This window comes from Conger conger, chromosome 4 (assembly GCF_963514075.1).
Source record: "Conger conger chromosome 4, fConCon1.1, whole genome shotgun sequence".
NCBI lineage: Eukaryota > Metazoa > Chordata > Actinopteri > Anguilliformes > Congridae > Conger > Conger conger.
This window is the reverse complement of record NC_083763.1, coordinates 43107301-43395658: the sequence shown is the minus strand read 5'-3', so window position 1 is coordinate 43395658 and position 288358 is coordinate 43107301. Positions and strand designations below refer to the sequence as shown.

The 288358-nt window shown below is 41.5% G+C and overlaps 3 protein-coding genes across 19 annotated transcripts; 2 read left to right on the top strand and 1 right to left on the bottom strand.

Moving 5' to 3' along the window:
* Positions 1–166596: 166596 nt before the first annotated feature.
* Positions 166597–174309, top strand: hyi (hydroxypyruvate isomerase). Its single transcript, XM_061237201.1, has 8 exons — positions 166597–167059; positions 167783–167894; positions 168349–168463; positions 168545–168623; positions 168941–168990; positions 169480–169549; positions 170421–170555; positions 173607–174309. The coding sequence occupies exons 1-8, from the start codon at positions 166861–166863 to the stop codon at positions 173660–173662; spliced, it is 816 nt and encodes a 271-aa protein (XP_061093185.1). The 5' UTR covers positions 166597–166860; the 3' UTR covers positions 173663–174309.
* A 552-nt stretch (positions 174310–174861) lies between these two features.
* szt2 (SZT2 subunit of KICSTOR complex) lies at positions 174862–270383 on the bottom strand. 17 transcript variants are annotated; one of them, XM_061237377.1, is made up of 76 exons: positions 269636–270383; positions 267375–267500; positions 267126–267299; positions 265643–265813; positions 264826–264960; positions 264032–264197; positions 263631–263737; positions 261743–261953; positions 259580–259750; positions 258193–258424; positions 257069–257198; positions 256592–256737; positions 256098–256250; positions 255887–256001; positions 254783–254988; positions 253906–254142; positions 252814–252892; positions 252354–252442; positions 250694–250862; positions 249396–249510; positions 248696–248809; positions 248163–248366; positions 247945–248030; positions 247398–247536; positions 246109–246435; positions 245494–245701; positions 244566–244613; positions 242746–242873; positions 240899–241166; positions 240276–240450; positions 240047–240139; positions 239883–239961; positions 238838–239119; positions 238505–238643; positions 238295–238411; positions 238066–238135; positions 237776–237961; positions 237012–237287; positions 236555–236828; positions 233410–233484; positions 232655–232793; positions 232075–232201; positions 231627–231747; positions 230199–230351; positions 229483–229585; positions 229270–229387; positions 227756–227843; positions 224892–225010; positions 220143–220307; positions 219298–219382; positions 216230–216280; positions 213932–214105; positions 213104–213322; positions 212531–212733; positions 209999–210168; positions 209102–209199; positions 208858–208990; positions 207954–208081; positions 206959–207006; positions 203135–203256; positions 201733–201915; positions 196672–196936; positions 195174–195253; positions 193771–193896; positions 192497–192699; positions 191166–191262; positions 190978–191058; positions 189793–189867; positions 186149–186214; positions 182983–183196; positions 182404–182587; positions 181988–182110; positions 181174–181657; positions 178216–178329; positions 177079–177147; positions 174862–176865 (listed from the first exon to the last, which is right to left on the bottom strand). In XM_061237377.1, exons 1-76 carry the CDS (start codon positions 269657–269659, stop codon positions 176722–176724), a joined length of 11316 nt encoding a protein of 3771 aa, XP_061093361.1. In that variant the 5' UTR covers positions 269660–270383; the 3' UTR covers positions 174862–176721. The 17 variants fall into 17 exon arrangements, with proteins under 17 accessions (XP_061093361.1, XP_061093364.1, XP_061093368.1 ...); XM_061237380.1 differs by having other exon boundaries at positions 207954–208078; XM_061237384.1 differs by having other exon boundaries at positions 213104–213304.
* Positions 269849–274535, top strand: med8 (mediator complex subunit 8). The gene is made up of 7 exons (XM_061237397.1): positions 269849–270558; positions 270901–271022; positions 271147–271291; positions 271738–271878; positions 272330–272417; positions 272738–272977; positions 273932–274535. The coding sequence occupies exons 1-7, from the start codon at positions 270553–270555 to the stop codon at positions 273994–273996; spliced, it is 807 nt and encodes a 268-aa protein (XP_061093381.1). The 5' UTR covers positions 269849–270552; the 3' UTR covers positions 273997–274535.
* Positions 274536–288358: the final 13823 nt, after the last annotated feature.

The following is a 288358-nucleotide window of genomic DNA, read 5'->3' as shown; positions in this document are numbered from 1 at the left end:
AAGTCGCTGTAATAAAGTAAAAATGTTGCCAATAAAGTGTGAGTACAGATAACATAATCAAAGGAAATACTGCAAACATAATGAACTAAAGTTTCCTCCGCTTCTTACATCCCAAGCTAGAATTGAAGTATTCAAAATGCTTGTGGCACCAAAAATGAATTATATGTTAAGTATAATACCTTAAAATATTCCAGTGATTTTTTTAAAGCAAATAAACAGCCTTTTTGCAAACTTTATATGGAATTATAAACAGCCGAGCATCTTCAATATAGAAGATTGATGTTGATTGATGATTGGCACTTCCAAACATAAAATTATACTACATTTCACATATAATGAGACAAACATTGTTTTGGTTCAATCCCCCAGGAGATATACCTTCTTGAGCACACACAGCTGTTATATGCGATAAGATGTTCCCTAAAAATGTCCCGGTGTATAATTAATTTACTTTTCCTGCATTTATATTCTGCCCTTCTGCGGACTCTTTTTAGTTCATGAATATAATTTGTTTTCCAAGGCACATGTCTTTTGTTATTTTCTTTTCTGTAATAGGAGTGAGTCTTTAAGCATTCTGTTAAACTGCTCAACAAGATCGTGTACTGTAGGGCATGCACTAAATGGCATAGTGCACACTAGTTCTGAGAATTTGGCACCTGTGGATACAGTACAGGTAGGAAGCGCTTCTTAATGGTGCATGCTGTTTTGTTCTCCGCCTGAAAGAGCGCCGCATCAAAATAAATACAGAAATGGTTTGAAAAAACAGTATCAGTAACAGCGCATAGGTTGCTGATGACCCCTTTGGAAATCACCAGATCTAATGTGTGTCTGTGTTTGTGCATTGGTTTGTTTACATGCTGGACAAGGTCAAATATATGAAGTAGGCTTAAAAATGATATTGCCTTTGAGTCACTGCTCTTATATACATGCAGGTAAAAATTATTATATTTTAAAAGTATTTTGTCATATATAGTCACTACAGTTCATAAAAGATCAGAGTTTGGGTAAAAACATGTTTTGGTGATCGATAGAATGTTTTGGTAAGCACTAATTTCTGGTCAATTTTATGGCAATCAATCATTTATTTGGGTAAATACATGTACATACAATATGTAAGAAGTTTAAATCTGGTGGGGAAACTTTAGTAAGGCTTGGAGATGACAACCATGTTTCTGTGAGAAACGTGAAGTCAAATTTGCTATCCAAGATCATGTCATTGATAATAACACTTTTGTTGGACAAAGACCTAACATTTAGCAGACTTAACTTAAGCTTATTTGAAATCTGAGCTGGTGGATGTGTTGCAGTTGCGATTTGGGCAATAATGAGATTGCAGACATATATATGACTATGTTATCCACTGCATCACCATGGTGCCGCATAGCTAATGCTACAAATCGCTACATACAAATCTCATGAAACTATGGGAGGAGATATGCAATGACACTAAAACATGAATTGGCCATGGAGTTTTCTTATCTGGTTAAATAAAGAAAACGTTTAAAAAGAAAATGTATGATGATATTCATAAATATCAAGATTACTATGTCTGACTGACATGGGCATTTCTGTTAGGCAGTTCTGTCAGGAATTAAGATACCAGACATTGGGACTTCCTGGTGAAAAGATAAGTATTATTATACTAATAATACTACTAATACTATATTACACACACTCTTGGTCGGTCATACCTCTGTTGTCACTGTATTATTATCCCTTTTGTAAGGATCATGCATTTGTGGGATGAGCAGCACAGCTGATTATGGGTGGGGTCCCAAGGTGGGGTCCCAAGTGAAATGAGCCAAATTTCCCTGCCAATGTCAAACAGTGTATTCTTCTGTTTGTATTGACTCTATTGTTTTGAGTTGTTTTGGAGATTGGATGTGCTTTGGATGGCACTGTTTGTGAGACTGGATGTTAATCCATGTCACAGGTGCCAGGCTGCTGTGGCTGCATATGGTTCATCCACCAGCTACTGAGACTGTGTTCAGTGAATAAAGCATACAATTACCAATATGTCTTGTTTGCTCCTTGTTACTGATAGAGAGTTCAATCATCCAATCCCCCAATCAACTCATCTATTATTCCAATTCCTCCATCATCTTGCTCTCAGCTCCACCATGACATATTAATGTAGTAATGATGTGTACCAGTATAAGCAATTTTTCTTGCTTAATGTACATTGGCATTGCATCTGCTGTCCTTTCAAAGCACCAGACATAATTTGTGTATAAATACAGATAATTTATTTTTAAAACTGTACAAACAAACAACACTAACCTTGATGTTCTAAATGATGAGCCATTATATACAACAACATTTTATAATAATCTCTGTTAACACTAGTTCTGACAGTAGCTGCACCAGATGCAGGTGCTGTGGGAGCAGGCAGCTCTATCAAATCCCTACCAAACGTGATTATTCTATCTTATAGTCCCTTGCTAGAAGTCAGAAAATAAGTTTGGAATTGTTGCTAGGTCACTGTTGGCTAGCTAGCCAAGCAAGAAGGCTAAGAAAGCTAGCTACAGTGTATGTTATCCTGAACCTATCTGAACATAGATTTGGGTTGAGCAGGTGGTGAAGAAGAGCGGATTCTATGGATGTTGTGCTGGAAGAATTTGTATGCTCAACATACGCCCACAAGGTTCTCCGAGAGGGACAGTTCGAAATACCTGATGAAGAGAGTGAATATATCAAATGTGAACTGGCAGTTAAAGTTTGGGATTGTCTGGATTGATGAGCACTACCCAGCCAGCAAATATAGTGTGCCCACTATCAGGCCACCATCAGGAGCCTGATGGTGGATCTGGAAATATTTTGCAGTCTGCTTGAAGGCAATTGAGGAGAGGCAGTAGGTAACAGGATCAGCTATTAACAGAATGCAAAGTTGTTCAATGGTCCTGTCACGACCAGATATTTGTGATGGATATTTTCACAACACTGGCAGATAAACATGTGGTCCAATAGCTTGCTGAGTAATCAGTGTCGGCTGATTGGCACTACATCGCATGTAAAGAAAAGTACTAGTGCCTTCCAACTGGGACAGATGAGGGTCTGTTTAAATGTAGCCAGCTGGAACTGAAAGGATTTGTTTACTTGTAATTCCCTCCACCCCAGGTTCCACCTGCTTTAGGAGAGAGAAAGATCCTCTGCCCCCTATATTTAGCCGGTTGCCAGACATGCAAGCTCTGGTGCAGTTCAACCTGTACTGGAGGTGCTGCAAAAACTAGTGTCAAATGTTATATTGTATTTTTCATTCTTGATTTCTGCCAGGTATGAGATTGAAATTTCAGTTAGTGTGTGTGTGTGTATGCGTGTGTGTGTGTGTATATAATTTGTTTACATATCCCAATCTTTCATAATGGCAGCTGCAATAAATGTGGCAGCCATCTACAATCAGACACCCAGATGTAATTAAATTAAAACAAATTTAGGATTAAAGAATGAAAATATTGCACCTCACACTGATCTCATTATTGCTCGTTGCTCATTACATCTTCTATCTTCATTTCCTAGCATAATGCCCATTGCCCAAGTTGGACTTAGTGTATGTACTGATCAATCTTGTGGGAGCGGTGGAATACGGTGGTTCAGATGAGTTTTTTCTCTGCATTCTCCCACTCCCTGCACTCTTTGCTTCCATTGACTCCGAGGTCAGCAAATAGTACTTGGGAAATAATCACAGTTTTGTGCTCTCTGAAAACCTACAGTATGAGTGTGGGTTGTCACCCAGCGACAGGAATAATGGAGATAGAGGTTAATAGCATATAGCAAAGAGGCTTGTAGAGGATTGTAGTCAGAAAGTTGGGAAACATTTAACTAAAAGAACAACAAAGTATTTTTAGTAGGCACAGCAGGTTTTGAAAGTTATTACTTCCCATTTTCCAGCTACATGCATTGTAGAATATACAGTATGTGACTCGAAGTGGCAAAGGGGTATCATCATACAGCTCTCAACTTTACCCACTTTACTTTATGCTGCTCTACGTGAGCCGGCCAAACTCAGCCTGTGGCTGGACCTGGAATCGAACCCCGGTCCTTAGTCTACAACTGCAAAGAACCGAACTGCAACAGCACAGGTCTAGAATCTAGAAATATTCACCTAGCAATTCAGTTTTAAATCCATTACACATCACAATGTGCAAATATTTAAAAAATGGTTGCTTTTCCTGTCGGTCCTCCATGTTCTTCTTTGTGAGTGGATCAGCTGTACTATCCAGTCACAAAGCATACTAAAGCATACTGCATTTCTTTCTTGACTCTGACGAAGGAAATCAACCATGGACTCACTAGAGGAGGAAAATTATGAGGATTATTCTTCAGATCAGAACATTTATTTATCCTGAGCTGAACTGCAACAAGATTATGTCATTGTTACGGATACTGAAAACATGTCCCCAGTGTTAATGAGTTTCAGGGTAATGTGAGGCAGGCAAAGCTTGACAAGTGCTACAAGTTATTTTTAGCGATTTATTTTTATTCTTGAATTTATGAAGGTAGGCAAACAGAGGGAATATCTAATATGGCTAACTAGCAAGCTAACAAAACAATCTTGGCATTTCACAGTGCCTCTAATTTAGTTTGAACAGCAAAGCGAGGTACACACTATGTTTAGCACCTCCTAGAGGTATACAGCAGTAAGGCCAGTGTCATTCCTGCTGAAAGTTCTAGTTCTGGAATCAATTACATTGTTAGTTTGTGAATCTAAGAGTTTAGATTCAGCCATTTTGTACAGAGCTGCCTTATTGAAGTATCTCTGTCACGAGAGCAAGATACAAGCACGAAGGTAAGGAGCAAGGCAATATAGCAAAGAATAGAGAAACACAGACAGGCTATAGACACAGCTAATGAGACACAATAAGGATCAAGTGAGTGCCAAAAATCATGAGGAAACACAAAGCAGGTGGGGGGGTGGGGGGGTGGGGGTGGCCCAACAGGAGAAACTCAAAACATGAAACGAACATGGAAATAGAAAACCAGGAAATAACTAGGAAACAGACACCGGACGTGACACATCTCTTAGCTTGCCTCATGCAATATTCTTGCATTTGCTCATGTTGATCCTTGGAGAAACTTTGCTTGTGAGTAGTATTACATATTTAATACTTTAAAGACATGAGTTTTAAGAGTTTCTGTTGACTGTTTCATGTGTATTTGTGATGCTGTGTAGATACAGCTCTGCTAATATTTGAAGACAGTGTTACTAGCTATTTGTCAGTGTGACTAGAAATGTATATGTAATTTCAGTTTCAGACATGGAATTCAGTGCTGTAGAAATAAACATGTTGCTGAGGGCATACAAGTAAATAGCCAAACAAAAGTTGAGGTCCCTCCTTTTTTCTACCACCCACATGTTACAAAATAAGGAATTGTTGTTGCTAAAGCAATGGCATCTTAATATAGGTTATACAGATATGCCGTGAGTTTTAAAATGGTATATCCTGTTACCATAGTGATTGAAAATTGCACCCTGAAAAAGGAAAAAAGAGACTTAAGATTCTTAATGGGTTAATGCATTTTGATATGGCAGGCTGTTTAGCCACCATCTTCTTCACCCACCCAGTGTTTCAAGTCATTTATGTGCCACCTGCATCCATGCAAGAAACTGTACTTCTGAAAACAAAATTAGCATTTATACCTGTTTTATAAGTATAAGATAAATAGAAACTATGTGAATGACTGTAAATGTTTTGCAACACCTATTAAATATGCTGCCTGTGTGAGCAGAGCATTGTTTAAAAAAGTTTTTGTTTTTTAGGAGTTTTTCCTTTCTGGATTATACCAATTTTTCAGTAAAATTACATCATTACTTTTTGTGTGAATTTACAGATTATATTTTTTGCTTGCTCTATTAATGAACAAAATCACTTAGAAAATAACTTTCTGTAAATATAACATGACATTTCTATTATCCTACTTTTAATTCTACATTATCAAATACTAACTATTAATGCGGCGGCATGGATGGTGCAGTGGGTAGCACTGCCGCCTCACAGCAAGGAGGTCCTGGGTTCGAATCCCCGTCGGCCAGGGCCTCTCTGTGTGGAGTTTGCATCTTCTCCCTGTGTTTGCGTGGGTTTCCTCTGGGTACTCCGGTTTCCTCTCACAGTCCAAAGACATGCAGGTTAGGCTGATTGGAGAGTCTAAATTGCCCATAGGCATGAGTGTGTGAGTGAACGGTGTGTGTGCCCTGCGATGGACTGGCGACCTGTCCAGGGTGTATTCCTGCCCCCTGCAACCCTGTTCACGATAAGCGGGTTAGGATAATGAATGAATGAATGAATGAACTATTAATACTTGGCTCAAGCATACATCACTGATTTGATGTTATATCCGTTCACAAAATCTGCAGCACTCTGTTCTCACTTAGGCACTGTTTCAGTGCTCACTTATTCAGTATAATGCAAGGGGGCTTTCCCACTGGCAGTGAACGCTCACATGATGTGAGTTCACCCTCAGTTCAATAACTATCTCCACAGAAGCTAATGAGCACACTTTACTACCATAACACTTTTTTAGGAAAGTGGGTGGTGTTAATTAGAACCAATTTTACAAGTGTGAAGGCACCATAAATTTTCAATTTTTCTCACATCAAAATGAGATAGATCTGCCCAAGATTGCCCAAAAATGTATGCTGCTTTAACGATGCTCAGAGTATGTCATCACTGTTACAATTAACAAAATGTATGCAACAATGCATGTATTAGCATGCAGCTTTCAGTTTCCAAAATAATTGGGTCATTTTTTGCAGTGGTAAAATAGGAACACTATATTTTTTAGTCAGAAGAGAACACACCCTCATTATACTGGCAACCCGATTATTTTTTTAGATGTAAAGCAGTAGAGTGGCCTTTAGGAAGATACAAAATTTAAATTAGCACAAGTATGGGAATGCCACTGTTAATCATTGCTGCTTGATAAATATATATACTCATGAGGTAGACCTATACACCAGTTTGTTAATGCAAATATTTAATCATCCAATCATATCGCAGGAACTAAATGTATAAAACCATGCAGATGTGAAGATGTCAAGAAGTTGGTGATTGTTGGTGCCAGACAGGGTGGTTTGAGTATCTTAGAAACTGCAGATCTCCTTGGATTTTCTCACACATTTGTCTCTAAAGTTTGCAGAGAATGGTGCAAAAAACTAAAAAGACATCCAGTGAGCAGAAGTTCTGTGGGCACTAACGTGTTCTTAAACTCTAGAGACTGTTGTGCATCGAAAATCCCAGGAGATCAGCAGTTTCTAAGATACTCAAACCACCCTATCTGGCACCAACAATCATTCAAAATGACTGCAAAATACAAACAGGAACACAAATGAAAAACTTGAAAATGAGAAAAATTAACCGTTATGCCAAGCTGCATATTGGTGCAGAGAGTTGTATGAAGGGTTTTGAAAATGTGATCTCAATGTTGAAGAATGCTTGTTAGCAATTGTGAAAAAACGAATTAATTTGGGGTGAAACAAAATGTGTACTTGGGCAAAATTGAGTAACAAGATAGTACCAATAATATTTTCACACACTGTATTTGCCAAGAAAGGAAACAGGTATTCGGACCAAGGGATGCAATCTTTTTACAAAACGTTATCCAGTAATTGTTACACACAAGTCCAATCATCGAACTCAAACGAGAAGCTGAAGAAACTAAGGTTGGAGTACACAGAACAGACTAGCAGAAGGCCGCTGAAAAGAATGGCTAACACACATTACAATCTGGCAAAGACAAGGAGAAACAGGATGGGTTAAATACACAGTGTGATTCAACAGAAATGAAGTTGTGGGTGAGGAAACAGGTCACGATACACAGGTGAACTGAATGACAGAAATGAATGGAGACTACGGAAAGCAAGACGGGACAACAAGCACGAAAACACCGGGAAAACAGAAAATGCTATACTGAGGAGTGCAGAGCATGACATAATTGACAATGAGTCTTTTTAATGTTGAATACGTATTATTGTGTCAACCAGCTGCTTTAGCTGTTACAGAAGCACTATATGCAGGTGTTGTTGCAAGTGGTTGAAACTTTTAAATCGCTGGTACTGGTAATTCTGATGTACTATTTTGGCCTGACAAGTGCACTAGAGACACTAATTTCATTGTACAGAATTACTTGAAGTGTCACATTGTAAATATAATCCATGTTTTCTGAGTGTCCTTCCCAAAGTGCATGTACAAAAAATGTAGGATTGACTTTTGATCTTAAAGTAAAGAGCAAGAATGAGAATATTTTAGAATTATACTTATTCTCCGTCTGTTTTTTCCTTTCCCTAATTGTGAAGGTGTTCTAATATTAATACTGGAAAGGTAATTACTTATTTATATAAACAATCACAGATTATTCTGCGAGAATGTATAATGTGTCTGCATAGTTCAAAAATGTAAATATATAAATCACTATACATTTTATTTGTACTCATCCTCCATCCAGAAATCAGGCCATGTAACATGCCATTTCTCATATTAGCTATGCCTGATACTTCAACTTCATTCAATCTGGCCCAAAGAATAAGTAATAAAAAAAGGTGGTATCAAAGCATGGTAGGTAAGGGTGTGGGCAAATTAGTGTCTTTTATTTTACTATATCATAACTTCATGGTCTCACTCACAGACTCACAGAGACTCACAGATGTCATAAATGGACAAAATAACAGCCTAATTACAGGCACTGAGCTGCTGATTCATGCAGCAAAACACAAGGTGGTGTTCCCTCCAGTCACACTCCCACAGCCTACTGATCAAGGCGCAGAGGGGAAAAGAAAGTCTGACACAACACAAGATAATGAAGCTGCTTGAGTTCTTATCAGTGCATTCTTCCATATGCTGTGGGCATTTATAGTTGAACTCATGAAGCAATCCTGTGGCATTTCTTGTCTTTTCCTGTCAATTGGATTGTGTTAATCAGTTAGTCAGTCGGTTAGCCAGCGTTCTCTGATGGCAGGCACAGCTATAGATAGTATTCGACTGATGTAATTGACATGCCACGGCCATTTTGTTGACATAGAAACAACAATCTATAAGTGTAGGCTTGATAAAAATGAACTGACAGTTCCGTTAAGGGGGTATTTCATGAAGTGGGATTACGGAATTAGCTAGATAACTGCGCTGAATAAAACCCTGAAACTTCTGAAACCTGGAACAAGTAAATTTTTTAATGGGTTTATTTAGTGCAGTAATACTGCTTTGTGAAATACCACCAGTTCAGACTGCAAGCTGCTACACCAGATAGCTGAGCTGAAATGGTATGCTGTGCTATACATGGTTGTAGCAACAATAAAAATAAACCAACAGGGTCCACCAAGATATGCTTTTATAGTACACCAACTGTTAAATTAATTTACATGAAGGAAAAAAATGGAGGTGCTGAGTAGTTAAACATATGTAAGGTAAAGTATATCTAGCCAGAATTAACCAAGGGAGAATTTTCAGCCATTCTCGCACATTAGGGTTTTCAGGCCACCTTACATCACAGTAGTTTAATCGGTAGGACATAACCAGCAAGCTCACTGGCTTGCCAGATTTAGCTACGTTAAAGATACAATAAGTAATTTCGGACTAATGGTCAAGAGAGGAATTGCAACAACCGACAACCTCAAACCACAATACTGTTTATGCTTCCCACAGTCTATGAATATAACGCGTAATATAAATCGTTATTATACAGTTCAGTGTTCTCGTGCACTGTTTCGGAAAGCTGACAGTGACAAACGCAACAGAGCCTGCCGTCTTTGCCGTCGTAGTGTTCTAGTAAGAAAATATTCACCGAACAGGTGACTTTATGAGATCTTGATTTTGGTGTGCTACACAACACTATTTAAAGTTTTCACTTTAGCTAACCAACTATATTGTGAGCAAGCAAGTTATTTGGGCAGTGACACAAACAATCAGAATAAGCCCCCAGAATGCCATTGGCTGTGGCAGTTGGAACCATTTATCAACCAATGACCTTTAATTGCTATACAGCTGTACAATGTATTGATACATTTGACAGCCCTCCAAATGTATGCATTTAAACCCGAATTTAAGGACTATAAACACAGGCAGAGGGTGAGTCAACATGTCAGTGAGCCTTTTTTCAATGATAGGAAGGGATTTACAATGGTCTAGTAACAATACTTTAACACAAAAATTTTACATTACATTTTACATTAGACCAATCAAGAAAATCCGCCACAAACAACTTCACAAACAACAAAAAAACAACAACCAGAAAGGGAAATTGATAAAATTAGTTACCTCTTTAGCTAAAATAATGTTAATGTCCACAAAATCATGACTGCATCATCCATCCTTATGCATTTTTAAAAATATCTTATGCGTTTTTAAAAATCCTGGATCTTTTATGTATGACATGGCTGTCTGTTTACAACATGTAATGGGAAGAGGTGGGGTTTGGAGTTTGACTTATTTTTGTGTCCACACACATTAATGTAATGAATAAGTTCACTTTGTGAATACTATCTATATGAGTCTACTTCCCCCAGCTCTGCTCTCAGTCATTCAAGTCTCAGACCAGGTAGACTTAATGTACTGCAGGTCTTCATTCTCCATGCAGTTATTGTATATAATTATATTCTGTTTTTTAATGTGTTTCTTTACAGTTTGAAGTAAACACACAGCAACTCATGTTGATGAAGTACTGAAATACTAATACGAAGTAAGAAATCAGAGAGGTGGGCTCAGTGGACCTTTTTAAACAGTGTTTGAAAACATATCTTTTTAACCTGGCTTTGAACTGTAATTAGTAATGCCTTTTGTTTTAACCATTTTTATTTGTATTATGTTACTGTTTTTATGCTTTATCATTTATTTTATTATTTGTGCTCTGTAATCCGTCTACTATGTCCTGCATTTTTTATGATTTTTTTTATTGTCAAAGCACTCTGAGCTGCTTCCATTGCATTAAAGTGCTTTATAAATAAAGTTTATTATTATTATTATTATTATTATTATTATTATTATTATTATATTATTATTATTATTATTATTATTATTATTATTATTGACACCTCTGACTTACTTTTTATATTGCTTAATTAAGCAGCTCAGCAGTGGCAATTATTCATCAAAATTGTTGCCACTAGTAATGCATTCACTTTGTGGCAAATGTTAAAGCATTATTTGGGCCATCAAACTGTTCATGTTTGCACACCCTGCACGACATGCCAGTCTTTCCTTGGTTATACACACATCTGTCCCACCCAAGCCCTCATTACCAAAAGATGAGTAGGTGTTATAAAGATAAGTCATCAGTCTCATAAAATGATCATAACTTCAGAATTGCAAGTAATAATTGTAATTACTTGCAGTATATTACTTTAGACAGTAACTTTAAAATGCTTGTTTTATGTTACCTTGACTTTTACTAAAGTCTTATTTTTGACCAGGTATAAAAGTAGCTCTCTTAGTAGTAATATTTTTTTCTACTACATATTTTGTTATGACTTTTTATAACAATAAATTGCTCCAGGGGAAGATTGTCTCCTGCTTAGTCTAATCAGCTGTGGATAAAAGCGTCAGCCAAATGACATGTAATGTAAAGTAATGAAAACTATAGCAGCATAGCAGCAACACCACTAAGAATAATATACTTAATTATTAGACACACGTTTCTGTCATGGTGGGAGGTAATACCACTTGTTACCGCCTGAGGGCTGAGGATCATTGCTTCCACCTGATCCTCGTTAACTCCAGGGTAATTACCTCCCGGGAAGAGTATTTAAGCTCAGTATCAACTACACTTCGGTGCTTCTGTGTCAACTGTTCGCTCTTGAGCCAAGCCGGTAACTCAGTCGCTGTTTTGGCTTTTATTTCTCTTATTCTTTAGATTCACCTTCGGGTTGGTTTTCGTTGCTCCCTCTGTTCCGGGAGAAGGGATTTGGTTAGAATCTCTGTTACGTTTGGGGTTTAGTGGCGAACACGCTTGCGTGCTCGCTTATAAAGGGTTTTCCCTTTAGTCGCTATTGGCTCTCCGTCACCCCAACCACACAGAACACACAAGCCATCTTGGAGAGACCAGCGACTAGTTTAGGAATGGAGGGGGGAGATTCCTCACTAGAAGCCGTGGTAGCTGCCCAGTAGGCTACACTAAGTAGGCAGGAGCAGGCGCTGCGGGGTCAGCAGGCTGCCACCTTGGAGCAGCAGACCCTAGTGTTTCAGCGTCAGGATGAAATCCTGGCCCGGTTAGGTGGGCAGCAGGACATGCTACTGGGTCTGGCAGACAGTTTTCGCCAACTAGCGAGTGAATTTCATTTAGCGCAGGTGCGCGAGGCATCCCCAGACAATCCGTCACCACCCACTCCTCCCCAACTTGCGGCTCCCCCTTACTTGCTTACTACACCTATTGTCAGGGAGCCCAAGCTATAGTTACCGTTGCGGTACAGGGGAGAGGCGGGCAAGTGTAGGGGGTTCCTCTCGCAGTGTCTGATTTTCTTTAAAGCACAGCCTTCCCGGTTCTCTACTGAGGACGCCCGGGTAGCGTTTATTCTTTCTTTACTGACTGGTACCGCCTTGGCCTGGGCAGAACCACTGATCCGTGCCCAGTCACCCATAATGAGTGCCTCTCAGTCCCTCATCCAAGAAATGACCTGAGTATTCGACCATAACATCATTGGCAAAGAGGCCGCTGCCCACCTAACGCGAATGAGGCAGGGGACTCAGAGTGTAGCCGAATTCTCTGTGGCATTTCAGACTCTGGCCGGGGAGACGGGGTGGGCGGATGACCCTCTGATGACACTGTTTACGGGGGCGTTATCAGACCCTGTTAGGGATGCCCTCGCTACCCTGGAATCCCCGGAGACTTTAGGGGCGCTGATTTCCACCGCCATTAGAATTGATAACCGGGTGTGGGAACGAGAGAAAAGGTTGGCCGCACGGGCAGAGAGAATTGGCCTGGCCCGCCGCCCCTAGGTAGGACTATACGGGCTGAGGGGAACCAGGAGACACACAAAGGGGAGGAACCGATGCAACTGGGGGTTACCACTCTGGCACGTTCACGAAAGCGACCTGGGAGAGAAGGGCTATGTTTTCTTTGCCATCGACCAGGGCACTTTTGCAGAAACTGTCCTGATCTAAAAGTAAAAGAGCAGTCCCACTAGTGGAGCGAAAGTCACTAGTGAGACCGCTCAAGGGTATTAGCTTTCGCACCATCATACCAGTTGAGTTCACTTGGAAAGGGGTCACCGTGGGGGCAGAAGCCTTTATAGACTCCGGGGCGGTGGATAATTTTATTGCTCGCCAGTGGGCGAAAGGGAAGGGGCTGCCGTTTCGCTCTATGCCGCAGCCTCAGTCGATTATAGCACTAGATGGGCGTCCATTGGGGACCGGAGTGGTCCGCCTGTGGACAGAGCAGGTAATTATGCGTATCCCACTTTGGGGGCACTGGGAGCCCATATACTTTTATGTGGTGGAGTCCCTGGCGTATACAATAGTTTTAGGACACGTCTGGCTAGTTAAACATCACCACACTGACCGTGGGAACGCTTCCCCGACCCCTCCCACTGAGACTGACATAGGTTCCGAACTGGACGAGGAGGAGTCTAGGGAGCTCCTAAGCTCTGAGGTTAGGATACCGGAGGACGAGGAGCCAGAAGGGAGCCTGGTGTGGGACCCAGTCTGCGACTGGAGCCTCCCTATAGATGAGGGAGAATATAGTGACGCTACAAACAGGGAAACCGAGAGCCTAGAACAAACCCCTATGAGTGGGAGTGAGGACCGGATGGTGGGGGCTATCGCATTCCCACTGCCATCAAATGTCCCGCGGGTGTATCGTGATTTAGCTGAGGTTTTTAGTAAACAACGGGCAACCACGTTACCCTCCCACCGTTCGTACGACTGTGCCATAGATTTGCATCCAGGTACAGTTCCGCCCCAGGGTGCACTCTATTTATTGTCAGTGCCAGAGAGCCGGGCTATGAAAGAATACATTCAGGACGCCCTAGCCCACGGGTTCATCCGACCGTCCTCATCACCGGCTGGGGCGGGGTTCTTTTTTGTTAAAAAAAGGACGGGAGCCTGAGGCCCTGTATCGATTACAGAGGACTGAATGCCATCACCGTAAAGAATAGGTACCCCCTGCCATTGATTAACTCGAGCGCCTGCAAACAGCGGAATTCGAGCGCCTGCAAACAGCCTCAGTATTCACAAAATTGGACCTCCGTAATGCGTACAACCTGGTACACATACGGGAAGGCGATGAATGGAAAACAGCCTTCAACACATACTCTGGTCATTATGAATATCAGGTTATGCCATTTGGCCTCACCAACGCCCCCGCAGTGTTTCAGGCGCTCATCAATGATGTGCTTCGAGACATGCTGGAGAGATTCGTCTTCGTCTATCTAGACGATATTCTAATCTTCTCCGCCACCCTCTCAGAGCACATTCAACATGTAAAAACAGTACTGGCACGCTTATTAGAAGCTCGCCTTTTTGTGAAGGCAGAGAAGTGCGTGTTTCACGCGAGTTCGGTGTCGTTCCTCGGTTTCAACATTTCCGCCGGCAAAACCGAGATGGACCCGAAAAAGATTGCGGCCGTGAGGGATTGGCCAACCCCAGAATCTGTGAAACAGGTGCAGAGATTCCTAGGGTTCGCAAATTTTTATCGCTGGTTCATCCGGAACTTTAGCACGGTAGTCGCGCCCATCACTGCGCTTACTAAGAAGAATGCCCTGGTGCATTTCGTTTGGACCCCTCAGGCGGAGGCAGCGTTCGTGGAGTTAAGGAAGAGGTTCTGTTCGGAACCCATTTTGATAACCCCAAACCCGTCCTTGCCGTTTATTGTGGAGGTTGATGCCTCCGAGTGGGGGGTGGGGGCAATTCTTTCACAACGGTCTCCCCAAGATCAAAAAGTGCACCCCTGCGCGTTCTTCTCTCGGTCACTGTCTCAGGCTGAGAGAAACTACGACGTGGGGGATCGAGAGCTGCTAGCGGTCAAATTGGCCTTGGAGGAGTGGCGGCACTGGCTTGAAGGGGCGGAACATCCGTTCACAGTTTGGACGGACCATAAGAACCTGGAGTACATCCAGACCGCTAAAACGCGCAACTCTCGTCAGGCCCGCTGGGCACTATTTTTTGCACGTTTTTCTTTCACCGTAACGTACTGCCCCGGCTCTAAGAACATTAAGCCAGACGCTCTCTCATGGGTTGGCGACAAAACCGACCGGGAACACAATCCAGAACCTATCCTTTCTGGGGTTAGGATCATGGCACCAGTTATTTGGGGGGTTGAGTCAGCCGTGCGTAGTGCATTACGTCGAGACCCGGATCCAGGGGGGGGTCCGCCGCACTGCCTTTTTGTGCCTGCGGGGGTCCGGTCCAAAGTGCTGCAGTGGGGACATGCCTCACGGTTAGCGGGGCATCCCGGGGTGTGGCGCACCACGGATTTGTTGTCCCGAAGATTCTGGTGGCCCGGAATGGAGAGGAATGTCCGCGAATTTGTGGTCGCATGCCCAGTTTGCGCGCGCAGCAAGGGCTCCCACAGTCCTCCTGCGGGGCAGCTACATCCGTTACCGGTTCCGAGGCGGCCCTGGAGTCACAACGCGCTGGATTTTATCACGGGGTTGCCACCATCCGAGGGGAGAACGGTCATTTTAGTGGTGGTGGACCGGTTTTCCAAGGCGGCCCACTTTGTGGCACTGCCCAAATTACCTTCAGCAGTGGAGACCGCACGGTTGGTGGTCGACCACGTGTTCCAGTTGCACTGGTTGCCTCAGGATGTGGTATCGGATCGCGGTCCCCAGTTCGCATCCCGGTTCTGGCGGGCGTTCTGTTCCCTGCTGGGGGCTTTGGCTAGCCTATCCTCTGGTTTTCACCCTGAGACCAACGGGCAGACAGAACGCACCAACCAGACCCTAAAAAATACGCTACGGTGCCTGGCGGTTGACAACCCCACTTCGTGGAGTCGTCAGCTTACGTGGGCGGAATACGCCCATAATTCGCTACAGAATTCGTCCACAGGGCTCTCGCCGTTTGAGGCGCAATTCGGGTACCCGCCGCCACTGTTCCCGGAGTTGGAGAGAGGGAACAAGGTGCCCTCGGCGGAGGCCTTTGTTCGGCGGTGCCGGGCCACATGCACTCGTAAGGGCGGCTGCCAACCAGAAAAGGTGGGCCTACAGACACCGCCAGCCGGCGCCCTGCTACAGGGTGGGACAACGAGTGTGGCTATCCACGCGGGATCTCCCTTTGCGGGTGGAGTCACGTAAGCTCGCACCGCGTATCGTAGGGCCGTTCAAGATCATTCCCGTTACGGTACGCTTGCAACTGCCCCGGTCTATACTGTGCGACGCATCCTGACGGAGCGTCGCGTGGGTAGGGGCAAACAATATCTCATAGACTGGGAGGGGTTTGGCCCTGAGGAACGGTGTTGGGTCCCCTCGAGGGACATTCTGGACCCTGAGTTTATCCATGAGTTTCACAGGCGAGGGGCAGAAGGAGTGTCTGGGGCCGCTCCTTAGCAGGGGGGTCCTGTCATGGTGGGAGGTAATACCACTTGTTACCGCCTGAGGGCTGAGGATCATTGCTTCCACCTGATCCTCGTTAACTCCAGGGTAATTACCTCCCGGGAAGAGTATTTAAGCTCAGTATCAACTACACTTCGGTGCTTCTGTGTCAGCTGTTCGCTCTTGAGCCAAGCCGGTAAAAGCACATGGTAAACTTGGTCAGTAGTGAGTCAGCTATTGTGCTGGTGTGTGTTTCATTGACAACATTACGGGTAAGGAAGGCGTGCAGTATTCTTGTATTGTACACTGGCGCCTTTTGTTTTTTTTTTTACTCGTGTGAGTCGAGGGTAGAGGGACGTTGTCCCCGGTATTTGTACTTTGGTTTGCTTTTCTTCCCGAGCTGCGTCTTGAGGGTTTTATTTTATTGTGCCTAGCATTTTACGCTAGGTTGTATTTTCTTTTCGGTTTCCTCAGTTTCCTACCTTTGAGTTTCGCCCTGTTTTGTAAGGGTTGTTTTATTTTTGCTCAGCCGCTGTTTTGGCTTTTATTTCTCTTATTCTTTAGATTCGCCTTCGGGTTGGTTTTCGTTGCTCCCTCTGTTCCGGGAGAAGGGATTTGGTTAGAATCTCTGTTACGTTTGGGGTTTAGTGGCTCGCTTATAAAGGGTTTTCCCTTTAGTCGCTACTGGCTCTCCGTCACCCCAACCTCACAGTTTCCTGAAACAATCCCTCATGTTCTCTAAACTCTAAATACGTACCATTAACCGTGCTGGAAAAAACTCAAAATCTCTGGCTAAATTAGTCATTTCTGTCAAAACCATATTACCTCTTCTCAAAATTTTGTCAAAATTACACATACTAGATCATCATATGAATAAACCTTACTGAGAACCAATTGGACATTGATTTGCTCAATGAAAAACACTATTATGAATATCTTTACTTATAAGTAGGCTTATGCCTTCTGCATTTTCAGTGTTGCACATACTGGACATGTGGACGGTAGCTGATTGTAGAACATGTTACTATATACTATAAAATATAAAAATGTAAACATTTCAACACATGCTGTTGGTATACATCATATGTACAATTTATAGTATTCATGTGACGACTATTTTATCTATTAAAAAAACCAATATTACTATATAGGATATATATATACTATATAGGATATCAGGATTTAAAATAGAAAATTGACAATATATCAATATTCTCTCACCAAGCACTTTATTAAGAACATTTTCACTTTATTACACCTTTATTCATGTGGTGATCTAATCAGCCAATTATGTGGCAGCAGTGCAATGCATACAATTATGTAGATACGGGTCAGGGGCTTCAGTTAATGTTCACATCAACCATCAGAATGTGATCTTTAACCGTAGAACGATTGTTGTTGGCAGACAGGGTGGTTTGAGTATCTGATCTCCTGGGATTTTCATGCACATTAGTCTCTAGAGTTTGCAAAGAATGGTGCAAAAAATTATAATAATAATAATCCAGTGAGCAGCAGTTCTGCAGACAGAAACGCCTTGTTAATGAGCGACGTCAGAGGAGAATGGCCAGACTGGTCAAAGCTGACAGGAAGGTGACAGAAATACAAATAACCACACATCACAACAATGGTACGCAGAAGAGCATTTCTGAACACACAACGCATCATAAGTCGATAGGCTACAGCAGTAGAAGTAAAAAAAGAAAAGAAAAGAAATACCTAATAAAGTGCTCACTGAGTGAATACTGCGTACAATGTATTCCAGTATCTGTATGAAAATTGACAGATCACATCAGTCAGATTATTCACAATTAAAATATGTTTCTTTAATAAATCATTCAAGAGATGTAGTACAATTCAGTGCTTTCTCTACAAGCTTTTATTAGCTGGACATTTAGGTTATCTACTCAAGAGAGGGCCCATAAAGTGCATAAGCCAAGACACTTAGATGTAGCCATTTGGCAGATGCTCTCATCTAGAGCAAATTTGAAAGCAAAGGTACGTACATGCATATGAGACAACATGAACAGTCAGACACAAAAAACATTGAAAATATTACACAACATCTGAAGTCATGAGAACATATTGCAAGAGTGCAAAACACAGTGTTCCAATAAATAATCCAATAAAAATGTATTTGCATATCACATTTCCCAAACATATTGTCATACATACTTCACAGAAAACACATAAGGGACCAAGAAAAACTCCCTGATGGCAGATAGGAAGAAGACCCAAGGGGAGAGCCCATTCTCCTCTGGCTGGCTCAAGGTATGGGTTTTAATGACCAATCAGTAATTCTTCACATTAATGAAGTTTAATTCAATTAAGTGACGGTCCTGAGGTGGCGGCTCAGATGGTGGGTGGGGCCAGAAGGCAATGGTGGGGAGCAACAGGTGGCAACAGCAGTACTAAAAGGGAGGACATCTTAACCAGAGTTAAGATTACAGCATCTGGGATTTGTGGCACTACGAGGAGGGAAAATGACAGCTGTTAGGGAAGAGAACAACAGGTATTAACAGGGACATTGGGGATTAGGGATTATAAAAGTGGCCCTGCCAGGAGGTATCTATACCTGCATAGCAACAAGGATAGTGATTGAAAACCCAAGCAGTTATGAGAGTGCGACAACTGAACCCAATTATCAAGTGCTAGTAAATAGTATACAAATACTGGAAAAAAGCAGTATAATGTGAGTAATACAATAGCCAAAATGCTAGTAACATGGCTAGTCTCAATGTATAAGTCACTGTTATAGTGTGTATATATATATATATACCCCTAAAATGTTATATGAAATAGAAATAATTATGCAATAGAAAGAATTTTAACAGCATTATTTAAAATGTACTCTTTGTCCACCTGACCCACACTCAAAGAATATTCATGACACATATTTGAATCAATTACAGGTATTGTAGCCTTTATTGTGCTGAAAGCAAAGGCAGTAGTTAGCAGAGTGGGAATATTTCTTTTTGTTATGCATACTAAGCAATTAAAACTGATTTTCCTAAATTTAATTAATCATTTCATCGCCCTCACATGATGTGAATAAAGAAGCTCTCTGTTTATCTGCCAATGCATTATTCTGATTGTAGGTCTCAACCTGCTTTCATTATTCTTATTTGATTAAGAAGCATGCCAATGATCTGAATAATACATTGTCAGGTTTCCATTTTCATCCAGCCTACTTTCAGCTCAGCCACCACCTCTGTCAGGAATTAAGGGGGGGCGGGTAGAGAAACAGTTGAGTGTCATCAATTGGGTCCATTGTCATTAATAGAGGCTTCCATGTTTGACTATATGGCTTTTTTGGCATCAGAGTATGCACACTGAGTACCTAAATATGAAGGAATGGATAGGAATATGTCTCATTATTTGTGTATATAAGCCTGTCTGTGTTTTATGTTCCTTGCCAGATAATGTGCCCTGCTTTGTGTTTGCCATATGCTCAGGTGGTTTTGCATTACTCTGTTTGCTCGGCTTCTGACCATCGGACCATTGCCTGTCCTATCACAACAAACTGTTGTGTCTTGTCTTTATTGCTACTGTTTACTGGAATTTGAACCTGGACTGTACGACACTGTTAATAAATCTACCTATTCAGGCATTTACGAGTCTGTGCTTAGTTTCCGATTGTCTGATAAGTAAAGCCATTCATAATAGTGTTTTTCATTGAGCAAATCAGTGTCCAATTGGTTCTCAGTAAGGTTTATTCATATGATGCATGTGTGTGTAAATTTGACCCAAACAATTTTCTATTCCAAAGGAGAATGGCACATCTTTACTGTATAGAATATACCACAGTATATGCAACAGGGACAATTCATAGAAGTGCTGCAAAGGATTTATTAGCGAACAGCTATTGCAAATGACACACCACCATTCTAATATTCTAATACAATAAAATTGATGTAGTTTATTGATGATACAATACAGTGTAAAAAAATCGGAAGTCACAGATACAGTAATACTGGTTTCTGTCTACTTCATTTGGCCACATGTTCTCATCAACATCACACCATATGGCTTGTTAGAGAGTGCTCTTGCCATATTTCTGGAAATTTGGGAATCAGCTTCACATTGGCTGAATGACGACTGATTCAATTTCAATCCGCGGTCTGATTACTGATTAAGGTCAGCTGTGTGTCTTTCTATTTAAGCCCCGTGTTTCTTTGACTCGGGGCTTGTGTTTATTTCTTGATTTTCCATAGCACAATTCAGTCTTTTATTTACATTTGTGCTCGAACGCAAGGTGTGGATGGACGAGACTCATTTACCGGTTCTAACTCCATATCTGTTATTATTTTATGCATTTCACTAAATACTACATACACGATTGTTGGAGATGTCGTCTCTCTTTGTGGAGAGCCTTGCAAACTTTCGACAGCCTGGGGTTCTATGTCTGATACCCTCGTGGCATTGTGTGTATTTATCTAGCTCCCTCATAAGTCTCTTGTATTGTCTGTGGAGCCCAGAGTGAGCGTCCTTTGTCAGTCTGTTCTTTTTTGGCTTTCATAAAGTCAAATAGCGTACATGGTTGTTGGAGATATTGCCCCTCTCAGCGAAGTTTTGCAAACTCCTGAAAGCTGGGGTTCTGTGTTGAGACCCCTGTAGCTGTAAGTGTACTTTTCCCACCTTTGGAAAAGTAATCCTTCTTTGTCAGCTGAATTAGAGGCGTGATGTCTCGTTATCACTTTGTCTTTCTCGGTCCTAGGTAGGCTATAACACATTTCGGAGCCTGCCTAGTTTTCTCCCTGGCGCTGTTGGTGTACAAACTTCCTGCTTGCCTCGTTTTACGATCACCATAATCAGTAGGGCGTGAGGTTGAGTTCCTTGCTTGAGTCAGATTAGACTCCTCCCAATTGCTTTGATAGGTTGTTCTGTTGTTTGTTGGCTAAGTGCCGGGGAGTTATCGATTGCCTATCTTGTTTCCCCTGTCCTCCTCTAGGGTGTATCCCTCATCTCTAGGGATACCCCTAAAATATATTAGTGGTTATCCCACGTCTGGTGGGTAACTTTTAGAACCCTGTCTAGGTCACGTCTGGTCCTCCGCCCCGCTCCCTTACAAAGATGGCACCACAAATTCATACTCCTCTCTCCTCTCCCTCTCCTCCCCTCTTTCACCCAATTTCAGTTTTTAAATACTGCGTGCAAAAATTTGCTAATTGGGCTGTAGAAATGTACAATTATTTTGGAGGTTGAGCCTGACTGAGAAATTAATTCAAGATATATATATATTTTTTTAATGTGTCCATTTTTGTCAAAGTAATGAAAAAATTATTCACATTTTTGTCCGCATAGAGTATTGTTGTACTAACTCTGTGGACATTTCTGAAAACATAAACTTAAAAAAAATCCTTGTTAGCGATTGTGAACTGTAATTATTCTGTTTGCACCAACCGGAATTCATTCACAATGGTTATGGAAAACTTTTGATAAATTACATTAGTTATTTAGCTGAGCTGATTTTTTTCTGTCATGTGAATGCCTTTCACAGTGACAGATACAGTGGCTTCAGAAAGTATTCAAACTTTTTGATCATCAATCAACACTTTATAACCTATAATGTCAAAGTGAAAACATTTTTAGAAAGTTTTGCAAATGTATTACAAAACAAAAACTGATCTGCCATTTATATAAGTATTCAGACCCTTGATTCAGTACTTTGAATAAGCCCCTTTGACAGCAATTACAGCTCCGACTCTTCTTGGGTAAGTCTCTACAAGCTTTGCACACCTGGATTTGGGAAGTTTACCCCTTTCTTCCTGGCAGATCCTCTCAAGCTCCGTCAGATTGGATGGGAAGTGTCTGTGATCTGTCTGTGATTCTTCAGGTCTCTCCACAGATGTTCTTTAAGTCTGGGCTTTGGTTGGGCCACTCAAAGACAGTCAGAGACTGTATGCTTCGGATCATTGTCATGCTGAAATGTATCATATGTAATGTACCTATTTTGGCTGAAAAAGCTGAAATGAGTCTTATTTTTTATCTTCAAGTTGTTCTTCTGCATAGAAGCCTTGCGAAAAATAGACAGTGCTTATGTCATGCCCCAAAAGCTTCAGGCAACATGATTCTCCCTACAAAGCAAAGAAATTGACTTTCTTCTATTGCTTAAAGGACAGATCAGGTGTATAGCAATGACACATTTTAATGTTTAAAATGTTTGGTATTCCCCTTTAACTTTTTTGATATTGTCATTAAATTTGAAAGGGTCTGTCCAGCATTGTGGTTGTGACTCCATTGTGTTTCTAAGCCCACTTGGCATAGCTACATGCATCTGTATCCACTAGAGTACAAAAACAAAACTTCCACTTCCACTGCGTTTGAGCTTCTGTAACTTGTTTCAGTATAATTACCGTAATTCTGACCCCCTAGGGTTACCTTTCAGAAAAGACCAGGATTATGCCTGTTGTCAAAGGGTTCAAGAATAGTAACCATTTTATTTTGGCCATATCATTTTCAAGCTTGTGTTAAGAGAAGGTGATACTTTATGGAAATACTTTATGCAAATCAGATGCACACACCTGCTCTAAGGCAGAGCCGGGCTGAAACAGTGACTCTTTAAAGTACCGTTCCATCTTTAACTGATAAAATAGAATTAAGCAGTGCATATTTATTGTTATTTTGCAACAGAAATGTGTTAAATTGAACTGGGGCCATCACCAGTCACCTGATGCGTTCTCATCAAAATACTGTCCTCTAGTGAGACAAAATGGTCAACATTCAGAGCTGATAGGTTGTTGCATAGCCTTTCATCAGCCTGGTAAAATTGTGTATGTTGCACCACTGGACTTATGTTCTGAAAGTATTTTCAAATAATCCCATTAAAAAAATTAAATAATTCCATTAAATCAAATACTTTGTATTTGAAAATTCAACACCTCTTGAATGGGGAAAACAATGAAAGTATATTTATTCCATAATTATTTCCACATATCTAAAAACTTCTGCCAGTGAATTGAGCAAAATACCTTCCCATACCAGTTACATCACAAAGAAAACATATTACACTTTTCAACAAGGCAATGACTATTTAATAATGTATTTCTAATTAGCCGGAACCTTTTAGCCTGGGTATGATAACCTTATAAAAGACATTTCTTTGGATGCAAGCATGCTATTTGCATTCCTGTAATAGGTCCCCAAAAGGTCAATTAGACATAATGATGTAATAATGTTATTTACCAGAACCATAATTGGATTCTGTTAGGCCGATGGTTTCTCACATGTTTTATTAAAGATGTATAGACTTATCTTATTATTGACTCTGGTTCTTCTCATTACTCTTGACTTGAACTCCAGCAGAAATATTACCTAAGATGTGTCTCCAAACAGATGTCTCATTTGCGACAGGAGATGGGGTTCTTAATCATTACTCTCTCCGGTCCATTCGTGTCCTATTACAATGTGTATTCAACATAATTAATACCCATCAGTCCTCTACCAATAGTCCTGCTCTACTGAGACAAAGGATCCAGTTAAATACAATCTCCATTTTTCTATTTATAAAAGGTATTTCTGGGAAGAAAAGAAACAAATAAACTCTATTTTGATGGAGATGGGTATATAGCTGGACTGCGGGTCTGCCCGAAGCCAAATAAATGATTGGGAACCGATTGAATAATGAGCCCTAAAGAGATGATTCTTTCTGGTGAATATATAATATATTCATTTTGACACTGTTTTGACTTCATAAGGTTTGCACTTTTTGAGAGTATTTTATACTTAAAATGGAAATACATTCTCATACTGTAGGAAATAGTGTCCATTTGTGTATATTGCGATGAAGGAATCATATCCAACAAAACCTATCAGCACTCTGTGGAGAGTGCACGCATACTGTGTGAGTGGACACAAACACAGACTAAGAGTCTGCCAGTGCTTGTGAAGATGATTAGAGAGCTGTTCTGAGTAAAGAGGGTCTACGACTAACTACTGCCTCTTGACCCCCCTCATTAAGTGGGTGTTAATTCCAAACATTTAGCACTATACTGAGAATATTTTCCCCCATAATTCAGAGATGGGGGACTTGCATCAGTTTACATAAAGTTTCTACCCTCTTAAAACTGCTTCTTCAGCAACAATTGTGGTCCTGTCACAGTGAAACTTCTATGGCATCATTTTAAATGACAGCATCGCATTAGGTAAACATCATGAACACAACAGCATTGTGATGTAACGTGCAAACAGCAATTGGTGGTATCTCTAGTTACAGTACACCGCCGACGTCGCGGCTCGCAATGAGCATGCGGTCAGTGCTCTACAGGCTGCGCCACCGAGACACCCCACAACGATGGTATTTTAAGGATTTATACACAGCACATCAATCTCAAGTTCCTTATTCAATGACTGTCAGGGCTCAGAACACAGGAACCAAGAGTGACCAGGAAGTGATGTGATTGAGAGTATTTATTAGACAAACAGCAGGTCAGACAGGTGGTGGTCAAGTACAGGCAGACAGGAATATCACAGGTGAGCAAGTTCGTAGTCGAGAATTCAGGCAAGGGTTCGTTAACAGGGTTACCGGACACAACATAGTCGGGGTCACAAGCAAGAATTTGTAAACGAAAAGGCAAACTGATCCAGCAGAACTAAATCCAAAAGTAAAAAAACCAAAGCCCAATCCGAGTCTGATAACTGCAGTTCAAATACAGGCAAAAGGGCAAGTCCAAAAGTCAGAAGTAGGGTTACATGAAACTGGCCAAACCAGAGATCATGCAGGGTAAATGCTGGCAAGAATGCCTGAAGCACATTACGATTTGGCAAAAAACAGAACAAATGGGCAGGCTTAAATACACAAACAATGAGGCTAAATAATTAACAGGTGAATCTAAACTAAGAATCAGGAAACAATGAACAGGTGCAATGAATAATGAACAGAAAACTACAGAAAGTCAAGAGGGATATAAAAGGCGAAGTGAGGCGCTAAGAAAACAGACAAAAACTGAAAACAGAAAAACACAGATCATGACAGACTCATTCACTCTAAATGTCACACATAGCCAAGTATCCATGAAATAGAAAGTGTACACCGCATGGGAGATAATACTGTTTACCGTTTTATCCAAATTATCCAATGCAGGACACTCAACTCAACAGCCATTTGCGGAGTTCTCAAGTAGTACCAAATGGCGCTGGATAGCACCAGTCTCACTTATCATCACTCATCACTACAACTGCTGCCTGATGTCATATAAAGTAAGCTTGTAAAGGCATTGGTCCCAAACACTTTAGGAGTTATTTGGTTTTATGCTGGATTGGCTGGCTCTGTCTTCCAAACGTGTGATTTCTTTTTTTTTCTATTTTATGTTTCAGTGGTATCCATTGTACCTATGCTGTTTCATACTTTTTTGTCTTTATAGCATTTACTGAAATCATTTTTGCTTGTTCTGTAACAGCCCATTTGGATGATAAAAGTAAAGTTCTAGCTGCTACTGGGAAATGCATGCCTTCCTGATCTTTTTTCCTCCTCTCTTCAGCCATAACAGGCACCTTGTCAGGTTTGGGGACAGATGAACCAATCGCAGACTCAGGGATGCAGTGAAATGGCAAGTTTTAATGAAGGGGTGGACAGAGCATAATCCAAACAGGTCCCCCGAGTGGTCAGTCCAAGCAGGGCAGAGGTACAAAAATCATAATCATAAGAGACAGTCCAAAGAGCAGGCAGGGGTCATGAACAAAAAATCCAAAGCAGAGCATAGCAGAGCGGGTACGGGTACGGGTACGGGGGAGCTAGAACTGGGGTCAGGATCAGAAACACAGAGAGACAAACTAGCAACAAGAAACTGAAAAGGACGGGTTTATATAGACTAACTGATTGACAGACAATGAGAAACAAATGAATGAGGGAATGAAAATGAAAACAGATTATGGTGGTCACAGAGGGAAACAAGAGGCGAAAATGCTAGGGAAAATCAGGAAACAGAAAGCACAGAAGCTGACACACCTGGCACAAACATATTAATTAAGTTAAATTGCATTTGCACTGTGCTTCTTGCAGAGGCAATGTCACTGTTTAAATTCACAGAACAAGAAATACTAAAAATTAGGCAAGGCCAAGTATGAGCCTCCAAAAATCTAGGGTTTTCTTTAAATCTGAAAGGTTTGAGCATGTGATTGTTCACAATCCTTTGTCCTTTCAGGACAATCACATTGAATTATAAGGAATAACACATTGATACAGAACAGTATGTTCCAGTCTTCCTTACAATTCAGATGACACTGACACTATGAAAGATCGCCCAGGGGATGGAAGTGGGAAAAAGTAGCGGAAATAATTTCTGTATAGAGCTGTTGGCTGCTCTCTAGAGCTGTTGGATGCTCAGCTTCTCTGATAGCAAGGAAAATAAATGAAAAAAATTACAAGCAATGAAAATAGCAGTTGGACCCAAAAAAATGCATACTTCTCCCAAAATTTCAATTGTTTTACTTGGATCAATATGGAACACAAATCAAAGCTCCAGGATGATATGAAAAGCTCAAAAAACATGAAAAATATGTGTGTGGGCCTTGAACATAACAGACCGATTGACGCTCATACCAAGCTGGTCAGTGAACAGTGTGTCAAAAATTCTCCTCACGCCATCCTTGAGGTTCATTCCTCTCCTTGAGGCAAGGTAAGTTATCTGTAATAGCTATAATAAATAATTTAAAATCAGTCAGCTCCATAATTTACACTGGACATATCATTCGATAGAAGAGGGCCCTTTTTGTGAGCAAAATTCCCTGATAAATAGGATACTGCCATATGCTCACTGGGTGTTTTTTTGTTTTTCTCACCATTCTCTGCAAACTCTAGAGACCGTTGTCCCAGAAGATCAGCAGTTTCTGAGACACTACAGGGGTGGCCTGTAGCGTTGTGGTTAAGGTACTTGACTGGGACATGCAAGGTTGATGGTTCTAATCCCGGTGTAGCCACAATAAGATGAGGGGGATTGTCTATTCTTAGTCTAATATACACATATACTCAGTATATATATATATATATATATATATATATATATATATATATATATATATATAAACTATCATGCTGAAACCTTTGAGACTTTTGACCAGGAAATAGCACTGAACTTTCCCTGAGGTGGAGCTTCTTGGAAGAACCTTTGGCTGCTGCTGGGGGGAGCTGGTGTCAGGCGCTGGAGGGAAACTGCTACAACGAAACAAAATAAACGTTTACGATGTGTTGAAGGAGGAAACCATTGAGACTTTGACTGGAAAATGGCACTGTACTTGCCCTAAGGTGAAGCTTCTTTTTCAAACCACTGCACTCCTAGTCTTTTTTATAACACAGATATGACAATTAGAAGAAATAGGCATAGATAGTTGATGCTGGACACTGATTATACAAGACACAATCTAATTATCTCCACATTGCTGACTTGCCCTGAGGAGCAGAGTCAGATTCTGAAAGGTTCTGCATGGAGGAATGGTCAAAAATCCTTCAAAAATTGTTCTATATATCACAAAAAGACTCATGGTTGTCATCTTTGCCAGGGTTGTTTGCACAAAGTATTAAACCAGGGGTGCCAATAATTGTGGAACCTGTTTTTTTGGGAAATACATTTTTTATTAAAAAAATTATTGAATCATTAATAAAGCACACTACTTTACGCATCTTGGAAAAGAAATAACTTTTTGTGCATATTTATTAAGGGTGCTGATAATTCTGGATCCCACTGTATTCATTAAAACTTGAGTGTTTGTTTTCTTATTTTAGATGCAACAGGATTGTACACAAACTATTCAGTTCTTTCTGTAACTTTCAGTGGAATCTGCTACAGATGGCAGGAGATACAGAGTGGGAGCTATATTTGGTTCTTTTGAGTCTTCAGATTGTAATGGATCATACACTGATGCAATTCTTTGACGCAAAGTGCTAAGTCTTTTATAAGCATGGAAAGGCAAACAGGGTTTTTATGTGCACATCTAGAATTTTATTATCCAGATTCCTGAAATAAACTGTCAGAGTAATGCAATGATAATATTAAATATGTTGCCAATTACCCCAAAGCAGAGGAATATTGTTATAGTCTATTCAACATTATATTGCTTGCAAGAGACCAACACTGTAGATGTTTTCATTAGTAGGAAAGAAAATAACTGTTATTACACTTACAGTATGAGTCAGTTGAATACATTAGGCATATTAATGTCATTACATGACACTATGATTGAACTAACCTATTTAATTGAATTTGTTATTCATGTTTTGTCACCCTTCCATTGTCTCATATGCCCAAGGCATGAATATAGGCTATTTACTATTGTCCTAAATGTGCTTACATCATTCACTTATCTGATCTTGTTAGATTTCATTCTGTCTACATTACAGTTGAGGGTCTTTGGTAAATGTCAACAGCAAATAAGTATAAATATCTGGTGTGTATAATCCTGATCCTATGGGAACACTGTTCAGCTCATATTCAATAGGGTTGATACAACTCTTAATAAAGTAGTATAAATGGGGGGAAAAACATTTCTTCTTAATTACCTTACTGCTCTGAGAACTTCAGAACAGATCAAAGATAATTTGCCTTGAAAAATCAGAGGTGCCAACCACAAAGCACTTGATGTGCATGATTGAAAAAGGAATCCAAGTCTTTACTGGTTGCACTTTAAATAGCACAGCACATCAGATGCAGTCTGGAGTTACTTGTCAGGAATAAAAATATAACATATAAAAAAGTTTAGTTGAATAACAAACATCGCCATTGGGTATTCCAGTTCCTTCAGTTTACTGATAGAACACTATTTTTCACTTGTCATTATTTACAATGGGGTCTTAAATTCCAGTGCTGCAGGGCTAAAATGTCTCTCAGGTTTTGGTTTGAGATCCCTGATTTATACCCATGATATAATACCCAGCCCCTTCAGTAGTTGACCTTAGCTGAAAATGCTAAATTACATCCACACAAAGGACCAGGGTTCTATAATTCAAAAATAAAATTCAGGTAGCATATTCCATACAGACACACACATAAGAAATCTGTGCATGGAGAGAGTTGACAGGCTTTTAATATATTCATCAGTGGAATTAAGTGCTGACCGTTTCATTTTTTATTCCACTTTTCAAGTCCATATGAAGATGAAAAATAAAATAGTATGAACCTTCCATTCTGAAGTTCATTTATTGTGACTCCATGAAATTCATGAGTTTTGTCATCACAGAAACTGGTGCTTTTTTACTTGGACAAACATTAAAGAAAGCTCCAATTCCACTTGAGGTTTGGAACTCAAGGCCCAATTATTCTGCAAAGTTCAAAGAATATCGCCTAGTTTCACATCACATTCATATCCAATTTAAGGAATATGCAATTCAGCCGAACCAGACTGATTTTTTTCAAGATTTAATCAAGCAACCATAAAAGCTGTATAACCCCTATTATGTTAAGAGTTTATGACCGCTTTTATGTTTGGGGTCCAATTGACCCCAACAGTTTAAATAAACACAAAATTATTGCAAAAATATTTTTTTTCTTATAGTCCCTCAAATGACTAGCCTTGTATCCATAAATATGAAAGATTTGTGAGAAAAATCTCATTTTAGAGCCTGAGGTACAGGAAGTGAAAATTTTGCACCCGTAAGTGCCACCAGAATTATCCACACAGAAATCTGAGATATAAATAAAAATGGTTGTATTTATTTTATACAGTTACATTCGGTCAAAATAAGCCCATACAACACATGCAAAGTTGGTACAGGACTTTATGAAACATAGCATTATATTTATTGCATGTTATTTAATCCTGTAAATATAGAACATTTAAAAAATCATACAGATGAAAAAAAGGTTAAATAATATTTCCTGTGTTTCTACACAGGCCCAATGTTAGTGAAAAAGGTAAAGCGACTACTGTCATGTTGTAGTTTTATAACACATAGTAACAACTGAGGTAATTGCAAGCATGTAGGGCCTGATTTACAAAGACCTTCAGCACTTGCAAAACCTTTTAGCACAGGCGCTAATAACACCATACTAACCAAATCAGACCAATCATAAACAATCATTGTTCAGGGATGAACACCATACAAACAGGAACATTTGCTCTGATCGGCATCACACAACAGCACTGTATGCATAAGTCAACAAGCTGCAAAACATGAAAATGTGAAAGTAGTAGGTTGTCTGCGGTTATAAAAGGCTAAATCACTACTAATCCTACTAACCACTACACCCAATATGCATTTAAATACCCTCAAAATAAAGTTAACAGTCTGAATTTTCATTTCATGTGCTGGAGTACAGAGTCAAAAGAACAGAAATGATACCACTGTCCAAATACTGACTGACTGCATTGTACCTTGAGGCTTTGATGCTTTCCAGGGAGAAAGAACTTAAAAAAGAACAGGAGTTATCATTGTGCAAGGGTTAGCACAAGAGCTCCGGCATAATCTCCCACTTATCTGTTGAGTACCACCACTTAATCCACTACTATATAGACGTGTCAAGTAACAAATCTCCACCTTGCATGTGTGAAGGCCTTTAGCCTGTTTACGATTCAGAAATGTGAGACAGTTCCAGCCTTGTGGTCATCAAAATGCTTTTCATTCAGTCCATTTCTTGTGGTGTTTCCAAACTTTTCAGTAAACTGTAGTTGGCTGCCAACCGTAACAGAAAAACCGTACCTACTGATTGTATCAAGGAAAATATTTCCTAGCTTCTGCAAAGCTGCATATCAATATTGGATTTGTGTTGGGAAAGGTTTCAAATGTTTTCACTTTACCTTTAGATAATTCACTGTATGCCCATGATTTGTCTGATTTCACTACAATGGTCTGATATGCTGAGCAGGACTGTTGATTGGAAAAATGTAAATAAAATAATTACACTGCAGATATGAGGGTGATTTAATCACAGAAAAAGTAAGGGAATATCATAATTACTGGGAAAATGTAAAAATTAAATAGCAGGCTGATAAAGGACATATCCATGTCATAACACTACCACCCGATTATAGCAGTGTCACATTAAGATGGTTGTGGCCTGTTGATTATTGAGCTAATTATTTTCTGTCTCTTAAGATCAATTAGGATGAAGTAATTAGAAGTCTTTGTTGCAAAACTGTGCTGTGACTTGCAAGAAGATTAAGAAAAATGCAGACTTATTTACAGTTTCAAAGCTCTCCTCTCTCTTCCCAAAGGGGTTATTGCCAAGACAAAATGTCGGGAAGCTGCCAGTCTTTTCTCAGTTCAGATTAACATTTTACTCCAGGGGTACATGGCTATGTTTATCCATCATGAGCTAACCATTTAATTGTCAAATAGATGAAAATACCTGCTCTGTGGCTTTAATCTAATTAAACATAATCTAACGTAACTAACGTGTGGGCGGCATGGCTCAGGCAGTAAGAGCAGTTGTCTAGCAGTCGGAGGGTTGCCGGTTCGATCCCCCTGCCCGGGCTGTATCGAAGTGTCCCTGAGCATGACACCTAACCCCCAAATGCTCCTGACAAGCTGGTCGGTGCCTTGCATGGCAGCCAATCACCGTCGGCGTGTGAGTGTGTGTATGAATGGGTGAATGAGAAGCATCAATTGTACAGCACTTTGAATAAAGGCGCTTTATAAATGCCAACCATTTACCATTTGTATAGGCAATGACTTGGAACATGACAGTGGAACTGTTGGGACACACAGGCATCTTTCTGGATTGGGGTCAGAGTCTCCTTATTACACCTTCTGTTGTCTTGTGTTACAACTTGTATTTGCAGTTGTGTATGTTTTCTGGATGCACAACTACCTTTGTCTTACTTCCAGTTTGACTGAGATTGGCAATTTCTGCTTCCGCCAGTTGCATTGTCTGAGATAGAGTAGCTCTGCGAGCCTTTGCATGTGTGACTTGTGGATTAGTGATTGCTTCGATTGACCTCTGCAAGGTCCAAAAGGTTTTTAATACATAATTGTTATGGAAGTGCAAAATGTAACAAATTGAAGAAAAAAATTTAAACTGTGATCAACATACAGAAAATATGACACAAGATGTACAAGATGAATGGAAAATGTAATTAAGTTGGATGTCTGAACACTCAAAGACTAATGTTCTGGGAACAAAGGAGAAAACAGAGCCAAGATCTGCTAAAATGGCAGAATAATTTCATCTCTGAATGTTACATTGAACGTGGGGACTCCATGACAGATCTGATTTAGTTGGAATTACTGAATGATACACTGTGGTGGGGGTGCAGTTGGCATGGGCAATGTGATCATATTTACAATAAATGGGGGGGCTTTAGGGTAAAAAAAAGAAGAAGAAAAGAAACCATCTGTAGACTTTAACTGTGAAACTTAGATGAAAGTGAGCTCTTTGCATGGTCACCATTTGTCATTTGAACACCACTCTGTCTCTCATATATGTTCTTTTTGATTAACTACCTAGGACCCTAGAGATGGCCTATGATTGAACCAAGCACCATCTGGGATGTGTGCCAGGGTTGAGGGGCATAGCGTTGATACATTGAAAGGCTGTGATTTCAAGGGAGCAAGGACAATGTCAAGAACCAGTAATACTGTACAAAAAACACTCATTGCTTTCAAACAGACCATGCTTCTATGAGCAGCTTCTGCCCATTTGGCATCGGATAACTGAGAGTAATGGCAAAAAGGCACTGGTTTTTGTGTGAACTTCTCAAACATTCGTTCTGCCATTTTCCAGATTCTTTACCTTAAATTGCCCACATCTAATAGATGAAAATAGGTTACATACTATGAGGTAAAACAACAGACATGAAAGAATCAAATTTCAGAATGACTATTTGAAAAAAGGCACCTTGATGTATATCTATTTGGAGTCCAAGAGGCAGTGCTTCAGTAATTATCAATACTGTCACTCACAGCACATTTCTTCGCTTCCATAGTAAGTAAATGGCAAAAGGCTATTATAAATATAAGTGAGTTCCTTTTGACAACTGGCCCAACTAAGTAAATGGAATCAATTTTTGAACATTTATTAACAGCTCAAAGTTTAAATAAATGTCACAGGGTAATTTTAAAACTTTTACCAGGTTGTGATAGCGTTAAGTTGGCAGACATGTCAATTTGCCTGTCAGTCAAACTGCCAAGGCATATGCTTTGAAAAGGCAATTACTATTGCTATACTGTGAAGATTTCACAGAATTTTGTTTATGTTCCAAGCTCAGGCACTGATTCAGTAGCGCACTAGAATTTGAGAAACATATGATGTTGTCAGCAAATCTTTGGATGTAGCCACATGTTTTTTAATTAATTGCGAGCTCTGTTTACTCACATTTGGAAAATGTTTTGGGCCTTGTTTTTCAGCTTTCATAGTCATTACATTACATTACATTACATTATTGGCATTTGGCAGACGCTCTTATCCAGAGCGACGTACAACAAAGTGCATACCCATAACCAGGGATAAGTTCGCTGAAAGACCCTAGAGGTAAGTACAATTTCAACTGCTACCTGTACAACACAGATAAGGACAAGGGCCATTTTTTTTTTTTTTTTTTTTTTTTTTTTGAACAAACAAACAAACAGAGCAAAAGTCACCAAAGTTAACTATCCAAACACTGCTTACCTAGCCAACTAAAAATACCGATACACAAAGCAAGTCACAGAGACAACAATTAAGGTTCACAGGGAGGTAGGGAGGGATGGGGAGAGGTGCTGCTTGAAGAGGTGTGTCTTCAGCTTGCGCTTGAAGGTGGGGAGAGATTCTATAGTTCTGACCTCAACGGGGAGTTCGTTCCACCACCGTGGAGCCAGAACAGACAGTAGTCGTGAGCGTGAGGTGGAGGTTCTGAGAGGGGGAGGTGCCAAGCGGCCTGTGGAGGCTGAACGAAGAGGTCTGGCAGGGGTGTAGGGTCTGATGATTTTTTGCAGATAAGCTGGGGAAGACCCTTTAACTGCTTGGAAGGCTAGCACCAATGTTTTGAATTTGATGCGAGCCATGACAGGCAGCCAGTGGAGGGAAGTAAGCAGGGGGGTGACATGTGAGTATTTGGGAGGGTTGAAGACCAGACGAGCTGCTGCATTCTGGATGAGTTGGAGGGGTCTGATGGCGGACGCTGGGAGGCCAGCCAAGAGGGAATTGCAGTAGTCCAGGCGGGACAGAACCATCGCTTGGACCAGGAGCTGGGTCGAGTAGGGGGTGAGAAAGGGGCGGATTCTCCGTATGTTGTATAGGAAGAACCTGCAAGACCGGGTCACCGCCGCAATGTTCTCGGAAAGGGACAGTCTGCTGTCCATCACCACGCCGAGGTTCCTTGCACTGGGTGATGGCGTGAGTGTGGTATCCCCGAGGGAAATGGAGAGATCCAGATAGGGAGAGGTATTAGCAGGGATGAATATCATTTCAGTTTTACCTGGGTTGAGCTTTAGATGGTGGTTGTCCATCCAGCTCTGGATGTCCCTCAGGCAAGCAGAGATACAGGCTGAAACCTGCGTATCAGACGGCGGGAACGAGACGAAGAGTTGGGTATCGGCCGCATAGCAGTGGTAGGATAGCCCATGTGCAGTGATCACAGGGCCAAGGGAGCGAGTGTAGAGAGAAAAAAGAAGTGGGCCAAGGACTGAGCCCTGGGGAACTCCTGTGGCGAGGGGCCGAGGTGTCGATACCGAACCAGCCCAGGCAACCTGGAAGGAGCGACCAGAGAGGTAGGACTCAATCCAGTCCAGGGCTGTGCCACAGATGCCCGTTGCTGACAGGGCAGACAGGAGGATGGAGTGATCCACAGTGTCGAAGGCAGCAGAGAGATCTAGAAGAATGAGGACAGAGGAGAGGGAGGCTGCTCGTGCGGCATGAAGTGACTCACTGACGGAGAGGAGCGCAGTCTCTGTCGAGTGGCCCGATCTGAAGCCAGACTGATGGGGGTCTAGCAGGTTGTTGTTAGAAAAGAAGGAAGAAAGTTGAGTAGAAGCGGCTCGTTCTATAGTTTTAGAAAGGAAAGGAAGAAGAGATACCAGGTGGTAGTTCTGGATGATGGAGGGATCCAGGGTAGGCTTTTTTAGCAGCGGAGTGATGTGGGCCCTCTTGGAGGATGCCGGAAAACAGCCGGAAGTCAGGGAGGAGTTGACAAGGACATAGTCCCATCAAATCTCCATTTAGATTTGAAAGAATAAGTACATACTGGCAAAAGAATGTTGGTTCGTGACTAGGACTAAAGTACCATGCCATATGTTGGAAATTGAACCAGGGATACCAAAACCTGCATATTATTATACAACAATGTTCATGTGCAAATCGCTCAAGCTCAATTTCAAATTAAAATGTAAAAGTGAACAACCAGGCAACGTTCATGTTGTGCCAGAAAGGTATTTGTCATGTCCTGTGCCCCCACACTTTAGTTATTTCCCGAATTCCATGTTCTGTTTCATGTTTTTCTGTCATGTTTCGTAGTTTGTTTCCCTGTTCATCTGTTTCTATGTATTTTCTAGTTCTGTGTTCCATTCCATGTTTTCTAGGGTCTTTTTTCCCTGTTCCTGAAACTCTGCCTGTTCCTGATATTCTGCCTGCTCCTCCACCCAGCCCATGGTCCCTCTTCCTTCTCCTCTATGCTCCTTCCTGACTCCTGCTTGCCCTATTGGACTGACTTCCTGGTTTTCACCCTCACCTGCCCAGTCACCATGTCTGACCCAATCATTAAAGATCCCCTTTTCTCAGTTTGTGCTTGGTTCCAGTATTCTGTTCCATGACAGATATTGGTATTAAATTGACATTTGTCATGATAAAAAGGTATAAATTCTACAGTCTAAAGCCAATTGGTCCATAACATGTTTTATTGAGATCCATTAGACTTGAAACTGCTGAAACAAATTTCTAGTGTTCTGCAGGAGTGCCCCTGGTTTTCCTTATCTTTCGCAAACGTCAGCATCAAATGCATCATTGTTTTGCATTCAAATACCTTTCTACACTTTACTGAGATTGTCTGGTGTATTGGAACCTATGAAATACTCTCAAAAAATCATTAATGGGCAGAAATAAATCACCACAAAACAAAAATCTCAAAAATAAAATAAAATAAAATATGCATGTAATTATCGAACAAAAGCGATGGAGAAAAACATATCTATCAAACTTCAGTTTTCCTCAATCACCGAGTATTTCCATGCGCTCGGTATTTTGAAAACATTTAACACAAAAATCATGGTAAAAATGGCAGTATTTTACGGTGCTCACAAGAGTTATTGTTATTCTTTCAGGATTTGTAATCCTTCCTGATACATCACACCAACAAAATATATAATTTAACTTCAGCTATGGCGTGTGGCCCTGCTTTACTGTCAACCCCTAGATCCCATAGCACACATCATTCAAGACAGATTCATCACTGGTAATGACTGTTTTATGTGTTTTTCAGTGTCACCTGTCACAACAGCCAATATTTCAATACGCTGGAGTTGCTGTTGCAACTTGAAATCTATACGATAGTGTGAAATAGTATTCTGTATAATGGAAGGCACTTAAAAAGAAAGCACATACAGTATATCCTCATTGGAACTAGTTTGTTATTTTACCTTGCACTCCTGAGTCATTTTTCTTTGACACGTAATCAAATTTATATTTATTTCCCATATTATATATTTTGGTGTTTGGATGTACTTTTACTGGATTGAGGCATTTTTTTGGCTTCATCATTGGCTTCATTATTCCAACCAGCAGCCATACACTGTATCTTGGGAAATTAGTAATTATATGTTTTGGTGGAGTGACACATACCAAACAGTTTTTAACATTCACTCTTTTTGTTTTTACATGATATGAAAAATATGGAAATGGACTGCCAGTTTTGTGTCACATTGCCACTCCTGTCAGGCATTTACACTCACTGAGGAACATAGTCAGTCACTTAGATCACAAAATGATCTAACCATGGAATGATTGTTGGTGACAAACAAGGTGGTTTGAGTATCTCAAACTGCTGATCTCCCGGGATTTTCACACACACTAGAGTTTGCAAAGAATGGTGCACGTAATTTCTACATACAGGGTGTCTGTAGCCAGACTCCCGTATGTAGCTTTTATTACCAGGTATGACTTTTAAGACTCCGTAATTTGGTTTCCGTTGTAATGTTTTTTGATTTGGAACTAGTATGCAATTACGTGTATGTAACCTGCCTGGTAAAATAAAATTGTTAAAACTTGATCTGTGTGGTTTCGCTTACTGACACTCAAAGTTATACAGGGAATGCTTGGTTTACCCCCTCGAACTGGTCTAGGGAGGATGATTATTTACGCTTAATGTATCACGGCGTATAGCACCCGTAGACCTATGATGGTAAATCCCTCGCCTCCGCGTAGTAGTTCATTCATGTTGAGCACAGCCGTAGCTAGGTTGGTCTGCTTGGGTCCCTAGGCTGTAAACAGATATACCCAAGAGTAGCTATTCCTGCGACCTCTGATGACTACAGATAGCTAGTCAGTTCGTGAGACGTGCACATAACGCGCGATGTGACATGCGGTGGTACCAGCAGAGGACTGTTCGGAGAGTAAATCTCAGTACAGGATTCCTATAGCGATCAAGTCGAAATGATAAATACGACATCCACTGAATGTGGACAACTAATCTAAATTATTTTTGTAAAATGGAGTCAGATAAACGAAGGTGAATATATTGGCCCTATTGTGGAGATTCTTGGTCAGCCCGGACCAGTAAAGAGCGGAAGGCAGAGTGGTACTACTGCCTTTGTATCGTGGTTTGTTTATTGGCTGATCTAGACTGTCTGCATAGGGGCCACTAATTTTTAACCCTATTAGTATTCTTTCAGCAACACCAGAAGGACGAGCACGCTGATACCTTCAGCCCTCGCTAAATTCCGTCGTTGGGTTAGCGTGGGGTTTTACAAATGCATCATCAAAAAAGTCTTATAAATACCTAATAAAGTGCTCACTGAGTGTATATTCTGAGAATGTATGGCTTGTCCTAGTTTACTGATGGCATATTCAGTGGTATAATTGGACAGTTTTATATTTTCAGTGCCTCTCAACCAATGTTCAGTTGAACAAATGACTTTAAACACATGTTTTATAGGTTAATGCTTTTATTGGCTTGTGCTGGCTGTATGGCTTCATGGAACTGTGATCAATAAAAGCAATACAAGCTAACATGACACTAGCACAGGACACTTCTTGTACTTCACCACTGCAGTGAAATAGGTAACAATCAACAAACTATGTGTTGCTATGTGTTAAGCTCATAAACACACACAGACACACAGTATAATTAATAATGCTTGTATGCTGTTAGAACCTTGCTTAAAAACGAAATGCACTTGGGACCCAAAGCATGGTTTAAGTTGCCTTACAGGTTTTCACTGCATTACTGGCAAAGCCCTCTGGTCAGACTCCTTCCAATAACCGTGCCAAAAGCAAAATCCACATTTCAACAACTTGGGCTAATTTGCTCAATAATATGCCATGAATAAATGATAGGAATTTGCCCTGGACCACAGGGTAATTTCAGATTTCACACCTGCATTTTTAATATCCAATATAGAATCCTCAAGAGACAAGAGCTGCTATGCACTCCTGTGGAAAATAGACTGGGATAGAACTGTCCTGTGCCATCAGTGCAGATGTACGCAGGGGCGGAGGTAACAAGTGTGAGGCAGGGAGTGTAGGGCAAAGGATCGATAAGTAAACAGTTGAGGATACACTAGCTCACAAAACAGTCTAGTGGGATTAGAGAGTGCGTCATCAGCTCTGGCCTTTTCCTGACTGACTGCCAAAATAATTCCTTACACCAAAACAAGGTGAAGGGAATGTCTCTATTTAACTGGTTTTGTAAAAAGTGTACCGTTCAGAAAAAGTTAGAACTTTCATAAGTTTGAACTTTTAGTGCATTGTAAGGCTTACCCATAAGAAAACGATTCTTAGGAATCAATGCTAGTGTTTAAAATGTTCTAGAGAATAGAACTATGATGAATCATGGTCATAAAGTCCATAAGATCATACTGCATCTTGGCACACCATATGTAGGTCATGCCAGACCATCTACTTTTCAAAAGTTTGATTCTTTCTGTAGGCTTCTGCGCTTTAAGGTATAAGGTAAGTTTTTCTTCTCCTGCCCTGACTTTGAAAAGTACAAGTATAAATAACACAGGGGCTGATGTTCACTGTAACAAGGCTGCTGAATGGACGATTAACAATACATTATTTCCATTTGTTCCAGCTAGATTCCACTTTAGCCATCTAGCTGGAACTGCCAGTCTGCCACTTGGAAGGCTGACTTCATCCCCGCATATGCCTCCCTCAATTCCCAACAATTCCTCGCCCTAACTGAGACCTGGATCACACCTGACAACACCACCACTCCTGCTGCCCTCTCATCCTCCTTCTCCTTCTCTCACACTGCCCGGGCAATCCGGCCATGGCGGTGGTACTGGTTTGTTAATCTCCCCCTCATGGAAATTATCTGTTTTTGCCCTCTCTGACCTGTCCATATCAACTTTTGAGTACCATTCTGTCTCAATGTCCTACCCTATTAACCTCTTTATTGCTGTTGTCTATCATCCTCCAGGACCCCTGAGAACTTTCCTTCATGAACTAGACACCCTTCCAGCTCCTTCTCTGAGGATGGCACCCCACTGATCCTCCTCAGAGAATTAAGTTCAACACCCTAGGTACCTCCAGGGCCAGCCTTCGTGCAGCTGAGAGGAAGTGGGGGAGACCCATTGGACCTCACAACCAACCAGTCTATTCTCTTCTGCTATCAACGTGGCCAAAAAATACTATCAAACACAAATTCAAATCTCCACTTCTAACCCTCAGAAGTGATTCTTTTTTTTCCTCTCTCCTCAGCATGCCTCCTCCCCTACCTCAGTCGTCCTTTGCTGTTGATGACTTTGCAGATTTTTTTGATAAGAAGATCACAGACATCCGCTGATCCTTTGCAACCATCTCCCTCTTTCTGTGCCCCTCCTCCCCTCTAGGCCCATCCCTTCCCTCTCCCCTTACAGACTACTGCCTGGTATCTCTTCTTCCTTTTTTTTATCCAAAACAATTGAATGAGCTGCTTCTAATCAACTCTCTTCTTTCTTTTCCAAGAACAACCTGCTAGAACCCCATCAGTCTGGCTTCAAACCTGGCCACTTGACGGACACCGCACTCCTCTCCCCCAGTGAATCACTCCATGCCGCACCTCCCTCTCCCTCTCCTCAGTCCGGATTCTTCTGTCAGCAACGGATATCTGCGGCACAGCCCTGAACTGGATCGAGTCCTATCTCTCTGGTCGCTCCTTCCAGATTGCCTGGGCTGGTACAGTATTGACACCCCTTGCCACAGGAGTTCCCTGGGTCAGTCCTTGGCCCGTTTCTTTTCTCCTTTTACACTAGATCCCTTGGCCTAGTTATTACTGCTCATGATCAGTCTTACCACTGCTATGCTGATGAAACCCAATTCTTTTTCTCATTCCCACAATCTGACACACAGGTTTCAGCCCGCATTTCTGCTTGCCTGAGTGACATCTAGAGCTGGATAGACAACCACTATCTAAAGCTCAACCCAGGTAAGACTGAAATGATCTTCATGCCTGCTCTGACCTCTCCCCATCTGGATCTCTCCATTTCCCAAGAGGATACCTCAGTGACACCATCACCCTGTGCAAGGAACCTCGGCATGGTGATGGACAACAGACTGTCCCTCAATGAGAACATTGCAGCGGCCACCCGTTCATGCAGATTCCTCCTATACAACATCCACCCCTTTCTCACCCACTACTCGACCCAGCTACTGGTCCAAGTGATGGTTTTGACCTGATCTACTGCAACTCTCAGTAGACCTCTCCAATTCATCCAGAATGCAGCAGCTCGTCTGGTCTTCAACCTCCCCAAACACTCTCACATCACCCCCCTGTTACTTCCCTCCACTGGCTGCCTGTCATGGCTCACCTCAAATAAAAAATGGTGCTAGCTTTCCAAGCTATTAAGGGGTTAGCCCCAGCTTACCTCCAAAGGAACATCAGACACTACATGCCTGCCAGACCTCTTCGTTTGGCCACCACAGGACGCCTGCCACCTCTCCCTCAAGCTGCACCTCTCCCTGCCCCTCCCTACCTCTGTTTATTCAAATATATGCATGGTGAGGTATAAAAATAAATAATAATAATTGATAATCAAATAGGCCCTAGTCCTTATCTTTGTTGTACTGTTAGCAGTTGAAATTGTACTTCCCCCTTTCAGCATACTTCTGTAATGTAATGTCAAAGTTGTGAAGATGTTGCTTTTAGATAGCTCAGTAGTATGCACACTTCAATTCTCTCATGTGCACTGCCACCATAATCAAAGGCCATTGCAGCCTTTACGTTTTCAAAGTTAAATGGACCCTGGTGGGTCATAGAGGTCTTCCTGATCACCGGACAAATGGGACCAATTAGCCTGGATTCCCAGTGGATGTGAGTGTGCTCTTTCTACGCTGAGATAAGGTTAAAGAGGTCATCCATAGTCAGGACAGAGAAAAGGCTGAATTAACTCATATGCCAGATAATAATTAACATATGTTTTGAGATACTTATTTCCACAGTTTTGCAGATATGTTCATTTCTGAGTACCTTGGGGATATGGTCATATATGAATGGCTATGGTTTCTCTCAATTTTATTCCATTCATTCAAATGTAAATTTCTACTTGATTTATTGGTATGATACAAATACATTAATATAGCAGATTCATGCATTATACGTACAACCACAATCTCGCAACATAAAATTAAAAATTTTAAAAGCTCAGAAATGAAAATAAAATATGAGAATATGCTGGCGGGCATGTATGCTCCAGCAGTAACAATTTCAAATTGAAAATGATTACAGCAAAAATTCTATAACTGTTTTTCATTTACTGAATGTGCTTATATTCAGTCTCTCTCCCCTCCAGCCCTGAGCAGCATGGACGGCTGCCGTAGCCCAGAGCAGCACAGCATGGACACTGCAGCATTAATCAACATCATTACTCAATTATTGGGAATCAGACATTGGTAATCTCCAGCACTGGCTGAAAGCAATCCGGAATTCATCAGCCTACCATAAGACATTGCCCTTCAATCAGAAAGTTGGAGGGAACTCCAGTAGCAGGTCAAACACTAACTGCAATGTTTGTGTTGCAGAGAAGGAACCAGACTTGAGACAAAATTGATCCTCAGATCTTCCTGTTCACTGACACTGGCAGCACTCATTCATTTTTTGAGTTTCCCATTCACATTTTATTGGACAATAAATACACAGCTTACGGCTAAACCCATCCGTGCTGTTTTGTCATTGTCACTGCTGCATCATATGATAAAATGGTAAATGGTTGGCATTTATATAGCGCCTTTATCCAAAGCACTGTACAATTGATGCTTCTCATTCACCCATTCATACACACACTCACACACCGATGGTGATTGGCTGCCATGCAAGACGCCAACCAGCTCGTCAGGAGCATTTGGGGGTTAGGTGTCTTGCTCAGGGACACTTCGACACAGCCTAGGCGGGGGATTGAACCGGCAACCCTCCGACTGCCAGACGACTGCTCTTACTGCCTGAGCCATGTCGCATCATTATTACAATGGTTAGAAGTATGACTAAAAACAGAGCCCATGAAGAATAAATCAAGCCTGTTAGGTCAACTAAGTAAATCCATCCCTCACAGATAAATTTATGTTAATGCAGCCTCGTAATTCATTTAGGAATTCAATTATGTCAGTGCAGTCTTGTAATTCATTTAGGTAGCCCTTGCTGCATATTATTCATAGCAATATGCTATCCAGAACCAAAGTGTCACCTTCTAGAAAGGTATACCAGAATATAGGGTTGTGGTGTTCAATAGAAAGTTTTCATTTAATTCTTTTTTAATATCTGATTCATACATTGATACTGAAAATAAGATTAACCACAATTCCATGAAGACTAATGAGGTAATATAAGCATGTACAGCTACTGGAGGCATAATGTCAAGGTTCTTTGGAGTTACTTGAAGTGTATTTTCTTGCTTTAGGCCACAACTGCTGAATAGATCATATCAGAAATGTGATGTAAATACCTAAAAAGGTACACAAAATCTGTGTGGACCAATCAGAAACACACTCTGGATAAGAGCGTCTGCCAAATGCCATTAATGTAATGTAATGTAATGGATGGGTGGCTGTACATAAACCAGTGTAATAATGTAATAATGTCAGTGTCTGTGTTCAAGGGTGGAGTTTGAGCGCCCGTTACCTTCTGGGAAACACAGGCTAGAGAGTCAACCAAACACGCCCATGTTTGTTTTGATACGTTTTGCCCCATATCTAGGAAAATGCCTACACACATAATTTAAGCATTTAATCAAAATAAGCACAAGTAAAAAATGCATGACAGTGATCCTTTAACAGTGTAATCAACAAATTCCCATATTTTAGGATATCTTCAGGGCATTTTGTGGGCAAAATAAAGACAATTTGCATTAACAGTTTTTTTCTTAATGAATCTGCCCCCTGTTAGAAAAACTATCAACATTGGTAATGGATGTTCACATTGCACACATGCACACTGTCACCATTTCCCTTTGTGGGCTGCCTGAATTGAAAAGACTCATCACCCATGAAGTTGAGTTTAGGAAGGAAATTGAGCCGCACCACACACCAACAGGTAACTGAGGTAAGCGGTCTCACTATATTAGGTGATATTATAGCATGTTACTTAACAAGTTAAGTACAAAACAAAATTCCAGTTTTTAGTTGATGTATCAGCCTGCTGGTTTACAAAATAGCATCTACTTTAAACAAAATCATATGGTCATGATCATTCGGCTTTCAAAATCTATAATTATACAATCACAGCTGTGGAGTCTCCAATATTTACACATCATATATGTAATATTATTTGAGCATACTGTAAAATATGTGGTGTATCATGCAATGCAGAGATAGTCAAATTCATGATGAGTGCTGTCGTGAGCCACGGACCCCTTGCCGAGCTCAGACCTCACGTTCCCACGAGCAGTACCTCACCATGAGGTGTCTCAGGGACGAACTCAAGTACTCCGAACGTCCTGGAGCCCTGGTAAGTTCTACTGAACTTCCAGCCCAGTCTCGAAGTGAAGGGTGTGATCCAAATCTGGTAATCGATGTCCTGTATTCAATGTATTCCTCTAAAGACTCTTTATCACATATGATTATAGTAAGATATACTTTATTATAATCAATCAAAAGAATAGAGTTATACAGATTACAGTGTACATATCATCTTTTGCAGTTTGCTAATCACATGCAAGTTACATATACCCCTCTTAGCTCTTTCTAAATTACCTTTCCACCACGATGTTTAAAAATCAAGGTACACCCCTCCAATATCCATCCTCCTCTTTGGCCTTTACCTTATCTTATGGCTCCCCCTTCACGGAGATAAAAGCTACTGAACTTCCATTAATACAATGGGTACGAACACCCCTAAAGTCTACTACTTATTTATATCGTATATAGTATCTTTCTAAAAAATAAAAGACATAAAAATAAAAGGAAACTTATAATGTATTACTTCTATGTATTACTTTTCCTACTTCTACAAGTAATATAGATTATAATTACCACTCATGCCCTAAATATAGCCATCTCGTTTTCTGCGGGATTTGATCCCTCCTCCTTGCTGTTGATGAGCTCTTTGAACAGCTGCATTGGTTTGGGAATCTGGGGCAGGATCAGGACCCAGACTTTCGAAAGACGTGACTTTGCACTTCGTACTTCTCCTGCCTGTTGTCTGGGATGTGCACTGGTATTTCTTCGAACACGTCAGGGGTTTTGCAGTGCAGCCGCAGCATATGCCTCTCCTCACTGACACTGAGGTTAGGGGGGGAGGCTTCAGGTTCTTGCGTGGGTCCAGCAGGAAGGTGTTCTGTAGCGTGGAGGAACCCCGCGTCCCGTCTGTTGGCCTCCAGGTGCAGTTCACGGCTCCAAGCATGTTGTAAAAGCCCTTTAACTCTTTCACCAGCTTTTCTGTATGATGAGGGATGCGCGTGAACACCTCTTTGACATCAGTCCTGCTGTCACAACTCTTGGGCTGAGTCCGCACCGCGTACGTCACTCCTCTCTCCATATCCATATCCTGGAGTGGCGCGCAGAGGGAGCGCGCCACTCCAGCTTGACTACAGCTGTCTTGTGTTGCTCTCTCTTCACCAGCTCGTAGATATCTTCTGAAGCCAAATTCTGGGATCCTGCCCTAAGGTCTAAAAGCTTATTCCTTATATATCTTTTTTGCATACAAAAGTGTACCTTTTTTGATAAGAAATGCCCCCATTATGTCAAGCGGGAAGACATTTATCTCTTATATAACCAGTTTTTTAATGACCATATTAATTATTTCTGTTTTTCCAATTGTCATTTTCTCATACCTCAAAAGAACTGTCCCCAATATTTTATGTCATGGGCCCCTCTGGTTTGGGAATTTCCACCATCTTAATATACGAGTGGAAAAACACTAGCCCTTATGTTGTTTTTAATGAACCTATTCATCACTGGTGTCTGTGTCAGTTTCATAATCTCTCCTTGACTTCCTCCAAACTTTGATCTCATGCAAGCCAGACGTTAAAGCCTGCCACCATCTCAACACCCTCTTCAGGTGCCCCTTTTTGTGGCGCCTTAAGGGATCTACAAAGGACATCCAGCTAATAGCTGAGTGTAATTCATCATTTAACTCCTCTATAGTCAGTCCTTTAAATCTATTCGATAAGTTATTTGTGTTATCCTCAGGAAGGCCCTTGAAGCCTCTTAATTTTCTTTCGGTATTGACGTCCCTTCCGTTTTCCTTATTTTTGTTTTTCTTTAGCCAGGCATTGTGCCCCTCCCCTGTAGGGTTGGGGTATTCTCAGTCAGAACTTTAACCTTGCTCCTTAAAACCCTAAATCTAAGTCCCCCGACTTCAGACTCCTCTACTGACAAGTATGGCTGCTCATTCTCTGAACCACATATTTTTCTTCTTACGGGCGTTCTTACTACCACCTCGATGGCGTGTGCGAGGGGTTAACAATGCATTCCTTTCTAACCCATCCCCCGTCAATCTCTCATCAGGGGGGCCTAGGGCCGGGTCCTCGACAGTGCATAGGCCTGTCCTCCTTCGCACCATAGACTGAGCCCTGTCTGTACAAAATCCTAACTGTCCTCCATGTAGCTATGTAGAAAACCTAGCCTGAGCAGTTTCGTGCTCGCAAGAAAAAAAAATGTCCACATGAATATCTTCCCATATGCAACAAAACCTTTGACAAAACTTGGACATCTCAGTGCTCACAGCTCATCCATCTGGAGAAAACAGGTGGGGGGGAATTTTATTAATCACTCAGTCATTGTGCCTTTTGTTTCTAGCTATGGCATTGATCATTTGTTTCACAGTGTTTGAGAGAGGAATGGAATTTTCTGAATGTTTTGTTCCTCTGCGTCCCCACATTTAGTTTTTACCTCAAATGCTGCTTTTGATGTACTCTATAAGACAGCCGTCACTTGTTTAAAGTGGACCTGCTGTCTGTTCAGTGCCATCTTATTTTTTTTGTTTTGAGCCTATTCTCTGCAGGTGCCTTTTAAGCTTTCATAAAATAATATTTTCACAAGAGGCATTTTGGGTTTTATCATTGGTCATGCGTATCTAAACATATTCAAGAAAAGATATATTTTCTTTTGATGTTGCTGGGACTACCATGGACTACCATGGAAGTGTACCATAATGTTTCCACAACAAAGTGCAAATTTACATCCATACAGATTATGAAAGCAAGCTATTTTCTTGAAATAGTTGTTATAAATATACGCTAGGGGATGAATGTGTCAAGGCATATTAGACTCCCACTGGGAAAAGTGCTAATTTATGCAAAACAAGAGAAAACAAAAAGGAAAACATAGTCCAAGAAATGCAAGAAAGTGCAATTTTTTTCTTTAAAAGTAACAAACATAGCACATTTCTCCATAACTCCAATTCTTCATTCAGGACAGGGTGCCTTTACACACTGTATCTCCTCCTGCATATCAATTCCACAGCTTTGTGTGAGCAGAGCCCATGATCAAATTGGTTACATTTCATTGTTATGTTGTTATGTTCAGTTGTTATGTAATCTATTCCATTTACTCAGTCTCCGTTTCACTTCATCGATAATCTAACTGCTAACTGCAGTAGCAAAATTAATTCTGAGGTGTACAGAAGCATATTCAGTAAGCATATTGTTTGGCTTATGTCTATTCTTTCTCATTTCTCACTTCAGGTATAGTCCCGGCAAATATATAATTTTCTTGAAAATGCCTAAACGGATAACATAATAAACTTCAACATTAGTCAGAAACGGTCTTAGCTTCAAAACCATAAATATGTCTGTATCAAATAATTTGCAAAACAAACATATTTCTACCAAATCGGAAATACCAAAATGTAAAAAAAAAAAACGATGTGTTTATTCATGCAACTTATGAATTGTATATTTTTGTTTTTATATTGGCACATGATTTTTTTGATGTGGTATCAAGGATTGTTAGAATATGCCTTTTATTATCTGAGTCCATGGCAGGGTGAGGATTGAAACCATGAGCCTGGTGAGGGGGAGGCTGGCACTTTATTGCCCTGCTTTGCAAATAAGAAGCTGATAAGCATCTAAACTGCTGTTCTCACTAGCGGAAAGTGTTTTTAACAATCTTGGGTTGCCATTTTATGATTTTATTACGTTGCAGATTTTGTATTATATAAATATGAAAGCAACGATAATCACAACAATAATGACTCGTGTTAATTGCATGTTAAAGGGGCACTGTCACACTTTTTTCAGGTGAGCTTATTTGGATTAAATGCTTCAATAATGTTTGAAGGCATTTTTTAAATTACTGTCAATGTAGCTGTTTCCTAAATATGGGGAAAAACTGAATGTCCAGCCTGTGTTACCCAGAAGTTAACAGGTGCTCAAACTCCAACCTTGAATGTAGAGACTGGTTTATGGCTGGCCACCCATCCAGGCGATCGCATGACACTCTAATGAAAATACGGTAACTTTAGCATACAGATATCATGGAACCTACCTTGGCTAGCCAAAGCGATATGACAGATATCCCTGACTTTGCCAAGTTAGAGGACACGCTTTTCAATGACAAAGAAATAAAACCTTACAGTTTCCAATATATTTGGGTATATATATATATATATATGTACAACGGGTCAATTCATAACATTTAAGCATAATGAAAGTGCTGTCCCCAAGAATGTGATTCTATATCCAACATTTTCATGCCATGATCATTTTCCAAATGCAAGCTCTAGCTAAATGCACAGTTCAGTTTATAATTTAAGCTAAGTAGGTCTCTACAAAATTTACTTTACACAGTTCACTAATGTCAGTATGGTAAATCAGCTCAAAATCACATTTAATCTCATAGATAATCTGCATTTCACAGGATATTGATTATAACCTTCATACATTTTCATCATAATGCCTTTGTCTAATAGCTTTGATGCTGTCACACATTGTCATCAAAAGGCCCGTAAATAGTTTGGACAGAATGACTGAGTGATTAAGTCAGAACAAGACACCCCCAACAGTGGGTGTCTGACTCACATAGTTAGGTGAGATTAGTTGATACACCAAAATGCATGTATGTAATGCTCACGACCAGAAACCCAAACGCAGACCACAATATTCCAGTCTTTATTCAGTCCAAGGGTCAAAGCCAGGTAATCAGATAGACACAGTGCCAAATCGAGAAGCAGAAGGGAAGTCACAAAAACAGTCCACAGGTCAAAATTCAGGAGATCATTATGGCAGAGGCAGAGGAGTAGGCGCAGGGAGAGTCATAAACAAAGCAAAAACCAAAAAGCACAGGCAAGCAAAACTCGATGTCAGGCAAAAGGGTGTCTCAGGAATCCCAGAAATTACAGCCTTACACAAATTTGTCTCTGAAATTGTGATCAATGTTCTGACAAATGTGGAGACTCAGACTGGGGCTTATATACACAGGGGAATGAAACAACCTAGGCAGGGCATGTGAGTGAGGGCGGTCAAATGGATAGACATCAGGTGAGAAACATGAAAGGGCAATAATACAATAATGAGGGAGGAACAAAAACGTGGGACTGGATTCACGTAGACTCACATGTAATACAACCGGCTCCGGATTAGGGAGTAGACAATTGCACAGACTTAAAGGTACAATAGGTAAGATTGTTTGTGTTAAAACATTGTTACAATACCATTGTAAATCCTTTCCTATCATTGAAAAAGACTCACTGATATGTTGATTCACCCTCTGCCTGTGTTTATAGTCCTTAAATTCGGGTTTCAAAGTGTACATTTGTCAGGCCGTCAAATGTATCAAAACATTGCACCGCTGTACAGCAATTAAAGCTCATTGGTTGAAAAATGGATCCAACTATAATGTCGGGGACTGGCGGAGAGTATAAGGGTAATACCTTATAAGCGGACACGCGAATGTGTTTGCCACAAAATCCCGGGAGGTAAGGGAAACAGAAAATAACCCGGAGACAACTCCGACCAAATAAAGGATCCAGCCTATAGGAAAATAAAGCGACCCTTAAAAACCAGGGCGAATAACCCAACCAAAATGAGTGTTAAAAGGTGAGCAGTGAAAACCCCAGACCGAGGACCAAAATAAAAGTACAACCTAGTACAAAACACTAGGCACGCAAAATAAAGAACCTTGAGACGCAGCTCAGGAAAAACAAACCAAAATACAAATACCAGGGACAACGTCCCTCACCCACAAGCTCACACGGGCTAGAAAGGAAATCAAAAACAAACAAAGAAACCTTAGGAAGGCGTCAACAGTGCACACAGCACTAACAAACTGAACACCTTCCTTACCTTTTCTTTTGAACGTGAAAGAAACCCGAACCAGCACGATACCTGACTCACTAACACACAGAGTCTACTGCGTGCTTACCAGCTTGGTGCAAGAGCGAACAGTTGACACCAAAGCGCTGACTGACTGCCAGCGATGGCTTTAAATACCCTCCGGAGGTAGGCTCCCCAGCACTAATGAGGGCCAGGTGAAAATAATGAGTCCCTGTCCTCTGGTGGCCACAACCGGTCACTACCTCCCAACCATGAAACCAACTGCCACAGCCAATGGCATTAAGGGGCCTTATTCAGATTGTTCGTGTCACAGCCCAAATTGCACTCCAGTACTATTGCTTATTATCCAAGCAAATGTGATGCCCACTAAAATGTGATCACATTAGTGATGTTATTTTTGCGAGCTTATAATTTTATTTTACAGGTAAAATTTGTCTATTTGTTTCACGATAATGATTTTACCTAAGTTGCCTGTAATAGCAATTACACGACACCAGATGGCGCTGTGACATGGTTGAGTCTAGGTATTGGACTTGGCGAGGGCTCTCCATAACTTTGAGAGACTTCGTGAAAACAGGTTACGTCTAACTGACTCTTCATTTTTGTGACTGTTTTCCAGGTTAGTAAAGTGTCACAAGCACTATGTACTGTGCAATTCAGTTTTATAAAATCAGTATAGAGTTTGATTTACGTTTGTCAGATTGGTGAATGTCCAGTTTGTCTAGTTTGGTGTAAATTAGCTAATGTAGGCTAACTAAGATGTGAGAAGTTAGCTAACGTTAGCCAGTAATGTTATGAATGCTCCGAACGCTAGCTAACTATATAACTTATTTGAATTTATTTTACCATTACTGAGCAAAGTTAACATTAGCCCTACGTTAGTTTCCTGTGAAATTTGGAAACTTAGCGAACATTGCTTGTTTTACTGTTTGGCGCGAAATTAGGTAATGTTAGCTACCAAGGGCATATGCTCATATTCGTTTGGATATCAATTCAGTTACTTATGTAAAGTTAGCCCAGATTGGCACTGCCGCTATTCTAGCTAACATTAACGTACTCTGTTCTCCAATTAACGTTATGTGCCGTTGTTGTAGAGACAACGGGATTCAGCACTCGGTGCTGATAGCTTTGTATCCTGTCCTGTAAATGGCTCCACGTATCCCATTCCTTTTAATTTTATATTTTTGGCTGGCTCAATAGTTTCAAGTTTAATGAAACGGTTCAATTGTTTAAACTATAGAATAATATGCAAGTTAATTATTCATCACTGTGATGCATGTCCGAGGATACTGGGAAGTATGTAAAGTGCATTGAGGATGCTGAAGCAGAATATAAACACCTGTTTAGGAATGACCATTTATTTTGAGTGTCTATAAACAAGATATAAATGTCTAGTGAATAGAAATATGGAAAGTGTATGGGGAAGATATTGTTTTTGATAGTGACAATTTTATTTTGAGTGCTCTATGAACAAGATATGAATGTCTAGAGACAGAGACAATGGTTATATCTGTACAGCAGTACAAGTAACTCTATTAAAGGGACAGTGCAGGCAGGGGTGATAATTTTAATACTTGTGATAATTGTAAATAAATATAACTTTGAGAGACTTCGTGAAAAACAGGTCACGTCTAACTGACTCTTCATTTTTGTGACTGTTTTCCAGATATTTAAAAATATCACTGTCTATGCGTACCACGCCCGGTACGTGTAACACAAAGACTACATATCTAGTTATAAAACAATACCAGTTTGTTATCGGTAGCAATGAGCAAATTAGCTATAGTTAGCTTGAAGAATTTATCCACAAATATCCACTTACGATAAAATGTAGGCAATAAGAACATTGTAGCGATTGCACAAGCATTGTGCTTCTGGTGGATATTTTGGGAAGCTAACTAGTAATCACAAATTTGCTTGTTATCTAGATAAGCAATAGTATACAGAGTTTCAGTGATCACTTGTCTGAAGTGTTCAATCATCCGTAAACCATTATTTCTCTCAAACTGTAAATTGCAGTTGCATCATTTGTGGTAGACTATCTTATCTTAGTTATATAGCCACCTAGTTACGCAGCCAAATAACTTGCTTGCTCACAATATACTTGGTTAGCTGAAGTGAAAACTATAAGTAGAGTTGTGTAGTCACAAGATCTCATAAAGTCACCTGTTCCGCGAACATTTTCTTACAAGACGGTAGGCTCTGTTGTATGCAGACAGGGGCGTGGGGCAGCCTGTAGCGTAGTGGTTAAGGTAAATGACTGGGACACGCAAGGTCGGTGGTTCTAATCCTGGTGTAGCCACAATCATATCCACACAGCCGTTGGGCCCTTAAGCAATGCCCTTAACCCTGCATTGATCCAGGGGAGGATTGTCTCCTGCTTAATCTAATCAACTGTACGTCACTCTGGATAAGAGTGTCTGCCAATTGCCAATAATAATGCAATAATAACAGGGTAGTGAACAAGACTCAGAACTACATGAAGACACAGACATCAGAGGGGAAGACGAGTGCAATGAACAATGAATGTAAACGGAAACCAGACAATATAAAAAATAATAAAGTTACAAAAACTCTGAATAAACTAACAGACAGAATACAGGATATTACAATGTAAGGTTAAAGCAATGGAAATGCCAATCTCAAAAAATGGCTCAATTTAACATTGGTTTAATTTGACATACAATTTCTGAATTAAAGTTGCAAATGGCCCCCATTCTGTAAGGGTGTGTAAAATATGCCAGGCCAAATTAGATACTCAGCTGCAAAGCACAACAGTAAGAGATAAAAGGTGTTTTTTTTCTGCGTCCTCACTGCTTTTTCATTGTGTGCTTGTTCTGGCCCATTGGGTTCAGTTCTGTGGTATCAATTCTGTTCTGCAAGTTTGTTTTCAGCAAAATTGGTTCAATTAGACAATAAAACTTATATGGTCCGTAGGTTAATAGAGGAGCAGGATATATGCTGGAAGGTCATATTACTGCAATGAATTTATAAATTGAATGAATAAGCAATTTGTACAGTACACATATTATTGTCCTTCCAAAAAGGAAATATGTTTCACAGTTCAATAACATCTGATTAGAACACAGCAACAATGATAAAAAAATCTAACCTCAGATTTAAATGGAAAAACAAGCTTGCTTATAGTAAAAGAGCACTGCAGGATGTTGACATTTACTGGACTTCATTATGAATATTGCATGAGTTGGACATCCATTGAAAAGCTCTTACTGGAAATGTCTTTGTATCATCTGAAACCATAATATCTTCTGTAGTTTTTCCCCATGGAAACCCTCTACTGAGTGCTTGATATCACTAGTAAAAAAAAATATCGCCCTTGTACAAAATAGCACTAATAGACAGTTGATAAATGTAAATATGCCTTACCTCTCAACAGTAAATTACACAGAGGAATTCAATTAAATGTACTTTTCTTTGACGTGGAATATACAATTAAAAACAGCACAAACCTATTCTGATTTTCTAACCAAAATGAGAGTCAGAGGTTCTAGCCGCTGTAAATTGGGTTTCAAAGAATGATTGGCATTACCACAGGTTTGACAACACATTTCTCAGAGGAGAACCTTGGATGTCTTTATCCTCTTGAATCGGTAACAGGGATTGCACATGAACATGGCTACAAATAGTTAATCTGATATTCCAAATTAGGGTGGGATTTGGACATATTCCATGTTGGGCACTAAATCGATACAACAATAATTTGTTAGACAATCTCCCTTACATAGTTACATGTAAAATGGCACGAGGTACAGTTCTATGCACATACTGCACTGGTTTGTGTAAAAGGCTTAGTGCACTGTGAATATAGTATATGTAAAACATCTTAACATGCAGTTGGCAAGCACTTTTGGTTGCCTTATATAATACAGTAGATACATTTTATCTTCATGTTGGAAGTCACCAGGACTAATTAAGATAGATTAAAAAAAGGGATGTATGCATGTGTAACATAGTGTGTGTGCACCGTCTGTATGTGTGTTTGTTTACCCAATGCATGTAATAGCGGCCTTACGGTCAGACTTGCATTCTAAGCACATTCTGCATACTTAGACAGAAGATACATTTCAAAGGGCAAGTACAATTTCAATCCACACAATCATTCAGAAAGGGTCATAAAGTTCAGATTTGCATTTAAATGGACACATTAAAAATGGTTACACTGACAAGTAATAGAGGCTCATTTACTTTATGCCATCTTTTTTGATTAAATATCTCTTTGAAATGATCAGACATTATCTCAGTTTTACAAGACTAGCTGCAGTCATTTTAAAATAAAATTAGTTTGAGCCATTCAGACTTGAAAGGTACAAAAATAGAAGATTTGTATATTTTTTCTAAAGCCTTCATTGTAAAAGTCTGCATAATGACTTTAGGCTTAAATTATATTGAAGGTTTGTGCATTTCCTGAGTGAAGAAAAATACTTTTACCAGTTTTGTCATTAACCAAGTACCAATGTGTTTTTGTATCAGATAAGTTTGATAACCATTTCAGAAAGTAATGCAAGCACAGACTACACAACATGCTCACAATATATCTCAATATGTTAATAAGATATACATACTAATGGTGTCTTTGTTTTTAATATAACAAGGAAAAAACAGCATTACCTTAAAGCTAGTCATTCTTTCATTTGTCATACCAATTAAAATGTCACGTTTCATGTTTGTCATGTCATGTTTTATGTTTAGTTATTGTCTTGGTTATGTTATTGTCATGTCACGTATTATGTTATTCTAGTCTCTAGTCTCTTTTATGTTTCATGTCATGTTATGTTTTAGGTTCAGTTGTTATGATTTAATTGTTAGTCTGGCCATGTCATGTTATATAGTTTATTGTCATTGTTTTGCAAACTGGTTATGTCACAATTTATGTTCCATGCTATGTTGTACTGTTCATTGATTTAGCATACACTTTTTCGTGTCATTCTGCAAACCTTGCATTCCTGCTTTCTCTCTCTCCCTTTCTGTCACTCACACCCTAATTGTTTCAATTTCCCTTGTCTATTTACTTACCTACTAATGCTAGATCAGGATTGGGTAATACTAACATTCTAATCATGTGTTCATGTTACCTTACGTTTCATGTGCATGTCATTTACTAATTCACTAATGCTAGGGCAGGATAGGTTTATTACTAATGATTACTAATTACCTTGTTAACTTGTCAATCCTTCACACCTGATTTCCATTCTCTTGCTGCTCTCAAACTAATTGTCTACACCTGTCTACACCTGCATATAAGCTCAGTTTCATGCCATCCATCCATCCATCCAAACCCGCTTATCCTGAACAGGGTCGCTGGACTGGACTGGACTGGACTGGACTGGACTGGACTGGACTGGACTGGACTGGACTGGACTGGACTGGACTGGACTGGACTGGACTGGACTGGACTGGACTGGACTGGACTGGACTGGACTGGACTGGACTGGACTGGACTGGACTGGACCCTATCCTATCCTATCCCAGCATACATTGGGCGAAAGGCAGGAATACACCCTGGACAGGTCGCCAGTCCATCGCAGGGCGCACACACCATTCATTCACACACTCATACCTATGGGCAATTTAGACTCTCCAATCAGCCTGACCTGCATGTCTTTGGACTGTGGGAGGAAACCGGAGTACCCGGAGGAAACCCACGCAGACACGGGGAGGCCCCGGCCGACGGGGATTCGAACCCAGGACCTCCTTGCTGTGAGGCAGTTTCATGTCATGTCTGTGTGAAATAGTTTGCCTCCTGTTTGTCAGTGCATTGTTTGCGTGGTATTGGCAAGCAATGTGTCTACCTGTTATGATCCAAGCCTGTTTATTGACCTAAGATTATTGACTTCTGTTTTGTTGACCATTGCCTGCCTGTACCACGTCTTTGCCTGCTGTTTTTGTACTTTTGCCCCGCGGAGCAAGACTTCGGTCTTGACTCTTGCGCCGTCATCGACCCTGAGCCTGCCTACCGCCCGCCTGTACTTCTGCCCCGCTGACAGCTTTCCTGGCTCCCAGACTTTTTGCATGGTGTACCGACTATGAGACTGCCTTCTCCCTTGGTACTGCGCGTTGGTTTTTTGGCTGGATTTTTTGTGTGTGAACATTGCTTGTTTTTTGACCACATTCTCTGGATATTCCCTGAATAAAGCCCTGATGGGACTTTATTACACCACTGTTTCTGAGTCGTGCATTTTGGGTCCAACCCCCCCCCGTCCGTCTCATAAAATTCTAAAAGCCAGGCTAAGTTAAACTACCATTGGTGACCACAACCGGGACCGGTAGGATGACCCAAAGTACCTTAAAGAGATCGTACATCATAGGAATACTTGGCAATGTATTCCTATGACAATGGCTTATGAGAAATCTAATTTCAGAATGGGTAAATGTACCCTGCAGCAAGATAATTGCTCAGTGTTTCCTTGAAACCTTTTAGCTCTTTTTAAATATAATGTAAAACATTTCATTAGGCAGCTATAATGACCTCATTATAACAATACATTTTGATGATCAGTACAAGACCACCCTCCTTATCAGCTGGTTTACAAATGACACCATTCATTATGCTCAGGGCAATCAGAGGTTTGCAATTCAGGATTTAGATCTTTCTGCTAAGAAGAGTCAATCTCAATCTCTCAACTAATTTACAGAATGTATTAACGCTTAAGTATTGCCCATTTTCTTGACACAAGCTTAGAAATGACATAAAATAGAATAGTAACCAGAATAAAATGGTTATTATTGTTGAACCCTTTTGAATACAGGCATAATGCTGCTCTTCTTTTAAAGGTAACCCTTAGAGTTTTGTTTTTCAAGAGTCAAAATGACAAATATTACTCAAACAAAGTTAGAGAAGCTTCACACAATGAAAGTGGAAACCTTTTTTCTCACTGAAAAGATTTTCTGTTTTTGATTGGATACAGATTATTGTGGTATGGTACTTGCTTAGAAACACAATTGAGACACAGCGCTGGAAAAATCCCATTTCAAAATTGACGATAATATCACCAAAAATGAGCTTTCTGAATTTTTTGAAGCTATGTCGAGGCAGTTTTCCATCTGGAGACTCCACAACAACACATAGAAACTAAATAATGTTATGGGACTTATGAGGTGTAAAACACTGCATTTTGCTTGCTGAATTATACACTCAGTGAGCACTGCTGCCACCAATTCTGAGCTTATGAGACACGACTCTTCCTCTTCCCTGTGCATTTGCCCCGTATATTCTGTCTGGTTTGCTTCTGATCTCCGCCTGGTTTTTAGACTCTGTTTTGTATTTTTGTATTTGTACCTTTACCTGCCTGTCATCTTGGTTTTTGTACCCCTCTGCTTGGTTAAGACTATTGGATCTGCCCTTTGTCATTAAAGCCTGCCTTATTCACATTATCCCTGAGTCTGTGATTGGTTCCCTCTGTTTTCTTTACACTGTAGTGAAATGAAGTGATGGAATAACACAATATAGTTCCTTTAGACTGATTAACTAAATTAAAGTAAAATTGTATTTCACTTTGTTTTATTTTATCTACTATAATTTTTAGGGGTGCCAATAATTTAGTTAAAAATGTTACACCTGATATTAATGGTGCCCAGGTACATGTTTGATTTTGACCATATTTATATTATATTCATATTATATTTGCACTTTTTCCATATTTGCAATTTACCATTTAATAAATATATAGATATATTTTTGTGCAATCTTCTGCTTCTTCAGATTTATTTTACAGTCTATGGGCCTTTTTAAATTCACAATTTGATTAATGCACCTGTATTATGTTTGTAAGACAAGGTAAACTCTTTTTTACAGTTTAATGCACATATTTGAATATTTCCACTTGGAAAGAGAATGTTATTTAAAATAGTGAAGTACGTTGTCTCCATTTTGACATTTACAATGGAAGAACTGGGAAGTCTGGTCCTGCAAGCAAGAAAAAAAACAGCTAAATAAAAATATTTTAAGGACTTAATTGATCCATCAAGATTCAAGTCTTTCAGGCTGTAAATATAATGGCCAGTTTATGAGCTCAATAACAGCTTCTTGATTCCTTCAAGTGCTGAAAATGAGATTTACTTGTCGAATTGCTTGCATGGATACAAGGGGAGGAATTCAGACCGAGGGATAACAATTTCAAAGAAAGGGAAAGATTCAGTACAAAGTTGGAGTGGACCATACATCTCTCTGGATGCTGAAAAGACTGGAACAAATCACCCATTATTCCTTTCAACATTGGACATACAAACCTCACAGTCACCAAAAGAGCTGAACCAAAGACCATGCCAACTACATACACTTTTGGTATAATCCAAACACTGCAAAGGAGAAGAGGAGTCAAGGTGGGAACTGTCAACTTATCGCCAGTGTAACAGTAAGCCAATACAAGATGAATTGAAATGAACACATTAAGACCTATAGAGAACTTATACAGCGCAGCCCGTAACACTTTGTTGTTTTGGCTCTGTACTCCAGCACATTGAATTTGAAATGAAACAATGCCATTTTTATGCATAGTGCCCCCCAAAGTTAGGGGACCAAAAGTAACTGGACAATTGGCTGCTCAGATGCTTTTTGGACATGTGTGTTAAGTTTATTATTATTATTGTTAATTCATGCATAAAAGCTAGCAAAAGGTCTATGTATAAAATATGTATGTATAAAAAGGAGCTGTAATTCATATGGATGTAAAATCCCTGAAATCAAAGCTCAAAGTGGTTGTTTTATTTCTGTGTTTGCTGGAGTACAGAGTGAAAACAACATAAACTGTGTCATTTTCCTGCAGATCAGAAGAGACAAATCAGAAACAAAAGTCAGTAACTCCTTAAGTCCTGGGCCGGTGAGGGTTTTTTTTTTTCAGGGTCTCCCAACCCAGGAGAACAATTAGTAGTAGTTCAAACAAAGAGAAAATAGGTATGTTTTTTTTATTCAGTCTCAGCCATCCAGAAAATAAAAGCAATTCGTTTTACACCGAGCACTAAATCCTTAACATCAATGTACTTATTTGCATCTTGTGAATTTGAGCGCTGTGCATATTAAACAGGATGGAAGAGGCAGACACATGCAGTGCCATCTCCAGTTCTGGTTAATGCTTTGAGGAAAGAAAATATCTCTTCTTTGAACCAGAGTGACACTCACAGCCTTTCTGCCATCAGTTCCCCTCCCCTCCTCCTGGCTGCCTTTCGGCCTGGAAATTTTTCTCCCTTCCTTTCCTTGACAAGTGCATTAATTCTGCCATCAGCCCCTGTTATCCCACTGAATAAATCACTATGCCAAACTGCTCCCCTCAGCCACTCATATCCCCTTTGTAACAATAAGTAGAATAAGGACAACAGGAAACTGTCCTTTAAATAAATGTTGAGTCTTTTTTATTAACTTGAATTTCAATATAGCTGCTTTCAGGAGGAGATCCTATGGAGTGACAGAAAAAATACAGTATCAACAAGGTTATAAAGGAGCAGCATTATGAATGTATCTTGAGGAATCTGACTTTTATGACAATAAAGCGTATAGTTATTACACTGCTAAAAGAGTCAGGAATATTTCCTTTGTCCGAAAGATGGCTGTCACTTTTACATTCCTTATTTCAATATCATCACCACAGGTGTACAAACTAATAAGAGGGGATATATGTCAATTAGAGCCACAGTAATACCATTAACAAGTACTTGACTCATGGCAGCAAATCCAAAAAGTTTGTTAATACAGAATTATAAAAGGAAATCAAAATATGAACGATACATTAATGATATTATTAAATTAATATTTTATATCTGGTCTAAATCATGCACTGTACAGAGCTAGAATTTGGTATAAACCTACTGTAGCCTACATGTATGCATGTAGAATCCATAAAATAAATGTATGAAAATAATCAGTCACAATAAAGGTCATTTAACTATGATTAAGACACATGAAGTCATTTTAGTAAACAAGTTAATAAATAGTTTAATGTTCCTTGGCAAACTGTATCTAGCCCTATTTATCTAATATTGACTTAATTCTGTATACTTAATTATGCTTTCTACAACATGTAAGAGAACAGTTTATAGAGTTGCAAAACAGTATTTTACAGACTGGTTAATCTTATGAAATCTTATTTTTTGCCCTGTTATCACAAAATGGTAGATTATTATTAGTTATAGTCCTTGTTAAAGCACAATGACACATCTATATATATATATATATATATATATATATATATACACACACACACACACACACACACACACACACACAATATTATATGAAGCACATTTTTAATCACCTTTTGTGTTCATTTTTGGAAGAATATCCTGTGAATTATTCCAAATTTGGATAAAAGCATCAGCTATATAACTGAAATGTAAATGTAATGAAAACCAACATGTCCACCATTGCTGGTTTCAAACATGAATGGCACAACAATGGAATGGAATGGAACTACAAACATGTAATTATGTCCCAATGCTAAATCCGTTTGTCTGTTTGTTGAGGGGGGATGTAGGTAGCTATTCAACTCAGTTTCTATCCATCTAGCAGTCAGATTTGGGGACTGATGTCCTGCCTTGTTTGAATGATAGATAGATACTTATATATGGCTTTTCTCACACTCAAAGCTAGGGATGTGTATCGTTAGGATCTTATTGATTCCGATACCAATACCGATACTCCTTATCGGTGCCGGTATTTATCGATACTCTTATTGATACCACGGTGTGTAATTTAGTGTATAAAATAAAGACGTTACAAGATGGTAAAAGATTCAATCATTTTTTATTACCACAAGGGGGGTAACACCAGCAACATCATTAAACAACTTACAGCACCTGCCTTTTAAGCCCTTAGCAAGTCAACATGTGCAGTGCGAGGTATGTCAAAGAAACGAGCAGGCAGCTCCATACAGCCTTAAAGGTAACTGTCAATGTGATAATGCTTCAACAGAACAGAAGCTTAACTTAAAATTACAAATGCTTCTCAGAATAGATTAAATAAATAAAAAACCTAGGGAGATGACCAACGCCCTTGCCTACATGTTCAACCCAACAGACACATACATGTAAACAGAACAGTGTAGGGGAGGCGCTTCTCCTGACGCATTTAGCCCTAACAGTTTTTGTTAAGGAAAAGCAACATATTTACTTTCTCTGGCAGCAGCCGAGATCGCTCTGGACAGAGTGACGTCACGCTATGCACTCGGATAAAATGGCGCTGCGCATGTTTTAAAAAAGGGTAATTTAATAACTTATTATTTTTAATCCAGCTTTACTGGCTGTCTTAAACCTTTAAGGATGTATATATTGGGAATCAATCTTGTAAATAATGCCAACTTAATCTAGTATTTCACTTCCCCTTTAATGATTCATACACTCACCGTGACTTGATGAAGAAGCACTGTCGGAGTCTGCCTGCACGGAGGAGGGCACGGAGTTGTTAGCGTCTGCCGGGTTGCTAACTTTAGATCCGTTGTTTAGTCAAACACGCCGCAGTCCTTCAGCTTTATGCTATGGGTAGACTGCAAGTGTTTCATGATGTTGCTGGTGTTACCCCCCTTTGACGCAACTACTTTCTTGCATATATTGCATTGAGCCGATACCTTGATACCTTGATACCTTGGAGCGCTTAGCTCTTACGGCCGACATATTGACTACTAGAGAAAACAACATGCAACGGCAGCCATTTTACCCACCACACATCAACTAAGGTGGATATAAAAAAACGAAAGACATTACGATTAAAATCAGGGGATGATTAGGTGGAAGGTTGAAAGAGCCAGGACACCGGGGAACCCTTTACTCTTTGCAAAGTGTATCATCTTTAAAGATCACAGTGAGTCGATGGAAGTGTCTTCCCTTTGCTGCCTCTGTGACCCCCCTATCATAATGTGGCTGGAGCCCTATCTAGTTTGACTTTCTGCAATGAGTGTGTGAGAGCCATATACTGGAAAACTATATTTGAATGGATTTTGTGTTTTGCATATTTAGTGCTTTGCATATATAAAGGGAACAGATAATTTAATTTGTGCTGTATGCCTATATTGATAATTTGATATAACAATTTACTACTTGATGTGAATGTGTTTCTGCACAGAATTTAGGCTAAAACACGGAACCTTTCTGGCTACAATGCGTGTGCAGCCAAGGAAGCATACAGCTTTTGACCGTCATCCATAGTCCGTAGGTAGTCTTTGTTATTCATAAATAAGCAAGTCAACTGTTTGATGTAAACTAAAGAATGATGTGCCTGATGTAAACGCTCAGTGACATCGAAATTTAAGATCAACGAGTCCATGTGTGAGTACATCATAATTGCTATGAGCATGTGACTCATGCTAAAAACATGACAGTTTGCAACCACAGCTTTGGTTATTTGGTTAAGTTGTCAATCTCTGACAATGTCATATGGAATTTCTCTTACAAATCCACAACTAATGGATGTTTGCTTAGTAGCTTGTTGTGCCTGGGTTTGTTAAGTACTTTTGCTCATTTGCTTGATCATAATTCTCTGTGGTGCTTTGTAAGTTATTGAAATAAGTTTGTTTTGTTGTTGACTTGTCTCATGCAAAAACATTTTTTCCATAATAACCTTTTGTGCCTTGTCTTCTCTTCTAAAGTGAAAATGCAACCGTAGTCCAAATCTTTCCTTGCCACCAAGTCTTCATTTAAATTCACATTCTCCGCTTCCGCATCGCCAATTCTTCAGATTCAGTGAATGCTCTCCTGCTTGTCTCCTCTCGCTTTACCTGCCCTATGCTACCAAGTCAAGGGGGGCACTTCTGACAGGTCAGCAACTGCAGTGCATGAGGAGTGCATGACAAAGTCAAAAACATCTCTCCAATAACCAGACACCATTTTGTTTTATTGAGCGCAAAGGGAAAAAAAAAGCACTGTGACGTTTTACAATTGTGTTCAAATTGCAATTTTAACGTGAATTTGATGAATTACACAGCCTTAGCAGAAAGCAGTAATAATTAATGGTGCCAACTAATTTGCTTTACAGCTTGGTTGATTTCCTAGCATCACAGTAAATAAAGCTGGGTGTGAGGAGCAAATATTTCACAGCTGATCCGTTCCATTTTTGAACAAAAGGTCTACATTTAATGGTGCTCAGTACTCCTTGCCACTGAGGAATTCAGAGCAAAGCCCCCTAGATATTTGACTGATCCCTTTTCATTATAGTGACAATGAAATTCAGTAAAATCAAATTAATTTGGGGTTGTTTCCTGTCACACTATATAAATGTGGGGGTATTTTTAATTTTTAATTTAGAAATATTAGTTAGGCACAAAGTGTTTCTACGTTTTTTGGGGCCAAGCAGTGAAGCTGTGTAGGCATACAGCTTGTTTTTACCTTTTCTCATTATTCATCATCATCATCATCATCATAATTTTTCTTCTGGCTAGGGTGTCTATGGCAGCCCCTTTTTAATTTGGCAGACTGAGTGGGGACAGGCCCATGATTCTTTTCACAAAGATTCTTGTCTCCACCTCGAGCACCAGCAACGGGTCATGACATGACGTCATTTTTCTGACATGGGTCAAAGTGTGAGGTACGTTTATGCATTCAAGTTTTGAGTCAATTTTCAAAAGTGATGTACCGTTGGACTCCTTGGATCAAGCTGCACCCAGTTCCGCCATACAGCATTTGCTGAAAAATGTCACTGTTATGTACAACCCTGAGAACCCAGATGCAGATGAACCAGGGGATACTTCAAAAAGTAGTTTATTACAGTCCAAGTCCAAAGCCAAGAGATCACAAGGCAACCAAGCCAAAACGAGATGCAAAAGGAAAGTCGAAAAAACAAGCAGGGGTCAAAAATCCAGAAAATCAGAAGGCAAAGGTACATATGGGGTAGGCAAAAATCGAAGTCAAAAAAGCAGAATCAAAAGTCAAAGCCAAATAAACAAGTGCAAACAAATCAGAAGGGCTAGGCAAACTTGGAAATCAGGCAAAGGGTTGTCGAAGAGAATCTCAATAAACAGGCGTACTGGTAATTCGGCTCTGAATAATGATCTGAATAAAGAATGAACGTTCTGACAACACACACTGCGGAGACTGAGGTTTAAAAACATGAGGGAAGGTGACAATCTAGGCGGGGCTCGGGAGAAAGGTGGGCTAAACAAATAGACAACAGGTGGAAAACATAATAGGGTAATCATACAATAACAAGGGGAAACGAAAACACGGACTGGATGCACATAGACCCACATGTAAGACATACGGCTCCGGATTAGGGAGTAGACATTTGCATAGAGTTGGAGACGTGGTCCAGGGACAGGTTTAGTAAGGGACAGGTTCAAACACTTCGCTGAGACTAAGCAAGTGATCAGGGATAGCCAAGGAAGGCGGAGTTATAGAAAAGCATGGAAACTAGGAGATAACGTTAGTACGTTAGTTACGTGATTAGATCTAAACTACCCAATTTAAGTGACTGTTAGTTTGTTAGTTAGACAGACAGTAAGTGTATTAATATGATTAGTACTGTACAATATCTGAATGAGTAGTAATTTGTAAGAATCGTGCTTTACAACATTAACTATCAAGCGAAGCCTGAAGTAAGGAATGTGAGGCTGGAAGAAATGTTGAAAAACTACCAAAACCACCTGAATAATGAAGCACACAGACAGGGGAGTGACTCGGGCTCAGAAACATTCAGACACAGACATCACAGGGGATCACAAATGCAATGCAACTGTAATGGAAACAATAACCAGATATTCATGATAATAATGAATAACAAGAATAAACATGAAAAACAAACAGACAGAACTCAGGAACATTACATTCACAGGCCACAAATTTTGTCCAATCTTCACCAAATCTGGCACAGATGTTATCACATGGATTTTACATTTTCAAAAGCATTCGTCCATCACAGCTAATTGTGCCTGCTGATACTGTGACGAGTCCCAAGGCTGAGAACTTTTCATTTCAACGTAATTGATGCGGCTGCCATATTGGATTTTATTAAAAGATTTGACAGGCCACAAAGTTTGCCCAATCTTCACCAGATTTGGCACACATGGTCTTCGGACAAGACTTCACAAAATTCAGTATATCAGATGGATTTTTGATTTTCGAAACGGTTTCAAAAACAGCCAATCGAAATTGGCGGCAAAGCTGCCAAACAGGGTATATCGCACCAATTATTTGATGTGCTGATACTGAACTTGGTATATGGACTCCTGGGGATGTGGAAAAACATGGTCATGGCCACCCTGCCCTGGTGGACTGCTTGGCCCCATTCAACCCTGCTTGCAGGTTTAGCTATAATTACATTTGTTCACTGGCATACCATAGAATAGATATCCACTCCTTGCTGGCTAGAACAGGTGTAATTATACGTCAGCGTTTGAGTGCCTGGCCCAGTACTGGGCTTTCTGTTATGTGAAGCTAAGCATCAACAAGAGATATCACTGAACCTCCACAGTAGCATATGCAGTGCTGCTTCTTTAGCTATTCCGTGTTGCAATGATTTGACTGTGAAATATCTCCCACCGAAGTTCAAGGTGCTGAGTTGGAGCTGTGGTCTACTTGGATGTAGATGGTACAGGACGTGATGCTGACCAAAGGTGGATGGTGATTGGATTGCCTTTCGAGATTGCCGATGGAGTAGCCAATCAACAGTTTCTCTGCAATCTGCAGTCTCTGTAACTAATCTTTTGTCTGACACATAATTTGTTTAGTCAGGGAGCAGTGTTGTTTTTAGTTATGGTCCTTCTGTTCTGTTTCTGTTCTGTTTTGCCTGAAAGCGTGTTGAAAAATCTGTAGCTTTGGTTATGTTGTCTCCTGTCATATGGAATGTATTGTAATTTTAATGATTGATGACATCACCCTAATCTTTTCAATTTGGGCACCTGTTATTGTTGCAAAAACACACTTAAGATTTACTCTTGAGACTATTTCAAGGCTTATCTAAGACAAAGTGTAAGCAGCTTTTACTGACCACAAGTCAAGTAAGATTTATTAAGTGTAAGATGTTATGTGATGGCATACAGCCCCTGGCTTTAAATGAGACATGGATTAAGCATCTGACCATAACATACAGATTAATTATATCTTTTACACATTCTTCTCATTCAAGTTAATATTCATTGCATTACATTATTGGCATTTGGCAGATGCGCTTATCCAGAGTGATGTGCAGTTGATTAGACCAAGCAGTAGACAATCCCCCCTGGAGCAGCAGGGTTCAGGGCCTTGCTCAAGGGCCGAACAGCTGTGCAGATCTTATTGTGGCTACACAGGGAATCGAACTGCCGACCTTGCTGGTCCAAGTCATGTACCTTAACCACTACGCTACAGGCCGCCCGTATATATATTCATCATGTTATGTTACATAGGCAATCTTTTTTTTCCATCTGGGTTTGTGTAATTTGTTTTGTGTGGTGCTGTGGTGTGGGGCACGTGTTTCCTTCCCAGAGGAAGATCAGCCAGCTCTTCAGCACTACATCTCCCTACTCAAGCTTGGACAGCTCTGCAAGCCTCAATCATTCAATCCCCTCAATCAGGCAGCCGGTTGCCACACGGCAAGAGGAACAGCTGCAGCCCGTTCCAATAATCGGCTGCCTCACTGTAACAAGGGCCTCCACAGCACAGTCTGGGAGTTATCTGACACCAAGAAAGACACTTTCTCTGCTTTTCTGTCTTTTAGATACCGAGGAGGACTAGAACCACGGCCAAGACCTGGACCCCGGCACACCCTGATTCACTACAGAGCACGTCCTACCTCCCCTACAGTTCCCCAGCATCAAAGACTTTGTTTGTGTTGTTTGCCACCAGTAACTTTTGTTTTGTGAACACCCATTTTATGTTGAATGGTAAGCCTCCTGCGTTGTCTGTGCCGCGCCCCCGTAGCTCTGTGCTACAGGTGCACACTGCGGCTGTAAAAGAAAATTAATACTGAATAATTTAAAATAAATGTGAAATGACACACCTTTGCATCAGAAAAAGCAGAAGTGTTGCAAGGGTCACACTGCTGCATATCAGCAGCACATACTAGCATATTTTAAATAAATAAACAAACAACAATGCGAAGGTTAGTTTTAAAAACAGGTCATCATTTTTGAATGATGTAATACTGAGCATTTAATTTCCTTCTTTCCCAATAGACCTATAATATGTCAAGGGATTTGATAGTCCGTATGAAAAATAAAGAAACAATGGTGCAGTCTGGCAGCCAAACACAATGAAACAAGTATGCGTATATAATATTAACCCCTTTGACTCTGCGGCAGAGGGCATGTTCAATGACGATTCCCCTTTGATCCCATTTTATATCAGCATCTGAATACATTCTCAAAATATTTGTATTAGTATTCAATAGGCTTATAAATAAGGACTAGGCCTGATTTTGAATAAATGTGGCCTGTGAAATTGTGCGATGTGTTTTACATGTTGATGGGGTTGTTGGAGTATTTGAAGAAAAGTTCAATCAATGGCCCTCAATCAATGCATTAGTAGACTAGATAGCTAATGTATTCATTTTCTACAATCTACCAGATCTGCTGTCAGAGGCTAGGGGGCAGTGTGGAGAGTGAGGGGGAGAGGGAGGTGGAGGGGGAGGGAGACAGGCAATGAGCAAACTCATTTCAGCACACATCTTATAATGAGCATATAGCATATATAGTATAGAATATATAGTATTTAAACCTCATAATATAAGTGTCCTTTTGGAGTTTCCAAATGGCCTTTTGGAAACCCACCATAGCTCAGAAATAATAATGCAGGATACTCATTTTTGGTGGTATTGTCGTCAAGTTTGCATCAGGATTTGTACAGTTGTGACTGACTCCATTGTGTTTCTGACCGGGCACAACCACAAGCTGTGTATCCATCCAAAAAATCTTTTTGGCGAGAAAACAAACTCCCACTTCCACTGTGTTTGAGCTTCTGTTACATTGTTTCATTAATATTTAGTGAAATTCTGACTCTTGAAAAAGAAGCTCCCAAGGCTTACCTTTCAGAGACCAAGATAATGCCTGCAGACAAAAGGGTTCAAGAATAGCAACCACTTTAATTTGGGTCTGTCATTTTCATTAAAACATTTAATGCTCCAGAAGGGGTTAAATTATTTATATTATTAATTTATCTAAACTGTTCTAAATGGGTAATGATTTTTTTGTGTACATGGCTACACAACCATCCCTGCTTTACACAACATAGCAAGGCATCAAACCGAAACATGATTATTTGGGAAAATTGAATGATGTAAACAGCATCCATAGGTTGAGAATCTGAAACTTAAAACTGTAAATACTGTTCATAACACTCATACTTTAATACTCCCAACGCAGAGTCGATCCTCCCATCCCTGCAGTACTTACAGTAGATCTATGCACTTCTGCTTTTAACCTAAAGGGCTAGAAATCTATCAAAACAACCATACCAGAAGACATTCATAATTCATACGCAATTACAATTCACCATCCTCTGTAATGACGCTGCTAACATGCCGATGTGATTCCTGGACATATGCAGTATCCATTTGCTTCAATTAAACTATCTGGACATGTGCGGGACACAAATATTCCTTCTATTCTTGCAGCGGTACAGTGTTACACAAAATGTAATCTTGGAAATTGTGGCAAGCATGAGTAACGGTTAAAGGAAGCTCACTTGAGACCAAGGTGGTAATTAATCTTCCGCAACTGTTTTATTTTACGGAAATGGAACCGACTGCTATACATGCTAACAAATGGATAATTTCACAACAATGTAATGAAATGTAAAAAAAAAAAACATTGCAATATCTAAAAGTGGCCATAATTTACACTGTATATATTTGCTCATGTATTGTGAATAGCTGCATTAGCCTTTCAGATCTTCTAGCATATTCTATTTATATAAAAACTGGTGGTCAGTTTCACCCCTCATGACTCTCATTCTATTGTGCTTTTAGTTGATCTGAAACAATATTACAACAGCGCAGTGAGTCACAGGTGTATATTACACTGGTAAAGCGTGTGGAGCACCATGAGACTTAAGGGATAATGCCCGATGAATGAGTCAGTTATGAGGAAATAACTTCCTGACAGGGTGGTGCAAAGGCCTGACTGCCTGAAGGGCAGCAATGCAGTATTTAGTCTTAGGGTACAGCGCAGAAAGTGCTGCTATTTCAGTAGCCAGTGGAACTGTGATTAACTATGAGCAAAGAATAAACTAGTTATTTTGATTATACAGTTGGTACAATTGTTTATATGAAATATTCGGCAAGTGATATAGTCAATTGTTTGATAAGGAATGTTTCAAACTGTCTCTGCACATATCAATCAAATCAGTGTTTTCACATGTGTAGTGTAAATAACTGCATTCAGGGATGTGTAATAATGATATAATACATATTATTATTATAATTATTATTATTATTATTATTATTATTATTATAGTTAGTGAGTTAACTGAGTCATTTAACTAATTAAATGCAGAAGAACAACAAAAACCAAGAGAGTCTGTGGTTCTCCAGGACCTGAGGTCTGTATCACAAAGCAGGCTTAATAGGTTAGTTAATAAGTTTGTGCTTCCTCCACTTAATGCAGTCCTACAGTATGCACTTTTTTCTGACAATTTTAAATTTTAAATGGAAATTCTATTTGACTTTTCTTTTTCCATACACTAGCCTATACAACAAGTCCTATTATTTTGTTTTTGCACTACACTGAATACATTTGGGGTTGAGATAAAAAGATGAACAGTTCAGAATTTCAGCTTTTATTTCCTGGTATTTACACCTAGATGTGTTAAACTACTTAGAACATAGCACATTTGGTACCAGCCACCTAATCTTTATGTGAGCAAATATTGTAACAGAGAGTATTTAAGTAAATGAAAGTAAATAACACTTCATATTTCGTAGCATATCCCTTACAATTGGTGAAGTCTGTGACCAATTGACATCACCAAACTGTTGAATTCTTCTTTTGTGATGCTTTTCCAGGCTTTTACTGCAGCCTCAGTCAGTTGTTTTTGTTTAGGGGAGTTTTCCCTTCAATCTCCATATCAGGAGGAGAAATGCATGCTCAATTGGGTTAAGGTCTGGTGATTGACTTGGCCAGTCTAAAACCTTCCACCTTCCGTCCTTTGTTGTGTTGGCAGTGTGTTTTGAGTGATTGTCTTGCTGCATGATGAAGTTCCTCCAAATTAGTTTGGACGCATTTCTCCCAAAGACATAATGTTTTTGTAGACTTCTATATTCATCCTGCTGCTACCAACATGAGTTACATCATCAATAAAGATTAGTGAGCCTACTCCAGAAGCAGCATTGCAAGCCCAAGCCATGAGACTTCCTCCACCATGCTTCATAAATGAGTTTGTTGGAGTTTGTTTTGGATCATGAGCAGATCCCTCTACCAAAGTGATGGAAAGGCCAAAGTGAGGAGAAAGAAGGTTAATCTTGGTCTCATTAGTATCAGGCACTCAGAACTGGGGATGCAAAAGCGAGACCACGAAATAGGTTCTTTAGTTAAATACTTTATTTTCTTAATGCAGGTCGAACAAGCGAAGGTCAGAAGCCAGCATTCAGATACAGCAGGGATAAGGCAGTCCCTGGTAGATAGTCCAGGCAATGGTTGAGATTTCCAGCAAACAGACATATCAATGGTAATCCAAAGAGTAGTAGCGGTCACAAGTGAGGGGTCGAAAAACAAACAGGCTAATCAGACAAAAACACAATCCAGAAACAAAAGTTGAAAAACAGAAATGGGTTGAGAAACTACGGGTCAGAATCAGATAGACGGAATAGCGCGACTCCTTGCCCCCCGACATTCTCGTAGTTGGTTTTTTGATAAGCTGAAGTTACACTGAATTTTCTTACACACAGATGGGGGTAACACAACTACGTTACAAATACTGGTCAGAGATGGTTGTACTTCGGCTCATCATGTTCGAGAGCCTATCCAAAACACAGATAATAGCATTTCTATATACAAGTTCTTTGGTAGAAGTATACAGTGGTGAAACGGACATTGATAACTGCTCCAGAGAAATTCTAAGTAAACAATGGATTCTGTCAACCCTTCTCACATTATTGTACCTTTAGCAACTATTATGCATTTGGTCTGCTAGACACTTGCTGTGAAAAAGACACTGATTAATTCTTCATTTTTCTATTATGTAGATTTCTAAAATGCAAAGAAAGTGAGATCCCCCCCACACTTGTTTTACTACCTACGTTATATAATAAGGAACTGGTGTCACTAAAGCAATGGCATCTCAAATCAGGTTATACAGATAGAACCGTCAGTTTTAACACTCTCAAATGGTATATCCTATTGCCATAGTGATTGCACCCTGAAAAAAAAAAAGAATGCAAAGCAACTGTCACCGGCCCAGCCCTGGACTTAAGGGGATACGCACAATGTCATTGGCTGTAGATGGTTGGAGCATCCAATCATGTCATCTCATTGCAAATTTCCTTGACTAGACTATCCCCTCCTGGTAAACCTTTTTTAATGGGGGAACCACAGCATTATCATGTTTACCTTTTCCAGAAATTACTGACCATTATTCGTCAGTTTTATATTACTCTGCAATGTCACTTTATACCCCTTCTATCACGGCGCTCGGAGCAGAGGAACCAGAAGCAGAAAGGGGTGCAGAAAAATGGCAGGTTTAATGCAAATGCAGGGGCAGACAGAGCGGAGTCAAACAGGCCAAAAACCAGGGGGTCAGTCCACAGAAAGCAGAGGTACAGATATCCATAAAAACCAGGGAAGCAGGCAGGGGTCAAACAGGAAATCCAGATACAAAAATAAACAAGACAGAATGCCACAAGGGCATGGGCTCGGGAATACGGGGGCTAGAACAGGGGGAAGGAATAAAGGGCTCGGGACTCGACGAACTAGTCACGTGCAACTGAAAAGGACAGGTATAAATACACAGGGGAATGAGACAAACTAGGCAGGGGAATTTAAAATAAGTAACTATATTTTCCTCACATTTCTTGTGCTTATTTCAAATATTAATATTTGTTACGGCGTGGGTAGCACTGCCGCCTCACAGCAAGGAGGTCCTGGGTTCAAATCCCCGTCGGCCGGGGCCTCTCTGTGCGGAGTTTGCATGTTCTCCCCGTGTCTGCGTGGGTTTCCTCCGGGTACTCCGGTTTCCTCCCACAGTCCAAAGACATGCAGGTTAGGCTGATTGGAGAGTCTAAATTGCCCGTAGGTATGAGTGTGTGAGTGAATGGTGTGTGTGCCCTGCGATAGACTGGCGACCTGTCCAGGGTGTATTCCTGCCTTTCGCCCAATGTATGCTGGGATAGGCTCCAGCCCCCCTGCGACCCTGTTCAGGATAAGCGGGTTAGGATAATGAATTAATGAATTCATATTTGTTACATAGGTTTCAGTTGATGCTCAAAAGGCATGACTCCTGTGTTGAGACTTACCTGTGTTTTTTTCACATTCTGTGATGTTCGTGATGCCACATCTTTGTTCGATATTAACTGGATAGAATGTAGAAGAATAGATTTAAGTGGCAGCTTCAGCAAGCCCATTCAGGCTCTGTCCACTGCATTACATGCTAAAATAGTCACAAGAGAACTGCAGAGGACAAAAAAGACACATTTCTCAGCTCACAGCTGGCGTGGGGAAACTTGGCGAGGAGAAGGAGCGTACGGTTGGAAGGGGGGTCCGTGAGGCCAAATCGGCATTGTGCGCAAGGTCTCCCCCTGAAGAGGGAGAGCAACAGTTCACCCATGACTAATACTCACCCTAGGATCTGGCAGAAGTCATCAACGGCAGACAGCAAGCCTCGCAGGAACCTTGCCCACTTGAACCGCAGCCAATCAGGTCCCGGGCTTGCTTTCAGGCATCTCATTAGTGCAGATGATTGGCTTCCCCCAGATTCAACAGGCTTACTTCAAAGAAGCACTGAGCCTGCAGGCACATCATCAAGCTGTTGAATGGACAAATGCAATTAGCGTGAATTCAGTCGTCCTTTGGTTCCTCTTTGAAACTAAATGAGGATTTTTGCTAAAGCGGTCGTGTTAATTTATCTACATAACTAAATATACTGTAGCTTATCCAAATGTTAGAGTAATGATCTTCACTTTATTATAGTTCTTTCAGCCTCTGCTGATGAGACAAGAGTAAAATAATAAATGTATTATTATAACAAGAATATGCACACTTCTTTCATTTAGGGCCACAGCACTATCCATGTAGAAGCAACCAATTTACTTTTGTAATTATACTCAAAGGCTTTCACCATTGCCATATTTGAATTCCCAAATCCATTGCCAGTCCCATTGTTGTAATATCTCCTGTCCATTCTGGAAAATGTCACCATGTGACTGCCTGCTGCCCACCTACTGCCATTCTAGCAGACAATGTGTTGCATGTTGCAGCTGGAAAAGGCAGAGCTTCAGGGGACCCTGGAACCCTCTGCACTTCAGCAGTGTGCGGATCCATATTAAAGGTCAAATTATTATATCTGCGAAAATACAAATTCAACATCAAACACACACACACGTATTTACATTTATAGAAATACTGGTGACTGGATTTACTGTATTGGTGACTGGAAAAATTAGCTTTCCATTGTGGGGACTCCTATCTTAATAACAGGCAAAAACATTTCATCTTCAGCGATTTCAGACTTGTCCTGACAGGCTATGATTTCACATTTCCCACCGCATGGGAATGGCGGAGGAAACCCTCCACAAATACAAGGTAAGGCGATACAACATTCAAGTTGTATTTCATTATATGTTCAGGATGCTATAAAATTGCATTTACTGTCAATTTTCACAAAACAGTCATCTTATAACTTTATGCCAGGATCTGTAAGTGCAGCTGGCATATTAGAGCGAAACCCACCGCTGACACCTGTGGGATATGAGCAGGCTGTCACTCTGACGTAAGCCGGGGCAATGCTGCCCGTGAAGCAGCTGTCAGACTATTCCTTTTTACTTTGTCTGAGTAATGATGGTCTGCCTCTCAGCAGTACGGCTACAGCGGAGCCACAATCCTGGCCATTCATCAACTTGGTCTCTCTGGGAAAAAAAAGAACTTCAATTTGGCTTCCAATTTGTCCCCGGGGTTAAAGTAGCAAAAGTGTCAGCGCAGTGCTCTGCAAAACATTGAAAGAGAGCAGAGGAAAAGGAACTCATCAGAAAAGCAAGGCGAGATTTGAAGGTAATCTCTGCCTTTTCTTATGCTGGACATCAAAATGGTGTCCAGTCCACCCAGATTTTATGCAGTGTTTGTTTACCACATGGCAGAGTTACAAAATGTTGTCCAGAAATAGGATACTGCATTTCTTCTGTTTTAGTGTGGCATAATGTTTAGAAAACAGGACTTTCAACTTCAAGGTTGTTGGTGAAATTCATAGGTGTTGTTGTACCCTTAGGTAAATACTTAACCTGAATTGATTAAGTACCTTGCAGTATACAGTACCTTGATTGCATGTTTTTTCAAATGGTAAACTGGGTAAGTCACTTGGATAAGAGCATCTCCTAAAAGGCAAAAATGTAAATGTTCCACAGCAGTGTACTTTTACATGAAATTTGAATAACACATTAAAGCAAATCCTCTTTTTCATAAAGTTGTCAATTTGTGCATAAATATAAATCGATGAAAAGTATATTGCTTGAGAGTGAAGTGACTGAATAGAGGTGTATGTAAATGCCAATTACTTCTATGCTTTAGTCAATGTTTTTTTGGGGGTTTTTTTCTTGCCAGGAGTGTACAATTCTAGTCAATATTACTATCGGTGTTTCGTGTAGAGTACCTTTATAAGAGTGGTTCTAGCTCACTGTGGTAATCCGCTCTCTGTGAAAATGACTACCATCACACATTCTTGTGAAATCCAGACGCTTGAAAAAGGTAGGCGCAACCAAAGAAAGTACTGAACTCCAGACATGCCATTCATTTGTCACTTGTTCATAATGTACATTTGTGTATTAGGGACATGTTTTTTAACTTGGTTTTCTGCAGTCATGACCAAGGCCGCCTTAAACCAATGGGCAACACGGGCTTCAGCCCAAGGCCTCACCTGCTGACGAAGCCTCCCCAGGATGTCTTCAATAATTTTTTCATCATCACAGGCTTGCTTCTAATGTTAATTACAGTACAACAAATATGTGTTCATGCAGTATATAATACATATAAAACTATGTTTAGTAGAAGAAACAAAAATGTTCACGATATTCCAAACAGTGAAACTTTCACGACGAACAAGAAATTGCTTCACATGCACAATCTGTTTCAGCATATACAGCGACAATGTAATGCTGCTCCCCATCGAATTATAGGGGTGGCCTGTAGCGTAGTGGTTAAGGTACATGACTGGGACCCACAAGGTTGGTGGTTCTAACCCACAATAAGCCACAATAAGCAACTCTGCCTTGCTCCAGGGGAGGACTGTCTCCTGCTTAGTCTAATCAACTGTGCATCGCTCTGGATAAGAGCATCTGCCAAATGCCAATAATGTAATATGGGTCAGCCAAAAGTGCTCCTTGTAAAATTGTTCCTGCACATACAAACATTGTTTCATTTAGATGGTATCAGTTTTTAATTAATGTTAAGATTAACCAGATAAAGATTTAATAGAGATTTGACTGCATAACAGAGTGCAATGCTAATGCGGTCTTCCGAGCACAGTGAAGTTGTTTAGTTATTTGTAGTTTTCCATATAATTATTGCTCCAATTCACATCAATGGAAGTGTTTTAGTGTCTGAGATAGCCAATAAATATAATAATAAACCACATTCCTCGGGAGAAAAACTACCATTGAAAGGCTGTTAAATTCTGGTGTTCTGTTCGGAACAGTGAGTCAACGTTAGTGAGAGCAACAATGAGAATAGCAATGTTGCTACGGCTAATATACTGTGCTGAATTTCTCCAAGTTTCCCAATCTTTCAAATCAATTCGCTATGTCAACGGTTTTAGGAATGACTTTACACCTATTAGGGAGTAAGTTAGGTGTAAGTTATAAGTTGTATTTTAACTCTACATCAAAACTAAATTACAGAATTTGCATGGGGTCTGAGGTAGAGTGTGTTGCTCTTTTGGGGCCCAGGGCCTCTGAACCTCTTAATGTGGGCCTGGTCATAACATACGGTACATGGTGCCTGCACTGAAAATCTGTGTGCAATATTACACAGATGGTTACCTTGTGCCACACACTGAAGTAAATTTAAGTCTCTTAATTGAACTATTTTGAGGATATATATAATACCTATAATTCAATCGATTTGAATATTGATGAAAATGCATCACAGAGCTCATTGCTGTTACTCTCATTAACTGATGTTAGCCTCCTATTAGTATTGGCATCTTGCAATATCCCACTCTAATGAGAGGAATGTGTAGTTTATCTTGGCAGTAAAATGCTAGTGATCATAGTGATAGCAATTCTTAAATTAGGGATGGATTTCTGTGTGAAATTTGTAGCAGTGTTTTTTGTGAGAAGTCGGCTTTATCATGTCAACCATGACACCCTCACTACCCTCGAGCACGACAACAGACTGCCCGTTGCTGAGCAGGATGAGCATTTCATGTCAACCTCGTAAGGGGGCTGAACAGGGGTGCCAAGGGGAAAAATAGTGAAGATGGGAGACTCATTTAAAAATAAGTATCATTTCCCCTCATTCATTAACAAGGTTATTACATGTGCAATCAGTTGAACATTGAATGAATGCCTCTCGTTCTTCAACATTGCCTTGTAGGAATTTCTGAGGACGCTAATGAGTTCTCATATTGTGGGGCAGACCAAGTTTCCATGACTAAACATGTACATGTTCATTAACTTTAAGGCAACAAATTAGTGCTGATTAATAGCACTGATAAACTTCTGGCATTTTGTGTTCATGTTCTTTCTGCAGAAATCTTTGCGGCTGCCCTTTATGAGCTCATTGGAGTTCAAATTGTGTGATTTTTAGTGATTCAGAAATGGCTAGCAAATGTACTCAGTAAACCTTGCATAGGAAACTCTTACAACTTAAAATTGTGAAGGAAGAAAATTATATTGGGATTCATCATTATTTACATGTAATATGCATTTCTTGGGAGCCAACTGGAAAATAAATGAGCTTATGTACATAGATTGAATACTAAGGGAGGTATTCTGCATTAAGCGCAGTGTGATGACATGAGCTTTCATAGTAGCCATATTTTGCTTATGGTTTCAGACAGATGGTCCTCTGTGTGAATGCTAATGCTTCCAATAAAGAAGAAACAATCACCGGATGTGGGTGTGGGTGGGCCTGGGCCCGTTAGGTGACACCTGATTGGGAGCATGTTGGTTTTTCCCATCCCCATTCAGTTTGTGTTGTTTATAACCCCATTATCATTAGAGTTTTCCAATGTAACATCACTTTGCTCTCCTTCTGTGTGGGAGAGCAGAGAAAATGTTGCAATTGTGTTAAAGGTAGACTATTCAGAATTTCGTTCCTTGCTTCCCTCCTGTGTTTGTACACTAAAAACGTATCCACCCCATTCTCAGTCCCACCTCTCTGTACAGACGACCGTGTGCTGTGATAGCAATGAGCTGACAAACCACCGTCTAATATGCATCAGCTTTAGTAGCCAGTTTCCACACAGGCCATTTTATTCCTACAGAATAGAAGACCCACCATTTGAAGCTGTACTTTTGACTGAACTGTACTTCTGTGTCATGCTCAATCATGTATGCAACATACGGCATAAATCTCTGCTTGGACTAGTTTGTTAGCTGTAACTCTAAAATAATACACAATATTTCATTCATTATATAATACAATATTTTATAATGAATAATCAAGTGTTTTATCACTCGTATTTTATTGTGTGAATTTACAGTCTTTACTTTATATATACCTTATGACAATACATATTCTCAAACATGTAAATGCATACAAAATTCAGTGTTCAGTGACTGTGAACTGTGCTCTGTTGTGGAGAGGGTAAAAATGATAAACCAAGTATATAGATGCATATTCTTCTCACCACTTCATGGAGTTTCAGTACGCTTGGACAGGATTCTTATGGTCTGTAGTAAAATGGAGTGTTGGTTGTCATCATGCCTTGCTTTTCAGCATACAGAAGCTCATATTGCCCCCTAGTGCCATGGCTGCTATCTACAAAAAACTACAATCAAATGAAGCAGACGGGGAAACAATAGTTAAAAACAATGGCAAGGGAATTACAGTATGTCAAAATATCACGACTGGAAGTGATATTAATCAGTTATAGGATACAAAGAACTGCAGCCTTAATAATATATTATTAATTAACTACCATTTGTACGGTTTAGCACGACTGTCATATTGATATGCATTTTTAATGGTTATATTATCTCATCACTGTTTTTTGCAGTACACACACATAAATAATTTTGAAATCCCTCAAAATATGCCCAGCTAATTACGGAGCACAACATTGACAAAAACATCCTCTGAAATACAGAACCAATAGCACTTCTAAGTAAGCACATAGAATTGATGTGCTACTGGTTATGGAGAAAGGCTTAAGACACTTAATATCTAAAATTATATTTAAGTGTATTTTTACCTTCAGCACAATCAGGGAACCAAAAAAAAATCACTCTTCCTCTCATACACAGATGTGCACACACATTTATTACTTATATTGTGTTTGAATAAACAATTCTGTCATACTGAGGAAGGTAAGCTTATGCTTAAAATCAGTATTAGACATACATTTACATCACACAATACATTGTTACCAATGTAGGAACACAATTCCTTTACAGCATATTTCCATTACTGTTTTGCTATATATGTGTGAGTGCACATGCATGTGCCTGTGTAAGGCTTGAGTTGGGCATAACCATGGGCGACTGCAGTCCCAATAAAGCTGAGAACATATGTGCAGAGGCTTGCCAACAAGCTCTGTTCGACAGAAACCAAAAGCGACCAAAATCCAATAACAATTTCTGGAATATTTCATGAGGTACTGATATTTAGGCAAATCACTTTCTCCTTGTTTTTGGCCTCTTTGTTTTTGGTTTTATTTCTGCTGACATTTAATACACATTCCAGGCTTTGAACTTGGTAAGAGTTCCTCCTGTTTGTGGTTCTGGTAAACCCCCCCTTCCTCAGTTATTTTCGTCTTACCATTTGATTTATGTTCCAGCTCTGCATCCTTTTGCCCCTCGTCTGCCACTGTGTTCCAAGTCCCATAGTGTCCAACCTCGAGGTTTGCAAAGCACAGACTTGGCATGAACCGTAACATTATTGTAGGCTGTGCCTGAGCTGTCATGCTGTGATTGCTCTGTGCAGTGTCTGCTTATAGATTCTGATGGATGTCTCAATCTAACACCTCACAGTTCAAAGAAATCACTCCCAGACAAGGAGAGACTTTGTAGCAGGTTTGGCCAGAATCAGGACAGGGAGATGCAAGCTGGTTCGAAGCTGTTCAGTAAAACATATGCACGAATACGAACTTGCACGCACAAACACACACATGAAGACACACACACAAAAAACAATAATCTCTGAGCAAGCTGTGCCTCGAGAAACAGAGCTGTGGCAATGAGAATGGAGGCTGTCTGGATTGTCAACGTCATTCCTGTCTCCTTGACACAAACCACATAACAATTATGTTTCTGTCACTGTACAAACATGTAGTTGGGACATTTCCAGGGTATCTTAACCCTTTGGGACCTAGGGTGATTTTGACATTTTTTCACTATTCTGTTGTTTTTCCCCTCATTTTCCTCACAAGACCTGTCACTATCAGAAAATGCCAAGCAAAGTCCTGGATATGATATGGTTTAGTTGGTCAGCCCCATTATATGAGAAAAAATCATTTTCACTTACAGTGGGCTCAAGAATTATTGGCACCCCTCACCAGCAATGCACAAACAAGGCTTAAAAAAAAAAAGGATTATATCATTATCGAGAAAGGTAATACACCAACATGTGCCAAATACTGTACTTTATTAAGGTTTCAATGGAAACAACCAAAATCATAACAATCATTTAATAAAAAATAAATTTCAACAAAATCAAGGTTTCAGAATTATTGGCACCCTTCACCTAGTACTTAGTGCAACCACCTCTGGCAAGGATAACAGCATGGAGTCTCTTCCTGTAATTTTTGACAAGATTAAGGAACACATTTGGAGGGATTTTGGACCATTCCTCTTTGCATATCCTTTCAAAATCCTTCACGTTCTTGGGTTTGTGCTTATCAACTGACCTCTTCGATTGGATTGCGGTCTGGTGACTGAGATGGCCATTGCAGAACGTTGATTTTGTTGTCACGGAACCATTTCTGTGTGGATCTTGAGGTGTGTTTTGGGCCATTGTCTTGTTGAAAAGTCCACCTAAGACCAAGTCCCAGACTTCTGGCAGAGGGAACCAGATTTTCAGCCAAAATTGCCTGATACTTGCTGGAATTCATTATGCCATCAATCCTAACCAGTGCCCCTGGACCTCTGGAATTAAAACAGCCCCAAAACACTTCACTGTGGGTATGAGGTGCTTCTCCTTGTATGCATCTCTGTTCCTACGGCAAACATACCGATGCTGTATCTGACCAAAACATTCAATTTTGGTCTCATCTGACCAGAGAACCTTGTTCCAGTCATAATGTAAATTACGTTTGCGCTTTCTTCTGTGTCTTGTGATCAGAAAAGGCTTTCTTCTGGCAACCCTTCCAATGAGGCTGTGGTTATGGAGGTGGTGTCTGATGGTGCTTTTTGAAACCTGATGACCCCAAGATGCCACCAAGGCCTGCAATTCTTTCACTGTGATCCTTGGGGATTTTGTTGCTTCTCTCACCATTCTCATCAGTATCCTGGGGGGGCAAGATGCAGTTGCGTCCTCTACCTATGAGATTTTCAACAGTTCCATATCTTTTGAACTTTTTTATAATTGCTCTGACAGTGCTCAGTGGTATATTCAATCGTTTGTGAATTTTCTTGTAGCCATTACCACGTTTATGAAGGTCTACGACCATCTGCCTCTTTTGAACTGCCAATTATTTTGTTTTCTTCATGGTGTTGGATGACAAAGGGATATTGCATGTGTGTTACCTAATTTTTATACCCTAGTGAAACAGGAAGTGATGTAATCACTCAATACAGTTCCTTAACACATAGATAAACTTAAATAAGTGGAATTTAATACCTGGTTTAATTTTGGTAGGTGTTATTTACAATAATCTTTAAGGGTGCCAATAATTGTGAAACATTGATTTGGAGGAAATAGATTTTTAATTAAATCAGTAAATGATTTTTGTTGGTTCCATTGAAACATTAATATAGCACAGTATTTATCACATGTTGGTATTTCGAGTTTGTCTATAAATATATTGTTTAGAATTTTTTTGAGTATTGTTTGTTCATTTTCTGTCAGGGGTGCCAATAATTTTTGAGCCCACTGTACATGTACACTTGTGTATACAGTGCCGTGAAAAAGAATTTGCCCCCTTTCTGATTTCCTCTGTTATTGTATATTTACACTCAATGGTTTCAGATCTTTTGACAAAATGTAGTATTAGACAAAAGAAATCTGAGTAAAGAAAACACCTTTTTAAAATCAAAATTTTATTTATTTCATGAAAAAAGTGATCAAACACCCATTTCACCCTGTCAAAGTAATTGACCCCTTAAACTGAATAACTTGTTACACCACCTTTAGCAGCAATAACTGCAATAAACACTTACTATAATTTGATATCAATCTTTTACATTGCTGTGGAGGAATTTTCTTTACAATACTGCTTTAAATTATAGGGTTGGAATGAAATTTGAGATGCGATGAGAAAAAAAAATAGCTGTTGAAATACAACAACAACAATGTCCAAAAGACTGAGACCATTACAAATTATATTCTCAGCATAACAATTTCAGTGAAAAGTTCAATTTACACGAATTTGTATGTCCCCCTTTTGCTTTAATGGCAAAGTGGACTTGAGCTGGAATGGACTGCACAGATTTGAGTAAAACCTGATGATCCATGTTATCCCAGCATTATTTGACAATGTTCCAAAGAGCATCTTGTGATGTTACTGAATGCTTGGCTTTTGTCAGTCTTCAAGTGCACCCATAAATGTTCAAAAGGGTTGTGTTCAGGTGATTGTGGATTGTGCAGCACTTTTTGCTCTTTGTTAGTCTTTGAGTAGTTCTTGTAAAGTTTTGAAGTAAGTTTAATTTGTATAAAATGTTTAAAATCCTAAAACATTCCTTTCTGGATGCATAAACATCTCATCCATGACGTCACCCATGATCCCAGCAGAACATCTGAAGACCTCCAGGCCTCTGTAGCCTCAGCTAATGCCAGTGTTCTTGAATCCATAATAAGAGAGAGAGTGGGCAAAGACGGGATTCATGAGTAAACATCAAGGTGGAAACCACTGCTAACCAAGAGAAACATCAATGCTCATCTCACAATTGCAAAAAAGCACCTGGAGGATCCCCAAGCCTTTTTTGGATAATGTTCTATGGACACAGATTAGTCTGTGTCAACAGAACATAAATAGCCTACAAAATCAAAAGGTTCTGTTAACTAACAATTTGAATCACATAAATTGACCATGTATCAACCTGGTTAGCACACGCCCCCAAATAACGTCAGCGAGACAATTATCAGAGAACATTTAGAACAAGCAATCGCAAGTGAAGCAGTTTAATGGTAAATCAAAAGTAAAAGTACTGTGGATATAATGTTACAATGCGACTAGACATAGCTAACCCATTTCAGATATGGTGTCAACCCTAAAGGCATTCGTCAAGATGGCGACCGCAGCGTCCACTGCTCAAGCGAGTCAAACTTTTAAACGTTTTAAACGTTTTAACCGTCCTACTTTTAAACGTTTCAATTGTGGATTGCCTCCTATTTTAACTTTTCCACAAAGATGCGTGATTGTCATTGTTTTAATCTTTTGCCTGATCGCTTGCTCGTCACGCTGTCACTTCTTGCCTGACGATGGGGAGGGAATCTACTTCTCGACTGCAGGTAGCCAACATCTCCTGTTCTCCGGGATCCTGGATATTGGCCGTGCCAGAGCCCCATCATCATCTAGTAAGGATGGGGTCCCTACGTCGAGCTCTTCTGTTGGATTAATTCGGCTGACGCTGATACTCCTCTTGGCCAGTGACGTTGAGCTAAACCCTGGCCCAGCTAGCCCAGCTAGCCTAGCAGCTAGCTTGGACTTTCCTCCACCTGCGCTGCTTTCTTCGGCGGGCTGTGGCGGTCCCGCACTGGCGGTGATTGGCCTGGTGACTGGGTTGCTGGCACCTCTGGCCTGCTTCGGTGGAGGTCTGCTGGCTGATTTGCAGTCTCTTCCGGTATGTTGCGGCGGGGCTGTTGAGGTGATCGCCGGACTGTCAGCCTATTCTGGCGTTGGTTCATTCCGGGAGGATTTCGCTCCTGCTGCGTTGGTGGCTCGTCTTCAGCCCGGATCCGTAGCAGGGCAGCCTGCGCTTCCCTACGGCGTAGTTGGGCTTCAGAGCGGCAGCGGACTAGTGTCAACAACGATTGCCTCGAGTCCAGCAACTGAGTTGCGGAGCAACAGCTGGCTTCCTGAATGGTCTGGTAAGGATACCGCGGCTTTGTGTGTCATCCCCACTATCAGCCCCCTCCCAGTACGTCTTCCTCGTCATGCTTCCAGGCCAAGCAGAGCTGTGCAGGGAAACCTGGTGGTTGTTTCTACAGGTATTGCCTTGCCCGGCTCTGCTCCTTCTGCTACTTTGGGATCTAATGATTTGGGGTCATTGCAGGACCTGCGGGCCATAAACGGTTTGAAGCTTCTGCACCTAAATTTGAGGAGTTTGCTGCCCAAGATGGATTTCATTAACTGTATGATTGTCGATGCCGCCCCAGACATACCCCGACATACATTACCGAGTCTTGGTTGTCTGGGAAAATTTCCAACTCGGATGTTTCTATTGCTGGTTTTAATTTTTTTAGATCTGATAGGAGAGCTAAAGGAGGCGGAGTGGCTATATTTGTCAGGGAACACATAGCCATACGGGTCCTTGTGTCCTCCACCCTCCCGAAATGTTTTGAGTGTTTAGTTTTAGATGTTTTCCTGGGTGGTGACGTCCATATTGTGGTTGCTGGTGTTTATCGCCCACCCTCTGCGCCAACATCAGCATTAGAGGAGTTGGGGAAGGTGTTATCTATGTATGCCTTTTCCGAATTGGTGGTGCTGGGCGATTTAAACCTGGACTGGCTCTCTGATAGCTCTACTAGTTTTAAACAGCTCTGCTTAGAATTAGATCTATCTCAACTTATTTTACACCCCACAAGACCAAATGCCAAATCTCCATCTAGATCCACCCTAATTGATATTATATTAACTAATAGGCCATTTAAATATCCTCAGTGCAGGGTGTTTACACCAGGCATTAGCGACCACTGCCCTATAGCTTGTGTTAGATTAGTCAAAGCTAATAAATCCAATGGTCACCTCATCACAAAGCGTAATTTTAAAGATTTTATAGAACAAGGCTTCTTACATGATTTATCCCACTCTGATTTAGATAGATTATGCTTAATCCCTGATTCCGAGTTAGCTTCTGACCACTTCTCCCATATTTTTAACTCCATCACTAATAAGCATGCTCCTTATAAAAATCTCAGAGTAAAAAATCGCTCTAGTCCCTGGATCTCTGAGGAAGTCATCGAAACCCTTCAACTCAGAGACTCCGCCTGGACTACTGCCAGATCTACTGGTAATCCGACAGACTGGTTACATTTCAGGAAAATGCGGAATAAAAGTACTAGTATAGTCAGGAAATCCAAATCTGATTTCTATTTATCTTCCTTTGCAAATGCCCAAGGAAACTCAGCTAGTTTTTGGAAAACTGTAAAATCACTTAAATCTGGATCCACCTCTGCTCTCCCACCTCAAATTGGCTATGAGAATAATGTAATTTCAGACAAATCAAAAATGTGCGACGCATTTAACCAACATTTTGTAGCTTCTGGCCTTCTATTTGATAGGCTATCAGCCAATACGGTCTCGCCGGGACACGTCCATGACCCTTCATTGGCCAAAAACCCTTTGATCCCCTCCCCTCTTGCTAATAGATTCTCTTTTAGACCGGTTAGTGACTATGAAGTCTTCATGGCACTCTCCCATCTGAATATTAAAAAGTCTTAAGGGTGAGGATGACATAGCCCCGTCTCAGTGCTCACCTGGTCGCCTCCCCGCTTGCTCACATTTTTAACCTAACTTTTATCTCCGGTGAAATCCCATCGGTCTGGAAGTCCGCACAGGTCGTGCCCCTGTTCAAAGGGGGTGACACCAGTGACCTAAACAATTATCGTCCCATCTCTAGACTGTGCTGCCTAGCTAAGGTTTTAGAAACCCTGGCAATTGAACAGCTTGATAATCGCCAACATTGTGCTGCCCTCTTTGTCGACCTCTCTAAGGCCTTCGACACTGTTGATCATGGTATTTTGTTTAGTAAGTTAGCTTCCATTGGCCTGGATGACCTTTCTCTTAGTTGGTTCTCTAACTACTTGTCTGGGAGAAAGCAGTCTGTTGTTGCTGGCAATTTTAGATCCAGCTCTTTATCTGTTGTTAAGGGTGTCCCACAAGGGTCCATTTCTGGTCCAATTTTATTCACTCTTTATATAAATAATATTTTTTTCCCTTCTGTATACACCAATGTCCATTTTTATGCGGACGATACAATAATTTACTGCTTTGGTCCCACCCCAGCTCAGGCAGCTGCAAGCCTGCAGTCAGCCTTCGACACATTCCAACGATTGATTTCAAACGATTGATTCCTGCTTGATTTCAAATTAGTCTTAAACTCAAACAAAACTAAATGGATGTTTTTCTCTCGATCGTCAATTGTTAATAATAGCCTTTCTCTTCACTCTCTGCAGGGAGAACTAATTGATTGTTGTAAGCCAGTCATAAGTAACATTTGGTCTCATGCGCTGGTCAGCTTACTGACTTCCCTCTCCTGGAGCATACATTGTTAGCCCCCACCGTTGGCACACATGCCTGTGGGGGAGAGCTAGAGAAGGATTCTTAGAGGCACCTTCTTAGGCCCTGGGGGCCCCCCTTTTCTCACATTCCTACAGGATTTGAGTACAGGAGTACTGGAGATGGTATAAAGATGTTTCATGATAATCCCAGGTCAGAATATAGTGATGTTTGGTGTTATTCTGATTGGTTCAGTGCAACTGGTGTAATGGTCTAGTTTTTGTAACAGTCTACCTTTGATATCACAACCATTCAGGAGCCGAGGGGAAACTGGGCAAGAGCTGTCTCTGTAGAAGCCATGTGTTTTAGCCCCCTGCCTGGTGGGCCTGGCTGTAAATTATAGATGGGTGACTCACTTTTTAGAACTAAGGCCTGGATTTAAGGAGATAAGGAGATAAGGAGAAGAAACCAAACATTCTGGGATGTCTCCTTTCCTTTCATTCACCCAAATCAGGTTTATCCCAAAGGTATATTACCATGAGAGGCACAAAGACATATTTACAGCATAATGCAGTTATCATGAAAACTCCCAACTACAGCATTCATAGATATGATGGGGCGGCCTGTAGCATGGTGGTTAAGGTCAGGAAGGGCTGCCATGTGTGAGGGGCCTGAGAGCCGGGGTTCCAATGTTGTTTAGACTACCTGTTGGGGAGTTAAGATGTATGAGTGGTCCAAGGCCAGTTGGGTCATGGGAAAAGAATCCTCCCGAACATTGGTGACCTCCCTGTGACCCCATACCTGGTCACTTCCAAGAGGGAAGACTCCGGACGATGCCACAGTGCCCTCATTTGGGCACTGCTGCCATTACACCGGTGACTGTTCTCTTAGATTAAATATTCAAAACTGCTATTAAGATAGTAAATAGACCCGGTAACACCTTGAAAACATTGCCCATGTGATCCTTGTATTATTGCATTAAGTCTTATGTGATGGTAACAGGAATTGCATGTAAAATGGATAATCAGGAGGGAAGTTTCATGATAACTGCAACATAATAAAACATAAGGGTAATCTGTTTGGTATGGATGTGATCTGATAAAATCAAGGAATCGGATGAGATACATTTCATACCAAATGGAATTTAATAAACTATAGTTTCAGTATCCCAAGGGAAAACCTACACGTCCTCTCCTGGTAATCATCTCATTTTCCCTACTCAACAACCCCCAATGGTGGGGGTCTAAATTCCAGATTTGACCACCCCTCCGGGTTGATTTATGGCACTGCCGCCTGGTTCCAAACGTATGATTTGGCATAAAAGCAAGGGAGACAGACCAATCTGGGAAGATCGTATTCGACTTCCCACACAACATGTCTTGTGTATGTATGTATGTATGTATGTATGTATGTAAGTATCAGGAAGATCGTATTCGACTTTCCATACGGCATATTCTATACTCTGTGTTTGTGTGTAGTCCAAGCAGGCTAGGTATGATTATTTACTCTATTTCTATTCTTAATTTGTGTATTTTATACTTGATTGTGATATTCTAAAGCTAATAACCTACCTGTCTGCGAATAAACTATTTTGTTTGTAACTTGCGTGATCTCCATGACTCTAATTCATCTTGTACCTTTTCAGCCTAAATTACAACTGAAATACTCAGGGGGAAATGGTGGCCAAAAGACCGACCGATCGGCGGGGCGGTACACCTGTGATAGTTCTAAGTTGTGAGGCCAGCAATTTCTGTCCCTTAAAGGGTCGGGCGACGCAAGGCTCTTGTAATCTGGTGCGAAGGGAACCCATGGGCGTTACGCCGGTTCCTACCAAATTAGCTCTAAGGAGCCCAGACAATGCTACGCCGACCTGGGCTCGCAAATATCATGGCAGGTTTGCATGTATTGTGTTGATTGGACCCTCAGCCTCTGAGTTCTCCACCGAACTGAGATTTCAGCAGTAATGCTAATCCCGGGAGCATCTATTGAGTAATGGTGGCGCAGGTACAAGTCGAATGTAATCACTCCCGAGGTCCGCGTAGGTTGCAAACCCAAATTGCTAAATTATATTTTAAATGGAGTCAGATAAACGAGTAAAACTATAGTAACCACTAAGCGTACAATACGGCCCCGTTTGAGAACGGAGAATATTAAGAATTGTACTGATCCGTTTCTGGCCAGCTATAAGCGGGATATGGGGCAGGTCAATCCATATCCGACCCATGGCAACGGACCCAGTATATTCTTAAACATAATTGTGCTCTGTTCTTGTACGGAGGATAATAATTAACCCAACTAATGTTCTCCCAGCAACGCCAGAAGGAGAAGCACGCAAATCCCCCTTCGGCCCCCGCTAAATTCCGTCATTGGGTTAGCTGTGGGGCTTTACAGTTGGTGACCCCGACGTGATCAAATTTTCATTCATATCTGATTTGTCCGACGTAATCAAATTTTCATTCATTTAAGATTTGTCTGCCGATGTGATCAAATTTCATTACGTTATCAAATTTTCATTCATTTAAGATTTGTCTGCCGATGTGATCAAATTTCATGCATGTGTGTGGAATCTGGAGTTTTACAGTTGGTAAGCTCGACTTGAACAGCTTTCATCCATGTGAGATTCGTCTGCTGAGGCTTACAATGGGTGAGGTGTCTGAAGTTTGCTCCTTCTGGTGGTGTTGTTACATTCCGGCATGATACCCGTTACCGCGGGTATGTGGTTTTTCTTCCATCTGGTTTTGCTGTCCTTGGTGTGGTGAGTAGCATAATTTCTTTCATATCGGCATATGTTTGGGAGAGTTGTGTTATTTTACTGCATGTACACTGTTTAGGGAATCGAAATATCCTGTACAGGGCTGGGACCGTAGAATCCAGTCATATTTGCCGGTTACTACCTCTCAGGGTATGTAACGTAATTATTGGAGGAGGTAAAGAGAGAGAAATGTTGATGTGCATGTTTTGTGACGGCGCTGTGTTGCTGTGGCTATTAGCTTAGAGAGCAAGTAGGCTCCGGTAGCAACATGTTTGCAAACAAGTATGTCACAGAGAAGGTAAAAGTGTTTAGATCTGTATGTAGGGATGAGTGGTTTATGAGCTGGTAAGCTTTGAAAGTTGATTAATAATACATATATGTGTGCGGTCTGTTAGGATGCGCATATATAATATTAATTTTGGAGTAAGCTTGAGCTCCGTTAACGGTGGCAAGTTTCTCCATTATAATTGCAGAAATTGTTATAAGTTGCAACTGGGTGCTGAATCAGGGGCATAGCCTAGGTTCTAGGTTCCCAGGTTGTCTGTGTTCCACGGCGGGTATACTTCTCAAGCCCTTTGATTGTGGTGGTTATAACAATTATGGTGTTTATAACAAGACTTGAGACTATCGGGTATCCGTCCGTAGGGAGCAGCAGTTTTAAATCTCAGTGATTGAGGCCTGTATCAGTGGTTGCGATATCTCTGTATACTAGGCCCGATGTTACGTCATAGGGCCGCTGGGTGCCACAGCAGATATAAGTCTCCACCCCTCTGATGCGCTGCTACAAGGTTGGGGAATATTCTGCACGTGGTGCCTATGTCTAGACCTCTAAGACTGGGGTCGGGTGTCACCTCACAGAATTTCTGTCTTTCTGAGCGGCTGGAAACTGAGTCCTCTGGCATGTGCTACCTGTATTGGCAACAGTTGTATACTTATAATTAAATGCATAGGCAATAGTTTGTGAAATATTTGTTATAGACATATGTCAAATTAAATCTACTAAATGTTCTATAATAGATGTCACATAGGCTTTGCCCTAGTGGGGATACATCTGTTGTAAAACAGGATGAAATCCCTGATTATATAATTTATCCTATTAGGATAAATTAAATTATTTAGGCATAGGCCAAATGTATAGTGCATCTTGGTGTACCATATTAGTTTCCTCTGCTTTACTTTGTGTGCTCTAGTTGCACCACTGTGAATGCAGATAATTTGTATTGTTATATACGGTATACTGCATGTCTGTGCATGTCCTTTAAGAATTGTTAGTTAATAATACTAATATACTTACTTGAATGCCAGTTAGATTAACTGAGGCATGTGTGTACCTAAATCTAATTGTATGTTTGTGTGGTTTCTCCCACTAACACAAAATATATATATTAGAATATTTTCTAGACCTTAGATAAACTAGTTAATGCCATGAAATGAACCCTTTAAAGTTTTCACTGATTTACAGTGACCTGTGGCATCTGTACCTATACGGTGAGGTGTTTACAACAGGAGAGGTCTTTATAGCCCAGTAACACTGAATTGGCTTATATTTTGGAAGGTGTTCCAAATGAAAAATGTTTAAGCAAATTTCAGAGTAAAAGAGAAGAAGCAATTCCTCCTCTTATTTACACCTCTGGGCATAAAACCTAACAAGGGGGGTCATTTTCTGGCAAGGACTGATTTATGGGTCATTCTACTCCCCCCACAGTTTCAAACTTCTCAGTTCCTCACTGCCCCCCCTCACAGCTCTCACTGCTCCCTTTGCCCTTTGCCCTTGTCTCCTTCCCTAAGTGTTTGTCACGTGTGGTGTTTCTTGTTGTAAGAGCAGTGAACCTGCACTCTCAATGGTTTATCTTGAGAGAGTGTATGAATTGTTTTGTTTTGATGTTGTTTTTGATCAATTCTTTAATTTGATTACAGATTTATGCAGACATTCACCCTGCATAAATGTGTATATTTTTATTGTTTTTGATTAATTCTTTAATTTAATTACAGATTTATGCAGACATTCACCCTGCATAAATGTGTATATTTTTATTGTTTTTAATCATTCTTTAATTTGACGTATGGATTTATGCAGATATTCACCCTGCATAAATGTGTATATTTTTATTGTTTTTAATTCTTTGATTGGACGTATGGATTTGTGCAGACATTCATCCTGCATAAATGTTTATATTTTGAAGCAAAGAGCTGCACTGTACATCTTGTGTTTGGTATATGTTAGTTTTAACCGTCCCAGTATTCTGTTCTGCATGCGATATACTGCAATATAGTAGTATGCATGGCTACAGGCACAGCTCGATAATTTAGTTCCTGAATTCTTAGGCAGACGTGCCATCCAAATACTTATAGGATAATTCATTATCCTAAATTTCATCAAGTTTGGGAAACCAGATGATCACTGGTCTCAAACATATCATTCATAGTTTACAAAAAATATATTCACGGCTGTTAGATCTGAAGCGCAGGCGCTCCATTCTATTAGCTGTTCACTTGTCCATCAGACCCATACCATCGAGCGTGTCTTAGCCTGCAGAACATATGCCAAGGGTTGGTTTGCTGCTGCCAGCAAGATATTCTGGACTTTTGTCTGCACAAGAACCCTAGTCATGTCGTAAGGGAATTCATTGAGGCCTTAGGCTGGCATAGGTAGATTGTGTCAGAACAAAGATAAATATTCTTTATCCACCTCATTAATGTGTCTATGTATTGTTTGTATGTTTACTATAAATAGTTGTACTGTCTATATTGGATTCTTGGTTTCTTTTCCTTTGATTCACCTAAGACAGGTCTATCTAAATTCCACTACCATACGCTCAACCTGCGTAGTAGTGAAGAATCAGGTATTTAAATTAGATCACCGTATTGGTGCATATCTCTATAAGGGACATGAAGACCATATTGACTACTCGCACTGGTTGTCATGAAACATCTTGTCATTATTATATGTCTAATAATATTTTCCCATTTTGTGCCAAATGTATTGGTGTTCAGTTTTTGTCTGGCCATGCTGAGATCGTCCAAGGGTCTCACCCACAGTAGTACGTCATCAGCGAGATGAGCTCCTTCACGCATGAAGGTCTGACCTCTCCAGCGAGTCACTTGATCGACTGGAAGTGATTGAGGACTTCGTAATGGGTCAGATCTGCGTTCTGAGGAGAATTCCGCTGGAGGTGGACGTCTCTCTGTGGTGGAAGTACACTATTTCTGGACAGTGTGCGTGGTCTCTGACTGACCTAATGGACCTGGTGCAACGGGTCGTCCAGGGCTAGCTCCTCTACCAGCTCTGCCCTGGATGCCTACATATGGTGGGACTGGTGAGACTGGGTATTCTGAGGGTCCGTCATCACCAGCCTCATTCCACTCCCTAAAATCTTCTACCCCTGCTGTTTCGGTGCTCAGCCCCCTGCAGGTGCCAACACTGTCGGGATTGAGACCCCAAGCATCCGCAGGGAATTACATGTACAGCCACGGCTTTCACAGTGACCCCTTGGAACTGTGTTGTTTGTCCCTCGGGCCATAGGGGGGAATCTGTAAGCCAGTCATAAGTAACATTTGGTCTCATGCGCTGGTCAGCTTACTGACTTCCCTCTCCTGGAGCATACATTGTTAGCCCCCACCGTTGGCACACATGCCTGTGGGGGAGAGCTAGAGAAGGATTCTTAGAGGCACCTTCTTAGGCCCTGGGGGCCCCCCTTTTCTCACATTCCTACAGGATTTGAGTACAGGAGTACTGGAGATGGTATAAAGATGTTTCATGATAATCCCAGGTCAGAATATAGTGATGTTTGGTGTTATTCTGATTGGTTCAGTGCAACTGGTGTAATGGTCTAGTTTTTGTAACAGTCTACCTTTGATATCACAACCATTCAGGAGCCGAGGGGAAACTGGGCAAGAGCTGTCTCTGTAGAAGCCATGTGTTTTAGCCCCCTGCCTGGTGGGCCTGGCTGTAAATTATAGATGGGTGACTCACTTTTTAGAACTAAGGCCTGGATTTAAGGAGATAAGGAGATAAGGAGAAGAAACCAAACATTCTGGGATGTCTCCTTTCCTTTCATTCACCCAAATCAGGTTTATCCCAAAGGTATATTACCATGAGAGGCACAAAGACATATTTACAGCATAATGCAGTTATCATGAAAACTCCCAACTACAGCATTCATAGATATGATGGGGCGGCCTGTAGCATGGTGGTTAAGGTCAGGAAGGGCTGCCATGTGTGAGGGGCCTGAGAGCCGGGGTTCCAATGTTGTTTAGACTACCTGTTGGGGAGTTAAGATGTATGAGTGGTCCAAGGCCAGTTGGGTCATGGGAAAAGAATCCTCCCGAACATTGGTGACCTCCCTGTGACCCCATACCTGGTCACTTCCAAGAGGGAAGACTCCGGACGATGCCACAGTGCCCTCATTTGGGCACTGCTGCCATTACACCGGTGACTGTTCTCTTAGATTAAATATTCAAAACTGCTATTAAGATAGTAAATAGACCCGGTAACACCTTGAAAACATTGCCCATGTGATCCTTGTATTATTGCATTAAGTCTTATGTGATGGTAACAGGAATTGCATGTAAAATGGATAATCAGGAGGGAAGTTTCATGATAACTGCAACATAATAAAACATAAGGGTAATCTGTTTGGTATGGATGTGATCTGATAAAATCAAGGAATCGGATGAGATACATTTCATACCAAATGGAATTTAATAAACTATAGTTTCAGTATCCCAAGGGAAAACCTACACGTCCTCTCCTGGTAATCATCTCATTTTCCCTACTCAACAACCCCCAATGGTGGGGGTCTAAATTCCAGATTTGACCACCCCTCCGGGTTGATTTATGGCACTGCCGCCTGGTTCCAAACGTATGATTTGGCATAAAAGCAAGGGAGACAGACCAATCTGGGAAGATCGTATTCGACTTCCCACACAACATGTCTTGTGTATGTATGTATGTATGTATGTAAGTATCAGGAAGATCGTATTCGACTTTCCATACGGCATATTCTATACTCTGTGTTTGTGTGTAGTCCAAGCAGGCTAGGTATGATTATTTACTCTATTTCTATTCTTAATTTGTGTATTTTATACTTGATTGTGATATTCTAAAGCTAATAACCTACCTGTCTGCGAATAAACTATTTTGTTTGTAACTTGCGTGATCTCCATGACTCTAATTCATCTTGTACCTTTTCAGCCTAAATTACAACTGAAATACTCAGGGGGAAATGGTGGCCAAAAGACCGACCGATCGGCGGGGCGGTACACCTGTGATAGTTCTAAGTTGTGAGGCCAGCAATTTCTGTCCCTTAAAGGGTCGGGCGACGCAAGGCTCTTGTAATCTGGTGCGAAGGGAACCCATGGGCGTTACGCCGGTTCCTACCAAATTAGCTCTAAGGAGCCCAGACAATGCTACGCCGACCTGGGCTCGCAAATATCATGGCAGGTTTGCATGTATTGTGTTGATTGGACCCTCAGCCTCTGAGTTCTCCACCGAACTGAGATTTCAGCAGTAATGCTAATCCCGGGAGCATCTATTGAGTAATGGTGGCGCAGGTACAAGTCGAATGTAATCACTCCCGAGGTCCGCGTAGGTTGCAAACCCAAATTGCTAAATTATATTTTAAATGGAGTCAGATAAACGAGTAAAACTATAGTAACCACTAAGCGTACAATACGGCCCCGTTTGAGAACGGAGAATATTAAGAATTGTACTGATCCGTTTCTGGCCAGCTATAAGCGGGATATAGGGCAGGTCAATCCATATCCGACCCATGGCAACGGACCCAGTATATTCTTAAACATAATTGTGCTCTGTTCTTGTACGGAGGATAATAATTAACCCAACTAATGTTCTCCCAGCAACGCCAGAAGGAGAAGCACGCAAATCCCCCTTCGGCCCCCGCTAAATTCCGTCATTGGGTTAGCTGTGGGGCTTTACATTGTGTCGATTCATTTAAATACCTGGGTATTTGGCTGGATACCAAGCTCTCTTTTCGCACACATGTTGAACATCTCATAAAGAAGCTGAGGATTAAAATTGGCTTTCTTTACAGGAATAAATCCTGTTTCTCTCTTCAAACCAGGAAATCCATTGTTCAGTCCCAAATTATGTCTGTTTTTGATTATGGTGACATTGTGTATATGCATGCTTCTCCTGCCATTTTGAAGCTGCTTGATACTGTGTATCATAGTGCCCTGCGCTTTGTAACGGGTGATGGTTTTCTTACTCACCGATGTGTTTTGTATGAAAAATTGGGTTGGTCGTCCCTAACTGCACGAAGAGAGCTACATTCTCTTCTATTCATCTATAAAGCTCTAATTGGTAAACTTCCATCGTATTTATCCTCGCTCCTCATTCACAACTCTGAGTTGCCGAACACGCTCGCAGTCACACATCAGATTGCTCATTCCGCGCGTGAGGACGGAATATGGAAAGACTGCTTTTTCTCACTATGCTCCGGACAAGTGGAATAGGCTCCAGGACACTCTAAAATTGGATCAATTTCTTTCTCTAGACTCTTTTAGAGTGCTCCTCGTGGGTACCATGACTGAGAACTGCTCGTGTTTTACCTGATTTTTAGTGTCTTACCAATTATTATCTGTTTTTTATAGCTTGTTTTTTGTCTGCTCTTATCTTGTCTGTTGCAACCTGTATCTTTTATATATGTTTTTTGTAAACAGGGCACCCTTGAAAATGAGAGCTTGCTCTCAAGGGACTTCCCTGTATAAATAAAGGTCAAATAAAGAAATTTCAAATTTCCCTATGGTAGCTGAGCGTAGTAGACTTAATCTAATTTCTATGTGTTGTAACATCAGGCATGAAGTAGACACCAGACCACCTCTGCGAGCGCCAACATAAGGCCACAAAGTCAGCTCTTTGGTGAGAACAATGTTGTTTTATTTGTGTGAGTGACTGTAATTTCCCATTATTTTAGCTAAATTGAGTCTTTGAACCAGATTGGGGATTCAGCACGAGCTCAGTCTGCACAGTTTTTTTTTTTTTTTTTGCAAACATTAGCTAACTAAAGCTAGCTACATGCATTAGCCCTACCACCTGGAGAGCAAAACCGAAAGCTGATGTTAATGTCTGACAGCCATTAATGTTGGCTAAGCGGTTTAAATTTGCCCAACCATATCGGTAACCAAATGTGAGGCTAATCCAACATGACGTGTGTTTTGCTACTTTTGCATCATTTAGCTACAGGTGCAGAGGGAAACCCCGTGCAGTCAGCGCCACTGCCGAAGGCATAGTGATCACCGACACTTATCGGTGAGACGATTTTCAGGTGAAAACATTTGTGATTTATGCGATTGTGTCTGACTGTGTAATCATTTTCTGTGGCATTTTACATTTTGACAGATTTTGGATTCAGCATAAGCTTTATGCTAATTTAGCAGCTTAGTTAGCTCAAGTAAGCTAAGTGTGTTAACCTTGCTACACTCTGCATAACAGTTGGGATGTGGGTAGTGAAACACTAGTATTCAGGTTGTAGCACCAATTAATGGCACAGACAAACATGGTTAGTTACTGCTGTGGTTAGTTAAAGCTGTGCTTATTGTTATTGTGCTATTGTTTTTTTGGTCATACAACCTTAATTACTTTTTTCTGTTTTCTCTCTTTCTTGCTTTTCTTAGCCCAGAAATGTATCACTGCAAACAGTGTGCCCATGAGACTAAAACTATAATAGGTTTTTACTCATCATATGAAACTTCACAGTCATTTACCAAATTGCCCTTTTACCTGTGGTGTACCTGATTGTACCCGTGCATTCAGAGAGTTTGCAGCCTTCAAGTCTCATCTATACAGAGATCATAAGGGGGATGTCTCACAAGAGTGCTAGAGACAAAATTGGCACAATACTGATTTGTCAGATTCAATTTTGTCAGATTACATTTACAAATCTGAGTTCCATTTGAAAGGCCATTTTCAAGAGGGCAGGAAAATAATGTCTTTTTAGGAGTTATGAGAAAACATTTTGTGTAAAATCCACATTTGCATCTCATATTTTGAGAATACACAAAAACAGTTCAGCTGAACATATACATGAGGTGGTGTTTCAACACCCATCTCAAGAAGCACAGTTTGAAAACCCCTCCCAACCTATGAGCCAGCCCTCCCCTCTCTCATTGACAATGATGAACATCCGGAGACAGGTGAATTTTATGATTGTGAGGATGAAGACCTCTTTTTGAATAACTTTCTTGAATAACTCTGAATTTTATTTGAAGCTTCAGGCTAAGCTACTTTTACCAGCGTCACTAATTCTGTCACGTTTTATGCTTGTCACGTCATGTTTGATGTTTTATTTCTTGTTACGTTTCATTTTCATGTCATGTTTCATGTTTAGTTCTTGTTACGATGTATTTTCTAGTCTTGTCATGTCACGTTATATAGTTTATTCATGTCACAGTTTTGCAAACTTGTTATGTCAGGATTTATGTTTGTTTCATGTTATGTTGTTCTGTTCATTGATGAGCATACACTTTTTCGTGTCTTTCTGCAAACGTTGCGTTCATGCTTTCTCTCTCTCCCTTGCTGTCACTCACGCTTCCCTAATTGTTTCATTTTCCCATGTCTACTTACTAATCTACTAATGTTAGATCAGGATTGGGTAATACTAACATTCTAACCATGTGTTCATGTTTACCATACGTTTCTTGTGCATGTCATTTACTAATTTATTAATGCTAGGGCAGGATAAGTTTATTACTAATGATTACTAATTATCTTGTTAACTTGTCAATCCTCCACACCTGATTTCCATTTGCATGCGGCTCGCAAGCTAATTGTCTGCACCTGTCTACACCTGCATATAAGCTCAGTTCCATGTCATGTCTTTGTGAAATTGTTGCCTCCTGTTTATCCGAGCATGCTTGAGTGGGTTTCCAAGCCATTGGCTACCTGTTAAGAGCCAACCCTGTTTATTGACCATTGTTATTGACTTCTGTTTTGTTGACCATTGCCTGCCTGTACCACAAACTCTTGCCTGCTGTATTTGTGCTTTTGCCCTGTGGATCGGTCTTGAGTCTTGCACCGCCTTTGACCCCAAGCCTGCCTACTGTCCGTCTGCACTATTGCCTCGCTGACAGCTTTCTTGGTTACTGGACTATTTGCATGGTGTACCGATTACGAGACTGCCTTCTCCCTCGGTACTGAACTTTGGTTTTGGATGGATTTACTGTGTATGAACTTTTTGACTACGCTCACTGGACTATCCCTTAATAAAGCCCTGACAGGACTTTATTCACATCTGTCTGAGTCATGCATTTTGGGTCCATTTTGGGTCTCACGATCATTGAAGAGGTTCATCGCATCTCTTTTCAAAACACAGAGAAATTGGCTGTGCTTGGGGTGCATCAAATTTCTTGTAATGCGTCGTAGTTGATCAGTCAAATTAGTTCTTCAAATTTCTTCCGTTTTTGTTCCCATTTGTCAGACACATCCAGTTGCTTCTGGGCTGTCAACTAGTGATGTAAGCATCTCAATCTCTTTAAAAAAAATGTTTTGTTCATTTAACTGTAACCTTTTTTGTCTTTGAGGCAAACTGAATCAATTGGCCTCTACACATTTAAACGTATCCCACAGAATAAGAGGGTCTGTTGACCTATATTGTGTGTTTAAAAAAATAAAAAATCCATTTAGTTCTTTCCACGGACATCTGGTCCTCTAGTAACTCTTGATAAAATTTCCAATATCCATGACTTTGGGGATATTCAGTAATTTCTAAATTAAATGATATAAGATGATGATCAGATTTGAATTTGTCTTCAATCACAACCTTTTTTTTTTTTGATAAGAGAATTAAATAATCTACATGGCTTGCCTGAAAACAGCTTCAATTATGTTGAACCTCTGCCTTTGTATGTAGCTACAAATGACTGCTTTGCACAGTATGTGCTAATAAAGGAAACTCTTGCTTCTCCCTTTGAATCTGAGGCTTTCAAAAAGCTGTATGAAAAGGCCCATTCTTTCCTCTCTACCCATGATGTGTTTGAGGATGTATGGGATGGACATAATGACAATGTCTTACTTGAAACCAAAACATTATCGTTAGCCTTCATCCTTTATCAAGATGCTTTCGAGCTCGCCAATCCGCTAGGATTAGGCCAAAAAAAACAAGGTACAGGCAGTGTATCTGACTCTTGGCGACATTTTGCCCTACAACAGATCAAATATTGATCACATGCAGCTTGTTCTTCTCTGCAGGGAACAAGACTTCACGTTTTTTGAACAGGACATAGTTTTCAGTCCACTGATAAAAGATCTCAAGGATCTAGAGGAGAGTGGTATTGTTTGGAGGTTTTGTATGTAAATGGTTGGAATTTATAAAGCGCCTTTATCCAAAGCACTGTATAATTGATGCTTCTCATTCACCAATTCATACAAAAATGGTGTTTGGTTGATCTTGCTCATGATTGAGAGTTGCTTTATGTATGTGCACCAGCAATTACTGCCGATCAAATTAAGATTGCCTACTTGAATTGAGTCCAGAGTGGAGCTGTTCCTACACCATCCCCTTAAAACAAAGCACCATCTCGGTCACTATCCAGAGCTTATTCATCAGCAACTGCACCATTTAACATCACACATGACACCCTTGTAAGCACTAATGCTGTCACTGTCAAAAGGACAAAGTACAAAAAAGGAATGCATGTTATTCTAGGAAAAGATGATGAGGACCTTCACATGGGTGAGATTATGTTGATTTTGATCCATCTTGGAAATTTTGTCTACTTTGTTGTGGGGAGGCAACCGTGGAGCTTGCTGATTGGGTATTCAGTCTAGCAGAGGTAGTCCAGGTATGAAACTACATGTGTGTTAAACAAGAAGACCTCCTTGATTATTATCCATTATACAACTGATAGATCCGGTCCATTGTCTCTATTGTTCAGTTTGCATATCCAGTATGGTAACAACTACAATGTATGGTAACAACAACAAAGTTACAATTATTGGAATCGGTAAAGCTTGATTTTAGTTAAGGATTTTTTTTGGACTGAACCGTCAAAAAATATGGAATGAAAATGCAATTTAATGGTTGAATCTGTGGCTGGCCCAACTTGTTATGAAGCGTTATATAGTGATTCTTACCCTTGTAAGGGTTTGCCAGTGAAGCTCTCGTTCTCACGACAGGGAAGGAGTTAATGGACCAGAATTGGTGGATTTATTACACTTGCATGGACCAGCAAATATTATAATAACATTATTCTAACATTAATGTCAACTTGTTCTTAATAGATTTAATAATGCTTGACTGACTAATATGAATTGCATTGAGCGGCCGATAGGTGTCAAGAAATGTTCAAGTTATCGTCATCTTTCATGTTAATGTAAGTTTGCTCTGAGTTGATATCTATCTCAAGCTCTGATTTTAGGAGATGTTCAGAAAAAGGAAAGTCACCTCAGCTTCTGAAAGTTTACATATGTATTGTAAAACTGTATTGAGTTTCAATAAACATTTTGTTTTGTTGCAGCTCTTAATCTGGTGTTATTTAACAGGTAAAGAGAATCTCATGCAATTAACTCTAAAGACATTCTACAACAACATATTGTATTGTGAAGTATTAACTGCTATTTACAGGCAACTCTAGTTGCTATTTATTCTGTCAATTCAACATATTTACATTAGATTACATTATTGGCATTTGGCAGACTCTTATCCAGAGCGACGTACAGTTGATTAGATTAAGCAGGAGACAATCCTCCCCTGGATCAATGCAGGGTTAAGGGCCTTGCTCAAGGGCCCAACAGCTGTGCGGATCTTATTGTGGCTACACCGGGATTAGAACCACCGACCTTGTGTGTCCCAGTCATTTACCTTAACCACTACAGGCCGCCCCTATTTGAGAGTCACAAGTCTGAGTGCTTTTTGACACAAATTGCGCCAGTCTGATGAAAGAAAATGCATAAGGCTACATTTAACATGCCAATCATACTTTCGAGTGGACTGCACATGGGTGATAGACTTTTCATCACAGCACTGCTTGCTTGCTTGAAATGCAATGCTTGTGCAACCTCGTTTGCACAGAGAAAACTTTTATTCATGAGGAAATCTTTTCTGTCAACAAAAATAGCACCTTTGCCTAGGCATTGATTGATTCCTTTCTCAGTCTGCCTTGTGTGGCTTTCATACAGTGCTGGCAGTCAGTGATACAGTCTGTCATGGGCTACCATCCAGTGATCATCCACTAGGCATTGTGTTTTATATGTGACCACTAATGGGTTCAATAAATAAGGCTGAAAATACAGGGAGAGGAGGAGAAGGGAACAACTGGGTATGCAATTTGTGCCGTTCTGACAAGAGGAAGAACTTAATCCCCTCTTTGACATCCATTAAATTCTATTTTTGTGTGACCTATTAACCACGGCAAAGAGGACCATAAGAGTCCATGGTTGAGCTTTTGTGTTTATGTCATCCCGCGTGAAGAGCTCCGAGGGACGCCGGGCTGGCAGTAGTTTCTGCTCATGGTGGCTCAGGGGCCCTAACCCTGCACTGCGACTCTATGAGTGCCCCACCTTACCAAGCTGAATGCTTAGTTGCCTGGTACTTTTAAGTGCAGGCTCAAGTTTGTTTGAGACCAAAGCCTGCTGACCAATCTAAAACTCCACAGGGAGCTGTCACAGTCATAAATCCAGCACTGGCCCCAAAGGCAGAACCACAATTCTCAATCCCAAGAGTACAAATTAAGAAAAGAAAAATCATACTGTAACTGTTGTTCAGGAAAAAGAACCTTGTCTCCGCCTATTTTCTAATATATAGAGGTGGTAAAATGTAATATGATAAACAGTGTTGAGTCTCAAGAGTCTACTTCTGGCAGCATGCCAGGTTTGTATTCCTGCACTCAAGGTATGAGGAATGCTCTTTACTGTATTCATGCATTAGTTTCTCTCCCAATGGCATATAATATTAATACACACGTGGACAAAATTGTTGGTACCCCTCTGTTAATGAAAGAAAAACCCACAATGGTCACTGAAATAACTTGAAACTGACAAAAGTAATAATAATCAAATTTACTGAAAATTAACCAATGAAAATCAGACATTGCTTTTGAATTGTGGTTCAACAGAATCATTTTAAAAAACAAACTAATGAAACAGGCCTGGACAAAAATGATGGTACCCTTAACTTAATATTTTGTTGCACAACCTTTTGAGGCAATCACTGCAATCAAACGATTTCTGTAACTGTCAATGAGACTTCTGCACCTGTCAACAGGTATTTTGGCCAACTCCTCGTGAGCAGAATGCTCCAGTTGTCTCAGGTTTGAAGGGTGCCTTCTCCAGACGGCATGTTTCAGCTCCTACCACAGATGTTCAATAGGATTTAGATCAGGGCTCATAGAAGGCCACTTCAGAATAGTCCAATGTTTTGCCCTTAGCCATTCTTGGGTGTTTTTAGCTGTGTGTTTTGGGTCATTATCCTGTTGGAAGACCCATGACCTGCGACTGAGACCAAGCTTTCTGACACTAGGCAGCACATTTCTCTCCAGAATGCCTTGATAGTCTTGAGATTTCATTGTACCCTGCACAGATTCAAGACACCCTGTGCCAGATGCAGCAAAGCAGCCCCAGAACATAACCGAGCCTCCTCCATGTTTCACAGTAGGGACACTGTTCTTTTCTTGGTATGCTTCATTTTTGCGTCTGTGAACATAGAGTTCATGTGCCTTGCCAAAAAGCTCCAGTTTTGCCTCATCTGTCCAAAGGACATTCTCCCAGAAGCTTTGTGGCTTGTCAATATGCATTTTCGCAAATTCCAGTCTCTGGCTTTTTTATGATTTGCTTTCAACAGTGGTGTCCTCCTTGGTCGTCTCCCATGAAGTCCACTTTGGCTCAAACAAAAACGGATGGTGCGATCTGACACTGATGTACCTTGACCTTGGAGTTCAACTTTCATTTCCTTGGAGGTTGTTCTGGGCTCTTTGGTTACCATTTGTATTATCCGTCTCTTCAATTTGTCATCAATTTTCCTCTTGCGGTCCCGTGGACCTTGAACTTCTGAATAATATGTGCAACTGTAGTCATAGGAACATCAAGCTGCTTGGAGATGGTCTTATAGCCTTTACCTTTAACATGCTTGTCTATAATTTTCTTTCTAATCTCCTCAGACAACTCTCTCCTTCGCTTTCTGTGGTCCATGTTCAGTGTGGTACACACCATGTCACCAAACAGCACAGTGACTACTTGTCACCCTTTAAATAGGCAGACTGACTGATTACAAGTTTGAAGACACCTGTGATGCTAATTAGAGGACACACCTTAGTTTAAAATGTCCCTATGGTCAAATTATTTTCAATCTTTTCTAGGGGTACCATTTTTGTCCAGGCCTGTTTCATTAGTTTGTTTTTTAAAATGATTCCGTTGAACCACAATTCAAAAGCAATGTCTGATTTTCATTGGTTAATTTTCAGTTAATTTTTATTTATTATTACAGGTTGTCAGTTTCAAGTTATTTCAGTGACCATTGTGGGTTTTTCTTTCATTAACAGAGGGGTACCAACAATTTTGTCCACGTGTGTATGTGTTCCCTCACTTCTATGCAGTGCGCTATTGTGAGTATTTATTTGGCCAAGTTGATTGCACAGCTACTGTTTGGATTGTAACTCGAGGCAGTCTTGGGGTAAGTTTCACGAAATTTGCGACGTGCGAGCTGAGATCTTTAAATTAAATTAGAATTGTAGGTAGGGCTGGGCAATTAACCGAAAATGTATTGAAACCGACATTTAGAACCTCTCACCGACTTCCAAATTTGCTCATGTCGGTTAATTCGGTTAATACTTTCCCCAATGCGTGCGTTCATGAACTGTCCCCTTCAAAAATATGTTGTGCTCAATTTCGGGTTGCCTCCGCCTTGTCCAACTAATGTTAGTCCATGCTCACTCAAAGCAAAGCTGTTGGCATGGATGACATGAGCCCAAACAATAAATAAACCCAAGCAGTTTAAACCGAAAAAGAATGCCGTGTCCGCCATTTTGACACAAAATGAAGTGAAGTGAAGACAACACCGAATGTAAACACCGGTTCGGTCAAATGTAAACACTGCAGAAAAACTATTTCAGCAAACAAAGGTAATATCACCAATTTGTTCAATCACTTGGAACACGTATGAAAAAAAAGAGAGACCAACAGGAGCCAAATATGTGGGTAATTTCTGAAATTATTTTAAAATCAAAGATAAGATATGCAGTCCTTCCTTAGAAAAAACTATCTTAGTTTTAATAGTTTCATATATTTACAGTACAGACCTTGTCAGAGAACTATGAGGACAGTGTATTAAAAAAAGTGTATAAAATAATCGTTCATTAATCGTAATTGAGATAAAAGTTTTAAATAATTGTGATATTGATTTGAAGTCATATTGCCCAGCCCTAATTGTAGGCATACATAAAATAAAAATGTCATTATTTCTTTTATTTGAACTATTAAGTCTCCCTGGTACACCTATAGCCTACACTTTATAGTAACGTTAGGAATTTAGCTATTTGCAATATTTAAATTAAACATACCCGCCACCTAGAAGCAATACATCAGTACTTGTCACCTGTAAAATCACAGCTGGTTTGCTCCCAGATAACCACAGTAGATAATAGCCAAGCCTACTTTGTAACTGGCATCACATACAACTTGTTGGGCGATGTTCACAGAATGGAAACGTATGTTCGTTCTCAGTCGGTGCCTTGATGAGGATTTTTTGGAGACAAAGTTTCAATTGAAGCCTGTGTTGGGGCTCAGGAAACTGAATTAAATCAGTATTTACAATACATTGTTGCTTTATCTGGACTGAAGGTTTGCCAATTCCATTGCTTTGTCTGACAAGCCGAAGACAGCTGATGATGTCACGCACCCCCGTAGCTAGCTATGAGGTCGGCGAGGTCTGAACCTCAGTGATTTTTTCCCTCCCAGGCTGACATGTTGCATTATATGGGTGTGTGAATAATAATACGTTTTATTTGAGACGCCTTTCAAGACACCTAAGGTCACCTTACAATGGATAAAAGAATACAATAAAAACAGCCAAACAAATAAAGATCCAATTCAAAAACAGTGTAATGTGTACACAACGTAAACAAGACAGGACAAGAAGGTGGGGTAGAACAGTGACTCTAAGAGTAAAAAGGGGGAGAGACAATGCAGTGAGATTAGGCGTTAGAACAGTTAGAACAGGTGTTTTGAGGTGGGATTTGAATGTAGTGATTGAGTTCATTGAGTCAAACTGGTGAAGGTGTGGGGGCAAGAAGTTCCAGAGCCTAGGAGCAGTGCAACTGAAAGCCCTTGCACCCATGTTGCTAAGGCGTGAAGTGGGGATTGACAGGAAACCAGCAGAGGATGAGCGCAGGGAGCGAGAGGGGGAGTACTCGTGAAGGACGTCAGAGAGCAGAATGTATTTGTAGTGAATTCGGTATTGTACAGGCATCCAGTGTAGTTGGATGAGAATAGGGGTGATGTGTTCAGATGATTTAGTGTGTGTAATGATCCGAGCAGCCGAGTTCTGAATAATTTGGTGCCTGTTGAGTAGTTTGGTGCGGAGTAAGGAGTAAGGAGAGCATTGCAGTAATCAATCCAGGATGTGACGAATGCATGGACCAAGTGCTGGATTGAGACAGGGATGGGTGAAGACTGGAGATGTTGCAAAGGTGGAAGACGGCCACAAGAATGAACATGATTTTATTTTGTGAATGGAAGTGTTTTGACATCGTTATGAATCCTCCTGCCAACGCATCTATTAGGCTAACGTTAGAACATAGCCTAGGCTGAACTGTCAAGAAATCTGAGCGAATACTCTGTAGGCCCTATGGTCGAATTGATCCGCCAAGTAACACTTATTTCATACAATTAGAACTCACTCCTCAGAGATAAGCAACCACATTTCTGTCACAATTGATAGTTGGAGGGATAGGAGCAATGACAGCCAGCAGTGAGTAACATTTTAGTGTCCTAGGGTTGCCACATTTGATTTGTGAAAAACCGGGACATTAAACCTTATTTGCAAATATAGTACGTTAACAGTTGTAGGACTCCCTATTGCCAGTCCCTATTTTTGTCCTGCTATAGATGCACTCTGTGGCAACCAAAGGGGGAATCCTATCTTCCACTGGTGAACCTTTTTTTGTCATAAAGGTTGCAATGGCTATAGTTTTGCGTTTGCTTGACACAACACTCTGGTGCTTCTTTGTTTTTGCATGATTTCCCAGTGCTGCTTTTCCTTCATATTTAACTGGGATCTTGGCTGGGCACAAAATACAAGTGGTGGAGAAAGGGTCTCCTTGGGTTGGAATTATCCATTCAGAAAAGTGCTCTCTTTTTGCCCAGTCTGAGTCTGGTAGCTTGTCTGATTTTGTTCTCGCGTCCTCCTTGTCTGTCTCTCCCCCCATTTTATAAAACCGATAACATAAATAAAAAATAATTCAGAAGTATTAGGCGATTACCTCAAGGCTGGTAGCCAGAGTCGGCGCCAGAGCAGATCTATTGGAGGGGCATTGGGTCATCGGCAGGGGGGCACTGCCGTTTGAGAGATATTTTAACGCAGTGGCGACAAAATAGTCCAACACAGCAGAAATGTTATCAAAACATAAAAAACGAAATAATTATTATTTCATTAGCGAATTTCAGTTCGGTTTTTTTGTTGTTGTTAATTTCCATATCACTTTGAGGCTTTGTGGTAGCCCTATGCACACAGTTTATGCAGTCACACACACACAGACGATAATAGAAGGTAGAAAGGGGTGGGGTAAAGTTAAGCCCTCTCTCTACTCCACCTGGGATGGAGGATCACTCAGATGACACACAACGGAGGGCTGTCGTGGAGGCTAAACGCAAATAAATGCAGTTTACCCATCTCTGACATGTCAGAAATAGAGTTTATCCACCTCTCAACAGTTTATGCACCTCCAGAAAACCATTTAGTAGGCCTACCACAGCAAAAACAAAATGCTGCCTTGACACTGTACTCCAACAGTGAAACCATTTATCGACAAATGATCGCCCCTTACCATTGTAAACAGTTACAGGATACTGTTTTAACACAATTTGGACAGGCCTGTAAGTCCCGAGATCATCAACCTCTGTCCGCTGACTAGGAGGGCTTGTAGATCGTTGCTCTATGGCTGCGCTGGTTAAGTCCGTTCGTGGTTGTCCGCAGCTAGCATTAGCACAAGGGCCAGGTCGGTGGTGGTGGCCGGAGTGTCAGAGTCTGCTGCTGGAAGAGGCTGAGGAGGAGGAGGTCTAAGCCATTTTCGTAAATCCATTTTTTGTCGATAATTAGGCTAACTGTCTATCTAGATGGACAACTGCTATTCTTTTCAATTCCAACCAACAACTTGAAATGGATTCTGCGCACTGCAGCTCAACATTGAAAGTGAAATCAAATGTAACAAGTTCACTCAGCGACCAATGATCATTGACCAAGACCGAATAACCTGCTATGCACACCCAAAATTATGCGTTTTCCCCGTTATTTTCATTTTATTCCATTTTATACAGTTTGCACATTTAATATTAAAAGAATAACTAAAAGGGATATTTTTTTGGCCACGCCATGGCCTGTGGTAGGAGGGGCATCAATGCTCACTAGGGGGGGCACGGCCCTCGAATGCCCCACCATGGAGCCGACACTGCTGGTAGCTAGCTTTCCCACGTTAGGGGTTGTTGAAGTGAATGCACGCACAAGACTGACAGCCCGTGCAGCAGTTGCTAGGTGATAAGGTAAACTTTCGTATTTCTGCTACAAGTTAAAAAGAAGTATAGGCATATAGCCAATTGTTGCTGTGTTTTACTCTCTTTACAGATGTGGGATTGGATGTCTAAACGTAAAGAGGAAAAAACAGAATAGCAGTAGAAGAATCCGGTTTCATTTGGAACTCTGACATTTAGATGTACAAAAAACTGGGACAATTTGTTTCCAAAAAAGATAATAATCCTGGGAAAACCAGAACATGTGGCAACCCTATTGTGTCCAGTTGAAAACTGAAATACGGTCACCCTAGGTAAATATGAAATTTACGTAGCTACCATGTTCACATACCTGTTGAAGCGGTCTGTTCACTACCTGTGGGACAGCAGCTTCCAAATTACATTTTGTATCATTTTGTATCAGCTAAACGTTAGCTAATTAGCCAGAGTTAGCGAACGTAATCTAATGAGAAAACAGTGAGAAATGTCAAACGTCTCTGAAACAGCTAGCTAGCTTGTAATGTTAACCAAACTATAACAATGTCATCAGTAATCACAAGCGCAGCCAGCCAGTAATCACTGGCTGGTACTCATAATGTCAATGTGATTTCATCTTATAGCACTGGCTAGCCTCATAATTCGATAGCTTTGAAAATGAATGGTACCTGTGCAATGTGGTCCAACAGAGTTACTATATGTAGGTATATCACCTAAATTACAGTATACTCAAGGTTAGATAACTTTCTTTTTTAACCCATTCATATCTATTATAGAAAAGCCCACCTGACCCTTCTGTTTGATTAGATTCGATTTTAAAGTAGTTCCTTGTATTCATGGAATGCATTCTGATATATTATTGTATAAATGTTTTTGAACGCAAATGGGAGAAGCTGATGTGCTAACCACTACTCTAAATCAGCGAGGTTGCCATGCCCGTCTTCACAACAAAATCTTTAAAGCCAGTTATCTCAAAATTGTGTTTTAAAAAAACACAACATTCAAACTGTTATATCTCCAGAAATATTTACTCTCACCAACTGATATCTCATTTTGTAGCTCTCGTTCTGTACTTTAACAATTTTGAAACGTATCTGAAGCATGGAGTCGTATTAAGCTCAGTGCTAATTGCCCAAATGCAGCTGTGCTCATAAGAGCTATAGCCTACCAATGCTGGCCTCATCCATCTTTTAATGCTGTAACTGTATTCTATTGTTCACCTGCGAAATTATTGTTGACATCACTAAATGTATATGTATTTTTGATTTGAGTCCATGGAGCAAATTGTCAAAAAATAGTGGCAATATTATTTACACATATTTCTGAACTCACATGTTTTTTGAACCGCAAAATAATTCAGGCATGTTTTGTGAACTACAAATGGAATTTCCACGTTTTATGCATAACAAAATTACAAATACTGCTTTATAAGATCTCAGAGTACAAATTGAAAACAACAATTCCCAAGCTGTGCATTGCTTTAAAAAAGAAGTCATTACAATTGTATCCACACTTCTGTCAGCTTAAACGTGGGTGTGGTTTATCCACATTCTGCAGGATACAGTCAAATGCACTTTAAGGGCAAATTCTATTTACGAAAATAAACACAAACCTTAATCAGGTGCCAAATCTGAATATAGTCTTTCTTGCCATATATTAATGCACTGTCAGAACTAAGCTTCTTGCCAATGCAAAATTAGTTTTAAAAATGTGTGATTGACATTTGGGTTTCCTTTTTGCTATTCATGTGTTTGGGCTGCAATTTTCTAGCATACAAATCCTAACAAATGGTGTTCTGTTAAGCTTTCTGCACAGCAGGCTGCTTGATTTCCCATTTGTCATTGCTATAGTGAACCATTACTAGGTATTCAGATTTCTTCTTTGTAATCAATGAACACATCCCTAGTTTTGTTACAGTATATGAACATGTGTCAGCGCTCATACAACTAAGCATGTATTAGGAACATGGATTAGGACTCTGGACAGATGAACCAAGTGCAACCAGGAAATACGCAGAATAAATACATTTATTCAGCTCAGGGCAGATCAAACAGGCAGGGGTCAATTGCCGGCAGACAGAAACAGCAGGGATAATCAGAGGCGTGGTCAATATCACAAGCGGGAGTCCAAACACAGGAAGGTAGTCCGATAAGGCAAAGGTACAGAGGGTAATCCATAAATCAATAACCAAAGGGTTAGCCAAGGACAGATCAAAACCAAGACAGAAGGGGGTACACAAAACTGCACGGCACAGACAAGGAAAACACTGGATGGAATTAGAAACACATGACAATCTGCCAAGGAATAGAGGACATACAGGTGTGTATATATATGCATTGTGAATGAACTGAAATGACAAAGCGGTGTGAGTGCAGAGAACAGGTAATGAGACACAGGTGAAACGAATGAATGAATGAAAGGACTACGGAAAGAGACACGAACACAGGACAAGTAACAGAAAACTCCAAAACAGAAAAGAACATGGAGTATGACACTCAGCAAGCTATTTTGACTTTAAGTCGGGTTTGCCTGAATATATTGCTTGAGTCACAAGACCAATAATTATTTGCAGTGTGTACTGGCTAGTTAGTGCAATAATTTGTGTTCATTCATTACAAAAGGCCAACCCACTATTATCAAAAAGCATTGCTTCAATTATCCTTTGTTCTACTATCCTTCACTATAGAACACCCTTTGAGCAGGCCAGAGATACTGCAGGTGTAAACTGACTGACAAACATTTCTGCGATCTGAATAACTCACATTGTATAAACCTTTCCCTGACCATTAAATGCATAATACATGAATCGTTATGGCCCTCTATTCAATCCTTTCTTTTTTCACATTGCCTTATACCAGTCAGTCACCTGAACATCTCTTGCTCCAACACATCTAACTAATGTCTGTAACAATAAAGGCAGGGAGATGTGTCTGCTAAAAGCACTGTGCATCAACCTGCAGGAAATACAATTTTTAGAAAGGACATGAAAACAGTGATTTATATCAGACATATAAAGAACAATGCTCTCTGTGAAAACCGCTGGACCACAAGAGGCAGACATTCAGGTGAATCATCATCTCCACTGACTCATTCCTATATTACCACTAAAACAGTGATACTCTGAACATCCCCTTTATTTCTTGTAGTATTCTGAGATGGTCACCTTTACAGAAGCATGGGGTGTGGAATTTGTAATGACAGGGAGCAGAGGGCTAAGAAAATTGGAATTCAGCACCATTTCATGTCAGAGAGAGGAACAAGGAATTATAACCTCAGCTCTCACCCACTTGCTTTGGCATGGAAAAGATTATTAAAACCCTTTATATAGCAACCACTATTGACCTACAAAATGCATTTCACCATCCAAATATGGTATCATTTTGCCGCACTAAATGTTGGAATCGTTCATTGCATTACAGTAGCTTAGCTTGAAAGATGTCAGGAAATGTTAGGAGACATGACAGATTTAACCATGAGGTTTCAAGATTTACCTTTAGGGAAAGGGTATAAATATTAATCAAATTAAAAATAATCTGTGAAAAGACACGCCATTTATCACAATGTGTATAGCACATTTATATTCAATAAAGGCAATGTTTCATAACACCACCATTGTTTATTATCTTTCATTTACACCAAGGGGTTAGTTAACAAAGAAGGATTAAGATTAGCCAGCTAGCTAACTTTCTGAAATATTTTTTCAAAAAAATCAAGTAAAAAAATCAAGTCTGCTAACTCATTGCTACGCAGCAACAAGCTCAGTCTTCCAAGTTTTCAAGTATTTATCCCTTTGTGTATATTAATATCCTACATATCTGCCCTCTAAAGCCTCTCGCCATCTATGGTCATTTGAATTTCCATTGATCTCTTTACTTTGTCCAAGAAATGAATCCATGCTCCCAAGACTGAAACTTATTGTTTCAAGGGGAGGTGATGATGCAATGCAAGGGGCTTATGGAATGGCTTGGATGAATTACTGGATATGGAATGAGTGATTCCAGTTTTCTTGGTTCTGAGTTAAAACCAAATGGGGCTAACCAGTTTGCAAGTTGCAAGGTTTGATGAAGTAGACTTTTTCTACTGCTCATGAGAGCATCCTGTCATGTTCCCATACCTAAAAAACCCAAAGTGTGTGGTCTCACTGATCAACAGAGCCAATTGCCCTGACGTCACACATTATGAAATGTTTTGAAATGGTTGTCTTGGGTTACCTGAGTAGACAGGCCTCTAATTTTCAGGATCCTCTGCAGTTTGCATACAGGAAGGGTGTGAGAATTGATGACACATTACTATTTGTGCGGGACAAAACCTACATCTTCATTTCACAGTATGGCAAGCTGGTTTACTCAATGGAAGATTTGGGCATTGTAAGCATTGTTGAAATTACTTATTAGTAAATTAGTTTCCCTCGGCCATGTACTCACCCGCATCTGTGATTCTCGCTTTTCTTTTAAGTGTGATTTAGCATTTGTACTGTATTATTGTACGGACCTGTTGCATTGCTTAATGACTATAACTATTTACAGTTAAACCCTGTAATTATGCATCTTTGCATGCTTGTAACCACAGACTGTGTAACATATCACCTGCTGCTGTGCAGAGCCATAAGAGCTGCTGTAAGAATGCATTATAAAAAATATATAAAATGTTTGATTACTGTTCCTTGTGAACTCGAAAGCTGGCAGCTCTGACTTGGAGCTTTCCAGTTGTTACTTTGTAGCAATAACAGCTGCTGGCAAGAAACTGTCCCTAGCTTCTGAGCACCATTCACAGCTGCTTTGTAACACACCTGTCCATTGGGAATATTAAAATACACAGCCTATAAAACAGGAGTTAAGATGTTGTTTGCCATTATTGTTTGTAGTTTAGTCTGTTCAAAAATGTATAAGGAAAAGCTGATTGTCCTGGTGGAGAAACATAAACAGCTATATGACCCACAGAACCGGCTGAATGAATACAACATTAAAAAAGATGGTATTTGGAAATGCATTGACGCTACGCGAATGTATGACAGGTTAACAAAATCGAGTCAGTCAACTTATAATAAGTATCTGATTCTGAACGAACTCATCTTCGAGATGAACGTGTTCTAACGCATTTGTAGTCAATGAAATGTTAACACAACTGTACATATTTGACCATTTAATTTTTGACATTTTAGGGGAAGCTGAGCTTCCCTTGCAGTCTTAGAGAAATCGCCTCTGTTGGAGTGCCGTTAGAACGATTTGCCATAATATCGTTTAAAATGTGCCTAATATCAAAACATAGTAGCTGTTACAGTAATTATTTCAGTCTATAGAGCATACGCAAACTATTTGCCACATAGGACTGGAATAAAAACGAATGGAGTCAGAATAAAATGTGGTGCAGCTTGCTGTGCTGCGTCCTACATGCTAAAAACATGCGGACATGGTCAAGAGGTTCAGTTGTTGTCAACACACGAATAGGGAAGAAATATGATCTAAGTGGCTTTGACTGAGGAATGGTTGTTGGTGCCACACAGGGTGTCTCCAGAACATCTGCTTAATAGTCTCAAGAGTTTACAGAGATGGTTCGAAAAACAAAACCAAAAAGCCATCCAGTGAGTGCAACATCTGCAAGAAAAAACGCCTTGTTAATGAGAGAGGTTAGAGGTGAGAGATGGCCAGACTGGTTTAAGATGGCATGAAGGTGACAGTAAACCACACATTGCAACAATGATATGCAGAAGAGCTTCTCTGAACACGCAACATGTCTAACTTAGAAGTGAATGGGCTACAGCAGAAGAAAAAAAAATAGGTCTAATAAATTCCTAATTAAGTTGAGTGTACGGGATATGAGATGCCAGTTATTCTCATATAGTCAATGTCCTGTCATATTTCCTTCTGTATCAGCCATACAAAGGGAACAACAGCACATATAAACTCATTAGCTTTCTCTTATACAACTCAATTTCAATTAAATCTATGACTGGCTGCCATTTTCTGGAAAATGTGTTTCATAGAAGAGAAGGTGGAAAGGGCTGATTATTCACTTATTCACCTTCAACGCAGACATAGCATATTAAAACTGTTGACCCCTTGGTAATATTGTCTGCAGTTTTACACCAGTATCTCAATACTTAATGCATACAGTGTGTGGAACAGTATAAAGAAAATGTATTTATTATAAATGCACTCAAATGGAGACGATAACATCATTATCCCAATGGTCTACATGTGACACATTTACTTCTCTGGTGAATGAAATCAATGGTGCAATTAGCCGCAACCTTTCTGACATCACATAGTACAATGCAATGTCATTGTTTAATCCATGGCCAATTGTTTTATTATGAGTAGAGGTTGTTGATGTCTGTAGATTATGGTTCATTTTACAGGGATGATCTATTCTGATGAATGTAGCCAAATAGCACAGGGACTGAATTCTTATTTGAGAGGAGACTGCCACATTATGCACTTTGCCAACAGCACAGAACATGGCCAAATGTCTCATTATGAATTCAATGTATAAATTCAGTAATAAGTGCAGCATACTTGCATTATTTTTCTGGATATTCAGTTTCTCTCTCTGAAAAAATATTACAGATAGGTAGGTTAATCTCAGGAAATAGATCTTTTGACGACTTTTAATCTAACAATAGTATGCATTCACTGACAGCCATGACCATATGTAAATTATCTATATACCCAAAACTACCATATTTCTATATTTCTGACTGCACAACAATGAAAATGTGGATTGTGTTCAGCCATTAGAGACTGTAGTGGACTTTTGGGAGGGGAAGTAATCTCAAAGCAATATCCTAATGTGTTATACTAATCAGAACACCAGCGACAGAGGGCACAGGTGAGCCCAAGGCAATAAATATAATGGAAAACGGTAATGCTTAGCAAACTAATCTCATGGGGAACACAGAAGGAAAATGCACCTTAATACACAAGAAGGAATTAGTTTAGTTATACCTAATCTGCATGCTACATGACATTCCAGGAAAATATGAAATGTTTAATGAAGCAATTATTTGAGTCAATAAACCATCAATTTGCTTCAGGAAATACAAAGACAAAGTATAAACTTTTTTTTTTACCATCTGGAATGAAATGTTTGACCTGTAGGTGGACCTGTCCGTGTTGCATATTTGCTAACAAATCTGAGGTAGCCCATGTGTATGAGACTGGCATAGATGTAAATAATTGCAAACAAACTAATGCATGCTCAGGATAGATAGGGGTCAGTGGATTATTTGTAATTTACCAGCCACCTTTCCCACCAATTCAATATTCAATTCAATTCAGACCATCACTGACCCACTGACCAAACCGGTCATGCTGGATGATGTTACAGGCAGAATAACGTTCACCATGGCATCTCCAGACTCTTTCACGCCTGTCATATTTACATGTGCTCAGTGTGAACCTGCTTTCATCTGTGAAGAGAACAGGGCACCAATGGCGGACCTGCCAATTCTGGTGGTCTCTCGTGAATGCCAATCAAGCTGCACGGTGCTGGGCTGTGAGCACAGGTCCCACTAGAGGACGTCAGGCCCTCATGCCACCCTCATGGAGTCTGTTCCTGACATTTTGGTCAGAAACATGCACACCAGTAGCCTGCTGGAGGTCATTTTGTAGGAAGGTGTTCCTCCTGTTCCTTTTCACACAAAGGAGCAGATACCAGTCCTGCTGCTGGGTTGATGCCCTTCTACGGCCCTGTCCAGCTCTCCTTGTGTAACAGCTGGTCTCCTGGTATCTCCTCCATGCTCTGTGCTGGGAGACACAGCAAACCTTGTAACCACATGTATGGATTTGCCATCCTGGAGGAGCTGGACTATCTGTGTAACCTGATTGGGCTGCAGGTACTGCCTCATGCTACCAGTAGTGACAAGGACACTAGCAGAACACAAACTAGAGAAGAATCAGTTAGAAAGGATAAGGAGAGAGCAATTGTCTGTGGCCACCACATGCAAAACCATTACCTTGCTTTTGCATCTTCATTGCACCTGTTGTCACTTTTATTTGCACTAAAGCAGGTGAAATTGATTCACAATCACTTGTGTTTCCTAAATGTACAGATTGATATCCCTGAAATTTAACTGACTTGGTATTACACTGTGATGATTTTTTGAGCAGTGTAGTATTTGTTTTGGATTCAAATACTTTTCTATGCTCTATTGTTCTTTTCTGGTGCATTTCCACCCTGCTAGGAGGAACAGGTGGGCAAGAATTACACTTTTGGGATGATTTATTTTGTTCCAATGGATCATTCTTAATCACGTGACAATTTCCTTGAAAACAACATGTTGGAGGATAAGCGGCCATAGCAACCAATTCACTTTTGTGGTCAAACACGAGGGTTGATCTAGATATTGACACAGAAGTATTTGACTGAGCTAATGCCTTGTCAATCAGGCATAGCCTGCAAAAATAATTTGCAGTGAATGTTCCTACAAAGCCAAGAATACTGTGCCTGCCCAAGTTGGCACCAGTATTTTGTGCCATGTATTGGTTCTTTACAAAACGGACCCATTATCCCCTTATTTTCTTAACCCTTTCCACTTTGCCCCCACTAGAGGGGGAGTTCCACATATTTTGTACTAGTTCTATAAAAGTTTCAATCTAACTATTTACTGCACACACATGGTTGATGACCTAAATTAAACATGTACAACAGCGTACACAAAAGTTGCACTCAGATACAAAACAATTACAAAACACCTTGTGTTTTTATAGTTCAGCAATGAATATCTAAATTTCTGAGTCAAGGGCCAACCCAGAGCTATGTTATATCATGATTTCAACTTGATGTCAACTTGTGTACCAAATATGGTAAAGGTATAGACATGCATTAAAATTCCCCAAACTGCACCCAGATGTCCTTAATTGTCCCTAAATCTAGCCAAATACAAAACATCTGCATATCTTTATCTATTAACAGATTTTTTAATACAAAATGTAAAGAAAATTTACTTTGTGTTTTATTCACATATAAGAGTATGTTTTTATAAAGCTCTCCAAAGTGTTCAAAAAGCTCTCCAAAAAGGATTACTCTACCTAACACTTTCTAACAAATCTGCATCACAATGAAAATTAAATTTGATTTGAAAATTAGGTTAGAATATTTTTTTTGTATTTTTTTATATATTTTTTTGTAGAATATTTTTTGGCCATAATTGTTTTTAAAACTTGGTATTGGGTTATTTTGCTGAGTTATTGATCTGGTCACGACTAGTCGCGACATCCTATCATATGGGTGAATGGGTAGAAGTGGCAGATGTTTCAGGCAGTTTATTCATACATTATTAAGCAGATGTTCTTCATACTTGACATCTGGGCAGCTTGTGCTTCTCTAGCCCAACATAGGTCCGTAGAGATATTCCTTCCTTAACATCATGGAGTCCAGGCCTGTTAAACAACTTTACTTTCTGTCTACCTGCAGGACATAGCAAGTGATTGTGAGTACTCAAACCAAAAATGAATTCACACAATGACAGAGTAAAAAATATTTCCTCATAACACATCCAGCACTGGTCTAATCACTCTGTTGTCTCTTCATTGTTGTCACTGTTCCTAACCCTCCTTGTAGTTCCTGCCTCATTATCATCGCTCTGACTCCCATGTTTTCATTGGTAATTAATGGGCCTGGCTCAGAACTCTCACGTAGATTAAACTCATGGTTAAATTTGGTTCCTGACCTTCATACCATCTGAATAAGACCTAATTGGACCTGCTGCTTGACAGGTCTTCAAAATTAGCATTGGTTAAGCCAGGCTAAACTGATGGAGAACTTGAAGCATGCCTATTTCGCTCCTCTCAGTCTCTGCAATTAATCATAATCAGCATCATAATGCTACATTCCTACTGCATGGATATAGTGTGCTGGAAAGGTCACATTAATGCAGTTCATTACACAGCAAGAAAGTAATATCATTATAACGGCCTTATCATGACAGTGGTTCATAATCACAAAGTTCATAATCATCAAGACATTCTGCATTTTTTTGACTAACCCACAATGTTATCAAACATTTTCATATATACACTCAGTGAGCACTTTATTAGGTATTAATTACATGTATTTTGTAGACTTAAGAATTCTGCTCCTGTAGCGTATACACTTCGAGGTTTTTGTTCTCTGCAAACTCTAGAGACTGTATGAAAATTGTGCGTGAAAATCCCAGGAGATCAGCAGTTTCTGAGATACTCAATCCACCCTGTCTGGCATCAAGAATCATTCATTCCACAGTCAAATTCACTTAGATCATATTTCTTCCCATTCTGACATTTGGCCTAAAAAACAGCTAAGCCTCTTGACCACTTCTGCATGCTTTTATGCATTTAGTTGCTGCCACATGATTGGCTGATTAAATATTTGCATTAACAACCTGGCGTACAGGTCTACCTAATAAAGTGATCACTGAGTGTACCCCATTGTTGTTATGGATCTCAAAAAGAAATGCTTGCAGTATACAAAGATGCAAATTTCTTCCAAAACGAATTTCGCCTTATTCAGTAAACATGCGTTTAGATTTGATCATAAACTATGCTTAAAAATGTTTCCACACATTTTGGCATTCATTATTTTTTTTATCTTAATTTTTTCTGGTACAATCAAAATCTACAGGTATTTGTGTGCCAATAAGCATAAAAGTGTATACACAGAAGAGGCTTATATTTATAATGGTTTATTATTTATGCACAGTCGATTTAAGTACATTACATTACATTATTGGCATTTGGCAGACGCTCTTATCCAGAGCGACGTACAACAAAGTGCATACCCATAACCAGGGATAAGTTCGCTGAAAGACCCTAGAGGTAAGTACAATTTCAACTGCTACCTGTACAACAAAGATAAGGACAAGGGCCATTTTTTTTTTATTTTTTATTTATTTTTTTTTTTGAACAAACAAACAAACAGAGCAAAAGTCACCAAAGTTAACTATCCAAACACTGCTTACCTAGCCAACTAAAATACTGATACACAAGTCACAGAGACAACAATTAAGGTTCACAGGGAGGTAGGGAGGGATGGGGAGAGGTGCTGTTTGAAGAGGTGTGTCTTCAGCTTGCGCTTGAAGGTGGGGAGGGATTCTATAGTTCTGACCTCAACGGGGAGTTCGTTCCACCACCGTGGAGCCAGAACAGACAGTAGTCGTGAGCGTGAGGTGGAGGTTCTGAGAGGGGGAGGTGCCAAGCGGCCTGTGGAGGCTGAACGAAGAGGTCTGGCAGGGGTGTAGGGTCTGATGATTTTTTGCAGATAAGCTGGGGAAGACCCTTTAACTGCTTGGAAGGCTAGCACCAATGTTTTGAATTTGATGCGAGCCATGACAGGCAGCCAGTGGAGGGAAGTAAGCAGGGGGGTGACGTGTGAGTACCACACATTAACAACAAAATGTTCCAGTACAAGGGAAGGGAAGGGAAGGGAAGTCACAATGTCCGGCTGTAATGTTTCTGTATTTGTTCTGTATGTTTTCATGTTTATTATTCATTTTTCATAGTTACCTGGTTTATGTTTTCCATTCCAGTTCTCTATTGTCCTCCCCTGTTATGTCTGCGTCTGAATGTTTACCAGTCTAGTCACTCCCCTGTCTGCGTGTCCCACTATTCGGGTGGTTACGGTAGTTTTTCGGGTTTTCAACATTTCTTCTAAAACTCGCGATTCTTACTTCCTGCTTTTTGTTGGTAGTTAAATGTTGTAAAGCACGATTCTTACTAACTACTACTAATCTAGGTTTTGTACAGTAGTCATCCGATTAATACACTTACTGTCTGTCTAACTAACTAACAATCACTTTTATTGGGTAGTTTAGAAATATTCACGTAACTAACTCACTAACGCAATCTCTTAGTATTTCTGCACTGTTCTGTAACTCCGCCTCCCTATGCTATCCCTGATTACTCGTTTAGTTTCAGTGAAGTGTTCGCACCTGTCTCTAACTATCACTACGTCTTCAAACTTTGCAAATGTCTACTCCCTAATCCGGAGCCGTATGTTTTACATGTTTTGTTTCGTGCATCCAGTCCGCGTTTTCGTCTCCCTCCCGTTATTATGTTATTACCCTATTATGTTTCCCCACCTGTTGTCTATTTGTTTAGCCCACCTTTTTCTCTGCCCCGCCTAGATTGTCACCTTCCCTCTTGTATTTAAACCCCATTCTCAGTATGCTTCTTTGTCAGAACGTTGATCATAGTAAGTGCCGATTTTGTGTAAGCCTTATTATTGAGATTCTTGATAGACACCCCTTTGCCTTGACTTCCGTACCTGCCTTGCCCTCTTGTTTTGTTTGCACTTCTGATTTTCTGGTTTTTCGATGTTTTCGCTTTGTGTTTTTGACTACGAGTTTGTTTTTGCCCTTCTATACCTTCGCCCTGTGATTTTCTGGATTTTGACCTCTTGCTTGTTTTTCGATCATTCTTTTGCTTTTCGTTTTTGGCTGTGTACTGGATCTCTTGGCTTTTGACTACTGAACATTAAAACTACGATTTTGGATTATCCTGTGGTCTGCGTCTGGGTTCTCTGCACCGTACATAACACCGGCAAAAGGGTGTCTCAGGAATCTCAAAAATTACATGCTTACACAAAATCATCTCTGAAATTATGATCAACGTTCTGAGAAATGTGAAGACTCAGACTGAGGTTTATATACACAGGGGAATGAGACAACCTAGGCATGCGAGTGAGGGCAGTCAAACAGATAGACATCAGGTGAGACAAATGAAAGGGCAATCATTAAATAATGAGGGAGGAACAAAGGGAGGGACTGGATTCACCTAGACTCATATGTAATACAAACAGCTCCGGATTAAGAAGTAGACAATTGCACAGACTTAAGGAAAGCAGTGATAGTTAGAGAACAGATGTGAACACTTCACAGAATTAAGGCTACAGAGCAGTGCAGAAATAGGGAGAATGTTAATATGTTAGTTACGTGATTAAACTATAAATACCCAAAACTAGTGAATGTTACATAAACATATTAGTGTGTTAATATAATTAGTACTGTGTAGAACCCGCACAGCTAGACCAATGAGGGAATAGCTGGAGGTGAAGGGACGACGAGTTTTTCCCTGGCTGTTGTGAAGTGAATAAGAGATTGTAATTATCATCCTCCGTCCAAGGACAGAGCACAATTATGTTTAAGAATATACTGGGTCCGTTGCCACGGGTCGGATATGGATTGACCTGCCCCATATCCCGCTTACAGCTGGCCAGAAACGGATCAGTGCGATTCTTAATATTCTCCGTTCTCAAACGGGGCCGTATTGTATGCTTAGTGGGTACTATAGTTTTACTCATTTATCTGACTCCATTTAAAATATAATTTAGAAATTTGGGTTTGTAACTTACGCAGACCTCGGGAGTGATTACACTCGACTCGTACCTGTGCCACCATTACTCAATATATGCTCCCGGGATTAGCATTACTGCTGAAATCTCAGTTCGGTGGAGAACTCAACATGCAAACATGCAAACCTGCCATGATAGTTGCGAGCCCAGGTCGGCGTAGCATTGTCTGGGCTCCTTAGAGCTAATTTGGCAGGAACCAACGTCGTAACGCCCATGGGTTCCCTTCACACCAGATTACAAGAGCCGTGCGTCACCCGACCCTTTAAGGGACAGAAATTGCTGGCCTCACAACTTAGAACTATCACAGGTGTACCGCCCCGCCCATCGGTCGGTCTTTGGCCACCATTTCCCCCTGAGTATTCAGTTGTAATTTAGGCTGAAAAGGTACAAGATGAATTAGAGTCATGGAGATCACGCAAGTTACAAACAAAATTGTTTATTTGCAGACAGGTAGGCAGTTAGCGTAGAATATCAGTCAATTACAATTAGACAAATTGAAAATAAAAAGTATAGAGTAAATAATCTTACCCAGCCTGCTTTCGCTACACACATATACAGAATATGCACAGTGTGGGAAGTCGAGTGCGATCTTCCCTGATAGGCTTGTCTCCCTGGCTTTTATGCCAAATCATGTGTTTGATCCAGGCGGCAGTGCCATCAATTAGCCTGGTGGGGTTGTCAAATCTAAAATTTAGGCCCCCTCCTTCGTTTGTCAGGCAAGGGTAAATAGAGAATTAGATGATTTACCAGAGAGGACATTTCACTGTTTCCAGTTTTATCCTGAGTTCCTAAAACTATGGTTTATTAAATTCTATTTGGTATGGAATGCATCTCATCTGATTCCTTGATTTTACTGGATCACATCCATACCAAACAGATTATCCTAATGTTTTGTTATGGTGAAGTTATCATGAAACCTCCCTCCTGTGTATCCATTTTACATGCAATTCATGTTATTACTACAATGGACATAATGCAATACAACAAGGATCACATGGGCAATGTTTACAATATTTTACCGAGTCTATTGACCATTTCAACAACAGTTGTGAAGTTTTCATCCAGGAGAGTAGTCACTGGGGTAATGACAGCAGTGCCCAAAGGAGGGCACTGTGGTACTGCCCGGAGTGTTTCCCCCTGGAAGTGACCAGGTATGGGGTCATGAGATAGGCCACAAATGTTTTAGGCACATTCTTTTCCCATGAGTTTTAATGGCCCTTATGGCCTAATTGACCTGGAACCACTCATCCACCCATGATATATCCATCCCTTATCTTCTTGGCGTCAATCGTCTGAAACTCCCCAAAATGTAATACAAACAGCATTGTCCTTTGTCCCTTTTGACACATACCAGAACCCCCAGCTCACAGGCTCCTCACAAATGGCAGCCTTTCTTGAGTCACACTTCGCCTCCCTTCTACAACTGTATTCTATGTTAGTCGGGATTAGTAGATTAGTGCAATCTACAAACATAAATGGAGAGAAAGCAGGAAGCAAGTAAAGCGAGACAGAAGGAATCGTGGGAAACTGGAAAATTCCGAAAACACCCAAATTGGGAATCACGTAGATCGGGTAGTGACTCGGGCTCAGAACTACGTAAAGACACAGACATCACAGGGGAAGATGAGTGCAATGAACAATGAATGTAAATGGAAACCAGACATGAATATAAAAAACAATAACGTTACAAATACACATAATAAACTAACAGACTGAATACAGGATATTACAACCTGCTTACAAGCCAGGCAGGAATTAAACTGGTATAAATCTGGTGCATAAAGCAAAGAGAAAACCTTCCAGTTATATTTGTTTCTTTAATTTTTGACTGGCTTTTTGACCAAAATACTTGCTTAGGCTACATGTTATTTATTTCTGAGTTCCAGTGCATACACTGAAATGCTGATTAAATTAGGCTTTCGAAGCTACAAGCCAGAGCAGCCTAATACCAGCCTAATAGGACTATTGCCACAATAAAATTGTACCGTTGAAGGTGGTGTGATAGAGAATTGTGTCATCAGTGCACATTTCCCCCATTAGGGTATTTGATGTAAACCCAACCAGTTTCCGTAATAAGGGTGAACTCATAACCCTAACGTGGCTTTCACTGAGAATAGAAATTGTGCCGTTCATGCCATTTGTATTTAATACAGTAATAATTTCCGATAATTAAAGAGGAAATATTCATTTCAGAGCCAACCAGCAAAGCACATCAAAGCAGCGAATAAAATAATAATCACTTTGAATTGGTGTAGCCAAAGTTCTCAATTTCCCATCACAGACAGTGCTCTCATACATATTTAGGAGGAATATATGCAAACGATGCCCTTTTGCGGCCAATCTCTGGAACAGTGCTGTTTACCATTTGGCTCAGTTCTGAGATCAGGGTCCAAGGTTATGCGTCTTTGACCCTGGAGGTCGTACTTACAGCCTGCAGGATTTCGGTTATTGTCATTACGTGGCAGAAAAACAGAGCAAATCTCAAATGCCTCCAGGTAACTATTTTTTCTTTACTGTTATACACTACTTTTTTTCTACTGTTATTTTTTCCTCTACTGCTGGAGCTCCCAACATCAGACCAGGGGTCCTCCATTATGCTGGCTTTAATTCCAGCCATAATAATATTTTTTTTAATATAGCAAGCTGTAGAATTTCTGAATTAATATTAATTTACATACTTACATTACATTACATTTCTCAGAGAACTAGTGCTCGTAATTTTCAGTAATATGCCTTGTCCATTTTTTCTTTTGGGATGAGGAGAGGGTGGGGGGTGGATTTCTTGAATAATTCATAGATATACAGCTGAAATGTGTGGACATATATAAATGTGGACACATTTTAATTGAAACAAAGAAATTTGCGGAAAATCAAAAATCGAAAAACCAGCATCATGATCAAATCAGTTTAGGCACAAAAGTATTTCTGAACAATTTCAATATCCTTAAAGGATGAAGAGATTTACTGGAATGAAAACCAGCATACATTATTGGCAAGCCCCAAGATCTGACCAAATGCATCTTCTGTGAACAGAGATAACATCGTGCTAATGTTTTGCTGGACTATTCTCCCTGTAACCAGCAAAGTGAAGGCTGAGTCCTGAGTACTAGCCCAAGAGGCAGAAGTGCTGTTCATTTGACCACACTGTGAATCCTTTACAGTTACTGAGCAAACACATGTACATTTCTATACATGTACATTAGTTCAGCGAAGTAGACTACTGCTAATCAAGTGTGACCTCTGGGAGTCTGAGAGTTCTGCTCAAATGTTTCTGTGGTCAAGCATTTCAATTAAAATCCGATCATGCAATCTTTACAATGTACTTGTGTCTGTAATTTAGCATTTTAAAGTTAATTGGGAATTCACAATCACAAGTCGTTCAGGTGCAATTGGAAGACAGACAGGTGATTTTACCAACAATAAACACTATGCCACCCTTTTTACTGTTCTTAAAGTCACCTAAACACACAAATGACTTTAAATGGCTATGTTCTTGTATAATAATAAACCACTTTGCGTCTTCCTGTGTGGAATGTGAATTTATATCCCTGATCAATAGCTGCATGCTAACCACCTGAAGGGATGTAGCCAGCTTTACAATGAATCACGGAGATCACAGACAGACAGGGAGAGAAGACAGACTTGGGTAAAAGAGACATTAACATTTTGATAAAATTCACATGGCATAAATGGTTCAGGGCTTTAATTGTATTGTCGGAGGATGAAAAGGAATTGGGAAGTTGTCAGAGCACCCAGAGGAAAATGCGTGGCAGCTATAATTAATAGAACCCATTCTTGGTTAGAATGATGGAGTAGCCTCCAGTACCATGACTCATTTATGACTGCTTACACAAACATGCCATAGCTACACTCAAACCTTTGTCGGGGGTGGTACCTTTCTGTATGAACAGTGCAGCCAAGCTTTGAGATGATGGCTGATACGCCTCTATTAGTTCAACAATAACACCTGGGCAGGCACAGACCATTTTAGATTATCATAATTATAGATTATAATTTTGGGGATTGCTCAGGGTCCCCATACACCCTGTAATTTAGATCTCAAGAAGAACTCACACTGATGAAGATAAATCACAGTTGTAGGCAGAATTTAATCAGGTATTCACTGTGCGCTTGTATAATCAATCTTTGAGTCTTGTGCAGCTTCCCCCAGTAAGATGGCAAGTATATTAACAATTCACACTGCATCACAAGGGTGTAACTCACAAGGGGTGATAGGGGGGTTATAGCCACCCACCATATTACAAAACAGGCCAAATGACCCCACTCCCCCAATAACATAGAATGATGATGAGAAAAAAAATTTCATATAATGAAGATGGGTATTTCATCATGTAACTGGGATACAGCCCACTGATGAGTAAGGCTGGATGTTTGTGATGTAATAAAGTCACAGATTCTGTATTCTTTTTTCCCATTTTGCTATTTTCTCCGTTTTTAGTACTTTTTTGGGCAGTTTTGGACAACTGAACCTTAAGAGGACAAAGTGTAACAATGTTGCCTGAGCTGCACATCGTTTGGTCCTAAATCCCTTTATTTTTTTCCTCCAAAGCAGGTAACACCAGATCTTAGAAAACAAATGATTAGCAAAGTACACAGTCCACCCTGTTCATATTTCTGCTGGCCATTTCATTAATTTGCCACTACTCACAGGCCTTCAATGGATAACAAATTGAAGGGGTGTGTCACACACAGACCTTCAGACAGTAACAGGCTGAAAAGATTGAGCTGAAATGGATAACAAATCAAAGGGGTGTGTCACGATATGTAAAGCACGTCACACACTTGACACTGTAATATGCTGACTGGGAGCTGAGAACAAGTAGCTCTGTAGCTATTGGTCATATCCTATGGTTTTCTTATGACCATTGGATGGTGCTTTTGTTCTTGGTTTCATCATAAGTCAAAATAAACCATTTGAATGCAATTATTGACATGAAGCAATATGACAAATGAGACCACCATCCATCCATCAATCCATTATCTTAACCCACTTATTCTGAACAGGGTTGCAGGGGCGCTGGAGCCTATCCAGCATACATTGGGCGAAAGGCAGGAATACACCCTGAACAGGTCGCGAGTCCATCTCAGGGCACACACACCATTCACTCACACACTCATACCTACGGGCAATTTAGACTCTCCGATCAGCCTAATCTGCATGTCTTTCGATTGTGGGAGGAAACCGGAGTACCCGGAGGAAACCCACGCGAACACGGGGAGAACATGCAAACTCCACACAGAGAGGCCCTGGCCAACCGGGATTCAAACCCAGGACCTCCTTGCTGTGAGGCGGCAGTGCTACCCACTGCACCATCCATCCATCCATCCATCGTCACCCGCTTATCCAGAGTTGGGTCGCGGTGGCAGTAGGCAAAGCCGGGTATTCCAGGTGTCCCTCACCCCAGCAACGCATTTTAGCTCCTCCTGGGGGATCCCAAGGCGTTCCCAGGCCAGGAGAGATATATAATCTCTCCACGGGCTCTGGGTCTACCTCAGGGTCTCCTCCCAGTTGGATGAGCCCGGAAAACCTCCAAAGGGAGGCGCCCAGGAGGCATCCTGATCAGATGCCCGAACCACCTCAATTGGCTCCTTTCGACGCGAGGGAGCAGCGGCTCTACTCCGAGCTCCCTCCGGATGTCCGAGCTCCTCACCCTATCTCTAAGGCTGAGCCCGGCCACCCTATGGAGGAAGCTCATTTTGGCTGCTTGTATACGCAATCTCGTTCTTTCGGTCACTACCCAAAGCTCGTGACCATAGGTGAGGGTTGGGACGTAGATCGACCGGCAAATCGAGAGCTTCGCCTTCCGGCTCAGCTCCCTCTTCAACACGACGGTCCGGTGCAATGCCCGCATTACTGCTGACGCTGCACCATCCATTTTCCTATTTTTTTCTTCAAGAGTTCAAGTTCAATAGGGAGGGCTTAGCCCTATTAGCCCACTTATACCAGCCGCCACTGCTACTGCTTAGTTTGCCTAAAATCTAAATAGCAACTACATGCAGCACTGTATCAAGCCTGGTCTTGAAAACCCCCGGTGTTTCTGCCTCCTCTACATGTCTAGCAGGCTATTCCACACAGTGACCACTCTGTGTGAAAAAATAATTCCTAATGACAGTGCAGATTAATTTTGCCTGATTTACTTTTTATTAAATTCGTAGGCTGGAATGCCTCGCGGCAACAATTGTGCTTAAATGTATACTGCTTCAGCCTTTGGCAAGCTACTTAGAAGGGGGCGGCTTGAGAGCAACGTGTTGGAGACCCATGGTGTAGGACAACGACTTTTCATTGGCAACAGTATTAAACCAACCAACAATATAAAATATTAGGAAGAGCTCTTTTATTTCATTGAGTTAAATCGAAACAATGTATTCTAGTGCTCATGGACTGATAGCCCTACTGGTAGGCAATATCACCCCGGCTTGTATTTGGGGGCCGGCCTTTATTTGTCCGAATCGGCCACGCCCCCGGCTATTATCCAAGGCCCGGCTTCAAATAGAATCCCGGACACAATTTGAGGATTTACTGTACTACAATTAAGAAACTACACTTTGAAGATTAAGATATGATGTTCACAGAAACACAGAATTTGCATAAAGAATGAAGAGCATAAAACAGTAAATTTGCATAAAGAATGAAGAGTATAATGATAGTTTCACAACATTAAATTGATGCATTTTATAATAATGTTTTATTCTATGTGCAGTGGTGGTAATTAGCCATCAAATCATTATTTTTATAATATAGTTGTTCTCTATTTATGTGCAATGGTGGTAATTGTTCTTCAAATCATTAAAAAAAGAGAAAAAGGTTTAAAACAGTCATTTTTGTCCTCTCCAGCTCACCATCTGCTTAAAAGACATGTGATGAAGGAGCCGTGGTGGCGCAACAGGCTAAGATGCAGCAGACTCGCGGTTGCAGTTCGCTGCAGTTCGCTGCAGTTCGCTGCAGTTCGCGCAGTTCGCTGAAGTTCGCTGCAGTTCGCTGCAGTTGCACACCGGGGACCGGGGTTCGATTCTCGGTCCTGCCAAAAAGCCAAGTTTGGCCGGCTCACGTGGAGCGGCAATAATTGGCTTGCTGCTCCAGAGGGAGGGACTTGACAGGGTTGGTAGATAGCCACACAAACAAGCACCTCGGGTGCCTCGGAATCACGGTTACAGCTTGGGAGGCGAGACGGCTTGAAGAAGGCGTGTCGCTCTCCCGTTGGCCGCCGAGGGACGGGGTGTGGGCGGTGTATCTAATACTAGCTCTAATTGAATCAGACGGGGTCCAATTGGCTACCAAATTGGGAGAAAAAGGGAAAAAAAAAATCGGATAAAAAAAAAAAGACATGTGATGAGTGCATGATTGATCAATGTAAATCTAGCTGGGCTTTTTATTTTGATCAAAATGTTGCTGTATGTCATTTCACCACATACAGTACTGGTTAGTTGAGGTGTCACCTAAAAATCTTCTTGGCAGGTGCAAAAGGAGAAAGGCACCGCAGAGTACTAAATAACTGAAAGTGTTACTTACAATACATTTACTCCACATAAAATTTGTCACTGTCAATATTGGCATTATTTAAAATGTGTGAGAATCATGCTCTTCCTGCTATGTTGTCAAAATTATGCATACGAGCTCAGAATGGTAATTAGCCAATGTATATGTAAATGACTGTCAATGAGGCAATGTAACTAGCTTCAGAGTACAGAATGAAATTTGTTTTCTCAGTTTTCTCCAGCCACATAAAAACAGTCAATGCTGAAGTATAATGCAAAATCATTTTCAGTAGAATCCTTGCGGTTTTCCTCTCTGTCCACATCCCCTGTAGCCTTCACAATCTTTGTACTGAATGCAACAGGAGATTAGATACAGGGTTCTATACTCCTCTGTAAATGCATACTAGTTCACTACACCTGATGATAAAAGTACAAAAGGGTTCATGTGTAAATTGTAGGTTCAGAATTTTGTCCTTTTTAAATGTTTTCTTGTGAAATTTTCTGGTAGCAGTGTTTCCTCTGTATTCATTTAGCAGTGGTGTGCCACCACAGCATGGAATGTGCACGTTAGACCCAGGTTACGGATTGCAGGGTTGCCATCTTGAAGCACCACAAGGATGAAGATAATGCGCAAAACATGAACATAAGACATGAGTCACTACAAAATCAGTTGGCTCAATAATAGGCCTCCATCATCATCTTGGAACAAGGACACAGTGTCAGAGGTGAAGGACCACTATTTATTTGCATGTTGCATGTAGCTTTCACAGTTGTGTCCTTCAGATAGCATACACAGTATGTGGTTATTGTTGCATCCCAGATTAAGATACTGTATGTATATGTACATGTAGCGCACCTACAACTAACTTTGATCCTGTGAGTGAGTGAGTTTCACCTATGGCTCACAGAGGTGCTTCACATCTAAAAACTGAAGGAAATCAAATCTAGATGCATGCCTGCAAAATGCCAATGACCATTCCCTCTGCATGGCTCCTCCACCTTGTGTGGGTTTGAGAGGACAGGTTTGTTTACATCAAGGGAGTGAGATGCATATTACATAATAGCTTAGCCTTAGTACATGTGAACACAACAATGATGAATACTTTATACCAAGTTTTTTGGTCCTGTAAAAATTTGGCCACAATTCTTACCATGGTCATATTTCCTCATCCAAGGGAGGCGGATGTGGGAAAACCGCTGGCCATGGCTGTAGTAGAATTTTTTTTATTTCATTTTTTATCACATTTACCTTGCTGTCCCAGATTACAGCTAATGATATATATAATTCATCTTGATTTTTTAAAGAGGCTGGTACCCTTCAATCTCAAGATTATCCATCAAAATTCAGCTAACCCACATTTCTGCACATGGCTCAAAGAAAACATTTTGCCGGGTTATAATCCTTGCACAATAGCAGCAGTGATAATGGTGGCTTTTGACTCATCCACTGTGTATATTTTATACCCCACAAACAAAGAGAAATCTGGTTTGAAAACTACTGATACATACTTTATCCTTACGGCAAAGTTCAGACAAACCTCTCTCGAAAATATGGCCCATTATGTTACCTATGTATGCATAATTGTATATTTGAATTCATTTTAAGTTTCCCATTTAAACCCAATATGGATTAGACCATCAACACAGGTGAGAGCTAAATCAAATACATTAAATACATTTGCCAATATTTTGTCTTTTTGACCAGAGAGTAAATAAAGGAGTAAAAGTTGGTTTAGGAAGCTCTGTTTACAGAAAAAAATAAAAAAGTTGTTTGGTAGAGAACTAAATTACTTCTTCAAAAATATGTAGAGGTGTCATTTAAAAATATTTTTTTCAATGAATAATTCAGACAAGATTACCACTCGAACAGGACAAATTGCTGTGAGGTCTCCAAAGCATTTGTTAAAGCGGCTGGAAATGAACTGAAATCAACAAAGAGAATCCTGACATATGTACCAGGGGAGTCGAGTGCTGTATTGTGAAATGAAGACTGATGTTAACTGTGTCATCTACAGATCTGTTGGCTCTGTAGGCAGACTGCGGCGAGTTCAGAAAATCCTCAGTTATGGATTTTAGGAATGCCAAGACCAGCCTTTCAAAAGTCTTCTGTAGTTATTGAGTCCAGAGACATTATTTTGTTTGGGGGTCTGAAATAATAGCAGATTTATTAAAACATGCTGGAACAGTGCATAGTTTAAGAGACTGATTATAAATGTCTGTTAAGACTTTGGTCAGCTGACTAGCAGTGTTCAAGGGTGGCAGGGCCAGCAACCTTTGTGATGTAGTATCCATTACACATCCACCAAATATCTAATAAGTAATGTAAATAATAGGAATGTGACAAATCATCAGTTTTTTAACCGGTTACCATCCAAATTTTATTGCATTTTCAAACTTTATTTTGGGCAATCTCAATAGTTAAATGTCAACACTGTAAGTCAGATAATAGTGAGTCAGCCTAATATTTACATTTACATTGACATTGTGCAGTGTAACCTCACAGTTGCAGAAATCTGTAGTTAAATCCCTGTAGTTTACATCCAGGCACGCTGGTCGATCGTGTGGAATTTTTAAATGCTTCTGTTAAAATTATAATTCTTCATGTTTTCATCTCTCTTCCCTAAGGGTTCTGCCTGATAGACTTGATTGGCATGAAATCTGTAAATATGCTGCTGTTAAGAACTTTGTTACAGACGGGGTTGTGCACTCAAAATTCCGTGGTTACGCAATATTCCGTGGTTACGCAGACAAACACCGGGTCTATTTTCCATCATCTTATGATTGAACTTTCATGCCAATACAGGTCTCAATTTTATTGATTTTTATGTAACGCTAAACTTGCATTTTATATGCCAATACATTTTATATGGTGCGGGATACTTGTGGTGGTGAGATTAACGTGTCCATTTTTAGCTGAAAGCAGGGAATTTTCGCTTTCAATATCTGATGGATTTGTTGTACGTCGCTCTGGATAAGAGCGTCTGCCAAATGTCAATAATGTAATGTAATGTAATGTAATGATGGATATATATCCTAATGATAATGCAATTTTTTTAATGTAGATACCGCATAGTGGAAAGCGAAGTTCAGTTTGCCGGTAGTTTGAAATTGTGTGTCAAATAATAAACACGGATCTTCTGTGAACCTTAAGAAATGCTATTAACGACAATAAGCCATAAATCAACCAACAGCTATAGAAATGATTTGATAACTCTAATACTGTAGCATTCAATTCCCTTTGGTGTTTGCATTGTAAACCCCCTGAAATGGCCAGAATCCTTGCTCGAACTACGGAGGCTTGTCGCTAGTTTAGAATGGTTTAGAACCAAATAATATGCCTGGTGGTGAAAGTGCATTTATTTTAAACTGAGCTTATCATGTGACCTTCAGAAAAAAAACGGTTATCGGGAATCTATTTTTTCAAATAAAATGGAAATTGAAGGTTTCACTTTCAGATTCCTTGCATTCATAAAATCTTTTTTATGGTTTTTATATAAAGCCATATCATTCATGCATTCCCTGATCAAATGTGTTTGTTATACCTTCCCAAGTTCTTTGCAGTAATTTCAAACCATGTAACAAATTTATCCGACAGATATTCTGTTTAGTTTATTACTGAGTGATTAAACGTTCAGTGGAGCCTAGAACATTTAATTGAATAACAAAATTTAATTGAGCTAAATGCCCAAACTTGTTTATCAGGCACACATTAAATATACTTTCGATGAAAACTTAATTGTCTTCTTACGTTATCACAAACACACCTTCAAAAGCTTCCAGCATGCGCTAATGTTAAACTTCACTAAATGGCTCAATTAATTGTACTTTGTGGAGAGCTCTAAATAAATGATTGTTAACTACATGCCTGGGCTGTCCTGAGTTTACATTTTCTATAATTCCAACATGGGCACAGCTAGGTTATCGATTTCTTAAATCATTCTTTTTCAGATACTATCTGAATTGCATTTAGCATGTTGTGTTTGATGTTCAGTAACACAAATTAGTATTTTCAACCAAAGTAATACAATGTTCAAATGTTCTCAAAATGAAAATGAGTCTCTCTTCTACTAGACAATACTATGGAATATAGAATAGGGCTAATTTTGCATGACTGCTGAGACCAATTCAAGTTGAATGTTGGATTTCACAGTCAGTGCAACATTGAACCCTTCAAGTATACAGTGTGCCAATAAAAACAGCTGTTCTCTGCTGTCTTTGTGCTTTGCCCCACAACAAAAAAGAATATACAATGCATATATATTCCAATCCAATGAAATCCATGTGTGGCTAGTGAATTAACTTTTATTTCATCTGTACTCAAACAGCTACCTCTGCAAGTGGAAATGCCATGAGTGGGAAGATATTGCTTGGGCACTCAATAGAAACAGTTGATGGCTTTGTATGACCTAGGTAAGTGTTTCTTCATCTTATAGGGCATGGCGGGAGTGAAAAGCGGGAGTCCTTGGTCCCTCTATTGTTGCCTAGTCATGGTATGGTGACATTACACAGCTTCCTATTATCAAAGCTCAGGTGGTGTGCCAGGACAGTACAATTGGTCCCAATATACAGTGCAGACTGTAAAGAGTTGGACAAAGACTTTTTTTTTCTTTTTTTGGCTCTGTACTCCACAATTTAAAATCTGTACTCAAACAATTTACATGTGGATAAAGTGCAGATTTTCAGCTTTTATTAAAGAATACTTGTATACATTAAGAAGAAATTGTTTAAATTTTTTTTTTTCACCATGAATAAATTTCTTTTTATATATAATGCCCCCATTTCAGGGCACAATAACTTTTGGGACAAATGGCTTCAACGGTGTTTTTGATTGTTATCATTATTAATCCTTTATTTTAATAGGTGGATACATTAGTCAGGTGTGGTAATCTCTTAACCCCTTATCACCCCCTTTTCTTTACACAAGCTTGAAAATCATGTACCCAAAACCCAAAAATAAAAAGGTACATCAGAATTACTGTAAGCATTACTGAAACAAATACACAAGCTCAAACATAGTGGAAGTGGAATAGTGGATACAGATGCTGGAACACTTGGGGTGTGTCCAAATACTTTTCACTCTTTACCTTTGCTTCACTCCCCGACCATCACTCATCTCCTACCCAAGCTTGTGGAGGAAAGGAGGGGAAGAGACAGGTGGTAGAAAGGAGAGATCAAGGAGGTGTGAAGACAGTTGGGAACTTATTTGCATCTCAGTCATCAAACTGCAGCATTTTAGTGCCGAGTAGCTGAAAATGCATAGGTGTAGCTATAACGTTCTTTCAGCACAGAGCTGTAATTTAAGCTTAACCAAGCAAATTATCTTGGACAGAGCACATGACAAATTGAGAGAGAAGAATAGAGTGCAGGAAAAGTTGAGAGTGGAGAAGAGGGAGTCACAGATAAGGCAATTAATGAATTTGACCCTGCTCTCATGAAAAATAAAGAACTGACAGATCAGGAAAAGTTCAGACTCCTTACAAAAAGATGGTCTGAACCAGAGCATCAGTACCCAAGGAGAGCTTTTGGACCAAGGCACTTAAAATATAACAGAGTAAAATATAGCCTCTCAGGATGCAGACTACTGCTTTTCATTCAACGTGCTCAAAAGTTGCAACTCCACCTCCATCAATAAAGGCCACAGTCCAGGCCATAAGCCTCCAATTTGGCTGAAAACTTTCTTAACGTCATGTCTGGGAAGAAACCACAGATAAATTAAGCTATAAGCAAAGCGTATGCACAGAAGGTAGCCAGCAATAAGGATGGTCTCCTCTCCATCCTTGATGTTATCACAACCTTTGCAAGATTACGTGGAAGTTGGAAATGAAATGGAAATTAAATTTGTGAGAATTTCCTCGGATATAGAAGCCATCCTCTCGCAGATGGAGAAGTGGGGACTCCAAGCACATTCTCTCCATCGACAAGGTTTTGATGGAGCAGCCACAACACGTGCACATAAAACCAGCTGGATAGTATAGCTAGACCCTAAAGCTATATTTAGTTTAGTTTATTTGACAATAATAATAATGTTCACACACTGCAGGAGCCATGCACTGAACCTTGTTATTGTGCATGGGTGCTCTGACACTCCCTTGGTGAGAAAGTGGCCACAATGGAAAATGGTTGCCGTGTTTTTTCAGCTACGGCTAACAGGAAAAAAGATGCTCCAATACCAATACCTGCCATCCTGAGGCATCCTAGAGGCATTGCACAAATGTCCAACAGAAGATGGGGGTCAAGAATCCAGATGACAGGTGCATTTGCTCCTACCCACTATGCACTGCAATAATAGAACTGAAATCTTGCAAGAAGCAAGCAATCTGCGACACCATCCAATCATTTGACACCATCATCACTGCTGTGATGACCCACAAGGTCCTTGGTTACCTGCAGCCACTAACAACACGACTCCAGATATCGATCTAATGAGGGCCCATGAAGAGACAATGACTGATTAGAGAAGTCTTCCCTGTTCTACCCCAACATCAATTGCATGCTTTGTCTGTATCTGACCTTGCCTATTACCACCTGCTCCTGTGAGAGGTCCTATTCAGCCCTGAGGAGACTCAAGACATGGATGGGATCAACCATGACTTCTCAGAGACTGACTGGACTTGCCATGATGAATATTCATCAAAACATTAAAATTGATAAAGAAAAGGTGCTCAAATGCTGGGATGCTTCAGGAGGATTGCAGTGGTATGTGATAAAGTGGTATGCTTGCTTAGGGACTACTGCCACTACATTAAATTATTGACATTTGGCAGATGCTCTTATCCAGAGTGACATACAGTTGATTAGACTAAGCAGGAGACAATCCTCCCCTGGAGCAATGTAGGGTTAAGGGTCTTGCTCAAGGGCCTAAAGGCTGTGCCAATCTTATTGCTGCTTCACCGGGGATCGAACCACCGGCCTTGTGTGTCCCAGTCATGTACCTTAACCACTACACTACAGGCCGCCTGTGTGAACTTGCAATAAATAGCCAAGGCTAGCTAGCCACCCTAACACACACTTAAATTAGCTAGGCTTTCAAGTAGTCTTACCGTACTATTAATACACCACCAATCTGACAACAAGAGCAAAGAAAATCAGGTAACACTTCACAATAAGGTTACATGAATTGCCTTTAACTAATGTAGTGGTTTCCAGCTAAATAAGCTGCTGAGAAGTATAGTGAGAGGTGATAAGATCAGAAAAGGACATGGATATGCAATTTTCTGTCCTCTTTTATTCCCAACGGCAAGCCTGTCATCACACCTTGATTGGGTAAGAAGATAATGCATGACAGCTGCTCTCAATGACTAATTCTTCAGTCTCCAGGAAACTGAACAACAACTTATCCACATACAATACTGTAGCCCTATAATCAGTCAAAGAATCTCAAACTGAGTGATTCAGAAATCATATGAAAATCTGGAATCACTAAATATGAAAATAAGAGAAAATAACATGCGCTAAAGGAAACTAGCAAATACCATAGGATATAGGCAACTGCTACAGCACATTAAAATACTTGGGAAGGTGCCTAATTTATTTGTGAATTTACTTTGCTTACTCACATAAAGAAAACAAGGAGATCATTTTTTTAATTTCTAATGATGGCCCGCAGGCTGTTCTTTATGTTCAACAAAGTGAACCGACTGTACATGCCAGGGAATTCTATCTCTGTGTCCATAGGCTTCCAAAATGAAAATCAAGGCTTCCATAATGTAACATGACCATGCTATTGTATATGGGCTGCAGATATTGACTGTAATTCAATCAACTTTGACTTTACAAATAAATGGAAACATTACACCTTTTCTTCACAAACTCGTTTTGGAAGGTTTTAGTAATCCCTGAAAGTCAAAGTTATGGATACATTTTGATCGAATCCTAACCATGTTTCATGATATCTACACAGCCAGCTTAACAATGCATTACTGCAGATCATGACATGGCTTATATGGCTGTCTTGTGCTCTGTTAATTTTATTAAATTGTGATCAATTCCACCGTTCCATCCTTGGCAATCAAATTGAATTTCGAAATGAGTGAACAAATTCTCAGGAATATCCTGAACAGAAGGTATGCAAATTAAACATTTATAATATTGTTTATGCTCATCAGTACCGCTCATTACTTGACTGTGAGCAGCAATTTGACACCCTTGAGGATATTGTAACTTTTTTTGCTCAATATAAATGACTGCACAAAATTACTCTAAAATGTCTCTGTTGGCATGTTCATTTTAAATCCTTGCCTCAATTTCTGGCAAGCAGGTGGTTGTAGTAACTCAAGCTAGTTCATTTCCAAAAATGTGAAGCAGAACTTTCTGTGAAGTAAATAAGAGATAAACAAAGGCATATTTTTTCTGGCAGAAAAGGGCACTGATAAATGAAACTCTTCAGGTCAATTTTAGTTAAACAGTCAACAGAATGGAGAAAGTAAAGTGCCCATTTCAAAGTTTCAGAAAGTACCCATACCCATGTAGCTTGGAAACTTTTGTCAAGATGCATGACTGTTGCACTGAAAGTACACGCATGTAGTATGATGATTATTTCAGGTTGATAAGCAGGAAATATTACACACGATTAAAGATCTTATTTCACTAAAATACACTATATTTTGTATTTTGAAAATACAAAAATAAATGTATTGAAAATTTTATCTTAATAACATATTAGGCAATAGCAAGTATTATAAAGCTTGGGCATACAGTGGTCTACTAACATACATTGCTACTGGAATAAAACATGGTCTTCGAAAATAAATTTTATAGATTAGTTTCCTATAACAGTACACAAGATCATCCTAGAGCCATTCAAAGTCAGTATAGTGAAATGTTATCTTTACTACTTGGTTTCTGATTATTAATGCCACAAGTACCAAACATATCTAATTTCATTTTTTAAGCATTTACTGATATCAACATAGCAAATTAGAAGCAGTCTTTTACATTTTGTAACTGAATCAGAGTAAAATGTTTTAATAATGACAGGTTAATAATATTATGCATTTGGTCCGCTGGATACTGAAACTGACACTGACATTACCTTATTTCTTGTCGTATGTGGATTTCCAAAATATTGAGAAGGTCAGGTCCCCCCACACTTTTACCACCCACACGTTATAAAACTGTCGTCACTAAAGCAATGGCATGTTAAAATAGGTTATGTAAGGAATAATCCACGACGAGGTGGTCATTGCAGTTTTAACGTACGATGTGGAGGCAAAGAACCACCTGATGCGAAGTGCAGGGTGGTTGCCTTTGTGCGTTGTGTTAAACCTGTGTAATGACCACTTTGGAGTGGATTATTGAGCATATATCATGGTCTATTTTACGAAAGGTGAAACTATAAGCAGGGGTCGTCAATTCACCTTGAAAAGAAAACTTTTTTTGCTGGCACTAACTACTTCAGGTGGCTGTTAATGTTTCAGCATGTTGGTATCGTTACATATGTTGGTTAGGTTCTGATCAAAATGGAGAAGCGAGGCAGATGGTTGAGTCAGGTTTGGATTCTTTTTTATCTTGGTTAAATTCAAGGTTTTAAACAAGACTTAAATTTGTTTCTTATTCGCCACTTCATATTTCTCATTCCTGGCCCACCTTAATATTTTTAGCTACACTGGTGCTGTAACTGCCCATGTGCAATTTCCACAGGAAGGTTTATTTAAAGCCAAAATCATCTTCGGCTACACATTACACAACTTTATACACAATATAGCCAACATAGCCAGCTTCTCTGTTTTGTGTTGATGATAGTTATCCACTAAAGGAAGATTATTATTGCTAATTGAGAGTTGACCATTTCAGCACGTCACATAGTAGCTAGTAACATTAACTACCAAAACATTATAGAGAGTTTACGGCTATTATATTATATATCTCAACGTGACGTTACTGTACTTCACAGAATAATTCACAGCTATATCTGATGCCATTTCACAATTTTGAAATGCAAATAGCTTTATTTACATGTCAAAGTCGTGGTTAATAAATAAATAAAATAAATAAAATGGTGTTTAACTGAATTGCACAAATTTAATCACAACCTAGCATCCAATCAGAATCGAGTATTCACCAGGACCATGGTATAAACAGATAGAACCTTGGTATATCCTGTTGCCATAGTGATTGAAAAAGGAATGAATGTAAAAAAAAAACCCTCAGCATTTGATAGGTTAGAAACCAAGATGCATTTTGGCCATTTTGAAAATACCATATTTTTCCATGCTCATAGCATTAATCAAAAGCATGAAATATTATTTTGCATTTGACGCGATGTAGTACTGGGGACTATTTAAACAACACCACTTCCAGGTCACGTCCACGTCCTTGTTACGTCACGCCAACTTCCGGTACGGATAATTTAGTTGGTTGAATGGATACGGATACAAATACGGATAATGCCGTACTTACTTACCCCTAAAATCTTCTAGCTGGGGAGTAGGGAGTGATCAGGGATTGTATGTAAGGTGGGGCAGTCCCCTTAGCAGCCTGAAATGCCAACACTAGGGCCTTGAATTGGATGCGTGCGGCAATAGGAAGCCAGTGGAGGCCAATGAGAAGGTGACATGAGCCGACCTGGGCTGACTGGTGATCAGGCGAGCTGCAGCATTCTGGACCAGCTGGAGGGGCTTGATGGCGCACACTGGGAGACCGGCTAGGAGGGAGTTGCAGTAATCCAGGTGGGAAATGACGAGCGCCTGGACTAGGAGCTGGGTGGCTTTCTCCGTCAGGAGATCACGGATGCGGCATATTTATATATCATCTACTTTAAAGTTATCTTTTAGGCTACAAAATATTAAGATAGTGTGCTGATGGAAGGACTTGCAAATCCAGTCCTTACATTCTTCTTTTTTTAATTCTTTCCTCTTCTCCGACCTGGCAGGAAGTATGTGGAGGGCGGGACAGGAAAGGAGGGTAGAAGATGAGTGCTAAGGGAATAGAATGACTATTGGCCAGGGTTTCTGGCAGTAGCCAATCAGTATGGCACATGGATTTCATCCAAAAGAGAAAATACGCTCCTCCAATTGAACACCCATGTTAACGTTAAGTTAATAATCATTATGGGTACTCATCAAGAACGAGTAATCTGCTCGCTCCTAGTTTATTGTATGCAGCATTTTTTCTTTATTTTTATAAAGGGTGTCAGTAATTCTGGAGTTAACTGTGTACTTCATAAGAAAAAAACATTGTTTTTACTCTTGTGCTCAGTTACACTGGCAGAGTCAATTCTGAGGCTGTTCTTCTGTAAATAGTTGGTTTGCTCTCTTGTTCCTCAGCTGTGCCAGTTCTAGCTTATATGCCTTTCACCCAGTGACTTCCATATGGATTGGCTTTATTCTTATGTTCTTGGCGTTTTGGGGCCTTCTGGCCTGACTTTTTAAAACTGTGGCAATTTAAATCTTCCTAACATTTACAAAAAATTCACCTTAATTTAATTTCGAATAGCAAGGCCTCTGGATGGATTACAGAAATGACAGACAATTCTTTGTAAATGTGAAAGTCAGAAGTAACCATACAAAGCATTGGCACTGATGAAACAGCTGCCGGGCGAAACCCTTCCCACTTCCGGGTTAAGTCACGCCCACTAACGTGTAAGGATACAGCTACAGATATTATAGTTGGTTGAACGTATACAGATACAGATAATGCAGCACTTGCTCACCCCTAGTGGTAACCATTTTATTTGAGGTATGTCATTTTCAAGCTTGTGTTAAGAAAAAGGGTAATACTTAAGGGGTTAACAATGTAACTCTCATGTCACTATGCTGCCTAGTTTAACCAAAAATATGTGATTGGCTTTACTACTTAGTCTCCACTACGGGTAAGGACCTTTGTATAATACTGAGCTGAGCTCCCAATCTTTTCTGAGAAACAAAAATTCTAGAAACTGGAGGCTGAGCACCAGTCTTCATTTTATTTTCAAGCAGGACCAGCCGCAGAGTGGTTCAGAGTGCAGTCTAAAGCTTCAGGACTGAGCCTCGTTATATAAAGAAACAGTCCATATAAGTAAGAGGAGGCCACAAATATTGCCTAGGAATAACTATGCAACAGTTTGATAGTAGTTTTCCTCAGCACACAGTGATTCATAAAGTATCAAGAAGATGATATACCTGTGGATACTGGTCAAAATGCTTTTCAGTGTCAACCTTATCTGTCAAAAAAAGATATACATCTGATAGCATTCTGGCTGATTAGCTAGCCTGTTCTTAAGAAGAGTCTAAACCATTCCCAAATGGCTTTGGGCTCTTTTCGGCTGTGTAACTAGAACCAGGTACAGTTGAAGATAGTATGAATCACAGATAGTGAAAATAAGAAAAAGGGGTATTGTTGTGAATTTGCGGGTTTCTAGATTGGATCCTTGGCTAGCCAGGGACAGATGGGGCCTGTCAGGATTTGGTCAGTGCTAGGTGGTAGCATCAATAGCGACAGAAAGATCTAATCTCAGATAATTGCTACAATCTTTAGTCATGACATCCAGATTAATCTTTTACTGCACTGCTTTGTCAATTTTAGATGAGGCTTGTCAAGCAATGCACCTTTCCATTGAGTTATGGGAGTCAAATCAAAATGGTGACAGCAGGCCTCAAATGGTTCAACTACCTCTAAACACAGCTGTTCTTCTATCAATCCATTTTCTAAACTGCATATTCCTGGGCAGGATTGAGGGGTGGGGGGGCGGGAGCATATCCCAGCATGCAGTGAGGAAGACACGGAATACACCCTGGACACACTTTCATAGAGTACCTACAGGAAATACAGAGTCTCCAATTAGTCGACTGGATGTCTTTGGACTGTGAGAGGAAACTGGAGTAGCCTGCGGAAAACCACAAAGACACGGGGAGAACATGAAAGGCTGTCATTCGGAATTCATACTTGGTACCTTCTTGCTGAGAGGCAACAGTGCTATACTTAGATGTTAAAAAATTCTAAAATGGTTTTCAGTTTGCCACTCTAAGCTGGGTGGCAGTTTTAAACTTCACCTTAATGGAAACTTACTGTATGTGAGGTGTAATTACATGTAGATGATAGATATAATAATATACATTGCACTTTTCTATTAAAGTACACAAAGGTTCCAAAAGAATGGCCACTTAATCTACAGGGCAATTCACAAACATGCAAAGTAGATGATTCAGTGATTTAAAAGGCTCTGTAGGAATTATTTAAAAAAAAAAACAGGATGGGGATGGTGCATGAGCAAATTATGAAGGCCATGCCTATTTTTAAAACTGTACCTGAGGTAGGCTTCCCTTTCTGAATCTGAGAGATAAATTCAAATTGACACAGCCCTGCTAAAAGAACAAGAAAGTCGTATATCAAGAGCCATTTGCGTCATTTTAAAGCTGAGCCCCACCATGCTTGTATAAAGCTCTGGATTGAGGTGAGTGAACAAACCACAAACAAGACAGAGACAGATGTTTCAAGGAGGAACATTCATTCAGATGCACCACATCCATGCAGGGGCCTTGTACGTGAGCACACTCATTTCATACAGCCTTGTTTCCTTTTGCAGTAACACTTCAATGTCCTTGTAAGCATTGTATTCTCAGGGCTATGTGATGCAGTGTCATTGAATACACACCACGCACATATTTCTGCCTAATGACTGTGAGAGACCACATTCCATGGGAAGCAAGCAGACTTACAAATTGTAAGTCGTCTTTGATGCCATATAAAGATTTATTACAAAATGTAATCCCACTACGATTAACGATTTGATGTTCTAAAGTGTTGGTGTGCATTTATGCTAAAATAAATAAGGGTGTAACTCATGAATAACACCGCAACATCAAACCAATGTTCAACAACTTTCAAGCTGTTAAGCTGGTACTTCAAAGTACAAGTTCTTAAATAATTGGTCAACCAAAAAGAAACCTAATTGACAAACCAACTTTTCATGTCAAGAGAAAAAATGAAACCATGGTAAATTGGATTGTAAATCTTTCTAGAAACTAATATACAGTGGGATCCAGAATTATTGGAACAAAATTATTAGAAAAAAATGCTATTTAGTAAACAACACAGATAATAATCGATATATACATTCAAACATATTGGAAAAGTATATACTTTTAATTCAAGTAATGATCATGTTTCATTTATTAAGTAATCTACATTTTTAGGTAGGTATCAAAATAAAAATGATTGGCACCCCTAACAATTATAGTAAATAATATTAAACAAATTTAGTCCCTTAAGTCTCACCAGGGCTGGGCCAGTGGGGATTTTTTGTGTTAAAACTGACAGTTCCATCTGTGTAACCTATTTTCAGATGCCATTGCTTTGGCGACAGTACCTTAATTTGTAACAAGTGGGTGGCAAAACCAGCGTGGGGGGACCTTGCCTACTCTGCACTTTGGAAATCTGCATTCTAAAAGAAATATGGTAATGTCACAGCAAGGGTCCAGTGAACTAAATGCATAAAAGTTTATAATGCTAAAAATGTGCTAACTCAGAGAAACATCGTCCATCATTTACTTAAAATTTATGTCCGTTTTGCTGTTGCATACTTGAAAAGTACTAGTACATAATAATTATATTATCTACGTGTTGTATAGGAGCTTACGTGACCTCACATATGAGCTTCTCTGACCAGTACCCATAATGCAGTTGTGAAGTATAGGCGTTCTCCGCGCCCCTGCGCAATCAATCAAAGTTCAGCAAAGTTCCGACTACGTGCATGTTATTGAAGTGACTGAAAAGCATTTTAGTTTCCAATGGTGTATAGTTTGTTAGGCTTGCATAAAACAACACAATTTTTTCTCCTGTGTGTCGGGGAAGTGAAGTTTAAGGTGAAATATTTCTGAATACAGAAATTTTAACAATCAACACCCTCGTTGAACATTCGGCACTCTGAATACCGAACACAAGCGCATCAGCTGTTAAAATCCTTCACTTATCCAACATGTAAAATAAATGTATTCAATTTAATTTCAAATTATTACCAAAAGATATCAATTATAAATTAAATCGCCAAATTGTTTGATAAGCAGAGCAACCTGTTTGATCAACCTTTATCAAGATGTACAAATCAAAAACAGATTAAAATTAAGAAATGTATTAAGTAACACAGATCCATGTCAAATCCAGAGACGGGTTCAACTACCTTAAACGAAGTTTACAGACATAGACAAGAAACAATTAAATTAATGAAAGAAAATACTGAACCACAGCTTGTCTCCTTCCTAAATTAGTCCAAAGGAATCCAAAGTCAATGCTCCAAAAAACCCAAAAACAGCCAAATATTCCAAAATAACCAGGGATGAAATGTAGGATGCCAGACCAAGGTGCAGGACTTGCCAACTTCCAACTCCACCTAATACCGTCTACCGTAGCATCTGCTAAATTGCACCCTGAGTGTGTCTGTCAGTGCACAGATGAGGCACCTGGACAAAGTGAGATACAGGATCAGGAAACAGCCTCAAGCTGTTACTTTTACACAGCGCTCTAGATACTGACATCGTATATACATTACATTACATTAATGGAATTTGGCAGACGCTCTTATCCAGAACAACATACAGTTGATTAGACTAAGCAGGAGACAATCCTCCCCTGGAGCAATGCAGGGTTAAGGGCCTTGCTCAAGGCCCCAACGACTGTGCAGATCTTATTGTGGCTAAACCGGGGATCTAACCACAGACCTTGCGGGTCCCAGTCATTTACCTTAACCACTACGCTACAGGCCGCCCCTATATTTAGGCCTATCCTGCTCTCTGTACCCTATTGAAATGTAGCCTATTGCTGCCATGGTGTAGTCATCACCTATATTTACACATTCAATGGCAGAATGTTAACTGCAACACATCACGACAGAACAAAAACATGACAGCTCCATCACAAGATCATTTAAATGGTTGATGACTACACATGTTAGCTAAATATGTGGTTGTTAGCTAGCTTCGTGACCAACCAACCATAGGAGGTGAAATTGGGGTAATTTTACTGTTAAAACTAGCTAACGTTACAGCATGATCAGAGCCAGTTACTAGCTAGCTCTGCCTATCTTGCTAGCTATGATAGCTATCCATGTAATTGATGTTGCGGCGGGCAGTGAATGAGAATGAATAGAGAAGATGTCATGCCTCGTGCCAGGCGGTGCAAATGTTGATAGCTGCAAATCTATAGGTAAAGTTAAGGCAATGGTGTCTTGAATGCTTGGCACTGACAACTAGTCCACTGAAAGATAACTCTGTCAATGTATGTAAATAGAGGTTGCTAAGATACTTCCGGGTGGCCACTCAGCAGCAGCGTTACTTCAGAATCGACTGAACCAGAACTGTGGAGAAACAGAACGTGTGGAAGCGTCCACTTCCACCAGAAGTTAACATCCATTCAATGGTAGATTTTCTCCTGAGGAATGTGATTTATGATTAGGATTTCTAATCGACTATCCCAGACACGAAAATACTTTGATTGATGTGAATTGGACCAATGTTTATAGAGAAAACGACAAATAACTGCACAAGGTCACGATGGTCTGAACACCTATTCTCTGTTATGTAGGCTGAGTTGTATAAGCCTGCCCGGTTCATAGCCTGCCCGGTTCATTAGCAACAGCTTCACCACCATACTGTTGCAGTGGATCACCATTACCATGTCACTGTATGGTAAAATGGATCTGGTATGTGACTTGTAGCAAGTTTTTATGAAAACGGAAGGAATTACACTTTAGTCACAGTGTCACACACAAAAACCAAAGATGATCTGGAAGAATTTTGCTGGAAGAAAGCTTACTGAGCACAAGACACAAATTCAAGCATCTGGATTTTGCCTAAATTCATTGGTATTACGACTAGAAGAGATGGCTATAGTTAAATGTGAACTTTGAGGCCATAAACACAATCAGTATGCATGGCAAAAGACGAATGCATACAAGGAGAAGCACCTCATACCTACAGTCAATGAGGTGGGTCACTGATGTTTTGGGGATGTTTTGCTGTCAGTGGTCCTGGGGCTAAGTGGCTGAGACTTGGTCGTAGATTAACAGACTTATGTCCCACGAAAAACCTGTTGTTTTTAGGATATCAATGATCTTGAAAAGTTTTGCATGAGGGAATGGTCAAAAATCCCTCCAAATGCATTCTCTAACTTTATCACAAAATATAGAAAAAGACTCTCAGATGTCATCTTTGCCAGAGGTGGTTGCACAAAAGTATTAAACCAGGGATGCCAATCACTGTGAAACCTGTTTTTTGGAGGAAATACTTTTTATTTTTGTGCATATTTATCAAGGACAGTGCCAATGATTTTGGAGCCCACTGAAACATGATTGGCATACTGAAGTTCAAACCACAACACTGTCTATCCCTCCCCTACTCTGTTGACATTAAAACACCATTTGCTGTGGCAAATAGAACCAATTTTCAACCAATGAGCTTGAATTATTGTACAGGTATATAATGTTTTGGTACAACTGTATATTTTGAAACTCGAATTTTAAACACAGTCAACATGTCAGTGAACCTTCTTCAATGATAGGAAGGGATTTACAATGGTCTTGTAACAGTGTTTTAACATAAAAATTGTCACGTTTCAGGTCTGTCTCGCCATGTTTTATGTTTATTCATGTTGTCTTAGTCACGTAGTGTCTTATCATGTATTATGTTAGTCTAGGTTCGTCATGTTGTTTAGTTTATTTCTTGTTACGATTTATTTTCTCGTCATGTCTAGTTATGTTTCGTTACGATTATATTACCTTGTTATGTTGAATGGTTATCATCTTAGTTTCGTTTTGTATTATGTTTTGATTTATGTTTATTGTTACGTTAACTGGTCGTTGTTTATGCATACACTTTTACATGTCTTTCCGCAAACCTTGCGTTCCGCCTTTTCTCTCTCGCTCCTTCTGTCATTCACTCCCTAATTATTTCCATTTGTCTATTTACTAAAACGACTAACGCTAGATCAGGATTGGGTAGAAACTAACAAGACTAATCATGTGTTCATGTTACCTTACGTTTCTCGTGCATGTCATTTACTATTTACTAATGCTAGGGCAGGATAGGTTTATTACTAACGATTACTAATCTCCTTGTTAAACTTGTCATCCATCGCACCTGTTTTCCATTTCCTTGCTACGCTCTAACTAATTGTCTACACCTGTCTACACCCGCATTTATAGCCCAGTCGCGCAACTGTTCTTCGCGAAATTGTCTGCCTCTGTTTACCACGCAACTCTTGAGCATTTACCACTATTGATTACACGTTACGATCCAAGCCTGTTACCGACCATTGTTTATTGATTTCTGTTTTGTGACCATCGTTTGTTTTTTGACTCCGTCCTCGCCTACCGTTTTTGTACTTTTGCTTCGCTGATGGTTTCATGGTTTCGACTGCCGCTTCGTCCACGACTACGCCTCTGCCTGCCGTCCGTCTGTTCATCTGCCTCGCTGACCGCTCTCCTGCTACCGGACCTCCCTGCACGTCTACCGACTACAAGTTTGCCTCTTCCCTCGGCACCGTGCTTTTTGTTTGTTTACTTTTTGTTTGGCTGGATCTACGTGTATGGACTTTGCTTGTGTTGACTACTCTCCTGGGATTCGTCCCGAATAAAGCCCTGAGGGGTCTTTATATTACTATTGTTTCTGAGTCGTGCATTTTGGGTCCAACCCCCACGCACCCGTCTCAAAAATATTACTTATTGTATGTTTAAGGTTTCCACTGAATACAAAAACGGTTGTTGCCAGGGACCAACTCTTACCTGTGCTTCTGTGTCTATGGTCCTTTAAATTCTAAGTGTAATTATTATAATAATTAAACATCTATGTATATTCATATGAGTTATAAAAAGGCAAGCAGATTGATGGTAAAACTAACCTTTCCCTTTTTTCCCTTTTCAGTTATCATATAAAGGAGGTAATACATAGGTGGTTCCTATTGAACTCATATTCACTCTGTTAGTATTGAACTAACACTGGACTGTGTATTCTCAAAATGCACTGGTGAAGTTTAAAAGAGCATAAAGTGGTATGTTGCTGTACTTCCAATGTCTTTTAAATGTGCCTAAGACAGCAAATTAACCTCAAATAGGAAGCAATTTCACAGCTTTGCTCTACTTTTCTCCAGTGATTATACAATTGATTTTTCAATGGCTAGCCTAATTTATCAGAATCTTGATTCTACTGTATGGTTCTCCTGAAAGTGTGAAAATGCAGCAATTAGCATATAGCCAAAGCTTAATTAAAGACCTCTTTTGTATAATGGTAGCTGCGCTGGGATTTCAACCGAGGCAAAACTATTGATGCCAGATGGGCTGGTTTGAGTATCTCAGAAACTGCTGGTATCTCCTGGTATTTTCACGCACAACAGTCTCTAGACCAGTGGTTCTTAACCTGGGTTCTTAACCCCCCAGGGGGTTCGATAAAAGCATAGGTGTATATTTTATTTTCCAATAAAATATATACCTATGTTTTGAAGAAATCATATTTCATTTTTCCAATTACGAAGGGTTCGATGAATGCACTGCTGAAGTTTGCAGGGTTCAGTACCTCCAATAAGGTTAAGAACCACTGCTCTAGACTTTACTCGGAATGGTGCAAAAAACATCCATTGAGCAGCAGTTTTGTGGGCCGAAATGCCTTGTTAATGAGAGAAATCAGAGGAGAATGGCAGGTGACAGGACAGCTGACAGGAAGGTGACAGTAACACAAATAACCATGCATTACAACAGTGGTATGCAGAGGAGCATCTCTGAATACACAGTGTGTCAATCCTATAAATGAATTGGCTACAGCAGCAGAAGACTTGATGTCTAAAAAATAAGTCTAATAAATACCTAAAACTGCTCACTGAGTGTATATCCTGTCTATAACACCTGCACAGATATTTGGATCCGGCTCTCTTCAGTTAACTACAATATATATTTCAATAAAGCTGTTTATATGATGAGTATTCATTCAGACTAATTATGGATTATTAGGCAGCTTGTAAATGCAGTCAGAGTAGTAATTGCATGAAAAGAGAGTTGCAGTTGATTAAGCGAATCAGGACATTTCTGCTTTGTTTTTTCAACAGGCAGGCCATGTAAAGTGCTTTGTATGACATTTCCAATCAGAAATGTAACACCTCAAATTTCCATTATGCAGGACTGCACTGCGGTGAGCACAGAGTGCTGAATACCCTAGAGAATTGAACATGCTGTTTAGTATTTATTGATTATATATGTTTAGAAAGTGCAGGCCATCCAGGCTTTTGCTTTTTCATTATGTGCTGTGACCCTATATCTGTCAAATAGAACCAGCAGCAGGAAATTAGCAAATTGACCCATTGAACTTAAATGCACAAAATCTCTAAAGGGTAAATTCAGACTCAAAGGGGCCCATATCTCAACGCTTTTGGTCAGATGCCATCATATATTTTTTCTTCTTCTGCCAAATACTTTGGAAATACAATACCCCTGTTTGTCATACATTCAATTATAAAATATATTTAAAATATATATATTAAATATTTGATTCACCAGAATGAAGCTTCAAAAAATATCACCCTGACACTGAAAATTTTAGAATCTGCATTATTACAAATGTCAATTCAACTCTTAATTTGTATTACATTACATTTCATTACATTACAAGGCATTTAGCAGAGGTGTGGGAAGAGGACGGACCCTAGAGGACAGTACGGTCCAAGCATAACTGTACAGATACAGTTGGTGAATACATCAACTCCCGAATTAGCATACCACGGTTGGCAGCTAGAATACCCTGAGTACAATACAATACAATATCTAATACAATACAACAATATCTATATATAACTATATATAAATATACAAGGCTAATCATGGTGGTGAGATAGGGGGGGAAGGTGCAGCCTGAAGAGATGAGTCTTCAGTCTGCGTTTGAAAGTGGTCAGAGACTCTGCTGTTCTGACATCCACAGGAAGGTCATTCCACCACCGTGGGGCCAGAACAGACAGCAGGCGTGACAGAGAAGTGCATATGCGGCCAGGGGGAGGTACCAGTCGTCCCGAAGTAGCAGAACATACCTTACTGGTGTATACATCTTCATAAGTGACTGAATATATACAGAGGCTGATCCCTTAACTGCCTGTTACGCGAGCACCAAAGTTTTCAATTTGATGCGAGCCATAACAGGCAGCCAGTGGAGGTTGCTGAGCAGGGGGGTGACATGTGAATGTCTGGTAACATTGAATACCAGACGGGCTGCGGCGTCCTGGATCAGTTGGAGGGGTTTGATGTCGGATTCTGGAAGGCCAGTCAGCAGAGAATTGCAGTAGTCCAAGTGGGACAGGACCATTGCTTGTACAATGAGCTGAGTGGAGTAGGTGGTAAGGAAGGGTCGGATTCTCCGGATGTTGTACAGGAAGAACCTGCAAGCCCGGGTCACCGTAGTGATGTTCACGGAGAAGCCTGGTGCGAGACGGGTTTCTTGCACTGGGGGATGAGCTCACTGTGGTATCCCCTAGTGATATGGAAAAATCTGAGGTTAGAACAGCGATGAAGATACCTTCATCTTACCTGGGTTGAGCTTTAGATGGTGGTTGCGCATCCAGCTCTGGATGTCTCTCAGGCAGGCGGAGATACAGGCAGAGACCTGTGTGTCGGATGGAGGGAAAGAGAGAAAGAGTTGGGTGTCATCGGCATAACAATGATATGACATGCCATGAGCAGAGATAATAGGGCCAAGGGAAAACTTTAAAACTGTAAAACTTTAAAACCAGAGGAAAGGTGATAATATTCTACAAGTATTCAGAATTCACGTTAACAAAAAGTAATTGAAATTACGTTTAAATACCAGCGTGTCTTTTTAAATGACTTTGACCAAAATGAACAATGCTCTTGAAATGCAACTGTCTGTTCCTAATCTCTTTCACTTGCAAAGGTGGGCTTGAAGCCAGTGAACTAAAGGTGTCATTGCTGAAACAAAAAGTTAATGCAGTGCAATCATAAGTAAAGATCTATCATCATAAATTCACTCCATCTTTAGGATGTATCAGAGAAGGCTGCTGGGTGCTATATCATTGTTGTTTAAGACTTTCTTGTCAGTCATGGTCCACCAAGCCTCTGTGGAATCAAATGTGCTGTGCTGGCAATAGTCTTTTCATGGCTCTGAGTGGGATATTTTTTGGCCCCAAATCTCCCCTTGGCAGATGCAGCATATTCATTTTAGCAGTAACAAACTCATCAAGCAAAATTGCTCATCTATGAGCAATAAATTGAACTTGAACTTGAATTTATCATTTTGACATTCCAGAGGTTAACGGTAAGCACAGCAATGATCATACTGTAACTTAAGGACATTTTACCCTCTGTCTACTACACTTAGTGATCACTTTATTAGGTAGACCTGTACACAAATATTGAATCAGACAATCATGTGGCAGCAACTAAATGCACAAAAGCATGCAGACGTGGTCAAAAGGTTCAGCTGTTTTTCAGACCAAATGTCAGAATGGGGAAGAAATGTGATCTAAGTGACTTTGACCGTGGAATCATTGTTGGTGCCAGACAGGGTGGTTTGAGTATCTCCTGGGATTTCCATGCACAACAGTCTCTAGAGTTTGCAGAGAATGGTGCAAAAAACAAAACACATCAAGTGAGCAGCAGTTCTGTGGGCAAAAATCCATTGTTAATGAGAGGGGTCAGAGGAGAAGGGCCAAAGGAAGGTGACACTAACGCGAATAACCACATATTACTACAGTGAAATGCAGAAGAGCATATCTGAACACAGAACACATCAAACCTATGGTGGATAGGCTACAGCAGCAGAAGACCAATAAGTAAAACAAATAAGTCTAATAGATACCTAATAAAGTACTCACTGAGTGTATTCTGTGAGTTCTATAAATCTTGGGACAAAGAAATGTTTTTCTTGCTCTGTACTAAATTTTATTTATTTATCACGTTCCTTCTTGGAGTTGAGTTTCCTCTCTGAGCTTTGTCTTTTTTCCCCTGTTCTTCACCAGAAGTGTATGACCATTCTGGTGTCATGTCAACATCCTCTGATATTTCTCTGTTTTGACCAGGTTCTGCTAAATAACCTTCCACCTTTCGATCGAGCATTTTTATTTATTTATTTATTTGGGGGGGCTATCATGTTTGTCTCTAGTAATAACCAATAAAAAAGCAGGTTAATATGTACATTTTGGGACCAGCTGGAAGCCCCTTTGCAATCAGAAGCTTTTAGTTCTGTGCATGGTACTCATATAAGCAGCCCTGAATATTTCTGTCAATGCCTTATCGAAGTCGACTGAATTCAATGCGTCTGCAAAGGCCCAGTACCATTTAGAGATGTAGAGCACTCCTCTTAACTGTTCTTGTGCAGAGGAAAATCACTCATCCAAACCATTTCTGCGGGGTCCTCCTACTTTAATATCTGCTGTTTCTTTCATAGGGACTTGGAAACAGGTAGATGCAGTTGATTTACTGCTGCGACTTTCTCACTGTCAATCCACCAACCCTGCCTTTTTCAGTCCATTTGCATTTATACACAGGCGACATGCAAATCGACCTGCACACCCAGGGGTTTGATTGAGTTATGTACCCTTGGCTCAAAGCTGTTCTCTGCAGTTCCTGGCTGTCTCATTGATTGGCATTCATGGAATCATTTAAATATGGAACACTCACCTTGTTTGCAATAGCGTTACCTCCTGTGTCTGAGAACATACTGCTCATAACATTTAACCCATGCATTTCTTTCCGCCCGGCCGTCTCCACTGACGACCGCTTTCACATGTTAAATATAGCACTGGGCTTTATGAAGTCCCTCCATGCCTGCAGATAAGAGAGGATTACCTCCAGAAGCACATACACCTGTCCATGTGAATGCTAGCCACGTGTCTGGAGAATCAGATGGATCACAACTGACAAGACAGGACTGCAGATAATGATAGCCAACAAAAGAGTTGCTTTCACTTAAATAATGACAAATAATCTATTTAGTCCAAATAATTCTCTCACATGCCAAACTATCACTTTCCTATTTATACAATATTGGCCTTGAAAGGATTCTTGAGACAGTTTGTACATTTGTGTGTGTTTTAACCCTTTGCGGTGAAGATAAAAAGGCAGGACAAATTATGTTATGGATTTTAGGAAATGTTTGGTGGGGGCAATGTAACAGCCCCTACATTTGACACACCTATGAGCATTTCCACCAATATGACACTGTGGGAAATAACTGAAAAGAGCTGTTCTAAATGCACGTTAAGCAAATGCAAATTCACGCAAGACTCGGTTAAAAATTATTGATAAATCTATAGATATAGTACCCTCAAATTGTGTCATCCTTCAAAAAATAACATTTCATGAGCTATATTGTCTGCTCAATGTCAATGGTGGGTATGTTTTGGAAGACGAAAGCTTGTGTTGAATCACCTTTCTGTAACATGACAAATATAGACCCATGGTGAGCACCATAAGATTGCAAAGTAGCTCATGTCTGAAATTGCATCTGTGTGTAAACAATGTGGATATGCTAGCAGGCTGTTGATAAATGCATGTTCTCTTCAGTGTAACAACATTTTGCTTAGAAGTGATAGGAAATCAGGTGCAATGAGAGTGAGAGAGAGAGAATGAAAGAGAAAGTGAGAGACCTTTGACACTCCGTTATTCCAACCACTCAAAGAATCATGGAGTCCTATACATACATTTCACTTAAAAAATGGCTAATATTTCACAGAGGCAAAAACCTATAAGCACCAAAATAAAAAAGGAAAACAATAAAGCAAAATAGCACATTATTTGGTATTTGACTTTTTTTTTTTTACTTATTTGTCTTCTGCTGCTGTAGCCTATCCACTTAGAGGTTTGATGTGTTGTGTGATCAGAGATGCGCTTCTGCATACCACTGCTGTAATGTGTAGTTATTTGCATTACTGTCACCTTCCTATCAGCTTTGACCAGTCCCTTCTCCTCTGACCTCTCTCATTAACAACGCAGGCTCATTTCATACCTTGGGCCATTGATGACTTAAAACCATTTAGCCAACAAATGTGTTCCATACTGTATCAGCGCAATTTAGTGAACAGCAGTTCTATGGGAAGAAATGTGTTGTTAATGAGAGAGGTCAGAGGAGAAGGGTCGAAGCTGACAATAAGGTCACAGTAACACAAAAAACAACCCAATGTTATGCAGAAGAGCATCTCTGAACACACAATGCATAAAACCTCTAAGTAGAGAGGCTAAAGCAGCAGAAGGCTTCATAAGTCTAAAAAATAAGTCTAATAAATACCTAATAAAGTGCTCACTGAGTATATATATATATATGTATATACAGTGGTGTGAAAAAGTGTTTGCCCCTTCCTGATTTCTTTTTTTTTTGCATGTTTGTCACACTTAAATGTTTCAGATCATCAAACAAATTATTATTAAACATTAGTCATTAGTCAACACAAGTAAACACAAAATGCAGTTTTTAAATGAAGGTTTTTATTATTAAGGGAGAAAGAAAATCCAAACCTACATGGCCCTGTGTGAAAAAGTGATTGCCCCCTAAACCTAATAACTGTTTGGGCCACCCTTAGCAGCAACAACTGCAATCAAGCGTTTGCGATAACTTGCAATGAGTCTCTTACAGCGCTGTGGAGGAATTTTGGCCCACTCATCTTTGCAGAATTGTTGTAATTCAGCCACATTGGAGGGTTTTCGAGCATGAACCGCCTTTTTAAGGTCATGCCACAGCATCTCAATAGGATTCAGGTCAGGACTTTGACTAGGCCACTCCAAAGTCTTCATTTTGTTTTTCTTCAGCCATTCAGAGGTGGACTTGCTGGTGAGTTTTGGATCATTGTCCTGCTGCAGAACCCAAGTTCGTTTCAGCTTGAGGTCACGAACAGATGGCCGGACATTCTCCTTCAGGATTTTTTGGTAGACAGCAGAATTCATGGTTCCATTTATCACAGCAAGTCTTCCAGGTCCTGAAGCAGCAAAACAGCCCCAGACCATCACACTACCATATTTTACTGTTGGTATGATGTTCTTTTTCTGAAATGCGGTGTTACTTTTACGCCAGATGTAATGGGACACACACCTTCCAAAAAGTTCAACTTTTGTCTCGTCAGACCACAGAGTATTTTCCCAAAAGTCTTGGGGAACATCAAGATGTTTTCTGGCAAAATTGAGACGAGCCTTAATGTTCTTTTTGCTCAGCAGTGGTTTTTGTCTTGGAACTCTGCCATGCAGGCCATTTTTGCCCAGTCTCTTTCTTATGGTGGAGTCATGAACACTGACCTTAACTGAGGCAAGTGAGGCCTGCAGTTCTTTGGATGTTGTTGTGGGGTCTTTTGTGACCTCTTGGATGAGTCGTCGCTGCGCTCTTGGGGTAATTTTGGTCGGCCGGCCACTCCTGGGAAGGTTCACCACTGTTCCATGTTTTCGCCATTTGTGGATAATGGCTCTCACTGTGGTTCGCTGGAGTCTTTAGAAATGGCTTAATAACCTTATATATATATCTCAATTACTTTCTTTCTCATTTGTTCCTGAATTTCTTTAGATCTTGGCATGATGTCTAGCTTTTGAGGATCATTTGGTCTACTTCACTTTGTCAAGCAGGTCCTATTTAAGTGATTTCTTGATTGAGAACAGGTGTGGCAGTAATCAGGCCTGGGTGTGGCTAGAGAAATTGAACTCAGGTTTGACCACAGTTAAGTTATCTTTTAACAGGGGGGGCAATCACTTTTTCACACAGGGCCATGTAGGTTTGGATTTTTTTTCTCCCTTAATAATAAAAACCTTCATTTAAAAACTGCATTTTGTGTTTACTTCTGTTGTCTTTGACTAATATGACTAATGATTATGACTAATATATATATATATATATATATATATATATATATATATATATATATATATATATATATATATATATATATCGGGAGGGTTCTGAATGTTCCTAATGTAAAAAAATATAGTCAATATTGCTTTCTACATATAGACATACTATACCAAGATATATACACTACTTATGAAATTATAAGCAGGTAAATGAAAGACTGGGAAATAAGTAAAAGGGGGTAAAGTGGGAGTAAATAAAATAATTATTTTTAAATATTTGAAGTGGAGGTATATTTTGTTCAAATAAGTTATTAAAAATAATCTCTTGCTGCTGCATCTGTAGGTGACAGAGAGCAGAGGCTGTGCTAGCTATCATATCAGGTAGGCTTTGTCTTCCTTGCAAAAGCCAGGGGTGACAGAATCTCACCGTCCGCTTCGAACGGCAGCAGAATACTAATCAACCAACAGGACCCTGTATTGTCCTTTCATATGGGAAGAGGCCTGATGTGATAGAAGCTCATTCCAGTATTTCTTTCCCTGGAAATGATCCTTCAGGGGAGTGGGAGGGGATATGACTACAACATCACATACGACGAGCTCTCCTCCAGTCCTGGCAGATGGAACGGAGAGATTTTTATGCGTTCATGTTCTGTGCACTGCTTCAACATTAGAGGGATATAAAGTGCCTATTAGACGCATATTAGCATTCATACTTGTGCCGTTTTACATTTCAGCTCGTTAAAGGGGTTTTATTTAACAACAATTCGATTAAGGTAAATAATAGGGCAGGCACACACCTACCAAACTAATTCCCCTGTCATCTTGTAAAACATTTAAAAACAGATTACTTTAGTTATGCTATGAGACGATGAGCAGTTCATTTTTATTTATTTTTTAAAACTGGGCTCCCGGTCGTTTTCTAAGTCTAAACAACATTGCAACACGGCTGTTATCGAATCCTGTCAGAGAGAAGCCATATTTGCATATATTAGAATAATTCTGTGTAGCTGTCACCTCGTAGATAACAAAGTTAAAACACGGGGCTCTGTGCTTGTAGAGGCTGGGATAGAGGCAGGGCTGATTCACCTCTCTGCTGTTCCTGGCCGCGTGTGTTATCTCTGATGCTCTTTTGAAGAGCTTCAAAAGTGTCAGAAGATGTGAGGGACTGCATGATCACCTTAACAACCAGACAGATAACCCCAGGAGATTAATCCTGTAAAAGGCTACAGACTGCATCTCTTCTTTGAACATTGTGCCTCAATGTCTGAAATCCAATTCCAACCGTGCCAGTGCTGACTGTGGGTGGGATTCATTTGTCTAAACAGCCGGAGAGGGGGGATTTCATTTGGCAGGATTTCCCCCGCTGCATGGTTCAACAATGGCTCCTCTAGTCGGTTGGTCACCTCCAGTCAACTACACACTGTGGTCCTTCAGTGACTGTGTGTGTTAGAGGACTGCAGAGTGAAAGTTGCACCATATGGTTTATTGAACTCTCTCTGATGTTGCAGCACCTTATGACTGGGAATAACTGCCAAATAATTTCAATCAAGACTAATTAGTCAAATTAGCAATTTGAATGCTCAGACAAGATGGAAATTCTGATTATGAAAGCTTTGTGTGGAAGATTTGATCTCCAATCACCTAGTCTAATAATGGTACAGTACCGTGTATTACCTTTTAGGCAGTTGACTGCTGTTGATCCCACAATAGTTGTAATCTCACTGAGTTAAGGTATACACTCAGTGAGCACTTTATTAGGTATTTATTAGACATATTATTTTGACTTCAGTATTCTGCTGCTGTAGCCTATCTACTTAAAGATTTGATGCGTTGAGATTCTCTTCAGCATACCCCTGTCACGTTTCAGGTCTGTCTTGCCATGTTTTATGTTTATTCATGTTGTCTTAGTCACGTAGTGTCTTATCCTGTATTATGTTAGTCTAGGTTCGTCTTGTTGTTTAGTTATGTTTCGTTACGATTTATTTTCTTGTCATGTCTAGTTATGTTTCGTACGATTATATTACCTTGTTATGTTGAGTGGTTATCGTCTTAGTTTCGCTTTGTGTTATGTTTTGATTTATGTTTATTGTTACGTTAACTGGTCGTTGTTTATGCATACACTTTTACATGTCTTTCCGCAAACCTTGCGTTCCGCCTTTCTCTCTCTCTCTTTCTGTCATTCACTCCCTAATTGTTTCCATTTGTCTATTTACTAAAACTACTAACGCTAGATCAGGATTAGGTAGAAACTAACAAACTAATCATGTGTTCATGTTACCTTACGTTTCTCGTGCATGTCATTTACTAATTTACTAATGCTAGGGCAGGATAGGTTTATTACTAACGATTACTAATCACCTTGTTAAACTTGTCATCCATCGCACCTGTTTTCCATTTCCTTGCTACGCTCTAACTAATTGTCTACACCTGTCTACATCTGCATTTATATCCCAGTCGCGCTACTGTTCACTGCGAAATTGTCTGCCTCTAGTTCTACTACGCAACTCTTGAGCATTATTTACTGTTTGATTACACGTTACGATCCAAGCCTGTTACCGACCATTGTCCATTGATTTCTGTTTTGTTGACCACTGTTTGTTTTTGACCACGTCCTCGCCTACCGTTTTGTACTTTTGCTTCGCTGATTGTTTCATGGTTTCGACTCCCGCTTCGCCCACGACTACGCCTCTGCCTGCCTTCCTCCTGTTCATCTGCCCCGCTGACAGCTCTCCTGCTACCGGACCTCCCTGCACGTCTACCGACTACGAGCTTGCCTCTTCCCTCGGCACCGTGCTTTTTGTTTGTTTGTTATTTGTTTGGCTGGATCTTCGTGTATGGACTTTGCTTGTTTTGACTACGCTCCTGGGATTCGTCCCGAATAAAGCCCTAACGGGACTTTATTTAACCAATGTTTCTGAATCGTGCATTTTGGGTCCAACCCCCACGCACCCGTCTCAGAACAATTTCGCCACTATGGACCCTGCTGACTCTACTGCCATGTTCCACGCCCTCCAGGAACAAGGAGCCATCATCCGGCAGCATTCACAAGGAATCTCCGAGCTTCACCTGGAGATTCGTGAACTGTGTGCAGAGATGAGGAGGCTCGCCGTCGCGGTCCTGCCACAACCACGGGAGGAACCCACCCACCCACCCACTTCCCCGGCGGTCAACCCCTTGGGAGCCTGGCAATTCCGGGAGCCCCAACAACCCCCTCCGGAGAGGTTCGGTGGAGAACCTGAGAGGTGCAAGGCGTTCCTACTCCAATGCGAGTTTGTATTCAAGCAACAGCCCCAGACCTACAACAGCGACGACCGTCGGATAGGCTATGTGATGGGACTGCTCAAGGGGAGGGCGTTGGATTGGGCTACGGCAGTGTGGTCCGGGGATTATTTCCCTCCTCGTTACCCAGTCTTCGCCGACTGGATTCGGAAAGTGTTCCAACACGCATCCAGCGACCAGGAGCCATCCCAGAGACTGATTGCTCTGCGCCAGGGACGGAAGACCGCGGCAGACCACTCCATCGCACCGCACCCTCGCGGCGGCTACTAGTTGGAACGATGCAGCATTGGCGAATCTCTTCCTGGCCAGCCTGAGCGAGACGATCCAGGACGAGTTGGCGCGACTGGACCCCATCACCCAGCTCGACCAACTCGTGCGCACCACGATCCGCTTGGACAACCGCGCCAGACAACGCCGGTCGGAGAGACCGATCCTTCCCGGCAACCCGTACCCCAGGCAGGGGCCAAGTCCTCGACTAAAGGAGCAGCAGTCGGAGGGACCCGAACCCATGGACCTGTCCCGGGCCGGTACCAAGATCTCTACCGAGGAACGAGCATGCCGCAGAACCACCGGCTCGTGCTTCTACTGTGGGAGGCCGGGTCACACCCAGACTCGGTGCTCCTTCAGGACCAGGTGACCAGTAGAGGTGAGAGCAGTCGACAGGCATGAGGGTTCTGACAGAGAAAACCATCGTCCCACGCTCACCACGCTGTTAATTCTTCCCGACAGAACAACCCGGATTAACGCGTTGGTGGATTCTGGAGAGGACGCCAATCTCATCGACAAAGTGTTGGTGTCTGAACTGAACATCCCCACCCTCCCTCTACCCCACCCTGAGAACGCGCGGTCGCTGGATGGAAGGACTTTCTGCCGCATGACGCACATCACTATTCCCTTAAAACTGATCATTTCTGGGAACCATCGGGAGTTGATCCAGTCCCCTAATGACCAACTCATCTTGGGATTACCCTGGCTCCAGAAACACAACCCCACGATCAACTGGAGTTCTAACCAAGTGCAAGCATGGGATCCTAAGTGCCATCTGTCCTGCTTGCGTTCCGCCCCACCACCAGCAGAGGGAGTGCTAGCTCTACCACAGACTCCCAAACCCTCCCTGGAGAGGGTCCCCTCTCCTTAACATGACCTGGGCACAGTGTTCTCCAAGACACAAGCTCAGTCCTTGCCGCCTCATCGACCCTAAGACTGCGCCATTGAGCTCCTTCCTGGTTCGTCACTTCCCTCAAGTCGCCTATACAACGTCTCCAGACCAGAGATGGAGGCGATGGAGAAATACATCCGTGACTGCCTGGCTAACGGACTAATTCGCCCTTCTTCCTCTCCCGTCGTGCAGGATTCTTCTTCGTTCAGAAGAAAGATGACTCCCTACGCCCGTGCATCGACTACAGGGAGCTGAACAACATCACGGTGAGGAACAAGTGATGCCCAAGCCCAAGAGACCACGGATGTTCTGGTGAGGGAAGTTTTCCGCATCCACGGACTTCCCTCGGACATTGTTTCAGACCGGGGTCCTCAATTCATCTCTCAAGTCTGGAAGGCGTTCTGCGTGGCCCTCGGGGCCACAGCTAGCCTCTCTTCGGGCTACCACCCTCAGTCCAATGGCCAAACTGAGAGGGCCAATCAGGACCTGGGGGCCGCTCTACGCTGCGTATCGGCCAAGAATCCAGCCGGCTGGAGCAAGATGCTTACCTGGGTGGAATACGCAAACAACACCTTACCCTGCGCCGCCACCGGGAAATCTCCATTTGAGGTCTCCCTGGGCTACCAACCTCCACTGTTCCCTGACCAAGAAGGCAAGATTGCTGTTCCCTCCCTCGCCATCCACATGAAACGGTGCGCCAAAGTTTGGAGGGATGCCAAGGCCGCGCTGCTAAGCACGGCAGACCGTAATCGGCGTTTTGCTGATCGCCACCGCACTCCAGCTCCGGCCTACAAACCAGGTGACTCCGTCTGGCTGTCCACTAAGGACATTCCCCTCCAAGCCACTTCTCACAAACTGCAACCCCGCTTTATTGGTCCCTTTAAAATCCACAGAATCATCAATCCTTCCTCTGTAAAATTGTCACTCCCTGCTTCCCTTAAGATTCACCCCACATTCCATGTCTCTTGTATTAAGCCTGTATCCTCTCACCCCATATGTCCACCGGATCCCCCACCACCTCCCCCCCGCATTATTGACAACCACCCTGCATTTACTGTTAAAAAACTCTTGAACATTCGTAAGAGGGGTCGTGGGGTTCAATACTTGGTTGACTGGGAGGGCTATGGCCCTGAGGAGCGTTCCTGGGTCGCTCCCAGTCTCATTCTGGACAAATCGCTCATCAGAGACTTCCATCGTGACCACCCTGATAAATTCCAAGGACCGCCAGGAGTTGGTCGTTAAGGGGGGGGGTCCTGTCACGTTTCAGGTCTGTCTTGCCATGTTTTATGTTTATTCATGTTGTCTTAGTCACGTAGTGTCTTATCATGTATTATGTTAGTCTAGGTTCGTCATGTTGTTTAGTTATGTTTCGTTACGATTACAACCCCTGTTGTAATGTGTGGTTATTTGCCTTACTGTCACCTTCCTGTCAGCTTTGACCAGACTGGTCATTCTCCTTGGATCGCTCTCATTAACAAGGCATTTCTGCCCGCAGAACTGCTGCTCATTTTGTTTTTCACCAATTCTCTGCAAACTCCAGAGACTGTTATGTGTGAAAATCCCAGGAGATCAGCAGTTTCTGAGATACTCAAACCACTCTGTCTGGCACCAACAATCATTCCACCATCAAAGTCACTTAGATCAAATTTTTTCCCCATTCTGATGGTAGATGTGAACATTATCTGAAGCTCCTGACCCGTATCTACATGACTGTATGTATTGCACAGCTGCCACACAATTGGCTGTTTAGATAATTACATGAATAAGGTGTTCCTAATAAAGTGCTGAGTGAGTGTATATAACAAATAGAAACACTAAGAGCTGCCAAAAAGTTAATATTGAATGATCTTGCAGTCCACTGTTATTTTGAGAGGCACAGCTTCCATAGAGCAACTTTTTAAGTTTTAACTGATTTTGTGGGCCTGATGTTAAACGTTGTAAAATTTATATTCACATTTCATGTTATAAAATTGCATTTTTGTTCCAATAACTTCAGGATACCCGGTTTCATAGTGTAGTTATACTTTCTATTGTGGGAACAAGTGAATTTTCTCATCACCTTCTTACAAGCATTTGGTTGAGAAATTTCCCTCATAAAATGAAGCAAATGAAGAAACAGTATGAAATGTCACATTTAACACAATTAATCATTGGACTGCATTCACCATTAAGCAATTTGTCACAGCCTCTATAAATTACATTTGATGATGTTAGCCCTCCCCAATACAATATTCCCCAAGGAAACTGAGGGAAGGAGCAGCCCCAGGGCTTTGGTTGAATGTCTACAGAGACGGCAACATTTGCAATGTATAAAATGTAACCCGGATTTCCCTCTCTCCCCTTGGTGACATTGCTGTACCCAGCCCAATTTATGTCTGCATATCATTTATGCAATTGATGCTTTGGATAATATTATTCACCTGTTCAATTCACTATGCAACTCAGTTACATGCGGTGAATATAATTTAGGTGTGACCATTGGGAAGTGAAGGAACTGATAATCTATGGGAAGTCCTTTGTGGAATATGGAAAATGCTATCAGCTACCATCAGAGCTGAATACTTAGCATTAAATTAGCATGCATTGATCTTGTATAGACAGAACTCACAGTAGAGATTTGTGTTTGTTTCAAACTAAATTAGCAAATAGTTTTACAGTATATAGAATGATAAAAGACCTGTCCCATGTACTGTTTGCGCATGTTGGTATGTTGAAAATTTTAACTCTGGCTTTATTAGCAAAGGCCAGGATGAAAAATAACAATGTATGTATTTTACTGAAGTATTACCCTCCAGACCATTAAGTAATATTACACACTCAACAAACCTCTCTGAAATAAACATATACAGTACTTCCTTGAAACCTGTAGTCAGCACTCTACCTTGTCTTCCTCTTCTGTACCCATGCACTAAACATCTGTCAGCATTAGACGGTTGGCTGCTAACATGGGCCCAAAGTGGCGGTTACCAAGTCATCCTAAAGCATGCAATCAATACATATGCGGTTCTGTCATTTCAGAAGAAGGCTTATTCGTTCCGATGTGACGTAACTCCACACAACCTTCCGTTCAATTTCTTGCTTCAACGCTCACCCCCAGGCTTGCAGGACCACTTCCCGCTGGAAATGTTTTGTTTAACAAACTCCAGTAAGATCTGGCTCATTACCCAGAACACACAGGGGCCCGCACCTCCGCGGGCACGGATGAGAAGTAATATTGTCCCCTGGGTAATGTATTCGCAAGCAACATTCTGAATCGCTTTCGCCTGACTAGCGCTCATCCTTGATGGCTCTGAGTTGATGTCATCCAAGAAAGACCTTTTTTTTTCTCTTCCATATATGGACTTTACTGTGCACTTAGTGGGGTGACATTGGCTCAGGAGGTAAGAGCAGTCTGGGAGGGTTGCCCCTATTGCTCCTGATGAGCTGGTTGGTGCCTTGCATGGCAGCCAATCACCATTGCTGTGTGAGTGTGTGTCTGTGAATGGGTGAATGAGAAGCACCAATTGTACCTCTCTTTGGATAAGGCAATATTTAAATGTCAACTATTTACCAAGGCTTGTTTTTGTTTGAAGCTGACAGTTACCTAATTTGGCCATTTAGCGTGGATGGTCATGCATGAACAATGAAGTCAGATTTTGTTATTGTTTAATTGTTTTCAAATAAAGATAATTGAATGAAGGTCCTACTTTTCTTTAGTTGTTATAATAGTTTTGTCATTACGGAAGTAGGTTTCAGTTTTCTGTGTTGAATAAGCTGGTATTTTCTTGTGACAGTTGCAAAACAAACAATGAATTTACAAACTAGTGCTGTGATTATGGTGATTTCTTATGGTGATACAGTGAAAACAGTTATTTTAATTTTCATTACAGTTCTCTACATGTATCTATATTTGTATTAGACATAAATGTAAGGGTGTATTCTGATAGACAATATACATCTAGAGTATAAATAAACTATATGACACCCCTCATGCCCATACCGGCATCTTTGTTGCAGGCTGCCTTGTTATGTAGATAAAAAATCTTAGATTACTGAGCAGTAGGTCTCCCGTTGTGATAATACAGAGCAAGGAGCACTGCAACAGATGTGTGGTCTGCATCTCCTGACATGGGAAGGCCAATAACCCCTCTTTTTCATCTTTTTTAATGTAGTAATAATAATAATAATAATAATAATAATGTAATCTATGTTGTCTTTTACTTGCAAATCAAACATAGCCTGAGCGGCCAAAATGAGAGGGAAACTGGCAGGTATTTACAGATAAATTAAATTGATTATAATACTTGGATTTACTTCCTTTCTAATAATGTCAGCACAATGAAACATTAAGTTATAAAATTGTTCATGACTTCCCATTCAGTGTTTCAGTGTGGTGGCATTATATAAGAATGAGTACTAAATCAGACCGAATAAATGCATGGTATTCATGGAATATATAATGTTTAATGTTCCATTAAAAGTTATTGTGGCTGATGCATTTATAATGGGTGGGGGCATGTTGGAATACAGTGTTGAAACGTGCCCCGGCTGTGCTACCTGAACTCCAGCAAGGCTCACAGTTACTGCTTGATCTTGATATGTGTCAAATCTTATAACCCACAAGACAGTGATTTAAAGGTACAATAGGTCATTCCGGACTTCTAACGGCCAAGAGAGGAATTGCAGCAACAAACATGCTCAAACCACAATACTGTTTATCCCTCTCTGTGAACGTGCTGATGTTGAAACGCCATTGGCTGTGGCGATTAGAACCAATTTTAACCAATGAGCCTCAATTATTGAACAGCTATACGATGTTCCGGTACAGAGTGCTGGCCCATCAATTGCATATTTTGACCCGAATTTGGGTGAGTCAACATGTCAGTGAGCCTTTTTCAATGATAGGAAGGGATTTACAATAGTCTTGTAACAATGTTTTAACTAAAAAATCTTACCTATTGTACCTTTAAATTACGCATATTTGGAGTCTGTGGTGGTCACATATCATCAGTTATTCTAAAAATACTTTGGGAAAAAAACATTGCTTTCATGGTACAAAAACATTTGTTAATAACGCTTGATGAAGTATTCAAATCGTCTAGCCACTCACACATGCTAAGAGCTTTGCTACAGTACATCAGTGAAAACAATTCTTGCGCAAATTCAACAATGCGAAATCCCCATGTTTAAACATGCCCCATGTTTGTTTGTGCCCCGGCCTCCCCTAGATCAAAGCACACCATAAACTGGTTAACCTCACAGGACATTTGGGAACACTATGGAAATACTTGCACTGTAGCCTACTTTGTATTATGTATGAAACGAGAGGACAAATGAAGTTTATCCCACACAACTAAAACGGAGGCGCTCATGAAGATAAAATTAAAAGGACTTCTTTTATCTACTTTTATTTATTGAGGGAGAAGCACCAAATGAAACACGAAACAACTGTATCTTTCCTTGTTCATTTAGTAAGGTGTAGCTACTCAGGAAAGGAAATCTCCCCAGTACACCTGACTCTGCAGGAGGGGTGGGATTCGACATCCAACCCCACCAATCGACACATGCAATTAGTTCAAAACAATTCCACCTTTCAAAACTCTGATTTGACTAGACTTGTGTCGGATGTGAAAAGGTGACATCGATCAGTCAGATTCCTATGAAATCTCTAAGCACTTCTGTAGCTGTTGAATTGTATCTGCAAGCTTGTCTCATCTCTGCAACATTCACTGTCAATTTGGGAGCGTGATGATGAGCTCCTCTGTTCTGCAAACACAAGACAGCCATTTCTTTTTTCACTCTGCAGTCCTCCAGCTGAGCTGTGCAGAGAATGTTCTGGAACACCGCACTTCCTACACAGCTGGCACAGACAGACTGCAAACACTCAATTAAGACGAATCAGAAGAGTCTCACTGGTGTGAAGAAGAGAGGGAAAACCTGCCAACTGACCCCACTCACAGGCTTATCGCGTGCCTCTCGGCAGGGCCGTTGCCAGTCATAGTAAAAGCAATCAACATGATTCAATTAAAGATCATGGGATACGCCATTGCACAAACAGCTTGTACTTCAGCTGGATGTTGTTTGGCAGCCCTTAGTGGTTGACTCTTGAAAATACAAAATGCTCCATTTAGCATAGCTGGCCAAGAGTTGATTCAGAGCAAGAAATGATTGGCAGTAGCAAAACAGCAGTCATCCCTCCACTGTAGATGTCTCACTTGTGGGGGTGTGCTTGAATGAAAAGCTAAGCATGTTACAGATGAATTAAATACACACATTTATTTTTTAATTTGTGTATATACAAATTATTTAATGAATGAATAATGCATGAATAATACCATATCTGAATAGTTAGCAACTATGATCTATCATAATAATTATTTCTCGGTCTAATGGGCCATATAATCCAAATAGCCATATTTTCTAACATTTGCAGGGAGTTTGCAGGTCATGAGCATATTTACAAAACTAGCACAAAAGCACTACTGTGTAACAAATGTGTATAATGTCAGAGATTTTTAGCATGTTAGCTTAAATGTATACAGTATGTGACTTTAGGACTTCAGATATGAGACCACTAAACAGTGATAGGAAAGCATGCTGGTAAATGCAGGATAAATTGAACATGTATCATTAATAAATTGAACATAAAATGTGCCATTTCCGGGCACCATAATGTAGGATGTAGGAAGTACAATCAATATGAAACGTTATGTTCTTCAAATTGTAGAATAGGCCTACATTGCGACAAGAAATTGAGTTGATACTGTTATGCATTTGCATGTTTTCCTTGGTTGAAACAGGACCTCAATTTACAGGAACACACATGTACATCACATCAGAAATCCATTAAAATGCATGTTTGAAAAGTTTCTTCAGTAGAGAAGATATTTGGCATTTTTAATTTTCCTTTTGGTTGTTCTTAACCAAGATATTTCAATGGTGCTGATGTGGCAAGCCATCAAATATTGAAAAAAAAAATTGCCATGAGGCATGATTTAGCATTTATGAATGACCATAACCTCTTTCTGAACAGTATTATGAAAATCAGTTCAAGTGAAAGTACACAGATTACATCAAACTAAAATGGCCATATCTTTGTGCAGAAGTAGCTTACGTCAATATGGCTGCTGCAACACTTTGGTCACCTGATTGAACTGAATGTCTAAGCGCATGCGCAGAAGACAACCGGAAGTTTGCTTGCAAACTGAAGTAAGCGCCATGCGCAGAGTTGTTGGATAATGACCTACATTTGCTTGGGAAATTGAATCGAAACGTGACTAGCCAAGTAAAATGTTAACTCGAAACAAATACGCTGCCCTTGGTTTGAATCTGATTTCAACGACCTTTGATTTGGAAACAACACGGCTGCGCTAACATTAGCTGCGTTGACACGTAAAAAGTGGAACATAGCAGAACCCATAGCTAGCTAGCAGTAGCTGAACTGTCATCAAAACTTATTGTTGCATATTTTACAGTGACATGCCTTCATTAAAGTTTTGTGCAAATCTTTCATGGCTGTTCACTGACTTGCCAGAATTCACACAGCGACTCCACGCTGCGGTAGCCTCGGGGTTTCGCGCAGTGGAAGCTGCTTGGTTGTACGAGTCGGACCTACAGGAGCTGCAGAAAGCAAAGGAACAGGCAGGGCTTGAAGTTGTACTAATAAATACCCCCGCTGGTAAGACAAGAGCTCGAAACATATTTTCTTATTGACTTTTCAGCTACAGGTTGAGGTAACGAGCGTTCTCTTGCTAACTAAGCGAACTATCGCGCAATTGCACGTGAAGTATGGTTATGTTCTCAAAACCTATGCAACGGTTACATGTATTTAAATTAATTTATTGAATTTACCATCGCACTATAATGTCGAATTTAGCGCGGAATTATGTACATGCATTAGTTGTGAATTATGTAACCGACTCAAACACCAGAACTGATTAATAGTAAATAGTAGTAGCCATGGGTTCCAGGAACGCCAAGTACAAGTATTTGTTTATTTTTTATTTTGTTTGTTTCGCCCCTCAAATACATTGCTGCTGCTAGCCTACCACTAACACTTGTTACAACTAATAATAGTACATCATTAATAATCATTTTCTCTTAATTTATTGTGTAAGTGATATTAGTATATTAGTGTTAATGATGCATTAAAATGATGAAATGTATTTCATTCATAATACTTTTTATTCATTTTTTAAATGATTTCAGGGCATTGTGGCATAATTGATTAGCATGCCTAGATATTTGCTTTGTTTGTAGTTCTGGATGTTCATATATACTAATGCTCAAATATACAGCATAACACTTCTGTATATTCTACATGAATTCTACATGAATTGTGATAGACTTACTGTTAAATACCAAATTGTTGGTGCTGGTGACTGATATGGTTTGTCTACAGGTGATGTAAAAAATGGTGAGCTGGGACTTGGTGCCCTCCCTGGCAGACAGGCTGACTTCAGACGTGGTTTGGATATGGCAGTGATGTACGCAAAGGCCCTGGACTGTAAGAGGTGAATGCATTGTGCCGTTGTGCTGTGTGTGACTAAATGCGGACCAGTGCACCGTATGGCGCAGGGAAAGGCAAGTCTGCATTGGAACGTGAACTCATATTCAACAGAGCACTGGCTGGGCTTTCATTGCCAGATGCACGGATTCAGCCTTCAGCCACCTGTCGCTTTGTGCCATTATCAAGGTTGCCCCATGTGATGCACTCTGCCTGTGAGACCAGCTGACTGCAGTACTGAATTATGCCATATAGAATCTTTCAACATTGTGTATATGGTACTTTCATACTTATTTGCTCAGAAATACATACAATCTTGTTTGGTTTTAGTTGTTTATAACAATGACTTAAAGGTATGACATAACAGCAAAGTGAGTGGACCGGATGTGTAGCTATATACAATGACATTCCTGTTGTGTACATACACGCACTTATGTTTTGCCACATATGTGGCTCAACAGGATCCACTTGATGGCAGGAAGGGTGCCCGTGGGGGTGGAACGAGCTACCGTTGCCATGGAGATGGAGGCCACCTTTGTTGAGAACTTGAAGCACGCTGCTGATATCCTGTCAAAGGTTGCTGAGTCACTGCTTTCATAGATTTTCATATTTAATCAAAGTGAATGTATTGGTTGTGATTTTTCTGTTTGTTTTTAGGAGGGGATTCTCGGTTTGATTGAGCCCATCAATACCAGGATAACAGATCCCCGGTATTTCCTGGACAACCCTCACCAGGGTAAAATCTTAGTGATCTTAGTTGTACCGTTCAAGCTTTTTGAACTTGCCAAATAAGTTTGGGTTCTTCCTTTTAATTCTATTGAGTCATACCACCTGATGTGTGGTCCTCAGACTGTGACCAACTCTTTATTATGCCATTGGTTTCCAGCATTGTCAATGCAATGTACTACTGCGATGATATACAGCCACTATAAAAATGTATTAATTGTACAGAGGTGTATTTCATGTGACATGCTTATTCATAAAGTTGTGTTTAATCTTTGGCTGAAGATAAAATGAGGTTGAAAAGAACTAAGCCAAAGTGTGTTCCTACAGCTGCAGTGATCTTGCAGAAAGTTTGCCAGCCAAACATCATGCTGCAAATGGTGAGTGAGAAATGTTCCGTACCATTCCAGACTTAAAGAAGCGGGACTATAGCACCCATATGAAAACACACTGTATGCACAATTTTATGTGTAAAATTGGGTTGGATACATATACAGCAGATAAATGCATGTGTGTTCAATATGTTCTCTGGCCAGTTAAAGCCTACAGTGAGCCCTTGAAGTAATAACCCATTACCACAGTTGTCCTGACTTCCATATTGAAAAATGACCTGAAAATGCATCAACGTGAGGCTCTTTCTCCTTGCTGATAGGCAGGGGATACAGCTCCACTGCTTCTCCTAAGGAGATTGAAGCATTAGGAGCAGCACTTTATCTTATTTATCTGAAATATGATGGCATGAACCAAACAACAAACCAAAATATGGGAACCATTAAAAAAAAAAATCAGAGCAAGCACAGAGGCTGAACATCACGATGTGAATTGACTCTGTGACTGAGGCTGATACTAAATTCTCTCTCACTGCACAGGATGTGTTCCACTGGCAGATAATGGACGGGAACCTGACGCAGAACATCCAGAAGTATTTTCCTCTTATAGGTAAGTGCAGGAAGTGCAACGGGCAGACCAATATTGCGGCAGTTTTAGCTGGGTTGGGTTGGGTTGGGTGAGGAACTTGGGGCATGGGATTGAGTGGCAGGAGAAATAGGCAAATAATTTAGCGCATATTGCCAAGGCTTGCATGGATAAATCCAGACTCCAGAGAAGCGAGAGCAGGTCAATCCAGGCCCACTCAGAGGAAGCTGAAATGGTCCTTGAGATGGTCATCTTCGCTTTCCGTTGCTATGGAATTGGCAGTAGATGCAGACTAAGGGATGATTTTTGTTTATTTTGAGTAATACGCATGATTTGGGAACACTTAATATAACATAATATAGTGTGGTCCTATGTTGATATACAGCACTGTGCAGAAGTCTTAGGCTTTATTATATACATGTACATTTTTTTGTGTGTTAGTATAAAAGAACACATTTGAGATTTCCAAATATTAGTTTTCCAAAAGATTTAATTTTACAGAGACATAATAACATATTACTGTCAGCAATTTACTACTTTTTACAAAAAAAACTTGATCAAGGCTGTCTGAGCAAGGAGCCAACCTAAGTCTGCAGAAGAACTATGGCAAGTTCTCCAACATGCTTGGAACAACCTCCCTGCTGATTGTCTTAGCCAACGCTGTCCTGCAGTTCTGTATCTCAGAGAAGTGATGCAGTTTTAATGCCGAAGGGTGGTCACAAAAAATATTGATTTGATTCAGTTTTTAACTATTCTGCCAAATTACTAAAATGTATTGTATGTTTATTTAGGACCTTTCATTGAATTATTTTTGAAAAAATCTCATGTTAAACAGGTGCCTAAGACTTTTACACAGTACTGTATATATTATTTTGTTATGGATGGTCCGATGCAGGTCACGTGCAGATTGCACAGGTCCCAGGACGGAATGAGCCAGACAGCCCAGGAGAAGTCAACTATCCTTATCTCTTCAGTCTGCTGGAGCAGCTGGGATACAAGGGATACATCGGCTGCGAATACAAACCCCTGGGTAAGCACGGTGTCAATGAAAGCAGCAGGGATTAGTATTTGGTTGGCATCACTTTCCCTGGAAAACTTTAAATCAGGGGTGTCCAGTCTTATCCAGAAATGACTGGTGTGGGTGCAAGTTTTTGTTTTAGCTCAGCACCAAGACACAAAGTTCTACTTAGTCTTATTTGAAGACTATATTCACCAATTAGTTGCTTCTTTTAGTTGCAGTCTTTTGATTCTGGTGTCATAGCTCAGCACTATGACACCAGAATCAAGACTGCACCCAAGCAGTGATTACAGGGTCATAACAGCTACAATGCAGACAACAAATGTACAGTCTGTATATAGTGCCCCAGTATAGTCACCATTCCGTGTGGAAATGATGCTTTAAAAAATAATGAAATGAACAGTTCTAAATGTCGAAAAATTTACTATAAAGAGAAGTGGACATTTAAAAACGAAATTAAATCAATATTTGTAGTGCCCACCCTTCGCCTTTAAAACGGCATCGATTCTCTTCCTGAAGTTTTATAAGAAAATTAGCTGGTAGGTTGTATGAAACGTATCGGAGAACTTGCCAAAGTCGTGCCAATGAAATTCAAAGAAGCCATTATGTGACTGAGAAAATAAAACAGTTAGAGACATTGGCCAAATCTTAGGCTTACCAAAATCAACTGTATGAAACATAATTAAAGGAGCACTGTCATGCTTGTTTCAGTTGATATTATTTGGATTAAATGCTTAAATTCAGTCTGTTGGCCATTTAATAATCCCCGTCAGTGCAACCGTTTCCTAAATATGGTGCAAAACTGCTTACTGACGTCACTGGACGTGTTTGGCTCTAATCTCCAGCCTGTATTTCCCAGAAGGTAACAGGCGCTCAAACTCCACGCTTGAACGCGTATTGGTTTATGGGGGGCATACACGCCACTGCAGCGAGCACGCCCATGAGATAATGGTTTGAACGGATATGGCACAAATTCTATGTTACAGATTAATACATTGGATTCAGAACTAAAAATAAATTGTCCGTAGCTACATTACTTTGGCAAGTTAGTTATGAGGAAATAACGGCCCTTCAGGGTAAATGGTCCGGCACAGTCAAGCATGTATGTCCTCATTATTGACTCTTTCACAGGGTATTATCCATTACTTAATCACCACCTAGCATTCAATCAGACTTGAGTGTTCATCCAGGCCATGGTATAAGGAAATCTGAAATATGAACTAAAATTGTGTATAATTACCTTGTCTTTTTTCCAGTCTGCCAACGCTCTTTTTGCTGGGTGCTAGACTGTACACTTACTGAAGTCGCTATGTCTGTAAAAGTTTGACATGCAAAACGCTTTCAAAAATGTTTCACACAAGTGGGAAGACTGAGGAATTAGCCATTGGACCGTGACAACTGCTCAATCCTCTTGTCTTCCAGATGGGACACGACAGGGTAGATGTACAGATTGGTCTGTCTGTCCATACAATTTAGTTGAATTAGAATTACGAGGACAATTTCAGTATTGATTAATAGGATCTGAAACCTGTGCTATCAGATGCCTTGGTAAGTTTTGTATGGAGTTCAGTGTGTGGGTCCTGTATTTGTGATGGAATACAAACTAAACATGTAGGAACAGGTTTAGTGATAGATCCATGCAGATGATCATATCCAGGTACAGTCAGGTCCTCCTTTTCCTGCAATAATTGTAGATAGAAGCCACAGTATTTTTAGGTAATGTATTTAGGCAGTTCTAATCTCTAAATATACTTGAAAATATGTTTGCTTACCTTTTTTGTGTTTTGAAATGGAAGTGAAATGGCAAAGCCGCATATCAATACACAACATGTTGGCTGAAAACTCAAATTACTTTCACAGCAGATATGAAGTCGCTGTTGGGAATTTAATTTATTTGTTTGACAAGTGCAGGTTGGAGAAATGTGTGTTGTATAGCAGTAATATTAGGGTCTAATTGACAGCCAAGTTGCTGGAATGTTGCCTGGAATTAACAGTAAATAAGTCGGGGACCACTAACCTGAAGCCGTTTCTAATAACAGTGTCTCCGGGATAAATCTCTTAGTTTGATTCTGTGGTTTCTTGTCTTTCTATCTAAAATCAAGGCCACTATTCAACGGAGAGACAAGAGTTGAAGGGATCACAGCACGTAATTGAGCCTGCTCGAAAATCATATTTAATATTTGAAGTTCCTGGGCAGAGGCACCCTGCCCCAAGTGCATTTAATAAGTCTTCACATGAACATAGGCCAGATTCATTAAAATGGAAAAATTTGTTTCTGGATAGCGGTCCCCTTTTAATCCAGCGGTGTGGTCAGATGGGCCTTAAGGTACATGAGGCCAGAAACAATATGGGTTGGATACATTAAAAATTATAAAACAAAAAACTAATAACTATCCCATAACTATCGAAGGCGTTCGTTAAGGGAGATGTAGTCCTGCCTTATTGCTTTGGTTCCTTCTGCGTTTCCCCATTGAAATGACATCAGCAGGTAATTGAATTTGAGGATTTAGTGGGGGCAGGTAGCGAGGAGTTGGGAAAGATGACTAGAGGCTTCAAGGACAGAGATTAACCGAGGCAATTGTTGCACAGAGCCTGGCACCAACTCTGTGGCACAACATCCCCAAAGGATGACTGTTCCAAGCACAAATGCAAACACCGGTGTTCTGGACTGCTGGGCTTAGAGAATTAAACCATTAAAAGATCAAACGTTTGTGCACTTCTATACTCTACCTAGTCGACATTAAGGTAGTAAACCAGACTTGGGTGAAATACATAATTGTTTTGAATTCAGATACTTTTCTACACTTTACTGAGCTCATCTGGTGTATTGGGACCTACAAAATACTCCCAAAAAGATACTCCCACATTCTGGTCCTCTTGGCTGGCTCAGTTGCACCAGACAAGATCAATCGAACACAGAAAAGTATTTGAATCCAAACCTATTTGACCAAGGTCCATACTAAACGTGAAGTATACAGTAGTGTCACGTGCGGTTTGTTTTAATTTGTGGATTTTCATGCCAGTGTATGAAATGTTTCTTAATTAATTTTTTTTTGCCTTCAGGTACTACAGATGCTGGTTTAGGTTGGGTGAGAGAGTACTGGAAGAGCCACAAATAAATGCAACCGGGGCCACCTTCTCTGCTCTCTGAAGACTAACCATCAGCCATCAGCATAATGCAGGCTGGTGATAAATAATAACAGAAAAATCCACTTCAAATACTAATAGTGAATGAATCCTAATGGGCCTTTGTTGTTCGGTGATTCATGCTTTGGATGTTAAGCCAAATGTTCATCTGAAACTTCAGTTAAACTGCAGGAAGAGGACTGGCCTGGATGATTCTTGATCCTATATAAAAAAGCTTCAAATTAGCAATGCTATTTTTTTCCTTTTGAAAATGCCTTCCAGCTCATTGCGATGTAATAGGTAACGTGCAAAAAAACAGGCAGCGGTCATTCAAAGGGACCTTATTACAGAAAATGAAATGGCAGAAACGGACTGAGACTTAATGGAAATGGATTTAACAGGACTGTGAGACGCCCGCATGCCAGCAGTGCATTGGTTTGTGAGGCCTGACGCATCAGATACAGCGCAGAACTGAGGCCTCTAGCCGCCTTTTCCATCAAGGCCTCGTAAACCGCCAGGAACATCTGAGCCCACCCAGCACTCGCCGAAGCCATTTAAAGTTCTGTCGTACTCTCTTGTAAAACAAGATAACATATTTCAATTGCCTCCTGTCAAACGGAATAAAATGTGCCTAAAGGTTTCTCCGTATTGGATTTATTTTGAAAATAAATTGCGTGCGGACGTGTCCAGAAAACAAGAAGCGGTGTGTGAGCAGAATGTATCCCTTCATGCATTCAAGCCTCTGGTTTAGTTTGTATTAAGGTTGATTCTATTCGTATGATTTGATTGGATTGTTTTTTCCAGTAAATTCTTTTCCCTCCAAAGGATGATCAGAAATTTTGATTTTTGGTTGCCCCCCAGTGAATGTCTGTTAAATATTGTTTCTGAATAATAGTAACAGTGGCCCATTCTGATTAACTTGTGAAGAAATATCTATCGGATTTATGATGTTCTTATAACTGAATGGTAATGAAATGGAAGCTACAAAACAAATACTGCAAATAACAATGCATAAACAAGTGGACCTTGAATATTTTACATTCAACATTACCCTGCTGGCCTTATTGGTTTGATGTTGGTAGTACTCTTGATTTGCAGACCTAAAGAAAAATAATACCGTAGTAAAAAAAAATAAATAAAATAAAATAAAACCACACAAAAACACCATACTTTAAAAATAAAACGCTTTGCATTTGAATTGTCTGAAATGTTTAATGCTGCATTTTATACTTACAATAGGATTTTCATTTTATATACATAATGTACATATAGAACAGCGTCAGACTGAAATTATATTACCTTTTCAACACACCTTTGAATTACTAAGCATCTTGCATTTAAGTACATTAATAATTAGACTGTATTAAATACCCAGTGTTCTTAACTAAAAAAAAATGCAAAAGGTACATTGTCTCGCACACAATTTCATGATTAAAACTCCTTGCCTTTATCCCTTTCCAATAGGGGCTCTGACCATAAATTATTTGGTTTCCTTCAAGATAAGCAAATGCATACTATTAAGGCTGTGTATGAGTATTGCGATTATATCTCAGGTTTACTTGTATGCTTGCAGTGAGTGTGTATTATCAGTGCATACACTTACTGGGACAAATGATACCGGTTCCAAGTAAGCCTGGGCCTTGTTTTCGCCCCTTCATTTCCTGCAGAATGCTTAACACCGGCACCCAGCTATGCCCTCAACTGTGGCAGAATTAATAGGCAGTTTAATTGGATTTTCAAGGATTCCTCTTCAAGGTCAACATAATAGTGCCGTTCCCATCACATTGTTAAAGGGAGAAAGAAAAAAAAGAGGCACTTCTGAGTTGCAGACATGGCAGTGGGGACGTTATGGAGCCTATTTGACATGGTGGAAGTGTGAAAAATTAATCACCTAGCACTGCGGGCCAGGACAGCAGCTTGCGTTCACGTTTGCAAAGCCCTTCCCCTTTGGAATCGGAATTACGCTCTGAGGTGCCGTATGGCGTAATCCAGGAGTAACCATTCGAGATAACGGTGCAGTTTGGAGTTTGACGGTAAATCGTGTTGTGACAAATCGGCCGATGCAAGTCGGTGATGCGCCTGTCCCAAAATGGTGGGTACATCCTCAACACTCCTATAAATTCCTAACGCTTCATCTCTCTGGTCTGGGTGCGCGTGCTAGAGACACGGAGCCAAAAAAATCAACTAGGCAGTCAGACATACATGGTTAATGACATTCGGTTGAAATGCGGCCTCCTGTAGCTTTCCTTTAAATGTTTGATGAAGGGAGGAGACTTCCAAATCTCGGTGGCCCAAGGCCGTCTTTCCCACTTTTAGGACTTGATTGATCACCCACCGGATGTGAAGTAAAAACACGCCCCATATAAAATGCCCGCCCTTGTTCGGATAAAAAGCGTGTGCATTTAAAGAGCCATTTGCATAACTGACTTGTTTGCCAGGTACGACGCTCGGTTCAGGTATGAAGCTTCTTCTGTATAATCCTTCTTTCTGAGGTAGTGTTCAGCTAAGCCTCGATGGGTTTTTAAAGTGCCCTCCTTTACGAGAATGCTCTCTCCTCTTGACATGGCTGTCAAAACCTCCCAGTACTGGCAGACGTATGTCTTTTGCATTCAGAAGTCTTCAACTCTGGGTGGAGGGAACTTTCCGGAACAACTGGTTTGAATTTTCCACATTCTGCTCATCAACGTTCCACCATTCAGCAATAATGGCTTGAATAATACTCAAATGGATGTCACAAAGGAAATCCTGACTACTACATACTCATGGGTATCCTTTGAAATCCACTCCTTGTGCTAAGCGATTATTGTTTTGGCACCATCTAAGAAGGACAACATTCTTCAGTGTTTATCAATTGATAGCCGATCTGGGTGCAAATTATAGTCTTTTCAGTGACGCGACTGGCCCAACTTTTGCACGTTAGCAAACATCAGCCCGACTTCACCAATAGAAAGATTCACCACTTAAAACGCAAAAAGCACACTCGTGCATAGTTGCAGATACGGACACATGTAGGCACGCATGCGCAGGCTTATTCAGGGTCCGTGCTCAGTCCCTAGAGAAGACCGGTCCATAGGTTGAAACAAGCCGTGTTGATGACAGACTCCAGGTGGTGGTACATGGACACCAACTGCGGCGGTGGGCTGTTGCTAGGCTGCGGTTGGGAAGGCAGTGGCTCTCTGAAAACAACCTTGAGGCTCTGGAATGAGAAGGAACGGTAGAATGATTTCCGTTTGTGGCAGAGAGAGGAAAAAAGACAGCACGTCAATGTGTAACAAAACAAATCCTCGGCAGTGGCAGTGATTAGATAGAAAAGGAGTTTCTAGGTAGAAAGGAATTACTTGTCAGACATCCGTCAAGAGACTGTATGTCACACAGATTCGTACAACTGGGAATTAACACAATTGCTCACCGTTTTCCCTGCTTGGGCGTCGAGGAAGACTAGAACAAAGCAGTCGATGAATTTTTGGTTAAGGACAGCCTAGAAAAACAGAAAGTAAAATATCAATGCCTTGCTTTTTTAACATTTTTTTTCTTGTCATTTTTAACAATTCCTCCCGTCCCTCAAGCTTTTAAAACGTTTAAAATTAATTCACATTTTCTTAATTCACTTATTACCTTCCAATGCTGATTATTTATGCAGAACCCTTTCAAAGCCTGACATGTTACAATGCCTCCCTACACACCAAAGATTTGGGCACTCTGGAAAAGTGTCGGGTTCCTTTTCATTCTCAGATAACTCTCAAATCTCTTCAATTGCTTAGTTAAGTGGAATATAATGTCAAGATTCTGAGAACCACAAAAACGGCTTCATCTCATCTTTCCCTCCAGCCACCAACATTTTCAAATGCCACAGTAACTTCAATTTCCAAAAGACTTCTCAATAAGGCATTCGTTTTTTGCCCGCTTGACAGCAGCTATTCTTGATAGCTTAAAGTTCAGGATGACTTGGTGCAGTAGCCATTTGAGCTGGTCAATTGTCACTTTTTACATTTCAGGAAATTCAGATAAAATTGTCAGTTCTCAATATTCCATACACATTATTTTAGGTGACACGACAAATCCTTCAGCTGTGCTGAGTACCGTATGTCTAACTAAATAAAGTAAACCAATAGCATATGTTTATTTCTTCAGATTACAGAACCTTCTTCATGCTGGTTTGCAGATTAATAATCATTGAAGCAGCTGGCTAGATAGCTCGCCAATTTACCATATTTCACCAGGGAATATAACGTTAATTATTCCTATGAGCTCACCCAAATTAACTACTGAAGTGTAATTCTGTTGCTATTCTGTCACGTGCCATCATTTGATGGATGGATACATAGATGGTAACACTAGATTCCCAGTGACAGAATGGCTGACTTCTGGTATTTGCAAGTCGGATTAATGTTACACAGAATACAACGTAAGGCGTGTCTGTCTCATTTCAAGTTCATCTGCCTAGCTCAAGTCTCAAACATTGAGGATTAGTCTCATATGGTTGGTCAAAATTGCACACACTTTAACAAAAGCTACCGCGCTACTCTATCACATTCCGGGCTCGTACCAGGTACTGGATCCCGCTGTCGTCCACAAAATGGCGGCAGCTCTGAGGAAACCGTGACAGCAGCACCTTCATTAGACTCTGGTACCAGCCAGGGCTCATAGTCAGGAAGCAGTCCTGCAAGCAGAGGGGCACAGCAGGGCTTTAAAGACGTAAGATAGGTAGGTAAGATTTTTGAGTGAAAACATTGTTACAAGACCATTGTAAATCCCTTCCTGTCATTGAAAAAGGCTCACTGACATGTTGACTTACCCTGTTTATTGTCCTTAAATACTTGTTTCAAAATATACAGTTGATGGACCGACACTGTACCAAAGCACTGTACATGGTGTGTGTGCGTGTGTGTGTGTGTGTGTGTGTGTGTGTGTGTGCGTGCATCAGTGGGTGGTTCAATGTCAGTGCGTTCACAGAAAAGGGACAAACAGTGTTGCGGTTTGAGGGTGTTTGTTGCTGCAGTTTCTCTCTTGACCGTTAGGAGTCCAAAGTTACCTATTGTACCTTTAACAAGATGACTTGAGGATCAATAAAAAGCTGGGAATGGGCACGTGGCTCGCTACTCAAGTGTGTGGACCTGTCCATGAGCCGAAGAAAGATGTCGACCAACCCAGGTAAGGGAGCCAGGGATGGACAAAAAGACAACGGCTTTTGGAATAGGAAGTCTTTTTGGAAGGTGCTCTCTACCCATTAAAAAATGATACATTTCATCATGAAGAATTTAATCGATGCAGAATAGGAAATATTAGTATTAGATTAATTCATAATTTAATTGAATCACTAGCCATTCTATTTTGTTTGCCAAGATTCAGAATATACAACAGATACCTTTTGTACGGTTTCATAGAGAAAGTCGCAATACTATTTTTCGGTTTAGGAGAAACATGCATATCGAAGCCGTGTTCTTGTGTACAAGGGAGTCGGGGGCTCACATTTTACACCCTCTGCAGGAAAAGATTAGATGGCAAAACCAGAGGCTTGGTAAGGATTTAGGTATCTGTAGCCACGGGGATTGAAAGCAGAGGTTTGGCACTATCGTGCCAGGCAGGTTTGAGAATACCAATTTCAAACAACACGTAACCCTACTGTCAGACATGATACGGATAAATTTACGGCTTAACCGGCTCTGCGTCTAATGCTGAAATCCCCTCTCCACGTTCCTGTCTTGACGTTGCAGACTTGTTTGGAGGGTGAACAAAGCCCTCGACGTAACAAGCATTTCTTCCTCAATGCAGCCTGGGTGAAATGCTCTTCAAGAATACTTACGGGCCATTTGGCTGTCAATACTAAAACATAAACCCAGTGGTCTGCATCAAGAGGCAAACACGTTTGTCAGACGGCGCATGTGTAAGCCGGTAATGCAGATGTGATTCATCTCAAGATAACCACTCTCCCTACTTTTGTGGCACATATACACTCACTGAGTACTTTATTAGGAACATTTTTACTTTATTACACCTACTTATTAATGCGATTATCGAATCAGCCAATTGTGCGGCAGCAGTGCAATGCATACAATCATGTAGATACAGTTCAGAATGGGGAAAAAAATGTGATGCAAGTGACTTTGACCGAGGAATGATTGTTGGTGGCAGACAGGGTGGTTTGAGTATCTCAGAATCTGCTGATCTCCTGGGATTTTCACACACACACTAGTCTCTAGAGTTAGCAAAGAATTATGTAAAAAGAATCCAGTGAGCTGCAGTCAGAAACGCCTTGTTAATGAGAGACGTCAGAAGAGAATGGCCAGACTGGTCAAAGCTGACAGGAAGGTGACAGTAACGCAAATGACCACACATTACAACAGTGGTATGCAGAAGAACATCTCTGAACACACAACGCATCTCTAAGTGGATAGGCAACAGCAGTAGAAGTCTAAAAAATAAGTCTAATAAACACCTAATAAAGTGCTCACTGAGTGTATAATTCAATTGCACACAGATGGGGTGATGGAGGGAATCCCTGATTGCCTTCTCTGAAGCGTAGGGAGGGGGACAGCACTCTCCGCTTGGCCCAACGTCTTAACTCAAAGTGCATCATCCAACAAAACCAGTGGTAGTTAGGATAGCCTAATGTTTCAAGCATTCAAAAAATCATTGAATCCTCAACAATTACTGTATTTGCTCAAGAGTGTAATCCTGAATATTTGCAGTATAAATTATTATAATCCAGAATAACTGTGAAGTATTTTAAAGCCCCCTTTTTTTGACAATGCCGTGGAAATGTATACATCAGGAAAATGATGATAGTAAACCTGCAGTTTTACTTCAAAAATATGGAATATGGAAAGAGAATGTGGTTGGGAGTTTGCGTGCGTGTGTTTGTGTGCACAGCAAAAAATTCATTAAAAAGAGCCATTTGATCATTTTACTCTGCTTCACTACCTACAAAATGGAATTACTGCAAATTGTTGGTCTTTTCTACCAAAATGCTTCTAATTTAATCGCAAATGCATTATTGATTGTGATGTTTTTGTGTCCCCCCCCTCCCCTATTTTTGCTTTCTCTAAAAAAATATATATGAATATCTTGTCTGAGCGTATAGATCATATTTCAATGGTAAATGGTTGGCATTTATATAGCGCCTTTATCCAAAGCGTTGTACAATTGATGCTTCTCATTCACCCATTCATACACACACTCACACACCAATGGTGACTGGCTGCCATGCAAGGTACCAACCAGCTCACCAGGAGCATTTGGGGGTTAGGCGTCTTGCTCAGGGACACTTCGACACACCCAGGGTGGGATCGAACCGGCAACCCTCCGACTGCCGCCTGAGCTAATGTCGCCCCCACAGTGTGAATCATGTAATTCCACAACATTAACCCTTTGATGCACAAGCTATGCACAGATATATAAAAATAAGAACTCGTCGGGTCACTATGCACTGTGTTGTGCATCAAAGGGTTAAACTCTTAATCTCTTAAAAAAGGGCGAGGAACCAGAGGCTGGAGTGGCGTCTTACCAGCTGGGGGTCGATCTCCCCGATGGAGCGGCTCTGCACGGCCTGGAGCAGCTCCTCCAGCTCGGCGAAGCTCAGCTTGCTCAACTTGAGCTTGTCCAGGGCCAGGTGTTCGCCGTGGAACAGGCGCCTCCACAGGTTGTCCCGGCGACAGTGCCCCATGGCCTGCTGCACGCTGGTCTGGATCTGTCTCCGCGCAGAGCTCACCTCCGAGTTGAGCAGGGGGAAGAGGGGCGAGGTGTAGAAGAGGCCCGGGGCCTGGGCGTCTGGCGGGTAGAACTCGCTGCTGTCGCTGGCCGCCGCCTCCTCCCACAGGTCCTCCGGCTCCCGGGGCCCGTCCGGCTCGGCCCCCCTCTCCTGTGGGGCCTTGCCGCCCAGGTCGCTGGGCTCCCGGTGGATGGGCGGAAGCTTCTTGAAGCGCCGCATGTCGGCTGTTAGCCGGGGGAAGAGCTCTCGCTGGCTGGTCATGATCACGTAGTAATGCAGCCTTTGGGGAGAGACGGAGAGAACGAGAGAAAGCAAAAAAAAGAGAGGGAGCAAGTAGAGAAAGACAGAAAGAAAAGGAGAGAGGAGAGCCTGTCCGTGAAACCTTCATTGACCAGGAGCCCCTCACTGACGATGAAAATATTCATACACTAACACAATTTGCATAGACGGCAATACTTTTGCATATTCAGAGGTGTAATGAGACTTCACAAGACTTAAGGGAGATGAGATAAGATCAGTGCTAAGAGTACTAAACCTACTGCAATCCTTCCATCTGCGATAAACAGTTGTTAGGAGAATTGGAACAGTCCCTGCACGTGAAAGACTTTACCTCAGCAGGTGTCTCTCCCCCTCAGACTGCTCCTCGAAAGGGGCCGCGTTGTGGCACACCAGCAGCGACACGTCAAAGTCGTCATGGTGACGCAGGCCCTCCAAATCCTTATAGGAACCAGAGCTGAAGAGAGAGAATCAGCTTTCAGTGGAACCAGTTGAGGGGGAAAAAAGCCTACATCAGGGATCAGCAACTCATGACCCTTGAGGGCAGAGAACTGCTGTTTTTCCACCTGTCAGGGAGTCAGGTGTGGCAGACAGACTGGCCAATCGGTAGCACTAATTACTTGGGAGAAAAGAAAACCAGGGCCGGATTTGGATTTGAGGGCCAGAGATGATGACCCCTGGCCTACATCAAGATCAGTGCAGTTCTTTCCAGAAATCTCTGTGAAAACAGATTATGTGTTCCAGCCTTACCTGTTCCAGAGAGCCACCAATGCGTACTCGTGCAGGTCGGTGCTTGGCGCCCCCTTCTTGTTGTCTGTGGTCACTGCTGCCTTGGACATACGCAGAGGCTTCATCTTGTAGGTGCCGGCGTGGTCGGTGATGTAATTGTACAGCTGGTGAGCCGTTATCATTCCCGTGGAGACAGAATAGTTGCCTGTTGGAAAAGCATGTACTGTTAAGTATTATACAGGTCAAAACACCTTCATATTCATGGATTCATATCTGTAGTTCCACACGGGTTGGAAGCTAAGCCCCTAAGTATGTGAGTTATACATTTCATTTACTGAAATATGAACACTCAAAATTACTCACAGCAGATATACAAACAATAAAATCAAAACTTATTTTCTTGATATTGACCCAATGGATTTAAATGTGATGTTTAACACAGTTGTTCCCAACAGACAATCGTCTTCGCTATCTTGACAAAAGCAGTGCCAAGCAAGCCACCTTCCTCCCTGTGAATAGGTAGAACCTACAATAGCAGCAGATAAAACATCCCAGGGCTCTGCTTCAGAGGGCCAGCTCGGGGAGGTCCGGCAGACTCACCCTGGAAGACGTGGTTGCGGCCGAACTTGGGGATGTCCGGGTGGTGGGCGATGAAGTCCTCCAGGAAGCTGGTGAGCTGGTAGCCCTGCCGCAGGGTCATGTGGCAGCCCAGCAGGTACTGGTGCACCACCCGCAGGTGGAAGTCGTAGCTGAAGGAGTGCACGTGCATCAGATCCCGCACCTTGTCACACTCCTCCGTGAAGAGCATGGACAGCTGCAAGACAGGTGGGGGGGAGGGCACGGTCACTTCCGGAAAAAAAAACTCCTTCGACAGCTCTGTCGCGCCCGGTTGGCAGGCGTGGCCGTCGAGTATTTTGCGGGCAGAAGCCCTGTGTACCGCAGCCATTCCTCACCACCACATAGGACCGGAGGCCAGAGATAAGCAGTTTTTACCCTGCATTCAAGCGACGGCATCGCTTGAATTCGATGCGATTGCAGAAACCCACGCGCCGACGCAAGTGCCCCTTCTTCCATCGTGAAAATGGAATGTGCGTAAGTGCTCTTATTTGCTCTGCTCTCCCTTGAAAGCCCACCTTAAACCCATCTTTGCCAAGGGAGGGGAGAAGAAATCCGAAGCCCCCTTTCCAGTCGGTTAGGCACGTCCCTACCACATTCAACAAATAGCGCGGTGCCCTTGAAGGGCTTACTGCGTGTTCCTGCCGTCATCCGCAAGTCTTTTGTAGCGTCTATGCGATATCAATAAATTTTATAATGGCATCTTATTTAATTATATCCTACATCAAAGACCAAATTACAAAAGCATTAATGGGAGAATGCAAATTGACTGCACGGACGGGGTACGACGTGGAGTAATTATGGAACGATAAAGAGGGCAGGAAAAAAAAAAAAAAAAAAGACTAAACGCTACTACTGCAGCGCCTTTCATGTTGGCCATTTGCTTGGAACAAATGCAAATAGGCCTTATTAAATCAGAGCCCTCCAGTGAGACGGACTCGAAAGCCCATAAATGCCGTGCCGATTGACGCACGTCAACAAGACCCTCTGCATTCATGCTAGGCAGTGTCCATATTTGGACAAGTCTCAAGTGAGCTTTCCTTAAGTACTTAAGATGTACTTAAACACACCTGTATCAAATGAAAATAAAGATGAGCTGCATAATCCTCTGCTAGACTTGTCAAAATTTATGTAGACTGAAGAAAGCTTAGCTTGGCCCTAACTAAACTAAATACAAACTACTTAACGACATAATCCAAGGAGAGCAAGAGGGGAACCAACCCTGCCTTGTTTTCAATATTTGGTATCATTTTATGGAAACCCTTTGAATTTCTCACTGTGTGCCATTTGTGAGGTTGGGCGCAATTAAATTAAACCTTTAAGGCATCCGCTTACAAGCCAAGGAGAGTGGGTGTAAATAGAGTAACAAAAGAAGTGTTGACGACCTACTACTGGATACAACCCATTCTGCACACCTCCCATTTGGGTACTACACAATGCTATTGACTGTGCGGTAACCCTTTCCTGTCTGAAAAATGTTTCAGGGTTGTCAAAAGGCAGTAATGTTGCAATTATTATCACTGCAAAACAGCCTAAAAGCTGTGGCTACAAGTTGGACAGAATTTACTATTTATTTTCTTCTGTTCTTTTAAGCTCACATTTAAATACCGTGCACAGATGTCAAACTGAAACAGCATCTGGCGCTCTGCATCTCACAAAGGCAGAATTCACACTGGAGACTTCAAGAGGAACGTGCTCAAAAGCCTAATAATTTTCTGCCCAGTCGAGTGATACTTTGTTTGGACAGACTATCAACCCCCTTGTCTGTCTAGCTCTGTCTACCTAAGAGCTAGACCAAAGAGGCGATGTGAATGACGTTAATATCAGCTAATGGTCCAGTTTAAAAACATGGGAGACAAGGGCAGATATAATGGCACCTAAAAAAAATAACCCCAGGAAAGCAGTCATGGTTCATCTGAACAATTACATTTCCATAGATGGCGGGGGGGTGGAATTGAGGAAAGCACATCACAGCATTTCGAGGAATCCATCTAGAAGCAGGGATACCGTGGAAAAGAGCCGACCAGGGAGAGAGGTGAAGCCAGAAGAGAGCCTGTTACGAGCCCAGCAGGAGAAGGTTGAATGGGGCAGGGGCCCGGAGAGGGGCCGAGACGACCGTGGAAAAAAAGACAGCCGCTTGTCTTCCTGGAGGTCACTTCGCTGAAAGCATTAGTGAGCGCGCGGCTTGCCGCCGCTGTTAAGAGCTCCGATTCGGAAAGCGCCCCCCCACCCTGGGGGGGGGGTCCAGGTGTTGCTTAGGGTGCGTGAACCCTGTGGACCTCCTGGGTAACGCTACCCAGCCACCCACTTTCACCTTACGCTCACTTACCTGGAGGTGAACGTTAAATTTAACCCTTGGAAGAGTAGGGGAGATCGGGGTCTGTTGTGGGGTTGATTGTTACGCAATGTTTTCTGAGCACAAAATTGACACGGAACTGGTCTGCTGAGGTCCGAGGTGAAAGAGGACGTGTATGGGGGTGTGCAATGTGATTTACAGGAGGCTAGCTTGTTTCTGATCGGGGGAAAAAAAACATTGGGTAACAATGGACCCCGTGTCACAACAGACCCCGATCTCCCCTAGTTCTTTGGAATATTTCTTAAAATGTCAGTGTTCTAGAAACGCCATTGCTTTCCATTACCAGAAGTGATTGTTACATCAACATTAGAATGTCCTTAACTGAACATCGTAATCACATATTTGCGATCTTACACCTTAACGGGTTAATGTATGCTTGACATCAGGACCTAATAAAGGCTGAAATAGAGTAAGCCTCCATCTTAAAGCAGCGTTTTCAGATAGGGAGAGTTACAGCGCCCCACAGCCCAGCAAAATCAGATGTTGCCCCTCCCCAGCCCTTTCCCCTTCCCGGCAGAAAAAAAGAGGGGCAACCCAAAAAAGAGACAAGGGTGGAAATTACAATTCAAAATGGGAGACCCCATTGCTGGAGGGCCGCAGGAGCCTGGCGCATTCAAACAGAAGAGGGAACCCATCAGCCCGGGAGGGGGAGAAGGGACAGTAGGAAGGGGGGGGTGAGGGGGGGATAAAACAGAGGCAGGAAAGCGAGAGGGTTTGGGGGGTGGGGCGGGTGGTTTAGAGGAGTGAAGCCTGATTGGATGGACGCAGCCCGCCCCAGGGCTTGCTGGGACATACCGCAGAGTCAGAGACGGAGGTGGCCTCGGCGTACGGCTTGCTACGAGGTTTGCTGAGGAGGGAGCCCTGATGGAGAGAGGAGACGAGATGGCACGGGGGCTTTTGAGAGACACCGTGAGACAGACAGCAGGACACACACAAGCGTGGGGGGGTCAGGGCGTGGTGTCAAAGGGCAGCCGGTCAGCCATATTCTGCACCAGTGATGTGAAAATGACACACACACAGACACAGGTAGACTGACAGGAAGAGCGATGTCACTCACAGATGACGAATACACACACAAGTATAAAACAGAGGTCAGTGATCGTGGTAAGTAGGTTACGATGACAATTCACATGAAGGTCATAAGCCATACCCAAGCATGTGGAGAGCAACATATATTATTTTCCAAAAATATGGCCTGGGTTCAAAAATATTGGTTCTGGAGCCTACTGTATAATCAGATGACCTTGCATGAACGATCATGAATGTTCTGTTGTCATCTGGCATATAAAGGAAATCGTATAAAAGCACTCCAGTGACATTTGACACTCGTTAATAATGCCAGGAAGAAACTGCTTTGACTGTTATATCTGCTTTGCTCCAAAATGTACATTAAACAAGAATGTATTCCTTAATATTATGTTCAATGACAACATTCAAACCATTACTAATAAACTGTTCTGTTTTGGTTCTTAAAATTGTCCTTGGGTGGAGTATTAATGTGATATAACAATTCCACAAAATTCCATCAATAACAGTAGGACCCAGTGGAACAGAAAGCAGACAACCTTGACTGAGTACTCCGTTATTTACACTTATTGGGTTCTGGAACATTGGTCTGCATTGTAACTTAATAATGGCTCATCCTGAATGATTTTACATGCTCATTTCTGACATGTTTACTCAGGCTCAATCTGTCAGAATTCTATAAAACTGGCAGATGCATATTTTCACTGGACACTGGATAAATCTTGCCTTATAACATGAAAGCTACACATTGTTGGACAATGGCGTTTCTGTAGATTGACATATTCAACCATGTTAACAATAAGCAACCATAAACACATATCACTTTGTATCATTGACAGCAGTCACATCAGTGGCGATTCAGAAAATATATGATTTAAAGACATAATTCCACTCTCAACTGGAACGTGGTATGACATACGTTTTTGGTGCTAACAGACAACATAGTTTCATTTTGAGGTAATAGATACCGTACCTGCCATATATTAGTTTTGGTTTCAATAAGCAATCTGAGAAAAACCTTACAGTAAGAAATCTTCCAGTAAGTATTTTTAGAGGACCAAATGTAATTGAATTGGACAGTTGGCTTCTCAGCTGTTTTTGATTAGTCAGGTGGATTAAATTGCATACATAGTGCAAGTATAAGAACACTTTTGGTGTCTAGGCTTTTGATTGCCTTTGGAGTCTGTTAATGCCGTTTGTCAACATGAGGGCCAGAGTTGTGCCAATGGCAGTCAAGGAAGCCAGTATGAGACTGAGAAATGAGAATACAACAAACCAGACCTACGCCAAACAATATGCTTACGAAAATAAATCGTCTGGAAAATCATTGAGAAGAAAGAGAGCACTGGTGATCTCAGTAATCACAAAGGACCTGGTAGGCCAAGGAAAACCTCTACATTTGATGGACAGAGAATTCTCACCACAATGAGGCAAAACCTCCAAACACCTATCCAACTGACTGGAAATGGTCTTCAGGCGGCAGCTGTGGATGTACTTCTTATTGTGACTTCTGTACACAGAAGACTGCAAACCACCAGTTAGCCTCAATAACAGGATGGCCAGGTTACAGCTCTTATTTAAGAGATACTTCAAAAAGCCTGGAAAGTTCTGGAAAAAGGTATTGTGGACAGAGACCAAGATTGACTTGTATCAGAGTGCTGGCTAGGGCACGTGTGCTGGTTAAAAAGAACTGCCCAAGAATCAGCCTCGAATCAACACGAGATACTGAATGCTTATACCTTTACCAAGGAATCGATTGAGTACACTTGAAAAATCAGAAACAGCCGAGGCCAACTGTCCAATTACTTTTGGTCCACTAAAATAGGATGTAATTCCTACATTTATCACCCACTATCTGAAGCCCATGTTAGTAAAGAAAGAGGCAATGCAGTTTTTCCCTTTCAGGCATACAAACCAAACTGGTTCAAAATTTGATGCAAGTGAATCATGGATTTGGAGAACCGTTACACCAACAGACTAGCAAATTGTCCTTTACCAACCCCTAGCATTTACTTTTTTCTCATCTGCCTCTTAATAATATCTCTTCATGAAGTATTCACATACTGTTGTCCACTGCACTGCAGCTCTCCATTAAACCATCGTGTTTTTACCGTGGTTCGATGAAGGCCAAACTGTGCTGGAACAACAACAATGAGCTTGACAACCTCATTTTCATTTGAATTGTGAACACACTAAAACACAGTAAGTGTGATAAACTAATTTGTGTGTGTGTGTTTTCTGGAGAGCTGCTTTTCCTGCCTCTTCAGAAGATTGTTTTATGTCTGTTTATAACTCAAAGAAGAACTCCCACATAGCTTTCCTCTCTCTGGGGAGTACACCTAATTATTTCTCTTCGTATTGAAAATAAATGTAATTTGCATTTTTCTCTGGAGGCAAGACATTGATGTACATGCAGATCTTTGACATTATTCTCAAATTGAAAGGTAAGCACATATGAACCTATAGTATGTGCATCTGTCAATCTACATAAATTACTTTTTAACAGCTTTCAAAACATTAATTCAAACATTTTTCAACTGTCAATAATAAAAGTAAATGAGTATATTCAAGTATATTCAATCTATCAACAATGCCTTTGTCCTTACATTCATCCGTTCCATTTTTCATTTCTTAAATCAGATTGTTTGTGTTATTTCCGGGCTTACCAGTGAAAATAGATCTTATGTTCCTGGATTATATTCCCATTGTAACCACCATAAACAATGGACTATTTCATTAATTTATCTGGCGCCATTCATTGTTCCTGTATTCAACTCATAGCAATATGGCATTTCTGTGGGCATTCAGTTTTTAAACACAAAGTTGTTGGGAGAGCGGCCTCGTGGGATGCAAAGACAAAACACACCTGATGCTTTTGCGGCGCATTTTAGCCAACAACAGATGTTTCCGTTTTGAGAACTGTTCTTACTATTGTACTAATTACCAGATGTAGTACCCAATGCAGTCTAATATTTTAAGCGAAAAAATAAATTAAATCTGGTGAGCGACATCTGGGATTTTCTGGGAAACACAGAAACGGCTTAAAATAATTTGGGATTTTGCACTTTATTATACTTTGGCCGAGAGGCAACTGGGCCAGGCTCCAGTGAAATGCATTGAAGTCGACATAAATAATCGCAGGAAAAATAAACACATTTCTGGAGAGGAAAGAGCAGGGACAGCGCAAAGAGTTACATGACCCTAAGGTGGTATGGAGGAAAGCAAAATGATTTAACTCCTGCTTGTGCAGATGGTAGACTTCTGGAAAAATATCTGGAGGGTTCTATTGGCAGAACTGTTTTTCTTGCCTGAACTGGAGCCCCAACCCCCCGGTGAGAGATCATCACAGATAGGCTATATGGGCTTTAATGACCCGGGCCGGCTTTTGGGAAATGCGGACGCATGTGGGTTACCTGGGAGTTGACCGTCTGGCCCATGGGAATCCGGGAGCACTCCAAAGCATATTGCTTCACGCAGAAGTAACAGCCCTGGGTGGGAGAGAGAGGGGTCAACACCTGGTCTCAGCTCATTCAATTACATACAGCGCCACAGCATTTACACATTTACTGGGCGGCCTGTAGCATAGCGGTTAAGGTACATAACTGGGACCCGCAAGGTCGGTGGTTCTAATCTCGGAGTAGCTACAATAAGATCCGCACAGCCGTTGGGCCCTTAAGCAATGCCCTTAACCCTGCATTGCTCCAGGGGAGGATTGTCTCCTGCTTAGTCTAATCAACTGTACGTCGCTCTGGATAAGAGCGTCTGCCAAATGCCAATAATGTAAATGTAATGTAACTACTAGTGGTTGCCAGATATAGAATCGAGCCAACTTTGGCCGTGGAAATATAAAATTATAGAATTATGAACTTAATTTTTCATTAATGTTATAAATGAGAGCAAAGGTGTTGCATTGCCGTTTAACACCAACTGTCTCTGTTCCTCCCTGCACACAGATGAACATTCGCTATACCAAATGTGACCAGCTTGGGGAAAATGAAGCACAATTTCAAAAGGTAAGACTGAGATTTTCTGATGAAATACAAGCCCAAACTCAATGATGGGCTGTTTGTTCAAATGATCAATCCACCTTTTAAACTGTATTGAAAATTTGAAGTTGTCTGGCATGGAACTTTTGAGAAAATTCCATAAGAAAATCTTTCACAAGCTTTTAATTCAGTTCATCATATAATTAGATTTAGAGTCGCCATTTAGTATACCTTCTGGAACCCTTCTTTAGTAATTCAATATTCAAGAAAAAAGAGCAATTAACCATTTAATCCATACCCTTGAAGGAAGTTCTCTTGCAAAACCAGAATAGAACTATATTTACTATACTCACCTTTTATATTCACCTTCAACTAACTGTTCAAGCCAACTGCCAGATCTCACTGTCTAGCAATCATTATGGCATATGTCAACTGTACATTTCAAGCTATTCACTGACTGACAAAAATGCTGTTGCTAACAAGAAATAAAAAAGCCATAAATACTGGGACATGACACCATGGGCTGATAAGGGCCTTCGGTCAAGAGGCTACATCATCAGTTAAGAGTAAGAAATGGAACCCAAAAATGAGCAGTTTCTTTTCAATCCTCACCTGAAAGGCCAGCTCCATCAGCACGATTCCCCCTGGCAAGGCCCGCTGGAGGTGGTAGGCTGTGGTCCCCGCCCCGCCGCTCTGGTGGAGGAGAGAGAAAGGAAGGGAGAGCCATTAACATCTCCCCGTCGCTGACTAAGCGTTTCTCCTTACGCACTATCCCGCCGTCTGGCCGAGAGACCGCTCACCTTGGGACTCTCCTCGCTCTTCTGCTTGTTGTAGGAGAAGGACGTTCTCCCTTCAGTGGACAGAGAGCTGAAGGCGGCAGCCCGGGCACGCGCAATGCTGTGTCAAAAAGAGTTCAAGGTCACGGTCAAGGTTCGGTCCTGGGACCGCTGATGCTGCATGAACCGCGGCACGCCAGCCGGGGAAAACGGACATCGCACAATGACGGCAGCATCTGGCTGGTGTCTGCCGTGATTACATCTCATTTCTTTCAAGCGGTGCTTACGCTCGGATGTTCTTACTCATGGAAAATGTTATTCTCCGCCGCTGTGAATTTGAGACATGATGGAAGCACCCACAAGCGCCCCAGTCCCTAAGCAGCATGGTGATGCGTTTAGAGGTGAGCAGCAGCTGCCTTCACAAATTAGGTGTGGTTGGCGGTGGGCTATTCATAGATTTCATGTGGCGTCACAAGACAGCTTGCCGCAATATTCATGAACTGTTAGTTTGAATTTGAAATTGACTGAAACGCTGGTAGTTTAGGTTCTGTCAGTCAGTGCCAATGGTTGTTAGCCTGCTTGTAACTTGTAATTTAGCGTTGCTAGCTAGCTCAGGCTGCCTAGTTATATGGTGTTATTGTAAATAAAATCAAATATATTTCATTTTCCTTGTAAGTTGCATTTTAGGTGGCACATCAAGGTAAAATATAACAACCGATCAGCCAACTTAGCCAGCTGTAGTTGATCAGCAAATGTCACAGTTTGTCCATCATATTAAAATAAGAGTTGGATAGCTAGCTCTGGTAGTAAATTAGCTGAAGTAGCTATGAATTAAACTATTAAATACATAACATTTACTATAAGTAAATATGATGATGTATTGCATCTGGCAGCACTCACTTCAGACATCAACGCCTTCCATTATAAATGTAGGTCTGTTAGCTAATGTTCCGGCTAACTCACTGATCTGCAAAGCCATTGCCAACTAAGCCTTAGCACTGCTCTGCTAACTGGAAAATACAAGTACAGTATGTAATATTACCATTTGTCTTTATTAATATTTAGGATAGCCTGCCTGCATTGCGAGAGTCAAAAAGAAAATGCTTAATTTGAACGAAAAGTAAAAAACTGAATGGCCTGCTAAGCTAGGCTACATGATTTGTCACTCATGCAGCGATTTCACCTGGCTCCTGTAACAAGTGTCATGAAAAGAAGTATTAACGACATTAATTATCACGGTGTCATTATTGTGGAGTTGGCATAAAATGACACCATCCACAAACTTAATGGCTTTACCCAGCTACCCATATGCAGCAATTCATGCCACCGATGACCTGCGAAGTGGTGAGGATTACCTGCGGGCGGGGGACTGGGGCCGGACCTGCACCAAGATGAACCCCATGCTCTGCAGGTACTGGACGTACTGCTGCAGGAAGGTGTTGGAGATGTCCTGTAGCCAGGGCTCCTCCCGCAGACGGCTGGGCAGCATCTCTGCAGAGTCCGTGCTGTAGCTGCGGTCCCGGCCCGAGGCGTTGGAGTCATTGGAGCGGTGCCGCTTCTGGGAGAGACAAGAGAGGGGGACAGGTACAGGGCAAGAGGAGGAAACTGGTGAAAGAAGTCTGACAGTGTTAGGGGAAAAACATTTCACTGGTGAGCATCGTCTGATGAAACAGATCCAGGTAAAAACTAGTAAGCACTTAATTCAGAAAGTGGTCAAATAGTAATAAGGATTAAAACTAAAAGGTTGTTTGTAATCATGTGATTGTCTTGATGTTAACACACATTGTCAATTAAGAATCAATTAAGAAAATTACCCTTACAACAGTTTATGAAGGGGGAAGGGTGAAAGGGCATTCAATAGAGAAATTACTGCAGACTAGATGATGCCTCTGGACTGGATGAAGATTCAGAAAGAGCTGTAGGTTATCAGGATACCCACAGAGGCACTGGACATACAAAAGTGTATTGTCATGGAGAGAATGACAAGCCAACTTTGCAGGCAGTGATGTACAGGAGAAAAGCCTTCAGACAAGTTCAGACAAGCTGGGTAATGCAAAAAACTGAAACCTTTTATTTCTTCAAGGGTTCATCTATGCGATCACTCCAGGACTTGGAACTGTACTTTCCTCTCGGGTCTTCGATGCACTTGTCCCTGGTTCTGATTTGTACTTTATTGTACATCGCTCGGGATAAAAGCATCTGCTAAATGACTGTAATCTAATGTATTGTTAAAGGTATGTGGCGAAGTAGAGAAAATATAGCATTTTTGCTTGACTTCTGAGAGTTGCAAATTATCACGTTAAAGAGAAAATCAACTCCATTGAAGCATGTATTTTTATATTTTAGATGTATAAGGTCTTCTAGGCGAGTGCCCTCTAAGCTCAAACTTTACTAATGGGAAAAGTTCACTCTCACAACCCTTCCCCCAAAGAACAAGAAGCGAAACAAAAAGAAATGTCAACTCGCCGAATCTCTGTCCTTATTTAACCGACAACATTTCTTTGGGGAATAAAAAAAAAAAGAGATGAGAATCCTACATCCCAAAAAAGGAGCGCTCTACAAAATGGGTGGTGAATGCGGGCATGTGGCTGAGAAGGAATGATAAGGGGATCCCTGCTGGAGCGCTCACCTTGACCTGCGGGTGGATTATCTGCTCCTCTTGGATCTGTTTACGGAAGACGGGGTCGAAGAGGAGCGGGGTGGCGCAGTAGTGCACCAGCCGCGACGACTGCTTCAGGGTGTCTAGGTCAGCGACCTGCAAGGGACACAAACCAACCAGTATCAAAAGTTTTATCACAGGACGCCCCCGTGATAAAACTGCCAGTGAGTCACGTCAAACAAAATTTATAACTGAAACTCGACGCTTCTCAAACCGTTCATCTCATGTCTCTTCTTGGCCGATTTATGAAAACTTTGAACAATCTGACTAAACAACTGTACTGTTTGCTCTCTTTAACATGTGAGTCTCATTTCGAGCAGTCCCGAATCCATAAATTAACCGCCCGGCAAAGCCCGCTGGGAGATCAGTTCCATTAACGAATCAATCTTCCCTGCGCAATCCTGGGTTGAGGCCCCGACAGATCTATGCTAATGCGCTCGCCTGTCATTTTCGCACAATCAAATGTGCAATCAATCAGGGGCTGAATCAGTGAATACTGGATCAGAAGCTGTTGGCTGTGGGGAATCAGGCTGATGAATGGAGAGGGCTCCCATCGCACACAGGTCATGCTACATGTACAGGCTGACAGGCTGGTGGGCTGTGATGGATTAATCTGGTCTAGCGTGGGGTGGAATAACACTGATCTCGCTGCTGATTACAGCGGTCTGTCCAAACGCTGGAACAAAGGCGCCGTTCCACAGCTCTCGTCTCATTAACTTCAAAGGGCTAAATTGACTTTTTAAAAAAGCATTCTCAGAAGATGTAGACAGAAATATGCACAAGCAAATTATCTTTTTCGCAGTACAAATGCAGTGTCGATTTAAACTACATTCTCTTCAAAAAAATCACCCTAATGGTGCTAATTGAGGCTTTCTAATATACCGTAGCTAAACTTTGGCTTCATTTCAGTATTTGACAGTTCTGTTAAGTGGTTATTTTTAGCCTTATTATTTAAACTTGAACCCTTGAAGAATAATCTGATAACTTTCCAAGTAGCATACCACAGTTGGCAGCTAGAATATCCTCAATACTAAAATAATTAAAACTTAATATTAGACAAAGGAAAACAGTAAACAAAAACATATTTTTCTTATTTCATTTATTTAATAAATTATTTTGATTTATTTTATCAATCACTCATATCACCCATGTGAAAAAGTAATTACTCCCTTAAAATTAATAACTTATTGCACCACTCTTAACAGCAATAACTGCAACCAAATGCTTCCTTTAATTTCATATCAGTCTTTCAAATTGTTCTGTTGGAATTTCAGCTCACTCTACCTTGCAGAACTGCGGTATGACAAGCACGTAATAACAGAGGAAATCAGGAAGGGGAAAATACTTTTTCACAGCACTTCACAGGTACTCACAGTAATGGGCATGTTGGACTGTGCAGACCTCTGCTGCCACGTCACAAAGAGGTTCTCGATCTTCATTTGCTTCTCCATTTCTGAGTCACAGAAAATGACACTATCACATATTATTGTCATTCTTATTACAGTATTGCAATATTGCTCAGACGTATAAATATATAATTGTTTTGTTTCTGTGATCTCGCCTGGAGCCAACAAAGGACAGGCAGGGCTTGCACATTTTGAGAGTATTTCATAGGTTCCAACACATCAGACTCAGCTCAGTGTTGAAAAGTATTTGAATTCAAAATATCTCTGCAGCCTTTCCTACAGAAAGGCCTTTTCTGTTGTGATGGGCGAAGTGAAACCTCATGAAACCCAAAAATCGATGGAGGCATCACATGGGCCCCAAAAATCTGGGTCTAATGTTTTTTTATTTTTTGACAGAACTCGATATCTGCTTTAATTATGAGGCTTATAAAGCCGTGTGTATCCTATCACAAGTTTTTCTTCTTTGTTGTTCTTTGTCCTTAATAAATTCCGCCTCCTTTCTCTACAGCTGTGGTCATGTCATTAGCAGTAGTTCCAACCTAATACTTGGAAACAGAAACTAGGATGAATTTCCAGGAAGATGACATGCAGAGACCCATTTCTTTCATAATACATTTTACCGGTACCAAATAATTCATTTCAGATATTATTAGATGTTATTCCGGAACAGACAGAAAAAGTCAAATTAATTCACCCGTTGCCTAGTTGCCTATCTGGTGTGTGTCCTGGAAAAAACAAATTTTGTTTTCTAATGTTTGGGTTCACAGGATGCATGGTTATCACTCTGTTACAATACTCATCCCAACAGTGACCTGTCAATTACAGAGCTAGCAAAGCAACACATACATTTTTAACGCTTTCGCATTCTAAGTTTCAATATACTAACAAATGTGTGCCTTGTTTTCCAAACCTACATTTTTCAAATTGTTTAGACAATGAATGGTTTTGAAATAAAATATGCAAATGTTTTTTGTTTTACATATTGTATCTCATGAGATAGAATGTGTAAAATCGAAAACAATATATATTTCCATGTGTACCAGCATACTACAAAAACTATGACATTTTTTTTTGCCCAATGTGAGTTTGTCTTCAATGCATCAAACGCATCAATTCATCTTAATGTATCTGAAGTCAGTACGACACAAAATAAAACCTGGAAAACAAGGTATCCAAAATACCCAGGTCAGGCATGTCAGAGACCTGGAATGTATGCGATTCCTGGAACAGAATTTAGAATAGGTTTTGTGGTATGGATAGTATAATGTGGGTGGCACAGTGATTAGCACTTACCGTTTTCCAAACAGCTCAGAAAAATAGCAGTTACACCCTAAAATATGAATACTTCTGCCAGAATTGTAATGGTTTTACTCGGATGAGCAGGGAACACAAATGGAAAGTTCCAGAATGATATGAAAAACTCAAAAGCACAAACAGTATGCGTGTGGGCCTTTGTAATACTGACCCCTACGCTCCGCGGCCTTTATTTCCAGGAGCTGAGCTCCGTGCCGGGCCACGATGTCTGCGCCTCCCGCCGGGTCCATGGGCCTCCCGGCGGTGATGTCCCGCAGGGCCTCGTCGAAGGGGACCAGCTCCGGGGAGAAGGGGAGTGGGGGGAGGCTGCGCCCAGAGCCGCTCAGCCTCCCCTGGTCCTTGCCTGCCACGGGCGGGATGGGACTGCGTAGGAGGGCGTCCGGCTCCAGGGTGGAGTTTAAGAACGGGTTGGGCTCCTGGTGGAGGAATGCGGACCGTTAGAGGAACCGCGCAGGGACGACCGTTCACGTTAACCGACCTTAAACCACACTGGGACAACCGTTCACATTAACCGACCTTAAACCATGTGGGGACGATTGTTCACATTAACCAACCTTAAACCACACTGGGACGAACATTCACATTGACCGACCTTAAACCACGTGGGGACAACTGTTCACATTAACTGACCTTAAACCACACTGGGACGAACATTCACATTAACCGACCTTAAACCACACGGGGACAAACGTTCACATTAACCAACCTTAAACCACGTGGGGACGACCCACCTTACACCTTCTAAATTCTACACAGCTCGAACGTGAGAAGTTGCACAAGGGTTCTAATTAAGATATTTCCCTATTACTGGTTATGATAACGGCCATGCAAACAGGATTATCCATGCTCAGCGAACAGAGCAATGAAGCTCAGCAGATGCGAATAGACAACGATGCTCTGTGCCAGTCAAAGCAGCACCGCTAACGTGCCCTCCTCTCTACTTTGGAGAAGTTGCGCCGTGCGATCGCGTAACCCTCCCCCATGCCCTGAGGCCACTGGCCAAACCGGGCGCTGGTGTCCACGTGAGCCCCATCCGAGTGGCGACAGATGACGTCCTTCGCGGGTGAATTTTCTGCCGCGCTGGGTCTGCCTTCTGTCCACACGCGCTAGGGCAGACGGACCGAGAAGAGAACGACCAGAGGGATAATTAACTTTTACAGTTTCTTCTTCTCTGAAGTTTGGCGAAGAGGCTGAAGGCCACTGGCAAGAGGCTTCTGTCGGAGACAAAGCACCCCCCGCCTGGGAAAAGAATTGCGTAAGAGTGACTTGTGGTGATGGATGCAGGGGGAAGGCTGGGAAACTGGATTAAGAAAAATCTGGAACTTTAGTAGGGAGGTCCGGGGGCTCGATAAGTTCTCAGGGAGAGTTCAAATTATCTGCAGATCCCGTCCTTTGCAGGTGCTACACCAGATGCACTTTCAGGGGCACATATGCAAGATGGATAATTCAACATTAGCTTGAAATAAGTTTTTTATTTAAATTCAGATGAATAACCATTTTATAAAAATATATATAATTACCTACATAAAAGTACACCTCCAATTTATAACCAAAAAATTATTTGAGTGCTGAGTCACCATGTTAAAGATCAACACATGGATCTTTCTGAACCATCTGAACAGAATACCTTTGTCAATTCCTCCTGATAAATTTAACTTCAGTTCCAGTCAATACTGTTAAAAATGGGAAGACATGTGACTCGGGCAAGAAAGCAGGGAAGTAAAGATTTCCTGCCGCAGAGTAAAAAAGGATATTTGAAAAAGTATTAAATTTATAAATAGGCTTATGAGGAGGAAGACTGAAGGGGAGGAAAATGCATAATAGAATTGCAGCTTCAGTGCAGACACTGAAGTTGGTAAGATTGAGGATGAAAATGTTGTACTTTTGAAAACTGGGTTGTGGTACTTTCAAGACTGGGAAAGTTACAACTGGTAAAGGAAGCTGCCCCCTAGTGGCAGAGTGTTGCCTCCAGTGACTAAACTGCACAGCTAGGACATCGCTAATTCCTATCCGGGTCATGACATTAGCTTCAGACAGAGTCCATAGCACAGTCCTGGGTAAAATACTTAATTGTTTTGGATTCAAATACTTTTCTGTGATTGATCTGACCTGGTGCAATTAGCGTAGCGTCGTGGTTAAGGTACATCACTAGGACCCGCAAGGTCGATGGTTCAATCCCCGGTGTAGCCACAATAAGATCCACACAGCTGTTGGGCCCTTGAGCAGGGCCCTTAATCCCGCATTGCTCCTGCTCAGTCTGACTAATCAACTGTTAGTCACTTTGGATGAAAGTGTCAGCCAAATGTAAAATGTAAAATGTAATGTAATGTAAAAATTAAGCCAACTAAGAGCACTTTATGAGAGTATTTCATAGGTTCCAATACACCAGACAAGCTCAGTAAAGAGTTGAAAAGCATTTGAATCCAAAACAGTAACGTATTTGACACAGGTTTGCCATAGCAGCAGGAATAGACGGCTACAATTCTGCTAGGGTCAGTTTTCACTTCCTTGGTGAACTTATGCACAAGCGCCCCCTGTCTACTCAACCGGGGCCTACAGGTTAGCTGCTGAGAGATGCTCCTCTCCTTCAATAAAATGGCAGGCATATGGGAAATTGTATTGGAGGAGAGCCCGTGCTCAGTTGCTAGGCTGCCTGTATGAGTGCAGGGCATCTGGTAATTGAAGAAAATGATTGAACCTGCCGAAAGAAAATGGTGAAACTTCCAAAAACCAAAAGACAAAAATGATAGAAAATGGGTTTTTAGCCCCTCTCCCGAAATAAGAACAGCTTGTGAATAAATGCTAAAGTAAATATTTGATTGATCAGCGTCTGGCACATACAGTCTGCCAATCAGATGTACAAAAATAACCCTTGCAAAAAATAGTCTGAAGAGGGAAATGTTGACTAAAAATATATTATAAAGACACTGGAACACTTTGGAACATGTACAAATTATGGCCACTACCCAATGCCACAATATATTAGACTGCATCATCATTATACCATCATATTTTCTAAAACGGCTGTTTATTGCAGTACAGATATACTCAATTTCTGTAAATGAGACCGCTTCTAAGACAGCACTTCACTTTTGCGTAGCAGATAATTATTCTGGAACCTATACTGTGAACCTTAAACCACAGTAAAGAAACCACTTTCTTTGATTGACTGCACATAATAACTACAATATTAAACGGAACGGAAAATTATTATTTTAAATAGACTTCTGCAACGTTTCTATAATTTCTTGCTGCTTTATAGGGGAGTCCCCAACCAGCCAGTGGGAGATTCACGTCTCGCCGGAGTCAAAGGATGGCAGAGGGCTCACCCCCTCCCCTGTCACCGTCAGCAGCTGTGTTCAGAGAGAGAGTGGCAGGAACCCGCTGGTGTGGCAGTGCTCCCGGAGCTACGGGGCCGACCCAGGGGGTCTGACAGCTGCCTGTCACTGCCGCTCTGTATCACCTCTGCCCAACCCGGGGAGGGGGGGCACGTTACAGTCACTGTGCTCGAACCCCACGGCGATCGCCGCAAGCCCTGTTCCCTGCTCTCGCTCTCTGCCCCCGCCTCCCGTGCTTTTCTTTTTTTCCCCAGCTTTATTTCCATTACAGAGAGAGAGAGACAGAGAGAGAGAGAGAGAGAGAGAGAGAGAGAGAGAGAGAGAGAGAGAGAGAGAGAGAGAGAGAGAGAGAGAGAGAGAGAGAGAGAGAGAGAGAGAGAGAGAGAGAGAGAGAGAGAGAGAGAGAGAAAACATCATTACGAAGCCTTTTGAATGCAGCTAAATAAGAAGAATGAAAATAGCAATATGATATAATGGGGAAGGTGGGGATGATGATGTTGATAATGATGACCAGGAGTAACAATGATAATAGTAATCATATCGGTTGTGTAAAACACGTTAGTTCTGCGTGGAACCTCTGCATTAGTTCATGCACAGGCTGTGGATCGGATATGAGAAAGAATTACCAGTATTTAATTTGCAGTATTACCAGTTTTCCTGGCAGTTAAAAACAATGTTTTTAAAACGTTCGGCAAGTTGTGCTAAGACAATCTAGAGACAATCTTTAACTTGCAATGGCGGACTATAAAGAAGACATGAATACTGCGTCAAGATGAACACCTCTGGTTTAGCCTACATGCATCAACCCAGGGTAGAACACTCAAAAACGACTACAAATCACAACTACAGCAACACCAATAATAAGAATAACATTATTATCATTATTATGATTATTGTTATTACGGTTACGGTCATTATTATGATTATTATGATGATTATTATTATTCCCGTGCTTTATGTATTACCGCCGTGTCCCCGGGGCCGGCCACACACCAGCGCTCATGCCATATGCCAGGAAGAAGCGGCCCTCGCCAAACCCCTGTGGGGCCCCGCTCACCTCGTGAGGCGGAACTCACAACAGCCCGGCCGCCCCGTGCACCTTCCGGCCTCATTCACTTACGGGACTCGGAGCGTCGACCACAAAAATGTGCCGGATACACCATGTCCGTGCGGCTTTCCGACATTCTTTGTTGCGTCTGCGCTGGACTGCGCTGCGCACACCCTCGCTGGATCCGGGAATCTAGACGCCATCAGACGCGGTTCTCTCCTTTCTCATCATTTGTGCATTTGCATACGTAAACGCAGGCAGGTTGTCTAACACAAATGCTTGTATGTAGTGCCTTTGTCAGGTAATGCTGTCTGGGTTTACTTGTGTGTTTTTAGTGTATGTGCGCATGTGTGTGTGCGCGTGTGTGTGTGTATTTCTTTGCGCGCAAGTGAATGTGTGTTTGTGCTTGTGTGCGCGCTGTGTGTGTGTGTGTACGTGTATGCGTGTTTGTGCGAGTGTGTGTATGCATGTACATCCATGTTTGTGTGTGTGTGTGTGTGTGTGTGTGTGTGTGTGTGTGTGTATGTGTATGTGTGCACGCCTGCAGGCATGTTTGTGTATGTGTGTGGGTGTATGTGTGTGTGTGTGTGTGTGTGTGTGTGTGTGTGTGTGCACGCCTGCAGGCATGTTTGTATGTGTGTGTATGCGTGTGCATGCGTGTTTGTGTGTGTCGTGTATGTGTGTGTATGCGTGTGCATGCGTGTTTGTGTGTGTGTGTGTATGTGTGTATATGTGTGTATATGTGTATGTGTGCACGCCTGCAGGCATGTTTGTGTGTATGTGTGTATTACTCCAGGAGAGGACCGCACAGGTTTTGCGTGGTCACCTGCTTGAGGTCCTCGTGCGTGGGCGTGTCGGAGAAGCAGTAGTGGTGGAACAGGCCCATCTTCTGGCTGAGCAGGCAGTGCACCACGTGGGAACGGGCGTTCTGCCACTGCACCAGCCGGGTCAGCTCACGGCTCAGCGTGGCCCCGAGGTCCACCGACCAGTTATACGTGTACAGGGTCACCTGGATGGAAAGAGAGAGGGACCTCACATTAGATTTACAGTTCATTAGACTAAGCTGGGGACAATCCTCCCCAGAGCAATGTGGGGTCAAGAGCCTTGGTCAAGGGCCCCCCAGCTGCACAGATCGTATCGTGGCTACACCGGCTTGAACCGCCAACCTTCCGGGTCCCAGTGGTGTACCTCAGCCACTAAGCTACAGGCTGTCACTTTTCTTACCTCACTACCACATCATAATACCGCCTTACAGCAAGAGCGATTCCCGCTTTAGCGTCGTATCAATCACCCGCCGAGATAATCAAGGAGGCGCCCAATTTCGAGTCTGTGGAGGACATCGCTCAACTGCTTTCGCTTAAATATCAATCAGCTCTTTATTTCTAGAGAGCTCTTCTTTTCCTGTCGTATGACACGCGGGGGTGATGATTCAGCGAATCGGTTTTGCTCAAAGCAAAGCAACTTACCGGTCAAATTTTTGCTAACACGGACCATAAATCTCCGTGAACCATTACGGGATGTCGTCAAAATGGCAGCCTCGTTTTTTTGGGGGGGGTTTTTAGCCGATCGATGAGGATAGGCGGCTAAATTAATCACGACTCAGGCTGCTGATTCAGGCTCCGGAGCTTTCCTTTGGACTCCCGTGACCGTACCCTATGGTCTCCCGGTTAGCGCCGTCGCGCTCCTCTCAATCCCACCTCTGCTCTTCAACCCCCTTCCCCTCCTTTAAAGGCCCACATGCATATCAAGTACAACAATTGCAATGGAAAAGTATGCATATTTTTGAGGCTAAGAGTTATTTTTCCAAGCTGTTTGCAAATCACTTTTCCACGTTACATGACATAGTTTAAGGATATTGATAAATGTGAATCCAGAGAGCTGACCACTGGAGGGGGGGTGGATTGCACTCTTGGGGCAGGGTTAGGGATTTCAAACAGTCTGCCTCCTATTTTAACTAGAAAGATACTGGGTCAGCTGATGGAACTGGCCCCATTTGACTGCTTGAAAATGCAAACTTAAACGTTAGTAGTCAAGAAACTCCAATTAGTGAGGTGAGGCTCCCCCACGAACCCCAGAAGAACCCCAAGGTCAGTAACATCACAGATGTAAGAATTGTTTCTATATATTTTTCCAGCTTTTTTGAGGAAGCTTTGTTGGACAGTACAGTGGTGAGAGACAGGAAGACAGTCTGGTCTCATGCATCCAACCCCACCCACCCACTCACTCACCTTCTTGTCCAGGATGTGAATGATGAGGAACCTCTGTCTCGGGGCCACGCCCTTCCAGGCCTGTCCAGGGCTGAACCAGTCACTCTGCTCCAGGGCCTCGAAGCGCTGGAACCCCTTGTGAGCTTCACAGACAGCAAAGAAGAGTCGAAAAGTCAAAGCGCGTCACAGCCTGCTGGGAACACCACCACGCACTGGTGTACGTGCTACAAGCCAAAAACATCTAAAACAGGACACAGGCTCGCTGGTGCCACTATTAAGCTCTACTTCCACTGATTTATGAAATGGCCATTTGAGAATGTCGCAATTAAAAGCCGAACCTCCAACATTTTTAAGTGATTAATAGAGTTATTGCTGAATATAAATTACAATGTCACTGCGCATAAATCACACAAAAGAGGAGAGAAACCCGTATTAGGTGAAACAATCTGTTTATTATCAGGAGGATCGAGGCTGAAGAAGATGGCCGACAAAGAAGAAAAAGAAAAGCCTTGCTCAATGGCACTTTCGACGCAACCCACGCCTCAACAGTGATCTGCATTGTGACTGTAGTTCCATTGTGTATAAACGGTTGTATATGAAACGATAAGATTCATTTTCTTTACAATGTTTAAGTCAGCCCGCCTTTCTTGTTTTAGAGCAATAGGTAGCATAAAGCCCAACCAAGCTCTTTTCTTACACTTTGAAAGGAATGTTCATTCTGATATCAAAAACAGCTTGTGTTATAGATTTCAGGATATATACGATTAAGTGATGTGAGCATGTATGTGAGAATGTATGCATGTATGTATTGTTAGGATATTTCTCCCTTCTCCGTGGAATCAAATGCAGGACGATGGAGAACTTCTCTTAAAAGTTTTCAGGTTTAATACAATGCGCAAGGGAGAGAGAAACAAAGAGCATTCGGGCAGACAGTTCTGAGAATATCTCTAAAGACTTCAGTATATGCAGTGCTTAAGTATAGTTCAGTCATACATAACAAAGAATTGGGAAGTGGCTGATTCTGAGAGATTCTGGCTGAGACATTTAGCAAGAATGTGTGACATCCCCTGCTACAGACACTATTGCAGTTGTATACAGAGACAGACATTTTACAGGAGCACTTTATTAGATATTTATTAGACTTCTACTGCTGTAGCCTATCCACTTAAGAGTTATGATGTGTTGTGTGTTCAGAGATGCTCTTCTGCATACCAATGTTGTAATGTGTGGTTATTTGCGTCACCTTCCTGTCAGCTTTGACCAGTCTGGCCATTCTCCTCAGACATCTCTGATTACCAAGGCATTTCTGTCTGCAGAAATGCTGCTCACTGGATGTTTTTTCTGTTTCTTTGTAAACTCTAGAGACTAGTTGTGCATTAAAATCCTAGGAGAATAGCAGTTTCCGAGATACTCAAACCACCCTGTCTGCCACCAAATATCATTCCACGATCAAAGTCTTGACCACACTTGGATCACATTTTTTACCACATTCTGATGGTTGATGTGAACATTAACTGAAGCTCCTAACCCGCATCTATATGATTGTATGCATTGCACTACTGCCACACAATTGGCTCAATAGTTAATCGCATGAATAAGTAGGTGTAATAAAGTACAAAAATGTTCCTAATAAAGTGCTTGGTGAGTGTATTTGTGATACAGATAAAGATAGCAACAGTAAAACTACTAACCTATCAGTATGTACTGTATGTATGTATGTACAATGGGCTCCAAAATGATTAGCACCCTTTATCAAAACGGACATAAAAGACTGTATAATAACCAACATGGATAATGACCTATATTTTATGTTCAAACAGGAAAACTATACACTGTACTTTTCCCAAAATACATTTAGTCATGTTTCAATGTGTTTTATTTGTGAAAATGAAACAAAGTGAAATTGGCAATACAAATCATACCACTTAGCACTGCAAGGGCAATAATAGAAATGGTTAAATGGTTGCAGACTTGCCAGGACGAAGACGTAAGTGCATATTATCTCCATGGACGGTAAGAAAGATGGTGAGGGAGGCCAAAAGTAACCCAAGGATCACAGTTGAAGAATTGTAGGTTGCGTCTTGGGGTCTCAAACACATAAAATGGCACCTCCACACCAACAAACTTTTTGAAAGAGTGGCATGAAGTCAGCCCTTACTGAGCACAATAAACAAGACCAAGCATCTTGAGTTTTCCAGACCTCATTAGAAAGATTTAAGACTTTGGTTGATTCCACTGAATCATTAATAAAGCACCCTGCTTTACACTTGTTGAGAAATAAAGCTTATGTTGAACTATTCTTTTTTGTGCATGTTAATCGAGGGTGCCAATAATTCTGGAGACCACTGTATGTGTGTGTGTGTGTGCGTGTGTGTGTGTGTGTGTGTGTGTGTGTGTGTGTATGTGTGTGTGTGTGTGTGTGATGCAATTTCACAGCAGTCCATGCAAAGTGCAGTGATGGCACAGCCATCATTACACATTAGTATGCATTATTTGATTATGCATATGTGCTATTTACAATACTTCATATATCCTACACCTACACTCATTCACGCATGACACAGGTACACGCCAATCAACAGAAAAAAGGCAAGTGCACAGTTACCAATGATCCGTTCTGCAATAAAGAACTGAGGCGCCCTCTGCCCCTCTATCAAGGGGAAGAATGAGAACTGTGTGCATGCCGTGATAGCTATGCATTTCAAGTGGAAAAAAGTTATTATAATAAACCTCATTGCAGGAATTAAAATTCATCATTATGCACAGCCCACTGACTGAAATCACTAAATTGAGTGTGTTGAGATGGTACACTTGCTGTTATTTTATCTAGTGTTTACACTCACTGGCTTTATGCTGATTGACCAACTGCTTTGGCCATACATTGGCAGGTGATACCAATTATATCTCTTAATTCCTTTAAAGTTTGATGGATATATCACATTTGGTCTTCTCATCCATGCACAAACATGCGCACACACAAAAATCCAATTCTGGTGACAGGTCTGGTAATGGGTCAAAATGGCGGCTGAAGAGATGACTGACAATGTCATGACCGCACCATATAAGCGTCCATAAAAACTATCATGTTTATTCCGGTCCAAAAATGTACTGCACTGTTACATTAAGAGAGGGAGACCTGATTCTGATTGCGCATTTAACATTTGTGTCCTTCAGGCGGAGTCTGAAATGATAAATGAGCATCATAAACCAAACGGAATTGCTTTATGATGACTTGGTGGCATTTTAGAAAAATATACTTCGCAAAGTTAATACGCCTGTAAAATAAAAGTCAGCCGAAGCTGCTTTATTTCCCGTCTTGCCACAATAAGTTTAGCCATGGCACTTCAGGTGCAGCCAAACTTCTGCAAACTTTAAATTAACTGTAGCTTTTGCGGGGAAAAAAAGGTAACGGATCTTTATATGTATGAAAGTCAAAAAGAACCGAGAAAGAAACAAAACAGCAGAAAAAAAAGAAGATAAAGTTCAGTAACTCAAGAGCGAGATGTTAGCGCTGGTTCTCCGGGCTTGCCAATTTAAAACCGCGACATGATAAACCCGCGGAAAACGGGGAGGTTTACTTTGTGACAAACACGCACGCGGTGGCACAGCTCCTAAAGAGATGTCGGAGGCAATAACAATTTTGTTTCATTTCAGCTTTTTTCCCTTTTGCCCCCATGTGATCTTCCACAATGAAACAAATAAGTGAAAATAAAGCAGCTCAGAATGACAAAATCTAATCGAAAACCCGGATGTGTGGGGAAAACAAAAATGTAAAACAACAAAAAAACTAAACAAGATTCCCACCACCAATGCTTTGGGTTCAGGCCGGCTGGGGCCAGACTTACGTGTGAACCTATTAAGCACAGGGGTGTTTTCCTCATCTGAACTGTCTTCTGTGGGCAAACAGAGATGAGCAGACACAGCATGGCAGGCAGTGACAGTGAGACAGACTACATGGGCACGGTTAACACTACAGAAAGAGAGAGAGAGAGAGAGAGAGAGAGAGCAGCAGCACAAGATGCTAGCAAATAAAAACTGGATTTGCCAGAAGAACAATGCGCTTTCTGGGGGGTTCGGGGAGACTGCTTTGGATGGAGGAAGCTTAAGCACAGAGAGGACAGGGAAGAGGGCAAGATGAGGTCAGTTGTTTGCAGTTAGTCGTTCCTCTCAAGGAGCTACTATTATTAAAAGAGCAAAAGGCCAGAAAGCAAAGCAGTTGGCAATGGAATGGGAAGCAGGCGGAAAACAAGAAGTAACGCAAGATGCCAGTAGCTCAAAATTCTTCAGGGAGCGCGAGGGAAAATTAATGTGAGTAGTGGTTGGGTTTGCTTGAAGTGATTCACACTACTGGGCGACTCAATTAAATCTCAATGATGTGGCTATTAATAAGGTTCACTCTGTGCTGTTAATGCTGCCTTCAAGAGCAGTTAGTAAAGCAGGGTAAACCCTTGACCACAGAATCCAGTGATTAAACTAGAATTAAAATGAAGAATTTTTTTGTGAGCTCAGATTGATCCAAACCCAAGCAATTACAGTAAAATTTACTTTTTTGTTTTCCATGATAAAACAAACAAAACCGCAATCAAACGTTATCAATATTAATCAGTACCCACATTTCATCTTATTGAACTTTTTATGTTATGCTCGTTTGTGAAGATATGGAACTTTTTATGTTATGCTATTTTATGAAGATAAACATTCTTTGGATAAATGCTGCCATTTTGAGTGGCCTGCTTTAAAGAATATAATCTTCAAGTATTAGCAGCATTGTTCTAGCAAACATGATGACAATGAATTGAAATGAAAAAAAACAGTTTAAAGCCCAAACTTGGGAATGTACCTTGCTCTGTGCTGCAATGCCATTGGTGGAAGTTCCGTCCAATGAGAATGAAGTGCCTAGCAGTGCCAGGAGGGTTGCAGGGGTGATGAATGAGAGGTAGCGGTATAAAAGTGTCTCCTTGAGGACTGCTATGGAAGAAAAAAAGTGTAAAATAGACCTTAAAATGATAGTTAACTTTCTGTGCTTTCATACCATTTCAGTTTTAGTACAAACCCAAATGGTTTGTGAGATGAAGAATATTTCAAATATTTAGAAGACTCAGATGAATGTTTGTACCCTCAGTAAACATATACTAAATCGGTACCATAAGATAGATACCATAAAGTACATAAATGTAATGTCCTTCATTGTGAACTCAGCAAAATCCAATTATAAAGCTAAACATTCACCTTTGGAAGCAGCCACAGCAGCCTTTTCACTAAAACACAATTAATCAACATCAAACTGCTCGAATACCAGGAGCATTTTTTAATAAAAAATGTTTTATGAGCTTGGCACAGGACATTTACTAGGTATTAACATACATACAGTCTGCAAAGACAATGTGATACAATCAGGAGTACAACCAAAAAATATGGGAGTATTAGTCCAGTATGAATTGAACATTTAGAGAAACCTAACTAAATCAGTAATACCTACTTTCCATAGCTTTGCGACAGCCATTTTTCTACTTGTTGTGTAAGGTAACGTGGTAAACACTACAGCACGAGTAGACCCAAAAGTCACTTAATTCAGACACAATTTTACTCAGCAAAGGAATTCAAATGCAATCATAGTGCAGTCCTAAGGGCAAGACCGTCACACATTTTAATAACATCCTTGTATCCAAAAGGGTTTTGGACAGATAATTCATGAGGGAAAACAATAGAATTTCTGTACCAAAAGGGGAACCACAAAGACTCACCTTGTCTTTTCGAATACCTTCACTGTGGTGTCGCTGGCCAGGGAGCTGACCAGATTGACAATCTCTGTTAGGATTGAGGGGAGTAGGAACTGAGAGGCAATCTCAGCTGTGCACTGCTGGATGGAGGGGCACCCTGTTATTGAAAGCCACAGAGACAGGAGCTCATTACAAAATGTATTACGGAGAGAGAGCCGAGAGTCACTGCCCATCAGACGAAAATGAGGAACGAGAGACACCCCCTCACCCAGCTTGGCCATGAAAGCGACCCATGGCTGGCAGGCGCTCTGGTAAACCGGGTGCAGGGTCCCGATTTCTCCCTCCTCCAGCTGGGCCACATGCCTCCTGTGGGGGCCAGAGACAAGCCGACATCAATACACGACAATGTTAGCCCAACTCCGCCTGCATTCTCCACATTGTGCGAAAACCCAGTTCCCATTTGCCTGTAGACCTATCTGACCCCCATCAGACCTGGGTCGAATAGGTAATCGTTTTGGATTCAAGTACTTTTCTACGCTTTGCTGAGCTCGTCTGCGGTATTTGAACCTACTGGAAATACTCTCAAAAAGTGCAAACACTGCCTTCTAGTCACCTTGTTTGGCTCACTTTCAGGGACCTGCCGAACACATTACAGTTATTTAGCTGATGCCTTTAATCCAAAGTGACTTGCAGTTGATTTGCCCAAGCAGGGGCCAATCCCCCCTGGAGCAATGTGGGGTTAAGGGCAACACCCAACAGCAGCACTGATCTTATTGTGGCTACACTGAGACCTGAAAAGTTGGTGGTTCAAGCTCCAGTCAAGCACCTTAGCCACTAGGCTACAGGCTGCCACTTGCACCATGCATTATATTACATTACATTTTATTTAGCAGATGCTATCCAAAATGACATACAAAAAGTGCATGTCAAGGTCATTAGAACAGGTCAGATGAATTGCCACAATTCACAAAACATTAGTTGTACTGCCATGAACATTACGTTCCAGTACACCAGTATAGGCCAAGTACAGATCAAGAAAAGCTCAGAAGAGTATTTGAATCCAAAACAATGACGTATTTCACCCAGGTCTGATCCCTATAGAACCCGATGTCTCCTGTGAGAACATGGGCTGGTTGAGCCAGGAGGCCTCAGTGTGGATGCAGACCTCTGTGCCTGCTCTAGTTCAGCAGCTCTGGGCCTGTTCTCCTGGCTCCACTGCTGCTTGACGCTCTCGGTCTTGTGCCGGCGTCTCGTCACCCGGCTGTCCTCCCCTCGCTCCTGCACGATGTCGTCCGTGGTTTTGGGGCTCCCGAGCTCTGAAGGATCTGGCTTGCTCTGCGTACAAGAGGTCAATGCGCTTACACACTTACATGAAACGTAGAACTAGCGTTGTAAAGTTCCACGAAAAATTCCCTTGAGAAATTGAGGGAGTTTTGGGAAGTCAAACTTTTCATAAAAAACCAAAGACATACAAATGATTTATGTATGGGACCTATTTGAAGAGCCACTAAAAATACAAATTGCTAGAGAGAAATGTCTAAAAACATGACTTTGATTTAAGATGATGTAAATGCATTTATTTGTATTTTTCGAATGCAGTTCGACAAGAATATACAGGGTGCTCCAGACGAAATGTAACAGTGGTGGTGTGCCACTCTGTGCCCTCACTTGTGCCAATGTGTCACAAAAACAGTAGCCTGTCTTGCCTGTATGTCTTTGCTGCTCTACCTACATGCAATCAGGGGAGAGATGTGGCCTCTGAAACAGCAGAAGCAGTACTCTCAAGGTCAAGACTCTTTCCTTCAGTACAGGACTTTCGGTTCAGCACACGTTATAAACCAAACAACTACAGTCTTTAATCCATGTGCATAACTTTTTTGTGTGTGTGGAACTGAAATTAAAAAGTTTATTCTGGTGATATAATGTGTGTTCATGTGCCTAATTGTATGACCTCACTTAGCCACTGTTTAGATTTTCATCATATATGCAAAGCAGTTTAATGTTTGTATTTTCTTTTCCGCTCTACTGAACATGTCCTGATCCGTGAAGTCAAAACAGAGGTACACGGTTATAACTTCACTGATTACCATTAAGCCCAGTCAGGACTTTTCACGTAATTCATAATGTTCCTTCTTGTAGCTTTTAAATGAAGTCATACACCTTGAAGAGAATTTGACTTCTATGGCAGTTCTTAAACCTTATTGTTTAAAGGTATTTTGGGGTGGTTTTACTGCCCCAAAGCAGGTAATAACTTACTGTAAGGTGCAAAAGCTTAATATTCGACATAACCAACCACAAACTCCCTTTGCCCGTGTGTCCAATAACTTCATCCTTTGACTAAAATAAGGTTAAACAAAACTTTTTAAAAGTTTTAAATTCACTTGCATGACCGAAGCTAATTGGTTAATTTCATTGATATTATTGAATTAATTTAATGACCAAAAAAGGTATCAAACGCGCATATTATCCATGTGAAAAAGTAATTGCATTTCTAAGCCCTTAAGTCTCACTGGCCCGTTTCTTTTTTGCATTCATTCCTTTTTTTCACGGTGCAATGTTCAGTCACTACGATAACAGGATATACCATTTGAAAGCGTTAAAATGCACGGTTCTGTCTGGTTAACCCATTTTAAGATGCCATTGTTTAACAACAACAGTTCCTCCTTTCTTTCTAAGACGCGGATGGCAAAACAAGCACGCTTCCTCTGCATTTTCTAAATCCACATACTGAAAGAAATAAGGTAAGGTCAGTGTCCTTTTAACAGCAAGGGTTCAGCGAACCAAATGCATAATAGTTTCTAATTAAAAAAATCTCAGGATAATTCAGAGAAACATCAATAGAATGTCCATTGTTTACTTAGAATATCTCTGGAGGAATCATTGTTGTCCATATCAAATGGTAAATGGTTGGTATTTATATAGCGCCTTTATCCAAAGCGCTGTACAATTGATGCTTCTCATTCACCCATTCATACACACACTCACACACCGACGGCGATTGGCTGCCAGGCAAGGCGCCAACCAGCTCGTCAGGAGCATTTGCGGCTTAGGTGTCTTGCTCAGGGACACTTCGACACAGCCCGGGCGGGGGATCGAACCGGCAACCCTCCGACTGCCAGACGACTGCTCTTACAGCCTGAGCCATGTCGCCCCTACATCAAGAAAATACAGTATAACTTTTGCTTAGCAAAGAACGGACTACGGGCATGTTATTGAAGTGATGACTGAAAGCACTTTAGCTCATGACATTACGTTTCCAACAGTGTATAGTTTGTTAGGCTTGCATAAAACACAGCATTTTTTCACCTGCGTCACAAAACTGTCGCATTTTCAACACACACGCTGAGACTGTTGCTCTTCGGCAAAAACAGCTTGAGGGCGAAAACTCTTTTTCAGGATCAGTGTTTTCAAGTACAGTTTAGTGAGCAAAATGCAGCATTTAAAGCTCTTAAGACCCAAAATATCATTGAGTTTCCATATGCCCTTTTGGAGTCTCCAAATGTTCTTTTTGGAAAACTGCCTAGGCATAGTTTACAAAAACAAACAATGTAGGATGCTCATTTTTGGTGATAGTGTCCTCAAATTTTAAAGGGGATTTGTCCCGTATTGGGGCTGTGGCTCTATCATGTTTCGAAGTGAACCAGCCCGTCTGGTCCAAACTGACAGGATATTATATATATTATATTTTGCATCTCACCAGTATTTCCCAGAAGCTGCGACGGGTGGTCTTCCCGGTGGGTGTGGTAGACTCGGGGGTGCTTGTCCCAGGGCTAGGGGTGGTGCTAGGCACCGGTATCAAGGTTATAGGAGAAGGGCTGCTTTTGTTACCCCTGGAACCACTGGACTGTCGGACTGAATCCTTGTTTTCTTTGGTCTCAGGCTGTTGTGGATTTAAAAGCCCTATGGGAAAGAAAGAGATGCTGAATTTCAAAAAATGACAGTAAGCCAGACCTTTCCTCCCAAGGTTGGTTTTTTTTTCTTTTTTTCCCCCCATTTAATTTATCCACTTCATATTTACTTGCAGTTCCCCTGAATATACTACTTTTATGGGTAGTCTCAGTTTAGGCCAGTTTTAACTGTGAAACATTCTCAGAAATGTTTTGTGAAATTAAATGACCAATAATGCAAATATTTTAAAACAAATTTAGATTTGATCACCTAATATATGGAAGGTTCCTCTCATCATTACATTTTGCCAGAATTTTGGCCCGTCTGGTAATTTATTTTGTTTTTAACTGGATAACACCTTTGGGAATGTCGTCCTCCTTACCATTTGTGCAGTCATTTTGACCGGCGGGGATGGCAGCAGGCACATTGAAGACCTCCAAACACAAAGGATTAGGCAGCATCCTAAACTCCATGATGACATCACACAGGGCGTGTCGGAGAGCACCTCGCAGCTTGTCAGTCAGCTGAAGGGGACTCACATTTCCTTGCTCCCAGATGTCAAAGCGAACGCGCATCTTCGCCCCTGTCAAGCACAAGCCCGCTGTTAAACAAGCGAAAGGGACCCAATTAACCAATATCTGCTTCCTTGTGCTTCTTTGCCTAGTGTTACTCACAAAAGACAATGGAACACACAGCACAGCATATTATCCCGCAATTATTATTTCAAGAATAAATGCAATATTTTTAAGCCACCGCGGAAAAATACCGTCCGTCATTTCAAATTATACTTTGAAAGCTTTCGGTTGTTAGAATTAATTGCATTTAATGGAGTCAACCTAAGAATCACAACAATGAACGAACCTTTCATTGAACGGCCACTGAAATGGCAAGAATAAACAAAACAATGTGTAATGAGTGCCGACACAAATACAAGTTAGGGCCTGTCTGAGAGAAGGAGATTAATCAAAGTTTGCTTGCAAATACATGTACCACCCATTAATAACAGTGTATACATGATTACTTCTAATAGGTTTACCTGAGTGATAAATGTGTGTCCCCACCTGAAGTTGTCTACATAAAGGGTTCCGTGGCTTTGTGCCTTAAATTTCATTACTCCTTGAGTAATGACACACAGGCTGATCTCTGACACTTAACAGAATTTCTCCTTCTAGAATGTTCCTTGAGCTCTTTAAAAACAAGGACAGCACACCTGTCTCCGGGCCAAGGGAGTCCAATTTGACGACAGTTGTGAGGGACTCGAAATGCTCGGGCTGGAGTAGAATAGCAGAGGTGTCTCCTCGCAGAGGCTCGGAGCAATCCTGGGCTGGAACCTGCAGGGGGCACCCTTGAGCGTCCACGAAAGACAGGGCGATACAAGCAATCCCTGCGAAGCACAGAGAATCTCCCGTCGCAATCAGGCAGACACAAGGGGTACATTCACAAACAAGCAGGAGTTACTCTAAGCTGGTACTGTGTCACACGCAAACATAATAACCTTTATCCTTCTACTCCTTTCCAAGTGTCAACTCAAATGCATACAACGTGACAGACTTAAAGCATTCAGGAGATTTTCAGAAACTTCATTTCAAGGGTCCCTGCTGTCAACTCGATGCATTTCAGCAACAATAATTTGTTCAAAATCATTAAGTTTAATTGACAGTCTAAAGACGCTCTTGCAGCAGTCACAGAAAACTTCAAACGAACAAGATGCCCGTTTAAAACCCCAAATAAAAGTTTTTTTTATTTACGCCACGAACCAAAGGTTACTTGTACAGTCGCTTCCCCGTAATTGTTTGGGAGAGCGTCCCTGCGAAGCGCGCCGTTCGAGCCGTGCGCAACTCGACTATAAAATAAGAGTTTAGGTGGCGGCTGTGACAAAAACCAATGACAGCCTTGTTTCATTTAATGGAAACACAAGACACACGCACGCCTCGACGAGCATCCGACACTTTTGTTAAATTACATTTGCCCGCGTGTCGCGAAGCCGGCGTTTGGTTAGATTCTGCTGCGGGAATTAATGTGCACCATTAGTCAACAGATGGAATAAGGGAAGCATGATGAATAGCCGTGTCTATCTTAAAGAGAGGTTTGAAGTTATGGTTACAGGAACAAAGATCCCGGTAATATGGCTTGGCGTAAATCTGCTGCCTGGAAGCTCACTCTGCCGTGTGCTACGTCAGCGGGTACACAGACTCACGCTTGCGCCCGCGGAACGTTGCTCTCGACTCACTTAACCAGCACGCCGTTTTTATGGCCTAGGTAGATGGAGCTGATAGCCTAAGGAAGACTCCCCACTTGTCGTCTTGTCGGCTTATTGGTTGGTTGCAGCAGGCTATTTTAGCTTGTTCTTATCCGTCATTCTATTTGTCCCTGGGCAGCTTGCTTTGACCATGTCAGTCTGTGCAATGAGGCCAGTTATTGCTACAACGCAAGAATAAACGACAGCGGTGAGACAACAGGCTGATTTAGAGGTGATGGGTTTCAATCTCGAAAACAAGGCCCGGTTACCCAGGGGGGCTGTCTGTCAATTACACTGAAGTTAGTCCAGCACCTCCAGACCTTACAGGAAACTCACAGATCTTCAGCAGCACTGCCAACCACGTTTTGTTTTCCGCGCTAGCCAAAAGGGACGGGTCTTTGGGTAGTTTGAAGGCTTACAATTCCAGCTTTATCTCTGAGAAGTACAGGTCATTGCACCCGATATGAAAATGGCTTCCGAAGTGAACCCACAACCTTAAGTCACCTTGGTCATTTCCATGGGGAAAAAAATTAAGCAGGGAAAACAGCACAAACATCTGAAAATATTAGTCTTAATTGCTCGCAAAATTAGATTACAAATTTGACTGTACATTACATTTCTGCTGAAATCGAAATCTCCAGTCCTTGACAGATCACATAATGAGATGAAGATGAGTCCATTACAAAGAACACCTTGGTGAAGTCTGGCGATGTATTCAGATAACATGGAATGACCTTTCTCACCAACTGACTTTCAATTATGTTATTTTAGATAAGCCATTTGCATAACTGTCATCCCAGATGAACAAATCAAGACAGCAGAGCACTCCATTCTCTCAGCTTCATTTTCCAACTGCCCGCTGCACACAAATATGAATGCCTATTATTTTTCTTTTGTTGTCAACATTTCATGGATTTGCATTAGCCCTTATCATTGTAACCCTGGTCATCGCAACAAAAGACAGCCACGAACAAGCTAGCTCTGGATTGCGGTGAGGGGATCAAATAAAAACCTGGAAGGCATGGCAGTCTGCATGCACCGGAAGTGTGACGTGCAAGCGAAGGAAATGGCAGTTGAGCAAACCAAACTGGTGAAACGAGGGGTTTAATACGATAACAATCGAGCAGACTAACGCAAAACCAGCACTGCAAAATGAAGGTGTGAAAGAACGGGCCAAGGAAGAAGGGAAAAGCAGGGGGAAGATGGCAGGGGAGACACTCCACATGGGGGGAGGAGGTGGGGGGTGGGGGGTGATTATGACAACGATACCTTGGAACTGGGAAGGTGGGAAGAGGTGTTGAACGAGCTCCGACATGGTACCTGAGTCAACACAGAAACACTCACATGATGGCTCAACACCAGGGGGGGGCCACAGCCACAACGTTACTGACAGGCCGCTTGCTCGCCGTGATGAGGCGTGCATGGGTGGGAAGATCTGAGGGTTGTGCGACACAAGGTAGGCCCGCAGGTCGCCACTCAAGCGTGAATGGATGGGTTTGTTCGGTGGCTTCCGTGGGTGTGTCGTCTGCCTGTCCTACATATACACTCAGTGACCACTTTATTTGGTATTTAATTCTTTTTTAGACTTGGCTGTAGCCAATGCATTTCAAGGTATTATGCGTTTAGAGATGCTCTCCTGCATATAACTGTTGTGACGCCTGGTTATTCTAGTTATGGTTAATTCAGCTTGAACCAGTCTGGCCATTCTCCTTTGACATACCAAGGAGATCTGCAGTTTAGAGATACTTAAACCACCCAGCCTGGCACCAACAATCATTCCACAGTCAGTCACGTAGCTCACATTTCTTCCCCTTTCTGATGTTTGGACTGTACAACAATCAAATCTCATGACCATGCCCGCGACATTTGATGCATTGGGTTGCTGCTATATGCTTGGCTGATTAGATACTTTCCATGAACAAGTTGATGCACAGGTCTACCTAATAAAGTGGTCACTGAGTGTATGAGTATGTGTATGAGTTCTAGCAAATAACCAACGAATCTTACTGATACAGGACCCTGGCATCAATCTCATTGAGGCAAACGCGATTTGACGGACACAGGCTAAATATTAATTTCTACTTACTGAGCAGTTCACCTGGGACAGATTTCCCATTAAATGAGGCAGAACATTTTTGGTGATGAGGCTACCTTCTGGGCCAAATGAATCTAATCAATGCTGAGGAATATCTACCATCAACCTTAATTCAATCTGCATAATATAGCTGTCAATGCTCGATGGACCATCAAACCTGCAGGACCATTGTTGGTCTACCTCAACCACCTTCAGCCCACCACAAGTGATTTTAACATTTGGAGAGTAAAAGGAGGTAAAAGTGGTCTTCTGGCAGTCGGAAGGTTGTGGGTTCAATCTCACACTTGCCCGTTCAATCTCTGGGTGAATTGAAATGTCTCTGAGCAAGACACCTAACCCCCAATGAGCTAGCCTGTGCCTTGCATGCAATATTTCACTTGAACTTATGAAGCAAAAAAAACCTGAAAAAATGTTGAGAATCCAAAAATGAATGAGTATGAAAACATTTTCAGTCCCAATTGAACAGTGGTGATGCGTCATGTAAAATGAAGGCAAGGCCAAACAGAAATGCACAGAACTAAACACAGAAAAAAGCCAGGTAAGTTCAAAGATTATCCATTAAGATGCAGTTACGTCAAGGTTCCATCTGGGAGTCTGAAGTGCCTGAAATTTCACCTGTAATATCCTGAGAACACAACAAGTAAGCAAGAATGCGACCCATTTCCCTAAATACAGTGGCTTCAGAAAAAAGTAGTATTCAGACCCCTTCACTTGTTTTGTAGATTTAATTTGAAATTGATAAAATGACCATTTTTCCCCATCAATCTATACCCCAATAACCCATAATGACGAAGTGAAAACATGTAGTCAGAAATTTTTGCTATTTTTATGCTGTTATTGAGTGTAGATTGCAATTTTATTTGCATTTAAAATTAAATCTACAACACCAAGTGTACAAAAAGTGTACATAGAATGCTTTCTGAAGCCACTGTATAAGGCCACAAGCTTTATATTATATGACAGTCAGCCTTATCCTGGCAGATTTTTATTGTTGTTTGTCATCTCTTCACAGCTACGGTTAATAAGCAAACCCCAAATTACGTACACAAGCTAAAACTACTGACAACCCTTCAGATAACTTTGCAATGTGCAACTGACTGTGCTATAGATGCTTGTCATTCAAAATGGTCAAATTAATAGAATGAGTTGCAAGTATCTGAAAGTAATAGGAGCTGAAAGTAGTATTCAGGACTTCACAAAAGATTTCAAGTGACTGACAACAACTGTTTCAATCATCAAATTCATCTCGGTCCAGTGGACCCCTGTGTATGCTGGTTTTTACTACAGCCAATCTCTTGCATAATACATTTTATACACATGTTTTAGTTATTGAATTCTTTATTGCCTATATGGTCTTTTTCAGTGTCCACATTTTCACCAATTAGGTGACCTCAGCTTTAACTAAGACTTGGATCTTTTTCTTAACCTGTATTTTTATGATAGTTTTATAATAGCAATTTAGTACAGTAGGTATAATTTTTGTAATGTGAATATGTGTAACAATGTGAATATGGGAATATTCTTCATGGCGTGGATAGTTATTTTGAACATAATGCAGCTTAAGAAGGTAAAAATCCCTCTAATGACTTGAAGGTTGGAACGTAGGAGCAGGAGTTTCAGAACCACTGGCGATGTTGTTAAAAGATTTTACTTAATGCTTCTGATTCCACTACTAAAATATATGATGTGTTATATACGTGTTATTTTAGTTTTACACATTCAGTGAACCTAATGTAGTCCATCAAAATAGCCAGGAAATCACCAACGTAGTGAAGAGGGGATACACTGTAAAAAGTAATCAACTTTCTGCCATAGTTTGAGTGCTAGTACTAGTTTTAGTACAATTCAGTTACCATGTAGAGGAAAAATCTAAAACTGGATCCGACATTCATGGTGAGGTATGTGTGGTGATGAGTATTTAGTTTTTACATTTAGTTTTTATTCGAAATATGTCCTGCCTTATGCAATAATAAAAAAATGGGGAGGGAGGGAGTGTGTCAGCAGATTCCATGCCATCCAAAAAGGAAATAAAAGAAAAGAAAAAGCAATAGATTATTTTAAAATGGCAAAAAAAGCCTAGCCATCTAATTATAGAAGAGATTATATAGGAGTGCATTTGGAGGTCGCAAATTATATTTAGGGCATGTATCAGCACTGGGATACAAATCAACCTTAAAAATAAAAAAAATCCTGGGATTGAGGTTTGTGCGATTCTGTTCCCGAGCTGAGAGAATGTGATTACCTTTCCCTCCCGTCCCCTGACCTCCAGGCTTATTGTAGAGGTAGATATCCGAGTCAGGCAACCCGCTGCTGGAATGAAAGTAGTGCTGTAAAAATAAGAGAAAAAAGACACCCCCGCAGTTATAGGGGAGAAAGGAGGAGTCAGCACATTTAGCCACAGCAAACTTCAAACAGGAGAAATAAATAAAAGGACAGAAGAGCAAGTTCTGTTTCCGCGTGTTACTTTAAGTGCGCAATGCCGCAAAATTTCCATTGTTTGGAGTGAACTGTGTATTGTGTCACTGTCCAAATACTTACGGACCTCAGGCGTTTTACTCAAGGCAGTGACTTAATATACATGATGCAAGGCCAAGTATTTTTAAAGCTCTCTATCTGAACAGCCCTGCCCTGCTCCTATGACCACAGGTAATAAACCTCAAGTGATAACAAAATGGATACGACCAGAAAGTTTCCCCGTAAACACACGGTAATAACAAATAATGGCATTGCACCTAATGGTATTTTTTTCAAAACACTCAATAAAAATGTGAGAGCCCCTACCGATCTGAGTTATGATGAGTACCGGCTTGAAGCCCGAATTTCACACTGAAAAAACCGTTATGTAAATAAAGAAATAAACTGTGGTTGCACAACAAAAAACACAATCGACTCGGTAGCGTATTCCTTCTTCTTTTGTGAACATTTATACCTATTCTGTCAAAGTTTCACTTCTCAAGCATACCACTGGCCTAAAGACACGCCACTTTTCCTCCTAAGACAAAAACGTCTCATTTTAAACGGTTTGTTGAACTCCGCCTGCTGTTGCTGCCCTGAAAACCTGTGTGAGCTACGCTGTGGGCGCGCTACCTTGAAGTGGTGAACCATGTTGCTGTCGGTGTACTTGGGGATGTGCAGGAAGATGAGCAGGTTCTGTCGGAGGTAGTGCGCCGCAGCCTGGATCCAGGTGAGCGAGTACTGCGGCAGGATGAACTCCATCACCTCTGTGGCTGCGGATCCCGGCGGCTGGATGAACTGGGGAGCCAAACCTGGACGTTAAAGTGGTTTTACCACGACGTCTCCACGCCGCTGTAGCACGCATACTGAGATGCACAGCCACATTCACCAATGCAACGTCACCGTAATGTTGCGGTAAAGTTAGCATTGTGTTTCGCCATTTTAAGCCTATGGTCAATTGATTGCCGAAATGTAAAAAATTTTAAGTCCAATTCAAATGTAATAAAATGTACGGTCACAAAATGAAAAAAAAACCAACATTAATTCTGAATTGCCCACAAAATGAGTGGTCTTGTATCAGGATCTGTTGAGAGTTATTTTTGCGCAAAAAAAGTTTTTATGTTTTATGCTTTTTTTGGGGTATTCATAACACAGAAATGGCGCAATGTATCAATACAAAAATCAGTAGTTGGCGAGAATGTTGCCATCATAGTAGCCCTGCGAAATGGAATTGAGAGTGGCTTTAAACGGGTGAGATATTGAGGTTTAAAATTTGCTACTTTGAATGGAAGTGCCAACCAACGCAAACATATAGTCTCGACATCTATTTTAAGCAAATATAGGAGTTAAACCCCCCTCCCTCCAAAAGAAAAATGTTTATTTTCCTCTTACACAATCATGTTTCCTTGACAACTTTGAACTCCAGAAAGTGTTATTCTGACTGGGCTCCAATGCGTTATCTTCTTAAAAGGAGACTGACAAACCACGGCGGAATAACAAGCAGCTTCTAGATTTGGCTGCTCAAAAACCTATTGCCTGAAGGTACACTCAAACGCTTGTCAAGTGCTTCCAAATGCCATATCCTGCAACCTATACCATGTAATATCTTTTACTCTGTTTATTGATTTAATGACAAAAATGGAAAGTGGGGACTGTAATGCACAACTCCTGTTAACATGGCGAGCGCCCTATGTATACAAGCAGAGTGCTTTTGAGCATTAAATTCCTACAGAGCCAGTCCAGAGCTCTCCCAACAGGCCTGCGGTGATCAAAATAGGGTGTGTGTAAACACAAACCTCTGTACACATAAGCGGGTGGCATCGACTGGGGTGACTCAGCAGATATTGTTTTCTATCTTAACAGGCACCAGGAAAGGCAGAGGTGGAATTAACTTCAAGCTGGTCATGTTTAAAGTTGGTCAGCCGTTGGTTGGCATATGCTAAATGGTTGGCATTTATATAGCGCCTTTATCCAAAGTGCTGTACAACTGATGCTTCTCATTCACCCAATCACACACACACACACACTCACACACCAACGGCGATTGGCTGCCATGCAAGGCACCAACCAGCTCGTCAGGATCATTTGGGGGTTAGGCGTCTTGCTCAGCAACACTTCGACACACACAGGGTGGGATCAAACCGGCAACCCTCTGACTGCCAGACAACTGCTCTTAATGCCTGAGCCAATGCTGCATCCAGCATATAGGCATTCTGACCTGCATCTGGAGAAATTAAGTCAGGTCTCTAAAAAAACGAAAAAAAAACCCTGCTGTTGGGCCTTAACCCAAAAACTACTCCAGGGGCTGTATCCCTGCTCTTTCTCTCACCCCACTTGTAACTTTTCTCTCTGGCATTTCTTCCAGGGCATCGTTCCAAGAGAACATGTTCTCCATGGATCCCCCCTTGTTTCATTTATGAAGTCTTTACTGGTGAATGAGACAGCGGCAACGTTTACCGCCTCATCTAAAAGACCAAACCTCCAGCGATGCCCAGCGACGCTAAGGGTCATGGGCTGTGCTAAGACGGGTGTTTTTAGCATTAAGTTCAGAGGAAGGAAGCCCCTGCTGGGCCAATAACACCTTCTCTAGCAGCAATACACCTTTCCTGACATGCCTCAAATCAAATAAATGATGAGGCCTAGCGATGCTTCCCCTCTCAGCGAAAGATGGTTAAAAAACGTCTTGCCAGGTCAAAACAAGATTTCCTACAAGCCTCAGGTGACAATCCGCTTTGACTGGAAATCTAAAACAGAATTGCCTTGGCAGATTAAAAACATTTTGGTGACAACTGAAAGGCATGGATATCGATCCTCCCTATTCCCTACCTTGTAAATGATTCATTTTAAACATTGATAACAGAACCAGGCTAATACCGTTATTCAGCTGAATGAGCGATGTGTGAGCAACTTCAAAAAGTGTCAAGTACCGAGTCCTCAAGCCCCAAAAAGAGTGCAGTTTCAGAAATGCTTTCAAGTCGGCAGCTAATTGCAGGAGATGATTTGGGTTCACACGAGGGATTCAAATGCGGCTTAGCTTTTGTCAACCCATGTCTAATAATCACAAGAATTCAGCTATTCTATAATAATGAATGCCTTCAAACTAAATTTGATTCAAAGTGTACTCTACACACCCACTTCATAAATCAGTCCACAACTAATCAATTAAAGGTTCAATAGGTAAGATTTTGTGTGAAAACATTGCTACATGACCATTGTATAATTGAAGAAGGCTCACTGGCATGTGCCTGTGTTTATAGTCCTTACATTTCAAAATATGCAGGTGATGCACGGACACTCTCTACCAAAACATTGTAAAGCTGGACAATAATTCAAGCTGACTGGTTGAGAATTGATTCGAATTTCCATAGCCAATGGCATGCCGGCACGTTTACAGAGAAGGGAGAGGTATAAACAGTGTTGTGGTTTGAGGGTGTTTGTTACTGCAATTCCTCTCTTGGCCGTTAGGAGTCCAAAATTACCTATTGTATCTATAAACTATCAAAAAAGAGAATAACAGTAATACTGTTACACAAACTCCTGGCTAATAAGGACATAAAAAATTGGGGTGCTGACCACCAGGCGGCAGCACTGACCCTGCATGCAGATATGGCCACAGCTGTGATTCATTGCAATCACTGCATCTGTGGCCAATTACCTCTTTTTTGGGCTACATAAAAGAGGCTGAGGGCTCATTCCAATCCCTTATCCCTTTTTTTCTTCTCCTTTTCCTGCCACTAGCTCCACCCATCGGGAGAGGCTAGAAGATGGATAAAAATAAGTTAAGACGGGGAAATTGAGAAAACGTGAATTCGGCAAGTTTAATGTCCTTGCTCCTTGAAATTTCAGTTCGAAGCCATGGCAGTTACAGACGCGGCAGATGGGGAGAGGTAGACCGATTAAATGTCATGCTTTAGGACAAAATGCTTCCGCTCATGTTTCCTCACAAGAAAGGAAAGTTTGGGAGTTCTTAACTTCTACTTGAAGGAATATTTAACGGGTTGGAATGTCCTTAAAGGTGGCGGACTCTGATCGATTTCCAGGTCAGGAGCAAGTAAAAGATAAAAGAGGAGGGAAAAAAAGCGATTTGAATGAGCACCTGGTTTCCAGGCCTAAGAGAGAGGATTAGGGATTGAGGTAGGAATATTGGTGTTCTTCGGTTTGCCTTCGAGTTTTCCTTATGGATGTTTCGCTTCCCTTTCCCCCTACCCTGGATTAATCTACGTTTGAATGGTTTTGTTGTTGTGTCAGACATTTTGGTTAATAAATAGCCCGGCATCACAATGATGACCGAAACAGCTCATCTAGGTTTGTCATCGTAAGGTTTACTTATCACCCGGATTTTGCAATTAAAGGCCCAAAATAATATTTTTTGGTGTGTTTTCATATCATCCTGGAGACTAAAAGCATGCAACTGTTTTTTTGCAAAGCTGTTTGAAAAACAATTTCCCATGTGAAATGATGTTTGCTTATACATAATTATTTGATGAAATTGGCAAATGTTAACGCAGAGAGCTGACCGCAGAAGGTGGAGGGGGTGGGGGAGTTGAGCTCTGGGGGCAGGGTTCGGGACTTAAAAAAAAAACCAGCGCCACTGCTCTTGGGAAAGATTTAGCGGCCATTTTAGGAAAACCAGGAAAAGAACGCTGATGTGTGGAGCCTTTAAAGAGCAATGGGACAAATGAAAGCTAGGGACAAGACAAGACCTTGTAGCAGCAAGAGATATTAAAGTCCTGGGTTCTGTATCTACCTGATGTGTTTGAACAAGAATCTGTGCCTTTACAACCGCTGGTCCCCAGGACTCCAGAGTCCTCTCTCTTCCAAAATATATATTATTCATTGCTTATTTTGAACAGCCACTTACAACGGCACTAACTAGCAAACCCATATTCATGCATTTTAAAGTTCCAAATTCACATTCAAACTGTATCAGATAAATGCAAATTAAGCTTGGTGGACCAGACCTCCTACTGTTTTTCAAATGTAACAGTTTCAACATTAAACTGGAGCTCGGTGTTTTAAGAATTGAAGATCACTCTCTGTGCTTGCGCAATACAAACCCCCTCTTAAGAGACTGAATTACATTACAGTTAGTTAGCTGATGCTTTTATCCAAAGCGACTCACTATTGATGAGACTAAGCAGGGAGCAATGTGAGCAATGTGGGGTTAAGGGCCTTACTCAAGGGCCCAACAGCTGCATTGATTTTACCGTGGCTGCACTGGGGCTTGAATGACCAACCTTCCAGGTCCGAGTGAAGCACCTTAGCCACTAGGCTATAGGCTGCCCCACATAATTAATCACAGCCTAACTTTGAGCAGGCAGAGTGAACGATACCGGCATGTGCAAACGAGGGCCAGGGAAGCAGGGGAAACGTGCCCAGTACCTCCACGTCGGCCGGCGTGAGCTTGCAGTTGCGAACAAGCATAACAGTGATGATGTCCAGTGTGGCCTCATCCAGCCGCTTGCGTAGGACCTTGACCAGCTCGTCCGTGATCTCCGGACCTGCGTAAACGAGGGGAGAGAGTGGTAAGGGCCTCCCGCATTAAGGCCACTTTATACTCTAGCAACAGTGTGTCACTGCAACCGGCGACGTGCAAGGGATGTTGTTGGCCGCAGCAAGGTTCGGTTTATACTCCGGGCGACTCAAGAGCGTTTATGATATATTTTTGGTAATAACAATGACCACAGTCTACGTAGGGTGACAAAAGACTTTCAGGAACGTTCTGCAATTTCAGTCAAGCGAGACTGTCGCTGGACTATAAACTGCCCTTTAACCCCTTATGGGCAGATGCGACACATCTCCCTTAACAGACAGATGCGACCTGCACATTACATCAACCTTAACAGACGGATGTGACCTGCACATTACATCTCCCTTAACAGACGGATGTGACCTGCACATTACATCTCCCTTAACAGACGGACAGAATGTTGTATTTGATCATATGACCGTTGAAATGCATTGTGAATTCTAGGCCTTTCTCTGGGTTTTCTATAGGGTGCCTTAGTGCATAATGGGTTAAGGTCAATGGAGAGATTCAATAATCAGACCGGGTGGAACCATGCACTCTGAGCAAATGCATTATTAGTTTCTCTGAAGGACCTCGTCGACAGTAAACATGTTTATTTTCCGATCAATCCTTTTCTGGATTATAAAAATCTGTCTGAAAATCACAATTCCAAACATGCAAACGAACTTGGTTGTCTATTGCAAATCCTAACTGCAGTTTGACTTGAAGCTCTGTTGCTAATGGCTTAATCGATTTCAAAAGCTTCGGCTGCGTTAATCAGATACATTTATTTGGGGAAATGGCACCGTTTTCAAACCGCTCAATCGAACCATGTTTTTGTAGTTAGACTAATTTCCTGCAAATTCCTTTCCACGTGAGTAATCAACAAAAAGGTTGTAAGAATAGTTTGACAGGCAGAACAAAAAAACAAAAAAGAAACAGCATTTCCATAAGAAATGACTCAAGTCTGCACCAATATTCTAAACACAACCATAGGAAAATCAACAGTGCCATCTGGCAGGCAGCCAGCAGTACTGAACCATGGATTCTGTAAGTATGCGTCAGGTTGTACATTTAAAAGAATCATCTCAGCCTGAGTTCATTTCAGTTGCCTCCCATAAATCTGCTGGATAGCCCATTAGTGTCTGCAGATTTAATCCAGGATAGAGACACTGTAACGTTGAGCAGCAGTGCATAGTGAGACTCTGCTTGGGCTCCCTGCTCCTGCCAACAACAAGCTGCTCCTGGTTTGATCCTCCTCCTCACGACCAGTCCCTGCCCTCAGTAACTCCAGACTCCGATCGTCTCACATGCCTGACCATCAGCAGTATTAACTACTTCACATCCCTCAGGTAAAAAAAGGCATTAATATGCCTTACGTTTTACTCCACTGTATCATTGTGATTAACTGGACAGTCTGACACCGATAAGAGAGTATGGTTTTGGTTCAGTAGCAGCTACATTTGATAGTAGTCATTTGACCTTTGAATAACCTTAATCAGTTGGGTAACAGATACTCAAATATACACTAATCCGAAACCTTATTTTTCCATTTAATTCAGGCAATTCTGAGTCAAATTGAATTCAGGGATAAGCGTATTGCTTCTCTTCTCAAATCAGAACAAAATGCACTGTAAAGAAACGTTTATTCCTTTAACCATTTACATGTCTTGTAATGAAACAAAGTAGAGTTAAGAAGCATCACGCTTACTTGCTCATTGCGCAATTCATTTACCTATTATTGTTCATCACTTGCACTTTTATGCTATGCTGCTGTGTCACAAGGACAACTCCCTGGCGATCAATAAATGAATATTCATTGTGCAAAAAATAGCTTAACTGTAGGTAACATAATTAGCAAAATAGCCATATACTTGGGTGTTCCTTTGATGTGGAGAAAAAAAAAAAAAAAAAAAAAAGTGTGTCTGACATTCGGTCTGTTTGATCAGCTGCACGAAAATCCAAAAAAGCACATATTTCACAGCCTCTTACATCAGCCTTTACAGATATAATATATTTCCCCTGTGCTAAACTAAAACATAAAAAGCTAACACAGGAGCGAAGGGTTAGCCACTTTTGACAGCTGAGCAAGTCAGACATTTAATTCCAGACTTTCAAACGAGCAAATGTGTAAGAGCTTGTGTGACATTTTGTTAGTGACCTCATTCCGAGGTACACCGTTTAAAATTTGACAAGTATTTACTTCAAGGGTACGTGTCCCAACTGTGCTTCAAAAAAAGCTTCTCGAAATATGAGGCAAGACATTTTTTGCAACATTATGATGCATACCGGCTGGAGATTTAATGGCCTTAAACTTTCAACTAACCTGAAGCTAGTGCTTTCCAACTCTACTAAGCATAAAATTGTGAATGACTACAGCACATATTCAGTAAAATGTCCGAGTTGTATCGCAATGTCAAAATTAATTATCAGATTGCAGAGGTGATATAATTAAGCTTTCAACGGCACTGTTATTGGATAGGGCCAAAGAGTGTAAGACAAGCGAAAACCCTGCCTTCTGGTCCGCGTGGTTGGCTTACTTGCACCAGACGAGATCAAAGTAAAAAAAATAAAAAAAATAAAAATTAAAAAGTAAATATTTCAGTATTTCAGTCCATGTATCTGACCCTGGTCTGATCATAATTTCTCCTTCAATTATGGGAGGTAGTGTAATTAATACATCAGTGTATCATAATTTATTATCAGATTGTGATTGGACGCTCGGTCGGCCACTCACCAGCCTGGCCCACTCCATGCACAAGCAGCAGGATGTGCTTGTCGACCTGTCCAATGGGACGGGAGCCCTCCAGGGAGGACCGGGACCCCTGATGAGGAGGAACAGACAGGAGGACAGACAGAGACACAGACCTCAGTCCAGATATCCATCCATCCATTATCTGAACCCGCTTATCCTGAACGGGTTCGCAGGGGGGCTGGAGCCTATCCCAGCATACATTGGGCGAAAGGCAGGAATACACCCTGGACAGGTCGCCAGTCCATCGCAGGGCACACACACCATTCACTCACACACTCATACCTACGGGCAATTTAGACTCTCCAATCAGCCTAACCTGCATGTCTTTGGACTGTGGGAGGAAACCGGAGTACCCGGAGGAAACCCATGCAGACACGGGGAGAACATTCAAACTCCACCCAGAGAGGCCCCGGCCGACGGGGATTCGAACCCAGGACCTCCTTGCTGTGAGGCGGCAGTGCTACCCACTGCGCCATCCGTGCCGCTCAGTCCAGATATGCACAGTAAAATACATTTTAAACCCTTCAGACCTCCTCCTGTCAACTGATCTGGGACCAGCTGGATCCCTCAACCTGCCACCTAATCATCCCCTCATTTTAATTTGCAAAGAAAATAGAAAAACTCTCTTCTTCTCCACCTCTGATGTGCGGTGAGCGTTCTGGTGCAAAATGGCTGCCATGCAACACCCTGGTGGTACACATTGGCGGGGGTGGTTGAGGCTAGTTTCCCCTCATCACTGCACTGTGCTTTGAGTGTGAGAAAAGCACCATATAAAAGCATCAATCTCTGCAATGATCCAATGTTGATCCCACCCCAATTCATGTTAAAAGTGTTGAAATGTTAAAGGTTCAAAATCTTAACACTGACTAAAGGGCACTGTCTGTCTTCACGCATTTAAACCTCTGTCGTTAATAAGACTGCCGGTTTCACTGGAGCTTTCCTGTCCCCAGCTGTTCCAATTGAGAAAACAAAATGCCTAGCTAAGCAGCGATTTAAATGATTGTTGAAAGTTCAGGTGAAACGCACTGCTCTTTCAGGAACGGCTTAAAATGTGCCTGGAGTTTCTGAATTTTAAATCCAACCAATGCTTATTTAGTGTTTCTTTAAGCAAAGCCATCTTTTCAGCTGAGCATCAGATAATATTATAATATTACTGCCATCTCTGCTTCTCAAAACTGGAGTAACTACCTTTCTACAGCTGCTTTACAGATGGTATTGTGCTCTTTCCGCATTCTTTAGCCATTGCTGTCCTTAAAATATTCACTGTATTAAATTAATTTGGTGTTTGAACGGCAGAAAGGTAATAAGACTACATTAGTCCTCCAATCAACCTAAGAAAACTGAGGCTGTTTCAACAATCTAAGCAACCAAAATTAAACATAAAACATAATGTGATTAGTCACTTCATTGCCTCCAAATGAAAACATGAACTATGTTGGCTCTTCAGGGACCCAGTTTCCAGCCCATGCACTAAATGAAAAGAGTCAGTGGGTTACCGAAAGGTCTTCACTGTAGATGGGCTCCTGGCTGCGGGCCAGGCCCACTGAGCGGGACATGTGCAGGGGGTTGCCATCCAAATCTGAAAACTTCCCACTCTGAGGCGTCTCTGTGAGTCTAGGGACAAGATGGGTGGGAAAAAAAGACTGGTCCAAAGACTGCAAAGGTAAGCACTGGATGACCAATGACAGAAAGCATGAAGACACGTCTACCTGAGGTAGAAGACTGATTTCGTGGTACGCTCCTGGTAGACAAACATGTTCTTCCTGTTGACAACGCAGAAGGCATTGAGCACTGACCGCAGGGCTTGAATTGCTGGAGTGGAAAGGGGGGGAAGGTTGTTCAGTTAAGAACATTCTAATCACATATCTGTGACCTTGCACTTAGTGTTAAAGATAGTCCAACCATTACACGACAGCAGCTATTTCACTCAGGGGACAATGTGCCCTGGAGCAATGTGGGGTTAAGGGCATTGCTCAAGGGCCCAACAGCTGCAGATATTATTGTGGACACACACCAACCACCAACCTTCCTAGTCCCAGTCATGTATGTTAGCCACTAGGCTACAGGCTGCCCCCCGTAAGCCTTCGTCGAGCTGCCCCCTTGCAGCTAAGCCCTCTTAAGCTACCTCTTACCTCCTTAAGCACTGAACCTCCTGGGAATATTGAACAAGTCAAACAATCACAGCACCAGTCTGATACATAGTAGTTCAAAAGTAATTGTAGAGTGGTAGTCAGTCAAAACACTACAGGGTCCAAAGGAGCTCCATCACAGTGTAAAATGACCCATTACAGTAGGGCTGCTAAAGCCGCTTCATAGCCTTGATTGGTAGGACCCCAGGTCGGACAGCGTCTGGGTTTAAAGTGGGCTACAAGAAATTCACGCCTCAAGGAAAACATGAGTGGCCCGCCACCAAAAAAGCCGTCACCTCTTGACACACCCATGTTGGGCCCCATCTTGAGCCGGGGGTGAATGTGGATGACCGTGCTCCACACCACGTCGCAGGCGAAGTGTCCCGGGATGAACTGCATGGTGGCGGCCAGGTAGTCCCTGGGCTGGTAGCTCTCCTCCGCGTTGTAGTCTGCCGGAAAAAGGGAAGGGGAAACCTTTCAATGTCAAAGTGGGGGGGGAGGGGGGCAATAACCCTGCTCGTTTGCAGCCCTGCCCTGCCCCCCTGTTCCCCGAGAGATGTCCGCTGTCCTCGCCCATCGCTCAACGCCTTTGCACCCAGGCCCCGGCCTCCGCCCTCTTCAGCACAAAGGTCCACATGGCCAAAATGATTTCAAATCAGCAGACAGACCCCCGCCTGAGGGTCCGAACGGCTGTCTCTCGATGCACACCCAAAAAATGTTTAACTATGCGGACACTCCCACGTGGTAATAACGGCACGTTACTCCACGTTTGGGATAATATCGAGACACAACTGCAAAGCATATACACGCTCCCAAAGCATGTTCCTTGCAATTTGACGCTGCCTAAATCCTAAATCCGTCCACGTGCAAAATATAATCCAGGCTTTAATGAGATGCGATTAACTACCGGAAGCTGTGGCAAAACAATCAAAGGTATTAGGAAATTATGCAAATAATTCAGTTTTTTTACCGCCTCAATAAAAATGTAGTAAATTACGTCATGTGGTCCTGCTCGACAGGCTGGACAGTGTCGAGACCCCTCCCGCACCACGGCCCATCAAAGGTGCTGTCCCCGATAACCTTGGTGTATTGGCTAAGCAGATCTTTCCGCTGGCCCTTATTGATCGGGCCCCATTATAAAGATGGGAGTGAGTTCACAGCCAGGGAGTCGGCGGGCCTATGAGGACTGTGTGATGCATTATTAACTAGCGCTTGTATTAATTGTCCATTAAGGCTTCCATGGATGGCGAGGATACATGTTGCGACACACATACCTATGACCTCATTTTGATTTCTGCGCAACCGGATATCAGGACAGGAGCTAGTAAATCTGTTCCAGAAGACCTGCCCTCAGAAACTCTCCATTACACGTTGTGAACACACAACCATTCATCTTGTCGACTGCTTGACAGGTTTTCTGACACCGAGCGAAAGTTAAATTGAACCTTTTGCAAAATAGGGTATTTAATGGGGACTTCTGCTGAAAAGAGATTGATATGTTGTGGCTTGGTTCGAGAACAGCTGGTGCTCTTTCATGTGGCAAATTACATGAACCCAAGTAAGTCACTTAAGACTGCTTAGCTTTCACACGGTAAAAGGAAAATCACTGGGTTTAATGCCTCACTAAAGTAAGTACCACTTATCACCAGAAAACCAATGTTAAAGTGGACTGCTTTTCCCAGACACAAGGGACTGTGTGAGTTGTGAGTGCGCCATCGACTGACCGTCAGAACTGGCCATCTTCTGCCGGTACAAGGACTCGTTTTTCCAGATGTCCTCCTCGCTCTCGGCCACCAGGAGGGAGTTGCACACGTGGCTGTCATGGAGGTCCTTCAGCAGGAGGCGCTGGGGAGGGGAGGAGGTGACGGTCAGAGGGGCAGGTGGGGTGGGGAGCATGGGCAGTTGGATGTTAAAAGCACATGGGCAATATGTGCTGTGGTTTTGGAATATTTTCATGGGATAATGGGTGAAGTTCATGTAAACTCCCACGTGAAACCGCTTAAGTACACATGCAAAAAACCTTGCATTGTGACTGGCTCCGAAGAAAGTCTCTCGGCCAATCACAATGCAAGGTGCTTTTCACATGTAATTTCACTTCATTTTTACCGTGAGACTCATGTGGATGTTCTGTCAGGGCCGGCACCTGAGGAAACGGAAAGCGGGGAGGCTTACCTGGTTGACCACGCGACAGATCTCCCCGATCTTGCGCACCACAACATGGTGGAGCTTCAGGTACTCGGGCACCTCCTCCTCTTTCTCAGCCTCTCCTGTCCCCCCCTCCTTCCCTCCATTGAAGCTCCTACGGGAAACACAAACGAGAGTTCCTAGCCGTGCCATGCAAACATGCACACCCAGCTAAACAAGACCGGCACACGGACAGACTATGGATGATTAATTAGCAAGCAGATGACAGACTCTGGCGTTAAAGGTTTATATACCTTTCAGCCTATACCTAAAATAACTTTGAATAGGAGCAATGGAAGGAGCCTGGTTGGAATAACAGTAAACAATTCAATAAACGCTTCCCTAGAGAGCATTCCCAAAGACCTTAACAATAGAGAGTTCAAATCAAATTTCATAAAAACAGTTGACATAATGGGTCCTAAATCCCAAGGTGCTCTTTAATTATCGTATCGACCTAAGTCATCGCCTGTCCTCTGGGTAGACATATATAAACCCCATATAATCTCTGTGGAGTGCAGTTGAGGACTGTGTGAGTTTGATGGGAGGCTGTTTGGTTTGTGCGCTGCACCTGGAGTGAGAGTACACCTCCACCCTGTCCTGGTGGATCTTCACGATCAGCCAGAAGTCGGGCATGAGGGGACACTGGGTCTCCTGCTCGTCCATGGTGGGCCCTTCACACTCCGAGTCGCTGCTGCCCCCGTCGTAGCCTGGAGGGAGGAAGGGAGAGAGAGGGTGAGAGAGGGAGAGAGAGAGAGACAGATGGGGGAGGGAGGGAGAGGGATACAGGAAAGCATATGAGACATATAAATCTGTACAAATAAGTTAGTCACATTTCTGTCACTTTTCATTTTCTCCAACTACTCTTCTTGCACCAAGAAACAGACAAGCAGACCTTCTCAATGTTAAATACTAATGCTGAATGGAATTGTGTCGGTTCTTTGCTGTAGCACCACTGTCTCTGTGCCTAGTTGTGGAGTTACCCCCAAACAGCGACTGAGAAAAGCAATCCCACAAAATACATCCCCAAGTGACTTGCAAGGCTCATTTTAGCCTTGATTTGGGGCCCCAGAACTGGGACAAATGTGTAATTGTATTCAACTGCGATTTGATTGGAGCTTGACTGGTGTATTGGAACCTATCAAGTGCAAACCCCTCCCTCTGGTCCTCTTGGCTGGCTCAATTGCACCAGGCAATTGAATCATTCACCATTTGAACTCAAAAGAATTACGTAATTGTTCCAGGTTTGCTATGACCACAGGAACCCCAAACCAGTGTACATCAGTCGAGGGTTGCACAAAACCAGTAGAGAAACAGGGTTCGTACCGAGCATGTCAGAGTCCAGACTGCCCTGGCTGGACACCACACTCTGCACCCGGCTGGGCCTCAACTTCCCGCTACCTGGAGAGAAAACACACCTTTTCAAACAGGAAACCGACTTCAGGACTCCCCGCCGGTGCCCGCACTGCATGCTGGGAATGGCTCTGTCAACCGACTTGCAGGGGTTGTGGTGAAAGAGACGTGGCCGTGAGAGAGACATGCTCTCATGTTTTATTTCGTAGGAGCTGTCCTCGGCACGTCGGATGGTGGACGGGGCTTGAGAGCGGGAGGAGACGGCTGGGAGCGCCGGCAGCCTGCCGCTGCGGCGCGGCATCTCTTGCCGGTGACACAGCTGTCATCGGCCTGTCAACAGCCGTGTGGTTTTAACAAGCCAGGAGACATTCGGGCAGGTTGCAAACATGCTGACAAACAGCATTCAACCCAAGTCTCAGCGGCCTGTCAGACTGGAACATTCTATATGAGGTGGGTAGGAAACCTACAGTGTGAAACTGACAGAATAGTATAGTACACTGTCTGAAATGTACAGTACAATTTTATAAAAATACACTTATTGTCATTCTGAAAATTGTAATATGATGGTACCAACTGTTTTGTTGTCATTATGGTAGTCTGTATGGGTTATTCATGTGCAAATGATAAACACGCCCTTTGTCTTTTTAACCTTTGACTTTTGAACCCAAGACTGAGGTTAACCAACCCTATGGCTTAAATCACTGGTAGGCTTATTTTTTACCAATTTTTGACAAATAAGAAAATAGAATGTCAGCAAATAATATCTATTTTAAGATTTTATGGCCCGAGCAGAATTAACTGCAATAATTTTGAAATGGGTGAAAATACAAGAACAACATCTGTGCATTCATATTATTATTTTTTTTTTTTTTCAAATGCACTAAATGCTTTTGTTAATGCCCAAATGCCTTGAGGTTATTTTCTTTATTTTTCTCAGTAATGTATGTAGTTAAGATGACACCTATTCTTGTGGTATAATTGGGAACACACCCATGATCTTTTAATGGATTCAGGGAGCACGGGGAAGATGGCAGGGAATATCTAAAAAAATGCCTAAAGAGGGCGACGCTGCTGCTGGGTTGTGTGTACCTCTCTTGGTACCTCTTGGGGAAACTAGGAAGAGTGCCGAGTTGGCCCATCGCGTCTATCATCCATCATACGTTTCCATCTCCGTCTTCACACAACCGTACTTTACCACACTTATTCCGTCAAAACCGAACAACACCAACACAAACGACAGAACCGTTTGCGACCGAGCAGGAGTTCGGATCTGCCGGAGCTGAGCAAGCAGCATACGGTGGTGAGTGTTCCCGGTGAAACTTCATCGGGTAATTTCAATCCTTCAGCCGCCTTTTAAAGTGTAGTCATAACACCCTGGACAGGCGAGCGTAACACTCCTCGCTTGTATGACAGGGTAGAATTTTGAGCTGTCCCTGCTAAATCACCCCGGCGGGTTGCGGAAATTGCGGCTGGCACTTAATGAGCTGTCCACAGTGACTTTTCACAGTTCCTCCACCAAGACTGAGGCCTGGGATCAATCAGCATCGGTCCTTCACTTAATCCACCTTTCGTGCACAAACTCCGTAACTCTTTTTGTGAAAAGACCCTTCTTGCCCCTAATTATTAGTCAAAGCTCAAGACGAATGCTAATTAAATACCAGCCAGGATCTCAATTCTCCAATATGCCGGTATTTTCATAAAGGTCAAACCCCTGGAGAAAGACTCCAGCACTTACGGAATATTTTACCTTTACCGCACATCTTCTGATTCAAATATTTTCTAAAACATACGTTGTTGCCTTACCATATATTTTTATGTTTACAGTGGTTTAATTTAGAATGTACTTACTAACTATTTACTTTGCTGTTGCACTTCATACACTTTGAAGACGACACTTACGTACTGCCTGAACGACCAAGCAATGCCAGCTTAATCCATTCATACTGGGTTTTGGCCACAGTCTGTTGAGTTGGAAGACTGGAACTGCACTCTTTTGCCTTGGCAACATGCTAAGACACTTCACAGTCTTATGGTTTTTGAACATGACTGATGATGGTATTGTGGAATACATTGAATATTAACACCACATCTATAAGGGTTCTTAAGGTGATCTTGCCCTGGTAGAAATTCCAGCAACCAATGTAATCTAGCTGGAACCAGCTTCTGCTTCAGCGAGATACCATCTGGAATACGGTGATGGTCTTTTGTCTGACTTGATCTTGCTAGCATGTTTGCCATCTCAACCATCTTGTTGCCAGCTTGATCATATCCAAACCAGCTTAATTCTAGCTTAAAGACAAGCTGTATTTTCCACCAGTGCTAAAATTACCATTGTATAGAGAAATAGGCCCCTGTCTATTAGCAGCAATCTTGCATTACCTTGCATCATCTCTATTTTTGGACTCATTGATTCACCCTGTACAGTTTGTGACAGCTGGGAGCAGGTTTTGCAGCTACAGCATCCACAGAGCAGCTGTCAAGGTGGCATCAGAGTTTTAAGCAAGATGTTATCCGGAGATATATTTCTACCAATAGTGTTGACTTTTACTGAAATCATGTTTACTCAAAAATCGAAATCCATAAACCATACAGCTGATATCAGGATCATGGCTAGCCCAACAAGTTTTTAAAAAAAAACATTTTTTTCCATTAAATAAAGTGAAGTATGAGTATTTGACTACTTTTCTGATGTCTGGGGATTACCTGGAGAGCTAGAAGTGAGTGAGAAAGTCTGCGGCAAGTGCTGCCAGCTGAGTTTCTTACAATAGTACAGGACAGTGTACCCAAGAGAACTGATGCAGTTTTAAAGGTGAAGGGTAGTTACAAGTTATTTATTTTAGCCGCTTACTGTTCTTTATCGTAAATTTTGCAATATTCCATTTAATTATTTTGGAAAGTATCTTCGCTTTACAGAATCGTTCTACATGTCTAAGACTATTAAACGGTACTGTACATTTTTCTGACCACCGAACATTTTATACAATTGCGTAAGTGTTTCATGAGAATTCACGCAACTGGCGAGCAGGTGAAAACAGGAGGCTAGTGAGCTCCGTGGCGCACTGTCTGTGGTTTTAAGTGGATGGTCTGCGAGGGTAGGGGGGTGTTGGGGGGCACTCACTCTGAGTGGCGGACTGCACCGACTCGGCCAGGCTGACGGCGGAGGGGGTCTTGGGGGGCGAGGCGTGGTCAGAGGACCGGTCTGTGCTGCCGCTGGGCTGCAAGTGGGGCGTGCCCACTGGCGGTTTGTCCCCCCCAGCGGAGCTGCTGCCAGCTAAGCTCTGCGGCCAGGCCTCCTCTCGGTCCCCCTGGCAGGTCCGGCTGGTGTCGCTGGGCTCCGGAGCGGGGTCGCTCACAGGCTGCCTGGCCCCTGATCGCTTCTCCTCTCCCAGCCCCTACAGGAAAGAGCATCGCATTGTATTCACTGAGCAGTCATTCACATCCACAGCAACAAGACTGATACACTATTCTCTTGAAGAAGAGTCAATTACCCAATCAGTATGACTTTCTTTATATGTACTCAATAATATTATCACATAATAGATATGCATTTGCAAGATAACCATTTCACATCTCACCACAGAATTAGGCTCCGCCCTCTCCACCTCAGGTTCACTGTCCATCTCTTTCCCTGCTGCGTTCCGATTGGCTGATGCCCTGAGGGTTTCTTCCACCTCCCCACTGTGATTGGGCTGCTGGGAGGTCTTGGTGTACTCCTCAGTGTTCGGGGCCTGTTCGAACACCTTCCGGGCAGCCAGAATCCTCTGGGAATGAAGCCGGCTGATGGACACATAGTGGAAATTATCCAGTTCCCCATTCAGCAGATAGCCAGAGAGGGACATCCTTCGAAATTCCTACATGGAGACAGATCAACAATTACTTCATTTTCATTTTCAGAATGCTTTGAAGCCCTCTTCTGGCAAGAAAAGAGATTACAACATTGCAGCAAAGGTCCAAACCAGGATTTAAAAATAAAGCATTTGGCATAGCTTATTTTTACAACTGCTGGCTTACATTCATCTCTCAGAAAAAACAATACCACAGATCTTTTATTCCAGCACATATACACACATCACTGCTTGTGTCACATTGGAGGCTATTTTAATTTCAGAAGAAATCTATTTTAATTTGAGACAAGAAAATACCCTACATATACTGCCACATTATTTGTGCTGACTGACTTAGTTGATTTGTTGTTGGAGTCCTGTTTGTCAGTATATAAGTCACTGTATAGTGTTTGAATGACAAATTTCCCCTTGGGCATTAATAAAGTATGATCTCTCCATCTCAGAGCAAAAACGTTATTACGAAGCGACAGACTGCTCTCTGCTGTAGGCCCCACCTCTTTGAACTTCTCCAAGGACTGCTCGGGGCCGAAGACGAACTGCAGGGGCACCACCTCGCAGTGGCAGTGAGGCCGGCCGCTAGAGCGGTACACATGGTCGGCCACCTTCTGCAGGGTGCAGGTGGAGATGACTCTGGAGTGCCGGAGGGCGGAGACGATCTCGTCCTCCAGCAGCCAGCGGATCTGCAGGGGGAGGGGGCGAGGAGGAAAAAACAGGATGGGAATTTCAATGGATTCGACAGACCAGGTATGAGCGCACTGAAATGGGGGGAGGGTGGAACTCTCACCTCATCCATGGTGGCCAAGACGGCCAGCTTGTGCGGGATGGGGAGTTTGGCCAGAGGATCTCCCGAAACCCTGAAGGAAGAAGGAACGGTCAGAGAGAGTGTGTTGACAGTTTCTGGGGAGAAGATTCAAAGTGATGTCTTTCCTCGCAAACCAGCTGAATTCAGCTCCACTGCCACCTTGGTGGCTTTCCAAAAACCTGTTCCCTGGACGCCCCACCCCAAAACTCACCCGTCCACCCCTGACCCCCGCAAGCCATCCAGGGTCCCCATCAGCTCCTCGTCCGAGCGGTAGGACGACGGCTGCCCGGGGGAACGGTTCAAGGACACACTGCTTTCTGAGGTGTACCTGTAAAAACACACACACGGTATATATAAGCTCAATACAGGCCCCCTAAAGCCATGTTCTATAGTGCATTCTCATCAACTGCCATTTTCTCACCTGTTGTGGTGGAAGTCAGAGGCCATGACTTCAATCTCCAGAGGCAGGGTCAAGACGAAGATGTCAAGAGTGACCGACAGCTCGTTCAGATCAACTGACTGAAGGGACTCTGCATTCTCCAGGCAGGATATAACCTCACCTGTGAAGCACACATTTCAGTAGCCATCTCAGACTTCATCCATGTTGTGACATCAACACAGAGTAAGCAAACAAAAGTAAATCATTGCAGGAGGTCAAATTTAACCCAACAAATGAAAGCAACGCAGCCAAAAATACTGAAACCATCTAATATTTCCTCACTGAAAACACCACACGACAGCTTTATCATCTCACCCAGGCAGGTGGGAAGTGTCTGAATGGGCATGGAGCCATGACAGTTCTTCACGTTGACGGAGCAGGTGAGGTGGACGAAGAGAGGGGGCATCTCAGGTTGGGGCCCCTCTGGCTCCAGTAAAGAATCCCCCTCCAGGATACTGAAGGAATCCTCGTCCTGGTTCACAGTGTTGGAGTCCGACAGGGAATCGTTGTCCGGGAACTTCCTGTCGGCGCGCTCTTGGTACTCCACCTCCAAGTCCGTGTCGCTCTCGGTAACGATGCAGCAGCCCGACACATTTTCTGTGGCGGGAAAAAAACACAAAGAGCAAAATGGTCACAAAGGTTGCAAAGGCCACGCAGATAAACAGTTACTCAGACAAAACAAATTGCAGAAATAAATGAAAATAAACTAAACACCACCCAAACAACTTGCCTGAAGAACTGCAAAAAAGCTAAACACCGTCACATAGAAGCAGGGTGATCATTTTTCCAAAGCAGTTTTCAAGCCTCAGCATAAGGCCAGTAGAGCCTTCTTCGATCACGTGTTATACCTCCCCCAGTCATCCACAACAGCAAGTTAATTGCCACTTAGCAATGATTGACAGCAGGGTTCCCACAATACCCAGAATTAAAATGAACTGCATTCACATACCACTTGAGGCGAATGCTGGTGCACTTGGTTACCAAAATAAGTTTCTTTGTGTTATATTCCATCCATGTTTTATATTTTATCCACATTACTTCTCCATTTGTTAGGAAAACAATTAACCACTAATTGTGTGATCAGTGAGGCAGTTGTGTTAATGGGGACATCTCGAGTGTTAGTAATGTAAGTGTTAGATACTAATTAAGAACGTAAATCACTGTGGATCATGAGCTTCAGATAAGAAATTACGATCCTAATCATACGCAAATATACAGAAATAGAAAGCCAAAAGCACTTGGATGGAGATCATCAGGTCAGCGGTATTCCTAAACCAACACCCAAACAAAGGTACACACGCAGATGCTTGTAGACAGAGATTCGAGTGACTGAGGATCACTAGAGCAGTAGCTCTCTCACCATCCTCGGTGGCGAGCTCAGCCTCTGAAACTTCAGTCTCCTCGCAGGGTCTCCTGTCTTCCTCATGGTCCGAGTCCTCCTGAACATGAAGGAAAAGATATTACAGGGATTAGATAGCACCAGCCATTTCAGGGCTTCCATGATAAACCACACCGACCACTCACCTCTTTCTTAGCCGACGGTGGGCAGTAGAAGAAGTAGTGTGGGTTTGAAGGCACGGTCTTGAAGTACTGTGCACCAATTTCCATGAATTTGTCCTAGGGAAGAGAACGTACATAAAACTAAATGAATATTTGTGAAACTGCAAAGAAGTCTGGCACTTATCCATAAAAAAAAATCCAGATAATGTCTTGAAAATATGTCTCGACTTTATGTTGCCCTTTTTCATATTACCTGTATAATTTTGTGCAGGTCAGGGAACACCTCACACTTCTGCTGGGTCTGTAAATGTGACAGAGGGAATTCTGGGAAGACCTTCTGGGGTTTAGGTTCCTCTGGAGCCACAGGGGAGGTTGGTGTGGAGGGCTTCCATCGAGACTCCACGTCACTAACATCCTCCGTCTCCACACTGCCAGCAGAGCAACAAGCAGATCATTCATAAAACTGTATATAACTTCACTTCCCCCAACATGGCCGGGATGCTCAAGAGACACTGATGAAAAGGTGATTTATCGTCTTATATGTAGAGTACAATCTTTCAGTTCCTGCATTTTAATGCATTCTGTTAACACTTTTTAACATTATTTTTAGGTGTACATCAAGACAAATGGAGTGCAAATGCACTTCAGACGCGAATGCAAACTTCGATTTGTTTGGTTATTTTGCATTTAAAATGCAGTTTCTATGAGGTACTGTAAAACATGCAAGTTGTATGGAAGCATGCCTGCATCCATTATTTAAAAAATCATTAGCTTAAATGCAGCAACAGAAAAACAAACAGAAAAGTTAACTAACAAGCCAATACAAAGGCTGTGGGGAGGTCCAAATGCTGGGAGGGAACCTGGGAGAGCTTGTACCTGGAAGAGGAGACCAGCGCCCCCCTCTCAGACGCCCCCTCCTCCTCGACCTCCCCGATGGTGAAGGTGGCAGGATTAGCGGGTGTTCCCCGGGCCCCGGGGCCGCCCGGCTGCTCCTGGCGCTCCCGGAAGGTGCGGATGTGGCCGCACAGGGTCTGCAGGAAGGCGCTGATGTCGATCTCCTGGAGGGACTCCTCGCAGTAGTCCATGGCGGTCAAGACGTCCTGGGAGCTGATGTTGTGGGATTGCTGCAGGCTGCGGTACACGCCTGGAGGCCAGACAGTGTTCGTCACAACACGATCGCGCGTGTCAAATCAGATGTAGCGTGACCGCAAACGCCCACAAATCAAATGTATGCGGCTTAACGTTGTTTAGAGGGGTATGGTTGAACATGGATATCTGGTGGGGAAACGTCTCTTGTCATCTTATATCACAATGCAACATAAAGTTTCTTATGCTCCGTTATCCTGTACTTGCAAACTTTATGGAAAAAATCTCATCTTGGAAAAACTGTCGCTTCATCAATGGGGTAAATGCAAGATTTTGAACCAAAAGATTAATAGGCAAATCGAACCAAATTTTTAACCAATTGATACAACCAATAGGCAAATCAAGACTGATGTACAGACAACAATAGCTCTAGACATTAGCTAATGTTATATCACAGGAAAAATAATATAATTTACATTAACAATGAACAGTGACTAGCTTTTTTTGACAGTTTGACAAAATTAATAACAGCTAATAATAGCTGTTTATGATTAGTCAGTTGTATTGAATTGCTGCATGAGTGAGTGAGTGAGTGAGTCAGTGAATAAATAAATAAATAGCAATGCCGTTCTGACACCGTCAGAGAACTAGACTGGCTGCAGTGCATCAGCATGACAGCGTCCAGAACAGGCATGAATACGCAACCGTCACCTTGTCACGTTAGTGTTATTTTTCCCCTGCCGAAGCGGTCTTATTTATCTCCGGGGTTGACATTTACAGACGTCGCGGACACAAAGCAGAAACGAAATCCGCCAATTATCATCTCTGAGGCTGACAACTTTAAGGGCCTTTTAATTGATTTTTCAGTCGCTGGAAAAGATGAGTGGGAGAGACGGGCTGTCGGATTTTAGAGAGGCGGTGTTATTCTGGGGCTGTGCGGCGAGAAGTCATTAGGCGGGAGATATGAGAAGCCGCCTCTCCCTGATCCTAAATAATTACTCAGTCGCACACGGTCCTGCTGAGCAGCTGTAATCTAGTCCAGCTTCTGTGTTATCCTCATTACCGCCAGAGGCTGTGTTGCGTGCCAATCCAAGAACATTTGTGCTGATAAAAGATGTTTGTAAAAGATGGCTGCTTGATGAAAAAGATGTGTCTTTGTAAAAGTCAGGAGATACTGATTATGTGTCAAGGCAAGTGTATTTACAGTATATAGCACATTTAATTACAAAGATCATTCAAAGTGCATTAAATAGGCATAAAAAGACAAGGTAAAATACATAGGTTTTTTAAGATTTAAAAAATAATATTTAATAAAAGGTTTAAAAAATTGTTGACATGTTTTATGCATTGACAGAAAGAGTATATGGGAATATAGTCAGTTGGAGAGAGAGCCAAGTAAATTTGATTGTCATCTGCAAAACTGCAGTATGGTAAGAAATCCTAATGGGAGCTTGAACAGGCCCAAGAATTGAGCCCTGGGGCACTCCGCACATCACGGCCCTTTTTGGGTAAGATCGGCCACCCCTGCTCCAGTAAATACACACCTCTGTGAACAGGAATTAATGTGAATGATATCTACACAGTGGCCACGGCCCTGTCTGAAAGTGACAAAGACTGGAACATGAAACGGGGCCTACCTTTGACATAGCTCTGGTGGTAGTGCTCCTGCAGCAGGCTGCAGTAGTTGCCCAGCTCCTTGTGCTTGTGGGTGTGCGCCATGAGCTCCGTCCAGGAGGAGGTGCTGCTGCGCTCCTGGGAGAGAGACCTGCGGGACGGGGGGAGACGCAGCAAACAGCGCCCACTGCTGTTAGAGAAGCGAGCGTGCACGGGGGGGGGGGGGGGGGGGGGTGGTGGACCACACTCCGCAGATGCCTGCAGGAAGCTTGCTGGAGCGGGGTGGAGAGTTGGAGGTGGGGGGGTAAAGACAGCTATCAGCCGTGCAGTCAAGCTGCAGAAGGGAAGCGCAGCTAAATCGGCTTGTTTGAATCACACAGGAAGAGACTCCCGTCTCTCTTGTACGGCCCCCGTCTAAGGCCACACTGTCATTTCAGAGTATGTGATTAATTGCTTAGGTAAGCAGTTGAAAGATTTGGAAAAATTTTTAACAAGCAGAGGTGCCACCATACATGTCAGTATTAGACTTGGGTGAAATACGTCATTGTTTTGGATTCAAATACTTTTCTAGGCTTCACTGAGCTTGTCTGGGGTATTGGAACCGATTAAATACCATCAAAAAGCCCTTCTGGTCCTCTTTGTTAAATTGCACCAGGCAAGATCAATCGAGCACAGAAAAATATTTGAATCTGAAACAATTACGTATTTGACCCAGGTCTGGGTAAGTATGGTCCATACCCATGCAGTGCACATTAAACACCAAAAAGAAATTTGAAAACTACCATTTCCTACTGTGAAACTCCATACTAAATACCTCTGCGATTCAATGAACAAGGCTTATATCATTCATTCCAAACTGTTCATCACACAAACACTTCTTCTGTGAAGTCTCTAATGACCTGATCTGAAAGTATCTGAAGAATCACTGAAGTGCAACATTCAAAAATCACAAAGCTCAGTGACACAGGAAATATTCAAGGAATGAGGCAAGAACAGAGGAAGTATTCCCAAAGGAAACTGTCCTATCCTGTCACCAGGTAAGAGTATGCACCGAAAAGCCCTTCAGATCAGAAGCCAATCTCACAACCCCTAACCATAATGCTGTGGGAGGAACAGATGCTCTGATGTAACTGAGACTCTATCAGAACTTTATGCCCTGGCTTCGGGCCTTCACAGCAAAACACATTTCCAGGTCTGGTTTACAATCAGTCCAAGGACAAAGCAGATGTGACTGCAATGTCACAGCAAACTAAATACGGAGTTCATTCCAATCGCTTATTTTTCTACCTCCTTTCTCCTCGTTCCTTGCTTGACCTGAAAATCGGTCCGCCATTTTTTGAGAAATTCCAATCCGTTAAATGTGCCTTCTAAGAGCTGTGGGTCTAAGAGCCAATGTTCGGACAGTCCCAAAGTTTTCTTGAGCAAGAAAACGTGAGCACATCCTTTGCTTAAGTATTTTTGCAGAATGCAAGCGATCGAACCGTGGATCCACCTCTGCTAAGCATATGTCACATCTGTAACTGACTTGGCTTCGTACTGACCTTCGACGGAGCAAAACAATTCTATTTGTCTCGTTCACATTTTCTAGGTTCCACAGTTGGTTCCACACTAGGTTCACCTCCTTTTCTCGTTTCCTTTTCCTCCGTCCCCCAATAGGTGGAGCAAGGAGCAAGGAAAGGTGAAACGTAAGCGATTGGAATGAGCCCACGATTTCCATCAGTCCCAGTTATCGAGCACAGCCCCTTTGTGCCGTGGAAGACCACACCCCCATGCCACGGCCCCCACACAAGCTCTATATAAGGAGGGGGAGGCGGAGAGCAGCAGAAGCAGTCAGCCGCACTACCTGAACTTCATCTGCTGATAGATCTCCCAGGAGTCTGCGTCTTGAGGTCTATTCTCACCCAGGAAAACACAATTAGAACACATATTAGCTGGGTTTCTACCCACATGTACTGCATGAAACAAGTGTATTCTGGGATTTGTAGGCATTTACCAAACACAATGCTTCAACGACTCAAAGGATGGAAATACAGCACCAGTAAATACTGTACAATGCTCAGCACAACTGAAAACCTTACTAAAGTAGAATTATAACAGTAACATCACATGACCAGATTCCTCTGTCAAATGAAATGAATAAGAATATCATTGAATAATGGATAGGCCCAGCTGATAGCATAGGTGTGAACTTTATTACAGTCTCTGGACAGCAGACGGCTTTTGGTTTCATTCACTCGTGTGGTCTTTCTTAACTACTGGCATGGATCAAGGGGTTAAAGGAGTCGTGGGGGAGGATTTTGAGGGTTGAAGGGCTGTGGGGTAGCTTCTCTCGATTTGGAATGACCAATTGTGTTGGCGCGCTTTCCGTCAGTGAGACATGCGGACGTCCAGTCGTCTGTAAACTGTCCCTGCCTGGGCAACGCGACGGCTGTGTTTAATTAATGGAGAGTATGCCAACACAATTGGTTTCAAATCAAGAGAACCTACCACACGGCCCTAAAGTTCTCTCTTAAAGAACCGCAAAGTATTCTCGTTTTGGAACGATCGATTGTATTGCCGGGCTCTCTGACAATGAGACACACGGTCGACTGCCAACTCTCCCGTCCTGCACGGTCAATTTGCGCACTGCCCTGTGGTTGCCTACCACAGTCAGCACTGGACTTCACAAGAGTGACGCAAGGTGTCACGGGGTACGCCTTCGTGTGTCTGCCCCAGCGAGCCACATCATCCCCTGTCTTCTGGGGCGAGGAGCGGTCAGGAGGCATAGTTACCTGAAGAAGACATCCCGGGGCTGCCTGCCGGTGCGGGGGTGCACCAGCTGCTCCTTGAGCGACTCCAGGGAGCAGTTGTAGATGTAGACGGGGCAGCGGGGACGGGAAAGATCACCGGAGCTCTGCTGAGACACCTGCCTGCTGAAGGTGATGTGGAAGTCCCGCTTCAGGGGTTCGGCAAACTGCACTCCCTCCCTCTCCTCTGTCCCTGAGGGAGCGCAAGGCACGTCCTGCTCAACTGACACAACACTGGCCCTATACCAGGAATATGCTTGACCATGCTCAAACAAGGCCTCAGGAGAGTGACGACAACTCGCAGTTCTCCTCTGAAATGGTGGCAACCAAAACGGTTCTTTTCACACCACAGCCATAAACCACGCACATGGGGGACGGAGGAGACCAAATCATACGCAGGTTCAGAGAGCAAGCCAAGTACCGTAGTATGGCCAACATGGTTTGCATGCATTTATATATTTTTTATATTTTCTCAAATCTATATATCGTCACTGCATAGCAAGTCCCCCCCCGACAGTACCTTCAAGGACACCCATGGGTCCAAAATGCCCTTGGTGTGGGCAGTGAAGCACAGTGAGAGTTTGAACAGGGAGGCCCTACCTGGGAGCACAGCGCCATTCTCCCCGGCCGTACCCTGGCCAGCCCAGTCCTCGTTCTCCAGGCTGGACTCTTCCAACCTCCTGCCATCTGACGATGGGGACCGCGCGCTCTGGCCGGGGCTCAGGAGACTGCTGTTTGAGCCGTTCGTCAGGGGGCTGGCCCCGTGCTCGGCGGAAGGCTCCGGTCTCGCCGTCCAGTTGGCCGAGCCGTCGTGAGAGTCGGTCTGCGATTGGACGCGGCTGTGAGTGTGGGTGTCCTCGTCCTCTTGGGAGCTACCGCTGCCCGGGGGCTCTCGGTCGATGCCAGAGGACATCAGTATCTGCACATCTAAAAGAAACTCAAATGTTTATATTAAGCAAGTGCATTTATGTGGTTTACGTTTATGAAATTCACATTTGGGATACTAGTTAATTTTCTTGAAAGCAACACGTCAATTAGTTCTATTGTGATCTATTGAAGTTTTTATCACAAAAGATTATGTTGCAAGGTAAATGTTTGCATTTGATGAAAGCCTCAAATAACTGAAATTAAATTAACAAGCCTAAATGCTAACATCAGCCTGCTTTCCATCAAGGTATCAGCACAGAACTGACAATTGTTACAGCCATGTATAATGTGCTCAGCACTGGGCAGATTGTTTAAGAATTGTAAAGAACTGTGAAAAGAATTCATAATCTGTGAGAGGTTGAATCTTATTAAATTTAAATTGAATGTATCACAATAAAATTATGTTGCCATATTAATGCTATGTAAATCATTTGGTATAAATGAGAAAGTCCTGTTCTACACAAACTAAATATAAACTACAGGGCTGTAGCATGTTGTCAAAGATCTGTGCTGTGACCTTAAAACCGTTTTTTGCGATTACTTTTTAGGGGAGGTTCAATTAATACTTTATACTAGGTCATTTTAAATATGCATTCAAAATAAAACCCTTGACTGAGAACGTGCATTAAATAATCTATTCACCCCACCAGGTAACTAAAGTAAAGAGAGACCTGCAAAATGGCACTGAGATTGGTTCTAAAAATGTGTTAGATATTGAGGTTCAAATTTTGCTGCCATGCTCATGGCACTATTAGCTAATGCACATGGTACAAAATTACTACATGTAGCAATGTACTACATATTAATTTCCCACATATGATATATATTGACATGAAGAATAGCGTTTATTCAACACTAAACCTTATTTTTTGTTTTTCATTAGAAGTAGCAAACTCCACAAGGACTGCGAAGGGCACAAACATCTTGCCAAAGCTGAAATGGCAGTAGGATAATGCAGATACCTGCAAAGGTAGCTGGGAGAAAGGTGAGGAAGATCTGCTGGGGGTTGACACATTTAGCGTAGCATTTCCACTGTGGAGAAAGGCTGTCACTCTCAACAGGAATGTGTTCCTCATCAGCCAGGTCTGCATTGCTGAAACTCTGTGAGCACAAATTTTTTTTAAATGAGCCTAGCGTATGCAAGCAAGCGGCCAGCTTTCCAGCTATTAGTTTCATCCCCAGTGATACCTATATTTTCCCATTGGACTCCATTCATGTTTCAAAGCAAATTTTAAATGTTTCTGCATATATATTGATGTTCAATGTATGCTCCATATTTATGATGATTTTTTCAGAGGTCTGTTTTTTCTCTCTAGCACACAGACAAAGATACAGATGTTTCTACTTCCCAGAAAATGCTCTGACGTAAAATCTATTCAATCTATTAAAAGGAGGTGCATTGTCACTATAGCAGTGGTTCCCAACCCTGTTCACAGAGATTACCTCAGTGAAGAATTATTATTTTCTTTCAGACAGCAGCAGGGTACCCTGACAACAGACAAGCATTACCTGCAGGGTACTGTTGGAGCTCGTCACCTCCTTACTGCTCCCGACGGTGTGGAACGACATCGCCGTGTCCTGCTTCAGGCACTCCTCTACAAGAAATAAAGACGTTTAACAACCGGAAGTTCACCTCAGAAAACCTTTTTCTACACCACGCTTTGCTTTCATGGCTGCATTCAAATCCGCATGGTACTTCTGAACGGTATCCTGGTTTGAGACCTTACCTTTTATAACAGGCAAAGAGAAGGGCGCCACGTGTCCATCCCGCTCTCTCTGCAGGATGTGCTGCATGAAGGTCACGTGGTCGGCATCAGCCAATGGGATGTGGCGGTCGCTGAGGTCCTGCTGCAGACAGCTGTGGAACAGGTCCAGCAGCAGCTCATTGGGCAGGCAGGGGGCGCTCTGGGCCGGCTCTTCATTCTCCACTACTAGAAAAGAGACACATTCTCAACCACAAGCTTGGATCAAATGAGCTAAAAGCATTGGTTACTTCCTTGTAACTCTGCTGCCCCCTGTTGGTGATGACCAGGAGAGAGAGATGGACAGATGTACATGGTCACAATAACATCCACAGCTGTAGGGCCCTTGAGCAAGGCCCTTAACCTGGAATTTCTCCAGGGGGTATTGGCGCCTGCTTAGTCAAATCTGTAAGCCACTTTGGATAAAACAGTCAAATAACTTAGCTAAATAACTAATGTGACGAAATGTACGACCTAGCTGCCAGTCTTGGAACAAAAACACAATGGCTATCAGGCACCTCTACTGAGAGCAAGGAAGAAGATCTCAATCTGCTGGCACTTGGGGAGCAGCTTCATCAGGTCAAACTGGAAAGGGACTGTGTGGATGCAGTCATCAGTTGTTGGGGCCTCTCCTGTGGCCAAACAGACACTGCATTTACACACACATACACTGCATTTACACACATATACACTGCATTTACTTACACATACACTGCATTTACATACACATACACTGCATTGACACACACACACACACTGCATTGACACACACACACACACACACACACACACACACACACACACACACACTGCATTTACACACAGCGTGTAGTTACATACACACAGCATTTACACATTTACACACACACACACACACACACACACACACACACACACTGCATTTACATACACATACACTGCATTTACACACACAGTGTAGTTGCATACACACATACACTGCATTTACACACACATACACTGCATTAACATACACATAGTTGAGTAGTGTAGTTACATACACACAACACCAAAAAAAAACAGTGGGTGGTGGTTTTGCTTCACAAACATGTGGCAGCAGAAAACAGCTTCTTAAGAATTTTTAATTGGGAACATTACGAACATTTACCTCTAAGCATATTCATGGGCTACATTTACGTTTTTACAGTTTGCTTTTAGGTACAAATGTCCCTTAATTCCAGAAGAATCTTGGGCCCATACCTGCATTACTCTTGACTGCACAGAGGGGGTAGACCTGGTCCTTGTTCTGGCACAGCTGGCTCAGATACTCAAAGGTCATCATGGTCGACATGCAGGTCAAGTCGCGTGGAAAAATCTACACAATAAGAGCATTGCTAGGGTAGTATTACCTTGGCATAACAGTAGAAAATAGTTTGAAGCACTCATTCAACAAATCGTTTATGAAGCATTGTTACACTCGTCAACGATGCAAAGTAACAATTTATTGTGCAAAAAAAAAAAGCCTACAACACTGTAATTCATCCTAAATAAAGGCAGCAACACTGCTATTAAAAGAGAAGTCTCTGTGAATAGAAATTAATGAGAGATTCCTGATGAGATGTAGGTGAGTATTCATTGTGAAATCTGGTGGGTATGGGTGTCACATGGTATGCAAAGGATATGCAACAAAATACTAAACATGACTACTTTCATTTTTAGTATTTGTGTCCCAAACATTATGGTGCCATGAAATGGGGGGACTACATATAAACACTGCCATAATTTCTACATGGTGAAATCAAAATATATAACAATGCCCTTTTTTTTAATCTGACAATGCACTTTAACCATGTGATTTTTATTTATTTATTACAAATCTAAAATTGTGGAGTACAGAGGGAAATAAATAAATTATGGGTTTTGTCCCAAACATTACTGAGGGCATGGTAGTTATTTATATTTGAAACATCAAGGAAATGTGACCTGCACTATCATAATCAGTGAGAAGTCGCAAAGGCCAACTTCACATAAACCGATGTAAATTTCTGGCTTTCATCTTAATTTTGCAGAACAATATCTTGACTTTCATAATCTGTTTGTCTTAGTGCAAAATTCATAGTAAAAATATAGTTTTTAAGCTTTTAAATGCAAGATGTCAAAGTGAAAGTAGCCCTGGTGTTGAGCATTGTTTGGAGGTTAGCCAGCTGTTTTCACAGCTACAAGCGAATTAATTTGCTTACATCTGATCTTATTGATGAAATGTTTTTACTTTCATGGTCTGTATGTCTTAATGTCAAATTCAGAGTAAAAATATAGCTTTAACGTAAGTTCTTTTCGGCTACTGAGATCAAGCAGCCGTATGATTTGCATGCTTCAATGTCAAATTCAGTTTTCAAAATATAGTTTTAAATGTTTAAAACGTAAGATGAGGTAGCAACAGAGTTTTGCGTCAATTGGAGGCCAGCCAGCTTGTCACCGTTCACCAGTCACATCAGCTGAGTTAATGTAAACTGAAACCTGTAGTTACACTGAGAAAGAGCATGTGCACAGGGACTGACCGCTTGGGGGACCTCGTCGTAGGTGAGGCCCTGCAGGTGGCGGTGTTGGTCCGAGGAGCTCCACACCGTCCCACTCTGTGGCTCCACCCAGCACTCCGTCACCAGGTTCAGTTCAGTGTCCATGTCAATAGCCTCCACCTCGGTGTCGTTGTCGTCGTCTGTGGAGAAGCTACAGGACGGCGCAACACAGAAGCTAACAGGACCACGTCTTAAACGATAAGCACCATATAATGACACACCCCACAGATATAAGGCCAATTATTTTCATTATCTAGGTTTTCATTACATTACGCTATTGTTGTGAGAAGACAAAATGATCGCAGCTGTAGATGTGGGTCTCACGTTCCCTATACATTTGTACATTTTTCTTATTTAGGTCTGTGTTTTCATGGGCTCCTCGATTTTCAACTTGTCTGCACAATACCTTGCCCGTCAGTGGCAATAAAGATTTATTGACCAATTGGCTGACCTCTAACCATGGAAGGCCAGACAGTCAAGCAGCCTTCTGATATGTTGTGCAAATAAAATGGGGGGCATGTTATGTACAGTGTTGGGTTTCGGACATGCTTTTGTCTCTAATTCGGGAGAGCGATTCACCAGCACAACCTACAAAACAAGGTTCCCCTCTAAACATTATGTCTGATCTTAACATAACAACTGCACCAGCACAACCTACAAAACAAGGTTCCCTTCTAAACATTATGTCTGATCTTAACATAACAACTGCACCAGCACAACCAACAAAACAAGGTTCCCCTCTAAACATTATGTCTGATCTTAACATAACAACTGCAACCAGCCTTTGAACTCGATCCCATAGGCTAATATACTGTATATGGGTGTGCAAACATAAAAACACAAAATTACACGCCAGCTTATTCAAATGGAGAATACACATTTTTGAGCTGCTCTTATCACGACTGCAGGGGAACGGGGAACTCGTTTGTCTTGGACGTGTTCCAGGAAAACCCATCCATGCTTTAGCTCAAACTTGGTGCGAGTTACTATGAGAAGGCGTCTGAGCATAGCCAATACAATAACATCGCCAGTTAGTTACATCAGCGTAATTCATGTTTGCACATTCCAACAGGGGTATAATAATTAGACCGCCTCTTCAGATGCCTTCACAAACTGGTACTTCAGTGAGAGAGTGAAAAACCTGAATTGCATGCTAACATTGGGTACCTTCTCACTTGACTCAAGCAGTGCTTTTCAGTCTTTTAGAAGAGAATCAGTGTCCAGACAGAAGCACTCATACCTCTGTGTATTTTCAATTAGAATCTTGCTGAGACCAATCAATCTTTCACCCCGCTCCAAGACACCCAATCGCACGACACAATATGAACCTTTTAACGTGCACTTGAGATCGCAGGCCATTTTTCTGGTACTTGGGAGGGGTAGGAAAAAATATGGGTTGGTTTTGCTGTATACAGGGCTGGTTCCATGGGCACAGATTAAGCTTAGTCCAGGACTGAACTGACTTGAATCTCCATTGAATATCTAATTTAGTCTAAGACTAGGCCAAATCGGTATCTGGCCGAAAAAAAAAAAAAAAAAAAATGTTTTTATCAAGTTTCAATAAAACAAAGAAAATGACAGGTATTGATAGTTTTATCACATCAGTGGCACTGAATGCTTGTGTGTTTGTGTTTGGTCTCACCTGTCCTTAGTGGAGGTAGAGTGCGGGGGAAACAGGATGTACTGGACGATGCAGGTGTGGTGTTCTCTGTCCACTGCAGCTGGCATGCCCTGCAATGACATCATCTTTTTACTTTTTGCTGAAGTCCTCCATTAGCTGGGCACAGATTGAAAATGTGTTACTTAGCAGGACCTAGAACAACAGGATGCTTTGAATCCAAACAAGGCCACGGTGAATGTGGAAAAGAAGACTTCTAGAACTTTCCAAGAAAGCTTAGACGTGTCCTACAGCTGAAACTTAACACAATTTCGATGTTTAAAATGTAGTTATACCAGATTCATAGTGACAGGGGAAGCTTTACAACAAATCACATGCAAAGTGTGCTATAAACCAGCTGTTATTTTAATGACATTAATAAAAAAAAATACAATACACATCTGCATCTATAAATGCTTGCTTCGCCCCTTCCACATGCTCTCACCTTCATTGGCAGTTCTGTCACCATGTTGATGATGCCTTCACCACTAGCAGCAAAATGAAAGCCTTCTGAGAGCCGAATCCTACAGAAGATTCAAACATATTGCTGGAACTCATTCTATGCATGGCCTCAGTAAGAACTTTAACCTTGCTCCTTAGTACTCTAAATCTAAGTCCCCCCGACTTCAGACTCCTCCGCTGACAATTAGGCTGCTCATTAGCTCTGAACCACACATTTTCCTCTTACGGGCGTTCTTGCTACCACCTCAATGGCGTGTGCGAGGGGTTAACAATGCATTCCTGCCTAACCCATCCCTGTCAATCTCTCATCAGGGGGGCCTAGGGCCGGGTCCTCGACAATATGGTGTCATTGAAATACACGCTATAACGCTCTTCAGCAATACATTTCCAAAAACTATGGAGAATATTAAATCATTTGGGTAAAGTCCATTATGACAATGATGTTTACACTCACATGGCATGCAGAGGCTATTGACAGTATTGACTATTGACTATCGACTAGCATGGAAACCAGACTCTGAGCCGACCTGGCTGAAAAACATAATCGTTTTGGATTCAAATACTTCCCAATGCTTTAACAAAGCTTGTCTGGTGTTTTGGAACCTATGAAATGCTCTCAGACATGTAAGCCCTGCCTTCTAGTCCTATTGGTTGGCTCAGGTGCACCAGAAAAGATCAAATCGAGCACACTCGAGCGAGGGGCGGCATGGCTCAGGCAGTAAGAGCTGTCGTCTGGCAGTCGGAGGGTTGCCGGTTCGATCCCCCGCCCGGGCTGTGTCGAAGTGTCCCTGAGCAAGACACCTAACCCCTAAATGCTCCTGAACGAGCTGGTCGGTGCCTTGCATGGCAGCCAATCGTCGTTGGTGTGTGAGTGTGTGTATAAATGGGTGAATGAGAAGCATCAATTGTACAGCGCTTTGGATAAAGGCGCTATATAAATGTCAACCATTTACCATTTACACTCAATTTGAACGTATTTGAACGTGAGATAATTACGTATTTGGCTCGGGGTAAAGCAGGCGAGCGCGCAAGGCAGCAACAACACTACGGCGGCCATTTTGAAATCTGCACTCACTCAGACAGCATGGAGAGGATGTGCGCCACGGCCTGCAGGGGCACGGCCGGGCCCGAGCCGGACTGCACCGCCCACACCCAGCGCTGGTGCAGGAAGTACCGCGACAGCGAGGCCAGCGTGGAGGAGGCAGTGCGGCTGGCAGCCATGGTGAGGGGGGCCGACATGGTGGGCCCCTGGGTGAAGTGCTCCATGTTCAGGATGAACGGCGTGTGGTAGTCCGACGGGAGCTTCTCGTACCTGGGGGCGGCACGAAAGAAGGCTTTACAGTAACACGTGTCGGGGTGAAACTCCGCTGTCGCATTTCACTCCACCGCTGATAACATTACAGAGCAAGAAATACCGCAATGATGAATGTACCCAAAAGGAATTAAGTATGCAATTACTTACTAAATGTACTTAAAATTAAAACATAGAAACTGAAAAATACAATGCAAACAATTTGTACTGTTGGAAAACTAAAACGGAATTGAAACGTCAAAATCCGACTTGTGTACACTAGCATGTTGCAACTTCTATGATATTGTGATTTTTCACTGGTTCAAATCCATTTTTCCATATAATCATCACACCATTTCTTCCTGTTATTAAATATATATAGACTCAGATGGCAATTCAACTGAAAATGCTAATTACAGGATGCTTCCGAGTGGTATCTTCAGATAATTCTGAGAATACGGAATACCGATTATCGCTCTTTCTAGAACGCTCTGCTATTAGGAGCAACAGAAACGGCAATATACACTCAGTGCCCACTATTAGGCATTTATTAGACTCATTACTACTACTACGACGACTGTTCTGCTGCGGTAGCCTGTCGACTTCAAGGTTTGACATGTTGTGTGTTCAGCCAGCCCCTGGCCTTTTGACTTGCACTTACCTAATGAGCAGTTTTTCCAGGGGTTTGTTGAGCACCACCACGCAAGGCCGATCGGATGGTGTTGGCTTGGGGGTTGGGAGAGGGGGAGATTTGGAGGGGGAGGCGTTCCCCAGGATCTTCCTCTTCACTTTGGGTGTGGCCTCCTTGTTTTGGACGCGGTGGGGAAACCTCAGTCGGAGGATCTGGTCCCGCAGCTCATCCACAATCTGGGTGAGGAAGAGAAGGAAAATTCTTTAGGGAGTAGTGGGACCATCACCATTCCAAATCCATCTACCCTTTAACCCTTTCTGTCCCAAGAGTGCCTCCTGGCAGTCAGGCGTAACTGGCGTAAAATCCCAAGAGTGCCATACGGCACTCTCGATCTTAAACCTTTTCAGTCAATCAAAATGACTGCTATACTATTGTTTTGAGCCCCTATAAAAACCAAACTACATTTTCTAAAGTTTCTCAAACAAAGCCAAAACCCATTTGGATTTGGGTGGAGCCACTTCATATTCGGCTTGGGACTGAAAAGGTTAAGGTGTGAGGTCAGAGATATGTGATTCTTAACGAACATTGTAATGTTGATCACGACTGGTAACTGAAAACAAGCAAAAATCCTTAATTTCCTTTTTCCCCATTCAAACATATGAGTGCGACATCTATATAAAGTAAAACGTTTTTATATTTTATACGCTATTAATTGCTTGCATTGGGTCATTTATTTAGCTGAATAATTATGTATGTCTCGATGTTTTGTGATTGAGGCTTATAATAACTTCCTATCACCTCAAGGCCCCCCAGACTAAGAAAACAGAAAACTTAAGCCCAAAAATATTGTAAAAAAACAACTGTTCAAAGGGACAAGGTTCCAAAGAGGACTGGAAGAACATTGGCTTAGGGGTAGGACACAGTGGTCTCAGTCAAGGTCTCAAGGTCTTCAAGGCCCAGAGACAGAGTCCTCCAGGAGCATCCCTTCCCTTGAGTTCCTACACTCTTGTCTGAACAATGCATATCTCTGTGCCATGTATTTAGGTCTATGTGATTTGCCACTGTAAATTTGGTTTGCAAGATATCATCTTCCCACAGGTGATTTTTGACTGACTTGGCATCGGCTTAACTGACCTTGTTCCTGGTTTGGGCGGGTGTCCCAATAGGGAAGCCCAGGCGGAGGACCATGCAGGGGGCCTTGGAGATCAGACGCACCAGGTAGAAAGAGGAGGGAGGCTGGTCGGACGCACTGCCGGGCAAGACAGAGGTTAATGGAAGCTTGGTGTGCACCTCACCATTCTAGGACTACATTACCCACAATGCTTCGGGCACACAAAAACCTCACCTGCAAAAGAGCTTGACGTAGGAGTAGCCCTCCACCAGCACGAAGCTGCTCCAGTCCCGTAGCAGGGAGGTGAGGGCCGTGTGGGAGATGCGGCACTGGATGGTGCTGAAGCGTCCGTTGCTGCCCGCGGTGTGCAGGTGTTTGGGCACAGGGCTGGAAGGAGAAACGCAAACATTTATCAAGGAGTTCCACAAATTCCAGCTGTCAGCTAAATGGCTGACTACACACCACAGAAAATTAAGTTTGACCCACTGCGAACACCCTGAGCTGGCTACGTTTCTCAACTGGCTGGCTACTCAAATTTGGAGAACACCCTGATCTTTGAGTAGCAGTTACAGTAAAAAGCACATTAAAAAGTGGTGAATGTGTGAAATAGCTTGCCAGGTTGTGGTGGCAGAAACTGGGCGTAATACGGAGCTAGATACTACATAGCTAGCTTTTAAGGTTAAACTAAGCATTCAGTTTGCTGGTCAACTTTTGAAGACGTCACTTACATGTCATGCTCCAAGATGATGGCGATGCGATGCATGTGCAGCCACCTCTGCCAGAAGTTGGCGTCCATAGAGAGGATGGGCTTCCAGTAGGAGGCGAACTGGGACTGGTTGGAATCCTTGGAGCCACTGTGCTGCAGTGACAGCACCTAGAAGAGAGGGATCAGAAAGTTCTGGAGGTCAGAGCCCTCTGGGAAAACGGCCATTGGCAAAGCATAGAGATGCATCTCAAGCCACCGGACCTGGGTCAAATGCGTAACAGTTTTGGATTAAAAACTTTTCGGTGCTCAACTGATCTTGCCTGGTGCGATAGGGCCAGCCAAGAGGACTTTTTGAGTGTTTTTTCATAGGTTCCAATACACCAGACCAGCTCTGTAAAGCGAAAGGTATTTGAATTCAAAACAATCACACGTTTGACTCAGGTCTGTAAGGCATGGTGGTCACTCTGAACAGAAGCTTGGGAAGGGCAAAAGGACGCACAGGCATGGTGGATCCAGGAGGGATGTAGAAGAGAGGAACCCCGTTCTTGGTGCTCTCTGGGATGGTGTAATGTTCCGGAATGGAGTTGAAGGACTGCAGATGAACCAGCATCTGATCTGTCTGGTTTATGCTGTTGATGGACAGGAGAAGAAAAATTATATAAGGCCAACAAGGTTTTCCATTGACGAAACTAGGGCTGTGTTTTCCAACAGTTTTATTGCCATTTTCGTATGTTTGTCTCATCAGATTCATCTACAAGGTCCAAGTTTTTATCTCTGTGGTCATTCCTAGCACTCGGAAATGTATTTCCCTCAAGGATCTTTTAGTGCACTTGTCCCAGGTTATGGTAATGCACTTGCTATAAGGATATAAGGGTCTGGCAAATGGATGTAATATGACCTAATGAAACATCTAATGCCCATATTTGTATATTAGAGTTCTGCATCCTGAACTGAACCCAACAGGTCTGAAGGTACGCTGTGATCTGCTCGGGTATTATTTTTAGCTCAATGCTTCCAGTATTTGTTGTGTACCATTATGCTCAACAATAAAATTAAAAGCTAGCTGGCTACCCTGCTCTGAACAATACCAAGAATGACAAATGTATTAACATCATAATTAACTGAAAACAAAATGGCACTAAAGCTAGCTGGCTAGCCTAAACACGAAAGCTCAAATATATGGCACTACTTCAATGCCAAAAGTCCAGAGCAGAATTCCTCTTGCTTGCGCAACAAATTTACTCTGCTCGGACTCAAAACTCTGTGCGCACTCAGATTTGGCCTGCTTGCACACGGATTTATTCTCTTCACATTCCAAAAGTTATCTCCTCGCTCTCAAAAGCCCTCTCAGGCTTAGACTTTTTCAAATGCAACATTATTGCATTACGACATTAAGTTCTGAGCACGAGAGGGCGAAGAGAATAAACCTGCAAGCAGAGTATATCCGTGTACGAGCAAGAGGAATCACAATATTAAGATAGAATATGTGCATAATAGTTTGTAGACTGCAGTGGGGAATTGGTAATCATACTGAATGATTCATTGACCCTGCATCTCTGTACATACTGAGAGGAGTTTGAGAACGGTTCCACAGTTTACTCTGGGGCGCAACCCTGGGCTGACCTCTGCAGAGTGTTCCAGAAGCGGCGGATAACAGAGGTGCGGTAGGGGCTGGTGATGGGCTTCCTCATGGTGCAGCTGATGTCGTGCAGGATGTCGTAGCTGCCTTCCATGGTGACCTCCACCCAGGTGGTGCGGCTCCCAGGGTCCAGGGGCCAGGAGGCCACGGCCAGGTACTCGATGCGCATGTTGTGTTTCCACAGGAGGACCAACTTCACCTCCAGCTGACTGCCCCCTGCAGCGACCGCACCAAAACCGCGACCGTTCTAATGAATAACCGCACTGAATAAGCCTGGTGCTTGCAGTTACTAATTTCTTTATGTTTGCACAACACAATTCTTAACCTTTTAAAGGGAAAGCACCACGCAATGACATTCTCAATTATTTTTATTATGTGGGGTAGCAACTAGACCGGGGGGGGGGGGGGGGGGGGGTAAAGGTTGCCATTTATGATGCAGCTTGAACAACAAGTGTGCACCCTAAGGGGTATTTGCTACCTTTTTAGCAGACTATTCTTTTTTCATTGTCAAACAAACTAAGAACAACAACTAGGTACCAGCTACAACAATTTTGAGATCCACGGCAAACGCTACAGCATTTTCCATTATACTGTCTTCTGTACTTCCCTCTAGGGTCTTTCAGCGAACTTATCCCTGGTTATGGGTATGCACTTTGTTGTACGTCGCTCTGGATAAGAGCGTCTGCCAAATGCCAATAATGTAATATTATAATCGAGATCTTCTATAATCCAGCACTAGCAAGCAAATTAATCTATTCATCTCCTTTTCGATTAGTGTTGTCACAATAACATTTGTATGTGCATAAAGTGGTAAGGCTGTACAGCTAAAATAGTATATTATTTATAATTTTGCAATAGGCTATTTTAGTTCTGATGCACATTTCATCACAAAAACGACTTATGAGCTCATTCCAAAGATTGTTGAAAATGGGAGTACATTTTTTTGGGCTTCTTTCTTGCCTTTGTGCAAATAAAATGATGTTTAGAAACATTGTGAATCATAAAATAAGACAACAAATTTTGCCGCTAGATTTGAGTTTTTGAAAATATCTGGTGCTTACCCTTTAATATGTAAGATCGCAAAGATGTGATTAATAAAAAAAAAATTCTTTCAATTTCCTTAACTGAACATTCTAAAGCTGATTACTACTGGTAACTGAAAGCAAAGGAGTTCTATAACACACATTGAATTTAGGAAAAAAACATACCAAAACACATTAAAAGGGTTAATGCATTCAAATGTGGTCAGTATATGACATTCAAACTCCCCCAAAAGTGCCAATGAAAATTATTATTATTTTGTTTTCTACCTGTAAGCCATGTTGACATGAGAGGCTGTGTGTAGTGCAACACTGTGGCCGCTTCGGTTACCTTTGGTGAGGTTGACCTCACGGATAGTGTAGCCCTCCCTCAGTCGCACCGACACCACGCTCACCAGGTGGGCGTGGACCTCCTTCTCCGTGTGCTTCTTTCTGCGCATCACCAGAGCAGGGTTCCCACTGGCTGACACCAGGTGCTCATTGAACAGCTTGTGCTGAGAGACTGAAAGGCATCGTGCACACATAACCCATTACCAAAACGCAACTGCGTGCACCATGACACATCAGGACACATCATGACACGTCACAACACGTCACAACACGTCACGACACATCAGGAGCACGCACCACGTGCTCCATGACACGTCACGACACATCAGGCGCACGCACCACGTGCTCCATGACACGTCACGGCACATCAGGAGTACACACCACGCGCACAACTGCATGCACCACACTCACCCCTCACCTGACTCACTCACTCACTGAGACTTAAGAACCAGCCACCCAGATTCCTCGAGAATGCTCCTACATTTTACAGTTCCTCAGAGAAGCATTTTGCCAATATGTTCTCGTATGTTTGCCATGGTAATGCCTTGTATGCACAATTTCGTTTTTTGTGTTTCAGAAGAATTATTAACTAGGCATTCGCTAACCACAGCTGGCCCAGCTCCACCCAGGTGTTCAATATGCCCCCAAAACACATCTCCTGTGTTAGTTAGCAATGGAGCAAGATTCACCAGTAAGGGGAAATGAAACTGCTACAATTGACCTCAAATAACAGAAATAATTACTCTCTGCACTTTCACATCCTTTTAGCATTTAGTCGAAATGTTGAGGCTCCTCTTACTGGATTTGACTTGTTTTTGTGAAATTTAACACAAAAGTGAAAAGAACTTCACTTAACCATTCAGAATTATATAAACTGCGCTTAAGCAAACCAAATTCACTGATACACACACACACACACACACACTTTAACTTTATCAGTGCGCTCTACTTGATTACGGACAGGAGCGTTTGGTGGTGGCCAAGGCTACTTTAGGGGGTCCAAAATCCATAAACATAAAATAAAACGCCAAAACAAGACATGCATATCCCATGTATTAGTTTTATAAACAAACAATTCCACATTGTTTATAAATATAATGTGTCTCAAGAACTGGAATAACCCTGAACAATTTGGTTACGGCTAGGCGATGTTTGAACTGAAGTAGCCTACAGCAGGTGCAACCCAGTCCTCCAGAGGGCATACAGAGGATTGCTGCAGCAGTGAAATCCCCCCCTTTCGATCTTTGTTTTCTTCTGTTACAAGTCAATCATCCAGCCTTTATATGACACTGATATAAACTGAATATCATAACAATTTTTAACGGTTGCCATCTCATCTAGGCTGAGTTTGACCCCTGAGTTCACTAAAATGAAAGGGTTGCTATGGCCGCTTGCCCTCCAACACAGCAATGAATCTTGTCGTCAAGGAAACTGCCACACGATTAAGAACAATCCATGGCTTATGGGGGGCAGGTAAGGCGGATGTCCCGCTGAATGGCATTTCCGGTGCTATGCTAGCGCATTTCATCGGGCTGCAACAGCAACAATTTCATATAAGCAAATAAGCAGTAAATCATTCTGCAACAAAATTCCAAATACAAAACGGATTGAAATCCCATCATATAGCTATGTATTTGAACAATGAAACATACTTTGAACCCAGACTTCAATGCTATGCAGTTTGCTTATATTTAGGTTTCGCAGCACTATTTACTAGGGACCAGTATACAAGAAGTTTCAGTCCCGTTCCTTTACCTCTCTATACTGCTGTGGCTATCACCGGTTCTGCATTAAATGTACAATAGGTAAGATTTTTGTGTTAAAACATTGTTACAAGACCAGTGTAAATCCCAAGTTGTTACAAAACCAGGGTTTCAAAATAAACAGTTGACAGACCGACATTCTGTACCAAAACATAGTATGGCTGTACAATAATTAAAGCTCATTGGTTCTAATTGCCACAGCCAATGGCGTGTGGGGGGGTTCAACTTCAGCACATTCACAGAGAATAGTGTTGTGGTTTGAGGGTGTTTGTTACTGCAATTCCTCTCTTGACTGTTAGAAATCCAAAATGACCTATTGTACCTTTAATGGACTGTATAAGGTTTTTTCAGAATGCCTCATTATGATCAAGTTTGATTTCCATGCCGCGTCACGCCCTTACCGCAGTAGTATTCCGGATTCATGGACTCGCTGGTCTTCAGGAAGGAGTAGGTGAGGAAGGCCTTGTGATAGGTGTTGATTTCCTGATTGGACAGGTCCACCTCTGGGCAGATTGACAGGTAGGACCCGAACGTGGCGAGAGAGATGAACTTCATGAGCTCCACGTTGGGGATGTATCCGAAGCTGCAGTCGTATGAGAAGGCCCCTCCCACCTGCATAATTACACGAGTGTAGAGCATGGTTTGAACAACCAGCACACCTTTTCCAAATTTCCCAATAATTCATTAAAGCCCACACGCATCAGTGTTCTCTTCCTGGTTCTAGTATCTACAATGGGCAAAACACTTACGCAAGGTGAAGTTGGTTTTTTTGAAAAGTCCCAAACCCTGAGCCCAATTCCCCCTCCCTCTACCCCCCGCGGTCAGCTCTCTGTGTTAACATTACATTATATTATATTACAGTCATTTAGCAGACACTCTTATCCAGAGCGACGTACAATAAAGTGCAATTCAGAACATTAGCAACATCATCCAACAATAATGCAAAAACATACATCATGTCACATGTCAGAAATTGTTTTACAAGCAGCTTGGAAAAATAGCAGTTACACTAAAATTAGGTCACCAAAATGGCAATTGTTTTACTTGAATCAGCATGGAACACAGATCAAAAGCTCCAGGATGATATGAAAAAGCTCAAAAAATATAAGACTGGGCCTTTAAGGTTGTGAAAAATGACTTCCCCTAAAATCACCAAAACAATGAATTAGACACCAGTCATATGCAAGGCCTCTTTTTCACGACAGCATTATTCAAAACATATTCAACCATGCTTGATATGCAAAAATCTTGATTCAGTAGGCTAAGCGAGACCAACCACATCAAACCTAGAACATACCTCTTGCGAGGTAACAATGTGAACCAAACCCAGAACTACCAGAGGTCTGAGAATGTTCACTATTCAGTATTAAAGTTACCTTTTTAGCTGCTTTCATATCAGATTAGAAGTAGGAAACCTTAACTTTGTTGATTTGGTTCAAATCTTCTACATTACATTAATGGCATTTGGCAGACGCTCTTATCCAGAGCGACGTACAATTGATTAGACTAAGCAGGAGCAATGCAGGGTTAAGGGCCTTGCTCAAGGGCTCAATGGCTGTGCGGATCTTATTATTAGACCAGGCTGCAATATGCTTACTCTTTACAGTAAAACACTGTCATCTTCTCCCTTCACATAATTTTGAGGAAATACGGATAAAACACTCTCTTCCAGTGGCTTTCCATCCAAGTGTATGTTAATGTTTCAAATATTTCATTTTAAATGCAATGTGGCTTTTTATTTTAATGATTAATGCAAGATACCAAGGATTTAGAATACGTCATTATGGTTTCAATATTATGACTGTGAGCATCTCTAGCAGGAGAAAAATAACATTTAAACATGAATGCATAAATGGCACACTGTCAAAGATTAAAGCTCAGCAATACACATTACGGAATGAACGCTCCCCTTGAATACATATGCAATTAGTACATTTCAAATGACTGAGAAGATTTGGTTAACAGCATCAGACTAGCAGGTAGCTTCTTGGGCAGTTTGTACCAGTATTACCTAGAAGAAAGTGCTGGAAGACTGAAGAAAAAAAAACATGTTAAAGAAAGTGCAAATTCGGCCTTCTGGTCTTCCTGGTTGGCCCAGCACCAGGCAAGATCAATTCAGCAGATAAACCTGAATCCAAAGCAATCACGTAATTGACCCAGGTCTGATCCACATCAGCGGCCATTACAATGCAAAGACTATCTCTTTCTCTGACTGTTGTAAAATTGCATTTATGGTGCATTTACAGTGCTTTTACGGTCTCCGCTCTGACAGGTTTAAACGGGTTCTACCTGTACGAAGGAACAGGCGATCGTCCCACTCCTCAGCTGGTTAAGAAGCGTCTCGCACACGGCCACGTCAGGAACGCTGGTCACCCCGTCTGTGATGATGATTATACCTGCAGGGCCCATGCGCATAGATCTTACTCAATACAATCAAAAATACAATCAAGAAGTAAATTTGTTGAAATCAAGTCGATTTTGTCCTGAATTTCAAGAAAATAGTTTTGCAACATTTGGTTTCATTATCTTTAAGAAATTAGGTCACTGTGGTGCAGAAATCAATGCTGTAATGCTGGACAATCCTGGAAGCCTTGGCAGTTCCAGGAAGTAAAAAAAAACTGTGTCCTTTCTAGTGTTAAACACCATGTTTGAATGCAAAAATAGGACCATAAATACGGTCGGTCACTCACCCGCACTGGAGTTGGGGGGGAGAAGCTGGAGAGCCAGAATCCCCTGTCGAACCATACTGACCAGCCCCACGTCTGCCGTCACCATGGACACCCCCAGCTTCTTCTGGGGCGGGTCCTCCAGGATGTCGCCGGCAATGCCGCCGCACGGAACGCCCCCCTCGGGCTGCTGGAAACAGAGACACCTGATGACTGACTGCAGAGCCACCCAATGGCCAATGACCGGAGGCCATTTTAGAGGCTGAAGGCCTCAACAGATAATTCCATGGTGCACTTCTGACTGACTTCCACAATCACCATACTCTCTACCGAGAGCTTGATCAAATACAAATATCTGTATTTGAAATTTGAAGTACTTACAAATACATTTATGCATTAAATACTTAGTATTTGATTAATTTCACTATTTTTAATGGAAAACCACAATGGCATTTAAACAAATAGCATTTAAAAAAATACATTCCTTTACCACATATAAAAAGTGCTATAATTACTACATGGTGAAACCAAAATGTATAAAAACACCCTTGAATAAAAGCTTTAAAATTGGTATTGACTATGTATTTACTGTTTGATTACAGAGAAAATAAAATATTAAATCGGTAGTGTACATTCAGAGAAACGTTCGCCTACTCAACTACTTTCTTAACCAGTGGACTCAATTGTATACAATAGTCGGCAAGTAAGCAGTGTGTTACCCAATAGCTTTTCACTTGGCCCCCAATGACCAAGGCTTCAGGCAGTTGCCTGCCTAGCCCCTGGTGAGGACGGGGTGAAAGCGAGCTAGCGAGTCTGACCTGTCCCCTGGCCTGATGATGCTGCTGTTGCAGGACCTCTGCGATGTTGTTCTCCATCGCTCTGAGCTGCTGGTAGATCTGCAGCAGGAACTGGTCCAGATCCGTACGATCCAGCTGACAGCCCTGAACCAACACCTGCAGGGAGCACAAACCGTTTTCAGTTACACAAACCTTCTTTTTAGAATAGAAGAGACAGTGCATTATTTGTAGTGGTACAATTTCCTTTCTTTTAGCTCTGTATTTCACATTGTTTTGGAAATTAAAAAATGAATATGAGGTTAAAGTGCAGACTGCCACCGTTAATGTCAGAGAATGTACATATTGGGTGATGCATGTAGGAACTGCGGCTCTTTTTAGACATAGTACTCCCATTTCAGGGGACCAAAAGTAATTGAGCAGTTGATTTTGCAGCGGTTTCTCAGCAAAAACTGCACCTCTGTCCAAACACTTACTGCACTGTATTTCACCTCATCTCAGGTATAGCGTGTTACTCAAGGCAAATGCAAGTGTTGTAGCCTTTTCCCCCTTCATTCTTGTGTCACACATGTCAATCATCACCTACTTAATTGTAACTTTGCTTATCTCAAGTCCTGGTAGCGGTTTTATAGTGAAATTAGTTTTTCTATAAAACAGCTAGATGGCTAAATAGCTTTTTTTGCTAAAACTGCTAGATGGCTAAATTTGCTTTTATACAAGGGCATACAACACACGTTACTTTCATCTAAGTCTGCAAATCCATTGGAAAAAGCTCTGAAGTTAAAGCTGAGAAGGGAACGCAGCACTGCGCGTGGTAAAAGCCGAAGGTGACCACACGCACCTGGTGAGAGTGGAGCCCAATGATGGAGGAGTAGGCGAGGATGGTGATGAAGATCTCTGGCTGGAACATGAGGTCAGTGCCAGGGACTTTGAAAGGTCTGGCCAGTCCAGCCAAGCAGCGAGACAGGGCATGGAACACCTCGTCGAATATCATCTCCCCGGTGCTGTCATCCTGCAAATATAAGAGCATTAGGTTCAATTCGTTATTCAGCCAAAACCTTTTATATGAAGCGACTTACTGTTGATTAGACTAAGCTGGGGTCAATTCTCCCTGGTGTAATGTGGGAGTTAAAAGCCTTGCTCAATGCTCAGATCTTACTGTGAGTATACTGGGTGGCTTTCACCAAATTCCCAGATCCCAGGCAAGCACCTTAGCCACGAGGCTATAATAGGCTAACTAGGCTAGGATAACTATAATCTGTCCCCAGAGCCAGAGCCAGAGCCAGAGCCAGAGCCAGAGCCAGAGCCAGAGCCAGAGCCAGAGCCAGAGCCAGAGCCAGAGCCAGAGCCAGAGCCAGAGCCAGAGCCAGAGCCAGAGCCAGAGCCAGAGCCAGAGCCAGAGCCAGAGCCAGAGCCAGAGCCAGAGCCAGAGCCAGAGCCAGAGCTGGTTTTCTGCTCCAGCGCTGTGCGGACATTTCCTATAATGGGTTTCCTCCAGGTTGCAGTCACAGCAAATGGCCGTGAGTGTGAATCACCACGTACAATGTATTCTGCAGGTTTCAAACTACCGCGGGCAGCAGAGACTGCAGCTTTTCATTAGATTGATTCTCACAGTGACATTTTTTCAACTCGTAGACAGTGTTGTTATTGCCTTTCTAGCCATGAATTTGCAGAGCTAAATGATCCCATCCATAACGGGAACGCAATGCAATTTCCCTCCGTGACTTAGGCTACCAAAATCCAAAGTCAAAAATGCATAAACAAGAAATTTGGTTTCCATCATCTGAGGTGGACAGAATGGTTTGCCAACACAGAGCGGCCCTCCTATTCCGTGTTGGACACCATTCATTTTGAAAGATCCGACAACATTTTCTATAGACTCTGTGAACTGACAAATAGCAGTCTCTGCCACATTCAAATCCTTACGGACTAAATGAAGTACACCACAAGCAAATGGGGCAGGATGAAGAAGTCAATTGCTGCTTGACACATTTTTTTTTTTCTTCTCTGGATGCACTAAATTATCTCTAAAGTGGTACTAACAGACTAGCGGCTACATTTTCAGCACTGTCTCTGTAGACACGTGATATTGGAGAGCCTGGAACATTAAACATCTACTGCAGCCAAGTCTCCAGCCACTCAGCACATCAGTAAAGGATGAAATTAAATACTACAGTCAATACAGGGCATTTGTGTTGCTTGGAATTTAAATTGCTCCCAATTCTTCTGTCTTATGTGTCCAAAACCGAGAAACCGCATTCCTGTGGAAAAAAACCCAAAAGCAAACAGCAGACGTGATGTTTACAGCGGCTGCCCGTTCTCACCACGATCCCCGTGGAGGGGCTGAGGTCCAGCTCAATGATGAAGCGGTAGCGCCGGGCCAGGAAGGTGACTCGGGTGGAGGGCACCAGCTGGTGCGGCAGGGCGGAGGGGGAGAAGTCCGGCTGCCACCCCTTGGGCAGGATGCTGAGGACGTCCAGCTCATTCTCGGAGTTGAGCTGCGGGACAAAAGCATGGCGTTAAGCCACTGCAACGCGGCGATGTTACCTCCGACGCTCGGAGAGCTCACCCACCAGCTCGCTCTTGGGGGTCGGCCGGATGACCTGGTTCAGCTTGCTCAGGAACCAGGCAAGGCGCACGTTTCGGGAGATGCGGTACTCCTTTTTCATGAGGAGGTAAACCTGGTCAGCCTCCTCCACCTGGAACAAAACGCATAATGAACGTGACCCCTCTTGCAAGCTGAGGTAGTTCACAGCAAACGGACAAAAAAAAGCTACCAATTCTCATAATTTCAATAATCGGAAATGGTCCTCAGCCTATTTTTCTTGGTGGCAAGCACAACGCCAGACAAATCTTTAACAAATCACTTTTGCCCTGACTGACACAGGGACACTTGCTTTGCGGTGTGAAACTTGACATCGTCTGAGATTAGAATAAAAACAAAGAAACAATTGAAGTGCAAACACAACAGTGCCTCCCTAGGCGGTTCTAAATCAATCCTAGCATTTTGTTTTTTACTGAAAAGCAGGCATTTAACACAGTTATATGCATTTCAACTGTCAGAACACTTGTCTGACAGCAGGTGAAAACAAATAAAAAGATAAGGCCAGTTGTTATCGTGTTTAATGTCACAATATGGGAACATAAGCACTGACTGGATTTCCAGATGGAGAATAGAAATAATTGCATGATATTCAGACATACACTTATGTTTAAAATATAGGCTAAGCAAAACAACTTATAGAGCCAGTAAATAATGTAATGACCTGCTTACATGTACAATAATGAATGGAAAAATCACATTACCCTCTCGTAGTGGACGGTAATTTCTCATCTTTGGCCTACAATATGATTTAAAGTATGCCGAACAGTTGTTGGGACTCCAGTTCCATTTACTCAATAGTGTTCACCAAGTTAACATGCACAGTAAAATGGCCTGTGTTGATTCAGCACTAATATTGTTTGTTCAACACTAAGAGTTTATATGTGTCCAATATATATAGAGGATAAGTATATACCTTAAATTAAGAATGGAGGTTCTATAGTATACTGACAAACCAATGTAGTTCATTAAAGTTAATTTTATAGTTACTTCCAAAACGATTATCATTTGGGTTTGCTTGCATGTTTAACCACACCCAACACATACTTTGGAAATAGCTAAGCTTTAAAAAGGATATGTCAATTGTATTTGCTAAATAACTTAACCCAGACAACACAGCCAGAAAATGTTGTGTCCACTGTCCAGACGTCATAGTGTACTGAAGTGAACTGCGCACATTGGTGGCAGTACCTCAGCATTTGTGAGAGTTACTTAGACTGCGAATACAGAAATTAGCCTCATAATCGCTATTCAGCTTTATATATATATATATAACATCAGCTCATACAGTATGAAAAAGGTAAACGATTTTTTATAGCTATATATGCACAACATTAAAGCATTGAAATAATTCATTAGGTTCCTGAAGAATCTAAACGTGCATAAAGTTATTTTTTCAGAACTAAAGAGCATGCAACCGTCTGCTGCGCGCTTTATACATATACACCACTTATTTTTGCAACACTGTATTTATTTGTCGAATGCAAGTATTAAACAGCCAACTGCATTCTTTCCTACAGCACAAACCATGTTGTTTACATAGTATTTAAAATGGTCTCATGAAAACAAAGCAGCTCTTCACAACAAAATTACCATTCCCATCACTCCTGACACATAGTTTGTTAGAAAAATGCGCTAATGTTAAGTAGCATACAAATGTAATGGCTTTTTCAAAGACTTGTCTTTATTATCATAGAACGAAAATAAGCGTGGGGGTTTCGTCAGATGACCAACACAGGAGCACAACTGGCAAGGAAAGAAATTCCATTCGTTATTGAGCTGCCCAAATAGTTAGCTACCGAACAAGTTGTGTACGGATAGCTAATAATCACACTTGTATGCCATAAGGCTATTTTCTTCGCGTCAACCTTTGGCAGGTTTCCTGGACACTCAAATGTCCCGTTAATTAGCTAGCGAACTGGCTATAGCTAGCAACATTACTAGTTAGGACGCCCACTCCGTCAATAGGATACGACAGCTAAGCATTCCACGCCCTAATAATGTAGCTACTTGTTGTTCAAACTAGCAAAGAATCAGCAAAGTTATTTTACACACTATTGCTGTTTTTGGCAAGTGTACAAACAGAGTCAATGTCATATGGTTATCTAATCCGTTTTACACTTCATGCTCACTAACGTTGGCTGGTTATCATTACATTATCAATACAACAACCCAACACAAGCTAGCTAATATTGATAGCTAGCGATATAGCATTCAGTGGACTTTACTCACCTCATTGTCCTGTCTCTCTGCCATTCCGGATGTAGCATCCCTGGCAAGTTGTTTTTCTGTCTCTCTTGGTCCGCAGACCAGTGACGATTCACAGCGACTTGTTTATTTCGTTAATTTTGTTTATTTGGTAAAGCTGCATTGTCACCCGGAAGTGTTTTTCTTCATGCCTCAGTCAGATACATTTAAGTTCCATGCACTGTCAAATAATTGTATGGTGGCCGAATACGGAAACAAATAAATTACCAGCTAAGTAACTTCAACTCGCGTCATTTGCTAACTGGCTCTAGACTAGAGCGATTGCAAGTTTTGTTTAGCGAGTAGGTGTAAGCTAACAAGCAAAATCTGCTAGCTAGACTACAGTAGCTACCTCCAGGGAATCCTCACCTGTGTTACCAGATGTTAACGTTAGGCTACTAACGCAAGCTAAAAACGCCAGATTTTGTGTTACGGTCACCTCCTCCTCAACCAAAACAGAATGAAGGGTCAGTTGCAGCCTGCTTGTCGATTAGCAATGGTTAGCTAGTACAAAAGTAAATTGGATTGGAATAGGAACCAACCATACGGAATAATAGACTTCATATATTCGAACGAAACAAATCTGCAAATTTAGCTAAAGTAGAGACTGACACATCTTTTAACCTATGCGAATTTTACGGCTAGTGTGCCCATTGTGTCAAGGTTAGCTGACAGTGACGATAAGCATTACTAGCTTTCTCCCTTGGTGTCTTCAGTCAGTTCGGTGCGCTTGTTCGGGAACTTGCACCATCTAACGTTCGAAGAAAAGATCCCACTTTCAGTATAGGTTGAGTCCGCCAGTTTCTATCCCACAATGCATATTGGAGATTACTTCCGGAACACATTTGAAGATTCGGATACAGCTCTTTCATTGCTATTTATCATCAGTGAGAAGTGTGAAAATGCAGGTAAGTGTAGTGTTAAGATCGAGTATTCTTCGGAATCATTCATTTCAAGGCATATTTGTTTTGTTAACATAATGCAGACGAATGGTGTACCAGCTATACTACACAGGTACTAGCGAGTCAGTTATAGAGACGCGTTGTCCTATAATGTATTCTGATCGTGAAGAATGTCTTACTTGTAAATTAAAGAAGTTTCTATGATGTAAAGTAACGACGGTCGGAATAAATTTAATTACAACTGCTAACGTTAACTTGTCTGTGCAGTGAAAAGCTCGGTAGTAGTAGGCTATACTCAACATTCGAGAAAAAAAAAAGATTGATTTGTTTTTGCTTCCAATCCTACAGCAACGAGAAGAAAAACAGTTGGAAGCCTCCATAGAGTCTTTAATAAGTCGAGTGGCACAGTTGAAGAACTCTTTACATAGTTTTATCTTCAAACTGGAGAATGAATATGACAGGCTGGCCTGGTAAGAATCTGTACACCAACGTTAACTAGCCAAAGCGTGACACCAGTAACAACAGCAGTGAGATTGCAGTGAGGGTGAAAAAGTATGTCAAAAACGATGATGTATCATCTTCTGATGTTCTCAGGCCATCTGTTCTGGACAATTTTGCACTCCTGTCTGGTCAGCTGAATACCATTAACAAGCTCTTGAGAAATGAGAAGACGCCCTCCTTTCGTAACCAGGTCATTATTCCCCTTCTGTTGTCTCCAGATCGAGATGAAGAACTAGCGGTGAGTTACTTTCTCAGAAAAGCATCGTCTTAACCTTGTCTTGTGTTCTCTTCACATTAGATATGTTCAATGTTTTTCATGTAGAAACAACCTGTCGCTCATCAATAATTAGGTGATTAACTGTTCTCCTACGTCATAGTCCAGAGAGACTATTTTTTCAGTCTATACCACTCGTTTTTACCATGATTGATAAATTGCTGTAATTGATGTGTGGCACTTCAATTAATGACTTCTGAATGAATAACTGCAGGGTTAAAAATAAGGTTCTGAAGAAAAATATCTTTAAAAGGCATTGCTAATGGTAGGGTCACTCCAGGAAATGTCATCAATTTTGATGCTGAAAACACTAATTTTATTTTCCCCCACCGCTGTTATTCTTAGGATAATTCTTTTCTGACTTGATTGCCCATGGTAACCTCTGCCTGCTATATGCATGTCTTCTTTAGAAACTGACGGAGCAGCGCGTTCCGGTCTTCAGCCACGAGATCGTGCCTGATCACCTGCGCACCAAGCCCGACCCGGAGGTGGAGGAGCAGGAGAAGCAGCTGAGCGCTGAGGCGGCTCGTATAGGACCAGACGTCGCGCAGGTAACTACCCTGTTTCACATTATAGCACAAATGTAAACTGCAGCTGAGTTGCACATTCATGGTTCATGGAAGAACCTGATGAGCACAGACTTTAACCTTTTACTTGTATAACAAAATATTTTAGGTTATTAAGCAGAGAGCATTTGCCTAGAGCAGACCTGGGTTAAATGCATAATCCTTTTGGATTCAAATACCTTTCTATGCTTGAATAATCTTGCCTGGTGCAATTGAGCCAATAAAGGTGGAGCTTTTTTGAGAGTATTCCATAGGTTCCAATACACCAGACAAGTCCAGTTAAATGAAGAGAAGTATTTGAATCCAAAGCAATTACGAATCTGATGGCCACACAAGACTGGTAGTTGCATAAAATTCATTTCTAAGTACATTATCATTCTTTTGAAAAGAGAGAAAATACAGAAAGATACTAATGGCATAATTTTGTCCTCTGCAGAAACAGATCCAGACCTTGAATAAGCTATGCTCAAACCTACTGGAAAAGCTGAACAACCCACGGGAAGACAGGGACACTGAGAGTGCTGGTATAAATTTGATTTATAGCATTTTTCAGGAATCAGAGATGCTTAATTAAACACTGCATCAAAACCAATATAAGGTTAGACTTATACAGTTTAGGGTCTGTGAGTGAGTGAAGTATGGGGTCTGACCTGAATGGATAAGAATGCCTCCAGGTTTTTAGCTAGTGTGCTGACTATGACTGCCACAACCATTAGGGATGTTAAAGTATGCACAGAGGATGCAATGGAAGAATTATCTGTAACAATAATCAGTAATAAGTAAAAACCAATATGAATTGTTGGTCATAGCATGATTATCCAGTAAATGAACTCTTCTTTTTCAGCCATGCGGCAGAACAAGCCGTCTTTTAACCCTGCAGACACCACTGCGCTGGTGGCGGCAGTGGGGTTTGGGAAGGGACTGGCGAAATGCAGGCCCCCAGGGCCGGTGGCTCCTGGGCAGCCTGGACAGGGGCCCATGATGTCCGGAGGGCCCACCCTGCAGCAGGTCACAATCGCTGGGTCATCGGGCCAGCAAACTGCCATCGGAGCACCAGGGCCCCCTCAACAGCCTGGGCAGCCAGGTACAAAACATATCTTTTTCCCTCACTGAAATGATTTTCCATTTTTGAGTGGATACAGATTATTCTGCCTGTGGCTGGTGCACTTAGGAACACAATGGAGCCACAGCCAAAGACTGGACAAATCGCCTTTCAAATTTGATGACGATATCACCATAAATTATTTCTAAGCTATGTCTAAGCAGTTTTCCAAAAAGGACAGGCAAAAAAATGCTGTGTTTCATGCAAGCTTAACAAACTATTCACCATTGGACATGTAATATCATAAGCTAAAAAATCTTTGCAGTGTCACTTCCATAACATGCCTGTAGTCAGTTCTCGCTTACACACGGATGTAAGTATGTAAGTCCCCCCCATGTTTGTTTTGCCACCCACATGTTACAAAATAAAGAAATGTTGTCACTAAAGCAATGGAATCTGAAAATAGGTTCTACAAAGAGAACCAGGAGTTATAAGGCTTTCAAGCGGTATGTCTTGTTACCATAGTGATTGAAAATTGCACCATGAAAAAAAGGAATTCATGCAAAAAACTCTCACTGGCCCAGGCCTGGATGAGACTTAAGGGGTTAAAGAGCATTTTTGTACATTTTGCTTTGACTATGTAGAAATTGCAGCACATATTATACACAGTGCCCCTATTTCATGGCACTATAATAACCTTTTGATTGCTAGTCTATATTTGGTGTTTGTCAACATGATGACCTGAAAGTCAAGGAAGCCATTATGAAAAATAAGGAAAAACAGTGAGAGACGTAGGCCAATAGCCTTTAACTGTTTGGAACATCATTAAGATCATCATCATAAATGAATTATTCAAACATATTGATGACTTATTTCTTTTTTTCATCACAAGTAAACTTCTTGAATATTGTAATTGCTATTGCACAATTTTGTAATATACAGTTCTTTTGGAAAGCTGTTGGTTCTTGATATTTATGTGATCTTTTGTTCTTACAGGAAAAATGCCTAGCAACATAAAGACAAACATAAAGTCTGCTTCAATGCAGCACCCCTATCGATGAACTCGATGAAAAATATGAATTATGCTGAAGATGGGAGACAAAGAAATAGCTACACGGTCAATTGAAGACCAGTTTTTGCAAGTTGCGCCATTTGATGCTCTCTGAATTTAAGCAAAATATTGTATAGATTATTGTGTCAAGTTTTATTTTTATTTTGGATGCCATCTGCAAGCAGTTTCTGGTTAAGGAACTTAAAATATATTAATTTACTTATTTAGTAATTGTAAGATGTAGGACAGGGTTGTTCGATTTTGTCTGAAAAAGGCCAGTATCCCAGCTTGAAGACATCTGGTTCTACTCTTCTACTATGATTACTAGTTGAATCAGGTGTTTTAGTCCTGGCTAAAACAAAAACATTCAGCCATATCGGCCATGTTTGGGTAAAATTGGACACCTCTGATGCAGGGGAATATATATATATATATATAGCACTCACTTTTTTTTTCTTTGTTGGTTAGTCAATACTTTCATTCTGTTATTTTTTGTCATTTGTTTTTTCCATGTTGATTATGTCTGTAATAAATCTGATTTATACCCTATGCCTCTGCCTTTAATAACTACTATTTATCAATAGTTTACCTCCTGAAGGGAATTAGAAGCTGGACTATGGATTACTCAACAATACAATAGTTGTTTTGTTTTCAAATTGAAACAGTAGAAGGCAGCACCCTCTTGGGGTTGAATTAAAAAGTGCATGCAAATCAATACTGCTGCCCTCTTGTGGTAACACCCTCATACATCAAATTAATTTCTGCCTGTAGCATAACGTAAAATAAATCTGATAGGACGGATTGAGTCCCATCTTGGGAGAAATGTGCATCTGAGATGTACTACACATCTAAATTCAAGACAGACAACAATATGTTTGGCTTTAAAACTGTTGTCACCCTGTCCATTCAGAAATTAGCTATAAATAAGGAACACTAATACTTTCTTCTTCAATACCCGTGTCTTCTGGTCTCTTTCAATTTCTGTTTCCCTGGTGATGAAGTTTGTGACTGCATAGTAAATGCATACTTCCAATATGATATTCCATATTTTTTCTGTCTTTATTCCAAGTGATTTTTCTGTCAGTCTTTTGCCTAGTGGCTAAATTACATGACTGGGACCCAGAAATTTGGTGGTTCTAGTCCTGGTCTCACCAATATAAGATCTGGACAGCTGTCGGCCCTTGAGCAAGCCCTTAACCCCACATTGCTCTAGGTGGGATTGTCCCCTGCTTAATCTAATCAAGTCTAAGTCACTTTAGATAAAAGCATCAGCTAAATGACAGATTATAAAAACAGTTTCAATAGGCCTATATTTTGTAACCATAAATTGATCCCTTGTTGTGTTGTGACTTCATTGGTCATATAAAATGATATTGCAAAGGAGCGGCAAACAACACATCCACTTCTGCAGGACTTCCACTAGAGGGAGACAGGGGAGCGTTTGCAGGGGCTGAGTGCTTTTTAACAGCATGAGTGCTTCATTTACTTTCAATTCAAGTGGTTTCGCCTGTACTATTTTTGCAGCCAGGCCCAATCAAATCAATGATGTCACAATGGATTAGCCATCCAGAATTTGGCTTTGTTAAGAGGCTAGGACGACATGGCCAGATCCTCAGACGCAAAATGGCAGCAGCGGCAATTTGATATGGAGTTCTATGACAGCTGGAATGCCAGATGTCACCACAGACACTGATTGTATTCATTGGTTTACTGCCAGCTACCTACGGTGGATCAATTCTTCTAAATTTCCGGTTATTGAAAGTCACATTGTTCCATTTCCATGCTGGCACTAGGTTCAGGGCCACACCTGGGTCAAATACATTATTTTTGGGGGATTTAAATACTTTTCTGTGCTTTACTGAGATCGTCTGGTGTATTGGAATCTATGAAATACTCTCAAAAAGTGCAAACCCCACCTTCTGGTCCTGGTTGGTTAGCTCGATGGCACCGGGCAAGAGTAATTGAGCACAGAAAAGCACTTGAATCCAAAACAAATTTACGGATTTGACCCAGGTCTGTTCAGAGCAGGTCTGGTACAAGTCCAGGCCTTGTGCAGAGTATGACTCCCAGTCACCAGGCCTGGATCAGGATACTCTGCCAGCTGAAGTGGATCACAGTTTACTAGTATGGAAAAAAAGGATTCTGTTGTTTCAGGTCAGTATCCCTAAAGACTATTCAGTTGTATAATGGTAACCGCTGTGACAACATCATTAGCCAACTTACCAGAAATGATTATATTTTAAAAGAATTTTTTTAAGTTTATTGAATGTTAATAGTGTGAAGCAGAGTCATATCTAAACGGACATGATCTCCCTCTGTGTGTGGGTGTGCGTAAAATGACATGTATCAATTGTCAAACTACTTAAGTCTTTCCTCCTGTTCTGTTTGCCAACAGGAGATTAGAACGGACAAAAATCACACAATTTCTCAAAGCAATTGTCCCGAATGTAAGTTAATCTGGGATCAGAGCAAACCACAGCTCTGCGAAACACAAAGTATCAGCATACACATCAGCGGTAGTACAGCAGTACTTCCACATGGGAGACGCTGTTCTACAAGATCATTTTCATCGCTCGTTGGCCCTCGTAGTTTGTCCTGGAGTCTGTATAATTTATTTTGATAAATAAGGTGGAAACGGTGCTTTAAGCTATACCGTACAGCTGGAGTAACCAGATGAAGTGTTCACTGGCCCCTGAGAGACGCATCCCTGGGCTGTGGGCGGAGGTGTCGGGGGCAGGAGCACAGACAGATGGAGAGGACCTTCTGCAGGTAAAGGAAGGAGGGCCCCTGGGTGACTGTGTAAAAGAACCGTGGAAAGGAGGGCCCCTGGGTGACTGTGTAAAAGAACTGTGGAAAGGAGGGCCCCTGGGTCACTGTGTAAAAGAACCGTGGAAAGGAGGGCCCCTGGGTCACTGTGTAAAAGAATTGTGGGAAGGAAGGGCCTACGGCTAATCAAAAAGGCTAATTCACGTCTTTGGTTTTAACTGTTATGGACAGTCAAGACAGTTCTTTGACATTTCCTTCTCAATCCTCCCGCAAAAGGAGGGTACTTAGGCGTGACCTTAGCGGAATTTTTATTAATGTCTGCTGTCTGTTCGTTAAAGATTTTCTCACGGCGCGCATCGCTCAAGATGAATATTTATGAATATGCATACAACTTTACCAACATTTATCAATAACTGCGTATTGCAGGTAATGAAAATGTCATCAGTTCATTTGTCTTGAATATAACCTAGTAATTTACCTCTTCCCACTGTCCCTTGGGCAACTGCTGTTATTGCTTATGAGTCATTTGCCTCATAATGTGTCTGTACGCGGTGAGTGACTCATCACTCTTTACATTCTGCATTCTGTACTTTGAAAACCTCCGCAATAAATTTATAATAGTTCCCCATCCATTCATTCTTTTCTGTGGTGTTATTAAACTAGCAATTGCATGCTTCTGTTCTGGTTGGGGTCAATTCAGGAAATGAATTGAAATGAAATATATTCATTTCAAATGTATTTAATGTTCTATGAGCATTTTCAGTTAAATAAGTCTGTTATTTCCTTAATTGAAGTGTTATTGAATGTACCCAAGCAACTATATCTGTGATACCCATTTCATGTCTGTGATTGATACATCATATTCAAGTAACACACATTTTATAATAGAAATATAACTTTATGTACATTGTATCTGCAATGGGAATTAATTGATATATGAATATCATATTGAACAGCATGATAATTGCTGTACTTGGTGAACACACAGAGCATATCACTGACCGGACATTATGCTAATTAGAAAAAAGGCTTATTTCATTGGTATGGTGGCATCACTCAATTCCTTCCTCATTATTTCTAAACAAATTTCATAACAGTCTGAAGAATTTGACATGTCGATAGTTGCATTAACCAAACTCACTAATATGTGCGCTGCTTGGGATGGCTAGTGATGGTATCTCAAAAACAAACAGCTTTCAATTTTCAAAAACAAAGCTGCCTGTATTTCATAAATATAGAAACAGTTTGTTTTGTTTACTCTGAATTTGACCAATTTCTTTTTACATTTTATTTGAGGGTTACCTTCAGTGTATTTCCCCTTTCGTTTTCCTTTTAAGCAGGTTGGGGTTTGGTCAAGCTTCCCACAGCCTGCGTCCAGTGAAGAGACCAACAGCATTTCCCCATTGTTATTGTCCCCAGCAGTCCCTGGCTCTCTGGATATATTTAGTCCATTATGAATATGTAGGAGTGCTGAAAGTAATTCAGCCAGATGTGCACTGTCCAGCCCGATAAAGTCATTAATAGAAGGGATGAAAAAGTTCATCCTGACAAGATGGGGTTTTTACAAAAAAGCTGTCCACCCCATGGCTGATTCTTCCAGAATGGGATCTCCTAAACGAAAGAGGAAAAAAGAATGGTTGCTTCCAGTCCCACGTGTGGTGGCAATATGAAATGTATGACCTACACTCAGTGTGCACTTTATTGGGTATTTATTAGACTTATTTTTAGAGTTATTATGTCTTCGGCTGACTGGATTCTCTGCAAACTCTAGAGACTGTTGTGTGTGAAAATCCCAGGAGATCAGCAGTTTCTGAGATGCTCAAACCATCCTGTCTGGCACCAACAATCATTGGTCCATGGTCACAGTCACTTAGATCAAAATTTTCCCCCCATTCTGATGGTTGATGTGAACATTAATTGACACTCCTGACCGGTATCTGCATGATTTTATGCATTGCACTACTGCCACGCGATTGGCTGATTAGATAATCAGATGCAGATGTGTTCCTAATAAAGTGCTCAGTGGGTGTATCCCAAATGTACAGAAATCTAAAAGTGTTTTCCGCAAAAGTGATGATCTGATGAGGTTGCACTGAAACTGCACTTGGTTGTATTGTTCCGACACAGCACACAAAATAGAGTTTGGCATTAATCATCAACAAAGGAAAACAAGTCATTGGGTTAGCTGATTTATAGACATACACAAAATGTGACCTCAATAAATTAAACTTTGAGCGACGACTAGTAGAATATGCAAGCAATTATTCCGCTGTCCAGATGTATTGCATTTATAACAGTGGCCTTGTTCTGCGTTGTTTGTCAGTGTGTTCCAAAGAAGAATGTCTCGGCGTCAATTAAATCAACACATTTGCACAGAGATGCAGAGCCAGAGATTTCGGTTGAGTCATATGCATTGTTTTTGCATTTCAAAGTCGTTATTGTAAACCAGTGAACAAAAATAGGAACAATCAAATTCAGCGATAATTAATGGTGAGCAGAATTTACTGATGTTAGTTCCACATGATATGCAGTCATTATACATCCTAACATACAGTAGCATAGTAATAATTTGTACATTTCAGATAGAAGTAAATAATCTGCACAATGATTTTACATGTCAAAACCCAGCATTGATGCTCTTCTACACTTGTGCGGGTCAACTTTAACAGACATGACAAGAACCAGTAAACATCCCTCAGCCACCAAATTCCATCCCATCAACCATCTGTGGGGTTTACGGTAAATGCAGATAAAAAATATGTTCCGGAAATCTCACAGTAAGTTATCAAGACTTACAGGGTTGTCATTGTAAAGGTACAATCACAGTAAAAAAGGATAGCGACTTCAGACAGCAATTGGTGTGTCATATCATTCTTATTGTTTATGTTCTTCAAAAGGAAGTTAGGCTAAGAGAAACACTAAAAGTGTATGTGTGGGCATGGATACACAACTGTAAGTGTTCATAACACATCATATTGTTGAAATACTTCAAATAGGTTAGCGACAAATTCACTTTAAACTCCCGCTGTATTAAAGTAGAAAGCACAGTGCTTAAATAAAATGTAGCACTTCGGGAAAGCTTATATTTTTACGCGCTGTGAACAGAAAATTGGAACCAAAATATGGAACTGCTGGAGCATGGTGCCTGCTGCTGCTGCACTGAAAGGAAGCAATATATGAATTATTTTTAGAAAAAAGACTATAACATATAACATAAAACTATAATATCAAACGTGATGTGCAATGCAAAGCTGCAAAAGCATACCACAAATCTGCCAGCTCAATATGTCTTTAATGTGCAATTGAAGCTTCTTAGACAGTCAGTAAGCAACGTAGGAAAGCGTGTGCATATCACTGCATTCATTAGAGAATGTTCCCTAGTGATCCTGCTCGTCTGGAGAAAACCACTGAGCTCAATGCTAAAATGATTGCTAACGATATGATATGTTGCTGTTACACTGATGGGAAAGGTTATGTAGAAGCATTATGCTCACAGCTCACACTTAGGCTAATTGTTATTTCTTTATTGCCTAAATTATATATGTACAGTGGGTTCCAGAATTATTGGCACCCTTGATAAATATGCACAAAATGTGCAGTAAACTACTTTGTGCGAACACCTCTGGAAAAGTTGACAGCCATTAGTTTTTTCCCACACATTTGGAGGGATTTTTGACCATTCCTCCATGAAGAACTTTTCAGGATCATTGATATACTTGGGATACTCCCCTATTCAGTTGAGACCATAGGTTTTCATGGGATTTAAGTCTGAAGACTGAGATGGCCATTGCAGAACATGGTTGTTGTTCTTACTTAACCATTTCTGTGTGTATATTGATGTATGTTTGGAGTCATTGTCTTGCTGGACAATCTACCTATGACCAAGACCAAATTTTACATTTTTGCATGATAAATGTGTTAAATATTAAAAACATCTTAGTTTAGCACAACATATATTTTCCAACAAAGTCTATCGCATTTAAATACTTTTAAATAAGCTTACCATGCTGTCATCTAACCATGTGCAGTGTGAGCATGTAGTCCTTGTGCTACTTGCCATGGTAACCAAACAAGTTACTCACATGGCAAAGAAATTCATCAGGATAGGATAAAAGAGGCTTTAATTGACAAATCAAAACTAAAATGCAATTGGTGAGATACTATCTAATAAAACTGAATGTTTTCACATATGTCATGGACCCATAGAGGGTTAACTTAAAGTAAAATAATATTGCCAATTTCACTCTGTTTGATTTTATTGACAATAATGGTTAGGGGTGCCAATAACTTTGGCAAAAAAAAAAAGAAACGTGAGAGTAAATGTATTGACATAAAAGTATATAGTCTTCCCTTATGTTTGAACATAAAATATAGATCCTTATCTTGTGTTTATTATATGCAGCCTTTCTTCTCCATTTTTATTAAGGGTGCCAATAATTCTGGAGCCCACTGTATATATATTAATATTGCACCAGAACTTATTTCCTTCAAAAGTGAAGCAAGTGCTTCACCCCTAAAGACCAGAGAGGCATGGCTTTATTCCAGTTGGCCTGGCCAGAGGGTAGCCAAAAGTTAACCAAGCTACTTGCAAATTTAAATTGAAGCTACGGTTATGTTGAAACGGTGAAGACAGCTTCAGGTGCCTTGTTGAACCTTATTTACTTCAGCAACTTTATGGATGAGGGGTTGCGAGAGATAGAGGCTAGGAGGTCGAAGAAGGTAAATTGGCATGCTGACATCCCGTTGGAGGACAACTACCCACAATTTCAATAGATCTGGGTTGTCTGAAGGTACTCTGTGAAAGTGATATAATGACCATTTTGTCATTTTTTTCCCCGCCAGTTGGACTTGCACAATCCCAAGCCATTTTCAGTCCTGTCGATTTGTTCTTGCTTTGAGGTCTTCTCTCCCTCCTGCAGTAATTTGCTTCTGTTGTTCTGTCAATATAAGAAGCCATACCATTTCCTTCACCAAGCACTGGATTCCCAGGCTATTTTGCACCATAAGAAATAATAGTGAAATAATAATAATAATAATAATAATAATAATAATAATAATAATCAGGTAATATACACATGTATAACATCTGGAGCTATATAATATATAATATATCTGTTCAGTTTGCATATTAGTCCTATTCTCATATGCAGTAGTCCACAATACTGCTGTACATGGGCCAAAGTCATATAAAATAAAAATAATTAAAAACACTTTCCCTTTACAAACGGATATAAAGTAACTTCCAAACACAACTGTTTCGAGAGCATAATATTTTTACTGATCAATCAACCCTAGTTAAAATAATGGCTCACTACAGTGTGCCTCTTTGTCTGTCCAACTGGATTCTGGCATAGCATTTTCTGAGGAAGAACTATAATTTTCTTGTTTTTGCACCTACCCAATTGGCAATTACTTTAGAATAGTTAACAGAATATGTTTTCAAATAACATCCCAAAACATTTTCAAGTTTTAACGCTTTCATAAACCACTTTTATGGTTGTGGGTTCTTCATGAAAATATTTTATAGGCCATTTAGAATGGATTTTGTTTTGGAAGGGTTTGTGTTAAGTAATGTGTAATCACTGGATAAGACAATTTACTATAGATGTGCTTTATGTCCCACATGTCCCTACATCAATCTTGAATCTATCCTGAATCCACCCTTTCAATGGGATTAAGATTATCCTGATATCCAGAATTCTGAAATACGCAAAACCAACATCTATCTAGATCTAGATTCTAGGTAGGATGGGATTAAAAAATATTTAGGATCAGGATCACAGCTTCTAGTTTTGAAATACCCAATTCTGAGATTCAATTCAATTCGATTACTGAAATCCTATCCAAAAAAGTATTGAAATACTGGGCCCAGGTAATCAGAAAGGTATATGAATATCTAAAATATCCTTTAATACACAGATGCACACTTTCTAACCCAATCAGAACATCCATCCAACTCCAGAATGTGAACTGTCCCTTCCACTGAATAATCCCTTTTGCTATCCCGTCTGTTGAATAAATGAATAATTATTTATAATAATGTTATTTCCAAAACATTTGTCTCATACACTGGAAAAGCTTTTACTTTCCTTTGCCAAAATATCAAAATGATTACTTAATGAGTTGTGTGTGTGCATACGTGCTTACTATCGCCTTGGAAGAAGCATAAGAAAATAATTCAAACAGAAATATATTTCTGGTGCTACAGGATACGCGTCCTTGAAGTGTGTCTCGCTGTGGTCCATCTCCCGCGTTTTCTCCTCTTCCTTGGTCTGATTACACACAGGATGGCGCATTCTGCAAGTCGCAGAATCAATACGACAGTAATGGCTTCAGTGTTCCCATTAAAGCCGCGAGAGGAAGTGTCAGCGAGACGGGGAAGTAGATAATCTGTGTGTCGCTGACCACCGTTCTGATGAATTTCCCAGAGTCTCAGAATCTTCTGTTGTCAGGTGCGCGGCCCAGTCAAGGTCGCCGTTGGATCCCCGAGCGCATCAATCACACGGAAAGGATTCTTGTTTAAATTTCCAGGACGTTACACAAATGCCAACAAGCTGGGACCTGTCATCCCGTCATGTGAAACGACGACATTTAATTGCGGGGAAGTACATTCTTTTTTTCAGTCAAGATTATGTTTGACTAGGGAAATTCAGATACGTCCACACATATGCGCGCTCCTGTTTGAATTTGCTCCTTTGTAAATTAAAGCTTGTTGTTCCAAAAATCAAATGAATAATAATTTATTAACAGAGCAAAACAGTCTTATTTACAATACAGTATGAAACATACCAGATAAAAGCAAGGCAGGGCAATTACACTAGTTGTTTGAGTACATGCTTTTATGCCCCACATCTGAAATAAAATACTGAAATAAAATGCAGGTTCCTGTCTCTGATAAGAAGTAAACAAATGGCCATTGCTACATATGTATGCAGTGTGGAAGGAAACAAAATGGTCACTGTCACTGAGGTATGCCAATCAACTCTTGTCTCACACCCATTGATCACTCTGGCCTGACCCTGATGGTGCTGTTGTCACAAGGCTTTGTTTCCCTTGATAATTGAGTATCGTTCATTGTGATTTACAGTGCTTTTATCAGGGCAATTCTATGCCAGATTTATAATAGTGAATATACAGTATTTGGCATAGAATTGCAGTGAACCCCCCGACTGCTAAAATAGTACATTATTATATAGGGAAAAGGGGAGGGCAAAAGTGTAATTTTTTGCTTGAACAGTCGTTATTTCACTCATTTCTTTGGTTCACTGTAAATATCACCTGTCTGTTGCTTCCTCTGACCTTGATTACACGCCTACTGTGTATGCAACCATTCATCTTAACCAGCGACTGCTGACCAGGGTGTTTCTTGCCAAATATTATTGGTTCAGGAGTATAGTCTGTGTCATCCTCTGAACACCGGGCTCATTTTGAGGGTTGCCCATTGTTGAGGAGATGCAGAAAGAGGTCTGGCACTAGGTTGCAGTATCAGCAGACAGCACAGGTTGGTAGATTGCTGCGAGCACCCTGGCACCCTTAGTTTGACTGAGAGGGGCCAGACCCTTCCTGACACCACCTTTTACAACATGAGCAGAAGGACAGCTATTTTGCAACAAGGAAAAATTCCAAGACAAATAATTGAAAGCAAACTAATAAACAATTTAAACTAAAATGATGTTGTATCCATTCCCCAACAAATGAAATGTACTGTATGATAAAATGAGAAAGTGCTGTTGGAATAGGCTTCTCTATAAAATGTTTCACCTTGCATGACACACAGTGACAATGGTAATTTGTTTCTTATTCAAACAAGAATAGAGAACAATAAGAAACAGGATTGTTTCGTGTTTAATGCTTCCAGTTGAATCTAAAAGAGGAAAGCAAACTCTTGGTCCTGTTTGAGTCCATGTTACAGGGATACTAAAATCTGACACTTGAGGCTAGTAGTACTGCTGGTTTTCATTCTACCCCTCTAATTAGGGCTGATTTAAACCTGGGACACTGGGTAAGTTAAATCTCTTGGTAATCAGTGGCATGAATTGACTATTGACTATCAGGCAGAAGAGAAAAATAGGGCCACCCTTGAGGGTCAGATTTGAGGATCCCTGCCATATACCGGAGCATATAATGGCAATTGGAATTGAATTGGATTGGATAGCCATATAGCGTACAATGGTACATTGGTGTATCCTCTGGTGGGGGGAGGCATAATGCAGTCTGCTAGTCAAAGATACAAAGGCATCAGTGATTTCACCACAATGTATTTCAACACCTCCATGCTTTTGTTGTACAGGAGGTAATTTAAAATCACAAATATTCAAATTAATATCCAAAACAAACAAAATATTTTACGCAGGCCAGTTGCTAAGAAGCACATAGCCTTGCTAAATGCTTTGTCTGGCACGTGCACAGCAAAACGTCCAGTGTTAATCCAACTCTGAGTTCATGTGTATCCAGTACACTGTAAGAGCTCATTTAACACTCAGCGCTGTACTGTGTGGGTGTTCATCCTCTGTCTTTGGAGGGTGCAGAAGCTGACCGTCAAGGCAGACAGAAATCCCAGACTACACAGTTTCTCTTCTGAGTTATTAACAGTGGGCAAACATGCTCTTGGCCTGTCTGGCTCACAGCTGGCGGAATGGCAGGGCCGCCTAATGACAAAACCTGCCAAGTGATACACTACCTCATCTGATGCCAAAAAGTACCCTGCAGCCACCATCCCATAGTGAGGATTACAGGCCAACAGGGCCAGTGGTTTTACCTATAAGCTGCCAGTGAGAGTACTTCCTCACAACCTATTCTATATTTGGTAACACTTTACATTAAAGGTAATGTGCACAGTACCAGAGGAAAGGTGCATTTAAACAAGCCGCTTGGACTTCTGTGAAGTTCTGACATCATAATATTACATTACATGTCACTTTTATCCAAAGCGACTTACAGTTGATTAGACTAAGCAGAAGACAATCCTCCCCTGGAGCAATGCAGGGTTAAGGGCCTTGCTCAAGGGCCCAACAGCTGTGTGGATCTTATTGCGCCTACACCAAGGATCGAACCACCGACCTTGCGGGTCCCAGTCATGTACATTAACCACTACGCTATAGGTCGCCCAATACCCTTATTTGCTTCAGCACTGCCCACCTTGTAGGTGTTTTTCCCCATATTTTTAAAACTGAGTATTCATTTAACATATTCCTTGTTGATACTTGTTATTGCTTTCTGTGACCCATAATTACTTCAAATAAGCGCAAACGAAGCACTGGGTAAAAGATAACCTCTTCTAACATTCAATTAGCACCTAATGCAAAATGATCTGGTGTGAAAATAAAGCCTTTGTTTTTCAATTAACTCCCCAACCTGCATTAGGGGTACAATTATTTAGTATTTGCAGGAATTAGTCACAGGGCGGATAGTGCTAAAAAGCATGCCAGGAATTTAAAAGTGTTTTACCAAAAGCAGCCTGACATGGAAATACTGCACATTAGAAATAAAACAATTTACTCTGAGGGTGTGTGTGTGTGTGTGTGTGTGTCTGTTTTTAAGGGTTAGAAGCCGCTTATGAATCAGAGTGAATATGCACAATGTATTATGTCAACTGTTGTAGTGTCATAATACAACTGCAGAAGTATCAGTTACCAGCTAAGGCTGATGGTACTTCAAAGAACATGCTTAGTTCACAACTCCAGTGTAGGAAAGAGTTCTCATTACTAGCTTCAGAAGCAGTACAATTTTTGTTTATGTAGCATCGCTTATGTTATTGATGGTGCTCATGCCTCTAAATATCTCTAAAATAAAGTATGAAATGGCACAATGCCTAAATAAACATATATATTACTAAAAGAATATAAAATGACTTGTGAATCACTTTCAATCCTCTGGTTCAGAAAATATATGAATAGTCTCTGTTTTCAGAATTAAATTAAGAATTGTACATAAAGATAAATGGTTAGGATTGTTGTGCTTTATGTCAGTGATGCACAGCACTTAAGTCTACAGAGAGATCTGATTGTAGTTCCTGTGACACAAGCAGAAGAGGTTAGAGATACTGAAATCCCCTCAGTCTATCCCAGGAGACTTTTCCCCTCCTACTTATGAAAAAGCAAACAAAGTGAAAATTGAGTTGTTCGCAGTAAAACAACATGTCACACTGAGAGAGTAAGTATTGTGGTGGTACACTATTGCACACTGGTAGTGGGTTAGATCTAGGCAGGAGGACATGCTGGGTGTAAACGTTTCACAAACATGACTTTGTGATTGCTGACAAATCTGCCATCGCATTTAGCCTGAAGAAGTGCCCATTTCCCATGAACATCTGAAACATGAACCCCTGTTTGGGTTGAACAGACATCGCTCTGACAGCTAATGTGTCAGTTTCCTATTGTCTGACATTCCCTTCCTTCAGCTCCACACAAACATTTGCTGCATATTCCGATTGGAATATAATCATTATAACAGCCAGCCTTAAAGTTGTAGTCTTGTAGGTGATGTATTCTTTCCAGTTCTGCAGATTTTGTGTTGATAACACCTGCACAAGCATTTATTGGCCTATAACGCAGACATTTGCAGGTCAAAACTCAACAGGAACAATTACTCAACCAGAATGAAACATGTCATGTTTTGAATCAATTTGATTTGATGCAAATCACTGCTCTAGGCCAACTTGAAACAATATACATTTCATACTGGCTACGCTGACACACCAGAGGCCATCATTATGCATAGAAATGTTTTCTATTATTGTTGATAAATGAGCATAGAACACTATTGCTGCTATAAGTTAATATGTCATGGTCCTAGCACAGAATTGGGAGGAATCATTTGCACTACATTGCATTTTATAAATTTTACAGATAATGCAATTTTCATTGCAAGTGACTAGAGCTGGATATTTACTGAAGTATTTACTAGGGTACCATACCATTGTGCCAACATAGGGCTCAGCCCAAAACCTTAACCATTTTAGTATACTGCTACACTGAAAGTAATAGTAAAATATGAACTGCAAGTTTAACATTTGCTAACCAAGAACCATAATAAAAATATATACAGTGGGCTCCTGATAAATCTTCACAAAAAGTGCAGCAAACAAAAACATAATACAGATATTGACATAAGCTTTATTTCCTAACATGCGTAAAGTAGTATGATTTATTAATGATTCAATGGAATCAACCAAAGGGGAACCGCCTCCGAATATTGGGTGGCGTAGTCTACTTGGACTAACACAAAGCAATGTCCTTTTGTGTTCTGCTCTAATGGACCCACAAGGACCATGCCAATTCTTTCAAAGGGGACCTCTATTAAAGGTAATGGGTGCAATGGTGCTTTTGGTTTGGGTGCAGGATTTACTTTTTGACACTCGGGGCATGCCATACACCTCTGGCCAATAAAAACGGCCATTTTCCAACAGCTTTTTTTTTTGGTACTAAAATTTTTCCGTCTTCACCTGTATGTGGGTCCCAACTTACCCTATATAATTTGTCTTTCTATACAAAAATAGGGGCATGACACTGCCCTCTGCTGGTCGAGTAACCTCCCATCAGTCTTCAGCACTTGATCATCCCATGAATGGAATTGGGGCTGGGGTGTGGTTAAGACGAGAACCAGGG

What these genes read in the sequence shown, in the direction of transcription:
- hyi (XM_061237201.1), top strand. Translation starts at nt 166,861, where the DNA reads ATGCCTTCATTAAAGTTTTGTGCAAATCTTTCATGGCTGTTCACTGAC. An exon ending in ACTAATAAATACCCCCGCTG is followed by an intron (nt 167,060 to 167,782) that starts GTAAGACAAGAG and finishes GTTTGTCTACAG; the next exon opens with GTGATGTAAAAAATGGTGAG. An exon ending in GAAGTATTTTCCTCTTATAG is followed by an intron (nt 169,550 to 170,420) that starts GTAAGTGCAGGA and finishes GGTCCGATGCAG; the next exon opens with GTCACGTGCAGATTGCACAG.
- szt2 (XM_061237377.1), bottom strand. Translation starts at nt 269,659, where the DNA reads ATGGCAGAGAGACAGGACAATGAG. An exon ending in GAATCCGGAATACTACTGCG is followed by an intron (nt 259,751 to 261,742) that starts GTAAGGGCGTGA and finishes GATGCCTTTCAG; the next exon opens with TCTCTCAGCACAAGCTGTTC. An exon ending in TCTGACTTCCACCACAACAG is followed by an intron (nt 238,412 to 238,504) that starts GTGAGAAAATGG and finishes GTGTTTTTACAG; the next exon opens with GTACACCTCAGAAAGCAGTG.
- med8 (XM_061237397.1), top strand. An exon ending in ATCGAGATGAAGAACTAGCG is followed by an intron (nt 271,292 to 271,737) that starts GTGAGTTACTTT and finishes TGTCTTCTTTAG; the next exon opens with AAACTGACGGAGCAGCGCGT. An exon ending in CAGGGACACTGAGAGTGCTG is followed by an intron (nt 272,418 to 272,737) that starts GTATAAATTTGA and finishes CTTCTTTTTCAG; the next exon opens with CCATGCGGCAGAACAAGCCG.